Here is a 243,793-nt window from a genome sequence, read left to right as displayed (position 1 = left end):
ACTGTAAGGAAAGGAGATTGTGGGATGGAGTGAGGATGAGTCTCCCACTCCGTGTGAGAGATTTGCCTGGCTCACACTCACAGGGTGAGAAGAGAATCAGGCATAATGTTTCACAGGAAGAATATACGCCCAAAAAAAAAAAAAAAAAAAAAAAAAAAAAAAAAAAACCTGCAGAGGGTTAGAATGGGACTGGAAAACCAATCCAAAAAAGCATACATCCAAGAACGTGTCAGCCCTTATTCCCTGCGACAGCAGACCATCCATGGAGCTGAATAGTGCTGCTGAATCACAGTTTGGGTATGGCATGGGGACCAGTCCTGCTGCCTTTCCACTGTATTTGCTGTTGGCTGAGCATTGCCCAAGTACCCACAAGCTGCTGCAAGGACAGTATAAATAGAAGAACCTGGTATTTAATTTCTCTAGGAGGCCATCCCTCCTCAATCTTAATGGTTTAGGCTGGTTCTTGGTTTGCATGTATGAACTGAGCTTTGTGGAGAGCTGTGAGTATTTCCTCTTCTCTGTCCCTGTCAAGTTTTGAAGTGTCTAATGAGATTGCTGACGGCTATCAAGATTTGTGTTTTGTTTGAGGGATTAGCCTGAATCTCATCCACTCCTGCAAATACTCCTTGCCCCTGGAATGGCATTGCAGCCTGCCCCCTGAAGACACAGCTCCCAGAGCTGGTGCGTTGCCCATGTAAACCAACAGTGAGGTGGTACCTGGGAACAGCGTTTGGTTCCCACAAGCACAGCACTGCTCCGCGCTGTCTACAAGCCACAGCTTTTCCTTCCCTTCCCGATCCTGCTGCAGGCAAAGCATCCTTTGTGCTGAGCTGTTCTCTCCAAAATGCAGACGACAGCTAGAAAGAAACTCATAAACGCCTGGTGCTTTAGCTCAACAAACAACAGGGGAAACCTGTAGTTCATTATAATCCAGTTAATGGCTCACAACAGCAACTAGTGTCCTGAGAAACAGAGCAGCCTCCGACAATTCCTCCTGTCAGCAAAAAGATGCCTATTTTTCAGCTTATGACTTCTTTATGTTGCACCAGGCCCTTCTTGTAAATCACCAACGTATTTCCTAGCAATGGTGTATTACATACAAATTAGTTTCTCTCTCTGTACTTTCTAGATAGTTGAAAAGGGAAGCTTTTTTTTTTCTTTTTACCCTGGAGGCTCTGCATTTTCTGCAGATTTGTGGGCTGCTTATTTTCCCCAGCTTCCCCCCCGATCCAGCTGCCTGCTGTAAAACAGAGATTTGGCAGCAGCTGCTCTAGGTACTATCCACGTCGATGCAGGTAGCTGTAGTAGATGCAGATGTCACATCGGATGTTGATGTGAGAATGGCTTTGATCAGCCTGACCCATCCAGGGGCTGGGCTTACCGTGAGCATGGTGAGTATCACCAGAGACAGCAGGACCATCATGAAGGTTAAAAGGAGCTTCTTTTCCTAGCAAATAAGAGAGCAGAAATTCTCTTTCGTGGAATGTTATAATTAGCCTTTCTTATGTTATGGCTGTTTCCTTGCATAAGCTGGCTATGTTTTCTGTTCCTCGAATCAGCACAAGCGCATAGCTTGCTACTGCCAAACCAATCAAAACACGTTACAGTAGCAATGCAGACATTGAAAAAAAAGCTGTTTTAGATTCTACCCAAATGGCCAGAGAAATATGTCCATGAACAGAGCGGAGAACTTCTTTAGAATGCTGGCTTTATGCTTGTGTTTTTGCATTTAGGGAGGCTTCATCTGTGGTGTTCAAAGTCTGGATTTGGATCTTGCTTCAGTTTTGAAGGTGATTATTCGTAAGCCACATTCCTGGCTAGATAGCCAGGATGGCTGAGAGTTTTTCAAAGTTTAAAAGGCACCTTTGAAACTCTTGCATTTGTGAGCAGATTAATTATAACTTCACTGCTACTGGGAAATAAAAAGTAAATGCCTAATTGCTAATTATTGAACCCATAGAAGAAAGTAATAGCAGATGGGTAACCAGTGACAGTTGTACCTGCAGTCTGCTTTGTATCAAGTTAAAACACAAAGCACCACATTAAAGGGAATAAGCAATCCAGTAGGAAGAACAGGGAAGCAACTGCTGCCTCCACTGAAAGCACGGGTAAAAATCCTCCTGATCATAGGTTCAACTTGTTCAAATCCAAAAGCGCACCAGACTCCTCAGCTTGTTGGACGAGCCTAAGAATTCACAAGATGAGGAAACCCAGTATTTTGGGGATTCTTTTTCAGTTGCTTTCAGGGCTGCTGAGACCTATCTTACACTCTCAGGCATTTACTTGCAATGGTGACGGTTAAACACATGCTCCTTTTAAAAGAAGAGAGCAAGATGCCCATATAACCATGTGACCCCAGAAGATGGGGCTCTAGGAGATCACCTCCAGCCTGCGAGACTTGCAGGTTGGCAGAACTGTGAATTTGGTCCTAGCTGGGAGCTCAAGGAGACAACATGTACATGCAGAACAGGAGGTGAGGGAGGTAGATGAGAAAGGTTTCTCATGAATTGGAGACGGGGGAACAACAACCCAAATCTTCTGATCTTTTGATTTTGGAGAGTTTGGAAAATATTTCCTGGACTTCCTTCTCAGAAAAGAGAGCGCAGCTGCCACCAGTGTCTTGGCCAGTGATTGTAGGCTGACCCGTTGAGGGGCCTGATGGGGATGCCCCAAACCTGGTGTCTGGGTGTCCTTCACTGCTGGCTGGGGAGAATAGGCTTGAATCCCTTGAAGGCATATGGCAGGCCTCTCTAATGTCTTCAGCCAAATAGAGAGGTCACCTTTGATGCCTACTGCAGGAAAAGGCCTGCAAAAAGGACCTCAGAAGGGAACTCCCTGTCGTGTCTGTCCAGGAACACCAAGAGAGGACAGTGGATTTGGTGCCCTTATCCTGCCTCAACCACCTGTGGAAATGGGTCCAATTTAGGCAATGAGGATTTTGCATGAGGAATGGAGCCCCTGAGCAAGTAGCCTCTGAGTCCCCTGGGAAGGACAACAGGCTTCTAGAGTCTCCCCTTCTGCCGGACTGTGGCTGCTGGCGAAGGGATTGACAAAATACTTACAGCAAAATGCTATAGCTGACTTCCCCAAAGTGGGCATTTAGTCATGGCAGAAGACAGTGGAAGGAGGCAGGAAAGGTAGAGGGAGCTAAAAAGCCCCAGTCCTCTCAAATAGCTTCAGGAAACCCTGTCTCCCTTCCCCAGAGATGTAAACTAGGCTCTGCTTTCCTTCAGCAGCACTGAGCCAGAGCCCAATTTAAGCATGTATCCTTGTCTGCCTTCCGGAAACCTGAACCATTCCCCACCCCACTATGTCTCTTTAAAGGTGTTCCTTCTCCTCCTTTCTCTTTCTCTCTTTTCCTCTCTCTCTCTTTCTTCTTCTTCCTCTTCTTCTTCTCTCCCCCCCTTTCTTTGTCATTTTATTTTGAGATAATCTGCCCTGGGATAGCACACAGTGAACATAGGGCTGCCTTCCTACAGCAGAGCTTTAAGCCAGCTTACCTCTGACAGCAGCAACATCCAGTCCCCAAAGGTGAAAAGAGATGACAGGCTGGAGCTGTTCGGTTGATGGATGAGATTCTTCTTCTCTTCCTCCTTATTTTTTTTTTTGATTTACTAAACAAAATCTCATCTTCTCCTGTGCCTAAGGGAAAAATTCCTGCCTTTCCCCATCACCTTTTGTGGGAAAAGAGGAAATATTCATTTCATCAATTATTTTTTTCTTTATTTTTAACTGACTAGCCAGCTCTTTTCTTTACTTCAAAAGAGAGTATTTGGGGGATTTAATATATCCATCTTTATACTGGAAAGAAAATAACAAGCAGGTATGTGGATTTATGACACTTTTTTTGGTCAGTGTGGTAATTACAAATACATAATGAGCCAACGGGGTGATGGAGATTGAAAGATTTTAATTTCTAAGGAGGTTGAATCGTTGAAAAGCAGAAAGAAATCACAGCTAGAAAGCAGAAAGGATTGGTCCAGTTCTGGGAGTGTGAAACGCTGGCTCAGTTCTGGACCAAGTAGGTTTCATGTTCAGTCAGAAGGAAGGATTTTTCAATGAGTGAAAAGAGCTCTTTTGTCATAATTTGTTTGCTGTGATACAGACTATTTTGGGTAAAAACAGAGATAGGACTGTCGGTGCCCTTTTAGACCCATGTTCCTTTTGTGTATGTATTGCTTCAGATGCTTTGCTTAGTGCTTAGGAAATATTCGGGCTGTTCATGGTATATGTTACTTGTTATATAGGATGTGTGGCTGATTTTTTTCAAACATTCCAGATGCCTGGCAGTTTAAAAGACATTAACTTGAAGGCACTTTCAGAAGCCTTCTGCACTCAGAAATCTTTCAAAACTGATGCTGCAGTTTTTTTGTGCAGTGCCACAATGGCTCATAATGGCTTAAAGTCGGTTTTGAATATACATAAATTCTTAAATAGCCATGACCCCATTGGATTTAAGGAAGATCGGTTCAATCTGCAGTGTAACCCAAGGTGTAGGGAAACAGCTAGGGTGAAGATGGAGGCTGCAGGTGGAAAAATGTAGGAGTGCAGGGTGAGAAAGACAGCCGTGCTGTATCCGCAGGGTGACTCTCCTTGTGGTTGGCGTGTTAATGGTTAATGCTGGCTGCTGCCCCTGCCAGGGGCACAGGAACGTGCTCTGGCTCCTTCACAAAAGTTGCCTGTGATAATAACTCATGCCGGAAACAGGGAGGTGCGGGCAAGTTCCCACTGCCGGCCCCACGCCTCGGCCCAGCTGCACTCAAGGAGGGAGGGAAGGTCCTGGGGCTGGGGGGGAGAAGGCTGTGTGGGTTTGGTGGAAATGCGGCAGCGTGCCTCCCTTGGGGAGGCAGAGGTGCAAGCTGGCCCCTGACAGCCTTGTCTGCCATCAGCCACCCTCTGCGAGGGAGTGGGGAGGGCCTGGCGGGACAAAAGGCGATATTATTCAGAATGGAGCTTCGCTGCGTTATGGATGAATGGAGTATTGAAAAACACAACATTAGCAACTAGATTGATTTTCATCCCTCATAACTGAGCCATTTGTCTGCTGGCAGGTCTCCTCCGAGGGCTTGCTTAGCAGGATTTGCACAAGAGCGGGAAGAGAGAGGGAATGCTGAACAGGGTCATACCCCTCTGTGACAGCTCCTCCTGCACCAGTGTGCTGAGGGCTTGCCTAGCTATCTCTAGGGTTGTGTTATGGTGATCTTTAGCTGGTGCGGGCAAAAAAATCCAAGGTTTACTTTGGAAGTTTGGGTGCTCATTGGAAATTCCTTGGTACTGTCCCATGCCACCCAACCTGTGGGCTTGAAAGACCTTGGTAAATCTTTCTGACTTACCAAGAAGGTTCAGAAGCTGAATCTAAAATGCCTAGGGCCTGCTTCAGGGTCAACACTCTTACCTTAGCTCCAGGAACAGAGCCCACCTCCGCTGCATGCTTGTCCACTAGAGTCCTGAATTTGAACAACTGCATGGACATTCACAACGAGCAGCAGGAATCTGCTGGTGGGGGAGCTGGCCCCTAGGCCCTCGGCTTTCAGCGACATAGAGAGAGGCTCCGAAAACGAAGTGAATCAGGCAGGAAAGTGACTGTAACTCCTTCCATGGGCCAGCCAGGCCCTGAAAGAGATGGAACCAGCGGTCTGAAGGAAGCCTGGGCCTGCAGATGAGCCGTGGGGCAGCGACCAGTTGGAAAGGGAAGAGGTGCACAGCGTCTCCTGGTGCAGCCAACCTGGGGCCCAACTCTCTAAAGACAGACTTTGGTCCTCAGTGTCCAGACAGAGGGGAACATAGGCCTGATTTTTAAAGTTTCTGACCATCAGTAAATGCCTCAAGCAGTAAGTGCTCCTCACTTCAGGAAATCTTGTGCTTCACGTGGACTGAAGGGTCTAACATCAGACCTCCAATTATCTGAAGATTACAGCCTGACTTTACACCATGTGATAGCATCCATATGATATGACTTCTCTAGCAGATCATGATGCTTTCCGATGCTTTCCCGGTTACTCTGGTATTAGCTGGACTGCAGCGAAGTTACTCTGAGCTTACAAAGGTGTAACACAGAGCAGAATTTAGCCCCTAACCAGATCTCTCTCCAGGTTCCCTTGAGAGTGTAAATTAAACAGAGCTAGAAATTCACCACTTCGACAGTAATTTATGAAGAGAGCAGTAAATGAAGGGGAAATTGCATCTTATTATTTTTAATCTCTTCCTCATTTTCTCCCTGACATTCTCCTGTTTCCTTTTGAGCTTGTCCCAAGGGGGTTTGTATCTCATCCCTTCCCCGCACCAGATGAATGACATTGTCATATCTGATCTGTGTTCCCACAGCAATGCCTTTACCACCTTCTTCCCAAAGGGGAAAGAGGGGAAATAATGGGGTCTCATAGCTAAAGCAGCAAGGTTCCCATAAACTTGCTAGCCGAGGGAGGGAGGTATTGTGTCTTGTGGTTAGCACAGGAATGGACTGGGAGCCTGGACTCTTGCTTTTTACAAGGTCTCAGAGATCATCTGTGTCTAGTGACTGGAGCTGTGCAGGAGAGAGCACTTGAGTGTATTAATCCATCACAGGTGACTGTAAGATACTCAGTGATAAGAGCCTTGAAGAGAGATGGATGTATTCTTAGGATGCACTGGATGGGTAACTCAAGTGCAGTATATGAGCATGCACTAACTGGGCAGGTCTCACAGGGACTTGCATGCAGCTTGGAAAAGAGTGCTGAGAAGGTGTCTGAGAATTTGTGAGATGGGGAGGCAGTTTCTTAAAGGGAAGAGATCACCTCTTCACCAAAGCAAAACACAAGAGTGGAGAAGAGATAGGCATTGTCCCTAGAAATGTACTGGAAGGTGAACACCAGAGAGAGACGAGCTGCTTAAGGCAAAGCACAAGGTTGGCCACAGATCAGGTCAGGCTGGGAATTAGGTGAATGTCTCATCAACAGAGCAATGAAAGCTGGAGCAGCCTTGCAGGAGGGGCAACAGGGGCTGGAAGCCTAACTGGACATGAGGTGGAGCACCATCACTTTCCAAACAGAGTTTGCATGGTGTGACTTCCTGGGGCAGTAAGGCCATTCAGTGGCTTGGGAAATACCTTTCAGGGCAGTGTGGGGAGGAAGTCCTTTCCCAGTTCTTACAGGATATTGAATCATTTAATGTGTGTCTCAGTTTGTCCATGGTGGCCCTGTCTCACACGTATGTCATACATGGCACAGAGTGCAGGGGAGACACCTGCCTGCAAGACCTGCAAGTCCCTCAGCAGGGCAAAGCGCTTGTCCCCCACCTTGCTGCTGTGACTGCTAATGCTGGTGTCTGCCTATTTCAGGGGCAACTTCTTATCCGCTTCTCTGAGAGAGCTTGACGACCATCTGTGGGACGACTGAAGAGCAGAAATGAGAATTGGTCCCTGTCCAGTGGCCAGGCGCAGAGCGTGGCAGCCAGGCCTTTGGGTGCTGCGCATGCCCCTGATGCCAGCCGTGCTGTTCCTCCTCCTCGGCCCGGCTGGTGAGCTATCTCTTCGTCTAGCAGGAGGGGATGTGAATTTTAGGCGCGGGAGATCTTCCTTTTGGTCTTGTCATTGGTCTTCTGAATAACATTTTCTTGATGTAGAGGCATAGGCACGAATGCCATAATGTCCCCAGTGGGATCAAGTGTGGGCAAGAAGAGGGAGCAAGTTCAGCTCTTATCTTCTGCTGTGAATAATGCGTGATGGCAAGTACAGCATCCAGGCCTGGCTGGTAACTGGTGCAGGCAGCTACTGGTGATGGAAATGGTGTGGATGTGGGCCTCAGAGCAGGCAGTCCCGCTGGGCCACTTGCACTCCCAGTTCACAAGAAGGCACTGACAGCCAAGGGACAGGAGCTGCTGAAACCCATTTACGCAGAGGCAATGGGCATTATGAATACTTGTCTCCTGAGGGAATGGGCTAGGCTTGGTACCCTAAATTGCTCCTGGTGGGCACTCTCAGACGAGAGCATTGGTGATTTTCAATCTTGTTTATGCTGACTGCAAAGCATTTAAGTTAAACTGGGAAAAGCTATTCCTATTCTAGACTGAGAGGGTCCACATGAGAGCTGTGTTAGTGTAATTATGCTGGTTTGACTTTATCAGTATAATTATAGTGATGCAGTTGGTAAAACCTTTCTTCCTCAACAAAGCTAAGACAAGACGAAGCAAGCTCGGAGCTAGGCAATTAAGGTGTAGTCAGACACTGCAATTGGATTAAATGAGTTTTAAAAGTTCACATCCCCTCAGCTGGTGCTTCCCATCCCTGGAGCTCCTCTTCTGGTGGTAGTGCCTGCTCCCCGAGCCGAGATGCAGGGACTCCCTGCAGGAGCCTGTTCCCCTGCAGAATTAGAGCAGGTTCGTCTCAGCTTCCAAGGCTGCTCCTTGCAGACTGCTTAGGCTCAGCTGCCAGAGCGTCTGACTGCCCCCGCTCCGCGCAGTGAGGATAAGCCCGGTCACCTCCTCCCTATGGGAGCATTTGCTATAGGACTTTGTAACTCTAAACCTCTGGTAGGCAGGAACCAGGCACTCTTGGACTGTCATGTTTCTTTTTGTGAATGGGCTCAGCTAAGTCGATAATGAAGGACAATTTGTCCTCCGCTTTGGTGGGTTTATTTATAAATGTACCCTGAAAGGGACCTGTTTACTTTGAGCTAGTTGGTTTTTTTTCTTTTCTTTTTTCTTTTTTTTTTCCCTTTGTGAAGATGGATGATCAGAGAAACTTAGGAGGCTTCATCTATTCTGCAAAAATACCATTTTAATGTTTCCTCATTAATGTAGAAATACCCGGAATATTTCTTCTGGTCTCTCTTGACTTTGCTGGAGGATGCTCCTAAATGAGTATTTCAAAGCTTTGACTTTGACCAAAGGGGCATGAATATTGAATATTTAATAACGCCCTTTTCATCCACTGCTTTTTAGGGACTGGAGTGGAGTAGATCTTAAAAACCAAAGCAATCAGAGTCAGACACTCCTCCTAAAAACCCTTCCATTTCCACATTTTTGGTGCAGCTGTGGTTGCAGCTGAATTATGTCTCTCCGAGGTGGGAGCAGGTTCTCAGCATGGGAGCAGCTCACACTGCCACGTCCTTCCCTGTCCTCTCCCTCAGTGAGCTGGTCTCTCCGTGTGTTTTCTTGGTTTCACCTGTTCCCACCTCTGGCTCATGGGAGCAAAGGGCGGGGGGGGGGTCTCTCTCAGAGCTGCAGTGATTCGTGCTGGGACAGTTTAAGAGGACCCTTCCCCACTTAGATACGCTGCTTCCGAGTTGGGTATGGCCAAAGCAGATGTTTTGGCAGGTGTCGATCGCTGGTCACACAGCCCGGCGTGGAGCTCAGTTCTCGCTCGTGTAGCAGGTTGTACGCTGCAGCAGCTGGGCGATTCCCCACCCTGCTAGTGGCTGGAAAGGTCAGCAGCGCTTGACCATAGCGGGCGCTGCTCGGCTTCTGCGGTTGATCCATGCAGGATGGCAAGCTGTGGGAATGGATGGCATCTCAATCCTAGACCATGCTTCTTGTTGCTAAGTGATAATTACAGTGACACAGTTGTTTTACTGTCATTTCTCATGGGGCCTCTAGGTCTTCCTTGACAGCCCTTTTTTTGTAGCTGACTTAACGCTCTGCCAGGCCACATCCTAACAAGGCAAAAGGGACTGTGAGTTCATGGGTTCACCCTCCCCTTCAGGTTCATGTTATATTGCTTTTCATGGCTGTGATATCCGCCTCCTGAGTGACAGGACCTGACCTTTATGTTGTTGCTCCAGGGAAGAAAGACAGAACTGGAACAAGCAGGACAGGGCTGGTTCAAGCCAGGTGTGAGAAAAGAGGCCAGAGAGCCAAGCAAGGGTATATTGATTGGCCCCGGTTGCTATAATTAATGTGAGGGGATTTAATTTGTTTGGAACATGTATTGCAAAGGGAAGGGCTTTGGAGTCAAAAGTTTCTAGCCAGAGGCTTTCTGGATGTGAGGTTGGATTTGTGCTTTCGTTCCTGCAAGCCCAGTGCTTACTGAGAAGAGCCTGCCAGACGAATTACCAGTGCAGGGGATTAGGCCTGCTGGTTGCAAACTGGTGGGGCAGGTGAGCAAGTGGGAGCCTCAAAGCAAGGCTGTCGGCAAGGTGAGGAGGGGCCCGGGCTGAGGTGCTGACGCTCCATGTGCCAGGTCCCATTGCCCAGGACTGTAGAGAGGAGAGGCAGGGTTGTGACACCCGAGCCACACTCCTGGGCTAGTCAGAGACCAAAACTGGGGTCCCAGTTTGTGTCTAGCCATTAATTTGCTTATGGTGGGGGTGGAAAGGGAATCCACAGCTTGCTCATGCCAGGTTGAACTTAACATGTAGGGTCTGTGCAGCAGCAGGAGGGGGGTGATAGCTTCCCCCAAGACACCTTGATGAGGAGATCCTAGCATTGCCGCTGTCTTCCTGACCATGCCTTGAAACACCCGGAGAAGAGGCTCCTCCAGCCTCATCCCATCCTCTGCCCCTTGTGCTGGGAGCTCCCCAGTGAGGAGGGAGCAGAGGGGACCCCACTTCTTTCAGAACTGAGGCCAAGAGGGTTTTTATGTCCAAATAATCCTTTAGCTGCAGGAGAGGAGGGGGAGCTGGGAGCAGCAGGCCACTGGATGGAGCTGTTACTCTGCTTATTCCTGGCATCTCCGTTCCCTGCCAGAGGAAAGCTCCTTCCACACCCCTGGGGTGCATGGCTGCTGGGGAGGGTGCTTCCTGGAGTCCTTACTTAAAATCCTGCTGAACTGGGTGTTGATTATATTCTGCCAATGTTTGGCTGCTTCTAGTTGCTGCTTGTTCACTAACGGGAGAAGACTGAGAATTACACAGCCAAAATCCTACGGCAGCTCCATTCTTTTTGTTTCACCTGCCTGTAGAGATGCTTATGGTTGAGCACAAAGCAGAAATCACCAGGAAATCCATCTGTTTCCCCAAAGCCTTCCCTCCCATCACCCATCTTGGGGCTGGACACAGCCTGGCCCACATCAAGCACAAGAACCCTCCCAACATGCCAAGGTTGGCTGAAAAACAGGAGATTGAAAGAAATAGAATAAATGTTGGTGCATTTCATTTCCCCTCCTATCTGTGAGTAGAGAGCAATCATTTTTTTTTTCCGCCACGAGGGTTAGAAATTTTTGAATGAAAGTGAGACTTCCATTATATTCCAGGACTCCAGGAGAGAAGGACTTGAAGGAAAGCACTACATGTTGCATGATGGTGTGCTGCATGTTGCAAGTCTGGTGCTGTCCTTCCTGAGCCAGCTGGGAACAAGAAACTCTCATCCTGACTTTCCAGCACCCCCTGATTACATCAGCCCTGCCCTGGCTCTGCTAGAGTTGCAGAAGGAGGGACAAGCAGCAGTAGCCAATGGATGTTACAAATTACATGTGCCCTGGGGTGCTGCCTGCTCCACCAGTTACACGAAAGCAGTTTTGTTTAATTGGGAGAACAAATGAAGAGTCCCTGCTCTCTCCAGCACTTGCTCTTTCTGCTCCGCAGAGCTCGTTGCAGGCTGCGGCAGAATATTTCTGAGACAGCCTCTTGTTAAAACCTTGGCAGTGTATCCTGGGCTCCAGTTACCAGAAGGGATCAATTACCAGCAGATGATTCTTGGCTGAGTCTGCTCTGCTTGCTCCTCTTCACTCTCTCTCTGGTCAGGTCAAGTTTTTAATGTTGTTGTTCTCATTTCCCAGGAGACATCCAGGCCATCCCTGCTGTGGAGGAGGGAGAAGGGTCCCAAGGGTCTTCAGTCTTCTTTCCCTGATTCCTTGAGAAAACTGTAGCTAGTGGGTTCCTCAGGTATTCACACTGCTGTGACAAGGGTGTAAGACACTGCACAAGAAAAATGATGTTTTGAGAGCGTATGTGTAACCTGTAACTAGCACATTTCTTTATTTAAGAGACCAAAGTCCGCCTGCACTGTGTGAGAGGATCCTGGTTGCTGGGTACTAGTTCGGGGCTTGGTTCTCTGTTGCCTTCCCCCTCAAGCAGTTGACCACATTGATAGACACCAGGGACCAGCATATCCCAAAGCAGCACAGCAGGGATGATTGGGGAGAGGACATGGGCCCACACCTGTCTCACTCCACATCAGTCTAGTGCAGCCAGATCTGTTGGTGTTGGTAAGCTGCAGCTCTTCGTGTGAGCTGGAAACAGATCTCCCCGTGGTTTGCTTATCACACAGGATGACCCCAGGAGCAGAAGCGTTAACCTGCATGCTGTGGTGCAGCAGTGATTGCCTGCAATTCTCCTGTGTTTAAGGGCTGCCTTCTTCCATCCAAGAGGTGGCTCCATGGATATGTTGGCACATGCATATACATACACAGTTTGCAAATATTACTGACTGCATTGTGAAAAAGAAGTCATATAGAAATGCCCAGTGCAGCATTTTCCATCAGTAGATCACCCACAGGTTTCTCATGACAGGCAGAATCATTTCTCCTCATTCCCATCTCATCCCCCAATTTTTCAGATGGGGAAACTGAGAGCAGGGAAGGAGGACAAGGAAGTATGCTGTCCAACGCTTCATAACAAGTCTGCAACAAAGCCAGGAATAGAAATGAAGTCTCTGGAGACGCAGCCCCATGTGCAATCCACTTGGGCCTGCTGCTGTCAGTCACCATTTTCACAATACAAGCTGCTGGCAGTGAAACAATGGAAGGAGAAAAAAGAGAGAGAAAAGGCTCCTTCTGTCTGAAAGCTAGCAATAAGCTAGCAATTCTCCAGTGTGAGCCGGGAGAGCAGCTTGGTTTCATTAAGCTGTTAATAGCAACCCTTGGCACCTCTCTTTCACGTTTCATCTAAGGATTTCAGGGAGCTGCACAAGCACTGGTGAACTAAGATTTAGGATAGTCGTGGGGGGGACATGTAATCTAGTGGTTATAACACATGGGCAAGAACGAAGACGCCTGCATTCTTCTTTCCTATGGGAAGGTCCCACTGCAGACCAAAAATAATTCACACCATATGCTGTTGCCTCAGTTTCCTCATCTGCGAAGCAGATGAAATGATGTTCTGATGTAGTGTTTTTCTTTTTTTCCTTACAAAACTCAGATCTTTGTGGAAAAGGGAAGACACAAGAAAGCTGAAATTTCAAGTGCTCAGGGCTTCCAGAATCAGCTCCAATGAATTGTTTAAGACCGGAGAGCTCAAAGGCAGGATCTGAGCGGCCTCAGAAGCAAACTGAATGGAGATGTCCCCCTTCTAGCAGACATGCAACACAGCAGTGTGCAATACTTGCTTCTATGCTATATTTTGAGGAACTGAGTCGTGTGTTGGCTCTGCAACAGGGCTAATTTCATGAGTTAAGACAGATCTAGCAGCCATAGGGATGCACCTTGGTTTTACACCTGTAACTGCCCAGCAGTTCCCAGCAGTATCCTCCTTCCCTGGTCTTTACTGTTGGGATGCCCAGATACAAGGGATGTTCTGCTAGTGTAACACTGACCAATACAGAACAACATAATTTATCCCTGAAGCTTGGACAGTCACCTGGACTTCGGTGTGATTTGTAAAATGTAGCAGTGTGCTAAGAAGGGGCTCTTCATGAAAGGTCATCCCTTACTCAGCAACACCTGACCATTACCAAGAGCCTGCAAGACAAATCCTGCCCTTAGAGAGCCTTGTAGCTTGAATAGAAAGAAAGCAGGTTACTTAGGAGAGTGGAAATACTCCTAGGGTTAGAGCCGCTGATTTCTGGAGAGCACACACGGCTGGTCCGTAGGGGCGTGCTGGCTCTGCTGGCCTTCAGCAATGCCCTCCCGAATCACTGCTGCCGTCATTCTTGGAGTTACCTCCTTCCTCTGCCTGCTGCAAGGACACTGGAGAGATCTAATCCTTTTCTTCCTCTGTTTCAGGCAACATCTCTGAGCCTGCTCTGTTGCCATTCCCAGGTGAGAATCTCTTCTTAGAGCTGCTTTTCTCTGGCAAGTTTTGTAGTTGAAAAATATGCATTTTTGTTAAAAATGGGGGTTAGGGAATTTCAAAAAGAAAGCATATTGGTTTTGAACAAAAAACTGCAACAAAAAGCTGAACTTCTTCACAGAAAGGAAATAAAGATTCTTTAATATCCCTATTCTGCTTACTATCATGAGAGGAAGATTTTGCCACCTCCTGCTATCTGCCTGTCACGGTGTCATTCATCATACCCAAGTGAATAATTCCCTTGGCGCTGCAAGTCAGGGTCACTTACATGCATGTTCCCTCTTGCCAGCAGTCTGAGAAATCATTTCCATGCCACCAGTTCCCACTTGGGAACGACTCTGGATACGTTTATTGAGACTAATAACAATTTGCTAATTGCATCTTATCACTTGTCACTGAAGTCACGTGTCATCACATGATGTCACATGATAGCTTTCCTCTTCTCCTGTTGGGTAGTTTCCCAGGCCATTAGTAGTCAAGGTGGTGGGGTGATATTTTGTCTGGTGCAAATACTTAGGCAAAGATGTACCAAATACTCGCATCCGCTGTTTTCGACAGAAACCTGTACCTCACCAGCAAGTTAACAGCTGACTTGTGCTATAGCTAATGGAGTCAGTTGTTTAGTTTAATTAGCAGAAACCTATGACTTGATTCAGAAAAGCTTCAAGCCCTCTCTGTGACATCTGCTGAACGGTCTTCTGTGCTTGCCATCTCCTAGCCACAAGGCTACCGCATTGCTTGCTGAGCAATCTCTGTGTGACCATCCTTTCAGAAATACGACTTGCCAACGGGCCGAGCCGGTGCCAGGGGCGAGTGGAGATCTTCTACAATGGCTCCTGGGGGACGGTGTGTGATGATGACTGGGATATCGTGGATGCCAACGTGGTGTGTCGCCAGCTGAGCTGTGGCCATGCCATGGCCCTCCCAGCCACCATGACCTTTGGCCAAGGGAGTGGACCCATCTTCCTGGACAACGTGGATTGCAAGGGCCAGGAGGCAGCTCTGAGCGAGTGCTGGAGCCATGGCTGGGGCATCCACAACTGCTACCACTACGAAGATGTGGCTGTCATATGCAATGGTAACAAGGCTTGGTTCCACGGGGGCAAGGAGGGGATGGGGGTGCTAACAGTGTGACAAACCTGAGCGTTTATACACCCTCTGGGGGAGCCCAGCAGTCAAATCTCAGAGCTTTTTCCTCTGAAGCTGGGTCAGCCAAATGTCTTCTGACTCCTCCCTACCCCATTTTTAATCCAAGTCATCTCCCAGCTCATCACTTCGGTGCTCCCTAGGTGACTAGCCTGTTTTGTATTCCTCATCATGGCCAGGTCAGGGACTTCTCAACCTCTCCAGAGTGATCCATGGGGATAGAGCACGTACCCACCCACGCTGCTGGCTCTGAGTCAGCCACTGCCCAAGTGCTTTTTCACCTCCTGACTGCCCTTATTTGAATTGCTGAGCTTTTCAGTAGGAAATGTTCCTAAAGGTGAGAAAAGAAGTGGGAAGTGTTTGAACTTGACTTGTGAAAGTGGAACACCTCCATGTCAACCCCTATATACCATACACGTTTGCTCTTTACCACTGCGATATAGCTTGTGCATCATACAGCGCATAAAAAATTGTCTGCTGTGTTTTAGCATCAAACACTGGCAAATGTGAGGATGTGCAGACCCAGAGCTTGGCCACAGCTGCAGATGCTCAATTAATTTATATTTCCTGCAGAAGGGGGAGGGTTGGAAAGGGAGGCTGCTGGATTAACTGATGGATTGATTTAGCAGTGACTGGAGAAAGGAGGTTATGGATTGGGCTGGCGAGGGAGGAACCCTGACTGAAGATGCAGCTAGAGAGGAAACACGAAAGGACTGAAGAAGGGAGCAGGGGAAGGTGGGTCTGGGAGGAGAGGAGCGGCTTGAGCTTTTAGGCATTTTTTGGTAAAGGGAGACCCACGCTGTGAAGTATGCAGTCATTAAGAGGGTATGGTTTGAGGGGGCTCTCAGGGGAGACGCAGGACTTTCACCTAAGCGTTGGGCAAGGCTGATCTTCGAGGGGCGGCGCTGCCTCGCCCTGCGCAGCGTGGGCGCAGGGGCGCCCGCTGGACAGCGGTTCCCAGGAGGCGCAGGCCCGAACACGGCTGAGGTGGGGCAGTGCGTCCAGCTGACAGTGCCACCACCCCCCGGAGCCCAGCGCGCACCTCTCCGCCGCACCGCAGCCCTCCTGCAGCGTTCCCAAGCTGAGCCGACAGCCAGCACGGCACAGAGCGTCTCGGCATCAGCTACGGTCCTGCGGGAGAAGCGCGGCGGCTTCGGCCCTCACAGGGCGGCAAAATTCAGTTGGTGGAGAGGCCTTGAGCCATCCTGGGCTCCCAGGAAAGCTCCCCACGGGCAGGAAGGGGATTATCTTTGTTCCCAAATTACAGCAGGCCGAGCGAGGCGGAAAGGCTGTGTGATTTGTCCGAGGCAGGCCAAAGGCACGGCCGGCCAGCCATTGCTCGGCACTGCGAGTTCCCACCGCGCTCGCCTGAGGTCTGGGACGTTCTGTGGCGGTTTGTGATGTCCTGGCTCCTGGATCGCTGCCATTACGTCGGCTTTGCTTTCAAAGAGCGAGCTTGCTAGCTGTCGTGGTTACAGAGAAAAGCACGAAGTCAGGCGCGGCTCACGCGCTGTCAGCGTTTCTGCGAGCAGAGCGGTTCGCACAGCGTTCCCAGCGGTATTTCCCTCAGCCATTTTGTGTGCCTGTGGCCAGTTCTTGTATGCTTTGGCTCCATTCTCCTACCCAGTTTACCACCCCAGCCCGCAGAAAGTTTTACCAGCACAGGCAGTAAAACGGGCTGACATAGGATGGGAATTACAGTTGCTTAAAACAACATTGTTATCAAAAGAAATACACATGAAACCATCAGGAAAATTAAAAGATTACTGTTCTTTTCTGTCTTAATGCCGTGGCTTTGAATCCAGTGCCTTGACGGGGGAGAGCCTTGACTCCCCGCTGCCCTGGCGTTATCATTTGGCCCCAGTGGCTGTGCCAGGCCTCTGGGCACGTGGAGGTGCAGCTTCTCACCAGCCTGCAGTGGAGAGCCTGGCCCCAAGGGCCTTGCCTTTGCTATGCAACTGCAGGTCCCTCTTTCTTTACCCTTGGGGGTGGTTTCATTTGGTGCAAGCCCTTCTGCTTTCGTCAGGCTGGCGGGGTTCGTGCGCTGGGCAGCGCGCGTGCCGGTGCGTGCGCAGCGCTGCTTGCGCCGGTGCGGGAGGAGCAGCGGAGCAGAAGCGTGTGGCTGCCTGCGGTTACAGCAGGGGCACCGCTTCCAGCTCACCCCCGAAAGGATTTCTACAGGCAGAAACTGATGCCATCTCTTCGGTTCCCTTTTCAGAGCTCTCACCCACGCAAGCAAGCGAAGGACCAACCAGCAGGACCGTCACAGCCTCAGTGCAGCATGGGGAAAGTAAGCTGCTCTGCCATTGCTCCCCTTCGCACAGGGCTCTGCCTGCCTGAGGTCCTTCTGGGAGAGGCTGGTAGAACGTGTCTGTCACTCTCCCATCCACCAGCCCGATATCTGCTTCCCCTCCAAACCTCCATGAACCAGCCCAAGCCCTCTGGCTAAGAGGGGAGGACCTCTGGGGACTCCATTTTGTGCCTGCCATGGTCAAATCCTGTCACAGAGGGTTATCACGGTTCCCATCAATAATACTGCCTGAAAACCGTGCCTCTTCCAGCCAGCCTCCAAGCTCTAGGCCAGCTTCTTTGCCATCACAGGCACAGCCAGATCCAAACTCCCCTGGATCATTACGCCATGGAATCTGCCCTCAGGGTGAAAGCAAAACACTTCTCACTGCCTGCTGTTGTGCTCTAGGTGATGGCAGCATCCGCCTGGTGAGCGGGACTGACACCTGCCAGGGCCGGGTGGAGATCTTCTACCGTGGGAACTGGGGCACCGTATGTGATGACGACTGGGGCCTGAGTGACGCCAGCGTGGTGTGCAAGCAGGTGGGCTGTGGCCAAGCCCTGGATTACAAGAGCAATGCCTATTTTGGCTACGGCACGGGGCACATCCTCCTAGACAACGTCAACTGTGACGGCAGCGAGCCCTTCCTCTCTGCCTGCTACAGCCTTGGCTGGGGGATCCACAACTGCGGCCACCACGAGGATGCTGGAGTCATTTGTACAGGTAATGGAGCAGAGCATTGCCGTTAGGACTACCCTACTGCTGGGGTGGGAGGAAGTGGGGACCTCTCGGCCTCCAAGGAGAAATCAAGCCACAGACACTGATGTGCCCAAGGTTGTGCAGGGAACTGAACGTAGGTCCTTGACTACGCTCTTGGCTGCTGAAGCATCCTTTTTCCTTATCTGCTGTCAAGCTGGCATGCAGGAGAAGGATAAAACACAGCGCTGAGAGCAGGAGAGGCTGGGACGTGTCTGAGCAGCAATTTGCAAGGGAAATGACTCTGCCTGCCTGTGATTTCCCTGCTCTGTTTGGTGGAAAACAAGCTCCCTTGGTCCGGAAGTGAGTGATTGGCTGTCAGCAGATGGGCGCTCCGCCAGGCCCAGCCTGCCTTTCTCTTCCCCTCTCTAAATTATGTATTTCTGTCATTATCCACTGATTACCATTTATAATGTTAATAATCCCCTTGAATTCCCTCATTATCATGGCTAATGACTGGAGCACTAAGTGCCGTCACTTTCGCTTTCCCACTATTAGCTAACAAAGCGGCTGATGCGGGGAGAAATGGGCAATTTTCTCAGGCTGCTCCTTTCTTCCCCAAATATCCTTTGTGCTGTCTGCGGCGGGAGTGGGGAGCGCTGGCCTGGCAGCTCACCCAGGCAGAGAGCTCATGGGGCAGCTGCCCTCCAGCCCCTTGGCACTGCCCTTGCTCCATGTGACCCAGGAATAACCAGGTGTAGGTTTTTTGGAGAGCTTGCCATCTGCCTTGCTGTCTTCTGCTGCTCTGCCGTGCTGTTGTTGACCCTGTCTGGGTGGGGGTGATAAATCTTTTGCATATTAAGCTTTGAAAAAGCGAGGGTCTCCTTGGCCCTGGTGGGAACCCTGCTACGAGCGTGGTTTGAGCCTGAGAAATACCATCTCCAGCCCTTCTCTTACCAGCTCAGCACTAAGGCAAAACTGCACTGGTGGCACTGGAGATACCGGGATGAACGAGGTCTAACCTGCTGGCTCCTTACCCTGGATTACCTCAACCACCCTGATCTGCATCCTGGAGTCAGAGGTAGAGAGTTCACTGCTCTTCAGCTTCTCCCTGTACATGTAACCTCTGCCTCTCTGTGTCACTGCAGGGCTGGACATGTCCACCGTCACATCCTTCACCACCTCGGTGGCCCTGGAGTACGAAGAGATGCTCACTGCCACAGCCACAGGTAGGCTGGCACTGGCCCGGGCCGAGCAGTAGTTCTGCAGCCACCAGCCTTGTTCTAGGGTTGTAACCAGGAGAGCCAGCCTGGGGCATTTTGTTGTCCACACAGACGGGGCTTCCTGCCCAGGGGGCTCTGAGCCAAGTCCTGGACACCTCTAGTAACTGTGGCATGGCCACTCCTGGGGTCCAGATACAAGGCTTTGGGGTGCTCTTCACTGATATTTTCCCATGGCAAGGTCCCAGGGAAATGCCTGGCAAAAGATGGCCTCCTGCTCCCCATGGGAGTTTTCTCTGGAGCCACCACGGTGCCTAGATGCCCCCAGTGCTGTTGAGGGTGAGGCATCCCACATCGGGTGGGTGCAGGGCATGCGATAGCTGTGGGTGCTGCACCCCAATGCGTGCGTGTGTCCCTGTGCTTGGCTCAGCAGCCACGGACGGTGGAGACCAGCCCTCCCAGGCGACCGAGGTGACCACAACGGCTCTCCTTACCATAGAGCAGGACAGTAAGTGTGCAGCTGCTGCCAGTCTGCGTGGGGCCTGGCACGGACCCCCTCCCGGGCCATGCTGGCACGGCCCCTCTGCACTCGGCCCAGAACCTCAGCAGCTCTCTTTACTAGACCCCTTACAGCCCAGGGTGCAGACTCGGTGCTGCTCAGGATGCAACCTGCCCACCTTCCCCCACGCCGTGGCACCCTGCATCATTTAGGGGCTGGCACGGCAGCAGAGGCCACATGGTACTGTTCCCAAGGGGTGGGCGGGCGCCGGAGCACACTGTTTCCTCCGTCCTCAGTGTGTCCCAAAACGAGGGCAGCTGTAAGGGCTGCTGCTGAGCCCTAGGCTGCAGTGGGAGCATGCCCCACACCCCCAGAGCTCACCCCATGCCTCCAAGAGGTCATTCTCCAGCACCCAGAGGCTCTCCCATGCTCCCAGAGCACAGGGTTACCCCGTGCTCTTAGTGTTCACCTCATGTCCCCAGGGGATCTCCACACCCCCATGGCTCACCCCATACTCTCAGGGTCACCCTACTCCCCAGGAGGTTTACCCCACACTCCCAGGGGTCACCCCATGCCCCCAGGGAGTTACCTCGCATCCCCAGGGCTGACCCCATGCCTCCCCATCGGTTACCTTATGCTCCCAGGCACCACCACTCCTCCCCAGGGGATCTCCCAGAGTCACCCTGCACCCTCTGAGGGTTACTCCGCATCCTCAGGGGTCACTCCGTGCCTCCACGGGTTACCCCATGCTGCCAGGGCATCTCCCACATTCCCAGGGTATCACCCCCCACCAAGGGATCTCCCGGGGAGAGATGCCCCCATGCCCCCAGGGAGTTACCCCACATCCCCAGGGCTCGCTCCATGCCTGCTCCAGGGGTTACTCCAGAGGCTCCCCGGGAGTATCCATCCCCTGTACCCAAGAGATCTCCCAGGGGTCACCCCAAGCCCCTGGGTGACAGCAGGGTGGATGTCGGATGGCTTTGAGGCTGCGGTGCCTGGCGAGGCTCCGTGCCTGGTGCCCGTTGGTGCTCGGTGCCTGGTGCTCAGTGCCTGGCGGTGCTCGGTGCCCGGCGGTGCTTGGTGCCTGATGCCTGGTGCCCAGCAGTGCACGGCGGTGCCCGATGCCCGGTAGTGCCCGATGCCTGGTGTCCGGTGCCCAGTGGTGCCCGGTGCCCGGCGGTGCCCGGCGGTGCCCGGTGCCCGGCAGTGCCCAATGCCCGGCGATGCCCGGCCCCGGTGGTGCCCGGCAGTGCACGGCGCCCGGCAGTGCACGGCGGTGCCCAATGCCCGGTAGTGCCCGGCGGTGCCCGGCAGTGCCCAATGCCCGGCGATGCCCGGCCCCGGTGGTGCCTGGCAGTGCCCGGTGCACGGCGGTGCCCGGCAGAGCCCGATGCCCGGTAGTGCCCGGTGCCTGGTGCCCGGTGCCCAGCGGTGCCCGGCAGTGCCCGGCGGTGCGCGGCGGTGCCCGGTGCGCGGCGGTGCCCGGTGCCCGGCCGTGCCCGGCCCCGGCGGCGCGGCGTTGCTGTGCCGTGCCGGGACCCACCCGCAGGTGGCGGCGTGCGGCTGGCGAACGGGAACGGGAGCTGCCGCGGGCGGGTGGAGGTGCGGCACCGCGGCGCCTGGGGCACCGTCTGCGACGACGACTGGGACTTCCCCGACGCCCGGGTGGTGTGCAGGCAGCTGGGCTGCGGCGCGGCCCTCCACGCCACCGGCCTCGGCTACTTCGGCTACGGCAGCGGGCCCGTGCTGCTGGACAACGTGGGCTGCGCCGGCACCGAGGCCCGCCTGGCCGACTGCTTCCACCTCGGCTGGGGACAGCACAACTGCGGCCACCACGAGGACGCCGGCGTGATCTGCCGAGGTGAGGGGTGGGTGGGCACGAGCATCCCCCTCCCCCCGCCCCCCAGATCCGGAGCCAGCGCAGCTCTCCGGGGGCACCCGTGTTCCCTGAGGAGCCTGCTGTGACCAAGGTGGTTTGCTCTTGCTAACGTTGCCCTTGTGGAGCAGTACGGCCTGCAGCGAGGCCGGCTGGCCAAGCAGCTTCCTTGGGGAGGTGGTGGTGGATCACATTGCCTGGGGCCATGTCAGGGTCCTCCATGGGGAGCTCCATTAAAGTCCATCTCAGTAGCTTTGAGATCCCCCAAGATAACAGGTCTAGAATGGATTCCAGCCCCACAAAGGCTGACCATGGGAAACAGACGCCTGCTCACCGATTCCTCTAAAATAGCATGGTGGGATGTGAACCCCAAGGGGAGAGCCTCATTGACCCCAAAGGCTGGTCTAGGGTTCCTCCTTACGAGCAGAGCACAACACTGTTTAGATGTTTTGGAGGTGATGGCTGAAGCATGGGTGACACTTGTGCCAAAGCAGGGTGCTTCTCCCTGCTGAGGCTATAAACACACTGACTGTGACTTCCTGCCTCCAGCTGGCCTGTGCCTGTCCTCTGCTCGCCCCACATTGCTTGTGCTGGGGCTCTAACCTGATGCTGAAGATTGTAGATGTCTCCTTAGTTGTTTTTCTCACCCCTTCCCTACTGTGCCAGGTGCTGATGACTCAGGAGATGACTTCCAAGAAGCTACTTTTACAACCGCCACGTTAGTCCCAACTCATCCCAAGGACGGTAGGTATCTTGTGTGAACAGGAGTGCCAGACTGCCCCTGGGAGAGGTCTGGAGCTATGCATTGGCAGAGAGTGGAAATGGAAGTGGTTTGGGTGGAGGCCAGCGACTTTGATAGTGACTGAAACACTAATCTGAAGCAGCCCAGTTGTGTGAGGGAGAAAAACTGTGCTCATGGCTCTCCTAGCACTGTTAAGCTGTGGATCTCAAAGCACTGTCAACTACTTGCTGCTACAGTCTCCCAGTTGTCTCAGTGTCCCCAAGAGGCTGACCAGGCAGATAGCTCAGTGGTGGGGAGATGGCATGGTTTACCAGTGGGGCTGAGCCAGCAACAGAAGTTGTCTGGGCCTTGAATCTGAACATCCACTTCCCAGCTCCAACTGCTGTGCCATGTTTTTCACCACCATAATGCTTTTGAGGTCAGTCCTAGCTTTGGCATAATCTGTGGGCATCTCCTGTGCACTCTGCTTCCTTGTCTGTGAGGAGGTGGTGCCAGAGCTGTGAGGAGCAGCAGTCATCTGCCCTGCTTTGGAGGTGCTGCCTAGAAGAGGCAAGGGAGACCTGCTTTCCTTGTCCCTGCTGTGGCCTGCCTGGATGGAGCTCCTTTCTCCACCGGCAGCAGGAAATTAATCCAGCTGGCTGTTAGTATTAATGAAGGACTGAAGGAGCAGCAGCACTGCTCTTCCCTGTCCCAGGGCAGCAAGGCTGAGATCTTGTGGGTGCAAGCCATCCTGGAGAGCAGAGGTGGATCCAGCACTGGGGTCATGGAGGACCCTGGCCAAGGCTGCCCCAGTGCTGTCTCACTGCCCAGCACCGTTTCCCCTCTGCAGGGTTCTTGCGCCTGGTGAATGGCAGCCACCGGTGTGAGGGGCGCGTGGAGATGTTCTACCTGTCCCAGTGGGGGACGGTGTGCGATGACGCCTGGGACCTGAGGGATGCCAAGGTGGTGTGTCGGCAGCTGGGCTGTGGCCATGCCGTGGCGGCCTGGGGGGAGGCGCGCTATGGCCAGGGTGTTGGCTACATCTTCCTTGACAACCTCAAGTGCAAAGGCAACGAGGCCTCGCTGCTGCGCTGCTCCCACATCCGCTGGGACGTCCACAACTGTGACCACTCAGAAGATGCCGGCGCTCTCTGCAGCCTTCTATGACTGCCCCAGCCTGCCCACAGGGACCTCATGCAGGTACAGTGGGGCCCTGCCCAGCGCATGGGGGCACTGATCTGCAGCCGGGCTCCAGGATGAGCTGCATGTCCATGGGCAGGGCTCCTCTGGCTCCCAAAAGGGCAGCACCCATCTCAGAGGTCCTCCTATCCTCCCCTTTGGGAGCGCCCATGTACCTAGGTTTTCTCCCCCACTGCTCAAGTTGGGCACTGGCAAGCCTGGGAGACTGAGTCCTGGGACAGGCAAGGTAGGGGTCAGGCGGTGGAGGGTTGGAAAGTGTGGAAGGGCACCCAGAAGCAGAGTGGGGACTTGCCTTGAGAGCTGGTGGTAGGACCTAGCAGAGAGGAACTGAGCCCCAGGTGCTGCAGTGTCTCTGGAGGAAGATGGAGAGGTGACACAGAGTGCAGGAGCACCTGCTGGTGAGAAGTCAGTGGACTCAAAAGGGCTTTTTAATCTAGCTGGAGAAAAGTGAGAATATAAATCAAATGGGCGGGAGCGAATGCCAAGCACATTCAAACGAGACATTAGGTGTGTTTCCAGGCCGGTTTCCCAGGGAATGAGGCTTAGGCAAGCACGCTGTCTGCGCGTGTGAGCGTGTCTCTCTGTCTCATGAATCTGTCGGCTGACTTCACCCAAATCGGACAGAAGGGTAGAGGTCTCCAAGCTGATGCATTCCCATTAATGTCTTTAAAATAGGCAGCTGGGGGAGGGGGACGCCGCTACTGAGGGAAAACCCAGTGAGCTCAGTGCTGTATGAGACATCAGAGAATCTGCACTGGCAGGCACTGGTGGGAGCCAGGCTGCACTAGCTCCATTCGCACCCCAGTAGGAGCCACCCACGGCAGCAGGAACAGGCCCAGGCTCTTGGGCTGCCGATCAGCTGGGAGACCTGGGGCACCTCGCTCGCTGCCTCGGTTTCCCCACTGGTGACAGCGTGGCTGTTCGGAGCGTGGCAGATGGGAAGGGCTGGGCGAAGGCCTGGCTTTCCCCAGGACTGCTCATAAAATATTGGCTGAAACTTTACCACCAAGCTGGCTTTGGAAAAAAAAAAAACAGTTTTTGGTGTGAAATTTGGTCGCTTTCACCCATTTCATTTAAAATATGAGGAGCGAAAAATGGATTTTGTGCTGTGAAATTGCTTGGAGATTTTACTTGGAAAATGCAAAGCAGGGCTGAAATAAAACCCAGAATATTCCAGCGGCTCTGAAGTGAGTTGCTGGCATTTTTCAGTTTGCTTTGCAAACCCCCCAGTAATCAAAATAAGAGGTATTTTCTTCCCACTTTGGCTGAGGAATAATACAAAGTAGCCCCAAACTTCCACGTGGCAGAAGTGCAGGGTTTGGATGTTACAGCGCGCTGCCGTCCCGTTTCTCGCCTGCCCGGCGGTTGCTCCTCGTGCCCGTTTCGTTTCGTCTCCTGTCTCTTCTGCAAGCCCAGCTCAGCTTGCAGGGATCTCGCCTGCGATTTCTGTTCCCCAGCGCTTCTGCGTGAAGCCGTAGGGGCAGGTGGGGGCTTCGGGGTGTTCTCCCGGTTGCCGCAGGCTCCGGCGGACGTGGGATCAGGCCTCACGTTTCCAAAATACCGACGTGCCACGGGAGCCGAACTGCGTGAGCTGAGTGATGGGAGCAGAGGGAGAGGGACTGGGCAACCAAATCCAGTGGGCGCCTCCGCCGGGCCCTGCAGTGATCCCGGCTGAGGCCGGAGGAGCTGTGGCCCCCACGGTGGAGGATCTGGAGCTGTGGCAGGGCACGGAGCCCCGCAGTGTTCGCGCCGGGCTCTTCCCTTGCGCCCGGCACGGTGGCGCTGGCGCCCGGTTGCTCCTTGGCGTCTTTGTCAGTAAAGCCCCGTTTCCGTTCTCAGATCACGTGGAAGAACCTGGCCTGCCCCCGCTGCAGCACGATCCTCGACGTTTGCAGTGAAGCGTTTGTGCCTTCTGCAGGGAAACTGGTGAAACGATCTTTTCATTTTTGTTTAATGGGTGTGAGGGAGCGGAGGGAGTCGCTTAATGACACGGAGCGGGTCCCGGCTGCTCACTCATCCACGCTTGGTCCTGTATTTGTACAATTCTTTTGTTAATAATAGCTTGTGCATATTCCAATTTTTCCACTTTTCTTATACATTTGGGGGGTTGTTTTGTGAATAAATAAAAGCCCATTTAAAGTGGGCTGAGAACTGGCGCACTTGGCTCTCTATAAACGCCTCGAAGAGGCAGCAAAGGCAAATGGGTGAGGAACAGGTGGTGCCCGAAGCCAGGAGAAAAGGGCTCGGTTATGGCTGTGCGAAGTCGGTGCAAATCCCTCGCTGTCCGTGGAGCAGCCCTTGGTTTACACCCAGCTGGGAGCAGAGCTTGGACCTTCGCACACCCTATTTCCAGTGGTACTGACACGCTGGTGTCCACCGAGCCCGAGGCGGTGGGTTTGGGTCTGGCTCCTGCTTGGTTCCCGGCTCGGTCTGGCAGCCCTGGAGGCTGCAGGGGAGCTGCTGAAGCCGGTGTATTGCTGTGCTGCAGCTGTATTGGCTCTGCAGTGCTGACAGCAGTAAATTTGGTGCTGCTCGCTAATGACAGAGCAGCAGATGGGAAGAACAACCATCCCGGGAGCTTCCGGGGCTGCAGACCCTGCTGCCGCGTGCCGCGTGCCTGCAGCCTTCTGCAGGGAGCGGCCGTGACTGCAGGGCTGCTGCAAAGACCCGCCGTGAGCCCGCAGCCTGATTCGGGGAGGCTTTTCTGCAACCAGATCGCCGGTCTGCTCCGAAGGGCTCCGGCTGTGTCCCGTCGTGGTGGTTTGAGCAGCGATGTGCTGTGATATGACACGGACCTCTGCTAACATCAGGGAAATGTCCAAGTGGGGGGCTGTGTCGCTTCGAGGATGCTCCAGATCCCCCTGGGGGGCTCCTGACACCATGCAGCGGGAGCGAGCAGCAGGCTGACGTCCACCAGCTCCCTACCGCTTCCCACCGCAGGCAGCCAGGCACCTTGCTCTCAGTCCAGATTTCCTCCCATGGGGAAACTGAGGCACAGAAGCATCTTGCAGACAGTCCCTCACAACGCAATTAGACGTAGGCTCTGGAGGCCTTGCTCTAACCCTGCTTTCCTTGCTGTCACGCTCTGGGGGTTGCATGGGTGAATAACAGATCTGATTTTTACCCTTCTCCCAGGCTCTTGCATGCTTGGCTGATCGGCCTACTCCCTCCTCTCTCCTCCCATCTCTCTCCCCTCTGTCGCCTGCCATCTCGCCTCCCGCGTTCAGGACAGCTGGGTGACGCCTGGGTCTCGCTGAGAGCGGCAGGGAGACAGAGCGGAGGTCTCCAGAAGCACCTGGGGCCCTCGGCAGCCGGCGCCAGCTGGGGAGCGGTTCGGAGCCCCCCCAGCTCTGCGCCCCGCCGGCATGGCCAGGCCCTGCTCCGGAGGCTGCTGCCTCTGGGGGCAGCCGGGAGGGCAGGCAGGAGAAGGGCTGGCTGCCTTTGCTCCCCCTTCCTGGGGGAGCGGTGCCTTGACCTGGCAAAGCCCCGGCTGGTGTTTGGAGTCTTGGGGGCAGGCTGGCGGCGTCCTGCCCTTGCTGCGCTTCCACGGCTTCCCCGTCTGGTGGGCTGCGAGCCGGCAAGGAAAGGGTTCCCCGGCAGGAAAGCTGCTGTGGCCTCCTCCCATGTCTGCCAGGCTTTTCTTCTGCAGTCAGCGCGGGCTTTCTCGCACGGCGGCCGGCGGGGACGCTGGCCGCACCGGCGTTCCCCGAACACCCCTTGCCTCTGCGGAGCCGGGCGCTGGAGCCCCAGGAGCCGGGAATCGCCGCCCCGGGGGCTGATGGCGGGGTGGGAACCGGCGCTGGCTCTGCAGCGGGGCGCAGGCCGGGGGGACGTGGCGGCTGCGAGCGAGCGGCCCGCGGCAGGAGCTCGGCCGGGGCCAGGAGTGCCGCGGGGGGCCGCCGGGCGTCCGGAGCCGCGCGCGCCCGCAAGGCTCCTTTCTTCTTGCCGACATCAGCTGTTTCTCCTGCCTGGAGCAGCTGCGATGCTGCTCTGATCGATGCCATCGATTAGTTCCCTTCTCCATCGCTGGAGAGGAGCTGGTGCGGGGAGGGGGCTGGGGAGAGAGAATAAATATTTCACAAGGCCTGGGCAAAAGCCGGGGTTATTTTGGGGCTTGGATTTATGGCCTATTAGGAATAAGGAATGAGTCTGTACTGGGGAGAGGAGACCCATTAATCCCGGCTGAAGGAGCACAAACGAGCAAGGGGAAATGGAGGAGTTTTTAATTATTTCACCGCGTTCCAGGGCGACATCTCGGTCCTCGAGCCGGGCGTCAGCGAGCGGCTGGGGAGTCCTCCTCGCCGGGAAGGGGGGCGTGGGGAGGCGCGTCGGCAGGGCGCCCCGGAGCCGCCGGGCTCTCCCGCGGGGGCCGGCTCCCGCCCCACGGCACCGCCAGCCCCGGCGGGGCCGAGCTATAAGCTGTGCGGGGCGGCCGGGCAGGGCGCTCGAGCCGGGGCCGCGTTTGGGTCCCCGGGCAGGGGCTGGTGCCGCTGGCGCACCGGGAGTCGTTGCTGGTGGCTAAATGCGCCCAGGCGGAGAGCGGGGACGGGCGGCGCTGGGGCCCCGGGGGGGACAGCAGAGCCCGCTTTGGGCAGCAGCCTGACACGGGCGCGGGGCAGTTTTGCTGCCCGGTAGTGTGGAGCCGGCGCTGGCGGGAGCTTGTGGATCGTATCCGGGCGCCTGCTTTGGGCACGAGGCAGCTCCGGGGCCTCACCAGGCTCTGGGCACGGCCCGGGCAAGAGGCTCCAGGCTGCGGAGATGCTGCCGGGGGGAGGGCTTGCTCCGAGGTGCGGAGGGGGCTGCATGGGGAGCGGGGGTGGGTGCCCGCTCGCAGGGGTGCCGTGCCAGCCCCGCCGCCGCCGTGTCCCTGTAAGGCAATGCTGCATGCGCCTGTAACCGGAGGAGCCGGGCACCGGGACGGCGCGGGTGAGTCACCGCCGGAGGCGGCCCCGGCCTGCGGAGCATCCCTGCCCTCCCGACGCTGCCCGGCACCCAGCACCACCTGGGTGACCTTGGGCCGCTGCCCTGTGCCGCTCGTGGTGCCCCGAGCACACGCGTGGGTCTGCCGCTCCGTTCTGCCAGCACGCCGCTCCGCCGGGATGCTGCCCGCCTGCCTCCGTTTCCCCGGGACCCCTCGCGGGCCCTCCGCCGCACGGAGCTGGCATCCAAGTCCCAGCCGAGCGGTCCTAGGAGGGGGCGAGCGGAGCCTCCCCTCGGCAGCGCGGGGCTGCTTTGGGGCTCGCGGGGCTCTGGCTTTTGCAGAGAGGGGCACCGAGGGGCGGCCTCGTCCCCGGCACGGGCTGCGCCGCCGGGGCAGCCCGTGGTGCAGGGGCAGCCGCGCCGGGGGCTCGCAGCTCCGGCGGCAGCGGGTCCCCGCGCGCCCGGCCCAAGGTCGCCCGGCACAGGGCTGGCGGGGTGCAGGCGTCGCCCGCGCCGCTCCCCGGCCGGGCCCCCCGCCAGCGCCGCGTCCTCCTTCCCCGCTCCTGCCGGCCCGCTGCCGCGTCTCGCGGTGACGTCACCCCGCCGGAGCCGGCAGCTATTTTGGGAACTGCAAAGTCACTGGTGCAATTAGTCCGCTGGCAGAGGGAGAGCGGCACGGGGGGGGCCGCGGCGCTCAGGGGGCCCAGCCTGGCGGGGCTGCGTGGCCGTGGCCCGCGGGCGCGGGAGGCTTTGCGCCTCTCCTTGTGCCCAAGGACTCCCTCCGAGATGGTAAATAGCCACGTTTGCAAATCTGCCCATCTATCATCTCCTTCTCTCTCTTTTCTCTTTCCTTTTTTTTTTTTTCTTATTCCCTTGGCAGGAGCCTTCCCACGTGGGCTGCCGAGCACTGGCAAAATCCAGATCGCGGCCGCTTTGCAGCCTGCGCTGCAATCGCATTCGTTTCGAGATAGGCATGAAAGCGATGAGGGGGCAAGGACGCAGGCAGCGCGCTTGCCGCGGCGATGCCGCCGAGCGCCCGCGCGGCCCCCCGGGCCCCGGGCAGGCGGGGTGGGGGGATCCCGGGCACGCTGCGCTGCTCCGCATCGCCCCGTCCCTTTGCCTTAAACCTGGGCAGCATCTGCTCGCAGAGCAGCTGGGTCGGGCTCGCGCGCAGCAGCGTCTCCCGCCCTCCGGGGCCGCGGCTCCGTCCTTGCCTGCGCCGCCGGCTGCGGCAGCGGCTCGGGGCGGGGAGGTGCCGAACCGGGAGGCGCTGCAGCCCGCCCGCGCCGCCCTCGTCCCCCGGCGGCCCCTTTGCTAGGGCCGCCGGCGGTCCCGCATCCCCGCGGCCGCAGCGGGGGGGGGGGGGGACGACACACGCCAGCGCTCCCGCACTTGGCGGGCAGCCTGCAACCTCCCCGAAAGCGGGGCAGCAAAAATCGCCCGATTGCTTTAAAAATCCCCCGGACTTTCCCACGTGACCCTGGAGTCTCTTTGAAGCCCTATTCCCCATGAAAAAAAGACCAAAAGAAAATAATAATAATAACAACAACAATAAATCCTTTCTCCTCAAGCCCGAGAGAGGCTGGAAAGGGGCCGGGCGGCCGGGCCGCGCCGGGGGGCCGGCGGGGAGCGGGGCCGGCGCTGCTGACTCACGCTGCGGAGCCGCGCGGCCAGACTGCAGCACGCCGCCTCCGACGGGAGCCAGGGAGCGGGCGATGCCGGCGGGGGCGATGCCCGGGCGAAGGGAAACCGAGGCACGGTCCTGCCACCCCATGGCGGGGGTCCGGAAACGAGGGGCCCTTCCCCGGCGCGCCCGGCACCTGCTCCCTGCAGGGACGACGGAGGTGGCCGGGGCTTTTTTTAGGCTCTCCGTGAGCGCTGTCTGGGTGGTATTTATATCAGCTCCTTAAATAAGAGCTGCCACCCGAGCCCGACTTGCTGGCTTAATTATTAACGCCCCGTGGGGAGCGGCGTGCCCGGAGCGCAGCCGGGCCCGCGGGGCCCCGGGGCCGTGGCCCCGCAGAGCCCGGCGCCGCGTTCGGGCTCGGAGCCGGCAAGCCGCTCGCGAGGCTGAGGAGGCTCCCCTGGGTGGGCCCTGCTCTGGGCACACGCGCTGCGTCCCGCTGGCGTCCCCGTTGCTCCGATAAAAAGCCCTGGGGGGATTTTCCGATGCTTTTGGTGCTGGGGGCTCGTGCTGGCATCGGGGTGAGGAGGGGGTGAGGCAGCATGGGCTGCTGGCCCCAGCTCCCATGCCCTCATCCCCCGCCACGTGTCAGCCAGCAGGGCCCTGTTCCCATCCCCAACTCCATCTCCGTCCCTGTCCCCATCCCCATCCCCATCCCCATCCCTGTCCCCAACCCCAACTCCATCTCCGTCCCTGTCCCCATCCCCATCCCCATCCCCATCCCTGTCCCCAACCCCATCTCCATTCCCGTTCCCATCCCCATCTGCATCTGCATCTCCATCTCCACCCCCATCTCCAGCCCAGTCCCCATCTCCATCCCCATCCCCATCCTCATTCCCGTCCCCATCTCCAGCAGGGAGGAGGGAGCTGGACCCCAGGGTGGGAGGGAGCTTTGCACCCACACATGTGCTGGGGAGCCCTGCTTTGCAACCCCCTCCCCCCACCCCGGGGGAGATTTGCTTGGGAAATTCCCCCGGGACTCTTGCTCAGAGCCCCAGGGAAGCATTCGGGCGAGCAGGGCTAACGACAGCCCGCGCTGCAGCAGCGTTAATTTGAGCTCAGGAAGCGTTTTGAACCCCTCGGGTGAAAGGCCGGGGCCGTGCACAAAGTGCCGCAGCGCTGCGGGGCCCAAGCGGTGGCTGCCTGGGACGCTCACTCTCGGCCCCTGGCCGCTGCCTGGCCCTGGGGCAGTTCGGGGAGCACCGGCTCTGCTCCGAGCTCGCTCCGACGTCGGGCGCGGGGAACCCCCGGCCCCTTCCTCGGGGCTGCCAGGCCCCCAACCTCGGTGCACAACCGGGCCTTTGCATGCACCTGCTCCTGCCCGCAGTGGGGAGTGCGGCAGCACCCGGCACCCGCCGGTGTGCACGAGCCCACGGCGGAGACCACCCGGCCTTGCAAAGGCACTTACCCGTGTAGGTGTGAAACACCCTCCGGGCTGTGCTGGGCCGGGCCTGAAGGGACTGCGAGGTCGCAGCCGCGCTGCATCCCAAAAAGCTTTACACAAAAAGGGAGCGTTCCCCATGGAGGTGTTGCAGCACTGCGGCACGGAGGGTGCTGCACCGCGGGCGGGAGCATCTCCGAGCCCCCTCGTTCCTGCTCCCGGCTGCATCACCCACCCGCGGGAGCAGGGGCGAGGCGGCGGGAGAGTTGGAGAGGGGAAGCAGGGACAGGGAAAGGGGGCTTTGGTGGTGTCACTGGGTGGCTGGAGTTCACCGGTTGCCCTCTCCCTGTGGAGCCACCAGGACAGCACAGGCAGGGGAAGGCGATGAGCCCGTGCGCTTCAGCGTGGAGACCTGCCCCTCACAACGCGGAGAGCCGAGCGGCCAGGGCTTCCCTGCAGCAGGGACGAGCGGAGCCGGGAGCCACCTCCGGAGCGGCTCCACAAGGACGCTTTGCAAGCACTGCTAACTGCAGAGGATCCTGCTTTTGTTTCCGACCTTCCTTCCGCACCCGGCTACTCTTCCCATACTCAGGGGCTGCACTGCCAGTCAGTGGGTTCCCGTGCCAACCAGAGATGCCAGCCCTGGAGAGGATCCTACCGGCATCTGCTCCGCACACTGCCTGGACACTGGGGCAGTCCATCCCTGCCTGGGGCAGCTGGGCTTGCCGGAGCTCAGGAGAAGGTCCCTTTGGAAAGCACCGAGGCACCCCAAACCCCTCTCTCCATGTCTGAGAAGTGACTCCACCAAGAGACAACTGCTCATGCCGGGATGGGAATGGCCACAGCCTTAGCCAGGAGGAGGAGGCAGCTCTTCAGTCTGCTTCTTCGCGAAGCGAAGATGGCGATCTCTCGGCATCCCCAACGTGACGGCGCAGCGCAGCCCACCGCGCGGGAATGGGCGTGCGGCGGTGGTGATGTGCAGCTCCCCGGCTCACTCGCGGAGGAAAGGAGAACGAGAACGTCTGGCCCACCTCCCCGCAGCCAGCGGGGAGCGAGGATTTCTGAACAAATTTTCAGAGCAGTCAGCAGCCAAATGAAACGAGCCTCCAAGTCAAAGAGAATTTACCATCTTCCCTTGCACTGTCACAAGGCATTTACAACACCCAACAGGGAAGGCAAGAAAAGGCGAAGAGAAGGACTTGTCTTCCCGGCCACAGGAGTTAATGAAGTGGCACATTTGAGTGCTCCAGAGTTATTTTAATACAGTAGGTGGAATAAGCGTTATTAGGTTTTTCAGGGACACGTGCAGAACAGACCCACATTCTTCGGGTCTTTTTAACTTCCCAAACCAGCAACCTTCTGGGCTCTCGCCGAGGTGCAGATATGCAACAGGCAGAACTGAGAGAAAGACATTTATTAATGAACATCCAGATTACCCAGCAGCAAAAACCTGCACCCTGCAGCTGCGTGGCCTCCTCTCCAGAAGCCATCCACCATGCAGCCTCCATCAAACCACTTTCCCAGTCTGTCAAATAGAGTAATTAAGTGGTGTGATGAGAACTGATTTATGTATCAGAGCCCCCAAAGGTGCCTAGATCCATGGCAGATAAAAATTACAGCAAGATTTCTATTCTGAAGAATTTACAGCATTATGAATATTACATCCTGACCTGTGATGGAGAAGGAAATTGTCCGCATTGTGGTATTTATTTATTGCTATGGTGCTTTGACAGGTATAAATCAGTATTTATTCAGTCACCATAAATAGGCAGAGCTGCAACAATTTGGACTAGCTGAGAATCTGCCATATTTATGTAAATTACTAGATAAGTGTCGTAAGGTTGTATGGAGAGGCATTATTTTTTATTAGGTTGATATATTTGGAAAAAATAGACAAGCTTCAAGGCATACAAGCTCTTCTTCATGTCTAGACTTGTGTTAAATATTATCTGTGAGAATCCAGTAGTTGTACCCAAGTGTTATTTTTTGCAAGTAGGAGGAACAATGTATTCAACACAAAGATGGAAGCGTCATTCAAAATAGCCTTAAAACCTCGTTATCCAGGAACAGTACACAACTCCCGTCTGGTCCACACACACAGATCTACCTTTATTGTGGCAGATAGTCTTGTTTGGCTGGTAAGGTAGAGGACATGTGCCCTCATCAGTGGGTCTCTCGCTGCCAGCTTTCTCTTTTACCTGGAAATCCATCTTGTGGAGATGCATTTTTTTCTTAGGTTAGAGCATGGCTCTTTGGGCAAAGTTTTTCTGTTATAAGCTTTGTACAGCACCACATGCAAAGGGGGATCAGACACCTTACGAATTTCTAAATACCTCCAAACTTGATAAGAAAGAGTAGACATAGCTGAAACACTAGTGTTAATTCTGGGACCCACAAAGTATTTTAAAGTTCTCTTGCGTTCTGCACATCTTTGCTCAAATTTTATCCCCAAAGCTGGCATCATCAGGAACATACTGAAAACAACAAACTGTTACTGAGCTCTCCAGAGATGGCGAACCTCGTTAGAAGAATGAATGCACCATTATCATAAAAGAGGAATAAACTGCTGTTGTCTACAGGGCACTATCCTTAGGATAGCTGTCATGGTAAACAGAAGCGGGGGACAATGGGTGTTTTCAGTCCAAGAACCACGTGTGCAGCGGGGACTGAGGCCACATACCCAGGGCGGCCAGGAAGGAGCTGAGTCCGGGACACGGGAGCACTTCAGTGCTTTTAGAGGCATGTTTACAGCAATCGACTCAGGAGACCTGATCTGCGCTTGGGTTTTAGCAGGCTTGCACAACAGGAAAACTTCCACTTTCTCTTTAAAAGGGTCATGTCCGGTCCCCAACTGGCCAAGCTGAGACTGGGAAGAGCTGTGTGCCATCCACAGGGGAGGCCAGGTGTCAGACTACCCATATGGGCAAAAGGAACCAGCTTGCGAAAATACTGAGCTACGTGCTGAGAAGGTCAGCAAGAGGAAATACCTTTGGGAAGTTCAGTGAAAGGGGAAAAGGCATACCATGACATATCTCTGCAGCCCTGGCAAGATTCCTCTCCGCAGGTCTTGTTACAAATGTCTAGAACTGGATCTTTTAAATGTGCTCATGCCTTACACAGCTTATGGGGAAAAACCAATTTGAAGTTGAAGGTTTAATATTCGCTTTGTTAGAAATCCATGTGACCTTGCCTCAGTCTTACAACATCAATTGGTCAGTTGTTGAGCAAGAAGATGCACAAAGGAAGGAGGCTGGAAAAGAAGGAACGTGTTAGACAATGTTTCATTTTATACAGAGAATAGATATGATCTGGCCATATTTCTATTTTTGAGGAACTATTTATGAGAAGACCTGATATCTTCCAGTCTCAGAAACTATAAACACGTAAGTATGTTGTTTAAGTAACACAGGTCCATTCATTACCATTATTTGTTACCTGTAAAGCAATGTAAGAATGCTAAAACCACAACAAAGATGGAGATCTTATCCCCAAACTGTGTTGCCTGCTGTGATGAAGTACAATCATCACTTCCAAACTGAGTTTGTTTCCTGTGAAGTTTCAAAAGAAAACTGCAGAATAAGGGGATCAGCAAGATGGCCAAGGATGGCAAGAGTCAGCAGGCCCAACCACCATTGCTGCTTCAACCTAAATTGTAGTCACGTCTCCCAAACCACTCACGTGCCAACAGGAGTGGAGTGGCATCAGGAAGGCATCAGGAAGGCTGAGGGATGGGCAGAGCAGGCACTCGGGGCCCACTCACCATGTTTGAGGAAAGATGGGACTTATCATTGGGGGAAATGCACGTTACCACTGCCTGGCCTCTATCTGATCAGGGATAAAGCACTTCTATCTTGATCAGCACGTCACCTTTCATTAGGCCTGTTTCCTTTTCTATGATGATGGAAAGTCCTCTAAATACTGCTTTATCTATAGGCCTTTTAGGAAAAAAAAAAAGGATCTCTTATGGTTTCTAATGGAATTCATAACGTGCAGTAGAAGCTCTTCTAGGCAGTGAGTGAACATGCATTTTTATTTCATTCGTAATTGATGAGTTAGTTTAACATACTTGTGAGCTGGCCACTCATAAATTATACAGTGTCACTCCTAAGTAAGGCTGTGCTCCTCGGCAGTCTGTTCGGAAGGACCCCTGCCCTGTGGCCTGTTAAAGGAAAAGCAGTAAAAGCCAAGCGTTGGCTGTTTGTCCTGGACTATATCACAACAGTGTGACTCAGCACCCTCACGACAGCTAATACACACAGCAGCACCTCCTGGGGCTACCGACCCAGCCTCCAAACTGGAAGAATTCTTCACTGTTCGACAACGTGGTGCTCCTCCAAGCAGGAATTTTCAGAGGCTAATCTAGACTCCCAGCGCCTTTTTAAACATGGCACTGGACAGTACTGCACGCTCCCAGCCTCAGAAATCATGAGTCAGGCAGCAAAAATCCTGAGGCTGGCTTGAAAGGCGTGAGATTAAAACCCAAGCTTCTTTGGCTTGCTCTTAAGATTTTAGGCTTTTGAAAGCTCTGGTTTTATGTTTTAAAACTTGGCTCTACAGCTGAACAGGCTAGAAACAAATGATTTCTGAACTCAGGCTGACACTGTCAAAATCCCTCATGGAAATGAGAGGATAACCTGGCACCCCAAACACCATGTCTCTCGCGGAACATAACAGGACCAGGGAAGCCCCAAAGCTGTTAAGCGACGTCCTGCAGGTTAGGCTGGCAGCCAGCCCTGAACCTTGAGGATGGCCCACGCCCCTGGGGCTCCGTCGTTTTGGGGTGCCTGGTGCTCCCCAGAGCCGCTGCAGGCAGAGAGGCCGAGGCAAGGGGGATGCGTGATCTCAGCTCCCTGCAAGATGCTCCCCATCCCCTTGAGGCGGCCGCCAGCACGAGGGTGGCCCCGGCGTGCGGGGCCTGCACCACGGCGGCCACCCGCCCTGCGTGAGGGGAAGCTCGGGCTCTCTCCCGCCGCCGCCCCCAGCGGGGCGCACTGCCTGGTGAATCAGCACTGGGGAGCTGGTCGACGCCGTGCTTCCCCCACCGCAGGGGCGGGGAGCCCGCCGGCGGCCAGGGCGGCCACCCTGATGCCAGGGAAAGGGGGGGCCATCTTGTGGGGGGGAGCCATCTTGTGGGGGGCAGCCATCTTGTCGGGGGGGCCATCTTGAGGGGGGAGCCATCTTGTCGGGGGGGGCATCTTGTCGCGGGGGAACCATCTTGTTGGGGGGGGCGATCTTGTCGGGGAGGGTCGATGCGGGCGCGCGGCGCGCCGGGAAATGGAGTCTGGCGGCGGCGCGGGGAGGCGTTGAGGCGGCGGGGCGGCGGACTACAGCTCCCGGCGTGCCCCGGGCGCGCGCGCGGCCCGCGGTGGGGGCGCCGGGGCGGCGGTTGGCGGGCGGCGCGGGGCGGGCGCGGGGCGGCGCGCGGGTGACGCGCGCGCGGGGCGGGGCGGGGCCGCAGGGGGGTTGTGGTGGCCCGCGGCGCGCGCACAGCAGCCGGGTGCAGCCGCCGCCGCCGCAGCGCCAGGAGCCGCCGCCCGAACCGCCGCCCGCAGCCTCCGCGCCCTCCCCCGGCCCCGCGAAGATGGTGGACCGCGAGCAGCTGGTGCAGAAGGCCCGGCTGGCCGAGCAAGCCGAGCGATACGACGACATGGCGGCCGCCATGAAGAACGTGAGTCCCCCGCCGCCGCCGCCGGGCCTCGCCGCCCGGCCCGCGACCTGGGGGAGGGCGGGGGGTGCGCGGCGCCCGCCCGCCTCGCCCCCGGCCCTCCCCGCGCCCGCCGCGGGCACCCCGCCGTCTGAGGCCGCGCGGGGAGCCCCCTTCCCCCGGGGCTGGGCTGGGCTGGGCTGGGCGCGCCGTGCCGCAGGCAGCGCGGGTGCGGGGCGCCCCGCTGCGGGCCTCGCCGCGGCCCCGGCCCGGGGCCTCTCCTACGCCCACCCCCGCACCCTCTGCCTTGCCCCATCCCTGATCTTCTCCTTTGCCCCATGGCCCCCTGCACCCTCTGCTCTGCCCCATCGCTGATCCTCTGCACCATGCCCTCCCCCCTCCCCCCCGGCATCCTCTGCCCTGCCCCATCCCTGATGATCTCCTTTGCCCCCCAGCCCCCTGGCATCTTCTGCCCTGCCCTATCCCCGATCTTCTCCTTTGCCCCTTACCCCCCCCCCCCATCCTCTGCCCTGCTCCATCCCTGATCATCTCCTTTGCCCCATGGCCCCCTGGCATCCTCTGCCCTGCCCCATCCCTGATGCTCTCCTTTGCCTCATGGCCACCCCTCTTTACGTCCTCTGCCCCCCTGATGCTCATCTTTGCCCCACAGCCTGCCTGCATCCTCTGCCCTTCCTCATCCCTCATCTTTACCTTTGCCCCATGCCCCCCCTGCATCTTTTGCCCTGCCCTGTTCCTTGTCCTTTCCTCTGCACTAGGGCCCCTGATCCTGCCCATCTTTTGCTGTGCCTCATCCCTTTTCCTCTCTTTTGCCCTGCAGTCCCCCTGCATCCTTTGCGCTGCCCTATCTGTGATCTTCTCCCTCACCCCATAGCCCCCATGCACCTTTGTCATGTCCCATCCCTTTTCCTCTGCTGTGCCCTATGCTCTCATGTAGCCTTTGCCGTGCCCTATATACCTTGTTCTCTCATTCGCCCTATGGTCCTTCTGTATCCTTTGCTGCGTTCCTGTCTTTTGTCCACTCTTCCAATCTAGGGCCCCTCTGCCCTGCCACTGTCTTCTCCTTTGCTCTGAGGCCCCCCACACACTGCCCCATGCGTCTTCTGCCATGCCCCTGTCCCTTGCCCTCTCCCCTGCCATAAGTCCCCCTACACGCATCCTCTGCCATGCTTTGGTCCCTTGTCCTTGTCCCAGCTCAGAGGGCAGAGGAGCCGCCCTTGGGGTGTGGGGCTCTTTGCTGCTCTGCTGCGCTCTCTCAGGTCGCTCTCTCAGGTCGCATCAAACCTGCTTAGGGGCTTTCAGCCCCTTGGGGTGAGCCCACAGGAAACCCTGCAGAAGGATTTGCATGCCCACCACTCCCCACAGCCACTGCTGAAATGCCACACCGTTGCTCCCGGGCATCCCTTCCCTTGCGCTGTCTGCGGTGGGTCTGCAAGTCTTGTGTGCTTGTGACCCCAAAGATCGGAGCCTTTAGCTGCCAGAGCGCTTATTTTTACTGCACTTGTTCTGAGATTTATGAATTGAGTCATGTTGTATTCATTTCATGCTCTTAAAATAAAGACTCTGCATATAGCAGGCTGATCTGATTTGTGACACTGAACGCTCCTCTTCAATACTGACACTTTGACAATATAAGAAGTAAAAAAAAACGTATCTCTGATCTGATCTTGCAAACAAAGCAATCGTGGGAGGCAGGATCAAGTCATTCCAGAAGATTCTGCATTTGTCATATTGCAGAGAGGCTAGACTGGGTGGAGGGAGGGAGGGGGTGCTTTAAAGGGGAAAACTGTTCTTTATGTTTGTCGTCTTAGTCAGGTCTGAACCTTTAAGAGGAGCTGGGGTGTCCTCCCTTGCTGATGAAAAGTGAATGCTGATCTAGGAATGTCGCAGTCTGTCTTGGATGCAGCTCTGTTTGCCTATATTGCACCATTTTGTCAATAACCTTGCATTTATCAAGCAGACAAAACTATCACAGCCTGAGAATGGGGAGGGAGGAGATGTCTTATCAAGGAATGAAATATGGATAATCAGAACAAGATAATATCATATTAAAACAACAGGGCTATTCCTCTGCTGCGCTATGGATTTTCTACTATTTTCTGATAACAGAACAGCATCTATTCATTTTAAAGTAAAGCTTGCAATGTGTGCAGTTGCCACATCTTATTTCATATGGAGAATATAGCCATTATTACAAAGCCAACTGTGATTTGCCTGAGGACTTAACACATCATCTCGTTGCAATATTTTTGTTGTGTGAATTTCACTAGCCTGCTTATGGTGGATCTGCATTTAAAGCAAAGTAGTTAAGAGATTATTTTATTTTTAGATATCTATATATCTATCTGTCTATATATGTGTGTGTGTGTGTGTATATATATATATATTTTTTTTTCTTTTAGTCCTTACTGCTGCTGGTGAAACAGTAACCCGGGCTAATAATGCTGCTTATCAGTTTTCATGTAGTTTAGCCATAAGAAAATGATTCACAGCGGGAGTGCTAACGCCTCTCCCTACAGCAAACAAAAGGCAGAGCTTTGTTCTTAATTTCTGCAGAATGCTGCTTAAACTCCGGCTCAGTCGCACGGTACTGGGCATGTCACCCCCGGTTATTCCTGCTGCCGTGCTCGGTGGCGCCCAGCCCCCAGCGCCGGCGGTGCGGGAGGCTTGTGACCTCGCGCTCATTTCCGTAGCAACGCCGGTGATGTCATGGGCGCTGATGGAAGCTGCAATGCACCCGGGTGGTAGCAGAGAGCACGCAGACTGCATCTAACTAAGGTAATGCAGAAGTGTTGCTGTAGCTCCTTTGACCAGATAGCAGTTTGCAGGAAGCACAGACATCGTGGTTTCACCCTCCATCACCTGAGGTTAGCGATTTGCCTGCTCCATTCTCTTTTCTGGATGCAATGTTGAGAAACGCTGGATTCTTTCTCCCGCTTCCTCCCTTTCCCCCCAAAAAACCTCTAGACTAGTAGCAAATGCACAAAAGAGCCTAATTCTTCTGCAGTTTGGTCTTTTACGTTTTAATGGTAACCTAATGGGTTGTGACACAATGTTTAGTCACATCATTCAGCAAGCCTCACCTCTATGCACTTAGGAGCTTTTTACTAAATGTCTGCCTGTAATGGTTTAAAATGGGAACAGTGTGCTATGGGTTTTCTAATTTAACATCTACTGACTCACTGAATGCTTCTAATTACAGTGATGCATTCAAAGTAGTTTCTTTTAAGTGAAAATATATGTAAGTGATAGTTTGTTCCTTGCTGCATTAGCCACTAGTGTCCTTAATTGGTATATGCAGGCAGGGTAACTGCTGCCGCAGAAGTGGGCTTATTACTTCAGTCATTGAATTTGACAGTTACTGAAATGTCTCAGTAAAACACAGCATACAGTCCCCTGTGTTTGCTAGAGAGAGCAAAAGGTGAAACTGTGCCTGTGAAGGGCTGGTTTCTCTGCAGGTGGGCCTGGGCCTGTCCTTTTGGCCCCGCTAGCGTGCCTCTGCACGACCTTGCTCACGTCCGTTTGGTGTCTTGTCACCTTGGCCTTGTCCGCATGGGGATAAAACGAGCCATATAAGGTCTCGAGTCACTCGGAGAACAGGAGCTATGGTGTGGCCTGGAAACCCTCGCACTGGTCTCCCGAGTGGTCGCCGTGCCCACTAGCTGTTTGCTGCATGTGTAGGCAGGCACTGGGTTTGCCACTGCAGCCTGCCTGATGCCCAAGCAGTGCCAGGGCTTTTCTTGCTATCTCACCGCCCGCAGTGGTTCTGTGCTGCCCTTAATGTCTCTGGCTGAAGTGAGCTGCCTGTTTGGCTTCAGCTCCACTAAAAAGTTTTCTGTCTGACCCAGCTGCTCATGCCAGGACTCTAGATCAATATCCATTAGCTGTGGAGAAATGATGGAGGCCTTTTGGAGGTGGAATCATGCCAAACTCCTGCGCTGTGTGCTGCCTGGGGAGCTGTTTCCTCCCTTGAGCATAGTCTTATGCCTTGCAGCCCTGTCTCAGGGCTGCTCCGCCTTTTCTGCAGAAAGCAGGTGCTGCTTGCTCAGCTGGAGCTTGCTCCTGAAAGGCTCTGGTTTGGACCTGTTTGCACTCAGTAGCAATGACCTGCAAAAATCAGGATCTCTGAAGGTGCCTCTCGCAGTTGAAGCTCCGTTAAAGCATTTTTCTGGGTGCTGTCCAGCAGGCTTCCCTCAGGCTGTGAAGCAGGGAGCTGTCATCTTACTTGCTCTGTAACAGAACCTGTATCTCTTTAGCTTTTGGGGACTTCAGGGTAGGAGTGTGTGGATGAACAAGAAAGATATTGGAATGACATTTGCAGGGAATAAGTTGCCTAGCAAGGATTATTAAATTGCACCCACCTACTCTGTAGTAATGGGACCATATGGCAGATTCCTTGGGCCCACCTAAAGGCTCATTTTGTGAGGAACATCTGGCTACTTAACTATGGGAAGCCAATCTCAGAATACAAGGTGGTGCCAGTGCCGTGTGTGAGGATTAACAGCTACAGTGGTGGAAGTGGAGGGGCAAAGATTAGACAGATGCTAAAGATCAGACTGCTGGTGCCTGAGCTTTAGAAGCAACATATTTTTGATGCAGTGAATGACCATTTTGTGTGGAGGAGGAGACCACGTGTGAAGAACTGCAGGCTTTCCCTAACGTGGATTGTGCAGGCTTCTGCCAGATCTGCTCGCCAGCCTGTTCAGACTGGCAAGGTGTCATCCTTCAAATACTGTGTCCACTGTAATGCAGGTAGACTTGTCCCTGAAAAGGGTAGAAGCAATGCAAATACAAATTCCCCTGATATTTGAAGAGTAACGGGGAAGAGAGTAATCAGCTGCTTTCAGCTTCTCAGCGTAGAATAGAGACAAGAAAGTGAGAGGGAAAGGCTTCTCTTGGAAGAGTGCTGTGCTGGCCGTCAGTGATGGTAGAAAAGCTAAGGGTGTAAAGCAAGGATTATAAGTTGTTGTACTAGCACTTCCCAGCTAGGGAAGGCCTTAGAGAAATAATTTCTAGCACCAAGGTGGTGAAAATCTGTTGGCATCTAATGTTTGTGTTGCTGTTTTTGCTGTTACCCCTTGTACAAGTGCTTTGAATGCCCTTCAGCCTTATGGTGTCTCCTGGAGCATCGCAGCACGGCACTGTGCGACTAGCAGTTATGCCACCATACCCACACTTACATGCAGATAAGCAGTTGTCTCCAGCCCTTCTGTAGCAAAGGTGTATTCAGACCTGAGTGAGGGTGGTGTGTGCCGAGGCCTGTTTGGTGCTGGGCCCAAGGTGACCTCCTGGTAGGTGAAGGCTACTGCATGGCCCCCAGCAGCCTCATCAGATGGCAGCTAGGAAGCTTGCTTGGGGCTCTGGGCCCAGGAAAGCTTCCCAGGCAGGTGCTCATCTTCCCCACTATGCTTCACTACGTGTGTGATGGCCAAAGCTACAGTGGCTTTCTATGACTCGAGCCCTGAGCTTTGGGCACAGGCAGAGACCCCTTCACTGCAGGCAGAAAAATGGACCTAGAGAGTTCCAGGAGGGTCTTTCGGGCCTGCTTGAATGCTGTCAACAACCTGAGCCAAGACATAACTCTCCTTGAAACATCGAATATGCCTTTCTAGCTGTTTCTGGGGCATTACCAGGTTGTGCTGCAGAATTGAGGTCCAGTATATTTTGCTGAGAGAAAGGTGTGTCCTAGTTGTAACCTTGCTGTTCCTGACTTCAGATGCTTGCAGCACCAAGAGACAAGGGCGTTCAAAGCCTTGTGCATGTGGAAGGGTAGCTGAGGAAGGGGCAGGGCACCCCATTTTGGGCTCTGAGATGAACTCAGGATTATAGGGAAACAGCTTTACTCTATTATTGAAGGTGAAGAACTGATGTGTAGGCCTTGGCTTAAACTGCACAAATTATCTGAAGATCTGTGGATAGTGCCACTGCCCATCTGAGTTGCTTCTTGCACTGCTCAGTTGCTGATCTGTGTGTGTGTGTGGTGAGAACGTGGGTCTGTCTCAGCTGGGGGAGAGCATGATTCATGAGTAGTGAACAGGACTTCCTTTGCAGAGGTCCATGGGGTCAGGACAGGATGACTGTTGTCACAAACTGCTGCCCTTCTGACTCTGTAACGGTTCACAGCGTGGGCTGTCTTGCTGTTGCCTCTGTTAAAGTCAACTTCAGGACATTCTAGCTGTAGCCTGAGTTACTCAGCTGCCCTTAAGCTGTGGACAGGTAGGTACCAAGATGTCCTGCCCATAAATATAATGGGGCATTAAATGCATTTGCTGTATTAACTGGTTAGTCTTTAACAGCTCAAGCTTTTAGACTTCCCTTTATGCTCTTAAGTCTTTACGTACAGGCTTTAGAGAAGCAACTGACTTGTAAGACCATGATGGATTTCCCTCAGTTGGTCCGGTGTAGCACATAGGTATGGATTTAATTAGAAATAGCTCTTCTTAAACTAAATGAAAATGAGCTTGAGGTTGTAGTGGACAATACAGCTCTTGAATCCTCCTCTTAAGACTCCCGATGACTGTGGAAACAACAAAGCTCTTGCATATTGCTCTTCAAGAGCCCTTAGACATTTTACCCTTAGCCAATAGAAGTTTTAGGTGATGGCTGACCCTGAAAGTGAGGAAAAATGGTAGTGGTAGGATTTTTTGTTGTTGTTCTTTGCTTGTTTTTTCTAGTTTTTGGGTTGGAGCTTGGGTTTTTTTTTTGTGTGTCTTGCTTTGTTTGGTTTTGCTTTGCTTGGGGGAGTTGAATTTGCTTGAGCTGGTTTTGCTCATAGTTAAAGATGGCTGGCTCATGGGAGACTCATCTTGCTGTAACACCACACAGTAAATAATGTACATGGACAGCCCTGTCTCTCCAAGTCTTGTTCACCAGCTCATCTCAAAGTTACTGTCTGGAACAGATTCTTAAGGCACTCTGATGTGAACTCAGGCTTACTAAAAATTACAGGAACAGCAGTTTAAGGGCAACCACAGAAACAGGCTCCAAAAATATTTTCTGAATCAAAAACTCTTATTATGGACCACTGGAACATATACACTGCATTCTTGGCTTGTCTCCTCTGAACTGGACAGTGTTATTCGGCATTGTGTTGCCAGTTCTTATTAACCTACTGGATGATGTTTGCAAGAGAAATAAGGGCTGTAGAGATAATAGGGTATCCTAGCAGATAATAGTGTATCCTATTGCCTACTCTGCTTCCGATGATAAGGTGATATCTAGGACTACTCATAGATCTTCTTTGGGATTTGGATTGTGATCAGGAGAGCTGGGGAAATTGCTTCTTCCTTGCTCTCTATTGCTGGTAGCAGGAAACTTTCCCTTAATATGAGGATCCCACTTCTTTTTCTTTTTTTTTCTTTGTACCATCTCTCCATCTCTTCAGTACTGTCTGGTATTAACTTATCTCACTTTAAAGCTGTTTTCACAGCTGTGTCTAGGTTGGTCTAGCTGTCAGGCACCTTGTTCCCACTTCAGAAAGTTATGCTGGCCATGCTTCTGACCAGTTCTAACAAAGAGACTCAGCATCACAGAGCTTTGAACTGGGGAGATGGAGTAAGTGACCTGATGGTTTCCTGCAGCCTGCAGAGAATCTCTAACTTGACCAGTGTTCTGTTTCCAGGCTGTTGGGTGATACCCAGCCTCTTAAATACAGACACAAGGATTTTCACAGCTGATTATATTTCACTAGACCACTCCATACCAGGGCATCACATGCTTCAAAGAAGTACAGTTGGAGGCAAAGAAAGATGGCCGTGTTCACAGGCTGGCATCTAAGCAGAGGACTCTAGCTGTACTAGCAAGCTACTGTGCTCAAAGAGGCTGAAGATATCTCTGAAAAGCTGTGTTGGGGTGGTTCATGCCATTCAGGGTTTGGATTTAAGCAGTGCTGGTGAAAGGACTCTGTATGAAATGCACATGGTGGGAGCCTTGTCAGCATGTCTTCTTTTGATCAAAGAGCTTCTGGTATGTTTGTACCAGTTAGCAGTGACTTAGCCTTGGAAATAACCCCATGTACCAGTACAGGCTGACCTGCTAGAAGGCGGCTCTGCAGAGAAGGGCGTGGGAGTCCAGGTGGACAACAAGTTAACCATGAGCCAGCAATATGTCCTGGTGGCCAAGAAGGCTGTTGATACCTTGAGTTGCATTAGGAAGAGCATTGCTAGCAGGTCGAGGGAGGTAATCCTCCCTGTCTACTCAGCCTTGATGAGACCACATCTGGAATAGTGTCCAGTTATGGACTCCACAATATGAAAGAGACATGGAGATACTGGCGTGAGTGTAGTGGAGGGCTGCTGAGATGATTTGGGGACTGGGGCGTGTCTCATGAGGAAAGGCTGAGAGAGCTGGGGCTCCTCAGCCTGGAGAAGACTGAGGGGGGATCCTACCAATGTGTGCAAATATCTGAAGGGAGGGTGTCAAGAGGATGGGGCCAGACTCTTTTCAGTGGTGCCCAGCAAAAGGCAGTGGGCACAAACTGAAACACAGGAAGCTTCATCTGAACATAAGGAAAAACTTCTTTATTATCAGGGTGACTGAGCCCTGGAACAGGTTGTGGAGTCTCCATCCTTTGAGATATTCAAAAGCCATCTGAACACAGTCCTGGGCAAAGTGTTCAAGGTGACCTTCCTGGAGGAGGAGGGTTGGACTAGATGATCTTCAGAGATGTCTTCCAACCTCAGCCATTCTGTGATTCCATGAAATACGACCCTCTTAAATCTCTGAAGAATTGGTGCTCCCTCAGATCTGGTAAATGCTCTGAGAGAATGTGGGTGAGCACATGCCAGCTAGCCTGTCTGAGTTTGTAGAATTGCATGGATTTGGGTAGGATGAAGCAATAAGAATTCAGATCTTCACATCAAGAAACATCACAAAAGGTGAGTTGTGCCTGTCACGTTTACCTTTTTGATTAGGTGATACACACTTGAAGTTTCAGTTTAGGTTTAGGAATGGATCTCCTACTTGCTGTGACTCTTGAGGATAAAGGAAGAAAGATGTCTTGGGACTCAGTTTGTAGAGTAGGGGCTGTGCTGACTACTGTGGTTGAGAATCTGTGATAGCCTTGACTTCGTATCTGGAGAAACCTCCACGAACAGTGACATGTCTGGCTGTACCCCACATAGCAAGGTATAACACACACACACACACACACACACACACACACACTCTACAACTATACTCTTCAGCTTTCCATTTTAAGCAACCTCATCCAGAGTAAACCACGTGCAAATGAATGCATAGAAAGTTGATGGAAAGGGTACATATTTAGAGGAAAAAGAAGCTTTAATTTTTCCAGTTGCCAGTGCTTGCGTAACTAAATACTTTTGGGAAGGTGTCTTTGTCTGAGCTTCTCACATGTGTTCTTGGAAGTTGAGCACTGCTTGACTTACGGGTGCTGTCTCTTCCTTGGTGGAGATGTGTAGTATGGTGGGAACTCAGTACCAGTCTGATGAAGAAGAGCAGAAAAGTGCCAGACTAATTCAGACCAGAGCTAGCTACTCAGTGTTCATTAATCAGACACCAGATTTTTCAAGTGATAGGTGCAGAGGAAGAGTTCTTTGAAAAATGGCTCCAGTTGGGACTGGAGGGAGCCCTTCCATAATAAGGTCAGTATCTGGGACATACAGGACCCTGCAGATATGAAGGTAATTTCTACTTTTCTGACTGCTTCCACCCCTTGACCTGGGACTGATAGTGAAACATCATCACTTAGTGGAATAACTGCAGCACAAAGCATGGTAAAACAGAATTTGCTTGACTTCCCAAGCACTTCTCTGGTTCTTGATTGGATACAAACCTATTCCATTTTACTGTAGCAGAGCTGTGATTTAGGGCTCTGTTCATCTCCAGATAGCTAATGCACCCTTGATGCTTCTAGGCATTCTTCTATGCTTCAGTGCTCTCCAACTCAAAGATAAGCTTTCTTTTTTCTTTTTTTTTTCTTTTTTTGTGTGGTGGTGGGTTTTTTTTTTTTTGTTGTTTTACTGCTTCCCCTTCCCCCTTTCTTCTGAAGCTAGTGTTATTCTGAGTATTTTTGTGCTAACTGGTCTGGAGCCAGCTTAGACCCTCTTTGCTTTGCTATCTAGACCTTCTTTATTCCCTTCTAGAAGATTGCAACACTTAACCAACTTCTGTTGTTTATTGGAAAGATAAGTAATGTAACTTGTCCTTGGCTGAAGTCTCCCTCCCTCCTATTAGGTTCATGTGACTGTAGACAAATTAAAACCTTATGTCGGGAAAGCAAAAAATCCATTAAAACAGCAGCAGATATTTACTTGATCAGTTTCTGCAAGCACTAGTCATTTTGCTAGAAAGTGATAGCTTGGAAATCCATTTAGTACCTGCTAAAAGGAACTGGAAGTATCTTGAATTTGTTGCCATACTGGTGAAGATACAATGATGATGATGGGTGTTCTAGTCATCCAACCTTTGAAGCCTTCATCTTAGCTTCAAGATATTGTTCAGATAAATAGCCACAGGCCAATTTCATGCTGGCAGTAGTCAGATAAAATGTTCTGCCATTGTTGTTGCTTGCTAGACTTTGTTTGTCCTCCTGCCTCTGAAAAGCTTCGCATCTTTTTGAATGTGGGAACTCTCATTCCCTTGTAGAGACAAAATGACTTTCTTTATAATCCAAAAACCAGCTCACACTTCGTACTGCGCTGTTTGAAAACAGCATGCGTTTACAGATTGGTGGTGAAGGACCACTCAAGTTGTGTAAGTGAGATTGCAAGAATTCTCGGCTCTGGTCTGCTGTGTAGGCTTCTGGCTATGCACTGACATTACTGAAGTCCGGGACAGTTCCCTCCTGGTACCTGTTCTTGCCTCTTTCTCCTGCTACCTTTCCCTACCTCCTTCAAAATGGAGAGTTGAGCTCTTGAGTGGCATGTGGGTGACTTCATAAATCTGCGCTTGGCCTTGAGCAAGTAGGAGAAGGGGAAGATATATATATGTGTGTGTGTGTGTGTATATGTGTATATATACATATAAACACACACACATGTGTATGTATATATACACCTCAGCTGGCTGCTGAGGTTACATAAAACTCAATATGTAGTCTTGGACAGTTATAGCTGATGCAGTTACACTCAACTTGCTCTTGTTCTCCCTCTGGCTGCTTAATCTAATGAACAGAGTCCCTCCTTTCATCTTAAAACCAAGGAAAATGATGATGAAAGGACTTTCACTCTAGTCTCTGCATTGCTTTAAGTAAAAAGCCTGACTCCTGTCTCTTGAATCCAGATGTCAAGACTCTGGATTGCTCTACAGTGCTGTGCATTGCTACTATTCCAGCACGGAACCAGTGATGTCACAGCATTGCTGGATTGGGAAGCCTGCCTCGGGGAGGAGTTCAGGAGCAACTTGGCTTTGTCCAGCTTGTCTGAGTGTGCAGTGACAGCAAGGTTAAGCTGTTCCATCTCTCCATTCTTGTATAATACATGCTGCTGACTTTGGCAGGCTAGATCTTGGGAAGCTGTTGTTCTGTTACTGGTTGGGGTTGATGGAGTGCAGGACTTGATATATCCACAGGAATCTCACTGTGGTTGCAGTATCATTCAGTCACATTTTCTGCCGTATTGAGAATTGTTCGGTGGAGTCTGGAAACACTCACATGGTTTATTCTGGAAACAGAAGGGAAAAGAAATGTGAGGCAGCAACTCTAGGGATGCAGGGAATACTGACAAGACAGGCTCTTGGAAGTAACGCTTTCATATACTTGGTGAAACAAAAGCCTCTGTCAACCCATTTTAGTACAAACTTTCCCTGAATCTCAGGGTTTTTTTTTTTTTTTTTTTTGGTGTTTTATTAACCAGATAATGAAACACTTGTTCTGCACACCCATGCTACCTAGACGTGCAGTTAATGTATGCTGGCCTTGTCCTAAGTAAGCTGGAACCTGCTTTGCACGTAGGCACAGGAGTGCTCTGGGGCTGAAAACATGGTGAGATCACATAGCTGAAAATGTAGCAATGACAGTGTGGCTATAACAAAAAATCTATTGAGCAGGTGATATGAAGCAGCTGCAGAGTATAAAGGAAGATAAAAAGTCAGTAGGGAGAGGAGGTGGTAGTTTGTTCTGTGTTAAACAGGCTTAGTCACATCTTGGGAATGACCCAGCACATGCCCAGTTAGATATTGAAGAAACCTGATACTGGTCCAAAAGCTAATTTGGTGACCAAAGGCAGAGTATTAGTTAATAGCAGTAAGAGAGTAACCAGAGAACTTGTCACTGATGGCATGAGATTCCCTCAAGAGGATTCACAGATTAGGAATTAGAATACTTAATGTTTTGCTTGCATAAAGGAGATGTTGGTTAAAACTGAGTCAGTCTATGGGTGTTTGAGACTCTTGCACTTGAATGTGCAAAGTCTGCAAGAACTCAAAAGCACAAAACGCTCCTTTGTTGTTTCCAGCTTGCGTCTGATCTTAGTCAGCGGGTTAACTTGCTTGTTTGATGCATACCTTTGCGTATGTATCAGACAAAGCTAGTTGGTGTGTCACTATGCTTCTGATTTGGCTTTAAGGTGCCTTCAGGAAGGCTATAGAAAAATACCAGCAAGAAGTCTCAGCTTCAGAGTTAACTCAGTTGCTGATGGACATGTTGCTGTTTGGACAGTTGTGGTTCTCTGCAGCACAAAGTTTATTAATAGTAGTTGGAAAAGCAGTTGCTGTGCTCTATGCTAACAGATAGCCATGAAAACTCCTGAAGAGATCTGTGCTTGTGAAAGACTGTTGCTTAGTATTCAGCAGTGAATGAGAATTTGGGGAAGATGAGCAGCCTTTGATTTATACCAAGCTAAGGGAGTCTTTGGAGCTTTGCCTTTTCATACTGTTGGGCTTTGTTACATGTGATGAATTTTTCATTATGTCTAAGTTGGGAATTTGGCTGCTTGTATTTGGTGGTGTCAAGATGTCAGTGCCTGAAGGGGTCTGTTCCTAGGAATTAGCTGAGATCAAATCTGCAGTAGTAGTGTGGTTTCTTGGACCAAAACAAAATGAGGGCTGGGAAGAGATGACTGGAACCAGACAAGGCTAGTTAAACCTGTGCTCAGATCTAGAATGGTAAACTGACTCTTCTCATAGCCATAATAATGTAAAATTGGCTGCAGTGCTCTAGAATGTTGCTAGTGTAAAACGTACATTTCTGTTCTACAAGTTCACTTAAACTGAAGAAAACTGTCTATGCTAGAGGTGTGTAATGTCAGGCCTGAACTTCCTGAAGCAGTGGAAGGATAAAAAGTACATCTGGAGGGATAATCACCTTGGTCATTGATGTGGAAACTAAACCTATTGTGGAGCTGGCATACTGGAGTCCACCTGGCTGCTTGGACATTCTGGAAAGCCTTTTGATCTGCTGTAACACATCTCAAACTCCGAAAGGAACCGTCAGTTCTGCAGACCAGGAGACCTAGAGCAAAAAATCTTGTTTTTTACACTTCCAGAGCTTTTTCTTGATGTGCATTGAGCACACTTTCCCAAAGTGTTTGAGGTAATGGAGTGAAACAGTTAAAAGCTTAATCAGTAGCTGCAAGGAGTTGTTTGCATGGTGGCAACTTCTCCCATTTCATTCTGCTGTAGCAGTCACTTGCTGACTGCAGCAGCACGATGGCTTTTCCTAGGAGGAACAGGTGATGTGAGAAGACAAGACTTGCCTCTTTTGCACCATTCCAGCAGACCTGGGACCAGACTCAAGTGGAACATCTGGATGCACGCAGCCTGACAGTGCTGGGGCAGGCAGTGTCAGCCCAGGAGAGCAGGGCAAGAGGTGTAGAGACCATAATTTCCAGCAGCCAGAAGTTCCTCTCAACCTTACCTGGGGCATCCTGCTTGGGGCACATCTGCTATTTTCTCTCTACTTGGTACATGTGAATAATGCTCATGGGCACAACATCCCACTGTCCTCTTTTTCTGAAGCCCTGATTAAGGCTTAACTTCTCACATTGGCCTGGTTGCTTGAAGCTCCAGGAAGGATTTAATGACCTGGTAGCAGGGTACTTACTTGCTTAGCAGTGGGGTTGGAGATGAGTAGGGAAACACTAATATCTCTGCCAGATTAGTGCTCTTGGAAGCTGTGAGGTACATCTTTAAGCAGCTAATACTCCCAGTAGCACTAAATGAAACTTGGTTTCCCATGAAACTTTGTTCATTTACTTCTCTGGTCTTTGCTTACATGACTGGAGTAGCAGAAGTCTGTCTTACTTGGTTTTTATTGTTTTACCTCAAATTGGAGAAACAGTCTTTCCATGTGCAGATCAAATCTTAGGATTCTCTAAGTGGCCAGTGGTGGTTCTCTGTATGGATTCAGTTTAAAAGCCTGTAAGTGGATGACATTTCTGAAGAATAATGCTTGAATAGAAAATAAATGAAAACTCTAAACCTGTGTTGAAGTGCTGTGCATGAAAGAGCAACAGTCATTGTTGAAGAGCTTTTAAACTAACACCTTGAATTTTCTTCATGCAGCTCAGAAAAGCCTCTAGAAGCCACTTTAATTGGGATTTTCACTTGAAAAGGACCTATTCTGAGCTCTAAAAACTTCAGTTGTGCTCCAAGACCAATCTGAATGCTCATGGCAACAAAATGCTGTGATATATTCCACATGCTTTGCAGAAAGCTTGTAGCAAAGGCTTGTTAGCAGGGAACAGACTGAATAATCTTAAGGTGTAGGTGGTGATCTCGGTCTGCTGTGAAGGTACTTGCAGAAATGCAAAAGTGGGCAGATGTTCCTTGCCAGCCTACTGTATCTTGGGGAAAGATAACTTCACATCCCTTCTGTTCCTTTGTAGTTAGCAAGCAAAGGTGCTGGTATCCCATCTACTGGAGACAGTGTGATGAACCCTGAGTGACAGACCTTTTAAATGCTAGGACTGATGTAGCTTTATTTGCTGCTTTCTCCATCTGGTGGCACGAAGACACTAGACCAACAACGATTGCTTATTTTTCCCAAGAGTTTTTTTTTGTGTGCAAGGCAGCTAGTAGCAGCAAGACAGTGAAACAGTTTGTCCTACGAACCAGTTTTCGTCTTGTTTAATAGGCTGCCTTTTTGTTAAGGCTAACAAGAATCATTATGTTAATAAGGAATTCAGACCATGAGAAGAACTTAAGACTTAAATTTCTTAATGACTCAAACAGATACTAGCTATAGAAGCAACTCACTGCTACAGACTGCGGAATGCTAATTCAGAAATAGTTTACAGCTTTACACAGATATGCTTGAAATGTATGCATATGTCAATGCTAGGAAACTTTGGTTACTCCTTTCAGCTATTTGTGATATCTGGGTTGCCCTCTTTCAAGTCAGTAGCCATGTCAGATTGCAAGATCTAATAACATATCTTGAAACTACTTCTGAAAGGCAGATGGATGCTTCCTTATGCTTGCCTTATCTCAAAAGCTACAGAAGAAGCTGGTAGGCAGATCTGTGAGGTCCAGGTCTTCTGTTACTTGAACAGTTAGACCAAATGCTGAGACTGCAGCTCTGCAGATAAGGAATGGTACATGCAGAAAAGGAGCAGCTCAGGACTGTGCTTTTGTCACTAGGTTTCTCTCCTCAGGCCTCTTATGACCTTCCACATGCAGAATGTGTCAAGACACTTGAGGCAGGAATGACTCTCAAGTTAGAGAAGAGCAGTCTCAACTTCAATCCATCAGAGCAAGACTGAAACTGAAGTAAATCTCCAGGCTTCAAAAACTCATCAAACTTGTATGTAATATGATGAAGTTCACATTGGCTTAAGCAGTTAATAAGCTACCGAGGCCAATGAAATAAATGAGCTCTTGGTTTTAATGTCTTTTTGAATACTTCTCAGATGGTTCAAAGTTGCCTTAAATAATAAAGGCTGCAGGATCTGATGAAAGCTTGCTGTCAGGTGTAGGAGCACACACAAATCCTGATCAGTGTCTGGAGTGTCTAAATAGCCTCTAAGATGCAGTTTTGCTGCAAGTAATAGCCTTCCTTTCCAGACACTAGTCCTTGATTTGCTCTGAGCAATTTGGAACTTAATGGCAGAACCATCTATTACTACACGTGCCCTCAGCTTTTTCCAGCTACTGACTATTGTCTTGTGATGAAAGTAGGCTCTATGAACTTAAAAATAGGAACGAGAATAATATTATTCATACTGAAACAGACAAACGAGACAGTGGGGAACTAACTTCTGGCCACAGTCTTCCTGTGCTCTTCTGGCTGCATCTGAGATGAGAAAAGGGCCTGATCTGTAGCCTAAAATTCCCCTGGCCGTGCTTGGATAAAACATGAGCACGGGGAGCAGTGCAGGGGGAGGAGGTTGGTGAAGAGAGAAATAGTTACGGTACCGCTTTCGTTTTATAAATATAATACTAGGGAAAAGAGGAGAAAAAAGGTGAAAAAGACCGGAGCCAATGAAGTCTGAGAAGGTTTTTCTAATTTAGATCTAGTTTGATACACCTACTTTGTGTCAATGTAGGACAACCCTTTTGAAAAGCATCTTTCCTAATGCTGTGATAGTTTCATAAGACAGCTCGTTCTTGAGCGTAGAAGGAGAGGTTGTTCTTGACTGACTGACTGAAGTAGTGTGGCGTTTAGTCGTGACTATAATCAAGCCACCAGGTAATGGTGACAATTCAATAGACTTGAAGAAAGCCATTTCTTCAGAAACTACATGTAGAACAAGATGGGAATGGAAAAATAAGGGTGTAATGTGGAAACGTAGAATTGGCTTCTCTGACCTGTCACTTCCAAGTGATAGCATTCATATCTTGCCTTTCTGCATAGGCTGCTAGCTGCTGAATGTGATCTGATGCTTGCAAAGGGGTAAGAGATGGCTAGTGCTGAACCCTTATCAGCTGCTTGAACCTGGACTGGCTCCTTGTGTTTTGGCTGGTTGCCCACATTGCTGGTGGCTTCAGACTAAGGCAGACTTTCAGTAGCAGGACCTGTGCGTTGTTCTAAAAGCACATGTGCCTTTTAAAAAATGAAAAAGAAAAGGCCCGACCTCAGTGTGACTAGCAGATTGCATGTGAAGGAAAGCAAGGCAATTGCTAGGGTTTCTGTTGAAAGATGACACATGTAACTATGTGGAACAGAAAGCACAGATAGAACAGTGAAGACTCAAATGCTGAGGGAGAAATGATTTTTGCCTCTCCTGATAGATGACCTCTAGCTATGTTCAAAACTTGTCCTAGGAAAATGAGTGGCCTGTGAAGCAAATGAGTAGCTGATGGATGTATGCTGATCTCATTAATTATATGTAATATCAGATTGTAAATTAGCGTCATGCAGGATTACAGCATCGCAGTAATAGGTGACTGCTCTGTGAAAGCTATGGACATACGGACAGTTGAAAGTTCTCATAGTTGTATTTCTCTTCAGGAAAGTTTAGCTCTTTAGATATCTAAATAGCATCTTTAGGAATTCAAAATTTCTTCTCCTGGGTAATCAAAAAAGCAAAAATATTGAGGTTTATAAATTGGATTAAACTGTTAAACGTTGATGGCATTCCCAGGAGAAGAATCTCTGGGTGTGTTTAGCTGCTCTGCTGTATGCTTTCAGATAAGGCATCAAAGCCATAAATGGGTGGATGGTGCACTTTGTTACAAACAGGTAGAACTAAATCTTGTGATGGATCTCTGTTGCAGCTACTCTGTAGCTGAAGAGTCAGTGTTCACTTAAATGAAAATGTTCACTCCAGGCATGCACTGATGCAAGGTAAGTACTGGGTAAAGAGTCCTGGAATAAGCCTCATAAAGCAAACAAGCCTGTCAGTGGCTAAAGTGAGCTTTCCCATAGATCCCAAAGGATATTTCTGGAAAGAAGATGGAGGACCAATCCTTGGGCTTTTAGAGAGCATGGACCTTGACATCAAGTGCAGGCAGAAGTTTTGACTGCTCCCTGACTTTCCAGTGTGAGGCTGAACCTTCCCCTGGCTGTAGGGCGATATTTGAGCATGCTGGGAGCTTGCCAGCATGTGCTGAGTCATTGTAATATAGAAATTGGGAGAACTTTCTCCGTGGTTTTACTGTCTCTCAAATAAGTGTGTGTGGGGGGGAGTGTTGTTTTCTGTTGCCGTTTTTTGTTTACGAATCAGAGGGCTTTGAAGGTATACAAGTCTCTGCACTCTCAACTGAACCTCCAGGAGCTTTTATGTAATGGGAACTGTTGAACTACTTCTGTTGCTTTACAGCACTTGAGTCTTGGTGGTTCAGATGCTGCACCTTCAAAGACTGTGAGAACTGGTGAAACTGGAACTTGGCAGTGTCCTTGTACTTGCCAGTAGAGCCTGCCTCCAAGCACCAGCCCATCAGCATAAACTGAGCCACTCCAAGCCCTCTGTCTTCCCCCTCTGTACTTGCTCTTACTGAGCCCTCAAGCACAGGGCTGCCTTCAGTGTGCAAAGAGGGTGGCTCCTGACATGCATATTACATGTTGCAAGAGAGCATGAATGAAGCTCTTGCAAGTGAGACCTGTGTCTGCAGACTTACGTGGAAATTAGAGGCACCGCAGCAGGTATCTACTGCTGTTCCGCATAAATAAAGAGCTAGTCTTGTGGCTAGTCTTGCAGACTGGACTTGTTTTGTGGGAGTAAGTAGAAAGGAAGGTGAAAAAGGCCTTTTCTCCAGAATGACTAGAAGATTTGTGTTTATGAAGTTTCCAGCTGCAGGAGAGTGTGAACCAGCACTTTGCACTTACCTTTTAATGCTCCATACAAGGCTTGACTCCATTTTCACTGCACATATCTCCTGCCCCCTCTTCCCACCTCGGCGTACCTTCATGCACCTTGTTGATTTGCAGGGGGAAAAGGGTGAAATGAGACCTGAAGATTACTGAGATCTGTAGTGCAAGTTCTGCTTTTTAGAGTGAGGCCTGTCAACCAGGGAAGTAGAACTCTGAGATGACTGAGCTTCCCGTACAGTGGGTAGACCTCCAGTCAGAACCTAATGGCTTTGTGTTCCTGCCAAGCTCTTTGAACATCAGATTGTGATTTGTTTGATATTTCAAGTCTCTAACTGCATGTAATGGAGTTGTTGTCTGTTAGATTAACAGCAGTATCTCTATGGCACAAGAAGCTTGGCTAGGCAATGGTATTTACTCTTCTACCTTTCCTAAGCCCTTTCTGGATGAGAACCTACCTTTACTCAGTGAGACTTGGGTTTCCTTCAACTGTGTGAAGGCGTTTCAGCAAACGGGTTGATCTTATTGTGGAGCGCAAAAATGAAGAACAAAATGAACATGACAGTGCTGTGCTAAGATCCGGCTGTTAGTCTTAAATGGAAGGTTAATTCTGGTGGAGCAGCATATTGCTCTGGGCTGACTTGTGTCAATGGCTCTGACTCTGCACATTGCCGTTCTGTTACAGACCTGGAAGTTTGTCCGTCTGAAGTGATGCCTGCACCTTGGCCTTCCAGTGGGGCTTGTCACAACTGAGCACTGACGTTTTTCCTCTTGTCTTTTAAGTGGGCCACCCTGATTGATGACCATGTAGCAGGCTTTTATTTTAAGACTTGGTTTGGAAAAGGTATCAGGTGGCTTATTGCTTGTAGGATTGGTCTGTCCTGTGTGTGTGGGGGGGTGTTGTTATTAGGAAAGGTTAGACACCAGCTCCAGGATTTGTGTTGACGTGAGGATTCTGACAATATTAATGCTGATGCAGGAAACAATAGCAAAAATTCTCTGAAAGTGCTTGAAATGTGACCTCTGCAATCTGATCCAGGCTTGATGCAGGATATTGCCTTACTGATGTCGCATCAGAGGCATTCAGTTCATGCAGTGCTATAAATTAAGTATATTGGAGCCTGCTGTTTAGCCTCTGACATGACTGAAACTCTTTTTGTCGTGGTATCCTGCTGCTTGGGGGAAGAACAGCATTTGGCTGACCAGCAGGATTACAGTGAAGGAACAGGCCCTTATTTACCTGACAAATTGCTGCAGCACTCTCTGGGGTGGTCTTCAGCTGGAGATATTGACCCATACAGTGCTACTAGCAAAAGGAGCATGGCTGTGTCGTGAAACCCCACGTCAGAGCGCTAAGTGTTTTGGGGCAGCTCAGGCTAAGACATCAGACTTGCTTCCCCTGACTGCCACTAGCATGCCTGCCCTTCTGTAGGCTGTACGCAGTGAAGTGGGCAGATGAGCAGGTACTAACATCGTAGCTGTAGCATGGGGATGTGGCAGGCAAGCTCTGAGCAGACCAAGAGGCTGTGACAGTGGCATTCCTCAAAGGTAGATTAATCCTGGGATACTTTTTTTCCCTTATGGTGATCCTCTAATTAGGGCAGCTAAACATACTCTTACTATCTAGTTCCTGCTCATCTTATGTTTTCTTTTAGCTTCCTGCTGGGAAGGCTGGTGCTGGATGGCCTTTCTTTCTTTCTTGGTTTAATTGTAAACTGAAATAGTGTGGGGTTGTAGGCTCTTCCCTCCCTACTCCTAGTGTTGAGAGACACTGTCTCTGTCTCCAGCTGTAATACGTGGAAGAGAAATTCAAAGGTGTATCATTGCTGTGCTCTATTTTACTGAGAAACTGGGCACTGCTAGAAAGAAGTTCTGGGATTAACTAGCTCTCCTTTGTGCTTTGATAAGTTCCCAGTGAGCTCCCTGTAAGAAATTCTTGCTTCTCCACAGGTGTATGTTCCATCTGTCAGCAAGTTTGTTGAAAGAATTTTGACAGACAATTTTCTTCCATAAACTTTAATAAATTCCAATTTTAAATATTTATGGCAAGCTAATCCTACTGAACTCCCTATAGTTTTAATAAATTTATCCTCCTGCAAGACTCCTCTGATGAGAAGAAGTAATTCTACTTCTAAGGTAGGCTTTGTCTTGATAAATACCTGCAAACTTGGTTGTGGGATAGCTTTAAAGTGTACCTATCTGGTCTGTGATACTGAGGGAGCATCTTGCTAAAAGTAAGACCTCATTAGGTTATGAACCTTCATAATTAGTGTCAAGACAGAAAACTGTTGGAAGCAGTGACTCCCTTGCTGCTGTTGTAGCATAACTGTCCATGTGGATTCTGCCAGTAGGTAGGGAATACTTCAGGCTGGAAAGGACTTCTGGAGGTCTCTGAAGCTGAGCTACCTAGATCAGGTTAGTCAGGGTCTTGTGCAGCTAGGTTTTGAATATCTCCAAGGATGGACAAATAACCTCCAGGGCAGGGGGACACCTTACTGTGCTCCAGTATCTTTCAAAAGATGGCTTTAAGCCACAAGTATCTTTAATCTGGTTGTGCAGATGCCCTTCAACTGAAGGGAAGAATGAATGGAATAATATCAAAGTTAAGTCCTGTGAAAGTGGACAACTAGAGTCCTCCAAACTTACAGTATAAGACAGTCTGAAAGCAGAATATAAATGACTTGCTACAGTACTGTACTGAGAGCAATACATGATTTGCAGGTTGGATAGAAATTTCTGCCCAGTATTGAGGGGAGTGAAGGAGGTTTGCATCCCTGAAATTAAAGGCAAGGTGGCCTGTCCTAGGCATTTCTCTGATGCTCAGGGTGGCTGTGAACTACTGCAGAACCTTCAGCTCATGCCATCTATTATTTCAGGTTAAATTGGAGAGTAGCTTAGCATGTCACTGACTGTGCAAGGCTGAGCTGCTGCCACGTGCCCCTCTGTAAGAAGTAGCATATCACACGAAACCAAGGGCTGTGCGGCTAAACAGCCGCTGCTAGCCTGGGGAGGGTGGGACACGGATTAGTCTCTTGGCATCGAGAGCTGTCAGATGGCCTGGGTGTTGCATGCCCTACTTACCTTGGAGCATGAAAGTTGGAACTGTTTTGGCACCCTGTCCCCTGCACCTTGTCCTATATCGTTGGTGACTGCTGATAGTCCCAGAAGACTCTACCCTTTTTAATATAACACTTATTTCTCTGGTCCCTCAACTATCTTTTACCCTTGATACAGAAGACAACTGTGCCCAGCTTGTGTACCGAGATCATCTTCTGTATGGAAATAGTCTATTTTGCTGGTTACCCTGCCAGGGTTTAGACTTGTGCAGCTCTCACGGGGCACTCTGTCTCATGTGCTAAGGTAGGAGAGCACCTTGCAATCTGCTGCAAGAGTGCAAAAGGTCAGTGGAAGCTTTTTTTACTGCCTCTACCTTGAAGAGAAGTACAGGGGGTCCAGATCAGAGCACTAGGGTACTCTGCAAGCTTCTTGAAATTAATGCTTTGCTGAAGCTTGGTTTTTGGACAGCTCATTAGCCAGGCTGTAGTAATAGGTGCTGAGCAGCTGCAAGGGGGACGTGATGGCGTAAATAGATGTTACTGGAACAAACACTCCAATACGATACAAGCTAGTATGCATCATTCTATACCACCCAGATGAGATTCAGGGTTGAACCATCTTAAACCTTCCAGCATGAGCCCTTGGCTTCCTGGAAACCATTGTGAATGTGGTGTCAAGGCCCAAAGCAAACCTTGTCCTTGCAAATACTTGTGAAAATGACTCAGTATTTGCAGAAGCCTTTCTGGTCTGAACTGTTTCCGGATCCTCATGAAAGTGACTACATGTTGGAGAACTGTAGGATCCTGCCAAATCTACTCTGTTAGCCTGTCTCAGGTGTGGAGTACCCAGTGAAAGCACCAGCCTGGATGATGTGTGTGCCTGGGCAGTGGGGGTACACTCTTCAGGGAGGGGGAACACAGCTCCCCTGTGGGCTGTTAATGATACCCAGGCTCAAAGTAGCATTTGCTCAGGGATGGTTGAAGCCCTCTTTAGTCAGCTGGTGCAGATACAAGTAACAGAGCTGAGCAATTGTATGGAGCAAGCTGGCTGCTGCAGTGTCTTGTGCAGTTGTACTACACCAGGAGGCTGTGGAAAGAGCTGCTGCAAAGGTGTGGAGATGTGTGTGCAGTGCGCAGCGTGGAGTCAACAGGACGTGAGCCCTTTGCTGGGCTGTCTGCCGCCTGTAGGGCGGGGTGGCTGGTGTAGCGGTTGGCTGGCTGCCTCGCCAGTGTCGGAGATACTGGCCCGGATGGCTACAGCCAGCAATGGATTTGTGGGAACTGGAATGAAACCACAGTATCAAGCGTGATGCTTCCCAGTAATTGAGTCGGCCAAGAGAGCATTTGGCAGCCTGCTTGTGAAATGGCTCCGTGCTCTGTCGTCTCCTTAATCGTTCTGTTGCTGTGTGCTATAATAACTAAATTGCCATGTTGTGTGAGGCAGGTAGAAGTGATACTGTGCATTAACACTCATCTTCAATGAAGAAAATTCTGTGTGGGAAGAACGTACTCTTAACATGTGAGCTTTTAAATTCCTTATAAGCAGCTATAATTTTAACATCTAATGTATTATCTCAAAAGTATGTACTATGCTTATGGGAAAAGGTGAAGACTCTGTAGCTGAATTTTCCATGTTGTTAATCCATTCAGCTAGCGTGTAACTCTAGAACATCTACATCCTCTTGTTGTGACTGTCCCTCCTTTCTGCTTCTTGAAGTCTGACACTACTTCTGCAGGTGAAATGCATCTTGTTCCTAAAAGATTTTTCTGGTCTGGAAAATTCTCATCTTCTAAGAGTTGGAGAATACCTTGAATAAAACTGAGCTTACGCCCTTTTGCAAGGGGACTGGACCACAGCATGATTTCCCAGCCGGCTCCCTCTAGAATGAGATTGAGTGTCTGATGAGAAATTGGGATTTCATTAGCCGGCTGTGCTCTTCTGCAGCTCTCTAGAGACATGTGGCAGCACCTGAATACTAAGTAATGACGAGAATGGCAAGTGACTACAGCTTAACCCAAATCTTTCTCTTCTTTCTTCCTCTCTCAATACAGGTGACCGAATTGAATGAGCCTCTCTCCAATGAAGAGAGGAATCTTTTGTCTGTAGCCTATAAAAATGTAGTGGGGGCACGGCGCTCTTCTTGGCGAGTAATTAGCAGCATTGAGCAGAAGACATCTGCTGATGGTAACGAGAAGAAGATAGAAATGGTACGGGCCTACCGTGAGAAAATAGAGAAGGAGTTGGAAGCTGTGTGCCAGGATGTGCTGAGCCTGCTAGACAACTACCTGATCAAGAACTGCAGTGAGACGCAGTACGAGAGCAAAGTCTTTTACCTGAAGATGAAAGGGGACTATTACCGCTACCTGGCCGAAGTGGCCACTGGTGAGAAGAGGGCGACTGTGGTGGAGTCTTCTGAGAAAGCCTATAGCGAAGCTCATGAGATCAGCAAGGAGCACATGCAGCCGACCCATCCCATCAGGCTCGGCCTGGCACTTAACTACTCAGTTTTCTACTACGAGATCCAGAACGCTCCGGAGCAGGCCTGCCACCTGGCCAAGACGGCGTTCGACGATGCGATTGCTGAGCTGGACACCCTCAACGAGGACTCCTACAAGGACTCAACGCTGATCATGCAGCTCCTTCGCGACAACCTAACGCTCTGGACAAGCGATCAGCAAGACGACGACGGTGGAGAAGGCAACAATTAGACCCCCAGATGGACTGGCAGCCGCACGCTGATGCTAACTACTGCAGTCTTTATTTTTTTTCCCACGAGTGGGGGGGGTCAGGGGTGGGGGAGGGAAAGGAAGGGGACACCTTCCCAGGGAGGCCCCCCACAACCTGTCTTTGATTGCCTCTTTGACATTTTTGCCAAAACACCACTAGTGGAAGTCAGGCTGGCTGTGCTGGTATGGAATAGCAGCCTCACTGGCATATGGACTGTTCTGTAGATTATTAATACAAGTGGAGCTGTCTTTAATTTAACTTTATTGCTAGAAATAAAAGGGTTTTAAGATGAAATAACTTGAATGGAATGGCCCTCGTTTTTAAGAAAAGCAACACAAAAAGGAAGTTCTGTGGTTCCAGTAAGGCTTACGTGCGTTTGTTTCTTCAGTTCAAGTGCCGTGTGTTTGTTACCAGGTAGCAGGGTGTCTCTCTGGAGTGCTCTGCCTGTCAGGGCATGGCTTAAAATCCCCAAACTGAAAAGGAATATTAAAAAAAAAAAAAATAAAAGGATTTGGGACTTGTAAAGCCCCAGGATTTAGGCCACTTAACCTTTTTGTTAAGATATTTATTAGGGTAGCTTACAGTATTAACACTAAAATGCAGTTTACAGTATTTCTACATTACAGCCATATGACATCAAGCCTTTGACTGTCTGTTTTCTTTTGCTAGTTCTTTTGGCTTGCCTTCCTAATCAGTCCTCGCCTGTGGACTGGCTTAGCTATTCTGTGTCGCCCAAGGCAAGAAGACTGCCCACCCGAGGAACATCAAAGCTGCTCTAGTTTTTTGGTCAACAGCTTAACAGGTGCTTGGCTAGCGGCTGTTTAAACTATTTTAGTCCACAGCAAAAGGTTTAAGAACTTAATTAGAAAAGGGGGAAGTGTTTAAACTAAAATGCCACTAAATAAAAGAGAATTCAGGTCTGTATGTCATGTACTGTGTTTGGTATTTCAAAGACCATCCTGATTTAAGGTGCCACAGCTGCTTCCTCAGGGATTGCACTGCCATTTCACTCTGCCTGACTTTCTCCCACTGTACCATGAGGTTTGTCAGCAGATCTCTGGCACCTAAGCTCCCTTGTTTGTCACCAGGGAAGCTGGGTGTGTTCTCTTTCTCCTGAGGAAGCTTGTGGTGTAATGAGTGAACTTCAGGAGCTTAGAAACTAATTTGGTAGAGAAATCCACAAGGGAAGAGCTACAATCATAGACATTTCTATCAAACATCGGGAGCCCAGGAACTTAGTTCTCTTAACAAAATCTTTTCCAAGTCTGTGCTATTTGACTGGGGGTGGGAGATGGGGCACCTGAATTGCTTAGCAGGTAATATTTACCCCATTTTGAGTAAATTTTTTTACATGACTGTTGGAAGTTCACTGCTGTTCTCCTTGGCTTGCGGAGTGCTGTACCACGTAGCTTTTTAACTAAAGCTACGCGGTAGGGAAAACTGCACTCATGCATTTTTAAAACAGGCTTTCATCGTCCCTCTTGAGAGTCAGTCCGTAAGCAGAGCATCGTGGTGTTGCACACGCAGTACAGTCAGTTCTGTTGCTCGGTTGCCCGAGGAGTCTGGCACGACTGGACTTGGCTCCAGCTCTGGCCCCTCAGCAGCAGTCAAACGAAGCTTTTACCCCCCTCCCCTTTTAAGGGAGCGAGCAGCGATGAGCACGTAGCTGATGGTGGTAGTGAGGTTGCCCCGATGATGCTAGCAGAGGCGCGGGAGCCTCGCTCGCGGCAGCCGCGTGTACTGCGTGCAACACCCTGCCGCTTGCCGGGGTGACTCCAGCCGGCCGCCGCCTCCGCGGGCTCGCCGGCCCGGCGAGCCGCTCGCAGCTTAGGGAGCTGACAGAAACCTGCCGTAAACGCCATGGACTGGAAGATTTATTTAGGCTTCTTAACTTTATTTGATTTACCTTCATGTCCAGTGAGCAGTGTTGTCCCAGCTGTATAATTTGGAAGTGATTTACTGGAATTACAAAACCCATGTTTATTTTCAGCTTTTGCTCTGGCTGCTTTAGAGAAATTAAGCAGGAAAGATCGCACAAGAGGGCTAAAAATGGAGTGGGGTGGGGGACTTGATTTTTAAGCAGCTTGAATGGTTTCTTTCATTTTTTAAGAAATGCACTTGCCTATGATACTGTCTCTCCAGTGAAATGATTACTGCTCCATTACTCTATTGATACAATATTGTGCATGCTAGTGTCGTATTTCTATACAGTAGCTTGAAATTTATTAACTTATACTGTAGATGTTATGTATTCCTATGACAAAAATAGTCTTCAAAAATTTTTTAAAGTTTTTTAATTTATTTTTCTTTTGGGGGTAAAGTTTGCTCTACCAAATAGTGATCGTAACAAACTGATCTGTTATGGATGTTGCTATAGTGACATGCAATTATATATGATTTTGTTTTTAAAAAGGAAAAAAGCAAAAGAAAACACCAGTGTTAGCTTAATCTTAATGTCTGGTGTTCGTCATGGTGAAATTATAACTATTACAGTGTAGGAGAACAATGACTGTGTTCTTTGAATGAGCCTTTGTTTGTGCTTTTTGTCATGTTATGCAGTGAACTATTTTTAAGGTCTAATCAGTGATTATTTTTCCAACTCCGTGTTTCTGTAAGGAATTATTTCACACACGGACCATTCTTAGCGGTTTTCCTCAGTGATGGAATATCATGAATGTGAGTCATTATGTAGCCGTCGTACATTGAGCAAATAAACTTACAGATCTGATGTCAGTGCTGCTTAATTGTATTGCACGTGTCGAGTTTATCCGGGGCTCTGCTGGGAGGAGGGCAGAGGCCCGGTGGGCTCCCGGAGCCGCCGGGGCCGGCGAAGGGGCTGCCGCCGTCGCCGAAGCGCGGGCGCGCGCTCCGGGCAGCAGAGCCGCCTTTATCTTCGGCCGCGGCTCGCTTATCGCGGGCCGGGCGGCTGGCGCGGCCGCTAAGCCACAGCCTTGTTCTCGCGGCCGCGGCTCCTTCCAGCGAGAGCGGCGCGCGGCCGAGACCCGGCTGCTCCGCGCGCTGCCTCGACCGTTAAACCTGGCGCGTCCCTGTCGGCTCCGGTTTTGAGTGCGTGCTGGGGGTGGCCGCCGCGGCGGGTTAATGGTTGACTAGTCGTCCCTCGCCGCACTCCTGGCCCGCGTTTAACCTTCGGAGCCCGGGAAAGGGCAAAGGCAGAGCGCGGCGTGGGCCGCGCCGGAGCTCTCCCGGCTTGGGGAGCGATGGGGAGGGTTTCCCGTGCGAAGCGGGGAGCCCGCGGCCGTGGCCTCCCTCCCCGCGGGTTTTTCCACTCGCAGTTGTGCGCGGTGACTCACGCTGTAAAAATAATCCCCTCCCTTTGAAACTGTAAACCTGCAATGCGCCTTGACTCACGCGCCCGGGCGCATCCCAGCGCTGCCTCCCTGCCCTCCCCGGCACGGGGAAAGCAGGGCAGCGGGCCCCCATGGGGGGCTAACCCCCGGCGAGGGGGGGCCTGGGGCTCGCGGAGGGGTGAAGGCAGCCAAACTGGGGCTCCTCGGCTGCCGACCGGGGGTTTCACGGGGCGCGCCGAGGGCTGCAGCGGCGGGGGCGCGGGGGCGCCCGCGGGAGGATGCTCTGCAGTGGGCGCCGCGGGCGGGGGGCTCCCGCGTCGGCGCCCGCCCGCGCGGAGACCCCGGGGAGCCGGCGGCGGCACGCGCCAACGGCCTGCGTGTTGCTAAGGCCGCGAAGGCTTTTCGGGAAGCGAGAGCACGGGCAGCGCTTCCCGGCCTGCCTCCCGCGGCTTTGCGTGCCCGCAGCGGAGGCAGACGCTCCCGTGGGATGCTCGCTCCCGCGGGATGCTCCGGCCTGCCCACCGCAGCCCGAAGGAGCGGGCGAACCCCGAGAGCGCCTTTGCAGGGCGGCCGGGGCGCGAGGGAGCTGGCCGGGGGGCAGCGGCGGCGCCGCCGCGGGGGTCTCCTCCCTCCCCGAGGCGCTGCCGGGAGCCGCACGGCCCCGTCCCCGGCAGCCCGGGCAGGGCGCCTTCCCGCGCCCCGGCGCTCGCGGCACGCGTGTGTCTCCCATCCCTCCCGCATCCCTCTCCGGGGAGATTGGGGCCGGCGGGGGCCTTGCCAGCAAGTTAGCCCCCGACGCCCTGATCAGCCCTGCGCCGCCGGGGGAGGCCCCGGGTTCCCTACGCGGGTGTCCCCTGGGGCGGTTTTGCCTGCCCCGCTGTGCGCGTGCGTGGGCCGTGCCGCCCGGCAGAGCCCGTGCGTGCGTGTGCAAGCGCGAGCGTGCCCAGGCAGCCGCGCTTCTGTGTGCGTGCAATGCGGGGGGACGGTGCCACGGGGCGCGGGAAGCAGCGGGGTCCCCGAGGGGGTGCGGAGCCACGCGGAGGGGCGTGCAGGGCCGGGCAGGGCGGGGTGCCCCAATGAGCCCTCTCCCTGGAGCCGTGGGGCAAATTCCTGGGGCCCTGCTCCCCCCGACGCCTGGAAACCTTCCCGCTCCGGCGCTCCGCGGCCCCCGCCTGAGGCCTGCCAAGCTCATTGCACCTGCGGCAGGGCCCGCGGGCCTCAGCGGCGGTGACAAGGGGGGGCCAGGCCGGTGCCTCCACAGTGGGCAGGGTGCCAGAGGGCTGCTGCTCGCTATGGCAACCGTCTGCATCGCTCCGGTTGCCGTGGCCACCCATCCCCAAAATGACGGAGCCGCGGCGGGGGGGGGGGGCCCACGTGTCTCCCGCTCCGGGGTGCAGAGCGCAGGAGCTCGTCCGCGCGCCCGCCCGCTCCCGCAGCCGCCGCGCCGGCCCCGGCAGCCTGAGGCCTGCCGAACTCTCTGCGCCAAGCACGGGCGCGCCGGAGGAGAGGGGCTGCGCAGCCCGGGCGAAGGGGCTGCCAAGCGCTCGGGAAGGGGCCTGGCGGCCGCGGGATTCCTGACGGGTCAGCAGCGCCCGGAAAGGCTTCCTGCCTCCGGCATGACTCAGAGGGGAGCTTAGCAGGGATTTGTCGGAGCGGGAACACAGCGGCAGCGGCCCTCGTCCGCCCGGGAGGTGGCCCGGAGCCCTCTCGGCGGCAGAGCCCTGTCGGGGCCGCGCTCCGTCCTGCTGGCTCGGCTTTGCCCATCGGCTTCCCTGCGACTCCCTCCTGCAGGGAGCTTGCTTGGCTTTCGGTGCCTGGGGATGTTCGGTGCCCGCGGGGAATGGTGGAAGGAGGGGACGCAGCAGAGTGGGTGTTAGGGGCTGGGACCTCCCCAGATCTGGGATTCCCCCCACGGCCACTGGGATGTTGGGACCAGAGATGTTGAGACTTGGGATATTGGAGACCTGGGATGCTGAGACCAGGGATATTGAAGGCCTAGGATGATGAGACCTAGGATGTTGGAGATGTGGGATGTTAAGATCTGGGATATTGGAGACCCAGAATATTGGAGATCCGGGATGTTGGGACAAAGATCGTTGAGATTTGGGATATTGGAGACTTAGAATATTGGGGATCTAGGATGTTAGAGACTAGAGATACTGGAGATGTGGGATATTGAGGTCTGGGGTGTCAAGAGACCCAGAATATTGGAGACCTGGGATGTTAAGGCTTGGGATATTGGGGACCTGGGATATTGGAGACTTGAGTTATTGGAGACCAAGGATGTTGAGACTTGGGCTATTGGAGGCCTGGGATGTCAAAGACCCAGGATATTGGAGACCCAGGATATCAGAGACTTGGGAATATTGAGATCTGGGATGTTAGAGACCCAGAACATTGGAGACCAGGAATGTTGAGACCAGGGATCCTGGAGACCTGGTATATTGGAGACGAGGGATATCAGAGGATGGGGACGGTACAAGCGCAGGCAGTTCCGTGCCCCATCTGAAAGCGATGCGGGACCTGGGCAGCACCCACATGTGCCCTATCACAGCCAGCACCACTGGCTCAGCCAGCCCTGCCGGAGGGTGCCTGTGGGTGCCCACGGCCTGTGTCCCAGCCCAGTGCCACCGCAGCGCAGATCCCGGCCTGGCTCCAGGCGCCAGGCCTGCTGCCCAGGGAACGGGGTGGCTTTATTTCACAGCTACTTATTCCAGTTGATTCTACTTTTTTCTTCCCATTTATTTGAGACACTCAGTGACGGGGTGAGTACAAAATAAAGAATAAAAAGGAGGATCAAAGCGGGGGGCGGCGTGAGCAGCTACTGTGTGCAGGGCAGCGGCAGCAGGCAGCACTTTCTCTCCCTGCTCCTCGGGGCCAGCTACTTCTTGGCCGGTTCCTCTGCTTTCTTGCCTTGGCTCTCGATGGTGACGGGGATGGTGATTTCGGCGGACTGGATGGCCGGCTTGGGCAGGGGCGCTTCCACGGTGAGCATGCCGTCCGGCGAGAGCGAGGAGCGCACGGCCGTGGCTTCGACGCCGGGCGGGAGGCTGTGGGCGGGAGAGCAGGGTCAGCACCACGAGGTCTTGGCCCCAGCACCCCTCACAGCCCCAAATGTTTGGCTACCATCCTCCCTGTTTGGGCTAACGACACCCCCAGCTTGCCCAGGAAGAGGCTCTGGAGGGGATAGGGCAGGACTCGGTGGACAGGAGAGGTCCCCAAAGTGGCGGGTGGAGGCGGGGGGAGAGGGCACCAGGATCCCATCTCGCTCTGGCACTTACGTGTATTTTCGGGTGAAGCATCTGGAGATGAAGCCATGTTCATCCTGCTTCTCCTCGTGTTTCCCTGGAAGAAAAAGAAAAGCCAGAAAAGGTTGAAGCCTGATGGCTGGGCACCAGGGCTGGAAAGGCCTCCGAGCTCAGGGCCCACCTTCCCCATGCCAGCCCTCGGGAAGGCACCCGTGCCGTGGGGTGAGACCCCCAGCTGCAGCACAGCTCAAACGAGGTGGCATTTGGGGGGCTGGATGGCATGGGGTGGGGGGGTTCATCTCTGATCCCTACAGAGCCAGGCCGATGGCCCAGGACGGGGACAAGGGGACCGGCACAGGGTTTCCCTGCCTGGATATCAGGCTGGAGCAGCGCTGGGTGACGGGATTGCAGGATTTCCTCCCCTTCCTGCATCTCCAGCAGGAATCAGGGCACAGCACTGGGCCCCTCTGGAAGCATTCCCAAATTCAGGGCCAGCAAATTGCTCCAGACGACGCAAGGAGCTGCTGCCGGCAGCGGGGACCAAACGCAGCTGCGGGGTTTGCAGCCCAGCGCAGCATCGTAGCCAGCCCCAGGGCCTCCAGCGGGGCTCCCAGATCCCGATGGCTGGGAATTGCACCCAGCCCAGTTGCTGGAATTGGTGGGGAGGGAGGGGGGGAGATGCACGAGGCCGGCCGCGGCCGCCAGCCCCCCCGCCCCCCGGAGCGCCAGGCGCCGGCGGCACACGGCTGGCCCCGTGCCGCGGGCGCTGCGCTCCGTCCGGGCGGCCCCGGCCGAGCCTCACCGCCTGGGCGCGCGCCGGAGCCGGCCGGGGATTTGCCGGGAGCATCCCGCCGGGCAGGGGGAGCCGGCGGCGGTCCCCACCCCCCGCAAGCCCGTGCCGCCCGCCCGGGGCCGCGCCGCGCTCCCCGCTGCCCCTCGCGCGCTCACCGGTTATCTCCACGACGTTATCCTTGGTCTTGACCACCAGCTCTTCGGGCGCGAAGTGGTTGACGTCCAGGGTGACCTTCCAGCTGTCGGCGGTCTGGCGGATCTCGGAGACGCCGCTGCTGAGCTGGCGGGTGAGCGCCCGGCCGTAGGCCGAGCCCAGCGCCGGCACCAGCGGGCTCTCCCCGGGCAGCAGCCGGTAGTAGCCCGGCCAGGCGCTGCCGCTCGGCCACTTGTACCAGTCCTCGGGGATGTGGGGCATCCCGAAGGACTGGTCGAAGAGGCGGCTGCCGTGGTACCAGTCCCGGAAGGGGTCCCAGCTGGGGCTGCGCAGGAAGGTGAAGGGCACGCGGCGCTCGGCCATGTTGCGCGGCGCTGAGGGCTGCCGGGGCTGCGGCTGCTGCCGGGGCGGCGCCGGGGCCTTATGAAGAGGGCGGACGGTTATTTTTAGCCAGGCGTCTCAGCTGGCTATTAAAGGAAATTGCAGCAGGGGCCGGGAAGAGCCGAGGAGCGGCCGAGCCTGCCAACTCTCCCGGCCGGGGCGGCGGCGCGCGGCCGCGGGCGGCCCCAGCACCCGCCGGCCTCCCAGCGGCCACCGGGCCGCCCGCGGCGGCGCTCCGAGCCCTCCCGGCCTTCCCTCCATTCCCGCAAAACGCGCGGGGCCGCGGGAGGGGGGCGGCGTTGCCGGGCCGGCGGCGTGCCCGGGCGCCCGCGGCTGAGTCAGACGAGCGGCGGCGGCGGCGCTCGGCCCCGCGCTGCTGCGTCACCCGCCCGCCGCCCACAGAAGCTTCTGGAGCCGCCGCGGCCCTGCCGGCGCTTTCGCGGGAGAGCGCGACGGCCGGGGCGGCCAGGGGCTGCCCCACGGGCGCTTGATGGGGCTGGTGGGGGGAGATGGGGGGCTGACGGGAGGTGATGGGGGGTGAGGGGAGCCTATGGGGCCACTAGGGCTGATGGGGTGTGAGGGGGAGTAGTGGCAGCCTGTGGGGCCAGTAGGGCTGATGGGGGTGATGGCAGCCTATGGGGCCAGTAGGGCTGATGGGGGGGTGATGGCAGCCTATGGGGCCAGTAGGACTGATGGGGGGGTGATGGCAGCCTATGGGGCCAGTAGGGCTGATGAGGGGTGATGGCAGCCTATGGGGCCAGTAGGACTGATGGGGGGGTGATGGGGGGTGATGGCAGCCTATGGGGCCAGTAGGGCTGATGGGGGTGATGGCAGCCTATGGGGCCAGCAGGGGTGATGGGGGGTGATGGCAGCCTATGGGGCTGACAGTGTTTCCTAGCCCCCCTCCCCCCCCCGAAGGCTCACAGCTTTGCTTTTAAGGCCCAGTGCTGAAATTTGGCCCCTCTGTCCCGTATTTTGACCCACATTCTGCCAATGAGTCAGTTCGCGGCGGCCCCCCCACACCGGGAGCCGGCACAACCTGCCCAGGCAGGGCTGAGGCCAGGGCAGCGGGGAGGCGACTCCGCCGCAGCGCCCGGTCCTGGCTGTCACGGGGGGGGGGGGGGGGGGGCTGAGACCTGACGCACTCGGCACAGGGACACACAACCCCAGGGCTTCTCCCCCTTGCAGGATGCGGGAAAGGCAGGATGCCCTGGTCAGGGGCGCAGGGGTCTGGGGGGGGGGGGTCTCCCACCCACCACCACGGAGGGGTGCCGGCATGCAGTGGCAGCTGGCAAACCCTTTTGTTTGGGGCAGGGGAGCCGCTGGGAGAGCCGGAGCATTGCCATGGAAACCATGGGTTATGGGGGGGGGGGGAGGGATAAAACCAGCTGAATCGGGTAGGGCTGGATGCTGAGGGAGGGAGCCCTGCGGGGATGGGGGGAGGCGACGGGTGCTGGAGGGGCTGCGGGATGGGAGCAAGGTGAGGAGGGATGCGGGCAGGGAGCGCGGTGGGCGGCTGGCGGCAGAGGCCGAGGAGGAGGAGGAGAGCTGGCGGGGTCCGCAGGGAGGCGGACAGCCCCACGGAGCCTGGAAAGGGCTGGACGGAGAGAGCGGGGTTAACACCGTGCCAGCCCCGCGCCGCGGCCCCACCAAGAAGAACCTGCTCCGTGCCCGGCAGAGTCATTTACAATATATACTGTATATTTTATTATAATTGAACCAGCTCACTGAATCTACAGCTGTACTCACAATCCAGAAAAAAAGAGAGAGCGCGCACGCGAGGAAAATACTGAAGTATTCCTACAGAGTATTTGTTCCAGTTAGCTCCCTCCGCGGGCAGGAGACAGAGACTGTAAAAGAGGAAGACTGGAAATTTTCCCTGATGTGCTGTCTTTGTCGGCACCGGCGCTGCAGCCGAGTCGCTGTCACAGAGCAGGACTCGCGGTGGCCGCGGGGCTCGGGGACGGCCCGAGCGAAGGCGCTGGGCCGGGGGTGCGCAGGTGGCAGAACTCCCCGGGCAGCTGCCTCTGCTCAGGGGGATGCAGAGGGAGAAGAGGCCAAAACTGCAGCATTTTGGGGCGCCTGGCCCACCGGATGGCATGGTGTGGCCAATCCAGGCGCCTTGGTGGGGGCTAGCAACGGCCTCCCCAGGGTGGTGCAAAAATGCCACAAAATAAACTTGCCCTAGTGGTTCAAACTCAGATTTTGTCTAGATCAGGATTTTGAGGCTCCTCCAGCTGGTCTGAGGCCGGTGCAAGATGAGGGTGAGCAGGAGCCCATGGATGAGGCCACTCCTGCTCCAGCACAGCAGCCAAGTGGGTGCAAAGCAGGGCAAAACACCCTATGAGCCATCCAGGAGATGCTGGCCAGACTGGGGAGCTGCATGGGTGCAAGGAGGAGATGAGCCACAGTGCCAGCGGGACACTGTGTGGGAACCAAGGAAAGTCCTGACCGTGCTGTGCTAGCCCGGGGCTTTGGAGAGACTTCAGCCCTACAGTTCACCTTTGTCTCTGCATCGCCCAAACTTGCTGCAGCCCCCGTTCTGGTTTTCCAACAGGACATCTTGGGAAGGTGGGCAGGGCAGGCCCACGGAGAGCTGGAGCAATGTGGACCACAGAGAAGCGCAGCTGCCGCAGCCGCTGGCGCCCTGGGAACGCTCCGTCCCAGCCAGGGAGCCCTGCGCGGGGGGACTGTGGAGTTATGCCATAGTGCCCCTGCTGCCCGCGCCCAGCCAGTCCGTGTGTCCCAGCACGCTGCCGGGGCAACCGCCCTACCCGGGACTTTCAGTCTAATGCACTGGAGCAAGCCAAGCAATTGAGAAACACCATCATTTCTGCTCCTTACCTGTTAAATCCATCTCTAACTGCTTTTCTTTCCTGGGCAATTGGTTCAACTCCTTTCTAGATCAGGCACACCAGCCTGGAATGGCAATGAGGCCCCACCTCTTCCAGCCCCTGCCTGCTCTGCAGCACCTCCAGGATATCTCCTGGAGGCTTCTTCACATCCTTGTGCAAAGGAACATTTGCCAGGGAGCAAATTTTGCTGCAGACAGCAGCCATCTCTGTGGGGAAGGGGGATCTGCTCGCTGAGCAAGTGCAGCAGGACTGGCTGCACAGAGAGATGGGCTGGAATCAGCCCATCTGCTGGATCAGGAGATGACCCAAACCCTAGAGACACTTCTCCAAGGCCTGGTGAATCATCCTGGCCTCAGTGCAAACATCAATGACTCCCTGCCTAGAGGGAACAGATTTCTCAAAGCAGCCTGTGCTGGGCTTGGAAGATGACCTGAAGCTCTTATCTTGTCACAGAAGGAGCTGTGCCCAGACCCTCATCCTCTCATCCCACCTTACTCAGTCCCCAAGCCTCCCAGAATACGTTCACCGCCAACACAGGGCCCTCTCCATCCTCCCAGCCTGATTCCTTTCTCCGTTTCTCAGTTTGGCTCTGTTTCCTCAGTGGCAGGTTTGGAAAGGGGAGCATGAGGGGCTCTGCTGGCTGGACAAACCGTGACCACCGCAGCCCCGCGCAGCAAGGTCTGGCCCCAGATGCAATCCTGGCTTAACTCATATTTCTGCCCTCCTGAGACCTTCAATTCATTATGCAGTGGCCATGGACTAACGAGGCCTTTGCATTACCGGCTGAGCAGGATTCAAAAAGGATGACTCGGTCCTGCCAATCCCCCCGAGCCAGCCAGGCTGGCTGGAAACTAATGTCAAGAGGGGTTGACAAAGCCCAGCTTTCAATCTGGGGGCAACGGGTTAATCCAGGCAGCTGCTCTCTCCACCAAAGGGGGCTCATCTGTATCATCTTTCTCCAGTGAGGCGGAAAATGTGTGGCCCATGCAGATTAAATGCAAACAGCCCCAGGGTGCTGTCATGCAGGAGGGCTTAGGAGCTGTCCTCAGCTCCTGGGCAGCTGGGAAGAGCTTTTTGGAAAATCATCAGAAGGAAAGCTCCGAAAACCCAGGGCTACCCTGCTCTGCTTCTTCTCAGCAAAGTCCCATACTCACAGGACCTTCCTCCCTCTCTTCTCATACTTAAGCTGACAGCCAGGCTGTGCTCTGCTGCTGCTCAAGGAGCTTCAGCAACTGCATGGGCTAGTTGAAAGATGGGAGGTAACGGGACCAAGAGCCAAGCGTGGCTAGAGTGGCTGGGACATATCCTGCCTGCTCTGCACTCCTCTGCCTGGCTCATGTTTCACACTCCAAATCACAGCTACCCCACACACACCAGTGAAGGAGGACCAGTAGCAACATCTTCTAGAAAGGGAGTTAAAACCTTCAGCTGAGGCTGTGCTTCCTGGGGAGGGGGCTGGACTGTGAACATGGTAACATCACCAAGAAATGAACCATGCAGCTGAAAGGTGGATCGGAAGCCCTGGCTGTAAGACAGAAGTGGCATCAAGATCAGATCTGGGCCAGGCAGTCAGTCATAAACTTAGATAAAGAGATAGGAGAGGCTGTGAACCCAACATGGGGCAAGAAGTGGGCTTGTGCTGCTGAAGCTGGAGGCCTGCTGGACTAGATTTGTTCCTCTGCACCTGGACAGCATCTCAAACCCTCATCTTTCGGCACCACCTCGCACCGCTCCAGTGACCCTATGTGTGGCTGCAGCCCAGGGGCCTGCTGAGACAGTCCCCGAGCAGGGAAGAGGCCATGACACTAAACAGTCGCTTGGGAAAACAGGCCCCGGGGAGGTTACTCTGCTCCAGGGGATACTCTGAGAAGGTGTCTTCATGCAACAGTTCTCCCTAGGGTGGCTCCATGCATGAACCAGAGTGTTTTAAAGAAAGAAGTGTCTGAGAAAGGAAAGTGCATGAGGACAACCGCACAGTCCTCCAGGGCTTCCTAGTTTTGCAGGGAAGGGAGCGGGGCCCATTGCGAGACACACTGTAGGGGCAACTCGGCTCCAGGCTCACACACCATCTCACGTGGCTTCTTCCCTTGAACTGTCCATTTTCAAAGGGCTCCTGGCGCTACTATGTGCCCACATAAAAGCCAAGGAGAAGGGGCTGGAAACCAAGGGCCTAGGGATAAGAACAAAGTGCTGAGGCTTTGGGGACTGATTTTTTTCCAGCTATGCCCTGGTGCAGCCAGGGCAGCCAGGCAGCTGACAGACAGGCAGCCCAGGCACTGCCCCAGCATGGGGGCTTGCAGCTACTACTGCTGGAGGACTATCGGCAAAGCCGGGGGCATTTTTTCCTCCTTGTTTTCTTCCCCATCAGCAAATACTGAGATGTGGGGGCAGACATGGATATGTTGCCAAATCTTCTGCAAGAGAAGAGTTGTCAGGATGGTGAAAAGGGAAAAGCAGCCTGTCCCTTGACAGAGAGGTACCTACGCAAGGACATCCTGCTCTCCCGAGTCCTGTGGCCTGGGTCTTGCATCCACCTCCAGACTTGCACCTTCTCCCCTCCAGCCTCTCAACCTGGCTGCAGGCTTCTGTGTGGCTTTTCCCCTGGGGAAAGCCACCTGCTAACATTTCATGGCCCCAAACTCTTGCTTTCCAGCTGGTCTCTCTCCCAGCCTGGCCTCTGAGAGCTGGCATACAGCTCCCCTCTGCGCAGCATCTGCCAGCCTGAGAAAGGGGAGACCTCAGGGACCTGCAGCCACAGCAGGCTAGATGGTCCCAGGGATTTTGTTCTGTAAGGGGGTGCAGCACGAAATGAGATCTATGGGAAAGACAGCCCCCAAGATGGAAGATACTCTCCGCAGTCCTCTGCTCGAAGGCTCTGTCCTGCTGCAGACACACTGGATGGCACCAGCACAGTCCCCTCGCCATCCCCACCAACATGATGCCACAGACCACCGCCACACCAAGCCTCATCCACCCCAGCGGATGGGAAAGGCTGCTGAAAAGCTTTTGGTTGACATCCCAGGGCAAGATGGAGGGGCCCAAGAGCCCCGGGCCAGCACTTTGGCTGGCCATGCCTGACTGGCAGGGCCAGGTCCCGAGCTGAGAAGAGCAGCATGAATTGCCTGACAGACCTCCTCGCCTGGGAACCAACTGATGAGGCTGAAGGCAACGCCGGGCTCTTCCTCTCATCCAGCTTTGGAGACTGGCCGATGCCTTGGTGCTGGAGCAGGGTGTGCTGGCAGCAGCCACGATCTTTGTTCGTCGGTGGCTCTCACTGTGCTTGGGCTTGCCTGGGCCTTGCAAAGGCCCCCAAAATAGTTCACGTTGCCTCTGTCCTCAAGGATACAAGCATGGGAAGCCCCCAGGAGCCCAGGTAAGTCAGCAATGCCATGTGGAAGCAGTGATTCCTCTTCTTTGCCAATGCCAGTGGAAAGGCCAGATTCTCTTCTAGATTGCATCGCTCCCTTTGATTAAACATTGGCTCCAGAAACCCCTTCCTCGTCCTTTTCCCCTCCCCAACCCCTCCAAGGATACACTTGTGCTAAAAAAAGATTAAATAAATAAAAGAAAGCATGAGAGCCTCTCGCTGGCTGGAGCAAGCAAAATATGACAGGACCCAGGGCACACAGGGCCAGTGAGCAACTCACTCCAGCAGGCTCCCCAGCCGACCCACGTCAGCTTAGTCCAAGGTCTTTGCTAAGCAATTTGTTCCCACACTCTGTGCTTGCCCACCCTGTCGCTCCCCACCCCAGCATTTGCAGAAATCAAGAGATATTCCCCCTTCCCTTCCCCAACCCCAAAATAGCCTAGAGGTTTGGAGTCCACCCTGTCCCAGATGGAGGGGCTGGGCGATGTAGTCACCACAGGCCACACAGGGATGTGCATGGACCTAGTCAACTTTTCCATAAGACTCCTGCTTTCCTCAGCCATCAAGTCCACCTTGTAGCAGCTCCCAGGTTTTTTTTGGCCTTCCCAGTGGTCCTGGCTCAGGGACTCTCCTGGGACGGGCCAGAGGGGGACCCCTGGGGCAAGCCAGCTCTGTCCCTGCTTGGGGCGATGGGGAAGACGTGGCGCGCAGCAGCGGGGTGGGCACGATGAGGCTGGTGTTGGCTGCCCTGCAAGGGCTGGGGCTTGGGGGGCTTGCAAGGAGGGCTGGGGGCTGCGTCCACGAGGCCAAGCCCTGCGGCTCAGAAGCCTGCACTCTCGGAGCTGCTGCGGCTGTTGTAGCTGGGGCTGCGGCTGGGGCTCCGTGAGCGGCTCAAAGGGCTGCGAGTCCGGCTGCGGCTGCAGCTGGTGCTGTAGCTATCGTAGCTGCGGCTCCGGCTCCGGCTGTACGAGTAGCTGCTCAGGGAGCTGGAGGATGAGGGGCTGGGGCGGTAGTAGGGAATAGGCCGCTTCCGAGCGCTGCAAACAGAAAAGGGAAACTGAGTCAGGCCCTGGAAGCGGCATCGGGAACGGGGAGCGTGATCCCAGAGCAGCAGGGCTTGGACTGGCCGCAGGGTGACTGGCGGGTCTGCGGGCGAGCCGGCTGCAGCGTCACCCTCTGCCTGTGCCCACCCAGCCCCAGCGGCCTCCCCGAGCCCCGGCTGTCCCCGCCGCCACCCCGGGGTGTTAGTCCTGGATTAGGCAGCGACGAGGACAGAAAGTGAGCGGGTTAATGTGGCTTTTGTGTTTCCCAGACACCAAAGATCTAAAGCTGCTGAAAAAGAGAAGTTAGGGATTAGTGGTAGGCAGGATGCGGCGGCTGCCAGGAGAGCTGGGCTGCTGCGGGGAGCTGAGCCTGCTCTGGGGTCAGACCCTCCCCACCAGCTCCTGAGGAAGAGGAGGGACGTGGCAAGGCCAGTGAAAAGGGGCAAGGTGGGAGACTTAGAGGGCAGGAGCTCTGGTGACCCTCTCACAGCCCCCCTCAGCCTCTGCCCAGGGTCCCAGGAACTGCTGCACGGATGTAGGGGGCTCCTGGCAGCCCCACTACCCCGCTGCTGCATGTGGCATCCTTGCCATAGCCCCGTGGCCTCCGCCTGTTGCCCAAGGCCTCCATGCCTCTGCCTGGGATGTAGGTGCTGCCTCCGCATCTCCCTTCAGACTCCTGGGTCCCAGGGAACACCGCACCCTCTCCTTGGCCCTTTCGGCTCCAGGCACCTTATGGGGTGGTCTCTCTCTGCATTTCTCCCTTTCTCCTCAATTCCCTGGCAGCCCTGCTGAGCCCCTCTCCCCCATGACTCAGCAAGAGTGGCACCCACAGGAGTGCCCGCATCCCCCGGGATGCAGCAATGTCTTGAGGATGCCAGCTCCAGAAACCTGCCCTAGTCAGGATACCTCCCAGCCCCAGAGGTAGCAGCAGGGGGCAAAAGGTGGCAGCGGATTGCCAGCCAGGCGTGAAGCAGCCCCTCACCCCTTCTCCTGGCCCTGCTTGGCACAGGTTGTGCCAGGATGAGTGGTGTTAGTGGGACTGACAGACACACACATGGCACAGACACGGCTTAGCACCGAAGGCCGCGTATGGCAAATTCGAGGAGACACAGTGGGGTCCATGAGGAAGAGAAGGAGGAGTGGGGGGAGGTTACCCTGCTAACCAGGCCTGCGACGATGCTCTCCGAGAAGAACCTTGGGATGAAATGGAGAAGGAGATGTTGGCATCATTGACGGAGGAGGCAGGACCGCGCAGTGCTAGCCCACCCAGGGCCAGCAAGGAGGGCAGGTGGGCACTGAGGACAGGGTGGGAGGGAAAGGAAAGGTGTCCAGGGGCTCCTCATCAGGCTGCAGGGTTTGCCCAGCTGCAGACTAGAAGCACTGTGATTGTTTCCCCCTGCTGCCCTTTCTCTGGACCATCCTCTGCCTTTTCTGGGCCTGATACCCTAGGCTAGAAATGCTTTTTCCTTTCTGTGACTGAAAAAAAAGAAAATGATGATGCTTCTCCTTATAACTCTCAGGCTCGGGAGCCGAGGCTTTATGGAAACTACCAAGCCTTGGAGAACGGATGAAATGGCAGCAGTCCCAGATTGCTCCACCCTGAGCTTCCTTAGTAAAGGTGAGACCATCTGTCTCGGGAGCAGAGGATGATCCCCAAAAGGATGAGGGCTGTCCCCTCAAACAGGGCTGTGTGGCCCCTTCCTCTCACTTTCCTCAGGGTGGCTAGAGGCTGGGGCCAGGGCAAGCCCTGCCCTTCTTCCACTGAGGTCTGCAGAGCTATCACAGAGGAGGACGAGACAGACCACAGTGCAGCAGCCCTATCTCCAGCAGCCTGGCTGCATGGCGTGTCACCTCACTCCTTATCTCAAGCCTCCTGGACTAACCCACCAGACCTGCTGCTGTACACCTTGGCCAACCAGACCCAAAGACACAGCAACTGGTGACAGCTTCTAACACCCATGGAGAACCTAGACTCATTACTAGCACCACAGCTGGGACATGGGGTGTGTGTGTGTGTGTATGATGGGGGGTGGCAGGGTGGCCAAGACAGGCAGTGAGGATGTGGAGAGACCCCAACATGACCTTTCACGGCAGCCTGGGAAAAACTAGCTCAGGGCAGGAATAAGAGTGCTACACCATGGCCGAGCTGTGCAGGTGACAGCAGAGAGAGGGCCAGGAGAAGAGCAGGCTGCCCACCGCCACTGTGGCTTGGGGCGCCATGAGCACAGCCCTGGCAGCAGTGCCATGCTGCTTTGGTGTTGTGTGTCCAGCTGTGCGTAGCTCTTGCAGCATCCTGATCCTCACGTAGCTGTGTGTGCGGAGGGGATGTGCACAGCAAGGTGAGCACACATGCGCACGTATGGCTGTGGAGGTGCGTGTGTGCATAGATAGGTGCATGTGTGCACTTGCATGTGTGCATGGTTAGGGATGGGTATTATGGACCCATCGTTACATGTATGACTGAGACTGTGTGTGCTGCGTATCTACGTGGTTTGTGAATGAAAGCATACATGCATATTTTGACATACGCTTGCCCCACAGGGATTTTGGTCTGGGAGGGGAAGGGCTGCATCACTCTAAAGCAGCAAAATCACCGTGCAGTACAGGGGGCTGAGAAACCTTTGTGCTGTGAGGTACTTTCCTGGTCCAGATATTTTACAGGCAATCTATTAGTGGAAGCCTGCAGAGAGCTTTAAAACAATATACAAGCAGTTATTTCTCCTATCTTGTCTCCTTAAAACATCAGTCCAGTCAAGGCAAAAATAATACTTCCATACTGAGCTGATTTCTAAAAATCCAGTCACGTTCACATTACAGTTCTAGATCTCCCAGCCGATAAGAGCTCATGACAAATAGGTCAGAAAAGAGGTAGCCCTCAGCTCCACACCAGTAATCTCACCAGCACTGAATGCTAATGAGATGCTATATATGCATATAGTGTTTTGTCTGGCACTAAATATTGCCCATCTTAGAGACCAGGAACCTGAATCAATAATATCTCAAGGAGGAGAAAACTGCATTTGGAGGGCAGGAGAGAAACACACTTGTGATAGTACCTTTTGCTGGAATATACATACACAATTTCAAACAAATTCATATTTTCTATTTCTAAATGTGAAGACATCAGAAGTCTGTAATATTGAAGACAGTCTGTCTGGTTAGCCATCTGTCCACCTAGACTGACACACCTATCCATTCATGCTTTGGCTCTGTATGTCCTCAGAGATGCTCATCCATTCATCTACCCACCCATCCATCCACCCAGTGCAATGCCTTGGGCTCCCTGGCAGCAGAGCTCAGCTCTGAGGCCGTGCTAGCAGTAGGAGTGGGGAATTTGGCATGTGCTAAGATCTACCTTGTAATCCTCCTGGGCTCCATGAAACTGGGAGAGTCACGTCTCCTCTTCCTGATGGGAGAATAGCTTCTGGAGCGACGTCTGGCCCGGGCAGGATCAGGGTCACTGTGGCGTGTTCGGGGCTCGTTGTCCTTCTCTCTAAACCAAAAATTGTAATGCATATTAGCCATGTTTGGCTGGAGAGCTACACAGGGGTCAGGTGAGCAGACAGCAGGCTTGAAGCCTGGGGACATGAATGCTGGGTGGACACCATGCATGGTGACCATCCGCATGGAGTAAGACTGACACCCAAAATCAGCATTAGGAATGGTACTGGGTCTGCAACTATGGTACCAGGGTACCAGCCCCCTTGGGCCTTTCTTTTCCACAGCAGGGATGCTTCAAGGGAAAGACTACCACAGTCTAGAAAGAATTTTTGGCCCTCTCTTAATTCTGGACTCTCCTAGGGAAGGACTTGTATAGTGTGCTGGGACTTGTGTCCCAAGGACTCAGGCCACACAGCACAACCAGTGCTCTCCAGGGAGGCACCAGTATTGGATAACCCCACAGGATGTCTCCCATCACCCCTGGGGGCTGACCTGCTCGCGGTTTTTTTCTGCGATGGAGACCGGGTCCTGCTCCGTGCTGCTCGCTTCTCCCGGGAGCGGGACCGGGACTTGGACACGGAGCCGCTGGAGCTCCAGGAGCTGCTCCTGTGTCCCGTGCTGTGGGACAGGCTCTTCTTTCGCTCAGATGTGTGCCGGGAGTGCTTGGCCGATGACTCTGAGCTACTGTTTGGCCTGCCCCGGTGGTGTCTCTCCTTCACCCTGCAATGGGCAGAGCAAAGACATTCCCTGTGCTGTCCTGACAGCCATAGCCCCTTCCAAAGCTCCTTTCCCTCCAGGGCTTTTGCTGTGTTCCCAAAGGAGCCGAGAAACACAGCAAAGTCCCTGAGTACCCCAGAATAAGCATCAGAAGTGGTCCTATGGGGCTGTGATTTTCAGATGAGCTGAGCTTATCCCAAGTGTCTTTGTTCCTCAGCTTAGCCCCATCACCACCAAGGGCTGAATTGCACCCCCTTGCCTGCAAGCCCCCTCTTACTTCTTGGTGTGAGCGCCATGGTTCTTCTCAGCACCAGGTGGCGGGTGGTAGGGGTGTGAGCACGCTGAGCCCTCCGAGTCGCTGCTGTAGCCTGGGGGGCTGAGTGCTGGTGGTGATGTCTCCCGTGGGGCCGCGGCCCTGGCCTTGCTCTGGCCCCGGTGCCGGGGTGGCGAGGCGGTGCGGGAGCGGTGCCGGTGGCCATGCTTCTCGGCCCCACATCGGGCTGCCTTCTCTGGCGAGGGCGAGCGGGGGCTCCTCGCGCTGTGTCTGCCGCCCCGGGCGCGGGGCGACAGCGGGTCGCTCCTGCCATGGGCCCGGGGAGAAGGGGACGCTGAGGCTGGCCTCTGGCAGGGGGGAAAGACAGACAGAGAGAGGGGAAAAGGCAGAGGGGAGGAAAGAAGAGAAGAAAGAAGGAGAGAGTGTTCTTTAACGGGGTGCACCGGGCCAGGGGCCCAAGTCACAATGTCAACGCACATCGCATAAGGCAGGCTACACAGACGCTACTCTGCACCTTCCTCTCACCTCAGCCTCTCACCCTCAACAACGTGGGTCATGCAAATCTCCGCATGCAAAACGCAAAAAACAGAGAGAGGGGAGGGGAAAATAAAATAGCCAAGAAACCCAAAATCATCGGGGAGGGAAGGAAAGAAACAACCCCCCAAACATCTGGAACGGAGATAAAGCAAACCCCTGGCACCCTCCCAGCCCAAACAAGAAAGGTGAAAGGAAAAGGGATGTAAAACCCAAAAGAACTGAGGAAAACAAGAATAAAAGAAAAGATGAGAAGAGGGAAGGAGGTGGGGGAGAAGGGAGAGATGGGGGAGAGAGAAAATTAGACTGAACTGCAGGATCAAACCAAAAGGGACTGGAGGTAATGGGACCAGGTGGATGGGAAGGGGCTGGGAGCTCTGCCCACACAGATGCATGCACATATATATACATATATATATGTATATATATATGTATATATATACATGTTTAAATATGCATAGTTTTTACATATAGTACAGATTTTGGCTTAAAACAAATCCAGAAAATGAGGAAGACGGCACAGAGCAACGATGGAGGGCAAGGCAGGGAGCCACAGGGGATGGGGAGAAAAGGTTGAAAGAAACCAAAAGAAAGAAGAAAACATAAAAAAAACCACTCAAATAAAAACCAAACCAAAACTCCACGAATGTCATCGTTACTGAGATAAACAAATGTCTCTGAACTCGTCCTGGGATACTCATTGATTTTTTAGCTGTGACTCTGCAGGGAACTGCTAAGTTCTCATCAGCACTCAACACAGACTTTGCTTTCTGCTTCCTTTTTTCCGTTATATGCTTTTTTTTTTTTTTTTTTTTAAGTCCCTCTTGGTTAACATCCACTTACCAAAAAAGTGGCATTTCCTCCTTTAGTAGGTAAGGTATGAAGAGAAGGGAAAAGCGGGGCAATATAAGTGCATCATTAGATTCACAAAAATGCAAGAGAGAAAGAAAGAGAGCGAGAGAGAAAGCGAGAGACAGCGAGAGACGAGAGCGAGGAGGAGAAGAGAAATAAAACAAAACAGCTCGCCTCGCCTAGGCCCCGTCCGCGTGTTGCCCTCGGGGCCGCCCGGCGGCGCCCCGGGGCTCGGCCCTCGCTTTGGGGGTGGACGGACGGCCCGAGCGCCGGCGGCGCCAGCCACAGCCAACAGCAGCAACCTGCCTAAAAGCTTTTGCTCTGGGAGTGAAAAATCTCCCTTATCTTCCCAAATCTTCCTTATTTTATTTCCCCCCTTCCTATATCCTAGGAAATATCTCGTCGGTGAGAAACCCTGAGGGAAACCCGCCCCGGGCCCCACACTAAGGCCAGCTCGCCCCAGCACCGCCATTTTGTGAGGATCCAAGGCAAGATGGCGGCCGCGGCTGGTCGGCCTGGTGCTGGCGCCCGAGGGATAGACGCCACCGGCTCCAGGCCCACGCTGCGGGGCGGCTTCAGGGGGTTCTCTCCACCATCCTCGGCACCCTTGTGGACACGCGAGCACCCAGCGCCACAGAGAGGGCAGCCGCCGCGCCGAGGGGGATGGCGGCAGCGCCGGGGCTGAGCCTATGAGTCACTACAATGCTGATGAGCCCGTTTCCCTGCCACCCCCTCGCCTGGGACACGCGGAGGTAAGTGGATGGGAAGAGGCTCCCACTGCTCTCCCTCTGGCCTCCTCTCTGGCTCCTAAAGCCCAGTTTCTCCGCCCAAGAAGAGGGAGGAGGTCAGAGCACGGGGAGGGGTGATGGCAGCCACGGGGGGGGGGGAAGACGCTGCTGAGGGGGACCCGTCCCCATGCCACGAGTGGCCAGGCAGGGCCAGGGCCGTGGGACACCACAGAGAGGGACACGTCCCCACACCACGAGCACGAGCAGCCAGGCCGGACCAGGGCTGTGGCATGCCACCGCCGCAGGCAACACCTGCCATCGCTCCCAGCACCCTCCAGAGCTGACAGAGGGCACTGGGGTTTCCTTGTTTATTTTAAACAATTTCTTTAACAAGCTGTTGGTTTTCCAGTTGCTTGGGGGTGGGGGAAGCTGCCAGCTCGCTTAGCGATCGCTAACCCTACAGATGGCAAAACAACCCTGGAAATGCCTCGCTCTGGGGCGCAGCCGCCGGAGTGGCTGCAGCCACGAGGCGCGGCCAGGAGCGAGCCCCAAGGCGGCACCAGCTCTGGAAGGGAAAAATAAAAGCAACCAAAAAAAAAGAAAAAAACAAACGAGAGAGAGAGGTAGAGATAGAGAGAGATTTCCTCTAAAAAACGCAGCGTTTCCACATTCAGCGTTTTCTGCTCCTGCCCTTCCGCTACCCCAGCGCCACCCCCGCCGCCATCCCTGCTCACGCTGCCGCTCCTTTTCACACGCTGGGGTTTTGTCCCTGCCCTTTGTCTTTATTTGCTGTTAGCTTTGCTCACTTTGTTATCCAGCCCCTAAAAAGCCACAGAGGAAATCAAATCGACTAGACATAATTGTACCGCTTATGGAAACGAACACAAAAATCGGAGGGCTAAAACACACAGAAATGCATTCTACCAACAGAACAAGTAAACAAGGGAGAGAAAAGGGAGGAAAGAAAGAAAAAAATATTACATGGACAAAAAAAAAACATAAAAGAGCATGGCTTTGTAGCTAATTGAGGGAAAAAATACAAAATAAAAAATTATATAGAGCCACCAAAAAGAGACAAAATGAAAGAGAGACAGAGAAATAGAGAGACTGAGAGAAAGGAGAAAGTAAGAAAGAGAAAATAACATTAAATCAAGCTACGGTGCTTTTCAACAGGCTCATCTGCAGAAGTGAACGTGCAGAGGTGGACGAAATACCTACCTTCTGAATTGTCAGTGACAGGAATGCAATAATAAAAAAAGAAAACAATAATCTCCACATTTGGAGTGCAGAATGGGAAAAAGACAATGACTCTTTAGTAATGTGATTTAGACCCCTTTGCTAATAAAGCTTGCTTCACTTAGATTTTCAATGTTTTTCGTCTCTTTTCTCTTTTTTTTTTTTTCTTTAATCGAAAGTCTCTGGCAGGCAGCCAGACGTGGCGGGTTTGCTCGCTCTCACTTGCGTGCATCACCCGGCCTCTACATAGCAGCACCGCGTTTCTGTCTCAAAAAGGCGCTACGCAACATTACAAAGTCCCAAACCACATGCAAGTAAAGCAACAGATGGAGGCAGACCATGTCAAGGTTCATTGGGTCGTTTTGGCACTGGGATCGGCTCGGAGCGGCCCAAAGAAAAAATAACAGAGAGAAAGAAGTGCTGGAGAGAGTGCGTGTGGGAGAGAGAAAGCGCAAGAGAGAGGAGGAGGAGAGAGGAGGAAGAACGAGAGAGCGCGAGAATGGAGGGGAGCCAGCCGGCGGGGGGACGCATGGAGACGAGGACTGTGCATTTAAAAGGGAAGTTGAGTCTTCAAGGCAAAAGTGATTCTTTGAGGCATCTCCCCCCAGCATGGGGGGAAGGCAACGGGGCTCTGCCCCGCTTTCACCCATGTCTGCAAAGGGCACTTGGCACTGGCCATGAGCCCTGCCTGGAGAGAGTGGCAACTGGGGACTAAATGTAAGGAGGCAAATGGCAATTTGCTTCTCAGTTTTGTAGAGCCAGATGGCTTTTTGCTTTAGATCGGCATGGTTACCTTCCCTTTTAAATCCCTTGGTCAAAATATAGAAATGGAAATACAATGTTCAACGGTTGTAAATATTAAGAAAACACATCTGCTTTTTTTCTTTTTTTTTTTTCTTCTCCACATTAACACACACAAAAGCAAAAAATTCTAGAACAACACAACGACGACAGGAAAAAAAATGAAATATCGTTTGCATTTCTGTACATCACGAAGGAAAAAAAAAAGTCATAATAAAGGAAACTAAACAAGGAGGAAAAAAGAAAAAGCACGTTTCATTTCCCTTCCCTCCCCCTCTTCCCTGCTTCTGCTGAGCAAGAAATGGAATTGTATATTACCGTTTGGGGTTTTTTTCAAATGGGAGGCTAAAGAAAAACACAGATGGGATTAAAAAAAGAAAAAAACAAAAAGAGAGAGAGAGAAAGAGAGAGAGAAAGAAAGTTGTTGGAGAAAAGTACCACTAGTGCCCGGGAGCAGAAGGAGCTCGGGGGCCTGGGCGATGCTCTCTGGCACGGGCCGGTGCGGGGCTGGGGAGCACCAGGGGGTACTCGGCGCCCCGGGCGATGCTGAGACAGTGGGAGGGCCGACGGCAGCCCGCGGCGGGCTCCAGGGCAGGAGGTGTCCCAGGACAGCTCTGGGGCACCTGGGTGCCGCCGGGTGCCTTGGCTCGGCCCTGCCTCCATCACCCGTCGTGCCCTGGGAGCTGAACTGGGCTCGTCTCCACCCCGGCAGTAGCGAAGCTGGGGCCGGCTCCTTTGCCACACTGGCTATGCCTTAACATGAGCGCTTTCATTACGGGAATAAACCCCTGAAGCAGCAGGGGCTTCCGCGGGGAGCGAGGCACAGCCAAGGACAGGCAACCCAAGGACAAGCCTCCACGGAGACCTTGAATTCCTAAAAACTGAGCGCCCAGCACCAAACCAGCTCCAAAGCCTGTCCTGGCCTAGATGCTGTCCCCAGATTCAGGTGCAGACTGGGCTCCACAGTCGAGAGCCCTGTGTCAATACCTTTTCCTTGGCAGTGGCAGGGAAATAATTTTTCCAGCTTTACCCATTTCATGGCTGACTGAGCTCAAAGCAGAGGTGCTGAGCACAGAGGTGGCCCTGGTAGGCAATGCCGGCTTGTGAGCTACTGAGTGCCGCTTGCCAGCAGGGGACTGAGCACCCAGAGAAACTCTGGCAAGGGCCATGGCTGGCATCCCCCTGCCTGGGTGCCAGCTCACACCTACAAAGCCGGTGGGGACCAGGAAAGGGCAGCTGGATCGTGGTGGGGTGGGGCTTTGCCCGACAGGGCCAGCGCCAAGACCCCAGCGAGCCACCTGGCCCAGCCAGCTGGGCATCATGAGCTCAGAGCAAAGTGACCGGAGGAGGGAGAGGAGATGAGGTGGGAGAGGAGAGCTGGGGGGATCCTGGTGAGGCAGGAGGGGAGGGAAGCAGTCAGGGAAGTGAACCGTGATCCAAGAAAAGCGTACGTACATTCTGCGGCTTCTCGAGCGACGGGCTGCGGCTGCGGCGGCCGTTCTGGGCGCTGCCCTTGTGCCCGTTCTGGCGCGGCGTGGCAGAGCGGCGGGGCGAAGAGGACGGGCTGTGGCTGGAGCGGGCACTGCTGCCCTTGGGGCCGTCCTCACGGTGCTTGGGGCTCAGCCTGTGTGGACACCAAGGGGAGCGGGTGACCATGGGCCAGCCCAGTGGGGCACGAGAAGTGGTGCAAAGCCATGGCCTTGGAGACACGTGTGCCCATAGGCAGCCACCAGGGACCGGGTTGCCTCCCACCCCTGGCATGGCATCACCCTTCGCCTTGATCCCACAGGGCTGCCAGTCACTGGTTATGACTGGAACTGCAGGTCAGGCCTCCCCAAAGTGGGAAGTGGGTTGAAAAAAACACGTTTTGGGTTTCACCCTTTGAAACTTTGTTATACAGTTTGAAACCCTGACCAGGCACCACATTTCCAAACACAACTCTGCAACCAACAGGCCAAGTCATCTTTTTTTCTGATCTGCTTTAGAAATGCAAAAAAGGATTCCCATGTATTCATGGGACTCCAGGAGCTGATGATTTAAAGAGAGGCGGGAAAAGGCCCCAGCGCAGCAAGACCATGAGGTCCTGCTGTGGCTTATGTCCCAGCATGGGACAGACAGGTTTGTCATGCACCTCCCAGAGCCTCACCTGTACTGCTCTCCCCATTTCAGTCCCCAGATGTCTCAACACTGGCATCTGAATGCTCCCTGCCCTCCTTATCACCTCTCCATCACCCCAAAAGAGATTTAGAGCTGTTTCTGCTGGTGGAGGTCAAGGCAGGGGTCCTCCTACCTGCTGGGGGATTTGGAGTTGCTGTAATCGGAGGAGAGCGAAGCACTGTGAGAGCTGCAGCTACTGCGTCTATGCGACCGCCAAGCTGAGGACTCGCTGTGGGACCTGCAGAGAGGATGGGGACAAGGAAGAAGGGCTGGCTGAATCACTGGGTGGTGACCGGGAAATAAGGGCAGCATGGTGCTGCTGGCCGTGGGACACCCCTGGTGCCAGGACCCTCTGCACTGGTGCCTCCCCTTGCACTGTCCCCAGCAGCCACTCATTTCGGAGGCTCCAGCCACCCAGGTTAGCTCGGCTGGCCAGCATAGACCCCTCCTAGCCTGGTGATGGGCTGGACCCCACCCACTTCAACAGGGGTAGCCCCACACCTCCTTCTGGCACAGCATCCTGATGGGGCGTAGCCCCATCCCACCAGGACCTGCTGCCTCCACAGGGCCAGCTATAGCAGGTGCTGGCTGCTGGCAGCTCACCTCTTGCGATCTTTGTTTTTCTCTTTCCTTTTGTTCTTGGGGCTTCTGGACCTATGGAAACAGCAGAAAGCTGAAAATGCAGACACAGGAGCATGAGCAAGCCCCACATCCTCAGCAGGCATCTCTCCACTGCTGACACCTGTGCAGGGTGATGCTACTCCCTGCCCCTTGCCAGGCACCTAGAGCTCAACCTTGGGGCCAGCTCAGGGTTTAGCCTTCGGTGCCTAGCCTTCTCTGTCCTTGCTGACCATACCCTCACGTTGCAGCCTAACAGTGGGTGCTGGAGCCCAGCTGCAGGCTCAGCTCCGCTTGGAGATGGTGTGACCCAGAGCCGGGGGCCAACTGAGGAGCAAACCTTCATGGAGCTCCCAACAGGCCTGTCATGACTCCAAATATTGTAAATCCCAAGATTTGAGGGAGTGAGATTTGCTTGGGGCCATCCCTGTTGTGAGACCTTGCAGACAAGGATGACTCCGATCTCCACTGTGTGCAAGCCTCAACCAAGTCACCCAATGATGCCAGCCAGATGGGACAGGCTAGTGCTAAAGAGGAGGAGGAGGCCATTTCTGCTCTGGATCAGCCGGTTTTAGGGCAGTTGTCACCTCTCTGCTGACCTTCCCCCACCTCCTGAGCTGCTCTGCCCACGGATGGCCCCTTTGCCCATGTTTTCCTCCTGCCTCCCTAAATAGCAATGCCAGCAGAGGGCATCTGCAGAACAAGGCATGGCCAGGGTTTACCATGGCAAAGCCTTCTGAGATCCATCCTTTCCTCCCCAGGCAGATCAGGGGCTCATTGGTCCTAAAAGTGGGACTCCTCAAGGCCCTGCAAGCTGGGCTGGAGAAAGCTTGGAGGCCAGGCATGTCTCAGTGGAGTCCACACAGGGAATATGCTAGCCCTGCCTGCCTAGCAGCAGGCAGGCAGATACCTCCAGAGCTGTATGTTTGCCCCCAGCAGATGAGGACTTGCTTGCAGACTGGTGGCAGCAGAAGGTGGTCCTTTGGGCAGCCCTCAAGAGATAGATGGGTGCTAGCTAACTGGTCCATGGCTGTGTCTCATTGTTTGACAGAGAAAACAGTCCTTCACCAGCTCAGACCCGAGTGCTGCAGTCCTACAGCCCCCAAAATGTCCTGCAGCAGGGAGCACAATGGGCTGTGATGGGTGAGCTTGCAGACCCCAGGCATGATTGGACCCAGAATATGGCTGGCTACTCGAGAGGCTGGTGAGGCCTCAGTGTGGTAGGCCCTTGCTACCTCCAAGGTAGACAGACAACCAGTGGTGCCTAGTCTTAGAGTTGAGGGGGATGTCCTGACCTCAAGGCATATTCCTGTCCCACAGCCAGCCCCACAGTCCCAAGGTAGGCAACGTCTCTTGGGTGCTGGAAAACGTGTGTCAACCCCTGCTTGTATCACCAACAGGGCTGGTCATCACAAGGCTTGTGTCTCCCACTGCAGATAGAACGTGGCACCTGCCTAGAAATCATCATGCTCTCCTCCTCAGTCCCATGGCTTTGATGGGGCACTCACTTACAGGATCCATAACTCCTCAGGGTGCTGCTCCCCCTGCCCCAACCCTCAGTGGCAGGGAGGACCTGTCCCTGCAGGGTGGAAGTGGCAGGGACACCAGGAAGAATGATGGCTGGGGGCTCTCCCAACAAGGAGACCTAGAGCAGGTTCTGGCAGGATGGCTTCCTGCAGCCTTCGCTCTCACCTGTGTCTTCTCTTCTTCCGGGATCCAGACTCAGACCTGGAGGATGAAGAGGAGACAGAGATGAAGGAGTTGTACTGAGCTAGCTAATAAGCAGGAAAGGCTGGGCAGCCCCCGGAGGATGGAGGTGAACTGGGACAAGGGCAGGCAGGAGGGAGAGGAGGAGGCAATGAACGACCAGGATGGGCTGATGAATGGGCAAGCACACCAGCAAGGGAGCTGGGAGCAGGGCAGCTGCTGCTCGGACAGCCCCACTGCCCTGAGTAATGCCATCCCCACACCATGGGGACATGCCAGGTCTCTGGCACATCCTCGGCAGGCAGCTTTCTAGCACCCTCTTACCTCCTCCTGCCTGTCAAAGTGCCTCCCTCTAGATTTACGATAGCACACCCTGTTGTGGCTGCAGGAGCAGGTCCGCATCACCCAAGGTCCCTTCCCAAGGTGTCCTGCACTCAGGGCCACCCCAGGCTGGCCATGTGTAACAGCTCCACTGCTCTCAGGCCTGGACTTGGTGGAAACTGGGGACACTAGGCAGCTTGCACTGTTGAGGTGCAGGGGACACAGTAATAGGGGTTCATGGATGCCAGGGTGCTGCCACGCACCCACAGGGCCCCAGGCAGCCCCGCAGTTGGATTCTCACTGGGAGTGGGACAAAGCAGGAGGGCTTGATCCCAATCTCCATGCACTGGTCTTTGCCAAGCTCACCTCTAACCAGCCCTGCTCGATGCCCATCCCTCTCTGTCACCCAAAGAGGGAGGAGACGAAGGAGAGGAAATGCAGACTGACATGTTGCCCTTCTTACCTGTCGCGTCTGTGTTTCTTTCCAGCCTTCTTTTTCTTCTCCTTGCGGATTGGCGAAGAGCTGTCACAGCTGGAATTTTTTTTTAAAAAAAAACAAGAGCCCTTGAGCTGAGAGTGAGGGGCTCTTTGATCCTGGCTAGGGTGCAGCAGGGACCCTGAGGCCCATCCCCATGGCCCACAGGAGCCCATCCCTGCAATGCACCACCACCCTGCTTCCCTGGCACAGCTAATGGGACTTAGACACACGGACATTACACAGGAACTATTTCCTTAGGGGATCTGCAGTAGGGGTAGAAAGAAGCTTTCGGAGCATGGACTTTGATTAACTTTCATCTCAGATCACTTGCATCCTGCTGTGTCCCATTGCCACCTTGTGGGCTCTGCAGTCTCCAGCAGGAAATGCAGCTGGACAAGTCAATTCCTGATACCGTTTCCCAGATGGACAGCAAGTGGCAAACGCCAGCCTGCACAGGTTCCCCATGTGTACTAATGTGTCTCCAGTCCAGCACTCCCAAGCACTCCCACCACCACGCACGCCGTTCCACCACCCTCACCATACCAGGGCAGGGCTTGGGGTCACAAGCACCAGCATGGCTCAGCAGGGTGACAGGCTCAGCTCAGCCCTACAGCACGGCAGGAGGGGAGGCTGTGGACCGTAGTGTCATGCAAGGGTGATGGACACACTGCTGAGCCCCCCCCCCCGCTTCCCACCACAGCCAGGGCACTCACCTGCGCTCCGAGCCAGGTTTCCTCTTTTTGCTGCCACGGGGAAGGCAAAGAAAGGCACGTTAAGAAGAGCAGCTCTTAGCCCCACTGTGGGCTGCGCAGGGGAGGAGCAGGCCCCAGGCACCAGCTGGGGAGGGGACAGGCAGGAAGACAGAGCCAGACTTCTCCAAGGGGCCAGATCCTGCCCAGTGCTGTGCCCTACACCAGCCAGGTCTTTCCTCCCTAAGCCCCCTAGCAGCACTTCCAGCTGAGCAGGCTAAAGGGTGATGGTGCATCTCTTAATGCTGCAATTACCCACATCAGCTAGCCCCTATGCTAATTGCCTCATTAAGTCACATCTCCGCAAAGCAGCTGACAGCGGCTGCGTGCCTGGTTCCCCCAAGGCAAGCCAAACGGCAGTGCCGAAGCGGGGCTCAGCGGCCCGCGGGAGCTCCTTCCGGAGGGCTGGGCTGGGGGTGAGCGTTGCGGCTCCTGCCTGCATAGGTGTGTCGCGCTGGGGGGATGCGTTCGGCTGCCTTGCCTCCCCCGGGAGGGTGCACATACTGCGCTTGGGGCCGGTATACGGTGTATACGTGTACGTTGGCCGGGGCAATGCAGGTGCGCAGGGTGTGCTCGGGCTGGGTGAGCTTTGGGGCCCCGCAGCGCCGGGCAGAGGCAGCCAGGCAGGCTGAGGTGCAGCCAGCGGGCAGGCCTGCGCCTTGCCCCCGGCACCAGCCCCTGCAGCCCGTGGCCCCAACCGCAGAGCCGAGCACGGGCCGAGTTCGTGACCCGGAGTCACTAACTCTTTCCGTTTAGGGGGGAATTGAGCCTCAGCAGAGGCTAAGGAAGGAGCAGCGGGCAGAGCCAGCTGCTCCGTCCTGCCCTCCTGGGACAGCCGGCGACTCACCGGCTCCGGCGGTGACCCGATTTCTTTTTCTTTTTCTTCTTGGGCGGCGGAGAGGTGGAGCTGCTTGACCGTCTTTTCAGCCTGCGGGGGAAAAGCGGACACGGTGGGGATGGGGCCGGCCGCCCCGCTGCTCGGCGGGCTGGCCGGGGCGCAGGCAGCGGCGGCACTTCCGGGCAGTCCCGCCCGCGGGCGCACCTGTACTCTCGGTGGCTGCTGTCGTCGCGGTAGCACCCGGCCGAGCAGTCGCACTGCAGCAGGCAGCTGTCGTCGTACTCGGCGTACTCGGCGGCGTACTCCTCCCCGTCCACCGCGTGGTGGTTTTCTATCACTCTGGCAAAGGAGGAGAAGCAGGATTATTTCAGGGCTCTCTGTTTCCCGTCCCAGGGCTTAGTGGAGGGTGCTGGGGTCTCCCCGGTGGGGTCAGCCCAGGCAGGCAGCAGGGGCTGGATTAGAGGGAGAGAAGACGGCAGGAGGATCGGGGGATCCGGGGCGATTATCTGGCTGTCGGCCGGAGCCGCCCCAGATTATCCAGGCTTTGCGCCAGGCGCGGGAACGTGCCGCCGGCTCAGCCCGGGCCGCCCGAGGATGCACGGGGGGCAGTGGGCGTCCCGCCAGGCTCCGCTGCCCAGTCCAGCCGAGACAGCCAGGGGCTGGGCGTCAGGCCCGAAACCCCTGGGGTCTCCCCTGCCTCCCGTGTTCGTCAGCGTTAATTCTCCCGCTGCCGTGGAAACGGCGGGCAGGTTGCTATTGACGACAGCAGCCGCTGCGGGGTGGGATGCACCAACCTGCCTCTCGGCCTCTTGTTTGCTGAGCCTCTAGCAGCGCACGGTCGGCACAGGAGCAGCTGGAGGGACACCCGTGCCCGGGGACTCGGTGACCTCCCAGCCCTGCCACCAGGCTCAGCACACGGCAGTGGCACCCAGCACTCTCCTCACATCCTCTGGGCTCCTCCACCTTCCCCCACAGCCCCCAGCTCCCCTTTTTTCCAAAAACCCAGCCAGAGCCCCTCCATGCACAAGGCAAAGGCAAACGCATCCGTCTACAGATGGGTGGGGGTGCTTTGCTAGTGATTTGGGCCCTGAGCAGAAGAAGAGCTTCTAGGCCAAAAAGGTGGCTGAGGGTGTTGAGACTTGGTGATAACAGCTGAGAGGAAGGGGGTGGAGCAGACAGAAACACGTCAAAGAGCCCTGACGAAGCGTTTCCTAGCAATGGCCTGCTTGGAGATGACAACCAGAGGGCTGTCTCCAACACCAGCTCCGGGAGCTCAGGACAGAGCAAGCTTCCCCTGGCCTCCAGCTCAGCCCCTTGCACAGGTCCCTGGAGCTGAGCTGGAGCCGGACGCATTGGAGGATCCACAGGAGATGATACAGGCTGTTTATTTTCCATTTTTCCCATGCTCCCAGCATTCAGGCTGTGTTTGGCAGTGGAAGACATCTGGGTGGAATCTGCCCTTCTAGCATATACATCTGGCATACCCTGTGATCACACTAGTTGCACCCTCCATGTGGGATATCAGAAGTTAATTGCACAGAAGAGAAGCTGTCCAGGGCCTTGGAAGCTTCACGGTACCAGCAACGGGGACTCAAAGCCCCATTTTGGGCTGAAGTCCCTGGGTGACCAACCACAAGTCATTCAGCATCCAACTGCCTGGGCAGGGGTGCCAGGACAAGCCCCAGGCTACCCCTCAAAAAGAGTGGGAGATACTGAGGAATCTGAAAACCAAGCCTATAATCCCTGTGCCTCAGTATCCTCTCCCATCAGTGAGGACAGTTTTTCTTCTCCTCCTCCCTGCTCTGCCTGGTCCATGTTTAGGCACAGGTTGTCTTCTCCAGCATGGAGCAGCATCTCTCCTTGAAGGAGCAGCTTAGTGCTGTTCCCAGGTGACCACCCACTGTTGCCTGCAAGCTGAACCAAGCAAGCCCCTGGGAGCGCCAAGGGCACTGGGGTCACCATGGACGCTGCAGGGGAAGAAGCAAAGCCCAAAGTTCTTGATAATAATAGCACATAAGCCCAAAGGCTCAGAAATAACAGCTCAGTCAGAGCAGAGCTAACAGAAACGGTGGAGTGGTAGGCACATCCTAGTTCTCCATCACATCCATATTGGCAACCCCATCTCTGCTGGGGGAAAATTGCTCTGTTGTAGGACATCTTATCCAGGAAAGATGGGGGAGGACATGGCCTTCAAGAAGGAGACTCCAGGTGCCTCAGCTGAAACTGCAGCAGATGGTGTCATATCTGGGATGCCCTACATCAAACAAGCCCAAGGGTTTTCTTCTACCAAGGGCAGATCTAGCCTTGGAAGCTGGACTCTCTAGCTAACATCCCAATCATGGGTCCCTCCAGACTTTCCAATCTTAGAAGCCTTTGGCAGGCAAAGCTAATGGAGAAGTGCATCCCCTGCAGCCATCAGGGCCCCACAGTCCCTTGGCACCAAGCCGCTTGCCAGCCCTGCCAAGGCCTCCAGCTAAAGAAGAGGCACTTCTACCTAGACACGACAAATCTGAGAATGGCATGTGTTGGCTTCACTGGCCGCAGACAGGCCCTGGGGAGTTTAACCCAATTAAAAGTATTTTGGACTGAAAATATAAGCGAGACATCCTTCTCCTCGCTGCAAATGATTGCTCAACTGAGCAGGCCACGCTGGTTGGCAGAGGGGTGAGGCAGCGTGGGTCTCAGGTTGCCATTCCCCCAGCCTGCTTTGGAGAAACTACCTTTTGGGTCCTTTCCAAACGCCTTTTGGCTTGGCCATGTCCTGAGGGCAGCATACGCCTTTCAAATAATAATAAAAACATGGAAAGAAGGAAGAAAGGAGGAAGCAAGAGGAGCAAAGAGAAGTCATTATTTGCTGGATTTTTGCTCTGCTCCGTAAGTAGCTGATGAAATTCAGCACCACAAGTGGATCACCAACCACGTGCTTCGAGATGGAGCCTGCTGGCAGCTTTTCTTCCATTAGCTGTGCTCAGTGGTTCAAGACCAGGTTGTGCTGCTCCAGATATATCTCCCCTCTTGACACATGCTATCAGGTTTTTTTTCAGTCCCACCAGCCTGTGCATCAAGCAGTTACTCCTTCGGGAGCTGGGCTGTACCTCTAGGCTACATATGCATAGATGGAGATGAGAGCTGGAATTGTGCAGAGAGCCAGTGAGGGGCTCAGGTGGTCACGTCTCAGCTCTATGCCTCAGTTTTCCTTGGGGATTTTGTGGATGATGCTGATTTTTCATGTGAGCTTTGAAAGAAGAACAGTTGCCCAGGTTCAGAAAAATAGTCCATCCAGCCCAACACCTGATCTATAAAAGTAGACATCCAGAGAAGCATCATACCAGGATCAGCACACGCAATATTTCTGCTGAGTGGTCTCCCAGCCTCCACACCATTTCAAGGACAGGAGTGTGTGTTTATTCAATAACTCTAGTGCATCTCCTCAGTCCAGCCTCTTCTGGAACCACTGCAAAGTTTTTACACCCAGGACATCCTTTGGAAAGGCCTTTGCATGTTTGCATGTTGCAAGAAGAACCACTTCTTTGGACCGGGCTCCAACTAGCTCGGCCTGAGCACCTCGGCTTTGTGCTGGGAGGGACCCTCAGTGCTGAGCCACCCTCCGCAGGCCACTCGGGATATTGCACATCTCTCTTTCTGCCCTCTATCATCTTTTCCAGGCTGCAGGGTTGCCAACTACTCAGCTGTAGCTTGCACAGGGGCAGTGCCACTCCTGGGATCGGTCTTGGCACCCTCCTCTGAGCAATCCTGTGCTTTGGGAGTGGTCCTTCCAGATCAGCACTATTATTTATAGCCCATAGACTAATCTTCAACGATTATCCATCACAGTGCAAAAGCAAGCCTGCAAGTGGGGAAAGAACACAGCAGCGGCTGTTCAGGTAACCCTCTCCTCCCTCCTGTTTCCCTATCTGCTTATCACAGCGCCAGCTCCAACAGGAGAGCCAGCCCGGGTTCCTGCCGATGGCCACAGCACCACTCCAGCACAAATTGCTCCCCAGCCTACCTAGGAGGATGCTCTGGGGATGACTCACGTCCCAGCGGGCGACGGGTGCTGGTTAACCCACCAGCTTGGCTCTGGGACATCAGGGCGGCGCTGGGCAGGTTGGTATGGCCATGGGCAGCCAGCCAGGCTTTCTGCCTGCAAGCCCAGGGCTGCTCTCTTCCCTTTCACTGCCCCGAGGGAGGAACAGCCCTCGCTTCACTCTGTCATTCCAGGTCTCTCCTCACTCCCCGGTGCTGCCTCTCTCACCTGGGGTGTTAGGAGATGGTGATGCTGGAGGCTGGAAGGGTTTGGGAGCTGCTTTGCAAGGGACTGTGCTCTCCTTGTACAACCAGCTGGCCACGGAGGACCAGGAGCCCAGGCTCTCCCGGCTCCCTGGCAGCAGTGCTGGTGTGGTGGAGCTGCGGGAGAAAGGCTCTCCCCGCTGCCACGGGTTCCCTGCCTCCCCCCTTGCCCTGATTTCCTGACCCTAATGAAGCATTAATATTCAGTGAACCTGCAGGAGCTATTCCTGTCCCAAGTGACCTGGTTTCCAGGCTGATAGATGGAGCACGCCAGGCCAGCCACGCTCCTGGGCCATTAAGCTTTTCACAGATAAATCACGATCAATCCAGGGCGGACCCTCGTGAGGACGGGGATGCTCCTGCGCTGGGCGGGCAGGAGTGTAAGCCACTGCCCGGGAGCAGTGGGCGGCAGGTCTCCAGCGAGAGCTGTGCCATTTTGCACGACCAACCTGAGCTTCGAGACCCTGAGGCAGAAGCAGCCCCCGGGGAAGGGGCAGAGCGAGCAGCTCTTAGAAGACAGAGTCGCAGAGTAGAAACTACTTGGAGCAGCTTCCTCAGTGGAGCTATGCGGGATTTACACCAGCCTGATAACCAGGCACCAAGGGGATGGCTCCGGGTCTGCCCGGGGGAAAAACCGCAAAGGCTCTGGCCCTGCTGATCCTGCCTGCGCCCTTACGGCACAACTCGTCATTACGATCATACATGTCCCTTGCCTGGAGAGAGGCAGGAGCTACAATTGCAGCCCCAAGGAGGGCAGGAGAGGTGACCCAACCGGCAGGGAATGGGCAGAGGTGAGACAGCCCAAACCCCCTTGGATCCCCCAAAATAAAGCTGGTGTGCCCCTTTGCTCTTCTGCCCTTGGTGCAGTTTGTGTTTAAGGCAGTGGGAGACACGGGATCCAGGCCAGATTTGTGACAGCTGCCAAGTGACTGGACCAAGCCAAATCACACGGTGTGGGAGAAGACGGATCTGCCCACGGCGTCCCAATCCTGCCTTGGCCTGGTGTACCAAACCTGCATCTCAAAAGACCTGCAAGGTCTCTGCTAGTGTCCAGCAGGACGAGCCCGGCATCAAGACTGTCTGTGCTCCGCTGTCAACATCTGTGGCATGGGAGTTGCAACACTGGCCTTGCCCCGCAGCACCCTGAGGCTTCCGGAGGACCAGTGCTGGATAACCTCGCTAGAGACAGGATCCTGCCTTAGATCCCTCGACGTTAGAGGGAATCTGGAGGTGAGATTTCCTAGAGGAGCGGGGATCTCTCCAAGCCCTCAGCATCCAGGGCAAGTTTGGAGGCCAGGTTTGATGTATCCCTCCTCCACGCGGATCCCAGCGGAGGTCATCCCCGCAGCTGCAGGAGGCCAGCCCAGCTGCTGCCGGGGCCCACAAGCCGTACCCAGTCTCACTTACATTTGGCGCCCGTGCTGGTCCTCCCGGGTGAGCACGCCTTCCTTCTCCATCAGCATTTGCCGGAAGGTCCCCACTTTCTGCCGGATCTCCTCTTCGGAGTACCTGCGGGGCGAGGACACAGTCAGGGTTGCCATGGCTGGAGCGCAGGTGCCGTGGGGCAGGACGGCTGCCGGGGGGCTGCGGGGCTGCGATTTCCCCCAGAGTGCAGGGGGCTGGCACAGGTCCCCACGCTCCCGGCCCTTCCTGGGATCCTGCTGCCCTCCCGCCCGGAGCCAGGAGCCTCTTCCACGCTGTGGCCCTGCTTGCAGTGGGTTCGGGCCGAGAGCCCCTGCCGTCCCCCTCCCGACCAAAGCTGCTCTGTGATTTAATGCCACAGTTATCTTCTTTTCCTTCCCTTCCATATGTTTTCCTGCACAATAAAGTTCTGGAAACAAATGAGCTGGAAAGAAATTCTTGTCAGGCACCCAGGAATAATTCTTGTGGCTAGATGCAACCCCTGCTCTGATCACAGTGGTTCATTGGTTATTTAATCTATTTGTACAGGCGCTTTTTTTTCCCCCCGAGATTAGGAAAGCAAAGAGATTCACAACACACTTGCCCCATCCTTATACCCCATCCTGGGAATCCACTGTTGGCTACCAACAGAGACAGGACAGTGGCCAAGCGGGACGGTGTGTCTGAGCCGGTCCACGTGGTATGCTAACGGCAGAAAAACCAATCAAAATCAGAGCTCCTGAGCAGCAAATGCCCCAAGGGAATGCTGCTCTCCGGAGGAGCACTCTCGCTCCCTGGAGAATCTGGGAGAGATCCCTTTAGCATCCAAACGTCCTCCCCTCCGACCAGGTCCAGTGGGTGCTGTTCCCCTGGGAAACGGCACCGAGCTCGCAGCACGGTCCCTGGGGTCAGGGCAGGATGAGGAGCAGGAGGTGCATAACCCGCCTGGGGCCGCAGCACCTGCACGGGACCAGTCCGAGCACCCGCGGCGCTGCCAGAAATCAGGGAATAAATCATCCCTAGTAATCGCGCTTCAACAGCGGCACGGCGCTGGGCAGTCAGGGCGCGACGGCTGCCCGCCTCCGCGTTGCGGCGGGTACCGGCCCCAGGGAAAGGGCGATGCGGGGCCGGAGATGCCGCCGGGCGGGAGCTGACAGCGGAGGAGGCTGCCAGCGTCAGCGGGAGGAAAGCGCCCGCGTCCTTCGTCATGGCCGTTCCCAGCCGGCGCGCTGTCCTCGGATGCACCGCCTAGCCGGGGCCGCTCGAGCAGCTGCAGCCGGGGTCTCCAGTCAGATCCCATCAGCTTTCCCTCTAATGAACCCAGCGGGCTGCCGGGAGCCGCGGCAGGATGAAACCCCGCAATTCCCGCGGGCTGAGGAGCCCCACGTCACCGCCCGCACCGGCCCCGGGCGCAGAGAGGCACCCGCGGCACCACCGCCTCCTCCCATGCACAGCGCTTCTCAGCCGCCCCGGTGCCTTTTTTCTCTCCCCAATACGGGGAAAATCTGCAGCATTTCAGGCCCACGGAGGGGACCGGACGCAATCGTGTTTGCCGAGCCAGAACCAGCTGCAGACAGGCCTGCAGAGACCCGATACTATGAGTTCTGCCTCCCGCGTCCCCCCGCAGCTTTAATCTCCCCAAACTCTCTTTGAAGAGGTGCCGCTCGCTCGCAGCACGCGCCGCTGACGGTGACTGGGAGGGATTAATATTAATGAGGCGATTTGCACCAAAGCAGCCTCATTAATACTGCAGCCGGCGAGCAGGTGGAGGGCGGCTGAGCGGCGCCGGGGCCGCGGCCCATCCGCGCTCTCCCCCTCGGCTCAGCCCCAAACGGGGCCAGCAGCCCCGCGCCCTGCGCGGCGGCGTCCTAGCCGGGCGGCCGCGCTGGGAGGACGAGTCCCCGCAGCCGGGCACCCCGCAAGCCGACCGCCGCGCTCAGCGAGCAGGGAGTTGTCCGCCCGGGAAGACAAATATTTGCTGCAGTGGATTATTAACGCGGCCGGCGCTCTCGGCGCGGGGCCGCGGAGCCGAGCAGGAAGCAACAGATGGGGCGTCGCGGCCGCGGCTTGGCGAAGGGCGGCTGGGAAGGAGGGAGAAGGTGCCGGCGGGGACGCCAGCCTGCAGCCCGCTGCCCGGCCCAGCAAGGCGCTGCATTTCCCGGGCTTTTCTTCCTCCGACACGGCAAATAGATGTTGCTCTGCAGTGTATCGCCATCCTCCCCGCCGGCTCAGCCAGCTCCTTCGCCGCCGCTCCGCGGCTCCCCACCGGCTGGCCGGGGCACCCGGCACACGCAGCGGCGAGGGCTCGCAGCCAAACCTGGCCGTAACGCAGGAGGTTTTGTAGCTCTGCGCAGCCCCGCGGCAGCAACGCGGCGCTGGCAGCCGGCGGTGTGGAGGGATCCAGCGCTGGGAAGCGGAGGAGCTGCCCGGGACTCGGCGCCAACCGGGCCACCCCGGCTGCGTGGGCACCCGCTTGTTCCTGAGCTGGGGCCCCAAGCCGTGTCCTCTGGTGCTTTGGGAGTAATCCTAGATTAAGGGTTTTACTCCCAGGCGTGTCCTGCCATGGAGATATTCAGACCCTGTGGCCAAGGCGAGGGCCTTGCCGTTCTCCCTGGCTGGCTTCTCTTCCCAGCTGGGGCTGGGAAAACGCCTGCGGAATGGGTGACAAAACGGTCCCACAGGCCTGAAGCGGGCCACAGAGGGGACACTTAGCAGCTCTGCAGGGCAGCAAAGCCACCATGGGGAAAAATCTCTCCAGGCACCCTTGGGTCCCACTGGGATCCAGCAATCTGGTGACAGGAGGCTCACGGAGCTGGAAAACACCCCATCCTGCCCCGGCGCCCTCCAGTGCCTTCCCGCCTGCCCACCTCACCTCTGCTTTTAACATCGTTAGCGGGTTTTTTTGCATTTAACATATTTCGCAGGTTTGGGAAAGAAACAAGAAATGTTGACATCTCTTTTCCAGAAAAGAAATGCAACCATCAGCCACTAAAAAACCACGCAGGCAGCCTGGAAGCACAGCCGGACACAGAGTGTCAGCGTTCAAGGAGGCCACCGAGCGCTTAAATCCCCACACAACCTCCTCTGCTGCGAGGCCGTTTAATCCCAGGGGCCCTGGCCCTCGGAGATAAATCTCCATGGGGCGCAGGGGACACGGCTGGGACGTGGCCGCCAGGACAGGCTGAAACCTCTTGGGTGCAAAGCACTTTCCGTGCAAAGCCCCGGGAGAGCCCCCGTGCACCAGGGAAGAGCAGGCAGGGAGATTAAACAAGCTGACCAAGATTAATACTGTAATTATATTATCAGTTAGGTGTATCACCGTCATCATCATTATTAATAGTATTAATAATAGCAAAGACAATTATAGCAATACCAACAACACAGATTGCAATATCACTATTACCCACTGCAGTAATAATAATATTAATAGTAAGAATCCTAGTAGGGCACGGGAACCTGAAAGGAGGATCTGGGCTCCCCAAGGTGCCAGGTCAGCCTTATTTATTTCTATAACGATGAATTAGGCACAATCATTATTCTGGTCTGTGTGAGACAATTTAATTCTAGGTCACGCTCATGCTCTTAATGAAAGCCTTGGCGAAGTCGTCTCTCAATCCATTTTCCTTCTCCCCAGCTGATCTAAGTCCCTGTCTGCCCGCGTGCTGAAGAATTTGGTCTATCAATCAGGTTTTAGTGAGCTGTCAGGAGCATCGGGCTCTCCCATCAGCCGGGCAGACAGCGGCGCCCGGCCGGGCACACAGGAGGAGGTCTGGGGGCAGAGGGGATCTTTTCACCCCAGCCGGCTCCCAAAACCTCGGGGAGAGGAGCGAGGCAAGACCAGACTGACGCACTGAAACGGCCTCGCCTGGGGCTGGACGGCAGCTCTTCTATTTTTTTTTTTTTTAAGCATGGTGAAAACCCAAAGCGCAGCGAACTCCCAAATGAAACACAGAGAGCAGAAATCCTGACGGCTCATTTCTCAGATGTCACCGAAAAAAACCATTTTGATGCCTTTTCCCCCTGCTTGCCCCCGTCGCGGCCCCGCCGTGACACCTGCGGAGGGTCCCATGGTGGCCGGGGGCTCCCAGATCCCGCAGACGCGGGCGGCAGTGGCCAGGGATGGGGAAGAGCAGCCCCTGCGGACACCTGCCCAGGCTCCAGGATGAGGAGAGGGCTCAAGCCACAGTGCCGGGCAGGAACGCGGCCCCGGCTCCCCCGGCACGTCTCCTCCCGCTGCACGGGGCCCCCTTCACGGCACGGCACGCTCCACACCAGCACCCCCCCCCCATCAGCAGGGTTTAAAGCCCTGCAGCCTTCCCAGGGGACGTGCCGGCCGGATGCTACCCCTGGGCCGCAGACAGGTCCTCCAGTCCCACCCGAACCAGCCACGGCTTCAGTTCCCCAACACACGGGGTGAGCCCGACCACCTTCCTCCCTGCTCCTCTGCCAGCATCGCCGCCTCTGCCTCTGCCACCAGCGCCGCTGCCGGCGGTGTCTTGCTGCTCGGATAGACCCTGCAAAGGTGCTGCAGAGATGAGCAGGACACGAGTCAGGCAGCGCTGAGGGCTAACCCTTCCTCTGACACTGACTTCTTCCACCGCCCCGGGCGACTCGCTCGTCTCAACGCTCCCAGCTATCGATCGCCACGGAGAGCTGGGAGCTGCGATTTCCCAGCAGAGGTGCCTACAGGGAGTCTCCAAAACCCAGGCACTCCTGAGTTTGGATTTCCAGCAGTGATTTAGCATCACCGGTCTGACCCACCAACCCACCCCAACATTGTCGGAGACACTGGCCGAGCATATCCAAACACCGACAAAGCAGATTTAGCTCCAGGTGGGGATATTTCCCACTTCCATGTACTTCAGACAGGAAAGGAGCCACGGCTGCAGTCCGGCCCGAGGCCATCACTCACCCTTGCTCTTCCATCATCTCCTGCAGCTCCATGCACTTGAGCTCCACCCGCCTCTTGCGCTCGTGGTCCAGGATTTCCCGGTGAGCCTTCTTCACGAGGCTGGGCTCCGCCAGCCGCACCTCCTCCTCGCCCTTGTGCCACGTGCCCGAGGCGCCGGGCTGCGAGAAGCCGTTGGAGGCCTCCTGGGGCGAAGGCATGTTGGCCCCGTTGTTGTAGAGCGCCATGGCGGCGCGGGCGGCCTCGCGCCCAGCAGCGCCTGGGAGGAGAGAAACGGAGCCCAGCGTCAGGCCCTAGCCCGGCTGCCCGCTTCGCCCCGCGGCGACGAGGGGGCCGGCCCGGCCTGCCGCCACCCCGCTTAGCAGGCAGCGCACAGCGGCGGCTGAGCCGGCAGCGACGCCTCCCGTGCGTCCCTGTCCTCCTCCAGAGACCTTTATTCCGGAGGACGGCAGCCCCGAGCCACGTTCCCTGTCCCCACGTGCCCTCGGGGCTCCGCGTTCGGCCTCGGCCCGAGGCCGCGGCAGAGCCTCCGGCCCCGTTCGCAAGCAGCGAGGGGCTCGGGCTGCAGGAGACTCCCGCGCCCGGGGACGCCGAACGCCCGGCGGAGCGGGGCGCCTCTTCCTCCTTCGCCCCTGCTCCTTCACCTTCGCTTCTCCTTTCTTCACGTTCGATTCTTTCTCGCTTGGCTCCAAAAATAACCCCCCGGAAGAGGATAGCTGTTCCCGAGCGGTAATGAAACGCTGAGGCTTTGGCTAACGCCGCCCGAGCTCCGGGGAGGGCAGACGCGACTGCGTCCGGCTCCCGGGCGCCCCGACTCAGCGAGGACACGGCGCGCTCGCCCCGAGGCTCCCCGCAGGCTGTGGCGTCCCCGGCGCCCAGCGGCTCGAGGCTCCCGGCGGGTTTCCGAGCCCTCCGAGCCTGCTCAGGCGGAGACCGAGCGCGTCCGCGTGAGCTGCCGGCCGACGGCCTCGGCTGCACCCCGCCAGCCCCGCGGTGCCGCTGGGCGTGGGCGAGCGGAGATGCGGAGATCGGGCGCTTGGATCCAGGCTCGCCGGCCTCTTTAGAAAGCTGTGAGCTCCCCGCAGACACAAGCCGCCTCGGCGCCCGTGCCGGCTCCAGGCACGGATGCGAGCCCCGGGTTTGCCGGGCTCTGCCGGGGCCGCGGGGTCACCTTGGCCGAGGCATGCCTCTTCCTCAGTTTCCCCACCTAACCGTGCTCAAAGCAGCCTGCATAAAACATACGACCTTTCCCAGGCACATGATGCTGCCGCTGGAGAGCTGCTGCCTTAATTACCGGCAGCATCCAGCCTGCAGAGGGACCGGCTGCGCTTTTGCCTCGGATCCTCACGAGCGCTTCTTCTCCTGCAGAGCCCTGCACCAAGGAGAAGGATCAAAGGCAGCGCACCAGCCCCGCGCGCCCGCTCGCCGCGCCGGCTGCGGGCTCGCGGGTACGTTTTTAGCAGGCAGCTCATCGCCCGGGGCGGCCAGCCGAGGGCCCCTGCCGGCGAGGCTGGCAGGGGAACCGCTTTTCGGAGCCTGGGTGGTGCCTGCCGGCCAGGTCTGCGGGGCCACTCCAGCGAGGGCCCCACGAGAGGCCATGCCCAGAGCCACTGGTGCCCACCGCCTGCCCGGGGTAGGGGGGGACCCCGGGGCGGACGCGGGGCGGATGGGTCGCCCGGCTCCTCAGCAGCGTTCGGAGGCGAGTTCGGCGAGGCCCCTCCGGAGAGCCAGAGCCGCCCTCCGCGACGTCGCGGGGAGTTTGGCGGGGACGGGCCAGGCTGGGCCGGCTCTGCTGCCCGACGGTGGCCACGAGCTGGCAGCGGGCCGTTTCGGGGGGCTCACGGACGCGTCGTGCTGCGGGCTCTGGCCCCGACCGGCTCCGGTCTGCTCTCAGCTGGGCCTGGGACTCGGGGCAAAGCTCCCAGGCTGCCCGGGGTGGGAATCACCTCTACGCCCACGTGCTCCCCCCAGGGCTCGCGAGCAGGGCCGGACCCTGCCGGCACAAGAGCCGTTTCACTGCTGCCTCGGCTCCGGCAGCGGCTGGACGGTGCTCGGGGAAGAGCGAGGGCAAAGCGAGCCGAAACGCGCTCCCCAGAGGGGCGCCCTGATTTATCCGCCAGCCGCCGGCCAAGGACGAGCATCTCTCCGTCCCCCCTGCCGCTTTCCTTACCTAGCCGCTATCGCCTCCCGCGGACCGAATCCTCCTTCCCCTCCTCGCTCCAGCCCGGTGCGGAGGGGCCCTCAAGCACCCTGTTTCCGCCACTGCGGGAGGGAGACGCTGCCGACGGGCGCCGAGCCCCACGTCCCGGTGCCCCGCGCCCCGCTCGGGACAGCGCGGACCCCGGCAGCTGCCGCGGGAACCTCTCACACCGCGCTCCGGGCTGCAACAGCAGCTCGAGCCAGCCGGAGATCTTCCTGCATTATTAAAGCCAATCGATTCTCATGTCTGAAACACACGGAAATCAGCACAGTTACAGCAGGATTTCTATGGAAATGTCACCTCCTGGCTAATACGTATTTATACGGGCATGCACACGCACGGGCGTGCAGGGGTGGCTGCCCGCGGCGCAGCTCTGCGGCCAGGCCAGGGCTGCAGAGGGGACGGGGACCCGTCGGGCAGGATGCCGGGGTGGGAGCGCGGATCGCCCGCGAGAGGGTTAGAGGGCCCCGTGCCACTATTTCGGGAGAAAAAAAAGCCTCAGGGCAGCGGCAGAGAGAGACGGGGATCTAGAAGAGCACGGCGCGACGGAGGAGCCCGACGCGGGTGAGGAAGCATCTCCCACCCACGTGCACCCCAGCCCGTCCCGGCCGGGAGAGCTGCCGCGGCCCGCGGGCACACGGGGACATCCCCGGGTTTCCCGCTGCCACCGGCCGCCCCACGCGCTCATTCATCTCCCGACAGCTCTGCCTGCCGAGGACGGCGGCTGATTGCTTAATTACAAAGCTCGCCTGCCTTTTTTTTCTTTTCCTTTTTTTTTTTTTTATTTATCGTGCCGAGTGGAGCCGGCAGGCTGCATTTCCGCAGTGACACTGAGCAGCGGGTGGCCGTGGCTAAGGAGCGGGACCCTCTGCGCTGCCACGAGCCGTGTCCTGGGCGCTCGGAGGCAGCGGCAGGGCGAGTGACCGGTCCCCAGGGACCGGCTGGAGACACGCAGACCCCACCAGGACGCTGCCCCGGCTCGGCAGGAAGGACACGATGGGGCTGCCCCAAGGCAGGCGCCGGTAGGCACCGGGACGGGCAGGGAAAGGGTTTCCGTGCTCCAAAACGGACCGGGCCGCCGGAGCCCCTCGTCTCCGGGGACGTTTCAGCGGCCCCAGCCTGCTCTCACCGAGCTGCTGCCTCCCCCGAAGAGCGGCTGCGTTGAAGCCGTGCATCTCTCTGCCCAGGCCTCCACCCCAAAATGGGGTGAAGCACCCTCACTGGCGCGACGCGGAGCATCGTGGCCCCGACCTCCAATAGAACAACTGGAAAAACTTCTAATTTTTAGGGAATTTCAAACCATTTTGGTGTCCAAAACCCTGGGGACGCAAGTGCCTGGCCCTGCCACGGGGCCTCGTCCCTCCTGCCTGCTGCCACATGTTTGGAAACACCGGAGGGGTCAGAAAATGGCCCAACCTGCCCTTTTCAGCCCTGCTTTGAGCCCGGGGAGTTGCTCCAAGCAGTCTCCACTCTGCAGGCGCGTGGGCACGCGCACGAGCCAGAGGCGTCAGGCCACCGCCTGTGTATCCCTTGCTCCGTGCCCAACGCCGGGAGGTGAAGCCAGCCCTCGGAGACCCCGGAGGGCGGTTCGATCAGCGGCGGACGCGGCGCTCGGGCTCGCCGGGGCGACGCCGGCCCGCTCTCCCGCAGCGCTCCCAAACGGAGCCCCGGCGTTCACCTCCTGAGGGTCTCCAGCGCCTTCGTCAGCACCCGGCGGCACCAGGGGACCCTGGAGTCCCGGCGGGAGATGCTCCGGGGGAGAGGGCGGAAAGGCAAGAAGGACCAAGGGCTTCAGCTGGAGCCTCCGGTGGGGCCAGGGGGGCGGGAAGCACTCAGACGTGAGCAATATTCCCAGTAACAGCTGATAACTGCAACCCTGCTCCAGCGAGGGCACGAGCGCAGGCAGGGAAACGAAGGAAGAGGAAAACGACCCGCAAACACCCCCTTGGCTGCTGCAAACCCACAGAGCAGCACGGCAGCCGGAGCAGACGCCCCGGCCCGAGCGCGGAGCGAGCCCGGCCCCCGGCGGCAGCGGTGGCGAGGAGCTGGGCCAGGAGGAGCCGCGGCCCCAGCGACGGTTCGGGTCTGGAACCCGTCCCAAGGAAAGGAGACCCCCGGGGGCGCCCCGCAGCACGGGCCGGGTGCAAAAGGCCCGGCCAGCCCCAGGTGTTGGGCCCATCCTATCGGATGTGGGTGCCCCCAAAGGGGACAGCAAGAAAACGGGCGCTTTCAAGGGACCTCTACGAAAATAATTGCGCTTTCACCCAGGGCCTGAAACGCTTCTGCAGCGCGGGCCCCCTCCAAGCCCTCAGCTTTTGGGGTCGGGCAGGAAACGCCGGCGCGGATCGGTGCCGGCACTTTTTGCGGAGCCATTTGCCCACATGTTTCGGGATCCCGCTCTTCCCCCCAGCTGGGCTGGGGCAGCGGAAGATCGAAGCGGCTTTTCACCTCGCGGGCGCTTTCTGCGCTGGGCTCTCCGAGACGCCCGCGGCCCATCCCGCTCCCCGGGGCGCGGTGCCCGTGCCGCCCTCCGCAGCGGGGCCGCATCGCACCCTGCGCGGGGACGCCGGCCGGCCCGGCCCAAGGGAAACGGAGGAAACAGGGAAAAGGAGCAAAAAGTACAATTCCACGGAACTGCTTTTGCCTTTTTCTTGTTTTGCTATTTTCAGCCTGGGAGCAAAACAAACTTCCTCCGACCGACCCTGGCCAAATCCTTCCGGAGACGCGCTCAGCATCCTGGAAACCCCTGGGACTCTGAGCTCAAGGAAGCTGCGAAGGTATCAGCCCCCCGGAGAGGGGCACCCCACGGAGGGGGACACCCCACGGCCACTCGCTCCTGCGCACCGGGCACCACCTGCTGCCACCGACAGCCCTCGGCACCCTCCGGCGGCGCTGGGCCGGGCCGCGGAGCAGCCGGCTCGCGTCGCTGCCGCCCAGGGCCGTAATGCAGATGGAGCCGATTTCCGGGACCGCCGCGTCCCCGCGCACCCCTCCGCGGATGCGCCCTGCGGCCGGGGGACACCGACGCCGGGCGCCCGAAGGTGCAAGGCGCTGCCCAAAGCCCGCGCGCCCCTCTCTGCGGGGAAACACCGCAGCGCTGCCCGCCCGGCCGTGATCCGCACCCCTCCCCCCCCCGCTTCGCCTCTAATTAAAGCCACCTCCGGCCGGCGCTTAATTAATTCTCGCCGCATCCAGCTGCGCCAGGCACGGCGGTGCCCGGCTCCGGTGGGCACGGCACGGCCCTCGCCGGCGGACCCCTGCCCAAAGCGGCTGGGGACCATCGCCGAGAGCCGCTTCCCGGCGTTTTGGGGTGCAACACGTGGCCACGGCCGGGTCAGCGCTGGATGAGCGCTCCTACAAAACCTGCCGTGCCTCAGTTTCCCCGGCTCTGCAAGGACTTGCATCCACCGTTATGCTGGAGGAGTTCAGCGCTGAACCTTGCAGAGACTGACAGCCTTGCGCGCGCCGCTGCGAGCGCCTCCGGCTCCCCGGGGAGGGCGGCAAGCTGTGGCCACGGCCAGGAATTTTCTCATCTTCGTCTAAAGAGAACCATTTTTCCCACCTTGTTTACAGGAGAAAAGCAGCCCAGGAAGGGAGGGGAAGGGCGGGGGGGGGATGAAGCCTTCATCTGTTGTTGGCAACTTGTGCCAAACAAGCAGAAATTGCAAAAAAACCCACCCAAGCCCACCCGCATCCTGCTTTTCCAAAGAGCTCCGGGGCCAGCAGAAACCCCCCCGGTGCCCGCAGCTGCTCCCGGCACCTCTCCGACCGCTCACCAGCTCCGAGCCAGCCCACGGCTCGCGGAGCGAAGGTGACGTCCGGCCCCACTCGCGTCACGAGCGTGCCGGAGCTCTGCTTGCAGTCCCAGGAGCGGGCAGCGGCTCGGCCGGCTCGAGGGACGGACGCCGGCAGCTCTGGCCTGTCCCCTGCCCTTCAGGGACTTGCTGGCGCAGGCCAGCGCGAACCGAAGCATGATGGAAACGATAATCCTTCCCCAAAAGGGTTTGCAGCCTCGTAACGGGCTCCTAATTGCCGGCTATTTGCACATGGCTGGGAGAGGGCAACGGCGAGGCAACCCGGGAGCAGGATGCGGTGCACAAAAAGCCAGAAAAAAAAAGTAACATGGAATACCGAGCCAGAAGGATAAGGGCGAGAAGTCTCAGGTTGCCGTTTTTTAATTGGACCGACCTTCTCAGGAGTTGCGTTTCACCGGCCCCCGAGTGCCAAAAACCATGAGTCAGACCTTCAAGGAAAGAGGAGGGGGAAAAAAAAGACAAAACTGGCTTTAAAAGAATAGCCAGTTTGGGGCTCGTTAGAGCTGCCACGCGGGTTTGCGCCTGCAGGAAGCGGACGCGCCGCCTTTGCTCGGCCCTGCGAAAGGAGCAGCAGGGAGGTCTCGCGGCGCCGGCAGGGAGCCGCGCCGGCCGCCCGCAGCCTGGCCCCGGTGTGCCCACCGGGCCCCACTGCCCAGCCCCGGAGCGCCCACCGGGCCCCACTGCCCAGCCCCAGAGCGCCCACCGGGCCCTGCTCCCCGGCCCCGGAGCGCCCACCGGGCCCCACTGCCCGGCCCCAGAGCGCCCACCGGGCCCTGCTCCCCGGCCCCGGAGCGCCCACCGGGCCCCACTGCCCGGCCCCAGAGCGCCCACCGGGCCCCACTGCCCGGCCCCAGAGTGCCCACCGGGCCCTGCTCCCCGGCCCCGGAGCGCCCACCGGGCCCCACTGCCCGGCCCCAGAGCGCCCACCGGGCCCTGCTCCCCGGCCCCGGAGCACCCACCAGGCCCTGCTCCCCGGCTGCCCGCTGCCCGGCCCCGGAGCACCCACCGGGCCCTGCTCCCCGGCCCCGGAGCGCCCACCAGGCCCCACTGCCCGGCCCCAGAGCGCCCACCGGGCCCCACTGCCCGGCCCCGGAGCGCCCACCAGGCCCCGCTCCCCTGGCGCCCGCTAACCCTGCTGGCTGCCCCTCTGCTCCGGCCTGCCCCCAGCCCCCACGGCAAGGGCCTCGCGAGCACCCAGGGCCCTCGTCTGCCGCCCGCGCCCCGGGCAAAGCGTGGCCCGGGGGGCCCCGACGTGCCTCCCCCGGCGCTGCGGGTTTGCTCAGCCCCGGCTCCAACCGCTGCACCAACGTATCTGAAAGCGCTCAAATTTCAGGCAATTAAAGAATACATATTTAAGCAAACAGAGCCGGGCGAGCGCCAAGAGAGGAAATGGGGGTCAAGTAGGAGGGGGGAAAGCCCCACAGGCTTGCTCCAAATTATTTGGGTGCCTCTTGTTGCAGTGAAGGAGGCGGTGGGTGGCAAGGCTCCCCCCAGCCCAGGGCCGGCGCTTGCCATGAGGGACATGCTGCTGCTTGCTGCCTAGATGTATGCACTTTATATATATTTTATATATAAATATATATATATATATATATTTTAATAGATGAGGAGGCTGGTACAGAAGCTAAACAGTTGCTAAGCAACTGGGCTCCTTCCCAGCTCCATGATTTATGGATGGCTGAGCACAGGGTGGGGGTCCAAGAGGGACGAGGACGGTTTCCTCCGGCCGGGTGCTCCCCCATCCCGCTCTGGCATCCAGGAGGGGACCCCGGTGTCCGGGGCCGCCTCCGACCCGGCCCAGGGGTGAGGGGAGCCCACCGAGGCGCGCTGCGCGCGTGGCCCTCCCTGCAACACGTGCCGCAGGGCCTCGTCGCGTGGGTCCCTGGGACCCGGCCGCCCCGTGACAGCATCCCTTGCGGACCTGCAACCGGCCAGGCTGGTCTAGGGCTCCTCCAAGTCCTCCTGTCCCAGCTGCCTCGGAGCGAGCGGGGCAGGAGTCACTCCTCCGGGCCAGGCCTGGATTTTGGGACTTGGTGCCAGGGGGAAAACGGCAGAGACGCCATCCCAAACCCAGAGTGCCTAGAGCTCCCGGGAGAGCATCGCCTGCAGCCTCGAGGCCGCTCGAGGGCCCCGTCCCAGCTCTGGCTGGAAAGGGAGCCGGAGTGAGGGACCCCACGTCTGGGTAAGGACTGTAGCAGCAAAAGTCTCCAACGCGTCTTGCCTCAAGCCAAGAAACCAGCCCTGCCTGGAAAGGGGGAAATGCCAGGTGGGTTGTCTTCCCCTTCCGTTGACATTTTGCTGTTCCAGCCAGGAATATCGACTTCACAGGAGCAGGAGCAGCCCCATCATCCAAGAGCAAAAACCCCCCAGCAGTCGCGATCAGCACCGCCGCTTCTCCCCTTCCCCGCGCGCCGCCGGGCTCAGGCCGAGCCCCAGGGGCTCCCGCGGGTGAGGGTGCCCCTTCCCCACCGGAGCCGGGCAGCTGGCGCCAGAGGCTGCCAGCGGGGAGCCGGGCAAGGGCACGCGGCCCCCGGGGAGCGGCTGGCCCAGGCTGATCCCAGCCGAGCCGGGGGAAGGCGCTGCGGAGTCCGTACGGACTCAATTGCAGCAGGGTGCTGCCGGAGTGGGGAAGTTCCTCTAACAACCCCCAGCAGCATCGGGGTGGGAGGGAGATAATAAAAAATTCAGGAGCGCAGGAAGGAGCTGGGGATCCGTCACCGCGTCCCTGCTCGTGCAGGGTGACCTTCCGGGCTCTGCCGGTGGCGACATAATTCCCCGTAACAACCCGCACGGCTTAGCGCTCCCCTCTCCGGGGGCCACGTCCCGGCACGGGGAGCGAGGAGCCGGCCGCGGAGCCTCCCCCCGCGCCTCCCGGCGCCGGCGCTTGCGTAACGGGAGGAGCTATTCCTGGGCTGAGCGGATTATATAAGTTACGGCCACCTGTCGAGACGGGAGAGCAAGGGGGCGGCCGAAAACGCAAGCTCAGGGATGGGAAGGAAGCGGAAGGGCTTTGCGCGACGCCAGGTAGCTCACGCCGGCCCCTCCGGCTCAGCCGGTGTCGGCCACGCAGGAGCCCGCAGGGTGCTCCTTGGTTCGGGGTGCCCTGGCTGAGCTCATCTCTGGCTCCTCGGGCTGGTTGCACCAACGTGCGATGCCTCCAGCCAGGCCCATTTGCTGCTGAACAGGCCCATCTGCATCCTCACCCAGAGGGTCTCCACTGAGGCCCCCCAGCATCAGGCTTTCTGCACAGGGCAGAGCCCAGGGCTCCCTGTCCAGCCCCTTCCTACCAACGATGGCCAGAGCTTTGCCTGCTCAAGGCTTTCCAGGCCCGGAGATGCCCCAAGTCAGCCCCAGCTCCATCCCTCAGTTGCCCCACGGATCATCCGGACAGTCCCTGGCCCCGCCGTGTGCTGATGCACGGTGCCAAGGCTTGCGTTAAGGGCAGGGAGGGCAGCAGTGCCCTGCGCTGGGCTAACACCGCTGGGAAGGTTTCCATCCAGAAACGTTCTTCCCACCTGCTCTGAGGCCAAGCAGAGCCTTCCACCACCAAGCCCACTCCTATCCAGAGCCCAACAGCAGCTCCTGCCCAGAGAAATAGCGAGTGAAGACCGGGCTTCGCCCCTCTGGGTCAGCGCCTCCCAGGACCCACATGCCCTGCCGTGCACCCGCAGGCAGCGGAGCTGGCCCTTGCACACGGGAAGGCGATGGGGATGCACCGGCCAGCCAAGGATGTGCAGGGCTTGGTCAGAGCTAACATGGAAAGGGGCAGCTGGGGATCGATATTCCCTACAGGGAGGAGATCCAGGAATGGGAAAAACTCATATTATGCCTCAGTTCCTAGCAGGGAGTTACTGCATCCCTCCTCGCGCTGTCGCATGAACACAGGAGACAGTCGAAAGCAAGTTTAGAGGTGCCCAATGTCCCACCAAACATGTGGGACTCCCAGAAGGCAAAACAAATCATCCCAAAGCAGTCGTGCTGGGGTCAGGCAGCGCTTCGCTCAGAAGGGAAAGCACCATCCCCTCGGTGCCGGGGACAAAGCCAACCTCCCGCTCACGGTTCAGGGCAGGGATCCGGTGAGGAAGGGCAGGATGGGGCTGGGGGAGGCTGGCACTGAGCGACGTGGGAAGCACAGGCAGGCAGGGGGATGCCCACGGGACGCAAAGCCGAGCTGGGCACCCACTGCCCACGGCTGCCGGCAGCTCAGCGCCCTGGGGGAAAAGCAGCCTGTCCGTTGGCAAAAGCCCCTGCTCAGCACCTCCCAAACAGCCAGCGAGAGCTCAGTGCTCCCCTCCAAGCCAACAAAATTCTGCCTTCAAAAGCTCCCGCCTCTCCCTGCCATCTCCCTGCACTGTAGTAAATAAACGCTGCCTTGAGCCAACCCATTCTGCTCGCAGAGCTGCCACCGCCGAGGGAAACCGGGCCACCATGTGAAGGACCAGGTTCCCACGAGTGGGCGAGGCGCAGCCCTCCCAGGACGGCTTTCTGGAGCAGCAGGGCAGCCACCAAGGTCTGCCCTCGCCGGCAGGGGAGGCGAAGCTGCTCCCGGCCCTGGGGCAGAGATGGCATCCTGCCCGCCGGTGCCTGCAGCCCGCTCCGGAGCTCCCCCAGGAAGCATCGCGCGTGGCCGAGCTGCCATGAGGAGCAGGGAGGCACTTGGCACCGGTGCCGCCGCGAGGAGAGGAAAGACGGGGACACGGGGGGCTGGAAGTTCACACAGGGCTGCAGGTCTGGGCTTTTGAGGAGGACAGACAAACGCACGCGAGCCGCGTGAGAGCGGCAGCACACCAGCTTTGCTTTGAGCTAGGGATCCTCGGCGGAAAGGAAGGGCAGAGGCGAGCAGGAGCAAGGGGTGCTGCGGGTTCGTACAACGTACACGGTCTTACCAACACCCTCCGCTGTCTGCCGCTCGCTCCCCAGAGAGCGGCACACGCCGCTCTCCGGCTCCTCTCTTGTACCTCCTGCCCGCAAGGAGCCCGCAGCCCATGTGGGGCCAGGGACCGGCGCAAGGGGATTAGCCAGTGGGCGAGCAACTGAGACCCACTGCCAAAAGTCTTCTGCATTCACCACCATTAAATTCTAGGTCCGGAGAGCCTTAAACACTAGTCACCCCCTGCACAGCCCCAAAACAAATCCTCTGCATCAGCAAGAGCATAGACAAGCAAAGCAACCTGCAAGCCAGAGCCAGACCGAAATTCCCAAGGCAGATGCCTCTCTGCTCTGAGTGAGCAAAGACCCTGAGTGTCCAAAATCTGCCATCCCCCATCCCCATCCTTTGCCCGACCCCTCGCCACCGGCTCCCCAAGCCCGGCACGCTGCACGGAAGCACCCAGGGACCAATCTCCCGAACCTGAAAACAGCTGTGCAAGCTGCTCGGGAAGCGCCGAGGAAGGGCTGCGCGCCCCCTCCGGCCCCGCGGCCCCTCTCCGGCCCCGCGGCAGCGCTTCGGAGCCTCACCCGCCAGAGCCACGCGGTTTCCTTCCCGGGGGCGGTGGGGGGCTACAGCAGCGAGGGGCTCCCCGAGCAAGCTCTCCCCCGCAGAGGCGTCTCCCCGGCTCTCACCTGCACCCCACGCCGCTTCGGCGCGCGCAGCCTCCGGTTCGGCGTCTCGCTGCCGTTCAGCCCTTCCCATCCCAACCGCCTGCAGCGGGAGCCGGGCACCAGCCGGCGCTGGCAGGTCCCTCGCTGCCGCCTCGCAGCCCTCTTCTCCCAGCAGCGACGCCTCTGCCCGTCTCCGTCCCCCTCCGGTCGCCTCCCCCCGCCCTCCCCGGGCCTGGGGCACCCCTGGGCCTCGGGGCACCGCTCCCGGCGACGGGGACACCCCGGGGACGGGACACCCGGGGGCAAGGACACCCCGGGCCCGGGACACCCGCCGCGGCCCGACCGACCCCCCCGGGGCCCGGACACCCTCCGTGTCCCCCCCCACCCCCACCCCCGGCCCGGTGCGGCCCCTGAGCCAGGCCCGGGCCCGGCCGCGCCTCACCTGGCGCCGCAGCTCCTGCTGCCGCCTCGGCCTCGGCCTCGGCCCCGCCGCCGCGGCTCGGGGCGGCCCCGCTCCCGCCGCCGCCCGGCCCGGCTCGGCCCGGCTCGGCCCGGCGCGGCCCGGCCCCGGCTCGCGGCCCCTCCCGGCGCGGCCCCTGCTGAAGTGCTGGACAGCTCCGCGCCACCGAGCCGCCCCGGCCGCGCCAGCGCGCCGCCGCCGCGCCGCCAGCGCCGCCTGCCGGGCGGAGGGCGCCGCCGCCGCGCCCCTCCCGCGCCCCCACCCGCGCCCCGCGCCCCCCCCGCCCGCCAGCCCCCCCACTCCCCCTGCCCCTCATAGCAACCCCCAGCTATCCCACGTCCTCACCCCCCCAAAGAGACCCCCCAGACTCATCCTACACCCCTCTGCGCCCCATCCCGCATCAACACCCTACACCCCCCTAGAGCCCCCCCCCACATCCCTCTGCCCCCCATACGCCCCCCATTCCCAGCACTGCACATTGCCCCCCCACCCGGGCGCCCATCCTGCCGGACCCTCGGCCCCTCCTCTGCCGCCCCCCCAGCCCCTGGCACAGCTGGCCCCCCTCCTCGGCCGGGGCATCCCTGCTGGGACTCGGGGAAACTGAGGCACCACAGCACCAACACGCCCCCAGGGCAAAATTACGCATAAAAAAAAAAATGAAAGTACCAAAATAAGCCAATATATGCAAAGAGAAATCCCCAAGTGCCTGCAGAAATCAGGGAGGAAAGTGGATTTATGAGGCGGGGGCAGGTGAAGGCAGCCCCACTTTTTGCTGGGGCCCAGAGCTCCTCACCGAAGTGCCGGCGCCCGGCACGGCGGTGGGACCAATGCCAGCACGCTGAGACCCGGCAAACTCGTGCTGCTTGGGGCCGCCTGCTCCGGGGCCCTGCCTCGGCCGGCCGCATCCTACCGCGCACCCCCAGCCGTGGAGCCACCCCGCCTCGGGTCTGCTCACCTGCATCCCGCCTGGACCCTGCCCTCGGCCTCGCCGGGAGCGCATGCTAAAAACAAAATTAAAGAGGAGGAGGTTGGGGCTCCCGCCGGGGCTCAGCAGCCCCTCGAGGCGGCGGGGCTGGGGGGAGCCGAGCTGCCGGGGCTGCTCCCGGCGGGGCCGAGCGGCTCGGGGACGTGTCCCCGCCGGGCAGTTTCCGCCAGGGTGAAATGCCCGCTCGGGTTTGTTTTCTAAAGGCCGCTCTGCAAAACCAGCACCCCAGCGGCGGGTGTTTTATTATTCATTGGCCTCTTCTGGAGTTAAATTTGCTGGTGCTGCAAGGCCACGTTAAAATTTGCTGCCTGTCCCCACGGAGGGGCTGAAGGAGGATGCGAGTTGCACGGGGCAGGTGGCGGCTGCTGCAGATGTCCACGCACATGCACACGCATGCACACACATGTACATACATGCGTGCATGTGCACGCATGCGTGTGCAGCTCCCACGCTGCCTTCCAGCAGACTTTCCTTTGGGAGCTGAGGGGTGATTCGGGGCGTTTCAGCAAGTGCCTTGAGAAGAAGTCCGCTGAGTCCGCGGCCCCCTCCATGAGACACCTCACACGGGCCCTCGGGAGCATCCAAAATCCAGCGCGTGGAGAGTTGCCAGCGTCCCGTACGCAGGACCCCCGTGGGGGGCTCTAACACCGCAGCCGCCTGCACGAGCCTCCCCCTCGCCGAGGGAAACGGAAGGGGGGAAACTGGGTGGAAAGACAGATATCGGGGCAAAACGGCCCCGGTGAGCCCGCGGGGGGGCCGCGGCTGGGCAGTGCCGGGGCGGCTGCAACCAGTACCCGTAGCTGCTTGGTTATCCTCGGAGAGGGCGAGGGAGGCTGCGTCCCCGCGGCGGGCGCCCTGCGCGGGGCAGCCGCCCCCAACCCGATTCCCGCGGCGCCGGAGGGGGCAGCTCCGGGGGGACGAGCGGCCCCGGGGGCAGAAGCCCAAGGCGGCTCCTGGAGGCGGGAGCCGGGGAGCCGGCCGGAGTGTCGCTCCAGGCCACGTGGGGCTTCTCCACCAGCCGCAGCAGAACAATAGACTGGAACAATAGGCCGGAACAATAGGCTGCAACAATAGGCTCCCCCCCCGCCCCGGCTCCCGCAGCCCGGCCTGCGGCGGCCTCCCCCGCGGGACGGCGGCCCGCGCCGCCCGGCAGCCGAACCGGCTCGGTCCGCGCGGGCCGAACTCGCCTGCGAGAGGGGGTTGAAGCCGCCCGAAATCCGGGGCGCCGCCTCCGGCGCCGGCATCCCCCCGCCGGGCAGCCCGGCCCCGGACGCGGCCCCAGCCGGCGGCGCAGCCGGGGACGGACGCCGTCCCGGAAAGGATGCTGCCCGCGGCGTGCCCGGGGCCGCTGCCCCCCTCCCCGCGCCCGGCTGCAAAACGGGGGCGGCGGGAGCCAAATCCCGTCTCGGGGGCGGCCGCGGGGCCGGCGCAGCCGCCGGATGCCGGCAACAGCCCCGGGGGCGATGGGGAAAGGCGATGGCCAGCGAGTGAGGAAAAGGAGGAAAATAGCAAGAAAACGTGCCGGGCAGCGTGCGCGGGGGGGGGGGAGCCGGGCTGCGAGCGCGGCGGGAGGCGAAGGCGAAGGGGAAGGATCGCACCGAGAACAAAAGGTGGAGAGAGACAAAACAGCCGGGCAGAAGGAACATTAATTGCAACAAAACAGACAGAGCGAGAGAGCCGCAGCTGAGCGGGAGCGGAAGAAAATAATCACTTGAAAGACACAGAGGGCTCGGGAAGGAAAAATAATGCAATAAATAATTAAAGGAGATCAAACAAGGCAGGCGTCAGAACAGGCCTAATTGCAAAGATTCACACTGAGGTTCAAAATCTCCGCGAGCTTCCTCGTGACACGCAAGAAAGGGCGCTGGAAGCCGGCAGTGCCGCGGCACGCGCAGCGTGCGGTTAGCAAGGCAAAAGCAATATGCTGTTGATCAAAGCCCGGCTCTGACTTTGGTGGCACTCGGCAGCCTCGCGTTAGCCAGCGAGGGTCCTAACGAGACGGGAAAAGGCAGCGGAGGCGGCGGAGCGAAGGGAAGCGGCGCAGGGGCAGGGGCGCGGCAGGAGGGGGCTGCAGGAGCTGCAGCCCTCGGTGGATTTTCTTCCATGCTCATGTTTGGTCGCTCCTCGGAGCGGTGCAGAGCGGTCCGAGCGGGGACCTTTACTGGAGCCCTCGTACACGCTTTTTCCCGTGCTCGGCTCACACCGCCTTGCCCGCGGCTAAGGCTGACAGGTCCCAGGGCTGCCGAGGGCTCCCGTGTGCCCCGAGATCCTCAGCTGGCAGATGCCCGGGAAGGGCCAAGCCACAGCAAGGCTCGGCCCCCGTGCGCTAACCTCTCCTGGCAGGCAATAAAATCTCAGCCCCTGCAGGAGTCCCTGCATATTAATCACATTGCGTTATCCAGCCATCTGCTCCGGCAGCCAGGAAAAGAGCAGTCCCCTCGGTGTCCTTTATTAACAGGTTTCCCTGTAAATGCAAACAAACCCTCCCGCCTCGGCGCCGCGCTCCAAATCTGCTCCGAGGCACCCAGGAGGGAAGCGAGAGCTCCCAGGCATTTTAGTAAATCAAGATGAGCGAATGCAAAGGTGGTGATTTAACGGTGCCGGCGGCCAAGCAGGAGAGAGCGGGGAGGGAGGGAGGGAGGGGGAGCCAAGAGGCCTCTGCAAAGCAGAAACGGCAGCTGAGATGGTTCCCGGCCCTTTCCCCTTAGCGGGCTCCGTTTCCCGAGCAGCAGGAAGCCGACCCAGGGGCTGCACTGCCGCTGCCGCGCATCCCCCCGGCTGCGCCTGGCCCCCTCCGAGGGCCTGTGCCCCTTCCCTTCGGGGCTCCTTCCCCGCAGCCGCCACGGGCTGGAGATGCTCTGCCCAGAGCAGAGAGCTCAGCCCAAGCCCCGGGGCCACCGCGGGCCCACGAGAGGTGCTGCAACGGTGGACGGGCTTGGGCGCCAGGTCTGGCCGGGGGAAACCAAGAGGGAGCAGGTGCTGCGAGGCACCCGCCAGGCCCAGTGCATAAAGCACCAAGCACCCGAAAGGGGATCGGTGGCACAAAGCCGCTGGGGTTTGCGAGCAGCAGTAAATCGGGGGGAGCAGGGCTGAGCGCTGGCACTCCTGGCCACGGCGCCGCGCCGCCTCCGCGAGCTCCCTCCAGCCGCCGGAGAGGCCGGTCGCGTGCCGGCACGTGGGAAGGGAAGGGAAGCCAGCCAGCCATGGCGAGGCAGAGGCTGCACCCAAATGTCACCCCGTTATTGTTTCCCCTTCTCCTAAATATCACGGAAATGGCAGCGGTCGTCCCCGGCTGCCTGGGGACAGCCCTGCCCAAAGGCAAGCTGCTGCTGCCATCTCCCGGCTCCCGCAGCCCTGAGCCCGGCGGGAGGAAACGGGGCTCTGGCTCGATAGCAGCAGACCACAGACCTGCGCTGGGTTGTGCTGCAGGGTTAAGTCTCCTTGCAGACTGGGACACTGCACGAGCAGTTACTCCCAGAGAGCTGCCCCTCCCGCCGCACGTGCCCCCGCGGTCTAGGGCTCCGGCGGCGACCGCAGGCACAGGTCTGGCTGGCTCCACGTAGGGGCGGGCGCTGACAGCCCCCAAAGCACAGGGCGATTAGAGAGATGAACACAGTGCTCCAGGAAGGGAAGAGAGTTTTCCCAGAAGTAAGAACGGAGCAGGGACACCATGCTGCCAGGCTGCACTCAGCCCCTGCAGTCATTCAGTTCGAAGCCACCCTGGGACCACAGCTGATCACCGTGAAATAGCCTAGCCAGAAGGTTTGCCAGTTGCTTTTCTTCTCTTTTTATCTTCTCTCGTACTTCATCACATTGCCCCAGCTGCATGGAAGTGGCAGGTGGGATCAAGTGACCTGACATCTGGCCATCTGGAATATCTCTATTTATTACTCTTAATATGCATCTCCTCTGAATCTTAACATCTGCGCTGCAGAGCTGAGCCGAGCTGCCTGGAAAGGAGGAGGCATCTTCATTTACATAAAAGATGGTGCAGCGGAAAGCGTCAGATGGTTAAAGACCATCTAGACAAAAATCTGCTTAGTAAAAATGGGTACACGGCTCCCTAAATCTACATGGCTGGAGCGACTGAACCCCGCGACAAACTAGGGGTATGCTTCTCCTCCTGGCTCTGAGAAGCCCGGGAAGTTTCTCTCCTCCTTTCCCCCCCTCCCAAGGTGTGTGTGTGTGTGTGGGGGGGGCATAGTTTAAATGTTTTCCCTGAAAACAGCTCCCCCTTCCTCCGTTGTATACGTGGATAAAAGCTCCTTCTTCCTACAAAAAGCCTAAGTTCTTCCAGCAAAGCCAGGCGCACTGCACGTGGACGCTCCCGGTTTCCTCTGGGAGCCAGGCGCCGCGAGAGGCGGGAGAACAGGAGCCGACACGTGCCCTTCGGGAAGGGAGGCAGCGGGTAAGACGAACCCCATCTCCCCGGCCGTCGGCCTCCGCGCGGCAGCACGCCCTTTGCTGGGAGGATGCCTCGGCTCATGTCGGAGTCGGTCCGGTCTCCGGCAACGGGAGCGTTACACCAGATCCTGACATCCCGAAGATCGGGAGACGGAGCAGACCAGAGGGAAGCGGGGCGGAAGCAGGAGAGCGGAGCGGCTCGTGGCCTCCCCCCGGGCCCGGCCACGGCAGCCCCGTCACTCGCCTCCGCGGGCGGTGGGAAGCGGTGGCGGCCGGCGCCAGCGCCGTGGCTCAGCCAGGAGGCTACGCCGCAGTACGCAACGGGACGCAGGATGAAGGTCGTGTGTCTCGTTAGAGATGTAGCGCTAGGAAATGACTTCCAGGGCAAAGCGTCAGCTGATTAGGCACACTCGATTAATTCCCATTTCTGCTATCACTGAGGCGCGCTGCTGCCAGATTCCCTTCTTCCGCTAGGGAATCTCTCTCAAGGGAGCAACAGCTAAGTGCAAATTCCCCGTGCCAGACTCGCTTGCTCAGGGGCTGCTCGGGGACACGAACCTCATACTTCCCAGTGACGACGAGAGCAAGCGAGGGAAGAGACCGGAGTGCAGAGGGGAGAGAAGGGGTGGGATGATCCTGCACTTACCTAAAGCCTTCAGTCCTCATTGCGATCCTGGGCCAGCTGGACAGCGCGTCTGGCCAAGCAGAGGACATTCTACGTAAGTTAATTTCTCACCTTCAGCCACCATCCTCCTCCTGGCCTCTCTCTCTGCTGCAGAAAGCCTCAAGAAGAGTGTCTCATTTCAGCAAAAGGAGAGCTGACTTCCAGCCAGAGGGAACAGCTGCAACCCTGTTCCAAGCAAGAGGCATGGGATTTGGACACAAACAGAAAAAATTATCTTATCATAAAGGGGATTTGAAGGAGACCCTGAAGAATCTGCCAGTCAGCAGGTCCTGGGAAGTAATCTTCTTCCTTCCGCCTCAGCTCCACATACTCGTACTGTCCCCGAGTCCCTACTGTAATAAGCAAAGCAGCTTTCTGCTTGTTCCTGCAAATCCCCACATTCTGCTGGATTTGGACTGCTGACACAAGAAAAAGATGGAATGACCGAAGCTATGTTGTGAACCTCAAATACAAAAAACCCCCCCAAAACAACAAGAAAACCCATACAGAACAACCCCCCTCAGAAATCTGCTCTGTTTAAAATAGCAAGACTAGAACAAGTGGGTATTATTTCCCTCCTGGTTACAAGCTAAGGTTTTTCCAGTAGCCCAGGGTTTGTTTTAAGGCTGTGTCAGGAGCTCCCCTTACTTAGGCCAGCTGGGTACCGGGGGACACATGCTGAGGGAGCAGCCCTCACTGCAGACCACTGGCTCCAGCTGATGAACAATCATCCTGGTTTTAAATAACCCACGTTGCCTACTTCTGGATACAAAACTGTTGACAGGCCTGAAAGGATCTCTACACAATAAAGCAGGTTGCTGATAGGAGTCTGCCACATGCTTTCCACTTATCCTTGTTTTGAACACAGCTGTTCATACTGCATTTACTAGGTCTGGGTGGCCATTCCCTCTTCAGAAATCCTTCAGTTGCCATATACTCCTTCCCTCCCTCCCCCCCTCCAAACTGTGATCCATTTTCCCATGATTATTAATACCACCTAACAACTACTTTGGCCCAAGCCTACTGAGTAATGTGCTGACACTTCCATTTCATTACTATTTCTATAATGAAACAAAGCTTTGATGCATTGAACTGCTTGCTGGCTTCTCTTCCCTACACACTCTAGAGGGCAGAGAGCGCCAAGCATTTTATTCCGTGCCTATTAAACGGCATGACAATTGTGTTATCAGAAGAGTTCAGAACAATAAACTAGATCAACAAGCTGTATTTGAACTGTAAACACCTTCAAAAACTCATAAAAAGGATACTAATAAAAAAAGTAAGACACCACCAGTATCCATTACCTCTGGGTCTCTTCCTTAAGAGAAGCTTCTACACAAGGTGCTCTTGCTCAGACTAACGCTCCTCTTAATTCAACCAGAGATGCTGGGCTTTGGCACTTCCCTCATCTAATCAAAATACAGTCTGTATTGGAATTCAGCTTAGAATTCAACCTACGTGGATTAGAGCAATTCAAAGCAATAGGGTAAGCAGCCCACAGAGCATGGAAGAAGAGTGAATTAATAGCTTCCTTCATTAAAGCTTACCTTGAAAGAAGTCAGCAGCTGAGCTTGTCATCACCATTTTCTTGCAGACATTTATTTTTATATTCACAAGAGGATGATCGTAACCAAAGTCTATCTAGATGCTAAATCAAGGCTTTTGTTCATAGCTAGAAAGAAGTCACTCTTATCATTTTATTACTTCCTTACAGCAGGACTGACATTTCAACTGCTGTGCTCTTTTACTGATTCTTTCAAGTCAAATTACATAAGAGATTAAGGCAAAACAACCTAACAAACAGGGGCAATGCCACCCCCTGGAAAAAGAAAAAAAAAAAAAAAGAAAGAAAGAAAGAAAGAAAAAGAAACACACTTCTTGGATCATTTGACTGGAAGCTTTTCCTCTCACAAGGCTTTTCACCCTGCCTTGATCTTATTTGATTACATCTGGTTTCTTGGCTGCTGTGCTGAACAAGTAACTCAAGCAAACACAAAAAGCAGCACAGCTCCATGCTCAGAGGAACTGCAGAATAACTGAGCACCCAGGTCATGTGGATACTACCCATTTCAAAATTACAGGCTGGATGCACAACAGCAGTTACAATTGCAGTGCAGTTTTGGTGTTGCTTACTTTCACTCACGAGTTAAGTTTTTTGGATAGAAGTTGCTTAAAGAGGTAAGAAACGCTAACCTTTACTTAAAAGGTAGATTTTGCAACTTTCACAAACCAGTGAAAATAAGGAGGCCTGAAATCAGCACAAGGATTGACTTGACTGAATTTCTTACGCGAGAGAAGCCCCTCTTGCTCTATCATCTCTGTTCAGAGAGCAGGCATATATTTTAAGATCTCATGATTTGAGGAAAAAAAAGTTTTAAACACTAAACATAACTTCAGACTTTTAGTTCTGAAGTGTCCATTGCTTTCAGTCCATACTATTATATTCTCTTATGCAAAGGAATGCCCTAGGATAATTCTTATTTACAAGATCTAATAACCGGGTCACTCATTTCAAAAGCCTGGTATTTCATTACTATTGGAACCGATAACCTTTCAGACACCTGCAGCTTCCACCTCCAAAGACAAGCATATTAGGACAACTGTGGCTGATAACGCTGAAAAAATGAGGCTGTTTTATTGATGATTAGCATCTGCATTGGCGACAATCTTTTAACTAATACAGACAGACTTCAATCAAAGCATGAGCTTTGAATCAGAAGTCGTAAAGTGACATGATGCCTTAATAAATTAAGGAAGTTGCAATTCCTCTCTATCATCAGTTCTTCACTTGAAGTTCTTTGCAAATTCCTCTCCCTTCTTAATAGAAGCCTTCAGCTCAGACATGGCCTCAGCAATCATCTTCTCTTCAAAGGGGGAGATCTTGCCAATACCTAGGTTCTTCTCAATTCCATTTTTCTGAGGGAAAAAATGATTTAAGAATTAACCATTCACTTGATTACCTAGAGAACTTAACAGATCTGATCACTTATTATCCATCTAAAATGGAGACCCAGCCTAGGATCTCTACTGCCTGTACAGCATGCCCACTTTATGCTTCTCTGAAAGGCTCTGAAGCATCTTGCTACCTGTAGCAATTTTTACAGCCTTCGTAAGCTTCTCTTTCACTGTTCACTCTGGTATGAAACCTGCAACTAGCCACTTACTTTCAAGAGAAGACAGATACCATCCGCTCCCCTTTGTGCCTTATCCTGTCCTCAGTACCATAGTACTGCATGGGAATTCTCTCCTACTGCGTAAGCCTTTCATTTGACTGCTTCAGAGCTGCACTCCTAAGTTTTCCAGAACTCATGCCCACATCCAAAACCCTTCCCTCAACATCCCTCTGCTTCGTCAGTTAACACCTAAGACAACAAACGATACCATCCCAGCTGACTTGCCAGGGTTGCAGATTCTTTGGGTTTTGCCCCACCCACAGGGGAGGATGACAAAGGAACACTTCTTTCAGAGGCCAGTGGAGTTCCAGAAAGCAATCTATTAATCCATGCTATAATTTCCACACATCTCCATTTGTGAGGGATTTGCTTGTAGTAGGTCGAGTTGAGGTGACCACCTTGCTGTTTTTGATTATCTGAAAGCCCTTCATAAATAGGCACCAACTTGCTGTCAGTGTGACCTCTTAAGTTTGAAACTCTTGTTACTCAGTGAGCTGCAGTCTAAGAGTAGATAAAAGCAGCAGCATTCTAGTAAAACAGCAGGTTTGTGCCTATCTAAGCACAACACCAAAATATTCGAGAACTCTTCAATGTATGCCCAACTATCAATTTTAGTGAATCTTAGCAACTTCAACTTTGTCTAATGCTAAATAGAAGTGCAGAGTTAAAAAACACAAGACTAAATCAGTAACTGCTGTTTCTAAACCCCATCATTTAAAATACGTACTCCAAGTAGCAGAGGCGTAGAGAAGTAAGGGCTCTCTGTCTCTTCTGATCGAACAAAGGAACATTCAATAACCCCCTCCTTTCCATTCATTGCATCCACCAGAGAGAACACAAATCGAGCACCAGCATAGGCCATAGACAAGGTGGCAGATCCTGTAAAAGTTGAATCACTTTTAGAACAGATCATCTTTCAATCTATTTCTTTAGTATCAGAAGGCTTCTACACTGCTGTATTTACAGTGCTGCAGTGCCATTTACTTCAAACTCACAGCCACTTTGATAAATCACTGTGAAGCAATGTTTACTACCAGCAATTTTTCTTTTACCTCTTCAACCTTCCCCCACCTCAGGGGTATGCATACATACTGTATATAGAAGGACAAAGACAGCATTCGTCGTACCCGAAATCCTCCCCTTATCATTCCTCATGCCTGCCTCATGTTTGCAAAGACAATTAAAGCAGCTAGATTTGTAACCAGCAGTTCATAATTCTGCATCACAGCTGTACATGAGAATAAATTGAAGGGTAGTACCTCCATTTAGTTGGTCAACAAGAAATTATTTAAAAGCCATAGCCAAAAAACCAACCTGCTCCTGCTTTAGCTTTGACAACTTCAGTGCCAGCTTCCTGAATTCTTCCTGTAAGCTTTTCCAGCTGATCCTGAGGAAAGTCCACTTTTGGTGTGCACTAAAATGGAAGAAAATATTATTATCAGATACCAGGATCCTTCCAGATTCAGCATAACGCCACCCACATGGTGCTTTTTGTACAGCTACTGTTGTTACAAGCAGTTTTTTCCCAGAAAAACAGTTACCCCAGCTTACAGATTGTGTGACCAGCTATAGAAGTTCACCAAAGCTTCTGGTTACAGTATGAATTATAACAGTAACCTAATCATGCCTAGTATGCTCAAGAACAATCCACAGCTTGACAAAAAGCCGAGGCTTACCATGGTTACTTGCTACCTTGTACTTTGCACTAGACAGTTATCCTCCAAGCATGTAACAGGCCTTAGGAATTTCCAAAAGCCATCTACGAAATATTTGGGTCGCTGTGGCATTATGGAAGTCAAGAGCCTTATGAAGGATCCAGTCTGCAAGCAGTATTTAGAAAGTTACTGAACCTTCACATACAGCTATGCAAGTATGTTAAGAGCAGCTGTTGTTGTCCCCATTGGCTATGCTAATGCAAGCACCCTCTCAGGACTGAGCTGCACCAAAGCCCTTGCTCTTATTCCCTAAGAGCATGTCCTGGGAAGAATACTTTATTCCTGCCTAGAGCAAAGCTTTTCCCCTTTCTCAGGGGACTGCTCATTAGCATCCCTTTGTGTAGTACATGCTCTAGCCATCTCCTTACAAAGCTACAGCCTACTCTAGAACTTCCAAAGTCTTCTAGATTAGGCTGAAGGGAATGTATATCTGACTACCAGTCATTACTGAAGCAGGCCTCCCCATACAACCTGAGCTTTGCCTCTTCATTTCAATTCTGGGTGTGGAAGCAGTGTTTACAGTCCTCCAAGGCAAAGACAGTTGCACTTTCCCACTGAAGCAAGGCACTCATATCACTCAATCACCATCAAAAAAACCAAACACACCCCTACACACACATATGCAATGCCAGCATATTTTAGCACCCACACTACTCATCAATTCCCATCCCAGAACTCCTTAGGGGAGAAAAATGAGCTATTTAAACCACCCAGAAGAGTTCAGATTTAGCTCATAAGCATTCAAAAGCCTGCATCTCATCTCAGAGGAAAAACATACAAACAAAAGCAGGGATCGTCTCTGCTGTACCTTAGGAAGCTACCATGACCTTAGGAAGTGCCATGACCAAAGCACTTCACATCAACTGTTATGTATTGATGAGGAATACCATATAGTGTAATATCACACACTGTAGTTACTATGACCTACCTGAGAGATCAGAGGGATGATAGTCTTCCCCGCATGGCCACCAATAACTGGAACACTTACTCGAGCTGGATCTAAACCCTGGAGAAAACATGAAATTTCAGCTTCAGAAATATACAGATAAGAAAAAGCCACTATACTTCATTCTTTGCCCTAGGTATTTGGACACATCTATAATTCGATGCTACATAGGGCAAAAATTTCACAAGCAGTTACACTTCAGGGACAAAGCTAAATCTACAGTTTGACTCCATGTTACTCTGATGACTTTACACAATTATACTGCTATTAAGAGCAGTCAAGCTATTACACCTCCTAGTACTGCACAGAATATCTTAGAAGAGACAGCAAACACTTTGCTTGCAGTGACACACTACAGTTCAGCCTTCTCTGGTTGCACCAGCAGAGTTGAAAATGCCAACAGAATTAAGGCAAATATGTAGCTTGCTCACAGAGGACAGCTATGAAAAGGTCAAAATGTCTTGAACTTCATTTGCAAGATAGAAACCCTACCCCCAGGTTCATCTAAAGAAGGGAAAATGGGAAGTGTTGCCTTCACCTCTAGCTCTAAAGAAATTTGAGCTATTTCAGCTCTGTCTGGTGATTTAAAAAGGCATTTTGGATAGATCAAAAATAGACAGGCAGAAGAATAGATAGGCATCCCTCCTGCAGCATCCATTATTATGAACTACCTACCTTTAGCTCAGCCACAAAAGTGTTTGCTCTGACAATGTCCAGGGTTGTAACACCAAATATTCTGTTGGGATTATACACACTATGCTTTTTGAAGATTTCTGAAGTTATTGGGATGGTTGAATTTACCTATAAGCAAGAGTAAGTAAGCAATATATTAAAAAATGTGCAAAAATGCAGCCAATGCATTAACTGTACAAGCTAGTAAACAACCCAAAGCAAGCTTCGAGTCTAAAGTCTTCTGTAACCGGTTATTTCAATCTCTAAATTGAAGAACAATTTAGAGCCAGGTTGAAATAAGTCTTCCATTTTAAATAACCATCAAGACAGTAACTTGTTCCTTCACATTATAAAGACCCCCCCCATGAGCTAATGCTTCTATTCCAGCTAATAAACCAGTATGTATTATAAACAGTCACCTAGATGTTGATGATATTAAGCATTTTTGTACCCAGGTTTAATCTAACTTCAATACGGCCCAAGACAAACTGGTCATGAGAATCAGAGTTTTAGGGTTTTTTTCTGCAAATACTCTATAAATCTTGAAGATCATAATCAGTAAAATACTACTGAATGTCATGACAGGAACGCGCAGGTTACTCGAATACTGCCAGCCTGAGTTTTCTTCTCTATATATTCAAGGTCTCCAGAACATGCTTACCGGGTTAGAAATAATGCAGATCATGGCCTCTGGACAGTGCTTTGCACAGGCAGACGTCAAATTAGCAACAATGCTAGCATTGGTGTTGAACAGGTCATCACGAGTCATACCTAAAACATATTCAGTTCAATATTTTAGTAAGCTATCCATAGTCCATTCTCAAGCAACTCAACCAAAAAGCATACTCTACTATAGACAGGGATACAACAACTTTGCCTTCTGGTTTGCTATATCCAGAAAACTCTCCAGCTGCAGTAATGAGGTAGCTCTTCTAGCTAAGAAAAGATTTCTGCCCTTTCAGAAGCAACTACCTCAAATGTTAATCGTCAGAACCTATTTCATCTAGGCAAATTAAGTACAGCATCACCATACTGACACATATCAGTATCAGTGACATTCTCAGCAGCATAAATGCTCCTAGGTTGACTCCCCCACCTACTCTGAAGTCACCTCTACCACTACAGTCTGAACACTAATTGTCTTGTGCAAAGTATTATTAGCTATGTAAGTGCAATCTCTTATTTCCGTTGCAGCAACCACTTATCCATGAAAAACTGGGGATTAGGAACAGCTGGGAATGAAATCTAAGCCTTCTTTACGTTCCCAACGGACAATGAAAAACAGTAGAAATGGAACAGATCAGAGATGGTAGGAAGGCTTAAAAGCATTCAAAGATCCTCAGAATGGGTATCATACAACTAATGTGAAACAAATGGCTTATTTTTGTTCTGTTGAAAAATGAAACAAAAGATTAATTTTTGAACATAGTATTGTTTTATGCAAGAAATACCAGGGAAGTTCAAGATTACTCACAGCTTCTCTGAAATATCTTTGCATCTCGCTCTTACAGAGAAACTCCAGAAATCAAATTGATCTCCATTTTACAAGTGATCATTTAAGACAGAAGTTAACTGTGATCCCTGATACCACAGAAGGTCTAAGTCACTAGCAAACCACTCATATCCAAGTCAACATCAAGAACGTGTCTGTCCATAAAGCACCAGACAGAGCCCTATTTAAACAGTGCTGCTTCATTGAAGCCCTGGAGCTTTTAACGAGGAGAACATACCTGGTTTTCTAGGGACTCCTGCAGGAATCACTACAACATCACAACCCTTCAAACATTCTGGCAACTGCTCAGGTCCCAGGAAGCCTGGAATGGAAGACATTTAGGTATTATGATTTTACCAGTTATTAAATAAATCTAACAGCTGAAAATTAAAATTACACTTATGGCATCCAATTCCTTTTTTATTTTAGGCTTCAATTGAGACTTACACTCAAAAGCAAAGCAATAAGATCAGAAATGGACCCTAACTTATATTTTGTTGTTATTTGTTTCAAAATTTGCAGAATCCGAGTGTTGGAAACCTCACATTTATCTTTTTTGAAAATACTTGATATCTCCTGTCATATATACTTGCTTTCTTAGAGACCTTTGTTTGACACTATTTAACACTTATAAAATTTAAAATTATAAAATTATATATATTTACATATATATATATATATAAAAGACAGGCAGACACATTCAAATAAAATTTCTCCTTTAAGAAATCTTCAAATCAAATGAAGATCAGAGGATTAAGTTTTCTTCGATTTCATCAGAACTTGTTAACCAACCCAGAGAAGTGTGTACAATTCATGTTGGCAAGTTCTCCCCTCCCACGCACACACCTCCAAGAGTGCCAAGTCTATTTGTAGTCATAGTCAAAATTTTAAATTTAGGTTATGAATTTCTCTTCAATGGTGCAACTACATCTCCATACTTGTTGATCAAATCAACTAAGCCTTAGTTAGTCATGCACTGCTTAAGAAAAAGCTACTTAAATTGACACTATGTTTCAGGATCATGTAAGCATTCCCCTTCACAGGAAACACAGCAAGGGGCATCTAAGGGTCATATCTGAAAACAGAATCACTTCACTGAACACAAATCATGTACAGCAGCTTGCAATACCTTTAACATGTGCTCTTGTCTCAATATGGCTGAGGTCAGCTGCAACACCTGGAGTGTGAGCAATATCATAGAGGCTGAGCCTGCTCACCAGCGGGCTGTTCTTCAGGAGAAGAGAAAGAGGCTGGCCAATCCCTCCAGAGGCCCCAAGCACTGCTACCTTAGCATTGTTCTGAGGGAAAAATAAGACAAACATACTGAAGACATGTTTTCGTAGTTACTACTCAAGTGACCTTGGGGATTTCAACATGCTTTCTTTACTTTTAGTTCTATTACTCAATTTCTTTATCAAGCAGTACGCAAACTAGATTGCCACTTAAGTAGTATGAAACTATCCTCCCCATGACTGCATCCGAAAGATCTTTGGAATTTATTGGTAAGATATGTTAGAGAGAAATGGTGCAAGGGGGTTGTGTTTTGTTTTTTTTTTTTTTTTTTTTAATAAATCATCTGAGCCTCAAAAGGGAAGCAAAGCAAGACAAAGCACTCAAAAGGATCACCTTCCTTCAAGTAGGAATTGCTGCTTGAGGCTAATACCTGCCACCCTGTGGAACGAGGTCTGATTTAGGGCAACATGTATTTTGCACTTTTTCCAGTTTTAGTTGCAGTATCAAAAAGTATGCCTTCCCATTTGGACAACTGTCCCTTTTGGATAACTTATGGGCTAGAAAAAAATAAACATTGCGCACACATGAAGAAAATGTACGCACCTGAAAGATTCAAAATAGCACTCACAGCTACCTCAAGATTGAGGCCTTGAGAACATTAAGTGACTATAATTTCGAGCTTTGATCAAGTGTGGCTGAGAGGCACGTAAAAACTAACTCTGTAGTGTTCCACTGGTGAGACAATTTTACTCTAACGTACTCTCTAGAAGAAAGTTATATTTCTTGAAAACTTTTACACATGGAGAGAAAGCCTTGCCAGATGAAAGTTACAGTAAAAGACTAGAATAGCCTTAAAACGCAATGCTGTGCCAAAGCAATGAAGAATCAGAGGCTACTGGGATGTGGTAATACAATTACCACTGATAAGGACCTTTTTAATCACCTTGTCTTACTAGATAAAGTCATATTTGTTCCAAGTCCCTGCATGAACAGCTTAACTATCCTGCTATGAAAGGAAATAAAATAAATTACCCAGAGCTAGATCAGCTTAACCTTAGTTCAGCTCTTTTGCTGCTGCAATAAGTGTAATTTAGCAGAAATACTCTCCAAGGGAGAGTAAAGTCTACTGCTGGTCATTGCTGTGCCCCACCAGGAATAGCTAGTGGGTTTAATAACCAATCCACAGTATTTATGACTGAGCTGACGCTAGGAGCTCAAAATCTCATTACTAATAAATATAACCCCAATCAATGTAACTACCTGAACCTTCCTTGCAAAGCTTATCTTTACAGCTATGACAACTCTGTCAACTGCCATTGGCAAAGTATTTACTTTAGATGATAAAGAGGCCTAGAGTAGCATACTTTTTCCTGTATTATAAGTACTCACATACAACGGATTTCAGCACACTTAGGATTACCGTTAAACCCGAAACCCTCCAGCCCTAATTCTCAATGCCGTTTGAAAGCGCTGCCTCTTCTCAGGAGAGGCGTGAAGCGGGACATAACTCAGGTATCCCTCCCCGAGCAGCCACCCCTTCCCCGAGGGCTAACGCGTGGGGTTACGCCCGCCCTGGAGGAGGGCGCGGGCTCGGCAGCGCCGAGCCGCCGCTCGGAGGTGCCCGACGGCCCGGCTCGGCATGAGGCAGAGACGCGAGGTCACCCCGGCGCCCTCGGCCGGGGCGACCCAACAGCTCTGCCCCGCACCGCGCCACCCGGAGCGGCGGGGCCCAGCGGCCGCGGCGCCCACGGTCACGCCACGGCGAGGGCCTCCGGCCGCCGCCCCGACCCTGCACGGCGGGGAGCCAGCCCCGAGCGGAGGGGCGGCCGGGCCCGCCGCCTACCTGGGCGGTGGTGGCGAGGCCCCGGCCGAGGGCGGCGGCCGCGGCTGCAGCGGGACGAGAGAGGCGGGAGAACATGGCGCGGCGGCTCCGATGACTCCAACGACCTCGGCGGAACAGCGCCTGCGCGAGCCCTTCCTCCCACCTCTCGCGAGACCTGAGCGCGCGCTCCGCCCGCCCCCCCGCCCTATTCGCGCACGTGTTCTCGCGAGACGAGCGGCAACCTAGCAACCGGGCGGCGCGCCGGCGCCCCGCGTTGCCATGGCGACGGGCGGCGGGCGCAGGCCGCGGCCCCACGCAGCGCCCGCCCGAAGGGGAACCCGCGGCCGCGTGTTAGCGGCCCGGCGCCGGCGAGAGGCTCCAGGCCTTGCGGGGGGCGACTTGCCCCGGGGCCGCCGAGCCAAGGGCGCATGGCGGGGCTGGAGCTCTGCGAGCCCACCGAGCTCTACAACCTCCTCAACCAGTACGCCGTGCTCTCCCGGCTCGCCGAGCCCCACTACCTCTGCTTGCTGGGTGAGGCGGCGGGAACGGCAGGACTGGGGGCTGCGGGGCGCGTCCGACTGGGCCCGGGTGAGAGCCGGCCTGGGCTCTCCGGGCCCTTCTGCCGGCCCGTTCCGGTGCCGCAGGCCCGTTCCGGTGCCGCAGGCAGGCCCCGCTCACTCTCCAGTCCCCTCTGCGCAGCACAAAGCAATGGCGCTGCCTGTTTGCAGCCACCAGCCTCTCGTGGCGGTCATCCCAGCAGCGGGAGCGTTGACTACGCGCAAATGAGGAGCTTTACTGCCTGCTGAAATTCTAGCTGTCGTTCAAACGGAATTTGGCATTCCTTCTCTAAACTGCTGTAGGGATAACTGTTCTCCGTTGTCACTCCTAGGGGTGACTGTTTTAGAGAGGGACATGACTTCTCGCCCATTTTGTAATGACTAGTGATAAGCATTTGCATCTTTCATAATGCCTATATATATATATATATATATATATAAAAAAAAGAATGCCAGGCACTGTGATATTAAATGTTTTGATCAGGGAATCAGCTGGTTCTGGAGTCAAGGCCAAGGTCTCTCTAATGCATCTCTCCCCGGACAGTCTGATCTCTGGGGTAGTCACAGAGACGGGGATATGGGGAGGCAGAGCAGGGCACAGCAGAACGGAGCACAAAACTTGCACTGTGAACGCTGTAGTGCAGCTGTTGTGTTGTGGCCCTAAAATGGTGGTATCACTTGGTGTTAGACATATTTTGAATCACCTCAGAGTTGTGGTTCATTAGTTCCATTTCATAAAGTCCCGGTTTCTAAGAAATAGAATCTGTTCATCTCTCCTTGGCATTGGTGCCTGAATTCCCATTGACTGAACTAGGAACAGGACTTCATCTTAAACATCCCAAATAAGCCGGTTGTTCTCTCTTGGTTATTTTTTCAGATGCCCGTACTCAGCGTGAGTACGATGAGAGCCATATTATTACTGCACGCAAGATTGAACAGGTGAGGCAAGGTTACTGTTTGTTTAAGCCATCCCTGAACTTTAGCAGTAAACCAAAACTGGCTTAAAATGAAAGGGACTTATTCTAGTCTCTCCCCTGCCTGTGTCAAATGTTCCATTTCTACCACTGGGGGGGGTGTTTTAACACAAGGAAGAAAAGGTATCTTCAGCAATCGAAAGGATTGGGACATGTAAGCTGAATATCAGGAAAAATATTGCACAAGACCTAACATATTGTAGTGTTGTCTCACAATGAACAGTGCAACATCTTTACCACTGAAGCTGATGAAGCAATCCAGAGTGGTTTACATAACTAGGTCTTTCAGAATAAAGTACAAATGCAGGCCCAAACCCATTCCGTAGTCACAGAGTAGTAACTTGTGAGATGTTTGTAGGGTTGATGCCACAAGAAAAATGGGGACTTGTTCTCCTGATAGAATTCTTACATGATTTTGCTAGAGTCCTACAGGGGAATATCTTGTACCGGATTCAGAGGAGCTGGAGTGTGTTAGATACTGTGTTGTGTATGACTGCGAGACCAGCTCTTTGGATCTCTGTGATTATGAAAAAGAGGAGAGTGAAAAAGGTACGTCAGCTGGCTTGAAAGGCAGACTCTGCTGCTGCTTGTGAATCATGTCAGTCAAGACCTCATTGCAGGATAGATACTCTTCACATTCCTCATTTACTTTTATGAGGTTATTTGGAAGAGATCCTGATTATGCTTTGTTTTGTTTGGGAAAAAAGGAACACCTGTGATATACTTCTATTTTCTTACTGACTGTACTGCGTATGTTCTTAGGCTCCATAAATCCAGATTTTATTTCAAGGCTTCCTGGCAGGCCCAGTTTCCCATCTTTGGACTGATCCCTGCAAAGTTGTTCACTATATGTGAGAAGATTCTTTTTTCACATTTCATTGAAATTTGCCTTGTCTAACTATTGCTTTTTAGGGGTCAGTGCTTCTTTAGAGATCGAAAATGCCGAGTCAAGTTCCTTATGTTCATTGAGTGAGTACTTTCTTCTAAGGGTTATTAAAAACATGTCATTTTATCATATTTAAAAAGAAGACTTAGCTTTAACAGGAATGGAGATTTGATGGAGTTCACTGAGAAGTGTGAAGAGCTGGAAACTCTTATCCATGTATTTGTCCAGTCTTCCTTGAAATATGTAGATGTTTAGCTTTCAAATGTTCTTTGGCAAGGGATTCTGCCATATGAAGAACCACTTCTTTCTGTTTGTTTGTTTTGACCCTGGCTTATAAACCCTTACCTTTATAAAAACTACTATAGTTTTAGCAAAGATTTACATCTAGGCCACACCCTGATTTCTGAGGGAAAAATCTGAGAGTGTAAGGTGAACAAATAAAGTGTGTTCATAAATGCTCAACAATGAGACATTGTCAAGGCAAGGTATGAAGAATCAGAAGCAGGTTTCCATTGTGCTAATATGTTTCTAAAGTAGATATAGTTAGAGGCGCCCTGGATGGATCTCATGGGAAAAGGAGGGGGAGCAATCACCTCTCACATAATTTGCATCACTGACTGTAATGTTTAAAAAGTTGTGAAAATTTTGTCCAAGACACCTCCTTCTCTCCCTTTTGCTTAAAGCACACTAAAGTGGTAAAGAGCCTCCATAAAAATAAGATGATTAGTTTGAAACTAATAATACTGCCCTATTATTGGAACCTACTACAAGCATTTCCCAAAGAATAATGAGGAAGAAAAAAAAATATCTGGACCTATGAAAGAAACCAGGAGAGGAATAAAAGAGCTGAACAACAGCATGCCTTATTTTGCAGCAGTGATTAAAGAATAAGTCTAGCTTTTAATGAGGCTTTCTACAGACCATTAGATGAAATTCTAAGCCCAGTGAAATCAAAAGAAGTTTTCTGTCAGTGTCAGTGGCCCAGATTTAACCCCAGATGCTGATGGAGACACTCTAAAGATGTCGTGGCAAATAGCTTTTTGATCTCATTAGATGCTGAGGAAGGAACTGCTGTCCGATATGGCAGAGACTTAGAACAGTTCACCCGCCACCCTGTGCTCATCCTGAGGGGAGGATACAAGCGTTTTTCAGCTTGCTATCATTTTCTGAGGACTCAGAAGTTATTCTGGATGCCTCAGGTGAGATCAGACTTTAATTTCCAAGTAGAAAACATTAACATTTATATTCAACTGATGATGACTAATGAATTCAAGTTAAATGATGTTGTGAACCTGATACCAGAGTAATTTCAAACAAAGGAATTAAATGTAATTTGAGTTACTCTGCCTGCCCTAAGTCATACCACTAATGCTTTTACAGCTACATTTTTTGTTTTTTCCTCTTTTATTGCATGGAAAAAAAGCTCATGAAAACAAACTGGGAAGCTTTCTCCGATAACATCTAGACTGGCCTGTTGGAGAGTACTGATAACTAAACAAACAGTATGGAATGATAAAAAAGCAGGTTCCTCTTTAAACTCTTTTACATATAGTTATCTGAGATATTACAGAAGTAAATGTTTTCAGACAGAAGTACAATTTCTCTTAAACAATGCATCCCGTGTCTATAAAGCTTTTTATCTGGAAGGATCACAAAGCATACTTGTTGGTACATTGTTTCAACAGTCTCAGAAAGAAAACTGCCATCCACTGAAACTTTGGCATCCTAATAATTTGGTTTTGTCAACAAACATTGATGTATTGAGCTTATTAAAAGCAATTACCCTCATTTCACATCTAGGACAGTATACAAAAAGGAGCACATTTAAAGGGCACTATAAGGCAGAGGACATGTCATTGCAGCATGTCTTTCATATTCGTTAGTCATATTACTTCACATCTGGTTCAAATGAAAAAGCCCATGACGTGGTGCTGTCCTCTGGGATGTTCCAATGCAGAAGAAAATCAATTCACTTTGTGCTTCTTTGTGAGGGATAGCAAACTACTAAACTTCCCCACTAGATTCAGTTGGATACAGAATATTTCCTTGCCACTCAGTTTAGGCTGCTGTTCTTTGCCTTAACCTATTGAAATGCTATTTTGTTCTGCTGTAGCCTTAGCTCAGTTTCTGCTATGGCTATAGAGGCACAGTCAGCTACTGAGTGTTTTTTACTTCTCTTGGCACACTTATATACTTTTATTCTCAGCCCTCATGCTGCACAAATCAGAAGTAGCTGTGGATTTGTTATGTTGCACCATCTCACACCTGCAGCTCTGTCAGGCGGCAGATGATTTCACTGAGCCTTGCAGATAGTAACCAGAAAACGACGACTCCGTTACACCGCAGTCCTTCCATGCATTATAAAAAATATATTCTGCCTCCTGCTTAGCAGTTATTTTAAGTAATGCCACAATGGCAGCAATTCTGTTAATTGTTCTCTACAAATCTAGCAAAGACAACAGTATTTCAGAACGTTCAGATGATGAAATGAATCATTATACTACAATGTGTCATAGGCTGCTGACTAAGCTCGTGTTCGTTTCTTCACATGACTTCAGTTTAAGAACTTACGAAGCTAATAAGAACAAATAAGCTTTCTAAACCGAGCCTATGGCTTCTCTCCTACAGGAACTAGACAACTTGCAGCCATACCCTGTAGAGATACTGCCTGCAAAGTTATATATGGGCAATTTCAAGCAGGCCTGTGACCAACAAATTCTGAAGCATTTGAAGATAAAAGCGCAAGTCAACATCTCCGAGCAGCATGCAGCGTTGTAAGTTAAGCAGTCCAAGTGTATTCTCATCAATGTCTCTGCATGTGGAAAAAGTGAGGTGGCACAGCATCAGAGGCCATTCACAGAGGACTGTGTAAGCTTTCCAGGCATCCTCTGCATTTTCAGTCAATGAGATTCACATGCTATTTCATGCTCATTTTCCTGATCTCCAGAGTTTGCATAGCAGCAATGCATTTCTACAGCTGTCTACCATGACTGGGTGAGAGAAGGACTGGGAGGCCCTTGGCAGAGTGAGTCCATCACATAGTACCATCCTTCAGAAAGAAACTATGTCCTTGACTACGTTTTAGGACAAAATCTCACAAACCATGTAAAAGCTAAATCACTGATGTTTCACATTGTTCTTCCTTCCTTTCCTACATCTGTCCATTACCATACAGCTCAGTCAGCAGGCCACGGCATTTCTCAAAGTGGTGACCAAATCAGAAGAAGCAATAAATCCAGCTATCTACCTCAGGACATGTACTAGAAGACATTTCTCATGTCTTTGGCTCCAGAGGAAAGCATCAAAAGTCTCTTGACTTTTGGGTAATCTTCCCATACCCTTTACATGACATGCTTTCATGTCTCAGATTCCTCATCAATATTTTGCTCTCTTAGCTCTCTGCATTGAGTTCTCTTGAGTTTTTGGAAGGAGGATGATGCTGTCATGGAAAACTGTATGAAGTGAATCAGGAAACTGTTCACAGAACTGACAAAATGCATGTTTTGAAATGTTATCTTGCTTTCACTTCATCTGATTTCATTTAGCGCTCAGATAAAGCAAGCTCTAGGGTGAAGTTAAGACATCAGTGCTGATACCTTGTGGAATGGAAAATCAATAACCAAACTGTTTGATTCTATATTATCAGCACCTTGCTGTCTTACCACAACAAATACCTTATCATAGTGTTACTGATGATGATGAAAAACTGACACATATAACAGCAAAAACAAAATTTATCAAATATTTTTGCGAAGCTGCTTCACTGGTCCATGTAATGCTGTGTTCTCTTTCTTTAGGTTTGCAGAAGACAAGCTCCTCCATATATCTGTTCCAGACTCTCACAATGCAGATCTTTTCTCTTCCTTTTCCACCATTTGTCATTTCATAGGTGAGTTGTTCCTGATCTGAAATTCCTGAGATATTGTTTACTCTCAGATATTAAATGGGAGCGACCACAATTCGCTCAAACAGGAAGCTCAGACAGCAGGGTCACAATCTTTCAAGATCAGCATACTCCCAGGCAAGCCTACACCCTAATGGATACAAGAGCTGCTTTAATAACCATCCCGATGAAGGGAGGGGAGATTTTAAAAGCCATCTGATACTCATTTTAAGCAATACCTCACTCTGTGATAGTAGTGAGCTTTTCAATAGATATGTGAAGGCTTTGCTGTGGGATATCTACCAGGGCTTTATAGGATTCCCTCCTTTTCCTTTGTTTCTAAATATAACCCTTTGATTCTTACCAGCCCAAATCTCCAACCACCAGAGCTTCATTTGAATAGCAATGTGACACACATTGGAGAACTTACCACAAGAAGCTGCTAATCCTTGTGGTTTGCAGTGCAGACACAGTGTGGCGGCTAGGGAGACTTTCAGGTGGGACAGCATGCATATGCTGACAAACCTGCCTTCAGCTCATTACATCAGAGAGGGCAAGGAAAAACATATCTTCCAGCTGCATGCCTGCAGCAGCACATCAGACAGTTGCTGCAAGCCCATCCTGCGATTGTGTGCAACCATATCATTATTCACACTTAGGAAATAGCACCTGCCACAGACAAAGGCCCGACTGTGCTGAGTGTTGTATAGATCCAGAGCCAAAAAACCCACCCTATCCCCAAAGACATTATAATCCAAGTATAAAATAAGAAATGACAACTGGATACAAACAAGGAAATAATATTTGAGGATGTATTTTTCAGTCCTAAATCGAATTTTATGACTAGCATGCACTGAAACCCACATGTAGATGCCCACTTACTTGTCTTTCAATTTTCCCTGGTTCTATTCCCAGTAGTATTTCAGAAGAAAGTCTCTTTCTCACATCAGTATGTGGAGATTTCCAAAACAGACTGAGAGTTTATTAGCTGTAGTCCTTGTGAAAATGTATGCTGTTTTCTTGAGAGTCTATAGTAGATTATTTAAAGTGGAACAATTCTGGATGAACACTAGACTAAAGCTCCCCACATATCCTCAGAGGAGGGGAGGTGAGCTCATGTCAGGTATTTGTCAGAGTGAGGCAATTTCCACCCACAGAACTTAGAACAGAACTGGTATTTTGTCATAGAGAAATTCAGAAAATTCTAAGAAACTCAGAAAATTCTATTTTAGCATTTGAAAGAAAACCAACCTCTGGACAGCAGTAAAAGAAGAGGCTTTCCCCTACAAGTTCTAGAGTGCAATTGTTAGTATTCTATATCATGCTGTCTGCTCTGGAGAGGGAGGGGAAAAGTTCAAAAGATTATTAATAAAATACAGAACTTATCAGGCATAGGTGGCGGAGGTGATGTGGTCAGGAGTGAGTGACAACATTCTCTTAAAACCAAGTGGTGATCTGTAGAAAATTAGTTTGTTAATTTTAGTAATTTTCACTTGCAAATATCCACAACAATAAAAACACCCCCCAAGCCCGGCATGTGTATGTTTTCTGCTGGTGATCCCCACAGAGGGATAAGGTACATGGAGTCCTAAGTTTCTTCCAGCTTGAGAGCTGATTCTTTCAGCTTGAGCAGAGAATACTAATAAGACATTTCTGGTGCATTCATCAGAAATTTTGTTATCTTCAAACCTGTCTGGGAAGAGTGTGGGTAGCTGATTTGATGCTGACAACAGCTGATCCGTCATCATAGGCCACTTTCATCATAGTTACTTGACATAAAGGTGAAGCTGATCCATCTTGAAGCGTTGGCTGGTCATTAACATTTGATTCTGCTCTTCAAAGACAAATGCTTACAGAACCCTGAACTGGCAGTGCCTATCTGTTCCTGTCAGGGTTCATGAGGGCTCCCGTCTCTCAGGCTAGTAATCTGTCAGCTTTTGCTGAATTTACTTTACAATTGGAAGTTTGATTTCTTGTATCACTAATTTGGCATTTCTTTATTCAGATGCTCAGTTGAATTATGGAGCAGTGCTGGTGTTCTCTAGCCTGGGGATAAGCCGGAGCAGCACAGTAATCATGGCCTATCTTATGCATTCCTCACAATTTTCCCTGAAGGTACATCACTTTCATACTTCCCAAAGATGCCAGCTGGATCTGTAGTTTATTTCTGTTCCTGAAGTCTTCCTCATGAGGAATAAATTATCTCTGCTTTCATACGAACTGTCTACTTGATAATGTAATAGTTTCTATTAGATCAGACTGTGTCTTACTCATACCATTAAAAATAGGCTTGGGTATGATTTTTGGATTTGTGACTTCTTACTCTAGCGTCTATGATATTCTTGTATTTCCTTGCTTAGCAGGGCCACAAAAATAATACAGTGGTTACAGATTTTAGGGATTCTGCTCTCCTGGATCTGAGAAAGAGACTGTTTGGAAGCTACTTGAGTTGATCCCATCTCTTATTACCATGGGGTTACAGGGAGGTTCAGACTCCAGTGCTTACAGAGCTCTGACTTAACCACTGGGCTCATCAGCACTGACTTCTTCAGAAAACCTAGTTTATTTCCCCAGAAGCAATCCCCTCCCACTGATACTACTGTAGGGAAATCTGCAATGGGATAATACTAGACCAGGAGGGATCTACAGGTTAAAGGGCCAGTACCTTCCATCCTGTAGCTCTGAATTACGTAAGAAAAGTAATGAAGCTTGAGAATTACCCAGCTGTGTACTAGACTGGCTGCCTTTGCCGGATACAAGCCCTTTTTCACATTCAGGGCCTACATCATACAGGCACTGTGCTGTTAAAGGCAATGTCTTGTGGTGTTTGCTTAGCACAGACCAGGTTAGTATTGTCTGATCAACGGGAATTGAAAGAAGATTTCTTAAAAATCTTGTCCTTATTTGGAAAGTGTTTTCTTCTGCAGGAGCTTGAAAGCTTTCAATAAAGTTGGGCATGTACCTAATCATTTAATTGATTTTGTGCAAACATTTGCAACATAAGAGGAATTTTCTTACCATCAGTGTGTGCCAAAGGGTAATTTCAGATTGAGTGTGCCACCAGGGCACTAGATAGTATCTGGCCTCTGCTGCTAATGTTGGGTGTGAATGCACCTGCAGACTGATAGCCATTCCCTTGCTGTTTGCCCCTGCATGCTGAATTATTGGAGGTGCTTTCAGCTGCAGTGCAAAAGTCAAAAGCTGATCCTTGCAACTTCTCTCAGTTGAGAGCAACAGGTTGGTCCTGACATCTTGCCAAATCCAATTTAAAAAAAGAGAGAGAGAGAAAGAAGGGCGACAACACCATAGCAGCATCTTGTCGCTGGCCTGGGTATTGTTTACAGTGCTGAGTTGGCAAAGCTTTCCTGGGGGATTATCCTGGTAGACAAATTTGTTTGTTGCAGACTGAAGCAGTGCAACAGACGCCTGTGTGATCCTTCACCCATTCACCCAATGTAGGCAAAGATCTCTGAAAGTTTTTAGTATGGCTCCAGGACTCCCAAAGACATGGATATTGCAAAAGAAAGGCACATTTGGGGTGTACAGCCCCTTATTCAATTAATAATTGATGTGTGAGTACATCTATTGAGTTGAGAGGAACTACAGAAATCCATACCAGGGCTCAGAACAGTAAATACTGGATGATCAGCAGCAGAGCCTGTAGAATCACTGAGATTAGAAAAACAAACTAACGGAGCACAATCTTTTAACCTTTGGTCTCATTACACTTAAGCAATCCTCTGATTGCTGGGGGAACTTGGTTTTGTAAGTCAGGAGATGGGCGCTACTCGGAAACCCAAGGATATAGCTGGAGCAAAGTGGAGTGCTGCCAGTGGACATGCCATGTGTAGCAGAGTTCTAGCTGATTACATGAAGCTAATAAATAATGCAGATGGCTGTAGTTAACACAGTGGGATAACTGGACGGCTTCCCAGCTACTCTGCCACATCAGGTCACACCAATCCAGAAACACGATAACTTTTTTTGCTTAGCTGTAGACAGCTGATACTTCAATACTTCATTTATCATTCATGGAAGAAATAGCATTTTAATATAGCCTGTGAAGGAAATCCAGGACTGCATCACTCCTTCTCTGTAAAATAATGCAAGATATGTAGCAGGTAAAGAGAGAGCCCTGAGCTGTTCTCATATCCAGGAGAGCAGGTTATAAGGACGAAAGGCTCCTCTGAAGTTCTTATCTGGATCCAGGCTGTCCCTACTTTGGTAGCCCATGTCCTTATCTACAGATTCCTGCTATCCAACATGTAATACCAAGGAAATAAATACAAAGCTGTGTAACTCACAAGCATAGCTGCTTAGTATAAATACATGAGGTTTGTTTGCAGTTCAAATTCCTAACACTTCTTTTCTTCCTTTTTGTTTGCAGGAAGCTTGGAAATATGTTCAGAAATGCAAAACAAACATGAGACCAAACCGGGGCTTTGTGAAACAGCTTTCAGACTGGGAGACCCAAATCTTTGGGACAACAATCACAAATATCTCTGAACCAAATTATTGACAGGCTGCAAAGAGAACATCCAGCAGGGAAAGATGTTTTCCTGTTCATGCCAACATCTGATCTGTAGGTAGAAGATGACTTGAACTGTGTTTGAAAAACATCCTAACGTTATGGAATAGTTTTCATCTTTAGCATGTATCACTTGGGTCAAGTTGTGGAGACATTAGGGAAACTTACTTGTGCTGCTGAAGGTGGTAGTTTGGGGAAAGCACGGCCAGAAGGATGTGGCCCCTTAATGTACTACTTGTCTCTTTTATAAGCTAAGGTGGTTATTATAATCACATTATCAGCCATGCTCATTACCCCAGCTATGGAGAAATCGTTAGGACTATCTCTGAGAAAAAGTTTATTGATCCATCGTGAGCAATGTTATTTGAGAGTTGGACTACACTCACTTCCAGCCTGGAGAGATAAAGACAGAATTTCTTAATTTCAGAAGTTCCTCCATTCTGAACGTATCTTCTCAGGTACTAACAGACACCAGGACCCAGAAACAGCCTCTTGCAGACTTGTGGATTCGGTTGTGCTGGGCCAGCCCATCTATCGAGACCTCGTACATGCCTTCCATTTACCTCCTTCTAATACAGTAACCTAACTTTTTTGCACGGCAGAGAATTTGGAAGCATCTATTCTGCTACACACAATCTAAATTCAATACTGTCCTGCCTTTTAGCACTGTAAATTCTGTGTATTGACACCTCAAAATAAAACATTACAGCAAATTCTTAAGGGGTCTCATTGCACTCTGCTAAGAATTTAACTGTCCTTCATTTTAGATCTTCTCCTGAAATTTGAAAGTCAAATATGCCCAGTTGGGGACAGAATTAGTCAGTCCTTACCTTTTTGTTAATGAATTTTGAACATTAGCCATCCCAGACTGCTGAAAAGTGCAAGCTCTGGGAGAGGGAACCCATCCTGCAAACTTCAGCAGAGCCTTTATCTGCCGTGCACCTACTGCAGTGGGATCTGGGAAGACGTGTATTACTTCTGTCCTTCCCCGTTCCAGAGGTGCTATTCGGGATGCAAAACACCACCGCTGTCACCTAACACGACTCTCCACTCGTGCAGCTCCCGCACGGCCTGGATCGGGCCCCCAGCAGGGCCTCGGCGGCAGGGCGCCCCCGCACGCGCCGCGCGCCCAGCCCGGGGCTGGGATCCCGCTCCGCGCCGCGGGCTCTCGGGACACTGCGGTGCGCTCCCGGCGCACAGCCGCAAGGAGGGCGGGGGCGCTTCCGACGTGGCCGTGCAGCCCCACGAGCGGGGCGGGCGGGCGGGCGGCGTTCCCGCGGTGGCGCCTCCTACGTTGGGAATTCCAACCGGCGAATTCCCTGCGGGAGAGGCAGGAGGAGAGCGCCCCAAAGCGCCCCAAAGCGCCCCAAAGCGCCCCAAAGCAGGCGGGTTCCAGCGGGGCTCGCGGCCACGTGCGCGCGCGCCCGCCAGGAAGCGGGGCGCGAACCGCGGCGGCGGCGGCGAGGCGCGCGGGGGGGGGGGCGGGGCCAGGCGGAGCCCCGCCCCCGAGGCCGGCCCCGCCCCCCGCCCCGCCCCCCGCGTGACGCGGCGGTTGGCGGCGGGGCGTGCCCGGAAGCGGGGCGGGAGGCGGCGGCGGCGCCGCGCAGCGCAGCGCAGCGCCCTGCCGGGGCACGCGGCCGCTCGCCGCCCCCTTCCCCCCGCGCCCCGCCGCCGCCATGGCCTGCGGCGCCTCGGCCGCCGACTGCCTGCGCGAGTGGCAGGAGCTGCAGGACGGCTACCAGCGCATCCAGGTACCGCCGCGCCGCCGGCACCGGCTCCCGCCGGCAGAGCCCGGCCGCGGGCTGCGGGCTGCGCCCCGGCTCCGGCCCCGCCGGGGCTGCGCTGGGGCCGGGACGGGGCAGGCGGCTCCGAGCGGGCCCCGAGCGCCGTGCTGGGGGCAGAGCTCACCCTCTGTCGCGATCCGGCCCTCTGTCACGACAGCAGCCCGGCGCGGAGCCGCTGCCCTGCGCCGTCCCGCGGTCGCGACCCCCGAGCGCATCGCGGCGCTGCCCAGCGGCGCCTCCCGAGGGGGTTCCGGGCCGCCCGGCAGCCGCGCGGGGCCCGCGGAGCGCGGCAGGGACGGCGCTTCCCGGCGCGGCCGCAGCCGCCGCCTCGGCCCCCCGCGCCTCGGCGGGAGGCTGCGCCGCGGCGGGGACCGCACGCTCCCTGCCGCCTTGTCGCACCTCTGGACCCGGATCCAGCGGAGCGGAGCCGCCCGGGAATCGAGGTCGCAGCGCAGCAGCGTGGCCTGTCCGCAGCGGCAGCCTCCTGGCCGGCCCGCCCGGCTGGGCGCCCTCCTGCCGCCGCCTCCGGGCGGGAAACTGCCCGGTGCTGCCCTGCGCCGGGGGCGCCGGCTGCAGGGGACGGGTTCGGGCCGCTGCGGCTCTCGCGGCGTGCTGGAGGGTGAGCAGAGCCCGCCGCGTTATCGGGGACGTTGCCGCCTGCCTTGTGTAATCCCGGCGCGCTGGCTGCCTGGAGGACGAGTGGGCAGGGCTCAGCTCGGACGCGGGTCACCCGAGGGGAGAGGTTAGCGACGGTCCCCTCCCTCGGTACCTCGTTGCAGGTCGTCAGGGCAATCGGTTTCCCTGCAGCAGTTTCCGCTTCTCCCCCCTCCCTCCCTCCCTGGCAGGAGGGGGCGAAGCGGATGTTGTTGCCCACACGCGCTGCAGCTGTGCCCTGACTCGGGGCAAGGGAGGCTTTGAGAAACCTGCTGTTGCTCCATAGGGGTTGCGTGGATGTACCAGACTGCCCGCTCTGAGCCCTGCGTGCCTTCAGAAAGGGCAGCCTGGTCCCAGTTTGGCTCCCGGTGCGGACTGCACACTAGACCGGGTGCGGAGCCTCTAATGGAGCCGTGGAGAGAGCAACTGTACCAAACACTGCTTGCCCTTAGTTAGCTCCAGGGCCGAGAGCAAGAGAAGCAGGTGACTTCAGATGGGAGCAAGGAAGCTTGATTGTCAAGCAGGGGACAGCCTGCCATGAACAGGGGACATCAATCACTGCTGGGGAAGCTGGGCGTATGTGGGATCTATTCCCACTCTGTTGCTGCTGTGCTGCCTGCCATGGGAGGGAGAACAAGTTTTTTCTCTGCTCTGCACCTCGGTTTCACCTTTCTCCTTTAGGAATGGCTTTGAGATCTGCTGATAAAGTGCTTGATAAGAACTGGAGAGACGAAAACTGTGCAAACCTCAAGGTCTAGTCCAAGGGTGGTTGTGAGCAGCAGAATTTAATTCTCTAGAAGAGGTGATATTCAGGCCGCCTGTGGTTAAAGCGAGGTTGTTTTCAGCTGACTTTCACAAGAAGGAGTGTTGACACAGTGTGGTCTCCCCTTTCCTTTCTAAATATAGAGGAAGAATGGCATCTAGGGTTACACAGGTGCAGTTGGGTTACTGTGGCACATGGAGCTGGGCAGTTGACCTTAACCCTGCTGTAAGTTCCTTTAGTGTTTCCTATTGACTAGCTCCTTCCACCATCCCACCCAGCACCTAGCTGGGTGCTCCGGATGGATCCTCAGAGGCGCTGAGTCAATGAAGACAGCATAAGGCCTGGACAGCTATGCCCTCTGAGCAGAGAAAGGAAGAGACATTTCCTATATTGTGCCTGGCAGCAGCAGTTAAAGCCTCTTCTCTCCAGGTCAACTTCTCTTTGGTTATAACCTAAGCTCCAGCTCACCTCGTGGCTGCAGGAGCACTTCTGAATCTTTCACTTCCCTTTTGCTGCAGCTGGTGATTTCACAACTGTGGGAGCACCCTTCAGGGCAAGCCTGTGCTGTCAGCTGGGCTTTTGCAGCCTGGACCTTGAGGCTGGCTGAGTGCGCAGGCCTGCAGGCACATGGTGGTATGGTCAGACACAAGACTTGCTGCTCCTCAGCTGCATGTGAGCATGCCAGTGTGTCTGCACTGGTAGATAACTTGCTAGGAACTGGAGACGGGCTTCCTCAACTGCGGCTTCTGCCCTCACTGAGGCAAGGACAGTTCCAAGGTGCCCAAATGCATGCCCAGTTGAGCCTGGCCTTCTGACTACGGTTTCTAACCACCCTTTCTATTACCCAACCTCTTGTACAGTTGAATTACAGGAGATTTCTAAGAGATGCATCATTTTCCTATATCATATTCAGTTTTCTACCAAGGATGTTTCTGAGCAGCAACAGAGCACTCAGTGCTGATGTAGCACAAGCTGGTCTTAGCAGGCCTGTAACACTAAGGTGCCAAAGAGGACAAGGGCTGGAGTAGACGGACAAAACCTTGTGTCTCTCGGGCCTTCCAGGAGTGCTGGCTGTGTGAGATGGGAGGGTGCCAGGTGCCCTGCAGAAGACTCAAGGATGGCAACTGCTGGGCACCTAGCTCAGCCTCATGTGAAGCTGAAGACAGCAGTAACAGGTGCCGATTTCTCATTCCCAGGATAACCACAAGCTGTACAAGCAGAAACTTGAGGAGCTGACCAAGCTCCAGGATGGGATCTCCAGCGCCATTGCACGGCAGAAGAAGAGGCTGAAGGAGCTGTCTCTGTCCCTAAAAAAGTAAGCTGGTGCCCTGTGACAGCCCCTAAAGCCATGGCAGGGGTGAATCAGGAGAGGGGAGCAGCAAGGACAGAGCTCTTCTAACAGCACTTGCTCCACTATACATGTTACTGCAGCCTCACTGATAGCAGGTCTGGACTTGATGCAGGCAGATCTTCCTTGGGCTTTCCTTTCCTTTGCCCTGATTTGTGCCTTGCATCCTGGTCAAAGCTTGTAAGGCCTTTACAGAGTGCTTGAATCTAATCCCTTCCTACCCAAAGCGCTCTCCACTGCTGTTCAAGGGTTAGAAGATACGGCAGTTCCCTCTCACTTTCATTACTGTTTCCTCTCCTTGAAGCAACACCCCAGACTGACAAATAGGAGCTAGTTCTGGAGATGGAGTTGTAGACTTGTCCTCAGCTCATCTTTCCTCATCCTAGGGTGCCCTTGTCTGAGACATAGTCACATACCAAGTGTGAGCATGTGATGCTTTTGTCACAGCAGCTGTCCTGACACCAATGCCTATGATTCCTCCCTAGGTGCAAGGCCCATGTGAGTCCTGAAGAGGAGGAGTCCATCCAAGAGACTCAGAGCCTGATAAAAGAGAGGCAGAATGTCTTCTTTGAGATGGAGGCCTATCTACCAAAGAAGAATGGGTAAGAGGTTCCTCGTGTCTGGGTGGTGATGGTCCCTGCCAGAGGGAGTCAAGACTGCCAGGGCCTTGTGATGCCAAGGTGCTGCCATGGCCTCCCCCCTGTCAGAGTAGCTCCTGGGAAAATAAACAGCTGGAAGATAGCTGCAGGCCTCAGGAGTGTTCCACAGGGCCAGATCCTTCCCCTCACCATGGGAGAAAGCTTTAGTTTCACAAGGGTGAAAGCTTTGGTGAGGTGAAGGACAAAGTCCCTGAGAGAAGGTCGCTGCTGAAACACCACTTCCTTCCATCCATGTGCCTGTAGCTGTAATGCTGCAAGGCACAAACCTGCTTGTGCTCCTGCTCTCAGCTGGTGTCACCGCTCAGCACAGGCCCTCTGGGAGGGTGCCTGGGTAGGAGCCAGGCTGATGCTCTGCAGAGCTGCCCTTGTCCCCTGCCTTTGGTGCCTGCCTGCACTCATTCCTGGCGCTCACAGCCTTTACCCACCCTTGAACTGTGGCTGTGCTCTGAGGGAGCCCCGGTGAACACTCCCATGCCTGCCGGAGACGGGGACTGTGCCCTTCCTGCATGCCCTTGGGACGAAATGCCAGGGTGTTTGTGCCAGTCACGCTGCCTGGCAGCTCCAACTGGAAAACAGCTGGGTGCTCATTCCCCTGGTGTCACTGCAGAGCATCAAGAGTGCTGGGCTGGCCGTCACCAGCACACAAGCAGTGGGGAAATGTGTGACAGCTCTGTCATGCCTTCACAGCACGACTGCCAGGCACCCAGCCAGCTCTTGGGAGATGTCTGTCCTAATGCCTCTGCTCTCTCTCCAGGTTGTACTTGAGTCTGGTGCTTGGGAACGTGAACGTCACACTACTCAGCAAGCAGGCTAAGTATGGCCCTCTCGTCACTGCTGTCATGTGCTTTGAGGTGGTTTGGGATCTCCCTGTCACCAGGAAACAGTAACTCTTCCCAAGCTGAACTGCAGCTCGTGATTACAGCATGCACAGATGTGTGGCTGCTTGATGTACCTTGCGCAGATCCCTTTCCAGGGCTGTCTAGTTCTTTATTTCCCAGAATCAACCCAGTTTTCAATTCCCTCTTAGATTCCTGGAACCCAGCTGGGACCGTTAGCTCTAACAAGCTAAATAGGACCTTCCAACAAAGTCCTGGCCTCCCCATGAAGATGTCCTCTCTGTCCTTTTGGCCACCCACCAAGTTGGCATGACTGTAGGGTTACTTGAATGTGTCTCACCTGCATGAAAGCAGAGTAGTTTGCTCTCCTCTCAGAAGTGCCCAAGGGATGAGGGTTTTCCTGAACATGTCTTAGAGCCACTTTGCAGACCTTTGTCCAGCCTGTTGGGATGGAAGGATGCAGACCTCCAGCCTTGCTCCCAGCCTGTCCTTCTCCTTCCCTGCAGGTTTGCGTATAAAGACGAGTATGAGAAGTTCAAACTCTACCTCACCATTATCCTGCTCATCGTGTCCTCCTCCTGTCGGTTCCTCTTCAACTCCAGGTGAGTCTGGCTTGGATGCTCTCCCAAAGTGCCAGGCAGAGATCTCCTCCCAGGGCCTTCATGTTCTCATTTCTAGTTCTGAATGGCCCATAACAACACTACAGCTTTAAAAGCCATAGCTGAACTGGAAATCCTGACAAAGTAAATGGCTAATCGGGTCTCATCAGCTCAGCCACTGCTCCTGGAGATGCAGTAGCCTTTGTGGCTAGTGCGACCTAAATGATGGTGGTAGATGGTGTGAGAAGCACCCCTCTGTGCCCAAGTCTGTTCAGGGCACCCTACTGGGTGGTTAAGTGCCTCTAGCAATTGCTGACTTGGTGCCTGCACCCAGCAACCCTGTGGGCCATGGTGCTACTGCCTCCTTTTCACCCTCACTTTGCTCCGTGCCAGGGTGACAGACGCTGTGTTTAACTTCCTCCTGGTGTGGTACTACTGCACCCTCACCATCCGGGAGAGCATCTTGATCAACAATGGATCCAAGTGAGTCCTTCAGGTGCCCAGGGAGGGCGGCTGGGAGGGGTGCATGCAGTGAGTTAGTTCTTCTCTACAAGGCTGGGGGAGTACAAACCCATTGCATAGACCTATGCTTACCAAGGGAGTGGCTGCAAGAACCTCCTACTCAGGGTGTGTTGCAAACCCTGGTAATCAGCTATATGGTTTGCCCTGGCCCTTACAAGGTAGCTGCTGGGGTAGGAGGGCTGGATGAACCTGCAGGTGGCTAGGAGGTGAAGCAGCAGTCAAAACTGCCCCGGCCCCTGGGTACCACCTGGACTGGAGGCCTGCCCCATGCACAGCTACTTTGTAACCACCCCTGCTCCTTGCTCTGCCCTGGGAGTTGGAGAGCACTGACAGCTTGCCTAGCTCCGCTTGCTTGATGTGTGTTTGGACCTTGATTCATGACCTCCTTGCCTTTTGTCTGCCTTCTAGAATCAAAGGCTGGTGGGTTTTCCATCACTACGTCTCCACTTTCCTCTCAGGTGTCATGCTGACTTGGTAAGTCTGTGTGCCCTTATCTCCTGCCTAGATGTTCCCGGCAGGCCCTGCTTTTCTCACCTCCTTTGTGATATGGAGATAGCTCTTGGTTGTAGAGACCCCAGCCTGTACAGGCTGCAGCCAGCTCAGATGAAGAGGACTTGCTGTAGGTGCCATAATCCATAGCCATATTTGTGCTCGCTGGACCTTGTGGTGTAACAGTCTACTTCATGCATTCCAAGTACCCCAAACCAAAACAGCCATCAGCACCTTTTTAAGATAGGCAGCACCCAGCTGGTCAGGGAACACAGTCCCTTGTGTTGCAGTTCTTGTCCAAGGACTACTGCAATGTTTTCCTGACTGCTGTGCTCGCAGCCCCTCGTTTTTTGGCTTCCCAAACCATGCCTGAGACTGGACACCATCCCTCTGACTTGCTGCACATATCTTCCAATGAGGTGTTCCATAACCACAGTGAATCAGACAGGTTGCAGTGTGGGGCCTGGCTTCAGGGAGTCCCCCTGTTTTGGTGGGAGCTGGGGTGAGCCAGCAATGCTACTACCCCAGCTGTGGGGCAGGCAAGGCTGGCTGTACCTCTTGACTCAGCCTCACATTTCTCAACCATCATCATCTCTCCTCAGGCCAGATGGGCTCATGTACCAGATGTTTAGAAACCAGTTCCTCTCCTTCTCCATGTATCAGAGTAAGTGCTGGGACAGTGGGTTGGGACCTGTCCGCAGGCAGCCTCCAATGGCAAGCTTGCCTGGCTCTGGAGTCACGTGAAGAACTGGCTGTAATTGCTCACAGCTCTCTGCTTGTCTGGGTTTTCCCATGGCCTTTTTCCTGCCCTACACCTCCATGGGGCTAGGACCATCTTTGTGCACAGAGTGACCCCAGAGCTGGGCTGATGGTTGGGGCTGAGAGCTGTGGGCCTGCATTTTAGCACTTCCTGAGCTCAGCTGCTTTCTCCCTGCAGGTTTTGTGCAGTTCCTCCAGTACTACTATCAGAGCGGGTGCTTGTATCGGCTCCGAGCACTGGGCGAGAGGCACAACATGGATCTCACTGTGGGTAAGCTGGGATCTTCCCTTAATGGTTGTCCCAGTCCAACTGGACCTGCCTTGGCCTCTGCTCCTATGGCTGTTGAGAGCCTCCCTCCCAGCACCAGACATGGCGTTAAGTTAAACAGGAGCTGTGGCATCTGTTAAAGGCAAGGGTGGCTACCTCAGGACACAGAGTACCAGTGAGAGATGTGGCTCCTGGTATTTGAGCTTCCCCCAGGAAACTGCTTTACAGATGGGAAACCTCCCTCTGATGCCCCAGATGCTTTTTTGTGGGCTGTCACCCCTCCTGGCCCCAGCAACACAGTGCTGGGGCTGAGCCTGCAGAAGACACCAGCCTCTGCAGCCTGTCAGGCACATAGTGAGTCCAACTCCAGAGGAGGGTAGCTTCACTAGAGCATCTTTCTCTAGAGGGGCCTTTGCTAGACTACAGAGCTGGGAACATCAGCCGGAGTCTACCCCACACTCCCTGCAAGCACAAATGCCCACGGAGAGACTGCGTGAGCCTCAGCCAGGCATAGAGTGGCCACTAAACCTCCCAGCCTGTTACCTTAGGAGCTTGGCTCTGGCTCGTCCCTAGGCTATAGCATGGTTTCAGGTCTCCATTCAAACCTTCATCCTTTGCAGAGGGTTTCCAATCCTGGATGTGGAGAGGCCTCACGTTCCTGCTTCCCTTCCTCTTCTTTGGGCAGGTAAGTGTGTACTGATCCTTGCAGGTCCCTGTAAGGAACACCAGAGCTCTGGGTGGGGTCTGAGCTGCGCCTGGCTGCCTGGACGTCAAGCAGGTCTCTGCTGGCTGCTGCAGCCTTGTGATAGAGTTGCCGGAGGAAGGGAAAATGCTCTGAAAAGGACAATCTTTGAATGAGTCTTCTCCTCTAGAGCACCCCCTCCACAAAAATTGCTTAGGGAGATGGGGGAGGACCTGGGTGCCCCAGTAGGATAGCTCTGCTGCTGCTGCAGTAGCTGAAGTGATGTGTGAAACATAGCAAAGGGACTGACTGCAAGATCATTTCCAAAACCCCTCTGAGCTTTGGCTCTTGAGCTGCTGCTTAAGGTTTAACTCCTAATCAGATCATTTAGGCTAATGGACAAAAGCAGTAGGTGGGTCTGAGGCTTTCTGCAGGGTGTTAGGCTCCAGAAAGTAGCAAGAACTGGGGACATGTCCTCACCACGGTCCTTTGGGGTGAGTCCTCTGACCCCTGGATGGGGTTTCACTGTGTGCTGGGGCATGCTGGCCTCATGGGAGAGCTGTGTGGGGTTTGTACCTGGATAAAACAGCTGGATGAGCATTGGGTTAGCTGAGGCTCTGCAGCTCTTCTGTCTCCTGCAGTTTTGGCAGCTCTACAATGCCATCACCCTGTTCCATCTGATGCAGCACCCAGACTGCAAGGAGTGGCAGGTAAGGGAGGCTCAAATGTAGCTGCCCCATACCTTGCCAGCCTGGGGCCCCCCAGGGAGGGGAAGGTCTGTAGGTCCCTTCTGTTGACTTGCAGCAATGTGGCTCCTGCAGGTCCTCATGTGTGGCCTCCCGTTCTTCATGCTCTTCCTGGGAAACTTCTTCACCACCCTCCGCGTCGTCCACCAGAAGTTTCAGAACCAGAACAAAGACACGAAGCAGAAGTGAAGGGAGGCAGTGTGGGGACCAAGCTGGTTTCGCCCCACTATCTGCATCTCCCACTCCTCTTCTTGCCTTGATGCCGTCCAGACTGGTGTGTCTTGCCCCATTCCTTTGAAGCAGGCCTGCCTGGGCATGGGATGGAGCTCAGGGCCTGCTAGCGAACAGACACTGTGTTCACCATGGTGCTGGAGCTGTGTGCCTGAGCCACTAACCTGGAAGCAGGAACACCTGGCAGCTCCCGTCCTGTCTGCCTTCCTCCTCCAGGACAAACAGGGTGCCTGGGACGGCTGCTCCCCTTCTCTTTACCCTGAAGCCATTTCTGGGAATGGTTCCCTGAAGTCAAGCCCAGCTCTGCTAGCACTCTGCTGCAGGCAGGGTCCAAGGTGCTTGGCTTGCACTAATGCCCTTGGTGCAAGGCTGTATCCAGGGCTGTTAGTTACCTCCTTCACTCACCTCCCAGGGTAAATGCTGTCCCTCTTCTTTCCCCAGCCCTGCAGCCAGGGCAGCCCCTGGGTGATGGCAGAGGTAGACAAGGCCTGTGCTTGTCTCATCAGCTATGAGCAATTGCTTCCCTGGCTGCTCCAGCAAAACCACCCTTGCTTTCTAGGGCAGCTGGAGGCCATGCATGCAGGCTTCCAGGCTGAGACTAGGAGCCTTGTACTACAGTTCCTCCCCCTTCCACGTCACAGGGCAGAGGGGGCAGAGGTGGAGGAGCTTCTTGGCAAGTGCTTTGGCCACATGACTGTCCCAAGAGGTGTGCTGCTCCATCTGCACCTTTTGGCGGGTGGGTGGGAAGAGCATGAGTCCAAACCAGGCTTCACTCTGGAACTGTGCAAACAGCACCCTGGTGTTGCATCTCTGGAGGATGCACATGGAAAAATAAAGGGAAGGTGCTTCCTTGCTTTGCTGAGGTCTCACAACACGCTGCACAGCCCTGATCTGCAGTTATGGCCTGCCTGGCATCATGCCTATGTCCCTGGATCCAAAATAATGAGTGGAGAGAGTCAACCAATGCCAGAGGTGAAGTGCTCCTCAACCTGGGAGGGTTGAATGAAGCCATGCCAGGAGCTGCCAAGCTTCCTCCTGTGCTCCAGCCCCTGGCCTGCAAAGCCCAGGGGCGTTGGCTGTGGCCACAGCTTTACATGCAGAAGAAGCTGTGTAGGGGCAGAGCAGGACTTCAGTCCCTCCAGAAACAGAGGAAGAAGCCTTAGACTTCAGGGAAACTCCTGAGAAACTGGGAACAAAACAGCACTTCAGAGCTCTCTGATCTGCCACAAGCTTGTGCCTATACTGCCTACCTGTATGCCCAGTACAGGGCTGCTATCCTCACCTCCCTGGCAGGGCTCAGCATCCCAGGGTTGTTGGACACAACCAGCTCCAGGTCAGGCTAACTCCACACCTGCAGCCTGGTTCCTCCCCCCCCCCGGGCTAGGGCAGGTTGTGGAGGCTTCCCACGTGCAAGGAGGGCTGCTGGCAGAGACTGCTTTCCCCTTCCCCCCTCCAGCCAAGCAGCGGAAGGACAGGAAGCAAACTACAGAAACAGTGTTTTTATTCCAAGGGCAAAGTATATTTAAATAATTTACATCATTGGATAGCCTGAAAGTTTTTCCATGATTAAATCACAAAGGTGTTAAAATAAAAACAGTATTTAAAAAATGACCGTACACAGCATGATGGAGGGGCTGGGCACAGGGGAGCTGCCAGCTGCAGGACCTGCAGGGAACAAGCAAGGCTGCTGAAGCCTCTGAGCCCCCACACCAGCTCTCTTCTGGCAGGGACAGGAGCCATCTCCTCCCCTCTGCACACTAGAGCCATGGAGGGCCGCGGCAAGGGGGGAGGATGAAGGGGTGCCTGAAGGGTCCTGGCTGACCTTTGCTTAAGGCCAGACTGGGAACTCACTCTGCCTTTTCCTGGGAGCAGCAATTGCTGGGACCAGCATCTATTTAGCCATTGTATGGGGCAATTTTGTGCACAGTTAACATCCTTCCAGCATAGGATGGATCAGGACTCTCCTCGAGCAAGACCAGAGCAGGGGACACTGCTCCTCCCAGCAGGGAGAGCCAGGAGCAGAGAGCTGGAGGGAGCTGGCTGGCAGCCCTACCTCCCTTGCCCCAGAGACGGCTGGACGCTCAGACTGAGAGGAAGGTGAGGACGGCTCACTGCCCTGCACCATGCCCTTGCCACTAAGCTGGTGCGCAAAGGGCTGCTGGGCTCCTGCACCCCCTCTGCCGTATCCAGCCTGTACTGCACAGGGAGGCTTGTCTTGTCTCTGGCCCCAAAACCAGCCTCTCCTGTCCCCTCCCTGAGGTGCCAGGCGATGAAGCAAAGCCACATGTTCACAAAAGGAGTCCAGAGCTCCTCCAGTGCTGTCTGTTCCTCCTGCCCCCTTCTGTGCCCACCATCAGCTGTGCCACTGACCCCAAAGAAAAGGCAGGGGCCAAGAGATGCTCCCTTGGGTGCCAAGGGCTACCACAGCTCCCAGACAGTAGCCTTAGCCAGCTCATGTCCCTCTCAACCCCTTCTGCCTCCCAGGGATACACACACATGGGGGACAGATGCCAGATGCTCCATCCCCAGCATGCCCTGGGGGACTGCTATAGCTGTCAGCACCAGAGCAGAGGGGTTGAGGGTGACACTGGGGCAGCTGTGGGGTGGGGATGATGCAGTCACCCACAGGCAGGGTGGGCTGGCAGGCACCTTTCACTTCCTATGGACCCACACCCAAGGATCTGTTCTCTCCCTGGCCCTGCCAGCCCTGCTCTTAGCTCCAGACATCCAAAGAGTACCGGCCCTTGGTCATCAGTTTCTTTACATAGTCCACGGCCTGGGGCTGACTCATGTTTCCAAACTCAGCCACAATCTCGTAGAAGGTGTTCTGCACATCCCGGGCCATGTTGCGAGCATCACTAGAAACAGAGAGGACTGTGAGCAAAGACAGAGCAGTACCCAGCCTCTTGCCCCTGACCTGGCAAAGTCCTAACCCTGGCAGCAGCCCAAATCACTGCCCTGGGGCTACTGCTGGACAGAGCTGCCATCTCTCCCCTGAAGCTGCAAGTGGGCCCCAAAGGAAGCGAGGATCCAGCAAGGAGGCGGCCGTGGAGCTCACACCACACAGGGTGGCCCAAGCGGATCTCAGGGCTGAATGATCTGCCCTTATAAGTCCTGAGCTGGGCATGACAAGATCTGGGCTGATGGCACCAGAGGAGCCCATGGAGATCTGGGTGTCCAGGCCTATGTGCCAGGCCAGCCCATGCCTCTGCAGGTTCTGCTGCAGAGAAAGCGGCTTGGGATGCCTCGGGTGCTCCCATTCAAGCGGTCGCCTCCTCCTAGCTGTTTTCCACCCGCCTGAGTGTTTCTCAATCCACCCAAATTACTCAGAAGTGCTACTTTACATTGGAGTCTCTGCCCTCCCACTCCTGTCGTTCCACCATAGCACAGCTGGGCTGGGCTGGGCTGGGCTGGGCTCGTCTCTGCCAGGGCGCAGAGGTGGTATTGGATGCCAGGGGCTGTTCAAGAACAGCCTTAAGACAGCCAGCAGAGGCAGAGATGAGCAGGGGGCTGCTTCACCTCACTCAGCCAGGACATGCCTGGGGGTGTTTACCACAGAGCAGCCAAGCTGTGGCAAGGGAGTGACAAAACTCTAGTAGTCTCTGAACATCCACATACGGATGGTTCATTTGGCCCAGCCCCATCCACCTGGCTGCTCTCCACACCCTGGCCCACAAACAGCATAACGCTCTCTGGACTTGTAAAGCATAAGGTAAAGCAAGTGGGTAAACTGAGTCACACATTTTCTTTAGAGAACAGGAGTGATTTCCAAGTCCCTTCCCTGCTGCTGGACTTACCCACAGACATAGATATGAGCATTTGCCTCATTAACCAGCTTCCAGACGTTCTCCTTGTTCTTCCTCAGTAAGTGCTGAACATAAACCTGGCAGGAAACAAGGTGGGTGAGGTGAGAGGAGGCAGAGCTCTCAGCGTCATCGAGTACAGCACAGACTGGGGCAAGAGAGGGTAAGCCATACCACACTCACAGCTTGCCTTCCCCACATGGCCCCACAAGACAGAGGAGGAGCTGGGTGCTCCCAGGACTGCTGTAGGCCTTCCCTAACAGCGAGGCCCCAGGCTGGGAGTCTCCAGCTTTCCAGGCCTTTTATTCCTCCCTGCCACGACTGGGAGCGATGCTTAGCAGCATAAGGAACAGAATGGGGGACCTGAGCGATACCTTCTCAGCCTGGTCTCTGGAGAACGCAACATTGAGCTGGGTGAGGAATCCATCCTGATGGAAGCGAGCAAGCTCCTCGCGGTACAGGTAGTCTTCATGCTCATGGCGGCAGCCATAGTAAAGCACCGTCTCACCCACATCTTTGCCTGCAGTCACACAACACCTGTTAGCTGGCCTCCCACAGCTCCTGTCCTGCCCTCTCCACCTCCTCTTTTCCTGCTCAATCTGGGGAGGCAGAGCTAAGCCTCTGCTTGTGTTTACAAAGCGAAGTTTGGTGAGGTGACGACAGAGGTCAGAGAAAAGGTGTGTGCCTATCTGCCTACCCAAACAGGCCAGCGGGGGAAGACAAAGTACCCCCACACTGGGCAGAAGCATTCAACTGTTGCTCACCCAGCTCCATGCTGTCTGCTTCGCTAGACCTATTTCCCTTAACCCATTAGTGGTGTAACCAGCACAAACTGCACCTGCCCATGAACAGAGTCACCAACTAGCACGCAAGAACATCTGTCCTGCAGCAGCTCTGGTCCCCAGAGAAGTTTCCGGGCACTCACCTTGCTGCTTCAGCCAGGCCCGCTCCTGTATGAAGCCGATAAAGGGGGCTATGCCAGTCCCCGGCCCGATCATGATGACAGGCGTGCTGGGTTTGAAGGGCAGGCGAAACTGCGACTTCCTCACATACATGGGCACCAGGGACTTGCTCCTATTCTCGTCAGGCACCTTGCTCTTGAGCCAGTTGGTGGCCACCCCTTTGTTCAGGCGTCCTGTCTTGGTCTCATACTCCACCGTCACAGCACAGATGTGGATGGCATTGGGGTGAACCTACCAGGAGGTGGTATTAGCATGAGGGACAGAGCAAAACCCAGCTGAGGTACTTGGCAGCCCCCACAGCTCAGTCCCTTGTGTTCAGTGATGGGGAGAAGAAGTTTAACCTAATGTTAACACTAGCACAGCTAATCTTCCCCTGGCAGATCAAACCTCCAAGCATGTCCAACATAGGGCTCCTGTCTTATCCCTGACCTATCTCAGCACCACTTAGCTTCCCTAAGTATGACCAGAGTTTCAGGCCACAAAGTAACAGACAAATCCTGACCAACCAGTAAAACATCACCTTGCTTCCAAGTCCTGAAAGCAAAACATATGGCAGAGAAGAGCTGGGCTGCAGAGAGATTGATGGTATCGGGGCACAGCCAGCTGTGATGTGTGACGCACCATTTCCCTCTGCAGACTCTACAGAAGTTGGGATAGCCCCATCTTTATACATAGGAGTAAGCAGGACTGCCTCTCTCACAGAAAACGTTCCCAGGGGAAATTCCCCATGTCCTATCCTCAGCTGAGAGGGGACCCTGTGACACTGTGGAGCTGAAGACACAATGGTTTCTCATTAGCCCCAGTCTCCCCCTCAAGGCAGGGCCTTTCCATGGGCCTGGCAGAGGTGCTCCACTGGAGCCAGACCACAGTGCGCTCACCTTGGAGGAGGAGGCGATGGAGTAATAGCGTGCCTGCAGGCGAGGCAGAAGCTCACACAAGTGGTCGATGGGAGGCTGCAGTGAGGGCATGTCCTGCAGGATGGCCAGGATATTCCTCCGGGCCTCCACCACCCAGCTGAGGTAGAGGGCCTGCGGGCAAGGAGGTGCACATGTGATGACTTCCCTGCAAGGCTGGCAAACACTCTTTTCAGCTCTCTGAGCATGGAGCTTGACAATATTGGATTCCCTTTGGGAATCCCACAGCACCTGGACCCATCACCCAGTTCAACCCAGCAACTTTGCCAGGAAAACTGCAGCTCCCACCTTCCCCTCGGCAGCAGATGATGCCATTTTGCGGAGCTGCTCCTGCTCGCTGGTGTCCGTGGCATACTGGGCCAGCTCATACAAGACATTGGTGCGAGGTGGATTTGTGATGTCCAGGTAGTACGTAAGGGCTGTACGGTAGGACGTGGGACAAGGGAAGGGATGTTTCTTATTGGATTCCTCTGGAGACGAGGGGGGAAGAAAGAGAGAGAAAATCAGCAATTGCATACTGTTTTGTTAGAGATTTCATGCCAACAACGATATGCAGGAGAGTCTGTGAGAGAGAGCAGGAGAACAGGCTTCGGAGAGGACAGAGTAGCCCTAGAGATGAATCAGCCTGTTGGCCAGAGCCCTGAACACTCAGTAATCCTACATGGAAGGAGCATCAGCATAGGGCAGCTCCCTCTCCAGGAGGGTCTCCCAATAGCTCTTTCCTTTCTGTTTTACACGTGTTGCCTGATGTCCTTCTCCAAGGTTGTCACCTTGCTGCACTGCGGTATTTTTTTTGTCCCTGGCTTCCAGAGAAAGTCATGCTGCACAGAAATACTTTGGGAATATGATCTAGAAGGCAGGGAATCTCCCTTCTGCCAGAGGCCAGTTATACTGGGAATATCGGGTTGAACAAGCCAGTGCCTAGTCAACGCACTGAATAACAGGAAGGCCCCTACTGAGCTCGAGGTTGCTGTGGCAGAGGGGACTGCTTGTGGGCTGGTGCTCTGTAATTAGGAGTGTGTTGTTACATAATTTGTTGTTGAATACACACACCAAGCAAGTTTCACAACTGACCCATTTCAGCTGGCTCTCAGCAAGCAGGCTCTGTGCCAGTGCTGCTAAAGTGGTACTGAATTCAGAGTGGTGCTGGGAAGTCTTTGCCTGGAGACACCCTGTGGGACCTGAAGGTGACCTGGCTGCTTTCTCTGGTGAGAAGGACAGATGCCAGGGCTGAAGGAGAACTGCTGATGCTCACAGGTGATCCATCCTACTCACCATCCAAATTATTTAGGGACATGATTGTATCCAGATCTGCATGTAGGATCTCACCAATCTGATTCACCAGCGAGGAGTCATTGGCTGGGTACACAGCCACATGGTCCCCAGACTCATACCTGGCATAAGAACAGAGGAATGAAACACTAGCATCACTTCTCACCTACACCAAGCCCAAGCTGTTCAGCTAGAAGACAAGTGGGCTGCACAATGGACAGTAGGACAATGGTTGAGATCTGAGCCGCTACACAACACCTGCAAGACCAGGTACCCTAAAAAGCAGGCAGCCATAGTGGTAAAGGATTGCTGTAGAATAATGGTTTCAATAACCAGGTCATTTACAGGGGAGCTCAGAGGTAAAGTCAGTTTTGCCAGACACTTCAGTGAGGCCAGACATCCAGCATGAACAGGCCAGCTCCCCAGCTAACAAGGGGCAAAACTGCCCCAAATCTCTTCAGTAATTACCTGTATCAACCTACCTGGGCTTATGGCTTTCTCACAAGCACACAAAAGAATTTACACCAGCAAGAGGTTTTCTAACAACATCATTCTCTATTCCCCCACGCCTGTACAGCTAGGCCACGCAAATCCAAACACAAGTCATTACCAATTCTCCCCTCTCTCATAGTACATCTGCCCCCCTTGTTCTTCAGACAGCTCCTAGACGATTCCTGCTGTTGAGACTGCTCAGCTATGACAGATAGGCCCAGGGCAGCCAGCTGGCATTGCCATGAGCAGCCCAAGAACTGAGAGAAAGCCCTGATAAGCAGTACAGAAGCCTAGAGCTGCAGTGACAGGGAACTATGATAATTAGGTCCCCTTCAGTGAGGCCAGTGCCTCACTGCTCTTTTCTGGCACAGCCTGCTCCCATTGGAAAAAAGGGCCAGTCTTCTGTAGGAAACTACCTGATTTTGGAATCGGATATATCCAACTCAAGGTGCATGAGGTGTCGCTCTCCACCCTCGTTCAGCTTGCGGTTCACCGTAACTGGGGCCAGGAAAGGATTCTTGGCATCGAATGGCCTGGAAAGACAAGGACCCTCTGGGTTACTCTCTCGCAGGCTCATAGAGCACTGCTTTTATCCAGGCATATTCCCTTTGGCACCACACAATTTGGGCACAGTGTCTTCCCACTCATATTTCAAAGCCCACCAGAGCAGGATCTGAATCCTGAGCCTCCTGCAATCCACATTAGCAGAAAAACAGATCATTTTGCTTCTAAGCACAGTCCAGCATTCAACAGCTTCTGTCCCATTAAGAACAAGAGATGTAACAGTCAATTAGAGGGAGCATCACATCTCAGATAGGTATTTCAAGTTGCTGCTTATTTACATAATCAATATCCCCACTGCCATACTGCAAGCAATTATCACATTGGTCACCCCTGAGGGAGAAAGGCTATGATTGACCTTAAGACACAAACTCTGCAACCTAAAAACTTACCAGCCAAACAAGGAGACAGAATAAGGCCACTGAGGCACTGAAAGGGAGAAACAGTCATTCCCTCTCCCACCAGTATTGATGTGAAGGGATTAAAATAAGTCTGCAAGACACATCCCTGCAAAACTATACATGTGAGGACAGCTGCCTTCTCAACACTAATAATTCATTAACTAGGGAACCCCTAAGAGGCCTTGAGGGGATCTGAACCCCTTCTCTTGGGCAGACATCTGCCAGATGGCTGCTTTACACAAACAAAGCTGGCTGCACAATACATGTCATTAGAAGCACCAAGGACTCCATCAGCTAAGGCCTGGCTCATATACACTCTGCCCAGGATGGTTTGGTACTTACGGCTTCTGGTTCTCATAGCTCTTGAGACGGCCCATCTCACCAGTGTAGACTTTGTTCATGTTCACATCTGTGTGCACCACCAGCTCATACTGGCGGATGCTGGAGGAAGTAGGGGGAGAGAAGAAAGAAAAAAGTCAAAATGGATTTCACAAGTAGGGATCCCCAACAGGGATCATCACTTGCTTTGCTGGATTTGCTACAGTTCAAGCAAATGCCACTACCCTCAGCCAAAATACCCCTCATCCCCCTCAAAGTATTAGTGAACAAGCTAAATTAGAGAGCCCAGAGCTCTCACAAAATCCAAACTGTGAGGAACCATCAGCTTTGCTAGAAGCACTGTACCCAACAGAATCATCCACACAGAAACTAAACCTAACACATCACCCACTTGGAACATAAACCCAGAGCTAGATTCAAACTCATACTAGGACCGGCTCAGTCAAAACAGCCCAGCTCACTGATCTACTTCATGTGCTACCTCTCAAGTCTGGAAAGGGAAGCAGCACACAGGAAAGCGGACAGCAGTGAAGGGCTGATGGACAGCTGCTAGTCAAAGGTGGCTGATCTGATCTCTGGCCTCAGGAGAATCTGCTCTCATACCTACCTGGACTCTTCTCCTGTAGCCTCCACCCCAAAGTGCTCGCACACTGCTGGCCAGAACTGCTCTCGCCAGGTGATGAAGTCTTCTTCCAGGCTATTCAGGACAAAAAGAGAGATTCAATAACCCTACCCAACCCAAGAAGAAAAGGGGCATTCCCAGAAGAACAACATGAGATCCCTAGGGACTTCTTCCTTTACTGTGGTATTTGCCCTTGGACTCAGATAGTTTTGGTACTTCCATATGTTCATGGATCATCAAGAGAGCACCTTCAGAGCACTAAGTGGGCAGCAGGGAACTGCTGCCACAGCAGCCACCCCTCACTCCACCAGGTCTGCCAAGTAAGACTTTGTTATTAAGGCTTGGTCTTTACCCAGCTCAGCTCCCTCTTGTCCACTCCTGGCATTGTCTGCTACCACCTCTCTAAAAGGCAGGTTCAGCCTGGTAAAGCTTATTTTCTTGGGCTCCGAGCCTCCCATACAACCTCATCCCTCTAATCAGATCTTGCAGCCCTTAGAGGCAAAGCCACAGACTGATGTAATTTCCAAGGTTAAGCTGATGCCAATGGCATGTTCAAGGGGAACATAGAGATATCCAGAAAATTAGTGTCAGACTTGGAAAACTGCCACAAAACAAACCATTCATGAACAGATGGAATTTGTCTCCTCCACAGGGATAGTTAAGCTTACCCATGTGGAATGAGTTAGCAATGGAGCTACAGCAAGGCAAAGGCAGGCTGTGAAGCCTTGCTGAGCACACAACTACAGTTATTTAAAGCTAACTGGGATTTCACCAGATTCAGGATCCGCTATGATGCTCTAAATGCACAGGGATATGATTTGTCTCTGCAGGAGCAAGAGCAAGCAGACACATGCTCAGAGACATGTCAGCACCCTGGGGAGTTTAGATCTGCCTTAATTCAAGTAGCATAGCCAACTCCCCGCCAAGCTCAGACTACCCCTTCATGCTACTCACTTGCCATCATCATCTCCCAGCCCAAGTTCAAAGATGCGCTGGGCTCCTAGCTCCTCCAATCTCTTGTCCACATACTTCCCCATGGCATTGAAGTGCTCATAAGTCTTGTTCCCCAGCCCAAAGACCTGAAAAAGAATGTTGACCAGTGTTGACAAGCAAGGACTGGATTTTTCCCATCCAGCCATCACCCTCTAGCCAGTAGTATCCAGCAAAGGTGCTGAAGGAAGAGCATGCAAGAGATGGAATTTAAATTCCTCAGCTCTGCATCAGTGATTTGGGGAGTTTCTTGGCAAGTATTTACTACTGACCTTGTACAGGAGTCCCAAGACAGTGTCTAGTCAGTAGGCACTTCTATCTCCCACAAGGCAAGACTCAGGCATATCAACAAGATGCATATACAAGAACTGCCTGCACTCTCTCCCCTAGGGACCAATAAGCTCCAGGACTGCCTGGAGATCAGTTGTTGACCCTTCTCTCCCACAAACCACTCTACAGATGTTTGGTGACTGCATTATACAGAGCAACTTAGCATCTCTAGCAGCGCATTTTCTCCTCATTTGCAATTGTGATGCTGCCTAAGGAATTTGCCAGGATTTAGGTGAGGCAGTTGTATCTCAGCCAATTATTCAACTCCGCACAGGAAAAGAACTACACACTACAAGGGATTTAATTTATGGAAGATCTGTCTGAGGCCTGCTAAATTAGCTTGTGAACAGCAGCTGCCGCCCCTAACTCATTTACAGACCAATGCCTGCTCAGCTGTCTGTGACAAAACATCACCAGCAAATCTTTGTGACTTAGGGAGTGGAGAGAACACTCTAACAGCTGTATTTAAAGCCCCCAGATATATGCTTGCAAATGTCCATGCAGCTTGGACAGGATGACAATAGGGACTGCATCCAACACAGACATACAAAGCAGAAACACCATGTTGTGCCTCTACCCAACTTGCACTTAATCACAGCGGAAGACTTTGTCTTTCCTGCCCAAATGCAGCATAAACTGGAATCGAGCAACTTACTGAAAATCGGAGACCTGACAAGTCAGCATCAGTCTCCTGCAGCCAGTCGTAGAAGTCTTGGGCATTGTCTGTAGGATCACCCTCACCATAAGTGGCCATGCAGAACACTGCTAAGGACTTGTCAATCTCAGACAGGCGACTCAGGTCCGACTGGAATCAAAGCAAAAAATAAACCCTCAGGGATCCCAGAACATGGTTATTGAGTAAGTCTGTTCCTACAATGCAGCTACCACTGCTGTGTGGAACAGCACCACTTAACATCAAACAGCAGATTATAAAAGGCAGTGGGAAAGGCCAATTTCCCCTGCCATTTCAGGTGAGTCAAAGCTAACCACCCTCACCAGACTGCAAGTTAATACTTCTACCCTAAGAGAAAAGCGACAGGATTTTCCATACAGACCAGGATCAGTGTTCACTACAGAAAACAACATGACAGAGGTTGTCAGTGCCTTTATGTAAGGTGACTGCAGTAGTCTGGAACCAGTGCTAACTAGAGAAGGAATATGGAGCAAGCAGCATGCTGCCAATAGATGAGTTGTGATTCCTAAACACTCAAGACTACCTTCCTTCTTTCAGTTGTGTTACAAGGTTCACCCCAAATCCATAACCTGTCAAGGACCAAGCCCATCTCTGCAGGTCTCAGCCTGATCCAATTTCCTTTCCTCCAGAGTGCCACTACCAGAAGGGCAACTGTCTCTTGGCCAGACTCTCTCTTCTTCTTCTTCTTTTTATTAAAAAGGAACACTAAAAGGATATTACTTATCCCAAAACTGCATTCACAGTTGATTTACCAAGTCATACTCCTCTGGATCAGCTGCCATGCCCCGGAGGCCATAACGATGAGCATCTTTGGAGAGGCGATTGGCAAATTCCTCTGCTGTACCCGTCTGGGAACCATAGAAAACCACAATGTTTCGCCCCTGGAGTAAAGAAGAAATCCCTGTTAAATGGTGATCACTCATTTAGTAGAATACCTGGAAGCAGCACATCTTGTCAAAGATAAAGGAAATGCCTGTGATCAGGAGGCCTGGACTGCAACTTAAAAGGCAACTAGGAGCTTATATTTGTATGGAACTTCACACTGGGTTTGCAGCAGAAAACTCAAGGCTGAGCTGTTACCAAAAACACATTGCAGAGTGTCTCCTGGAAATAGCGAATTTTGTGGATGAGAAGACAGACTTGCCAAGGCTTTGGGAAGTTTCTAGCTCAGGAGCCTCCACTCTGCAGTAAGCCAGCTATTTCAAAGCAAAATGGAAAATATACCCAGCCCTTGCCTCTTCCTCTGCTTTCTCGTGTGTCCAGTTCAGCACAGAGTCAAAAGCTGCAAATTCTGTGTACAACACAATTCCCATTCCAAAGCATTTGGGAACCAAACACAGATAAGAGCTTTCAGCCAGTATCTTTAAAGTCTCTGCCATTTCGCTCCTGACTTTGACCTCATATTACACATATATTCATATTATTTTTTTCACCATTTCCCCTCTTCCCCCCCCACTGTCATTCACATTTTCGCTAAGAACAGCTCCCAGGCATAGACTGACGAGAGCCGCCCCTACGCTCCCCATGCAGCCTTCCTTCACATGCTCTTTGCAGCAGGCTAACCTCTATCTCCACGCAGTTTCCTCCTGCTGACAACTATACGGTCACCAGAGGAAACAAGGAAGGACAAGAGATCCATCACCTTCCCACTCACCCCACATATTCAGAGTGAGAAGCTTACCGTCTTCTTCATCTTCTCAATGAAGCTGCTGTCTCTCACTGAAGATGTTCTGAAAGACAGAAGGAATCTCCTTTTAGATGACTATGTTCATTCTTAGAGGTCAGGAATATGCAAGTGGGGATAAAAAGTGGCTCCCCAAAAACATATCGTATCTCAGGAAAGCTACCCAAAGTGGTGAGAAAACCCATCAAAGGCTCTTATTTACTCTGTTCTAACAGGCTCTCACAGGCCTAGAAAACAAAACCACCCTGCAATAGTAAACCTCTGCTCTTGACAAGGAAGAGTTTGAAGATATAGTCGTACCAACAGACCTCACCACCATTAGCCTCGCAGCAAGAGGTCGCAGTGCACCTTCCCACTGTAATTCTGAAATAACCAGCTTGCTGAGGGCTGCAGGGAGGAGCTGAGCCCCCAGGACAGGCATGTTGCCGCAACAGTACGCTCTTCAGTGGCACGGAAGACCCCAGGGGTGTCCACCACTCAGCTGCAGGGCTTCTTCTGAACACAGCTGTCATGTAGCAGGGCCTTTCGGAGTAGAAAGGAGAAAGGAGAAGCCTACTCCCAGTCTTACCTCCTTCAGTAAATCTTCCTGTAGGCAAAGCCCTGAAACTCAGCCCTAAACATCAGCTGCTCCAACAGATTACACAGTTGTGCAGGTTATGAGACTCTCAGAGCTACAACGCAAGACTTGATTTCCAGATAAACCTCAGTGGCCAAGGCATGGTGTGAGAGATGGAAACAGAGAACTCCCTGCTTTCCCTCCGCATGGTAACTTAAATCCTGCTGCAGGAGAAAGGCAGGACATCAGTCTTGAGCTCCTGAGACAAGCCATGCCTCCCTCGGGCTGCTCTTCCAAGCTTGAAGGCAGACAGGGCTTAATAAAAAAATAAAAATAATAATAATAATAAAAAAAATTCAGCTGCTCTGATCTCAAAACTGACCATCCCAGATTTTGCCAGACAAAAGTCCCAGACCAGAGCACACCACAGAACAAACACATGGAGACTCTGTGGTAGATCAGAGCCGCAGAGTCTCTGGCAGGAATACTGCTGCCCTCTGAGGTCTTGTAGGCCTTGTTCCCACACTGGGATTTCTGTCTCCAGTGTGCTTCTCTGGCACAAAGTGCATTTGCATTATGGTGTGGAGGTGGCTTTCTCTAGTTTAAAAGAGGGATAAACCACATCAGTGTAGAAACCATCCAGGCAGAGATTCACACTATTTCAGCTACTCCATTAGGTAGGAAGCCAATAGTATTAAGACATTAATTACCCTAACCACACTCATGGGTTTTTAGCATCATGCCACAAAAGTAATCTAGCCCTGGAAGTGACCAGGGACAGCACAGGACCCTCAGCAAGCCCCACAGGCAGAGATGGCTCTAGCTACAGCCAGATTAGATGCTGAGGTCTTTTCAAGGCAGGGGGACGAGTGCCAGGAGCTCACTTGCTCTCTTCCCCACTGGAGCTTCAGTAGCAGAGAGGAGAGGAACATGGGACCCGTTCCCATTTCTCTTTCACAGTGGAAGAATGCAAAGCTGGGTCTCCTGTGGGAAGAGAGAAGCCTCCAGGCAAAAAACAAATAGTTTTGGCTCTGGCCCATGCAAGAATGTGCAGAGATCGCTAACAGTTTCCTAAACCCTGCAGCCCGGAGGGAGGGATCTCTGAGGATGTGCTGAGATATTTGCAGAGCCCACAAACATAGAGTAGGAGGGCAAGAGGCATTCAATAAAGCATCCCTTCAAGCATCCCTTTCAACCCAGACATAACAAGGAGCTCCATAACGAGGCCCAACAGCTCTGAGCACACATCTAGGATCCTCAGAGCACACATGAAAGAGCTACCAAAAAAGGCTACCCAAGGAGGCTGTGCTCTCGGGAAAGAGCTACGTCGTGCCCCTCTTTGCCCTCATAAGCAGTTAGCAGCCTCCCTGTGTTGTGAACTACCCCGTATCAGGAACATCATGAGCAGCTTTTAGGGAACAGCCCTAAAATGGGCCCCTGCCCATTCTACCACCAGGACATGGGCCCTGGAGCACCAACCCCCAGTGTGCACCACAGCTGGCCCATAAGACCAAGCTCTCACTTTTGGCTCCCTGGTGAACCTGTTTGACTGCCCTCCACAAATTAAATCTAATTAAAATAGCTGTTGGGTCAATTGCTGAAAACAATTATTTAAACGGAGGGAAAAAAGATCAGTTTGTTGGATACTTTCAACAAGCTCATTTTAAAAAGGGAAATCATGTACATGGAGTTACTCTACATTTCCAAAGGAAGCAACTTAGCATTAAAATGTTGTGGTAAAGAACAGTCTACGGCTCACATAGAAAAAATAATGAGCATGACTTTTGGAAAAAAAAAAAAAAAAAAAAGACTACACAACTCCCTGAAACTACTTCATCAGGATGGCTTCTTGCAAGTTTAAGCTGTAAGCACAGAGATGCTGAAGACAGGAATGACACTTGGTTCACTGCTCAACTAGGAAAATTTGGAACAGTAAGCACGCTTTCAACAAAGACAGCTCTCACAGCTTAGGTAGCTCAGGGTAACATTTGTAATAGAGAACGCAATGACGGAGCGAAGGGGATTAATGCCACTGCTGGACTTAGCCTTTAGCTTGCACAGACTGCCCACCCTTGGTGACAGCCCACAGCGCAAAGGACTCCCAGGGCTCTCTTTTACTTTGATTTCAGGAGAGGGAATACTGGCAGCCCAGCAAAGGTATCAAAGTCTCCAGCTCAGTGAGCACCTTTCCTTCAGAAACGCTCCCCAGCCTACGGCTTTCCTCCCAAAAGCACATGTATATCCAGAAGAACGAACACAGTCTGGATGTTGCACAGAAGCTGCTCTGGCCCGAGCACCAGCACCAAGATCCCTTTCGGAGTGGCCTGCCTCAAGCAGAGCCTCTCCCCCTTCCTTCTGCTCCTGCCCCGCGGGGAGCCGCGCACCCCGCTCCGCAGAGCTCGGGCCGGTGGGAACAGCCCTCTGAGTGAGTGCGATACCGTTTGCCACTCAGGCAGATTAACTTACCTCGCCACGGCCGCCTCTTCTCGTGGCGCCGAGTACGCACACCCCATGGTCGAGGTAGGGAAGCACAAACAAAGAGTCCCGGGGCAGCCGTGCCTGTCTGCAAGGGGAGGTGTGCGCCGGGGGGAAGGATCTAACTTAGCTCTGGAGAAACACGCACATAGGCCTTTCCATTCGGCTCCTCTTGGGCATCAAAGCCAAACGTCAGCCCTTTGTTAAGGAGAAGGGAGCCTGCACAAAGGTCCTGGCACAGGTCATAGCAGGAGCGGTCCAGTCTGCTTGGATCCTCGTCGCAAGGCTTTGGAAGTTACTGAGCGGATCCGCGCAGTCCTGAGAAACTGCAACATCTGGCAGCAGTGGCAGAAAGGAACTGGGAGTCAAGAACGAAACCTCCCAGGATTCCCCGCAGCACGCTTCCCTCTCCCATCCGCGTGGAAAAGGGGAGACGGGACACAAAACCCTCCTCCAGCCTTGTTACCTTGGAAACTGTTTATATCACAGCTGCTTTTATATATATTCTTCTTTTTTTTTTTTCCTCTCTAATAAAGAAAGTCAATCCTGTAGCTGAATGAAATGATTCCAGACACTGCGTGAGCAACATTGTGGGTAACTATGGCAGTGCCATTACAGAGGCAGCTTAAAGGAGTTTGTTCTCTTCAGGATTCTATTAAATTAAATTAGAGATGGTCTCGCTCTCTCTAGCACACACGCAAGCAGCAAAGAGAGCTAATCAGGCTAAGAAGTTGGAGCGATTCCTGCGACAGGAAGCCCTATATGCACCAGGGAATGAATTTCTCTATAGCTGCAGAATAGAGATAAGCCAATTTCTGCCCCAAACAATGCTAAAAACAGAGGCAGGCTGGGGGGAGAAGGGAGGGGTTGACACCAAATGTACCAATCAGTGTCTCGCCCGGGTCTCCCGAGAGGAGCAGTCTGTGCAACTCCAGAGCGGGGGACACGAGAAGAGAAAGAAATCTGTGATTGAGAAACACACAGAGGAGGCACAGTTGAAGAATAAAAATAATTAGTGCATTCCCCAGTAATGTCACCAAGAAAAAAGCACAATCGTCCCAGCCACGGCTGCGTGGAGATCAAGAGCCATTCTCTCTAATGACATCTGCAGAGCAGGCCGCCGGAGAATGCTCTGGTGGTTTCAATTAAGTCTGAAAACGGTCAAAACGCAAGTGATCTTCAGAGAGCAGTATTCCGGCTGGTCCCACATATAGATATATTATGCTGACAAAGGTACACGACACCTGGAACGCATGAGGCCTTTATATATGCTGAATTCTGCTCCCACTCTCAAGGCTTCAGGCAGGAAAACAGCTCCATTTCACTGCAAGGACAAGTGATCACCAAGTGTCTGAGCTGTAGCTAAACCAACAAACACATCACTGGGGTAAAACATGACTGTTCCTATGGGAGCCATGCAGAATGAATCCAACCCAGATGCCATCCAGAATACGGTCTTCAACTGTGCATCATCATCTGTAATCAATAGCAGCTGCAGCAGCAGCATTTTCTTTGGAGACACTGCTGAGCTGACTTAGCTGACTTGGCTGCCTGGCTACTCGAGGTACTGCTCAGCAGCAGCTCCCAGTGACTCCCAGTGCAGCACGGAGGTACTGGTACTCGGTCTCGGTGTTCGGTTCAGAGACCTTGTTTGCATTCCTCCACTCGTAAGCAAACCCATTAAAGGAAGCAACCACCATAATGCATCCAAATTGTTTTTTCATAACTTTTATCCCCTGATCTTTCAAGGTTGAAGTTGAAATTCAGGGCTCAAGTGAAATAACAGAAGCCATCACCCAGAAGCCATCAAAGTAGTTCAGGACAGCTTGGTGAGTAAAGGCAGAGCTTCAGAGAAAAGTGACATCGCTTAAGATCAAGGCTCTCTACTTCAGCCAGAGACAATCCCTGCAGAAGGCTCTCTGCTTGCACAGGTCTGGAGTCCTACATTTTCTAAGCCAGCTTCCTTGCCCTGCAGACAGACCTACCCCCCGTCTCTCCAGGAAATGTCTGGCTCTCAAGCCATCCAAGGGCAGTTGCTGATAGTGCGATCCTGCATCTTGCTCATTCACAGCACCTTCTTGTTTACCAGCAAGGAAACTCCACCCTAGATTCAAAAAGGGAAGAAAATCCAGATGCTGAACCGCCTTATTTCCCCCCCCCCTTATTTCCCACCTAGTTCCAAGGTCTCAAAAAACAACACTGCAAAAGCAACAGGAGCTTGCTGTCTCCATCCTTGATGACAAATATGCTGTCAGCCACAGCCGTGGCTTACAGGTTCACGCTGCCCTCACACAAGCTTACTATGACGACCTCAGCAGTGCTGCAGCAGGCAATGGAAGGGTCGGGTTTACTGCATGGGAAAAACACCCATCAAGGCCTCTTTTCCCTCTTCACTTGTAGTGCACAAAGAACAGCTGTCATGTCTTCAAAACACGGTATGTCACACACAGAACCTGGAGCAACCTTGATTTTCCCACCCGGTTATCAGCGTCGCAAGGTGCTGTCCTTCCACAGCAGCTTGAAAGCAGCAGTTTGGCTGCAGTCAGCACTCCCTGACATCCATCTCCGATGTAGATGGAGGACGTGGACCCCACACGGGGCAACCAGGGCTCCCAAAGTCCACGAGATAACTCAAAATCAAAAGCACCAGCTGCATTCTTAGGTAGAAGCCCACATGCTGAGATCCTGCAGCAAGACAAGGCAGTAACGAGCACCTGGGATGGTTAGCAAAGCTCCTCTGCAGCATGACTTCGCTGTAAGGTCACAACAGTCTCCAGAAGAGCTGTATGTGATGGGTGAAGGCAGTCACAAGAACTGTGAGCATGGGAGCTCTCTGAGACGACCTGCTCCAGGTTGGCATCTATCTTAAGATTGACAGTCCTATTTTTCTAGCCAACTCCACCCCTCCTCACAGTACAGAATGAGAGGCAGGTATAAGATGGAGAGTATTTGATTGATTCAACAACTCAAATCCCCAAGATAAAGCAGAGAAGAATGGACAGACAGGCTACTCTCAGCTTCACACGAACCTGTCTGCAGAAAGGAATTCTGCCACAGGATACCACAGTCGGAGATGTTTCTTCCTTTTAAACAGCTCCCAGCCAGAAAATGTACTTTCTGTCCTCCTGTGATATCAGTGCACACAGCCTGCTTCATGACAGGCTGTTTGCACTGAGCTGTGTGCTACTCTTCCCTTTATCCAGGAATTTCACAACAGATCTGGAGTCTCAGTCTTGCCTTTGAGCAGAGGGCTCTGCCCAGTTGTCAGAGACACTTACGATCTGACCAACACGGAAAAGATGAGACCAAACCTGGTCCTTCTCAAATACGACCTAAACGACACAATACTAGAGGATGAGCCCTGATAATGGAAAGCAGTCTAACCCACTAAGGTAGATAAGGAAGTCTGAGAAGAGATAATAGACCCATAACCACTTGCTGTGTTTGATTTAATTTGCTTTTACACACAGGGTAACAGCAGCATTGATCCCATGCTGAAATTACCTGGCACGCGACCAGGTATCCTCATCTGACCGGTCTATGAACATTTCCTGCCACAGTTGCTTTCCACACCGGGCTGTAACCCTTGCACTCTTGAGTAAGCACTTTGAAGTGAAGGGCTGAGCAGAAGTACTTCTTGGCAGAGCAGTATCCACTAAGAAATGCCACCTGGAGAAAGCCACTTCATGCAGGATGCCTTGCAGGTGCAACAGTATGTAAAATCTTGAACACACTGTGAGGATCCAGCCATCATTTCTCCCATTTCACCTCTACATTGCAGAGCCAAATAACCAATCCCCTCAGGACAGCGGGGACCTCAAGTGAATTTGCACTTGTGTTACAAATATAAAATATTCACCTTAGATGCAGTTACCTACTGTAAAGGCCTAATACTGCAAGCACGAACAGCTGGGTTAATTCTGAAGTACTTGTAGGTCAGGCATCACGTTGGTCCTCTATCTGAGGGAAGTTTCATCTGCACAGAGAACAGATCCTAGCATAATGGCAGGAGAGACAGTGTGCAAAATCACCTCCTAAGGTCTCTGCTTAAAGGGGTTTCAAACCTTAGATTACTGCTCTTATCAATGCAAGGCATATTGCTACAGGAGGAAACACAAGGAATGCTCCTGAAAAGCACAGCAGAAAACTGATGTGAAATTTGGTACATGACTGAGATAAGGAACTGAGCATGCCTAAATCTCTGCCAGCACTGCTCATTCCTGGCCCTAATCACTTTGCAGAAGACAGTGGAAACAAGGACCTCTCCTATCACCAAATCCAACCTCCTGCTGCTACAGAGACTCAGCATTAAAGTCAAGCACATTTCACAGGAGTTGCTAAGCAGTCTATGCTGAGGAACTGCCTTTCAGCTCCTATTTCTCCTCTTATAGCTAAGTGTGGATAAGATTTCCTAGATGGGAAATCTGCCTAAGAGCAAATCTACCTTTCTCTAGGTTTATTAAATATGACTTTTATTAGCAAATGTAGACAAAGCCAAAGCTGTCCCTAAGCATTTTGAAGTACAGCTAGGGGCTTTTAGAGACTTTTCTTGCCTTGTTCGGAGAAGGTAAATTAATAATTTGGGCCAAGGTGTGGGGTAAGGTAGAACTGCAGCCCAGCTCTTCTGCAGGAATTTCTGCATTGCAAAGTAAAGAAGCAGTTCAAAAGAAATATGAAGGGAGAGAAGTGCACTTTGGGACCAATTCCCTTCACCCACTAAGCAAGCATAGCACTAGTACCACCAAACTCCGTGGTATCAAGGCTCGATGGCACTAGAAGAGTCACGTCACAGGATGCAGCCATCTAACTATAGCTGTTAATGATTACCCTCGATTATCCTGCCACAAGATCCCACACAGTGAACCTCCTTGACACAGTATCCAGCAAAGCCACATCCCAGGGCTTGCACAGTTCCTTCGTGCGTGCCTGAGTACCTTCCTGGAGCCTCCAAGGACCCACCAGCAGTGAAGAGTCCTCAGAAAGGAGGAGATCTTTAAATCCACAACAGTATCTGCAAAAGTCATCCATCTCTTGTGAGGGATAAAAGTAATTTCTTGGATGGTAAGGCAAGAGAACTAGTAACAAGAGGCAAGTGCACAGACCCAGAGTGAAAGGTCAGTGCTAGAAGTACCACCTAAATACTTAGACATGGAAACCACCTCTCCTCCCCCTAGAAGCCTGTTATTCCAGCCCCAGGGAGGACCAAGCTGGTAGAAGTGTTCTGGGAAGCCTGAATGGGACAGGGAGAGCAAGAGTAACTTTGTGCTCAGATAAGACTGAAAGTCACCCTTACTCTACGTTGCTTCAGAGCTGCTACTTACACTGGTTGGATTTTGGGGAGATCAGGGACTTCTTCCTTTTTCTTGCGGAAGAAGAACCAGTAAGTAAGAAGCCCAGTGATGAGTGAGATGAGAAACATGTCAGTCATGCTGAAGAAAGAGTCTTGCTGGGCAACGCTCTCTGGAGTAGAAACAGTTGACTGCATGTCAGCATCACCCATGACGATCAGAGAACCTGGAAAAAAAGAAAAGTAAGTGAACACCAGCTGTCATAAAAAGTCACAGAATGAGAAAAAAGCACTAAGAGCCCTTCAGATCATCCTTCTACACTCTAAGTTTAGTCCTAGGAACACAAGTGAGCCCAACAGCTCCGAGCATTTTCAAGGAGGACTTTCCAACACATACTGGGAAATCCTTCCATGCCCCTGTTGTCCCAAAACCATCGCTCCAACACCCTGAGGCATCGTGCTGTCCCACCAAGCTTCTTTCTTCCCACTGCATCCATGCCAATCCATCAGAAGTGATTTCTGCTCTGCCTAGCTCACGCCATCTGAACAGCCCCACCTTCCAACCATGGAGCTCAGTCTAGCTCCTACCCATGCCTCCAGCAAAACTCAGTTGGACCCACAGGGAGCCTTAGGTCTCAACACATCATGAAGCCCTCAGGGCACTGAAGAGGGAAGAGACCATTCTTCCAGTCACTCCTTCACACAGATCGGTGGCTTTCCTTCTCCTGTCTACGAGGTGATACCATGCCCCAGACTTACCGCTGTGGTCATAAGCTGCAGAGCAGGACTGTGCACCCCCCACACTGTGGCATGGTACCTCTGTGAATAGCCCCACATTAGGCTGTCACAACAACAAACTAAATATATCCAATTTACTATTGCCCTCTCCTGCCCCCTGCCCCACCCTTTCCTAGTTTAAGTTCCAAAACATTTAAGTTTCATCCATCCTGAATACCTCTTGCTGGCATATGCGCATCGTTAACTTTTATTAAAATTGGCCCACTATTGCCTCCCATTCTCCATTTCTTCCACATTGTAAAAGACATTAAGATAAACTCCTGAAAAACAGACTTCAAAATGGCAACCATCACTTGGAAAGCGCTTCCAGGTTTTTTCTCATTTTTATTCGAGCACTCCAGCCTGGAAGGACTAAGCAGTCTCACAGCCAAACAAGTTCCCTGCACAGACCCACCCAGTGATGCTATTTGTTGCAGACATACCTTCACAGCAGACCCACAAGGCAAGACAACATTCTAGCTGCAGTTCACCAGGGGGAAACCAAGGTGGAGTTTAAATGATTTGCCCATGGCCATACTCATACTCAGTCTGTGGTAAAGCAAAGACTCATACCCAGCCCTCTAAGTCGTAGGGTAGCCCCATGACCCCTGCCCTTCCCCTTGGGAGCCACCCATTGCTCCCTCCCTCTCCATTTGCCAAAGCTCTGAACTCTTCTGACCACAGCGCAGATTGGAAGATTATCTTTGCGATGTGCAAGGACATGCTCTGCCCAAGCAAACAGATAATTAACTCAAAACTTGATTCATAAGGGCAAAGTGACTCTTCCGTTGTACTCTGGCATCCTGCCAACGCAGGAGACCATGGACATTTGAACTCACACACAGAAAAGTGACTCAGAGCTGCAGAAGTGCTATTCTAGCGAAAGGACGCATCATGTGGCAGAGCAGCAAGAGGAGAGTTAACCTGTTCAGCACAATGGTGCCTGCAACTAAAAGGCTTCTGGACAGCTTTCCAACAGGGGGCTCAAAGAAAAGCAGCAAGCTTTACGGTATGCCTGCGGTGAGGAAAAACTGCCTGAAGTTTAAGGTTATGTTAATGCATTCAGGAATTTGGAAGAAAAGGGAAGGTGATGCTTACGAAGCAGATGGGAACGCTAATGAGGGAGACTTGAGTGATAATGAGGGAAACTCAAGTAAGGTCTTCAAGCCCACATGGGCTGGAGAGGAAGAGTCAGCTCTCCGAAGGAGAGGGCAAACAGAGAGGAAAAACATCAGTAAAGTCCCTGCCTTTGAGCCTGTGATTTTAAGTATCCAGACAAGGCAGGAATGTTAATTCCTGCGGCTGCCCTCCAGAAGCATCTCTCCAACCTCCTTCTGGCTCAGGGTTCAGAGAGAGCCAAAGAACAGACTCTTCTTTACCCGGCACTGCTTGCGAGAGCGGAGCTCCCCGCTGCCAGGCAAGCAGCCGAATACTGACAAGCCGATCCCAGGCGGCCTGAGATACCAGACATGCCAAAGGACTCCTACCTTGCAACATCACAACCCAGGGCAGCAGTTGCCATGGGGCATCTTGCCCAGGTGGCATCTAAGATCAGGTAATATTCAATAGTTCCCAGCTCATGGCTGTCTGTGCAGCTTAAGTCTAAGTCTTCACTACAGCTCATCATTTTCTCCCAAAAGAATTAATGCAGCAGCTATGGTTTTATTCCTCTCTCACCCAGAGAGGAGTATCTCTCCTTACCTTTCCACTGTAGCTCCTACCAAGGAAAAGACCTACTCCTGAAAACATTAAGTACTGTACCACTGGGCCACAAACATCAGGTATAAGGTAGCCTTTCTGTCGAACACAGGGAGAAATCCAGAGCCACCTGCAAATGACTGCAGGTGGGCTCTTGAGTATTTCTGCAGTCCAGACAGATCTCAGCCCCACATAAAGTTACATTCAGCACAGAAGTTGGCAAGCAACTGTGCTACTCAAGGCACGAAACCATCACCACAGAGCTCCTCGTTTGCCACTTCAGTTCCCAGAGATGATACTCAGCTGAGGTTCGGAATAACAGCATTACTGATGTGACTAAAGGCAAGGTGCCTTGCTTCTAGTGCCTTGCTGCTACCGAACAGCAAGATACCCATCTTCCCATACAACAGTCAGGTCACCCTGCTCTCCCTGGCAGACAGGCTTTCTGTTGTTGGATCTCAGAGCCAAGCAAGAGCTGGGTGTTACTGCAACACAACTGTAGACTAAACTTTTCGGTAAAGCCTCCACAATGCCAACAATGCACAGCCTGCAGCAGAGTCCTCCTCCTCCTCCACCTTCGGTTTCAGTAAATCACTGAGGAGTCGGTCAGCAACTAAATCAAGACGACACTCTTCTCCCTTCTTGATGCCACCTCATCTCATCTGTAGGCAGACCTCAGCCAGAGACTACCAGACACCCCATCTTCTCGCACACAGTTTTGGTTCTGGCAGTCTTGCTCATCATTTGAGCTACACTCATGGTAATGAACCCCGAGTGCTGCTGACCAAAGCTTCCCCTGGGGAACCTCAGGTACCGCATAATACACAGTATAGCCCTGATTTTTTCCTGCAAGAGGAGGTGGAGAAAGCAGGGCCCAAAGAGAGGCAGCAGGTTGTCTAGATAAACATCTCCAACACTGTAAGGGGCATTTCTTCAATTCCAGCCCAAGCCGCCTCCTTTGCCCGAAATACACTAGGACACCAGTTTCACTCAAACTGAGCAATGACAAACACACCAGTAAGCTTTTCCTCAAGGCTAGGTTCAAGTAATAGAACCAGTCTTTTTTTAAAAATCAGCTCTCCCTGATGGTATCTTTTCTGTGCTCAGAAGAAGCCCTGAATGAATAAGGCTGATGGTAACCAGCCTGAGCTAGTTTTGGACAGAAACTGCACCTAATTCAACCCCCTTCCCACCACCTCCTTCTTCTGAGCACCAAATTTGACACTTGCAGCAGCTGGAGCCTAGAAAAGCTTCCTTGCACAAAGCACAATAGCACTTCCTTGCAACAAGCCACACTTGAAGGAGAGTTTCAAGCTGGACATATCTCCACAAGCGGCCGCCAGCCGTGAGATGGAACATGCAGGCTGCTCACGCCTGGCCCCGCAGCAACTCACCTCCCAGCTCCAGATAGCTCAGATATGGATATTAGCCAACTTCCCTTGCACAGGGCAGGAGAACAAGTTCATGGGCTAATCACCAAGGCCAGGACAACATTTCCAGCAGCAATTCACTACCATGCCCAAAGCAGCAGAGCTTCTGGCCTCCCACAGCAGAGGAGACAGACAGCAAGTGTGAGGGGTTTTGCTTTTTCAGACCTCCCAGAGGTGGTTTGCTCTCTGAAGCAGTTGAGGAACAGAGCGGTACCTTGGCAGGCCGCATCCTCGGGAGGCTGAGTTTCAGGAATGCAGTGTGGACAGACACGGGGGAGGAAGCTGCTCTATCTCCTAGCCTTCACCGCACTGCAACCCTCCAGTGCTTCAAAGGAGAACTCCACAGCTGTAGCAACAGCTGGACCACCTGCCTGCACACCCAGCCCAGAGGGAAGAGCACCATTTCTAGAGGCTTATGCGTCCAGCACTCAGACCAAAGAGCACTGCTTTGGCAGGAGGGATAAAAGTCGCCACTCTTCATTCAAAAATCTACACAGCATAAAGGTCACACACCACCCTCTAACCCTGGAAGGAGACAGAGTCATCCTACAGTGATAGGACCAAAGTCACAAAACTGCTTCATTTCGGATTGCCACCATCTGGTCCTGGACATTACAATTCAGTTATCAGAGTCCTATAATCTAGTTACAGGATTTTGTTTTTTCTCTCCCTTCACCTTGTCCCCCCTCTTAGAAAGGATTTGCTTAGATGTAGCAAAAGAAATGCCAAGGATGTGGAATTAGGTTTCACAGTTCATTTTTAAAAGGTTGTTATAATTCTCTAACTCATTTCAGCTAGCATAAGTAAGATTATTCCTCAGTTTATCTCGGCCTTTCCTAGTTGGCTGTAACAATTACTTTCCAGACATCCACAGAAACTCATTTTCAATTGCATGCCTTTTTCCTACTGCCAGAGAAGGGTAACCTGATTCTTATTTAGAACTTATCTATGAAATCCTGCAGTCTCTGGAAAGACCCTTATAGCATCAGAATTTGTTTTTAAAAAAAAAAAGGAAAAATGAAAATTTATGAGGCAAAAGTGAAAAATCCCTAACACAAATAGTTACTTTATCCCCAGTGTTTGTTGTACTTTCAATCAAGACAAGATAAGCATTGCATTTTCCTTTTTTTTAAGCATGGTTCCAGTTCCCAATCCTTGTTTACACACACACACACACACACACAGTATCTTCTGAAAACGTAGGCGGCCGGTCTCAGGTCAGATGTGAGGCACCTATGTCGCACAGAAAAGTCACACCACTATGAAGATTGCAATCAGGCAATGCTGTATTTTAGCATCACCTCTGAGCCTTTAAATGCAGCTTCTGAGGCTGGGACTTTACTTGATATACAATAGCTCACAATTATTCTAATCATCAGGGAAGCTCTCTGCACATCTTTATGCTGCGAGACAAATGTATTTCTTTTTTATATTAAAAAAAAGTATTTTTAGCTCTAATGCACAGCTCTGAATCAAACAACTTCAATATTTGTCAGTGCCAGGCATCCTCAATCCCTCAAGATTTCCACATGGACTGAAGGCACTATCACATTATAGGGTTAATAAAGAATTAAAATATAAATAAAAATAATATTACAACAAAACAAGATTGAATGTGAGGTAGCCTGAAAACAAGCGGTCAGCAACCTAAAGAGGTCTGTTCCTCTCTCACACAGAGCTCACAGCGGCAATAGTAGATAATGCAGCAGAAGACCCAAAAAGCCCCTTCAGCTCCAACCAGCAGGCACAGCACCGAGTTCATAGCTTGTGGCCCAGAGGTCTCCCTTTCTGTCAGATTTAAGGATGTTTCTGTAAGTCACAGATGGTCTGCAGTATCCTCCAGTGGCCAAGAAAGCTCAGCTCTGAAGCTAGCTGTATGATTTGCGCAGAAATTTGGCTCTTCATGAACTTAAAGCAGCCTTTTATTTATATAGTGCTTGAGACTTATTCCAAGCATCTCCAGACAATTTGGCTTCCCCGATTACACACCAGGATTGGAGCCTGTGACTCTTGCTCCAGAAGACAGCAACCAAGCTCTGGCCTGACTCTCCCCTGACCCGTCCCGTTATAAACACGCCGCAGCCCGCTGATGCGAGCCCTGCTCACGTGAGAGAGGAGAGAGAAGGAAGACCGCTGACCAAGCACAGCCTCGTGCTGCCATCCCGCCCTGCTAACCGTCTCCACGTATTTCAGAGACGGCCTGGCTCTCGGTTCCTGCCCGGGCACAGGGATCGATCACACTGGCCAGCTGATCAGAGCACGTACTGCCACGGAGCCCACACATTCAGCTCAGCGAGGCAGAGACAGCTCCTCCGAACCCCCGCACACCCCGGCAGCGACACGCACGAGCCCTGCTGCGCCTCGGCCTTCCCTGCGCAGCCGAATCGCTGCACTCCCGATGTGCTGGCCTCTCAGCTTTGATTTATGCAATCACCTGAACTATTTAGAGTTTTCAGAACTGGAACTGAGTGGCAGCAGTGCCCTTAGGACACTCAGAGATTAAATAAACGCAGGAGCTGCAAGCAGAAGCTCTGTTTTGCAATACGTACACATTAAAATCTGTGACAACCTAGTCAAATGGGGAAGTGAGTTACACAAGCACACGCAACGACACTAGTCGCCATTCACCTAATGCTCACCGCAAGCACTCCCGGAGGCAAGTATCATTGAGACAGAGCGCAGCCCAGCCCAGCCAGCCAAGCCCTCCTTAGCCTGCAGCAAGGTCCAAACGGTCTCAGCTAATTGCCAGCGGGGACACCAGGTGGCTGGTTTAAAGCCAAACCATGCCTCCAGGAACGAGCTTGCTGCGCGCATCTCTCAGCGGCACGGTCACGCCGCCAGCACGAGTCCTGGAGCACCAGCGCCTTCCCTGCGAGTCAGCCCACTCGCGTCCAGCGAGGACACTTACCGAATGACTGCTTTCTGCTTTCTTGTAAATAGGAGCCCACGCAAGTCACCACAACATCTACAAGCAAAATACCCTCAGAAAGCTGCCAGCTCTTTCAGACTGGCTTTCTCCATGTCAGGCTTCCAGTAAAAGCCCTGTGCAGTCGTGCCAGAGAGGGGAGGGAAGGGAACAAACACTGCTGAGAGAGATGACTCGGCAGAACGCTGCTCTCATGCTCTCCGCGGCCACGTGACAGCCCTTGTGTCACTGACTCAGCACATATATCGCACCCCCAAAAAAAGCCAGAAACACAGCTGTCACGATTACCAGCCCTGGAAGCTCTGCAAGGGCCACTCTTCTGATTGAGAAGGACCAACACGAACTCCCTAGATGTATGTAGCCATGTATCACCAGATACTCCTTCCTCATCACACACGCCTGTCCTTCGCTGGGGAACACCTCCTCTCTCTTGTGCTGACCGAATGGTCTATGGGACCACAGCATGGCAGATCAAGCAAGCTTCTGAAGAAGCTTCCAGGGAAGGAAAAAAAAAAGTTTCAAATCAGAGATCCATTCCTTGCACTGGTATCATTGCACAGCCACAAAAGACAGCTTCAGGACAGAGAGGAAGACACTGCATGGAAAAAAGCAGCCAAAGCTAATGCAAATACAAGTTGAAACTCCTTCCATTTGTACCTTGCTGACCTTCACGCTGAGCTTGAGAAACAAGAGCAGAATGGTAAGGCTGTAAATAGAAGTCAACCTAAAAACAGTTAAAACTCTTTGGAGGAAGAAAAATAACAGCAAGCATCAGCCACCGTCTTGCAAGAGATCCATATTCCCACTATATCTGCAAATCTTTCATGGAAAAAGCTTTTCAAAAGCACATGGCAGCACTGAAAAGAAGTTGCAGAGGGTCCCTGCCACCCCGTATAGCAGCAAGAGCGGGAGAAACTTGCTTACAAACAGGAACACAATCTTGAGATACAGAAAGGGTTTCTTCTTTCGCCCACTGGAGTTATAAGATAGGGGAGTTTCTAAAGCACATCAGAAAGAGGAGCCCCCAGATATGAGCTAACCAAGAAGGAAAAGAGTCATCAGCAAAAGAAACAGAGCAGGCTTGTGATGGAGATGATATTTGTGTTCAGACTGCTGTATCTTCCCTCGTCTCTTCTGAGCCCCTTTTCTCAGAGACTGGAGTGAAGATTTTTCTTCCTGCCAGCATGCAGTATTAGGCCAAGAGACCTTTAGGGGTAAGCTTTATCTTCTACCATACCTGTTCTATGTGAATACAACCAATTAGAAAACAAAATTTCATTTACATCAGCCTGTACTAGTTACCGGCTCCAGTAAGTCTCAATGTGGTTCTTTTTTACCACTTTTTAATAAAAGGAGACCCAGCAAGAAAAGCGGTCCTCTCCAGAGCAAAAGCAGATCACTAACGCTGCAGTTCAGATCCAGGTGATTCAACATCGCCCTTTGACAACCTTTGGATTAGCTATTTCTGTGTACCTCTGGTGTCCTGAGATCACATTTCCCCTCTGGGGACTTTGGTCAAACAAGCCACTCTGCTTGGGTTGGTCTACACAGGCACTCTGTGGCATTGGCTGCCCTACACTGTTTCAAGTGGGCTTATCTGTGGGCAAATCTCTCACCTTCGCCAGCTCCTGCACAGTGGTACTGAGGAGCAAAGGCACGGCAGGGTATCTTCCTCACCCTGTCAGCCTCAGTTTGAATACTTTAGTTGGTACTCACTGTGAAATGAGACTGCCATTCTACACTGCAGCCAAATGTCTGTTTTCATCATTGCAATGATGTAATTGGTGGTCCAGGGCAACTTCCACCACTGCTTCAGACAACAGGGTTTGGTTTTCTCTATGCATGAAAGTTCACTGTTCCTAGCACTTCTGCACTGCTTTCTACTCAAGTATTTTAACAAGCCCAGCAAGTCTCACAATTTCCTATTAATCACTATCAGCCCAACAAAGAAGGGTGCCAAACAGCAAAGCCTCATTTTCTCACCCAACTGGGAAAGTGCTTCTCCTCCATGGGCCTCTTGGTATTTCCAGCAGCTCAGAAACCCTAATCTAAACACAGGACTTGGCTGCAAGAACATCTTGAAAAGGGTTAAGAAACAGCCACACAACTCAAAGCTGTTTCTTTGATGAAACACAACAAATTACTCTCTCCATACAAGGTCTCTTATGATCAGGCCTTGACAAAACAAGCTCAGGCATCAGCGAAATTTCTATTTTAGGCACAAGAAAGAAGTGGAACGTCCATCAGTCAGTCTAGCGCTAGGAACACTGCATATTTGAGCTTTCACTGTCACATCTGGATTTTTTTCTGGCCCACAGGCATCATTCAAGGACAGTAAAATGGTTATAAAAGCAAGGAAGGAACAAGAAGAATGGTTTTGTTGAGGCAGGAGGCAACTCTACTCTATGGTTGTGCCAAGGTAGGGCTATGCAGTGAGGTCATTACACCGAACAAAAGCATTTAAGACATTATCCAACACAAATTGATTCAAACTTGCCAAGCTGTCTTAAGAGAAAGCAAGCCAGAACTACTTAATTCCACAAGTGACCCTTCACCAGAAAAAAGGCCCTTCTCTCAACCTCTAAACAAGGATATGAGGCATCTCACCATCTTAAACACTTAAACACCTCTTCCGTGCAGATTAGTACGAGCTAGAACAGAAAAACAAGTGTTCAGGTTTACAGCATAAACAAACTCTGAAAACAGCAGGTAAATTGAACTCCTTTGCTAATTAATACTGTTCACCCACCTCCCTTCCCAGGAGGGACAAATTCAAAGCGTCACACTACAGGCACAGTTTGAAAGGGGAATGGGGACACAACACTGCTAACATTTTGAATTCCTGAAACCTTGACTTTGATTGCCCTTTTGCCAGCTACCACGGGCACTACTGAGTCGATCCAACTGCTTGGAGAGTTATGCCGCAAAATCTTTGCACCAGGCTACTCTATTAAAAGTATGCACAGTCACCCTATGAACACTCCCATCCGCAAAAAGCAAGGCAATCTGAACTTTATTTTACTTTTTCAAAAGCCTATGAAACAAGTCCAGCCCCCTCAATCACAAACAAAACTACGTACCAAGCAGGCAGTACAGACGGAGCCTACAACATCAACTCTGCACCTTGAAGCAGATGTCTCCATACTCGATGTAGGATACGATGCCCCCACGACAACACACACAAGTTAGGTGGAGAACGAGCAGAGTCAGAGGCAAGTTCAGTGCTGTGGCTCCTGCAGCAGTGGAAGAGTCACCAGACAATCCCATGAAGGAGACAAAGCCACAGGGCAAGCAAGGAGGCAGCCTCAAACCACCCCCAGGGAAATCTTCCCCAAATGGAAGGAATGATAACCCAAAGGGTGAAAGGGAAATCGTGAGGTGCAAAAACTGCAGTTCTCCAGCTCCACGTTCTCACTCTAATGTGGTCAACATAAGCAGAAGATACTTGACACCATTCTTCTTTCCCATTATAAGATTAAGTTGCTTCTCTTACCTCAAGTAGTCACACGTGTGCAGCTGTGTTGCACAACCAGGGCTTGCACAATCCTCACAGGCGTTTTATCAGCCGGCTGCTCGGAGCAGGCTTGGAGTTAGCAGAACCAAGAGATGCTAGTAACAACCCGTGAAAGCAAGTCAATAGATGCATTTCACAAGCAACCACACAGTAAGATCCAATGCGCTTGCCAATGCGGCAAAAACAGATCTACCAGTTCCCTAGGCTGGTTACTAAACCTTCACAGACGACTTGCACATGCACAGCCAGACCCAGATTCTCCAAGAAGAAAATTCACCCTACCTATAACTCCAAACCTCACAGTCTTCCAGACCACAGAGCGAGAATGAAAAGGACAATTAGTCAATGATTCTACTTGATTTCACTGCAAGGGGCCACAGTTTTGAAAGACCACTGGAGGCACAAAAGTGGTTGAAAACTAATCAAGAAAACTAATCAAGAACATTATAATAATCTGCTACTAGAGTTCAAGTTCAGCTACCTTTTGGACTTGCAACCTTAGAGAAGCCGCCTGCATTATAAGCGCTTTTCTTCTACTCATTGCAGATTCTGTGACTGATCAGCAGCACACGATTGACTGTAATGTTTACCTGGAGAGGAACAGCAGCAGATTATGAACAGCCTATAATTATTTTGCTCTGTTATATGAAATTTCAATCCCTATAACAACATTCTTCACAGAGGTGCACCTGTCATAGCAGGGCTCGTGACTCACTCTTCACAATAGCGTGTATAAAAGTAATCTTACTGCTCAGATCAAATGACCGCATTGTGAAAGCAACTTATGCAAGTTTTGTGAATTGTATTTTTAAATACAAGATACAAGAGAGCCTACACCAGGAAAGAGAACAAAGTTCAGCATCAGCAGAGGTAACTGTTGGATGGTTTTCTTTCATGAGAGAGGGGATGGAGAAAAAAATTGTAGGAGTGCAGACCTGAGCAGGGTGGCCTTTTGTCTAGCCCCTTCAAGACTGAGCAAACACATTATCTTTGCTGCCTCACAACAGCCAAAGGAGAGAGTAAGCATCAAATAGCTTTGAGTTGGGATGTGGTTCAACGTGCCGCTTTTGCTGCGGGGGGTCCCGAGTAAGGCAACTTGCACCACCAGGGCCCATCAGCTCTTCCTGCCAGACACCACCCGCCCTCCTCAAACCTCACTGTGTGTTTAGAGGCTCCAAGAAACAGGCTGCCACGCACCAGCAGCTCCCGAAGCAAGTGTAGAAGGGCCACCAAACTCGAGTTGAAGGGTGGCAGGGAAAACCTCCTCCTTACTGGCTCCGCCACCACCCAAAGGGCAGGTCAGGTTTTTGTCCTCACCCCTATCTGCACCTGAGGAAACGCACAACAGGAAGGGTCGCACAAGACCATAAACGGCATTTTGGTGTTACATCCCTGTGGAGTTCCTTGGTCTTTGAAGGGGAGGGGGGAAAATAGTTGCAGAAACCATGAAGTTGCTCAACCCTGTCTATCCAGAAGGCACCACCCCAGAGACTATTGATTGAATGGGAGGCACCTGAGAAGTGACAACAGAGCCATTTTGCTCTGTCACAAATAGAGCAGGACTAATTAACACAGGGTTAAGTCAGCAGTGTGACACTAGCTCCTCTTTCCCGCCCACTCTTCAGCTCCAAAGCTTTTACTGTGAAAGCTTAAAAGAAAGTGCTCAGCTGTTTTGGGCTTTTTGATGTAGTACTGGGTTTCCTCCCAGTCTTTCCCCCTCGTTATGGAAAAAGGGGGCTGCAAATACAATTCGCGTGTACCGTTCAGTTCACGTGCAACACACAAAGTTCTCCAAACAGCTTCAAATCTAGACGCTCTTTATGGGCTGCACTGTTCTGTGTTAAGAGCAATCAATCCAGCAAACAACGCACCTGAAGCAAAATCAAGAGGCCTGTTTGGACAACATTAGGTTCTTCAGAAGCCCAGTAAAACAGCATTTTCCTCATCCGCAGCATGTTTGCCCAAGAGCCTGCTTTGTCTGTGGCACAAGAGCTCATCAGAATTTGTCAAAGAACAGCAGAAATAGCACAACAAAACCCGTTCCCCCCGTTCTGGCAGGAGGGCCGCGTATGTTTGGGCCCATCACTGAACCCAGCTCTGCCGACTAACAAAAATCACGCTGCGCCAGGCAGTTCCGCACAAAGCCTAAAGCACTGCGGGAGGAGAGGGGCCTGGTCAGCACACGCCTTGTTTCGATCCCAGTTTAGAAACAGGATGTTTCTTTGAGCTTCTCAACCAGGTATGTGTTTGCGGCGTTTTGTTTTAAACCACAAATACAACCCAGGTCCAGTGCGTCTTATTCAGACTGGGCAGCAAAACCAAACGACCCCTGCTCCCCACACGCAGCCCACCAAGCGTTATTACTTCCTCTAACGCTCCAGCAGCTAATCCGCGGCAGGGCTGCGCCAGGTGCTGCCAGACCGCAGCGCGCCGCAGGCGGCACGGGCGGCCCTTACTCCCACAGGTTAAGATGAATTCCCAAGAATCAATTCCATTCCGATGACTAACTCCCAACGCTGTCCAGGCGTCTTCACTCCCTCCAGCTTTACGACTCCCAAACGTGGGATTTTCCCACCGTTTCCCGCTGACGGACGCAATCCCCCGAAGTACGGCTTTCCTCTCCAGAGCCGAGCCGGCGGCTCAGGCTCCCAGCGCTCGGGAGCTCCGGAAGAAGGGAAGCGACCGGCCGCCCGCCCTGCCTGCGGCGGGCCGGACCCCACACCCGCCCGGCTCGCCGCACCGACTTCAGCTTCGCACCGGCAACAACCGCCCGCAGCGAAGCGCCCTACGGGGAAGCTCCCTGGACGCGCGACAGCCCGGGGCGGGCGAGCTGCCTGCGAGGCCACGAGCCGGCCCGCGAGTCGCCGCGCTCGCCACCGCCGCAGCCCGGCGCCGAGGGGCCCGGGCGTCCGGGACCCCGCACCGCCCCCCCCCGGAACGAGGGGGCCCGGGCGCCCCGGGCCCGCGCTCTCCCCCCGCCTCGAAGCGCCGCCCGGCCCCGGCCCCGGCCCCGGCCCTCACCCCTCGGCGGCCCCAGGCGGCCCGGCCCGGCCCCTCCGCCACTTCCCGCGGCTCCCGGCGGCGCCCCGCAGCCCCGGCGCGGCCGGCACGTAGGGCGGCTCGCACCACGCGAGGATACGCGCCGGGGGGGAGGAGCCGCGCGCCGCCGCGCGTTCCTCCCCCCCTCTCGGCGCGGCGCCGTTGGTACGGCCCACGCCGCGCCCAGCCGGGGGAGGGGCTCTTAAAGGGACAGGAGCAGCGTGGAGGGGCCGCGGTTTGCGGGGGCCGTAGGGGTGCCGGGGGCCGTGCTGGCGGTCACGCGGTCCAGGCGTGGGGTGCTGGGGGTCAGCAGTTAGGGGCCAAAGTGGGGGGCTGGGGAGGTCAGGGCTGCTGGGGGTCAGAGGTCAACGTGGGGGTGCTGGGGGTCAGGCGTTGGGGGTCAGAAGTCAACGTGGGGGTGCTGGGGGGGTCAAGGGCTGGCAGAGTCAAGGATCGGGGTCACGAGAGGGTGCTAGGGGGTCAGGGGCTGGGGGTCAGAGGTCAAGGCGGTGCTGGGGGGTCGCCAGGCAGGACACAGGGAGCCCCCCGGGCCCTGCGTGCCGGGTCTCCCCCCTCGGGAGTCACCTGGGGAGCTCCCCGCGCCCACCTCCGCGGCGGTGCGCCCCTCGCCTCCACGGCCGCGGCGGTTTCACGGGGAGCGCGTGGAAGGACAAGCCTTTACGAGACAGCACGTTCCCGCGAGGGAATCCATCCCAGGCTGAACTGGCGTTTTACTGGTATTTTTTTTTCTTATTTAAAGAATAACTTTTAATTCTCCAGCTCCCCTCCAAGGAAGTGACCTGGTATTGCAACTTGCTATCACTAACACCTGCAACCTTGCTCAGTAGGCAAAGGCTGCTGATTATTTTTACCTCCCTCTTTATGTATTTCATTCCTCCCTTCAGTTCTCAGGCATATTTGCACCAGTCCTGTCCCAGCCCCTTCCCTCCTTTCCTACTCTCCGTGAGCAGGAGTTTTGGATTTACCCTCAGTCCCAGGGAAGTGAGATTTGGTAGGAATCCACTGCTGGAGGAGCTGAGGGTCCCCTGACTCATTTATATGACATTTTATATAGTGCTGGATTAAACAGCTGCCCTTGGGAAAGGCCGGGTATTAACTTTGCTAGATGCCATTTCTGTTGTTGTAATCGCCTGCCTGAAGGCCACCGAACACAGCAAAGATGCATTTCACGTGACTGCCCATGAATGACAGTGACTCTCACAAGCCAATCCACCACCACATTCCCCTTCAACCGCTCAACACCTCCCATAAAACAACTAAACGGAAAACGCGCCATTCCTGCATGGCTCTGCAAAGAGAGCAAATCTCTTAACACATCACCTGGTAAGAGCTGGAAAGGAAAAATAACCAGTTTCCAGCACACAAGTGTTTTTCAATACGCAGTACCGCTTTTCCCCAGTACGTGTCCTCCGCCGCCAGCCAGACACGCACAGCGAGCACTGAGCAGATGTGCGCAGCTGCCGCAGCCTGGAGCCCCGCTGGACCCGGCCCACACGTCCCAGTTCCCCACCCACAAGCAAACCAGGAGACTAAGTCGTTTGTCTTCCAGATTGTATTTCAAGCTTATGGTTTGAAGGTACACAACAGTTGCGACTGCTACTCATCCTCATCACCCTGCTATATTTTCCACACACCTCTGGAAACAGCAGTAGTAAAAATCATAGATTTACAGAAAAAAAATCTCACAAGGACGAAAATAAAGGCACTAATCAACATTTCAATGATTATCATTAGCATTTCCTTCCTCGTATTAAAAACATCCTTTAAAGTTCCAGGCAAGCCTCTCATCCTGTTCTTGCTCCGTACTAAACACACAACACGGCAATCGCTGTCAGCAGCTAATCAAAGTCAGAGCCATGGCGCCAAGTCCATCTGTGATCCCACACACACAGAGGTGAAGCAATCAGGGTGAGATAAAGCTGGCTACCGATTTTGGAAGTCCCACGAGCTGGTTTCCAGATTGCAGCATCTTCCTTCAGAAAGCCCCTGCCCAGCATCCTCTGTCTTTGCAAGCAGAGCTTCTTCCTAACACAAACCTGAGGTTCAAGTCCTCAGCCCTCACTTTGGGCTTCCCCCAAAGAAAGCCTCTGCAAAGCCATGTTACTGTAGCAGCCGTCCCAGAAGAGCTGCTGGAGAAGCAGCTGTACAGCTGGCTGTACACGTGGCTTCTTCAGGCACCAAAGAAGCACGTACATAATTTGGAGCATGCAACCACCAATGCTTACACTGTCTCCCAACCTTAACTCTTCCCCTAGCCCCAAAGAGAGCATGGAACAGTGCAAACGCTATTGCAGTCCTTGGGGGTAACAGGTTAGGCCCTGCAAGAACTCTTCCAAAACCACTAATGGCACTTTGTGGTTCACAAAGCATTTGGAGGGGGGCAAAACAAACATCTAAGCAGTAAAACAATGGCAATAGTTCAGATTCCACCTGCTTACAGAAAGAGAGATGGCAGATTCCTCCTGGGCATGGCACAGTGAGACAGCGACACAGCTGGAAGTAAAGCTCTCGCCCTGCAAGTCCCAGCAACTCAACCAAACTCTTCTATTACTACCACAGGCCCCACATGCTGCATGCTGTTCTCAGTCCCTCTCTGGAAACTCCCATCTCCCACTTGCTTTTGTTTTCACCAGCACTAAAGAAAACAGATGGAGATTGTCCTAAAGTTGGTGGGTGAGATACGCAAAGTGCAGTAGTGTTCACTGCACCACCCCTACTGGAATAGCTACATTCCAGTTAATTCTTCTAACCTGCACTTAAGGTCCCTTCTGTCTCCTTAGATTATCTGAAATATGCTCCCTGAATGCCCTAAATCCCTTATTAAAGGGTCTTCTGTTACTTTGCATGTATCTGAGGTTCCTTGTGCGCTATTAGAGATAACGAAGGCAACATCTCTGTGCATGCACAGACTGTAGCTAAGAACAAAACATAAGAACAGACTGTCAGCACTTAAAAATAGGTTTTGGGGAGCAGAAAATTGTGTTCTTTATCCCCCTCCCCCAGCCTTGGCTTCATAAGCTCCCTTCAAGGCATACTCTTAGTGGAAGAAGTCACTAGTAGGAGAGATGTCCCACTCCACATATTAAGTTATAATTCAAGGCTACCATGATTTTAGCCTCTCTTGGGTCCTAGTTAAATCACATCTGCCAGTGAGATAAAAGGCTAAGAGTGTAAGTGTAGATAGGACATGTCCTAATCCCTATGGCCTGGTTCAGCCCCAAATTAGTTCAGTGTTTTGACTATTAGCTTCCACCTGTACTTCAAGCCAGGGAACAGATACACTGTAGTGGGTGAATGGAAAAAGACAGTTACTAAAGGCAGGAATAAGAAGAGACTCCAAGACAGAGAGAAGTGCCAAGAGGTGATATAGTCCCCCAGCAATACTAAAAAGTATCAAAATTATAAAGGAACTATAAATAAAGTAGCCTGTGCTAGGGAGAGGGGTGAATGGCCTGCATCAGGCCTATCAGCCAATTTAGCCAGTCACCCCAGGCACAGCAAAGATGTCAGCAATGCGTTGATGCATAAGCATCACACACAATGGTCCCACCATGGTATGAGTCCTGCTGCTTTCTGGAGCATCAGTATACCTGGATTTTCAAGAGTTCAGCTGGCACTGGAGCTGCTGTGGCTGTTGGATACCCTGATGCCTGCTGAACCCCAGCCCGGTGCTCCATGCCCACAGGTATCTGTGAATCAGACACGCACAGATGCTGGTGGGAAGAGGACTCAGCTGGCTGGCAACACTGTCCAGGCGAGGCTCCAGCATGGGTTTGGATGCAGCAGTCTCCAAAGGCACCTCTGATTTGGTAGGGGGAAGAAGTGAGGCTGTATCCTGGAACACAGCTGTCCTGAGATCCCTCACGTGTCATAACATGGCCATATCCCAGAGCAGAACTCGGCTGAAATCCCTGGCTCTGCACACTGGGGTGCTGCATCTGGAAAGCAGGAAGAGCTGGAGGCGAAGAGCAGTAGTAGCTTTGTGTGGGGTAGGAGCCTGGCACAGGGTTAACCCTGGGCAAGAAGAAAACAAAAGGTTACATTGTGTTCAGAACTGACATTGCCTAATTAATGCTGGAAGTGTCCTGGGGATAGATCTCCTCCTGACTGTACTCAGAAAGGTCAAAGCAAACTATGAGACACAAGCAAAGCTCTTATTATGAACAACGCTGTGGTAAAAATAAGTTTACCAGTCTCCCAGGACAGATATTCCCACTCTCACTCCATACCAATTCCATGCTTACAGAATGGCTGCAGTTCCTGGCCCTACCTCTCTTCATGGAAGGAACATGCAAGCCAAACTGCAGTGTGCTTTAAGATTTCCATACCCATCCTTTCTGCCTTCCCCTGAACTACACATCCTTTAAGTCATTAACTGAGAAAAGCCACACCTACCAAGTGCTATTTATCAAGAATTCAAAGGTATTTGGTGCAAATAGAAGCCCAGAGTATGGAGCAAAAACGGAAAGAGAAGAGTGAGCCACAAATAAAATGAATCATTCAGAAGCAAGGCCTAGAAACAGCCTTTGCCAACAGAAGGAATGACTCACCCTGCTGAAATACATCAAGAGGCAATCTGCCTAAGAGCCAAAGCCTTTGGGACTTTAGGAGTACTGTTCCTCCCACGCACAACATCAAGATGAGTGCAGGAAGTCAAGACAATGATCATGAAGACCCCAACAGCCAAATTCCCAGCAAGAGTAAGGGACTGGCTTAGGCTGGAGTTCTGGGGATTTTTGTTTGTTTGTTTTAGCATTCATGGGCACAAAATATGATACAAAAGCCTTAATCTCCTAGAAATGCATCCTGTCTGGCAGCAACTTAGTGTCTGAAGATGTGTGAAATTTAAAATAACAAATGCATAAATAAAGAGCTCTTAGCTGGAAATAAACAAGAATCAAAATAATAAAATTAAGCCCCAGAAATAAGTGTAGGACTTAGGTCTAGAACACGGAGACATGTATATTCAGCCACTGAATTGGAAACATCCTAGAAACACCTTCCCACGCCCTGCTTGATAGTCAAATGTTTATGTAAATACATTCCAGCCAGAACAGTCTATTTATGTCCTCTCCCCTGAAGAAAGCAGGTTTAGACACACAGCTGAGACACTGTGAACAGAAGTTATTAGCAGCAGCATTACACTGATTAAAACACAGGCACAGCGTGTAGTAAGACAGTGTCGTCGTCCCCCGCCAAAGCAGTACTAGTACAGAAAGGAAGGAGTAAAAATGCTCCTGGACTTGCCTGGCCTCCTCTGCAAGCAGTTCCTACACAGGTTTGATCACCCTAATGGATCTATAAGGCTGCAGATAAGGCTACCAGTAAGGCTTTGCTGTTTAGGTTTTCCCCTCAGGTGAGGGCAGATGCAAATATTTGGGAATGCTCCCTCCTTGGCAGATACCTTACTGTGAGCTGACTGCTTAATCACCACAGAGAAATTAACACGTAACAAAAATCCATCCTTCCTCTGTGAAACTGAAATAGCATCTTAGAATAGCGGGGGGGGGGAGGGGGGAAACATGACCTATGTTTTAGAGCTTTTTAAAAGACAAGTGAATTCTCATGGCTTGTGGTATATTGAAACTTAAAGCCATTTCTGAATGCCAGCCACAGGCCCCAAGGTTTCCTCCCGCTAAAGCAATCTTGCCACATCACAAAAAACATGCATTGGAAGGTCTACAATAAATTTTGTAAGTGACATTTTTAATATGCTTTATTGCTTTGTTCCTGCACAGATTTGGATGTGAGTCACTTCACAGCATTCCTGGGAGGCAAGGTGGAGGAAAGAAAGATAAAGATCATACCCCATAGAGCAACACAACTAGGAACAAACCCCAGAAGCCCTAATGTCAAGGCAGAAATACGCAACTCAGCTATCGCATCAGCTGAGCTGCACATATACACATTGTCCCTGCAGCAAATGAGAGTCCTTCACCTCAGTTCAGCATTCAGCAAAAGAATTCACATTTAACTCAAATCAAGTTATCTTCCTTGCTCCATGAATTCAGCTTATGTGTGATACCTGTCAGGCCACTGTAATGTTGCTACTGCAATGCCACCAGGTGAGTATGTCCCATGCTTCCTGCCTCGTACTGCCCAGGATATGACTGTGACAATCAAAACAGAGCTTTTAAAGGCTTCTTAATGTCACTACTTATGTCACAAAATTTCCCTAGGTCATAAGAGTTTCTACTAGAACTCCTGTACTTACTTGCTGCTTTCAGAGGCTCTTCTCTCCGCTAAGGACCCTGGAATATATTTCAGCCCTGGTATTCTCCTTAGCAGACTGAAAGGGAACATCCGATCCAGTTTAGAGACCACTGATTCTGGAATATCCAAGCAGAAACAGTATCCAAGACCATCTGAAGCCAGCACTATGTTAAGGAGAGCTGCAGACAAAACGCACTCATTGCTAACAGAGTCAAACATGCAATTCCTTTGGGGCCACAAACCAGTTTCCTGAAGAATTCTTCCAGTACTGCCCAGTGCCATCTCACAGATCACAACCCTTCTCAGCTGCATTTTCGCTGCACATGCTAAAGCCACAATGACCATAGTGAAAGCGCAGTGTGAAAAAACAAAAGCAGAATTCAGTGTGGTGATAACCAGCAAAGCCAGGGAGAGTTTAGTGCAGGGTAAGAGCCATGAATTCACCTGGGGAACACCATGAAGCCAGTGCATCTTGTCAACAAGAAATGCACTATGTTCCCCCCTCCACACTCTTGTTCAGGTCTTCCCACTCAGAAAGGATACAGGCTTCCCCAGCCAACAGCCCACACAGGTTACTCAGGAAAGAAGAGTGAGGGATAAACCAGGCCATGCAGAGCATAAACCATGGCACCAGCACCACCGGGATCCTAACCCCCAAAATCAGGGCCCTCTTTATCCGTGAGCGGGTGGTGGACACGCCGAGTGTAGCAAAAGCGACTGGCATGAACCCTTTGGCATCTTCCACCTCTCCCATCCTCGAGACAACAGTCTCGAGTAAGAGGTATGAGAGAGCTGTCAGGACAGCGAATGCAATGGTGAAGAAGCAGTGCTTCACAGTGCCCATGTTCTTCTCAAAGCTGCCAGCAAAATACCAGATGATAATGGCACCGCAGGTCAAAGATATCAGGTCTTCATAGATAAAGATGTAGGTAACTAATCTGTGAACTGATTAGACCAGCATATTAGAAATGCAGAGAGAGCAATGAATGTTTTAACCCATTACAATTACAAGCTTGAGTGGAAGGAGGGTAAGCCTATGGAATAAATCCGGTTTTTTTTTTTTTTCAGTTTTATCCCAGCATAGAAAAGAGAGAACTTCAGGCCTTTAAAATCAGGTTTAAAGAACCAAATACAGTCAAAATAGGTGGTAACTTCAGTATTACAACATATGACTGACTCTTCTGCTTCCTGGGAATGTGCCTGGCAAAGGCCAAGAGTAACTATCGTAGATTTTAGTTTTATTACAAGACAAGGCAAGAGATGTCAAAAATGACAGTTACAGTAACTATGACCTTGCTCTCCTTGCAATAAGTACTGCAATCAAGAGATAACAGCTTCTTAATCTGCCATGAAAAACATGATGTTCCTCTCAGAAAACATCTGGAGGTTACCAGACCTCAGAAGAGCCCTCAAGTCAGTAGTTCTCCTGAGCACTCTGTGAGGACTGAACCCAGAAGTTCTCCATGTTCCTCCCCTCAACCTCAGTCCTACAGCAGAAAAAATACAGGACAGAGCATCACCCAATATAATCTAATGGGCTGCCCTGCAGACATGAGAGAAGGTGGCTAAATTCACCTATCAGTGCACAGTGCTAGGTTATTAAAAGAAATCACTGCATGATGGTGAACAAAAGACACGGCAATTAAGGATGAGATAAAACCACCATAAGAATATCATGGGGACTAAAAAAAAGCAAATGCTAGTATCATACCCCCACATTGCTTGGAGCCAAGGGCCAAAAATAGGGACAGAGGTGGGAGCAATAGGACTGGTGAAGGGCACAGGGCAGTGCTAGGAGGCAGGGATCAAGGTGGGAGCAAGGGGCTTGGTGTGCAGAGGAGGCCAAGGGGTGCAGGGGCCGGGCCGGGGTAGGCGGCTGATGGGGAGCAGCAGCCCAGCACAGGGAGGAAGACAAGGGGGAGCAGGGGCTCAGCACGGGCCAGGCCCGGGGAGCAGGAGGAAGACAAGGAGGAGCAGGGGCTCAGCACAAGCCAGGCCCGGGGAGCAGGAGGAAGAGGCCGGGACAGGCCCTCGGCAGCGGCAGCCCCGCAGGAAGGCGCAGGGCGGGGTAAGGCGGCAGCGGGGCGGCCGCCCGCTCACCTTCCCCCGCGCGCAGGGCGGCGGGGCGCAGCGAGGCGGCGGAGCGGGCGGCGGGCGGCCCCCACAGCAGCCCCGGTGCCGACGCAGCGAGCGAGAGCAGCAGCGTGAGGGCGGCGGCGGCCGGCGGGCGCACCCCCACCGCCGCCATGCTGCCGCCCGCCGCGCCGGAAGGCCGGGCCGCGTTGCCACGGCAACGGGAGGCGCGGCGCCGCCCCGTTTCCGGCGGGCACCGGAAGGCCTGGCCGCGTTGCCGCGGCAACGGGAAGCGCTGCGGCGCCCCCGGTTACCAAGGCGACGGGTGATGGCCCTATTCCCCCCTTAGCCGGTGTTAAACGGCCTCATGGGTCGCCCGGTAGCTCGGTCTGAAGACAGACCAGCGCGGCCACGCCACGAGCAGCAGCGCGGTTCCCAGGCTCGGCTCCATTAGGTTAGGCGGCGCTGAGGAAGGGTTCAAAGCGGGCGAGGCCTCTCTGGGCACAGGGCCCCAGCGTGGGAGGGTCCTAGAGCAGCTTTGCAGGGGGCGGCCTGGTAGCAAAGGGGTTGTGGAGCCCCTTTAGAGCACGCGTGTTCCCCTCCCTGAGCGTGTTCCCGGCAGCCAGGGGCACCGCAGAGCTACTAGTGCACAAACACACGTAAGCTTGTCTCTTTGTCTCAGCTAGGCAGGTTTCCATTTCTAAATAAGCCCTTCATCCTCTGAGGAGTCCAAAGGTACTGGGAGGTCCCGAGTCGAGTCAAAGATCTTCCCATCTCCTTTGTCCTGCTGCTGCCATTGTTTGAAATCTACCCTAATCCCCTAAACACATCCCACAGGGAGCAGCGGAGACCTTTGTGCAAAGCTCCCAGGTGGTCACAGACACACTAAGGCTAAGGACAACGCTGAAGATGACACTGTTTGGGTGAGATGAAGACAGGTAGAAAGCTCAACCCCTTTTTAATTAGTCATTCTAGTCACTGCTTGTTTTGCAGAAACTTATTTTAGTCTGTGGCAGTGAGATTTGCCTCCTGCTGTTGCACCCTGGGGGAAAGAAACAGCCCAACTTGTTTGCAGATCTGCTCAATCTGTACAGCTGAAATTGGAGAATGCTCTTCAATCACTGTAGAGAGGGAAGAAAAAAAAGAAAAGGGAAGAAAAGCAAAAATCACAAAATACTATTTCCTCTGCTCCTCTTTCAGTGCTGGTGAATGCATAGACTATCACTGAACAGAAACCCTGCAACTGTATTTTAGGGTAACTTTCTAAGCATCTTCTCCAACCTTTGCAAGAAGCCAGCAGATCTGAAACAACAAATGTGACTTACAAGACGCTCAAATTAAATAATCAAAGTTGCTTTGTTTTTCTGACTAAATTTCATTTTTGAAACAATTTCTCAATTTTAATGTGTTCTGTGTGGTTGCAAAGATCATCATCCCTTATCTCAGAAAGGGTTCTTCTCCAAGTCAATATTTGGCTTTTTGAAGTATCACTCTGGCAAAGATGGGTTTTCTTTAGCTTTTCTTTTTATCTTATAAAATCCTATTACCAGCCTTCAAATATACCAAAAGGTTGGTCTGAAGTCTCATTCCTGCTCCAAATCCATGGCTGAAAGTTAGATTGAATTGTCTGTGAGGAACGTGCATCAGCAAAGCGGCCCAGATACCCTTGTGCCCTTTGCTCCATCTGCAGAGGTCTAGAAGCCCTTTATCTGTTGCTGTTTCATCAGTGAGGAACATTACTATCCCAAAGCTAAATCAAATTATAGCCATGATCTTTTAAATGCTGACATACTCAGCCCTGGAAGAGCAGGTTGAGGGGGGCGAGGCGACAGCAATAGTGACATTACATTACATGCAGAATAACAGCTAATCTAGAACAGGAGATAAAGACATAGATTTGGGATGTTTTCTTTAATTCATTCTTAATCAACATCTCATCTCCTTTCTGGGCTGCATGTAATGTGAAGCACAGTGATGATTTTCCCAGGCACTGTGAAGTCTGACAGGCTGACAGATTGTCTTTGGAAATCCCATCAGCAATTCTGAAATGACTCAAGCCCAAATACTGCACATGGTGATGCAGCTGATAACTAAAAGATTTGAAAGACATTGACGGTAGCTATAAAATCAGAGCCTAATTTTGGTTTCCTCTGTCTCTTAGCATCAGAGAAGCCCCAGCATAAAACAGACACCCCGATTCAGCTCCCAGGATTTATGAGTGGAAGAGACCTGCTGCAGTTGTAATGGGTTTTGGACAGTCAGAAGAGTTGGAACAAGGCTGATACCACTTGCAGCAGAAGCCTCAGCAAAACTTTGTCTAAATAGGACAATTTTGCACAAGCAAACTGTGATTAGCAGCACACAGGATAGAGCAACAGAGAATCAGGTGCTGGGTTTATAAAGCAAAACATCTGTATTTTGGGGATTTCAGATCCAGTTCTGTCCCAAAGCACACATCATAGAAAAAAAAAAGGTGAAAAAACAGTCCTGCAGAACAGCTTGCCTCTGATATTTTCCCAGACAGAAGCTGTCTATAGCTGAGCTTCAGAGAAAGCACAGCAGCTTTCAGCTGCTAGTTGATGCAATTTCAAAACCCAGGCAATCTTCCCCACTGTTTTCATGTGTCAGCTACTCCAAAGCGAGTCTCATTTTATAAGAAAACAACAGCCAGTGTCCCAGCTGCAGCCCCTAAGCACATATCCCCTGATGCTCCAGACCCGTCGTTCTCGAACACTCAGCCCAGATGGGTATTTCCAGACTGGGCACCAAAGCACGGGCTGTGACCGTCCCTCCTTCCTCGAGGCGTGATGGCTAGCAGAGGCTCCATGTTTGCTCTGTATTTTAGCAGACCTCGTGTCACTTCAAGTCAATAAAGTCTGTTTTAATTTGATCCAGTTAACCAGCCTGTCCCTGTTCCCTTTCTGCACAGCAAAATGGTTTCCAAGTATGCTCTGTGTATTTATTCAGTTGAACTCACTTAGTCTTCTAATTTACACATAGTGATTCTCAGCCTCCCTTCAGGCCTGGAAAACGTATGTGCTAAGCCATGCGTCTCAGCGAGAGAGAGTGCTCTGTAAGCTGTTAAGGGACCCCGAAAGCAGAGTGCGAGCAAACACACGTACCCCACGACGTGCTCAGAAGACGAGAGGGCCGTGCGCAGGCGAGGGGAGGTGGCGAGCAACGGTAAAGTGTCCCCCTCACAGCGCACGGCCTCTCCCCCATCCCGAAATGCAGCACTGCTCTACTCTGGCAGCTGGGTGACCTCAGGCTCCTTGTGCTTCCCGCAGTGTTACAACGCACGACGGGACTAAGCCCCTGGCTCGAGGTGCTGCTGCTTGGGGGGCAGCTCGGTGCTTCACATCCCGGGGTGTCGAGCAGCCAGCCCTGCCTCCTGCTCCGTGGCCTGGCTCGGTGCGAGGCTCCTTCCGCCCGGAGCCGCGGCAGGGCCCGGAGGAGCCCGGCAGAGCCCGCACCCTTCACGTACAGCGCCGAGCACCCCGCCGCCGCCGCGCCCCCCCCCCCCCGCCACCCACCGCAGTGGCACAGCCCCATCCGCGCGGCGCCCCCTCCTGGCTGCGCGTCTTAGCACAGTCCCGCCGGCGCCGCCCCCCACCCCACCCCCCTCCGGCCGCGGCGAGTTGGTACGGTTCCTTAGCGGCTCCCCCCCGCCGCCGGCGGGCGAGTGGTAGGCGCCGCGCTCGCGGATTGGCTGCCCGGCCCCGCAGTCCGCGCGAGCTGCGGGTGCCTCAGTGTGCGCGCGGCCGGCGCGGCGCTAGGTCCTCCCCCTTCAGCCCGGTGCCCGGCAGCGGAGGCCGCCGCCATGGCTTCGGGTAGGTGCTCCCGGCCCCCGCGGCCTGAGGCGGCGGCGGCTCTGCCTCCCGCCGCCGCGGAGCGCGGGCGGGAGGCGGGTGCGCGCGCGCAGGCCGGCGCCGTGTGGCGCAGGTGGAAAAGGACCCGGCCGCGGCCATGTTAGGGGGACGGGGGGGGGGCGCGGCCCCCCCTTCCCCTCCCCCGCATCGCCGCCTGGTCTCGCGCTGCCCCGCCGGCGGGGAGGGGGGAGGGGAGCCACGCCCCCTCCGACGGCGCGCCGCGGCCACGCCCCCTCCTCGCGGGGCCACGCCCTTCTCCGCCGGGCAGCCGCGGCCACGCCCTTCTCGCCGGAAGGGGGCGGGGGCAGGCCGGCCACGCCCCCTGATGTCGTAAGAGGGCGGGGTCCTTCAGCCGCCTCCCCCACTCAGGTGCTGCGTGGGCCGCGCCCCCCCCCCCCGCCCCAGCGTGGGCCGCGCCCCCCCCCCCCCCAAGAAAAACCCGTGGTCTGAACCCCTCCCCTCCCACTGCGCCCCGAGCCTGGGCCGCGCCCCGGCTCCCCGCAGCGTGGGGACCTGCGCTGGCCTCCCCGCCCCTGATGCGGCAGCTACTTGGCCGTCTTTTGGCAGAGCAGCCCCCGGAGCCCGCCAGCGCAGCGAGGTGGGCGGCTTCGCCCCCTGCGCTGCAGTTAAAAACGCGCTGGCCAGGGTCCTTTCCTCAGCAGGGGCTTTTAGCTGAGTATGGAGGCAGCATGTTTGCTGGCTTTATGCAGCTCGGCCTTCCTTGGGGCTTCCACGAGCACGTCGTGACGCTTCTTATCACCTCTTCGAGGTGGGAGTGTTTCAGTCCCCGGAGCAGCGGTGCCCGTGCGAAGCCAGGGATAGACAGAGTGGCCCAAAATGGCAGCGGGCTGTAGGTGCTTTGTGAAGTGAGCCGTGGTTTGTTATGATTGAGCTATTCTAGTGTTCTCTCGGCTCATGGTATGTAAATGACGGAGAATATATAAATAATAAAAAAGGTATGTTAAAGGACTATTTTAAAGCAAGGAACAGTTCTTCACAGTGAAAAGAAAACATTTCGAAAAGGACTGTTAATAACTGGACCTCTCCTACCAAATGAGTAAATTTTGGCAGTAAACTAGAAACACTTTTTTTCCAGACCTCAAGTATTTGTCAGTCAAGCACCTGGGAATGTGTCCTCTTGTTTTTTCTGTATGATGATGCTCTACCATGAGATTCTTTTTTCTGTTAAGAATAACAGAAGAAATACTGCTGGCTTATATAAGAACTTCAGTTTTGAAGCATACATGACAGATTCTTCTGTCTTTAAGAAAACTTAGTTCCAGAGCTGTGCAAAATGACTAGTCTGCAATGCCCCATTTGCTTGCTTTTGCAGGAATTTTTTTCCAAGAGCTTTTTCAGGTTCAGGAAAAAAATGACTGCATATCCAGGAATTTCTGGAATAAGCTGTCAGTTATTCCAGAAGCACATGCAGACTCTTGTCCATTTTGAGCCCACCAAAATAAGTCCTGTCAGAAGTTGGTAGACTAGAGTAGTCCACAGAAGGATACTCAGCATGTAGAAAAACATATAAATAGAGGAAATAACTATGATTTATATTATACATGCTCCTTATCTGGTTGCCTTCAAACTTTTTCAAAAATGTTGTGGTTTGACAGTTCATAAATGGGAAGCTAAAGAATCAACTGTAGTGCTTTAAATTAAAGCTAATTACATCCTTATTCAAAAATTCTTTCTGAAATACTATTAGTATTCTTTAATTAACTACATTAATGGGATATAAATTTCAGAGTAAAACAATAATTTTTAAATGTTTGTTATTTAATAGTAATCTTTATAATCATTCAAATTGAAACAATGTTAAAAAGTTGACCTTTACCTTGCTAAAATCAATACACATTTGAGTTGCTCTTCTAAAGTGTTTCTTCTTCCCTTTTTTCATTATGTGTTGTAGTACTGCAATGATATATTTGTGTAGCAGTGCAAAAGGAGCGTTTCACATCTGAGGGAAACCTTTTTGTAGGACATGTGACTCTAATCAAACCTTTCATCTGACCTTAGGTTGTTTTGGTAAATGTTTGTCTTACGGAATGTGAAACTTGATGCTTTTAATTGCCTTGAAAAGATACTTCAGAAAAGTTAAAAACACTGCTTCATGTATGAATAGTGTAGGTGAGATCCTGATCTTGTCAGTACATACGCAAATGTTTAAATATGTGTGTAAGTACTAGGATTGGAGTTAAAAGCAGAATGAAGGCTGCATAATGAACAGGCTTTGAGAAATGTGATAACTGCTTTGATTGGAACTGTTGTATAGTCTTCACAGTTTATGACATTTGTCATGCACTATGAGTTTCAGCTTTTTAATCAGTTCTAGGAGTAGAGGTTAGATTTGTGCAGAGAGTGGGGAAAAGATTGCTAATAGGTAGGAAAACAAAGAGTTGTTCTTGGCAGGATTTTTAGGTCGTTATGCTACAATATCTGTACAAATGCTTGAAGGGGTTTGAAAAGAAGGGAAAAATTACAAGGTGGTTATCCTGAATGGCAGAACTAGTGAAGCTGGTAGAGAAAGAAGAGTATTTGATTTTTGACCAGGAGATGGGAATATCCAAAGGTACGTTTTTCCTAATGCCAGTACCTTTTACAAATTAGATGTGCCATGTTAAATACAAGTCAAACTTAATTTCAGTGTTTTCTTCTTTCCTTGAGTTGCTATTTTTTTTCCAATGTACTTTTCTTTCAAGAATCAACTTCTGTGATAAGTGATATCTACATTAATTGGGAATAACAGTCATAATATCAAATGACTTTTCAAAACATCACTGCATGATTTGAACTACTGGTAGTGTTTGTGGTTTTACAAGATGACAGAATGTGGGAAATGTCATCGTTCTTCCATCCTTAATTTTATATCACCAAATTCTATCTGTGTCTGTGCCCTTTTGCTAGGCAGAGCTCTCTTGTGGCATCCTGAAAAGGGGTTCAGTTAGTATTGACCTACTTAGCTTTGCTTGATTAATTAAGCTGCTGTGTTATGCTCATTGATGATGGTACTGTATTCAGTAGCTGTTAGAGGGGGATTGTGCAGGCCCTGATATTTGAAGAGACACCATGAAAGTTGAGTTCAGATACTATTAAAAAAAATAAAATAAAATTTGTCTCCTGACTTGTGCTTCTGAGCTCCTGTTTTTCTATTCTTAGTATTTTCTTGTCCGTTAACAAAGAGGAAGTTGGCTGGTTCTATAGGGAAAGTAAATCCATTATACAATGTATTCAACTCCCCCACCTCCAATTTTTTTCACTTACAGTAAACGAAGGAATAAAATTTTAATTGACTTGCTTCTTTTTCTAGATTCTGGAAGTTACAATCAGTCTGGAGGACAGCAGAGGTATGTGTGATATTTTTGTTGTCACTGGGAACTAAATGTACAAAGTAGAAGGCAATTTGGGATTCCTAGCATGATGTTTTTGGGCCTGAAATGGTGGTGATACATTTTTGGAGTTACTGTTGCAGAAAACTTGCTGTCCTGAGCCCTTAGTAAGTTTTATAAGAGAGAAAAGAATTAATATTTCTGAAGGCAAGCAAGCAAGCGAGCAGGTTGGAATCATAATGCCATTTTTTATAGTAAGAACTTTTGAAAAATTATTTGTGGAAAATGTTATGAATACAGAGACATATGTTCCATATGACTGTCTTAAGTTGTTGATTGAGTTTTTAGTCAGAGGTTAGACAACTGTCAAGTTGATGGTGAAATAGGTGTAAAATTTTCTTTTTTCCATAGATTAGAGGGATTTTTTTAAAAAAGAAAAAAACTGATAACCATTCATAATTCAGAAATTATAAATTATGAAATAGCTGCAAGTTTGGAGGACTTTTTGCTTTCAACAGAATAAAACTGTAGCTTTAACTAGATTGTTTCTGTGGAAGTCTGAAAATTATGGATAATAGCATGTTAATGAAAGTGGTAAGGCTATATGCATATAACAATTCAGTACATAGTTCTTCTGTAAGTTTATGAGCTACTAAAGTAGCGGAATAGCAAGTAAGTATAATCCAAAGCCGGTGCAGTTTTTGATGATGATATTACAGTTGAGTAGTCCAACAAGTACTGTTTTAACCGTAATTGATTAAAATAAAATGAACTTTCGTAAGAATGTACTGAAAAACTTAAAATGCCTTGGATTCAGATGGTAGGGTTTTCTTTGATGTTGATGAATTCTGGCAGCTTACAGTAAGCCCCAACTTTCATGCATTTTAAATATACACTTGAAACAGAGCTGAATTTAACCCTTTCTCTGATGCCTTTTGTCAGTCAACTACAGTAACCATTAATTTGCTGATGTATTTCTAATATGTCTACAAATGTCATACTCAGATTAAACAGCTATGTTGGAATGAAAAGAAACAAAATAACAGTAAAGTACCTTTTTTTTTCTAACTCACATGGAGTACACTGTAAAAGTTTACTAAGTGCATATTTCTCTTACAGCTATTCTTCATATGGCAGTCAGGGCAGTCAAAGTTATGGACAATCACAGGTAAGTTGAAAAAAACATTGTGTCTCTTGAAGCAGCTGCTCCTGAGTGAAAACTTGTTCCTGAGTGACTATGTCTGTGCTGGGAAGAAGTCCATTTTCAGCTGTGTTTAGAGTTTGCAGTGGTGTCATTCCAGGTCTAGAGAAGGAGAACTGTCATTATCTGCAGTGGAACTTATCCTTATTTTAATATATTCTTTAAATTACAGGGATATTCTGGTTATGGACAAAGTGGAGACAATTCCTCTTATGGACAGAATTATGGAAGCTATCATGGGAACTATGGACAAAATCAAACAGGTTTGGCTAGCTTGTTACATTTATTGGCAGTAGTTAAAAAGTGAATATTTACTAAAAATTTTTCTTGTTCACTTTCTAGGTTATGGCCAAGATTCTGAGGGATATGATGACGAATCCAATTATGAAAATCAAAATCAGAGTTCATACAACCAGCAGTCTTATGGCAGTCAGGGGCAACAGAAAGGATCATCTAGAGGGTAAGTAAGCTGAGTTAATGACAGCTATTTAAAATACTGTCTAGCAGTTGTATATTCTTAACTACAGCTGTAATAAGCTTCATGGTATATTTGCTTTTAAAAAAAAGTCCCCAACCACCCAGTGTTCCCATTCTGAGAACTCTTTAATGCCTGAAAGAACGGGGTGGGGAGAATATTTCTTTATGTGAGAAGGATGAGTACAGCTGTTTTGAACTCAAGACCGTGTTGGACAAGAACCTTTAGAAAGTCTTTGGATAATGACTACAATGAAGAAAGAACTTGCTCTGTAACATTTTGATTAAGAAAAAGACAGGTTAAGTAGATATCCGTTCTTTAATTAGATAATATTCTTTTAAGCAGTTGCCTGAAATTACAATAGGAAAGATTGTGATCTTTGACAATAAAAGTGATAAGGTATGTAAACTTGTAATATTGTTTATTAACTTCATTAAGGAGATTCTTAGCTGTTCGGATATTTACAGACTTTTTCTATGACTTACAATTCATTTTCTTGGTCGACAGAGAAAGAATTCAGAAATATCAGTCGAGGAAAATTACCTTTTTTTCCTCAACTAAATAGGATTCTTAAAACCCTATGCTTTTATCTCTGCATCAGTAACTTAAACGTACATAAATATACTACAGGCATTGGTTAGCTACTTTACACCATCTTAAATGTATCTTACTTCTGTTGTGTGATGTGGTACTTAAATCATTTTCAGGTAGATTCATGATACAGCTTTGAAAGTATCTTGGAAAATACAGCCAGACTTCTCTTAATGCCTTGTAAGGGTACTTGATGCTAGAATACATTTATTATCTTATTTATGAGCTTTTACATGTATGCCCTCCAAGGTTACTTCTTACATTACTTCCTTTATGAGGATCATGTGACCTGTTTAAAATAAACTGTCAGGTACTTACCTCATTCTTGCGTCCAAGGTCCAGATATTCTGCTAAAGTTTTCTCAGCTTTAAAACAGAGCAAGAACTTCAGCAAAATTTTCCTTGATTTCTGGCTGTACTGCTATTATTGCAAAACATATTAATATAAACAAGTAATATTCTAACCTGTCAACAGCAGGAACTAGCATTCTGACTGTCTATTTTGCATCCCTAAACAAGGCAGATTCATGGTTAAGCTTTGTTTTGTTTTACTTTGTTTTTTTTGATCATTTATTAGGATTGTACAAAGTACAAGACTGGGCAGTAATGTAGTATTTTAACTACCTAGACAGGCAGTGGAAAACAGTGCAGTAGGGCTAGATTTTCCAACAAGTTTTTTTTGAAGAAATTGTAGGGAAAGTGTCCTAAACATGGTTGTGACAAGTAAGTTGAAAATGGTAGCAACTTCGAGGGGGGTGGCAACAGAATAGTAAATTTCACATCCTGACACGAGGAAGAAAAAATAGCAAACAGTGGATGCTCTGAGTGATGGTTCCTGTCATCAGTGATTTTGAAAAGGCCATGTTGGAGCAGACTGTTTTGAAGGGAAGATGCAAACAAAAAAGCTTAGCAATCTGTTTGTCAGTAGGATTGGTTATGTTGAAGATAACATCTAAGTTAGAATTGGGAAGAGAGCAGGTTAGATGGTATTTAAATGACCAGGTTATTTTCGGATTAGTGGGACCGATGGACTTCATTCTAGAGTGCTTTGAAGAGCTGGCTAAAGCTTTCCTTAGAATTGTTTTTTTGAGACTTTTTGGGGAACAAGTAAGATAGCCAAAGGTTGGAGAATGGCAAATGGAGTGCCTGATCTTCTGAAAAGGGGATGAGGGAAGGGAGGACAAGGAGAAGAAAAGGTGTCAGAGGTCAATGATTAATTTCAATTCCTGAAAAAAATAATACAGCTAAACTGCAGCTGAGCACCTGTGCAGAAAATAAGGGGATGACTAACGGCCAGTGTTTCCTGGATGCAATTTGTTCCTCAAATCTATCTGATTTCCTTTTGTGACTGGGTAGGCCAACTGGAGCTTGGAGGAACAGCAGGTCTCATAGATTTTCAAAATAGTTTTGTTTCCACTTTGCATGCTGAATTAGTAAATAGCCGTGGGAAGTGTGGTCTAGATGAGATTTCTTCGTGACTGGCATAAAACTGATTGGGTAACTGTAGTCAGAGAAGAGTAACTGATGACTCCCTCTCAGAACATAGAGACGCATTGAGTTAGGGTATCCCTGATTTGGTATTTGTCAATGTTTTTGATGAAAGTTGGTAGGATAGTATATACAGATGGCACCAAAGTGGAAAGAACTGCAAGTATGTAGCAGATATCATTAGAGTTAAAAACAATCTTCGCAAATTGGTAAAATGTTTCAAAAAAATAGCTTGCAATTCAGTGAATGCAAAGGGTTTTTTTGGAGGTTGGAATGATCAACTGTACGATACCACATGAGCAGCAGATGTCTTCCTTTCAGTCCTGTAGAAAAGGATTTGGAGTTCAGCAGGCTACAGGCTAAGCAGCAGTCATTGTCACACTACTAGGGAGAGGGGAGAAAGCAATCATTGTACTGGGTTGTGCAAAGAGGAGTGCTACTGTTAAGTTACATGTGCAATTGAAATTCAAGATGTTTTGGAAGAGATGGTAACAAACAGTTTGCTGCCTTGCTTTTATCAGGAGCGGGATATATCCTAGCAGAAATAATATAGTATTTTCGTATAGATAGGCCAGGAAAGTTTAGGAGATAACTGTGACTAGGAAATTTTACAAATGTCGTATGTTTTCAACCATTACTTTGCTCTCTTTTCTGTGAACATTTAGCTATTAATACAAATTCTGTTTATTTTAAGTGGAAGAGGCTCCTCTTATGAACAAAAGTCAAACTATGGTCAGCACCAAAGCTCTTATGACCAGCAGTCAAGCTATGGACAAAACCAAGACTCTTACGACCAGCAGTCAAGCTCGTATGACCAGCAGTCAGGCTATGGCCACCAGGGCTCGTATGACCAGCAGTCAAGCTATGGCCACCAGAGCTCATATGACCAAAAGTCAGGCTATAACCAGCACCAAAGCTCATACGGCCATTCTCAGCAATCCTACCAGTCTCAGAAGGGAGGCTATAGCCACAACAGCCAAGGTAAAGCTCACAGGACGAATTCAGTATTGGCTAGTAAAATTGAGCATAAACAGATGATATTCTATACCACGAAAAAGTCATGTTTCCTCCTCTGGATAGACTATTTGATGAATAGATAAAGCTCTTTTTCCATGTTTATATTTTTGGGGAATGTTTTGTTTGTTGATATTTTCAAAACATTACACAGAATTGAAAAGCAGTCAGAGCTCCAGAACTGTTGTAGCTGCATTTGTGGGAGGCAGCTTTACAGAATCCATGTCGCTGGAGTTATGCAATTTCTGGATGGAGTTTTCTTCTAAGCTAATTTGGACTTTATTTCTGCATGAAGGTGACATGTCTTGCTCAACTGTGAAGAACTTTCACACTTCACATTCCAGCTTTATGATATAGGTGAATCCTCAGGTAGAAGGAGAAGGAAATGGGAAATTACTAAGATCTATCCCTTTTCTTCACTGACTTTATAGAAGTGTCAGAGTGCATGCTCTGTATCCTCCTATCTTCAGTGATCTCTTTTGTCAATACAAACTTAGAAGGCAGTATGGGAGTAGAACGAAAAGTGTATTTTGGACAATATGGATTTAATATTTGGAAAATGCAGTGTAATTAAACTGAAAATACTTGCATTCTGAGCTACATCGTGGTCGTGGAAACCAAGGGAGATAACTGGAGCAATGCCAAACATTTCCTCATTACGTTCTGGAATAGATAATGTAAGAGAGCTGCTTAGGAATTGATGGCTTCCAGATTTAAATGGCAAACTTAAGCAACATCAGATTTTATATCTTTCTTTTTTTTTTCCCCTCCAGATGATCGTCGTGAAAAGAGTAGGTATGGAGAAGATAATAGAGGATATGGCGGGTCACAGGGAGGAGGTAGAGGGGGATATGACATGGATGGAAGAGGTCATATGTCTGGATATAGGTAAGTGATCTCATTCTAGTGCCTGCAACTTTTTCCCTTGTATCATATTATTTAGCTATTTTTAATTTGTTTGTATTATATGCCTTTTCCTAATATGGTTTAGATTTAGAGTTCAGAAAATGAAAGGTAGTTGTTTTCTAAAATTAAACTTCTGCACAGCATAGAAATGGATTTTACCTAGGAAAAGCTTTTACATTCAGATAGATTGAGGCCAAAGCACTTAATTGTTATGACACATAGCTGCATTTTACTTACGTGAGTTGTAATACAAAAAATGTTAGAGAGTCCATCCCTTGAAATAAAATGCTGTAAAACCTGTAAAAAATTTGTTTCTAATGACAAAAAACCCCAACCAGGGGTTAAGAAAACTTAATAAAATGCATAGCTAAGGTAGCTAACCTTTTGGCAAGGAAGTATTTTGAGTTTGATGACAGTAATTATGCCAAGGTTGGCTAATTATCTTTCTGCTTCCTGAAGAATTCATTTTTTATCATAAAGTTAAACTTTTGATTTGTTGTATTAACATTACTTTACTGTTTTTCTGTAGTTCAAAATTCCTTTAAAATGCAGTTTTTATTATAGGTTTAGCTGTCAGTCTAAACCCCTTTGTTTTTTGTAGGTTTTACCATTCTACCGCTATGTTAGGTCCTGTTCTGTGGAGATTTATACACACGTTTAATTTTTTGCCTGCAGATGATTTTCTGCATATGTGTAGATTTGAGAGATTGGGACCTTTGCTTTAAATTCTGTTTAAATAGGCCAGATTACATTATTATTTCTTATAAAAATAAGCGATCACAATTGGCTATGTTTTATGTACCTCTGCGTAAAAATTAGGGGTATGTAGAGTGCTCGTTAATGCAAAGAAAGAACACTGAAGCTACCAGTGAGCGCTTCACCACTTCAAAAAGTGTCAGCATTACTCATCCTTTAATACACTGCAGTGTTGTAGGTTACTGCTAGAATTCCTGATGAAGAGCTGGAAGCACAAAATGCTGTTTGTTTCGGCTGATCAAGTTTAAATAAAATAAACCAATAGTATATTAAGACTTTGCTACTTTTGAAGTACAAATACTGTATTTCTATAAATAGATATTTTTAATGGAATATACTTTTCGTAGGCTCTTTTTAATATTACTTTGGCACAGTCTACAATTTGATCAGTATGTTTGAAATAATAAAGAAAATATTTCTGTTTTTAAACCATATTTAAAATTTGCCTGTTCCAAAGGTGGTTTCAAACTGTACTCATAGCTTGCTGTTTTGATGACATAGGTGGACCCTTTTTGTCCTAATTAGACATGATAGCACAATTACCAAAAGACTATTTATAGTGTTTTGCTGTGATCCTTTACAGTGAGTTGGATTTTATATAATATAAACTTAAGTAGCTAAGCAATTGCCAAATTCTTTTTCAGTTAAAACTGAACTTTTTAATTATATCTTTTCTGTGTCAGCAAGGGCTTTCCATATTGCTATGATGAAATCTGAATTAAAAAAAAAAGTTTATAGCTGAGCCATTTCTAGTAAGAGGAATGAATGTGAGCTTCAAAAAACATACTGCTGGTAGACTTTATCACTCTGAAACAGACTTCTGTCTTTGCAGAATAAAGTAAGATAAATGTCTGTGAAAATAAAGCCTCTTGCCCTGTCTTTCCAAGATGTAAGAAAAAAATTTTAGCACGTTCATCCAGATGATAGTACTTTGTGCCCCTGAAATCCAAAAGGAAAAGAGTGAAGGTGCATAGATAAATGGGAGTGAATACATCAAAGAGGGAAGGCGTTAGAGACATTTATTATGAAGTTTGCCTGCTTCTGTCAAGCGATAGTTTTTAGTGCTTTTTACAGTGAATTTTTTTCTGAAACTGCAATATCATAAATGTTTCTTCAGTCTTCCTGCATAATTATGATTGAGGATTCTGTTTCTGAATCGTGTATTTTCCCAAAGTCATATGCTTACTAGACAGGCATAGAAGGTTAAGTTAAATAACAAACTGTATGATCAAGGGAAAGTAACTTCAGTAAGGTAAGAAATCATGTTTAGTACTGTGAAAATGTGGGGTTTCAGGGGATGTTTTCTTTGGGTATCTTTTGTTTGTTTGTTTGTTTTCCTAAAAGCAGCTTGTTTGGAATGTCAGGTCTACTTCTAATAACTAGTTATCGTTTTCATTTTTTTTTTACTTCAATCACATTTTAATATTAACATTAAATTGTGAAACTTCCATTGCCATCAGAAAATATCACTCTAAAAAGCTTGTCTGGGCAGTTATTTGTACTACTGTAACAACGTCAGCTTCAGTTTTTATGGTGATTAGGAAGTAATCTGTAGGTGAGTTCTGACAACTCAAAAGCTCATCCCCTAAATCATGTAAGCACAGACTTCTCAAATATATAGTGCTTGTTCTTGGAGCGCTCCATTTCTTGTTCCTTAACATTACCAAAAAAATAGTTAATTTGAGATCGTAGTTCATGAATATCTTCTGTGTTAGCTTTTAACAAAAATATTTTGATTGACATTTAAAAGTAGGGAGAATTTGTTGTAGCTTGTTGTCCAGCAGTAAGAAAGTTACCCAGTCACTGATGTTCTTAGAGCTGAATCGCCTAATCTGTTCTGTAGCGCTGGGCAATGCATGCTTTCCAAGTGTCAGTGCTGGCTTGTTGCTGTCCTGTACTAGTGGTGCAGTGACTTGGGCTGCAGGCTCTGTTTTCTACCAAGATTGTTGCTAGTTGTGGTGGCCTATGTAAAAATCTGCATGCAAGTCGTCCAGTAGTGCTCTGGAGGTGCAGTAGACTATACTGGAATCTTTAGGGCAAAACCAAATTAGCATTTTAAAGTGTTGAGTTTTCATTTCTCTGACTATTTGTTAAAATATTTTAAAACATAGTTGGTAATGTTGAGGTGTGAATTATTATTTTGAAAACTAGAATGACTTGAATATGTACTGTAGTGAATGCACGCAACACTCATTTTTCTTCTGTGCATGTGCAAAGTCATGCAGCTCTGAGGGAGGAGAATATCTTTTGATAAACTACTGTTTAGATACTTTAGCTGATAAGATAGAAAATAATAATTTTCTTATGTGTCAAATGATCACTTTTCAGTCTTAATAACTTCAGGTTTCCAAAATTATTCTTCAGGTTTTTTTAAAGGTCTTGAACTATTATCTTTTGTGACTTTAAACAACAGTAGAATATTTTTTCACCATTTCCCTTTGAAACTTTAGTCTCACAAATCCAAATTTTGTCCAAGAACCAAAATCATTTTTTTGCTATAAACCCATAACAGAAAAGGCACACTTGGGTTTTGAGAGTTCAGAGTTTTAGTCTTGGTTCTTCTTGCAAGCTTCTGTGTAGAATAAATCACATTTTTGTTGGATTCCTTATTGATAAAAATAAGGAATTAACTACTCATTGTGGTGGTGGTACTAAATTTTTTTGGTTAATCATCTAAGTGAGAAGTGCAGTAGGAATACAAAGCAGGGTTGTTTTCTTTCATCTCAGGAAAGCCATTCACCAGTGGAGTAGTCATACCAATGCCATTGCCCTTCTATTAGAATGTGTGGACTAAATAGGAGAAGTTCTGCCATTGAATTGCTCATCCATTCTCTTTTGGTAGAACTATATAGATGCAGTTTAAAAAAGGATTTGCCATTGGGTTAGGATTTGTCATTGAAATCCTAACTTTACTCACTGTAAGTTATTCTTGTACAGACTTAAGCAGAAAAATCTTAATTACTACATTAGTTGTTCAAAGTAAGAATTAACCTATTGTGGTATCAAGAAACTATAGCGTAGTGAAAATGTTTTTTATAGCCATGTGATTAGTGTTCACAATTAATATTTAACTAGTAATGTATATGCTTGAGTTTAACCTTGTTTAGAACTTAAAAACATGAACAGAGGCAATAAAATTAATAGGCAGCAAAAAAAGCTATCTGGCAGTGATTTTAGTTGTGCACTAAACACTCCTGTCTTGTTCATAAAAATACATTCTTATATGTAACTCCTACCACTTGATGAGACGTAGATGCATGCTGGAGGCTAGAATTTGGTTCCTGCATTCTTAGTGTTATTCTGCTAGTATCTGCTTAAAAAAAGACACACACACACACACACATATATTTTTATATAAATAAGCATATAAAGCATATAAATATATGCTTCTTGTGTCTGTAGTATTGAGCTCTCGAAGTAACTGTGCCTTTATTTTAGAAAGTTATTCCAGCTGAAGTAACCAATGTTCAGATGAAGCATCACCTACTGGGGAGTAAATAGAGTTAAATATTTGACAAAGTACAGGAAAAAAAGAACATCTAATGAAATTTCTTTCGTGGCAGTTAGGTTTTATCACTAAGAATCCTGTCACATACACTTCTGTCTGCTTGCAGTTTAGTCACTTCTATTTTATTATCTTTGGTGGTAGCATTGCTGAATTTTAGCTATCTCTTCATGATTGTTCTGAAGGATGTTACAGCTCAGAACTCCATCTGGTCACCCTTCTATTTGGTCTGTGTGCAAGACTGAAAGAACAATAGCCTGTGAAACACTGCAATTCTGTATTTCGCATGCTTTGTCACAGTATTGTGGGAGGTAATTCAGTTGCTGTGATTGAGGCTTACATTTAGGGTCTTAGTGTGGGGTAAATCAGAGACTGTGGAAACAGCTGCTTGAAACCAGTTTCTGTCTTTTGATTTTGCTTCGTGCAACATAGCTACACATTTCTCTTGCTTTGTTAAAAGTCTAAAACTACACTTGTAGAAAAGTGCTAAGAGATAAAACTAATAAGCTCGATGAGGGTAAGTACAAATAACCACCGGCTTCTGCTTTGAGCGCTACAGTTTTTATAGACCTTCCATACACACCGAAGAGGTGAACTTACGCTCTTTTCTTATTTACTACTACCTCACTGTTTAAGCTTCTGGAGATCTTGGGTAGCTTTGCCCAACATTGTTAGGGGTATAACACTAACTTTATAAATTGCCTGTGAAAGGGGACCTAAAAATGGGGGAAGATGTTTGTCTATCATAGAATTGATGCAGGCTTTAATTAGGTTTGTATTGTGAGGCTAAGCAGAAGGTCACATCCTGAAAAATCTTTGGGCAAAAGCCAAATTAGAAAGTGTTGATTGCACTAGCACATGCCATCCAAAGCGCACAAATTGAGAAATCAGGCATTGGCCTATGACTTCGTGTAGATTATATATATATATACAACTCTATCAGTCTCAGAATCATTGTGTATACATTATACCCTACCATCATCCTATCAAAATTCACACTTCCTATACATTCTTCATCCTAGTTGTGTTGATCATAAACTATTTTCTGTATGTTTTAGGTTGTCATGGGTTTGGGGGGGAGGGGTTTATTTTATTTTATTTTATTTTAATGTAAGTCTCTGCTGCTGTATACTTTCAAATTAGAAAATGTACATGTGCTGGGCAATGCTGTCTTGATGAACTGAGACCGTAATCCAGGGTTTGAAAACTTGGATAATGTTTGCATGATTGATGTATTCACTGTTGTAGTATCTGTTATTTCTGAGTTAATATTCCAGAGAAGCAGGCTTTGTACTGGTAATCGTTGTGTTATAATGAAGTTTTCTTTAACTGAAGTGAATTGGAGGTGGCAGAAAGATACTTACAGTAAAATTTATTTTTTACGATCACTGTTGGGATTTTATCAACAGTCTTTGAAAACAACCAGCCTTGAATAAAGATCATCTCTAATGTAGCATGTAAAATTCATTAGTTTTACCCCTTTAATGAGCAGGAGGTAATTGCTTATGAGTAAACAACACAGTCATTTAATATTCAGATGTTTTCTATGGAATAGCAATTTTAAATCTACAGCAAAAAATACTTCAAGAGGAGGCCCAGTAAAGGTGGTGATCTGTGACAGTATATATAAGGAGTATTACATTTGTCATGAAAGACTATCAACGACCATGCAGGGATAATGACTCTCTAAAGCCAGTTTTGATAATATCTGTTGAAATCTTATTTCTCTTTTGTTCCTCATTTTGGATGTTTTTTTAATCTCACCAAAGTTGAATGAGTTGTACCTTCTGCTCATGACTGCATTTGCTGTAACAGGAAACAGATATACAGTGTTCTAAAGAAATTACTCCCTAATTTTTTTTTTATTGCCTTTTTGCTGGGGTGCATGTGTCCCATGTTTGAATTCTGATATGCTGGCAGATAGACTGGATTAAAACCTGCAGTGACTCCTAATTGTAAAGCACATTGCTGCAGTGGCTACTCATACTGTTGCATTAGTTCCAGTTCAGAGTTTCTGAAGTTTAGAGATAGCCTTCTAGTTGAGGATTTTAACCTACACTGGATTTTTCTGAGCCAGCTCAAGTGAAAGCTGTCATGATCTGGGAGGGGTGCACTTGCCTGATTTTCAGGTGGTGGTTGTATTCTCCGTGCGGGTAAGGGCAACAGGCAGTTATACAAGGCAGTACAAGACAGTCTAAGACATGAATATTGACTTTCTAAAAAATCCAGCAATTGTATTTTTCCTGAAAGCTTTGAATATTGATTATATTGTATTCATAACATGGATGCAATTGAAAACACTGTTGTGAAAAATCCTACTAGTACAAACATTTACATATAATAGAGTTTATTTTCATGCGCATAGGAATTGGAGGCAAAACATCCTGTTTAAGGTCACCTCCTAATCTTTGAAAATTGGTATGTGTAATCTCTTAACTTGGTCTACATTTTGTGCCACAGGTTTCAGAATGAATGAATTAAAACTTCACGGCCTCTGCTTTTGAAGCTCACATACACACACCTTCTCTGTAATATCAAGTGCTAATACAACAGTAGGTCCCCACAGACCCTTTGTCAGAGAATGGCTGATATTGCTAATTTGTCCCCGATATTTAAATGCATAACAACAGAGATTAATTAACTTTAGCTCTTTTTATTTCTAGGAAAGTACTATAGTAGTAATAACTCCAAAGTAGCAATTCGATCTACAATTAAAGCCTATTAACCTTCATGAAAATAATGTTTCTGTTTTAAGGCTTAATTCATAATAGCAGTCATTTTGGCTTATGGGATGGGAGGAAGTGTTGGAAAAAAAGACATGTATATATGTTAGCTTAAATGACTCTTTAGGACTCCCCTTCTCCAGTGCAGCACCCTGTGAGGTTACTCACTTTCTTGTAATTTAATCTTTGAACACGAATAATTAGTGAGGAGAACATAGAGGTGGTGCTTTAGCTGCTAGACAGTAACACTCAACTTGTGATCAGTTAACTGTAGATTGAGCCTTGGGCTCAGCACATAGAGACTTAAGGAAGAAATCATTTCTTCAATTTTTCCTCTGCAGTGGTGGTGACCGTGGTGGCTTCAAAAATTATGGTGGTAAGTGCCGAGTATCCAAAAATGTTTCAGTGGAAATTCTTTATAAATCTAAAAGCCACCAATATCTTGTTACTATCTAGTTAGAAGCATTATAACATTTTGGTGAGGCTGGTGTGTTCGTGAGTTTTAATAGCCAAACTTTTAACCATAAACTGGATTTCTACTTTGTCAAATTGCATGAAAGAATTTGTGGAGACAGTGGCATTCACCGGATTTTTTTGTTGTTGTTACAAATACTACTTAGAAAGGTACTAGAGAAAAAAAAATTCTGGTAAACTGCTTGGTGATCTGACAACCAGCATTTGCAAGATAACACCAGCATAACATCAGTGTGGCAACTGCCACATACTGCAAGTTTAAAGAACATAAGAACGCGTTAATGTCCTACAGACGTCTTCTATTGAACATTTTAATTTAAATATTCTCTAAATCTGTGGTTATTGTCTTAGATCTTAGATGCATTACATAGTTTAAATGCTTTCTTGTCTTAAAAATCACTTGAGAATATTTTTGCTAAAAATAGTCTTTTTTTTTTTTTTTTTTTTTTTAACCCATTTCATAGGCCAAAGGGATTATGGACCGAAATCAGATGCTGGTAAGAAAACAGGCAGTGGCTGTGGGGGGATCATAGCTTTTATCTCGTTGCTTTTAAAATGTAAGTCTAGAAATATGGATGTGGCTGCAATTTCCATGGCTCAAAAAAAAATCAGTTAAAACTCATCTTCCTTAAAAAGAAATTTTAAATTATTATTAAAGTGTATGTGAATTCTTGGACATTTTTTCATATAGCAGATAAGAATTTGTCTGGTGAACTTCAGCTCAACTCGAGCCAAGCAGCTGCTTTCACTTGCATCATATTTCTGCTAAACTTGCATTATTTAAAATGTATATTTCTTATGGGTTTAGGTATCCTATTTACAAGGGTAAATTGAATGTATAGCAGACTGCTGGTGAGCTGTTGAATGTGTTCCAGCTCTGATACACTGCAGCATCTGAAAGTGCTATGCATGCGTTGCTGAAGTTAATGATGTTAACTTCAGGATTATGCTCCCTGCTTGTCTTTCATTTCAAACAAGATTCCTTAGAGATTTAAGAGTCTGCTACTGGCCAGCAGCGACCTGAGCTTAAAGTACTGTTTTTGTTGTTACCACAAAGATGTGTGCTAAATGTAGTTTATTTTTTAATAGATACAGAGTCTGACAACTCTGATAACAACACCATCTTTGTGCAAGGACTTGGAGAGGATGTTTCAACAGATCAAGTGGCAGACTACTTCAAACAAATAGGTATTATAAAGGTATGCAAAATGCGAAATCATTGTTACGAAGGAAGAGAACTTATGGAGCTAGTATATTGGAAGTGTACTAGTATCATTCGAGGCAGATACTCACTGTGGCTCCCAGAAGTTGTAGAAAATATTTTTGTCTGGATTCCCAGATGACAGCTCATTTGAAAGAAGCTGCTGGCGGTGCCAACTTACTAGTGACATTTAGATTGCTTCATGTCTCTTCCAATTCTTTAGTCTTTATAACCCTTAACATTATCTTCCCACCTGTTTTACCATCTTGATACTTCAGTAAGTAAGCCTCTGTGTTCCTATGGCTGTTTATTCTGTTTCTGCAAATCTAAATTAGGACTTCCTGCACTTGACCTCAATTTTTGTGCAAAATGGGCCCACCGTTATTTCATGGAGGGCAGCCAGGCAGTATCCTTCAATTAAAAGCATCTATTTCTGCAGTCTAACTTAAAGAGGATCTTCTTTATAATGATACTTAAGTGTTACAATTTTGTGCCATGAATCGGCTTTCCTGATATTTGTCCTGTGCTGAGAATATTTATTGAGGAAATAACCTTTCTTTTCAGACCAACAAAAAGACTGGCAAACCTATGATAAATCTTTATACTGATAAGGATACTGGCAAACCAAAGGGAGAAGCAACAGTATCTTTTGATGATCCTCCTTCTGCTAAAGCAGCCATTGACTGGTTTGACGGTGAGGTTACCTGTTTTTTTTTTCCTCTATTCACGGATCTAACATGCGGTGGAGGAAGCAGCTCAGTAATCTTGTTGGTGCTGCATGCTCCTTTCTGCATTCCTTTTTTTTTTCTTTCCTTTTTTTTTTTTTTTCCTTAGGAAGACCTCTGTTTCGTGCTTATGTGCTCACTTTCTTTCATTTGGTGGGTCAGTCAGTCATTAAGAACACAAATGTATATATAATGAGACAGGATTTGCTACTGTGCCTCAGTTGTCTTGCATGACATGTGGGAGTTAGTGTTCATCTCATTCAAGATAGAGTAACTTCTTTTTCAGTCCAGTAAAACTATAGTCAGTGTTAGCAGCTGGAATGATTTCTTACAACATTAATGTTGGTATTATTAGTGTTGTGCTAGCATCTTTAGATTTCAGCAAGGGTTAAGGCCATCTTATGCCAAATGCTTTGTATATACCCAGTGAAGAACAATTTTTAATTATTTATTTATAGTTTAGTGGAGAAAGAGCGGATTCCAGAAATAAATCCTTCAGGATTGATGTAGAGGACACAGTGATACTCTATTGTAATAATAAACTTCAAAAAATAAGTGCCAACTCCAGTGATCTTGTGTGTCCAGAGAAATCTTGGGTAGCAACAAAAGTTCATACTCTACTTTTGAGGTGAAATAATAATGAACAAAAAAAAATTCACATTGCACACTATTTGATGGCTTATATTTTACAAATTGATTTTGATTTAAGAGAGTAAAGCAAATACGGCTGTATTAGATACCAATGCAGCCTGTTTGTGCTATGACAAATGTTGCATTGCTGAAGCATTGAGACTTTATATCTAAAAAGTTCATGTCTTTCCCTTATTTGGGAATATTTTGTTTTGTACTGACTGTTGACTTGAACAAAAGCCTTATTGCTTAACTTAGGGGAGGGAGAAGCAGAATTGGGACACATCCAAACTACCTGTTCATGAGCATGGCAAAAAAAAATTTTATTCATGTACTTTCTTACAGATTGTGTTTGAATTAAAAAAAAAAAAAAAAAAAGAAAGGCATGTTTTGATTTATGGAAAAGCTATTAAGTACCTTAGTGGTTGCTATCTCACTTTTGGGCCAGTGCTTTCAAAAATAAAGAGATTTACTCCAGAATTCTTGTTGAATTGGTGTGTGCAAGTCACTTGTTTTTTTGAACTTGCTGCTATGTTGTTGGGAATGATAGTCATCTCTCTCTCATTTTCTGTCTTTCCACAGGAAAGGAATTCAATGGCAATGTGATCAAAGTTTCTTTTGCAACTAGAAGGCCTGAATTCATGAGAGGAGGTGGAGGTGGTGGACGTCGAGGTGGGACTAAAATCTGTAGAATCCTCCTTTTTGCATAGTTAAATATTTATATTTTTTTCTATTACTGGTTTGTAAAAAAAGAAAAAAAGATCTTGTAGCAGTGATTTGTAAAATTGTGTGGACTTTTGGGATTCTGGCATGAAAGGGAATAATAATGTTAGAATCAACTTAAGTAAAACTGAAATCTGTAACCTCCTCTTTCACACAACATGGACTTTATGCTTTCCTTATGATCCAGACCTTCCAGTTTGAATGTCATCATTGCTTTTAAAGAGATAGTAAAACAGTAACTTTGAGGCCGTACAAATTTCCACAGATACAGATGTGAATTCCAGTGAATGTTTGCCTTTTACAGCAAAGTCTTGAGATACTCTGATGTTTCCAGATAGTATTAAGTCAGGTAAATTATGCAACTCCTGCTGACTTAGAGCAGCAGTTGGGTGTCTGGGTCCCTTAATTAAATAGAAATTAAACTCCTTGACTCTGCATGGTGGAGCTTTATCAGTAGTCCACTAGATTGAAATTACTGTTTTACAGGAATTTACAAGAAGCATGCTTTGTACAGTGACTGTCAACAAATTTTAGTTCTCAAATTAGGCAAGTTTGGTGGATGATTAAAAAGATTCTTCAAGAACTTTACTTGGTGTGAAAGTTCCTGATTTTTTTGATGCAGAATGCAGAAACCGTGTTGCCTCTGCATTTGTGTTGTGTCACATGTATCCTGGCATTAATCCAGACAGGGTGTTTTTAAAGTTTTTTTTGTTGTTGTTGTTTTGTTTTTTTTGTGTTTGGTGTGACTAGTTCAAGCCATATGTGATTGATATTATACATTATTAAACCTGTACAGAATTGTATTAATGTGCGTAGTGAATTTGTATTTGTCCATTGGCAATTCAAGCTGATCAAGTTCCCTTTTACTGCTGAAAAAATTTGTAGAAAATATTTGATGGTACAAACTTCTCTAGCCACCATGTGCTATTCTTGCTTCATATTTTTGCCATGTGCCTAAATTGTAAATCTGCTTTTATGCCCATGCACTTTTCAGCTGTCCGGATGCATTAACTTTGGGACACAGAATCCCGCTGGGATTTGGTGGTGGCTGAAACTTCTCTTGTTGTTTGTCCACGTCTTCCAGCTATCTTGTAGCTAACAGTGCATCCAGCATTTAAAAAGTAATTCTTGAATGATGAATTTTGCAGCAGTACAATTGTTTGTCCTTGTCACTAGAAGCTTTTTCCAGAGTCCCTGTGTTTCAAAGACTTTGCCTAGTAGGGATTTGATTACCTTAATTGCTTACTCTCTCTTCCACCTGGAAAGTCTCTCTGTCACATGGGTTTTGAAGCCAGTGACAATCCTTAATAAATGTTTCTCATGTATAGGTCATAGATACTTCCCCTCCTTTATTCTGATTATAATTCTGTCTACAGGTTCACGAGGTGGATATGGAAGAGGTGGGGGCTTCCAGGGTAGAAGTGGGGAACCCAAAAATGGTGATTGGGTTTGTCCTAACCCGTAAGTGTCATTTTAATTGGGCAGTGGTGTTTCAGGTATGCTCTTTGAGTTTCTTAGCAACTAAATCTGGTCAATCCTCTTGTCTTTTCTAGGTCCTGCGGTAATATGAACTTTGCCCGCAGAAATTCTTGCAACCAGTGTGGTGAGCCCAGACCAGAAGATTCACGTCCATCAGGAGGTACTTGTATTTAAAATAAATAAATTAAAAAAAAGTGTTAAAGACATCTGCAGCTTTTTGACAAGCCCAGATAACGCATTGATTTTATATTTTCCTCTCTAGATTTTCGTGGGAGAGGTGGCTATGGAGGAGAAAGAGGATATCGAGGGCGTGGTGGCAGAGGCGGTGATCGGGGAGGTGGCTATGGTGGTAAAATGGGAGGAAGGTAAGCAGTTTCTTTTCACTTGTGTGGTTGTGTAGAATAGATTGTGAGAGTGATGCAGACTGTGGGATAACAGTGTAGTTCATATGTGCAAACAACTGTGCTATGAAAGCATGAATTACAGATAGGAATTTCTGGAGAAGATGAATCATTTTGCCAGGTGAGTGTGTTTTGTGAGCGTTGTTGGATAAAGCTATTTAAGTAAGAGAAGAATACACATAAGTAGGGGTTGAGATGTTTGACTGAAAGGACTGTTACATAGTTTGCTTCAAGGATTCCTTACAACTCTTTCATTCCCTTTCAGAAATGATTTCAGAAATGATCAACGCAACAGACCATACTGAAGACCACTGTGAATGTTTTGTTTGTCTTCTTGATGCGTTCGATAGTGAAATTGCCAGAGTTTTGCCTGCCGCTTCACCCATGGCCTCTTTGGATAGTGGAATTGAGTGAAATTAGGTTTTTATTTTGGGGGGGAGGGACTGGGGCACTTTGGGAGGATTTTTTTTAAGAAAGACATTGAAAATTAATCTTTGATTTCAACATTATCTTCTCTTCTTTTTTCCCCACTACCTCTTCAACAGGCCCCAAGAAGGAAAAGGATAAACTGTAAAATATTGCCAAAATATGAAGTGTTTTGTAATACAACAATAAATGCTGATTGTTTTATTTGTGAAATCTACTGTTTCCCAGTTACTTCAGTCACACATACTTATTTCAGTATTCCTTGTCTTCCTGTAGTATGACTTAAGTAATAAATAGGGTCTTGCTTAAAAGTGCACCGCTGCTTTGTCCCCAGCTCTGTATGCTGTTTGGAAAAATCTGCAGTTAAGTTGTTGGAGAGCCTGCTAGCTATAAGACCTGCCAGGTTTGCAGTAGGTCTTATTCCCCTGCTAGTTTTTAATTTTCCTGTCAGATTGAAGTCCTGCATTGCTTGCATTTTTTGCCACATGTTTTTCGATGTGCACTGCAGCCTTCATAAGGAGCAGGGAGATGGCAGTGTGTTCCCATGCTGCTAAGGAGCTCGTGTTGTCCAGACAGTGATAAATTGGAAAACAAAGTGGAGTGGCTTCAAGAAGGACAACATATCACTGTACTTTTTAGTTACTGCTTTTGAAATGTGGGTGATAGCAAAAAGAAGTGGTAAGGGCAGCAGTTTTATCTTTGAGATAAGATGCAAGATCTAGGCAGACACACTGTGAGCATTTGGCATTCAACTCTGAAGCAAAGGCTTGAAGAAGCAAGGGAGGTTAATTATCATTCCTTTCCAGAGCAGGTCACGCCACGCATGGGAGAAGTGGGTTGGTGGGAGGCTGAGAGAGAGATGCACAGCCACAGTCAGCTTGTGTCCAGTGCTACGTTTCTATCGTAAGTGTTGTTTGTTTCGTCAGAGAGAGAACAGCTGGTGGTCCAGGACTACAGTGGGCAAAATAATAAAACTGCAAGCTTTCAGGGTCTGCAGTTGTAGTCTTGGTGACTGGGCAGACAACTACTCAATATCCATGGCCTCTCAGCCATGTTGTTCAAAGCCCACAATGAACAAAAATAGCTTTTGTTAATGATTGTAAGCCAGATCCCTAGCTTAGGGTCATGGTCATGTTAACAGTAAGTTCAAATCAGCCTGTATCTGACTGTAAATTTAACAATTATGCTCTGCCTTTTAAGGTTTCCGGAGAGCAGGAGTTCTGTCAGTTCTCTGCCAGAAAAGACATTTGTCACGAATTTGAACCGCTTGTTCCTCTCAACAATACAGTGGAGTGTGCCAGCTTGTTGCATCCAAAGGGTATACGCATGTTAGTGATGTTATAAAAAGTTAATGTGTGGGTGGGGCTGTAAAAAGGCAAATTGTAGACAAATAACAAATTCAGTATCTGTTTTTTGTAAGTTGGTACTGGTACTTGAACTTTCATTCTGTACTGGGAGCAACACTTCTGGCTCCTTTTAAGGCCTGTGCCGCTTCCAAGCCTGTTTGCTCCCCCTGGCTAAGAACACTTGAGCCCTTGAACATCCACCACCCTCACCAATTTACTAATTAGATCAGTATGCAAGTAAACCACAAAACTGCTGGACCTGTCACCAGCTTCACTGCTTTTCCAGCCCAGCAATGACATCAAATATTTGTTCTGTTTATGGTTGATTTTTGCACTGAGGACGAAACACAACTGGTCTTACATGCTTGTTTATTTTTTAAAGATAGTGAAGACTTATTTTTTTTCCCTCGCCAGCTGTTCTGTCTCATAGAAAACTTAGAAGTCATCCATGAAAAGGGTGATACTAACGTGATGGCACATCTGGCCTTTTTGGTTCCTTTCGGGTTAGAGAGTTAAATATGGTGGCTTGGGAAGATAGGTTTTGTAAAAGATGTAAACAGTAAGTGGTGGTTTAATTATGTCATGGCCATCTGCTGTTTCTGCTAGGTCCTTTAGCAAGGCAGGTTTTCCTCAGCAAACTGCCTGAAGTTCAGTAGAGTGAGGTTTAACAAAACTAAAAGAAAAGTTTAAAAAATTTAAAAGAAAAAAGATCAGTATCATATTTAAAGATTGAGTGAGTATTAGCTCTTCCTGCGATGGTAACACTTGCTGTTAACTTCTTGCCTTCCAGTTAAGCAGACTGCTCTTTTCAATTACAGGGTCTTAAAGTTATGCTAGAAATTCTGCTCCATTTACAGTCAGATGAATTGAGCAGGTTGTACAGCTACCACTGGGACTAGCTGATCATGTTTCTAGGGCCTTATTTGTAATTCCATGCAAATAAAATTCTTTACTACTGATTGGTGCTTCTCGTCAGAAGTCTTCAAACTGGTTTTACAGGTTGTTGCCTCTTTTTACCTGCAAGGAAACTGAGGCACAGATATCCATGGACAAGTAACTTTTTTCTTTTAGTAGGCCAACAGCTGAACTGAAAATACAAAGCTGAACTGAAGACCCAAGGCGTATCTTGTGAAGCCTATGTGAAATTTCTCTCCAGTGGGTGCTCTGCAAGAAATTGGTAGGACTCTACCCTAATGAAACGGCAGAAAAGGAGAGACAGAGCCACAGACCTGTCGGGAGCTGGGAAGCCAAGAGAGGCCGTCCCAGCAGAACAAATAGCTTTGGGCTCTCTGAGCTGGCAACGGCTGTTCTCTGCTTCCTTGATCTCTTTTCTTGAGCTATCCTCTAATACATTTTTTAAGCAGCAAGTTTCTAGTTTTGGAAATCAGTGCTGTATGGAATGCTGCTGGTTTATTTATAAAAATATATCTAGCACTTGCCAAGCCCAACAATGACTTTATAGAGAAAAGCGTAACGGATGCCAGTGTAGGAGAGGCGTCTGATCGTTACAGAGCTGAAATGCAACACAAACAGCTAAACAATTTAAGAGACAGCCAAACAATTTCAGTGCTGTTCCCGTTACAGCCAAACCCACCTCGCCCTAAGAAATAATGCAACTTAATAAGTTGCTCAAATGCCACAGGCCTGCGGCGAGCAGAGGTGACCGGGAGGAAGTTCTGACCGAAGCCAGCAGAGCCATCGGGCTTTCGGGGCCAGGAGTCAGCCAGTGCTGCTTTTGCCTAATCTAGAAATCGCAGTGCCACTTTCCAGGGTAGCAAAGAGCTTGTTGTGTTACCTCGTCCCCGGCAGATGGTGCCTGCGGATGCCGATGGAAAGGTTGCTCTGCGTTGCTGCAAAGCCTTCGGGGTGGCACAGCGCGGTCAAAATGCACCCGAAGCTGCGAAGGGGCTCGGAAGAGCCTATGTTCAAACTCCTTTTTTTTTTTTTTTTTTTTTTTTTTTTTTAATATGACGAAGTGAGTTGGTACTCAAGTGAACCCCTGATGCTCAGAGTAGCTATGTGTGGGTTAACAGTCCTCCGAGCAGATAATCAGTGGAATTGCTCTCAGCAAATGAAGCACAATTTGTGCTGCCGTATTTGTAGCACTGTTCTCCTGGTCTCAGAGGAACTCTGCACGCAAAAGGTAAAGCCAAGGAAGGTGTGCATGGCTTTGGGGGTCCTTCTTTTATTTAAAACCTCTGCAGAGTGTCTGTTTCTGGTGCTGTGGAAGACGGGATACTGGACTAGGCAGACTTTTAATCTAATTAAGGATACTGGAAGTCCTTTGACTTGTGAGAGCTTGTTGTGCACAGATGAAATACCCAAGAAAGCTGTGTCTAAACAGAGAAACTTCACCCTGGTGAGAGATACAACCAGGGGACACAATGTTCTTCTGGCTTTTGAAAGTGACTCTGGTAAGTCAAAGCTGAGATGCAGCACATCAAAGGGCAATAAGGAAAGCTGATTCTGGGACTGCCCGGGCCCGTCTATTCTAAACTGAAGTGATCCCCGATCCGACGACACACCACACCACCTTTCAACGGCAGAATTAGCATTTTCAGTGTTGCCTCACATTCGGTATCTAGTGACCCACCCTACTGCTCTCCAGCTGTTGCAACTGTTGAGCAGCAAACATTTCAAGAATGACTGTTCTCCAGAGGAGGCATCTTGAGTGGATGAAATGGAACAACTCAAACGTGTTCTTAGCGCAAAGCGGTGAAGGTTTCAGCTGGTGGTTCTTGTGCATCAAGTCCATCCAGGGTGGAAACTGCTGCAGAGCAGTAATGTTGTTGCTATTTGCTTATGGGTTGTGGTAAACACTAAAGCTGTTCGGAGAATTTTCACGTCAGTAAAGATGTGTTTCATAACGTTGGTTTATAAACTGTTGCGGAGCTCACCTCTGTCGGAAGCAGACAGTGATTCACTGGCAGTTCATGTGTCAGCTCGGCGAGGCCGAGCTGCTGTATAATCCTCCATATAGATGAACAAGCTTTAGTCATTCCAGACTGTCTGTGGCAACATCATTTAGTTCTCCGTGATGCTTTCAGGTTAATTATTAATAATTATTAAGTTATCCTTTACACAGTGTCTGGATCTCCAAGTTCAAGCTATGGTGGCCTCTCAGGAAAGGATTTTGAAGTCAATGTAGCTGATTCTATTGAGACATTTCGGATTATATTTTACGGAGATGGGATTTTGTCTAGACACTCAAGAATCCAGGAATACCTAAGCAAGTGGAGCTTGTATGAATCTACTTATCCTGCTCTTCCGAGACCTTTACTGGTGGAAACTCCTTGACAGGTGTTTGCACTGGTTTAAACTTCTAAAGTTTGGGGTTTAGGGTAGAGATCGTTAGGATTCAAGCTCCTTATATCCTACTTCTGAGATTTTGTCCAAAGCTGAGTTTGAAACCTCTTTACCTTTCGGCAGGACAGTCTTTCTGCTCCTGATAATATTCTGATTAAAGCAGCTGGATAAACACTTTCATACTCAGAGCCAAACGTCTTCTGAGAAGTGTGATTTGACATTGAGCTTGACTGAATTCTTCTCAGTCTGAACGCCAAAACCCCAATGACCACCCCAGCCGCAGCAGGAGAGGCCGGGGCGGAAAGCTGCCCGGGTCGGGGGGCGCAGGTGCCCTCCCGGACACGTCCCCACGTTACAATAAGCTGGGGATGGCGTTTCCTGCTGCTCTTGGGTCCGAGCCAGCCACTTTCTCATCATCTGTAGTCTTAAGTGGAACAGCAGATGGATCAGTTGCTTCCTAGATACGGACCAAACACGGATGCGTTTGCGGACAGAGCCGCTCTTGTTTTGAAAGGAAGCGATGCCCTGACCTGCGTCGAGGCTCGCCCGGCGCTTGGATCTCTGTAGCAGGGCCAAGCGTCCCCCCCGTGCCGTCCCCGCTCGGCGCCTCGCCGCGGGCCAGCTGGCCTTCCGGCCCTCCCGGCAGCCCGTCGGCCCGAACTTACGGGCCCAGCACCGACCTTCTTCGTTTGCAGCGTCTCTGTTTCACTGCAAGCCCCTCCGCGCGGCGAGCGGCGAGCCCGGTTCGCCGTGCTTCGCTCTCTCTCGTCCCTTGCCGTCCCGAAACGCGAACCGCCGTGCAGCGGGAAGGCAGGGCGGCGCGGGATCCCTGCGGAGCTCTCCGGGCTGCCCTGGGCAGAGGCTCCTGTTGCTTCAGATTTTGGCACCCTTAGAAAGAAGAAGAGGCCTGTGAGCTTTAAAATAGGAGTGTGGTTGAGGCTGGCGTAAAGAGAGACGCACATAAAAGTCACATCCTATTTTTTCTGAACTGAAGCAGAATCAAAACATCCTTTTGCTTCAATCAAATGAAAACAAAACAGTCAAAAAAAAAAAAAATCTGCAAAGAGTAAACAGAGCTGTTAACTTGTCACTGGAGAGTGCCAGGATCCAGCAGAGGATCCCGCAGGACGACCGGCTGCGTGCGGGTCGCAGGGGAGGCCGCGGGGCTGACACGGCCTGCGCGAGCAGCGGGCCAGCCTCGCCTCTGACTGCTCGCCGGTCCGCTGCCAGCGAGGCAAATTTAAGCAAAAGCAGCGCAAACAAAAACCCTGAGCAGGATGCTACTTCGCAAAGCTCGAGAGAGAGTCTGCTCCGACACGCGGGGCTGGTTTTGCCGGAGCCCTGCAGCGTGGCAACGTCGCTTCCTCGACCCCCCCGCGCTGCTGCAGGAGTGGCCAGCGCTGGCCGCGGCCGTGCGCGGGGCCGCGGGGACCCTCCGTGCCCGGCCCTTGTGGCTGCTCCCGCGTGTCGCCCGGCGCGCAGGTGAACACCGGATCACAGGGCAGGCCGGGCAGCGCCCAGCACCCCACCCCAGCGCCGCAGGGGACACGTGCCCCAGGGCTGCTGCCCGGGGCAAGCACGGCGCGAGCTGCCCGTGCCCTGGGCGCGAAGGAGGCGGATGCCGCGGAGCAGGATCCGTCCTCGGTGGTGGTGGGAGGGTGCGGGGGGAGCGGTGCTGGGGGTCACGGGGCAGCTCTCGGGGGCGGGAGGGGGGAGACAGGGCTGCTGTGGCCCCGAGAGCCCGTGGCAAAGTTGTCCCCAATGGGGCAGCTGCTGGACTGCCATGAGCTCCATGCGCCTTCCCCTAACATTCAAACTCTGTGTGTGTGCGCGTGTGTGCATGTGCACGAAGCAGAGAGCAAGCCAGGCCCGGGATGTGAAGGGAAGGGGCATCACCTTGCTGGGAAAGGGGGATGCAGAGTGCACACCTGGGGTGATCTCCCAGGACAGCGTGTACGTGTCGGGGCTGTGTGTGCAGCGTGTGCGAGCAGTGTGCGCAGCGTGCAAGTGCAGCGGGAGCAGCGTGTGTGTTGGGTGAGCAGTGGGAGGGCAAGTGCAGTGTGAGCGAGGTGCGTGTGTGTGTGTGCACGCGTGGGGGCGTGTGGGTATGTCCACGCGTGGGTGCGTGCGTGGGTGTGTGCACGCGTGGGTGCGTGCGTGAGCGCCTGCGAGAGCGGCGGGCGCCGCCGGGCGGAGCCCAGCGCGGGGCTGGCGCGGGCGGCCGGGGCGGGCCGGGGCCGCCCCCGGGCGGGGAGAGGCGGGCCGGGGCCGGGGCCGGGGCCGGGGCCGGGGCCCGGAGCAGGACCAGGGTCGGGGCTGGAGCGGCGCGGAGCCGGGAGCGAGCGGAGCCCGGCATGGGGGCGCGGGGGCGCGGGGCGCTGCGGGCCGCGCTGGCGCTGGCGCTGCTGGCGGCGGCGCAGCCCGGAGCGGCCGCCTGGCACCGGCGGGAGGCGGAGGTAGGGCCGGGCCGGGCCGGGCCGGGCCGGGCCCGGCGCGGGGGCCGCGGGGCCGGGCGCTGCGGGGCTGCGCGCGTGGGCATGCGTGTGCGCGCGTGTGCGCGCCGTCGGTGCGCCGCCGGTGCCTGGCATCTACAGACCCGTTTTGCTCTCGGGAGGCATCGACGACTCTCGGTATCGACAGGCATCGATGCCCATGGATTTCCGAGCCTCTCAACAGGGAGCGATATGCATGGGGCAGGGGGGTGCGTGTGCGTGTGCATGGCAGCAGCGTGCTCCGTCGTGCCGTCGGTGCATGTGCGTGCGTGCCGTCGGTGCAGCGCTGCAGGTGTGCGTGTGCCGTAGGCGTGCGCCCATGCACGCTCTAAGTGCGTGCACGCGTGCCGGAGGTGGGTGCACGCGTGCTGTGTGGGGGTAGGGGGGGGTGCGTGTGCCCACGGGCAACGTAATGGGTTCACAAACCCTTCTGTATCGCTGACGAAACGACAGAATTTGGGCATTAAGAGTCTTTCCGTCTGCTGGCGATTTGGATGGCACAAAACCCGGTCGTTCCCCCCCCGCCCTCCGCTGGGGCCGTGTCCGCGGTTTCCGTTTGTGTTTCTCCTCTTAGTCCGTATATTGTCTCTCCGTGCTGCCATCCGTTCCTGTTTGCTTGGGGAGAACGAGGTACGAGATTTGGCTGCTGAACAAAGGTTGTCACTAGGGATTTGAGCTTTTTCTTGTTTAGGCACTGATCCAGTATACATTTGCACAGATGCTTGATTTTAAAACCCTAGCAAGCTCTTGTGGATTAACTGGGATTTTTCGCATGCTTTAAGAGGAAAAGTGTACGTAAATGCTGGGAGGCTTGTTTTAACGTGTAAGCTGCTTATGCTGGGAGAGGCTGTTTCGCTCCTCGGAAGAGGTGGTTTATACATGCGCTTGTCCCAGTGTGCGTAGACCTCAGCCAGGCCTCTCACATCATCTGGAGAGAAATAAAAATGATCTGCAAAGTGCTTAATGCTCAGAAAATCAATAATTTAAAGTTAGCTTTAAAGAAAAGCCAGCTGATGAGGGGAGAGAGCTTTAAAAGGTGCTGGGTTTTGATTCCTCGCTTGCGACTTCTGAGGACTTTCCCCTCGAAGCAGGTCCTGGGATCTTGGCAGATCTTGGCCGACCCCAGGTGAGGGCACTGCACAAGCTCCTTTCGCCTCTCGCTGCCTCCGTTCCCCCAGTGCCAAGTGCTGCCCTTTCCAGGGACTTTAGGAAGATAAATACTCTGGAAGTGCTTAGAGACTGGGATGAGAAAGCTTATCTAAATAAACCGAACAGCTAGCTTTGCTTTAAAGTGGAAGCTGAAACTCTCGTATAACGTCAAATAGTTTTAGTTACTTGCGGCTTTGGGAAGACCGCTGCCAGTCTGCTTTTGAAGCTTTTCTTCTTTTACTGCTTTTAAAAGAACCAAACTTAGCAACAATGGGTTGTGTGAACTTAGATGTGAAAGTCTGAGAAAATGTCTAGCTGTGTTATTTTCCTGGCTTACGCCCTTGTTTTCACTGTGTTTGTAATGATCAAAGCTAAAAAAAAAAAAAAGGTAAGTAAGTAAAGTTTGGAACTCTAATTTAAAACATTTTTGTGTTAAATCAACCTATTATCTGCAGACTCCAGACAGGAGAAGGGCAGATGCTTGATAGCACGTAGCAGACTGGCTCCTGCTCTTACCTGGGGGTTGCCGGCCCGTGCCAGGGAAGCAGCGGGGTGTGCGGTGCTGCCTGCATCCCTCTGCTGCCGGGCGACTTGTTCCAGATTCATGGCGCAGGATGTTCCTAGGGAAGTGTGTGTCCACGTGCTTTCGGTGCCGAGGAGGAAGGACAAACTGAGTCCCTGTAGCGATCTGCATGAGAAGCTGCGGGTCGCTCGTGCCAAGGGGGAGAATTGGTGAGAAGTTTGAGAAAAGCAGGGTGTGAAGAGGGAGAGTGAGGATAAGTGACGGAGACCTCCTCATTCCTCTTTTTTTTTTTTTTTTTTTTTTTGTATCCTGCCATTCCTCCTTGCACCTCGCCATCACGGTGGCGTATGATCTCACACGTGCTCTTTCCACCCCGGGGAACCAAGGGCCCCATTTAATACCGACTCTGAGCTCTATTTCTGCCTTCTAAGAGATGCTCTGCTACCCGGATGAGCTATTTTACGGAGCGGGTAGTAGTTTGGGGTGCTGGGGGCCGCTGTGCCCGGTCGAGGCCGTGCGGCCGGCGTCGGAGCCCGTCAGCAGCGCTGCAGCAGCCCGCAGCTCTCGGGCGCGCGCGGTGTGCCGGTGCCCTCCGCCCAGGCGCCGTGCTCCCGCGGCCGGCTGTGCCTCGGGGGGCTCCAAACGAGACGCGGGCTTCGCCCTTCTCCACCGTTACCTCGCCGGAGGCGGGAGCCCGGGCAGCGCGCCTGCCCCGGCGCAAAGCCCTGCGCTTGGCCCAGGGCGTCGCTCGTGCCTGGGGCCGCTGCGATCGCCTCTGAGCCCCGCAGAGCGGCGGACGTGGGCGCCCGGGGGGAGAAGCAGCCGCCCGCGGCGCCGCCGGCCCCCGGGGGCTGCGCGGGGCAGGGCCCGGAGCGCGGCTGGTATTTACAGCTGCTCTTCTCCCGCCTCCGCACTGACCGGTGGGAGAGGTGCGCCCGGGGCGCGATGCAGCCAGGAAGAGGAGGAGGAGGAGGAGGGCGAGGAAGTCGGGGACGGAAGAGTGCCATGCAGGAGCGCGGTCGTTGCCTTTATTCAGTGCAAACGCAACCAAAGGATCTGATGGCCCCGGAGGCAGGCACTGCCCTGCTGGTGACGCCGAGCCAAGCCCCGTCCATCCGTGTGTCCGGGTGTCCGTCCAGTCTCCTTTGTCTAGGTGATGCAATGTTTATTGTCGCTGTCCTGCAGCGACCCTCCCTGCAGGATGGGCAGGCACTGAGCTAGCTAGCTAGCTCGAGGAAAGCAAGGAGCGCTCGTAGCTAGGCCTGCTGCGTGGCTGCCCCTGCCAGGCAGCTCGAGAAGATCAGGCCTGACGAACGAATCAAGGAGCCGAAAAGACGCCGGGCGCAGCCTCCCCCCGCTCCGGCGCGCGCGCGCGTGAGCCAGCGAGACGCAGCGATTCTGCCTGAGGGGCTGCAAGCGCGGGCAGGGCTGCGGCCAGGGGAGCGGGAAGAAATGAGCGTTTTTAAACGTCTGAGCGTCTTGCTAAGCCGGCGCGGTAGAAGGCAGCAACGCGGTGGGCAGGGTCCGGCGCGCCGTCGGCCGGCCCGCGCCCGGCCGCGGCGCAGCGCTCCTGTGCCGTCGTGCCAGCGCGCGCTCGCTCGCCGGAGCCTCTCCCTGCGGCTCGGCGAGAAGCCGGGGGCGGTTTGAAGAGCTGCTGGTAACAAGACGCTTCCGCAAAATGGCACGGCGAGGTGGGAACCCAGCGCCCTTCGCCCAGACGGGGCTGCTCTGGGGCCTCGGGTTTGCAGGATTTTGCAGGCCCGGGAGCTGCGGGGTAGCTGAGGAGCTTGCATTTAGGATGTGCAGTGAACTAGAGCAGGGCTCGGGCACGTCTGCACCCCTCGGTGCCGCCCCGCCGGTGCCCCCGGCCGCTGCCCTGCCGGCCGGCCCGCCGGTGCCTCCGGGACGGGAGCGCGCAGCCGGCGTCCGGCCTCAGAGCTCGGCCGCGGGGGCGACGGAGGGGCGCGGGGGGGGGGTCCCGCGGGCGGGCAGAGCTTCTCCGGGTGCTCCTGGGGCTGGGACGGTGGAAATCTGCCAGAAATCCGCGTGGCTGCAGGGGAGGGCAGGCAGGACGCGGCTCCCAGGGGGGAGGGAGGTCTCCATGCGTCTGCTCCTTGGCTGCCTTCCACCCGGGATGCCCCTGCTCGGGGCGCAAGGTGTTTCCTCGGCTTGAGCGCCCGGCTGCGCTGTTCCGCGGAGCTCCCCGCGAGAGCCGCGAGACGGGAGTGCTTCTCCGGCCCCGGCGGCTCTTCCCCGGGGAGCTGCTCGCCGGCAGCCGGAGCCGCTGGCTTCTGCTCTGCCCCCCCCCCGGTGCCGAGGGCGAGCCGGGCCCGTTTCCCGTCAGCGCTGCTCGGCTCTTTGTTTCCGGCTGTTCCTCCTTTCCCCGTGCATGGGAAGCAGCGTTTCCCCCGCTGCGGCAGGGGCAGTTTCCCCTCGCACTGCCAAGCCTTTAATTGCCGCCTCTGGCTCTGCGCAAGAGCTGGTGTTTCGGACAGGTTTGTGTGAGTTACAGCAGTTGCACCGTGGAAAATCGCTGCATCCCTTTCCCTGTCGCTCGGTTTCCAGCGCTAATATCAACCGGAGCGAGCAGTAGGGTGTCTCGAGCCTGCGCGCGGCCCGGGTCCCCGGAGCCGGACGCTAGACGCAGCAGTTCCCGGGAACGGCGTGAAAATTCTCCCGCTGCTTTTGCAGCCGGAGGCCGAGGCCGCGGCGTAACAGGCTGAACGTACTGCTTGGAAACCGCCAGCTTTGGCCTGACTTTCAAAGCTGAAGGAAATCTCGATCCTAGTGGCAATTCCAGTGCCCTGTGTACGCGCTGGTGCCAGTTAAGAGCAGCTGCTGGGACTGTGATTGCGTTTTTACTGTGCACCCTGTTTCATCCAGACGGATTTTCAAGCATTAGTGAGATCATTTGGGGGAAAACCACCTTCATTTGCTTGTTTTAAGAATGAGGTTGTGTTAGGTCGCAGATGAAGAGATCAACTGTTACGCTTTAGAGGCGGAGGGAGGAGGAAGGTTGTGGCCGAAAACGTTTGAACTGTGCTCTGCCCGTGAGCCGCAGGGCTCTCCGGCTGGGTGCTTTAGGGCTTGCATTTGTCTGCACTGATGTAATCGTTTGGGACTATCACTGCGTACCCATATATGTAGCTTGTGACTTTCCAGTTCTCGAGGGGAACGTTGTAAAAACACAGCGGCGGCGGCGGCGGCGGAGGAGGAGGAGGAGGAGGAGGAGGGCCGGCACCGTCGCCTCTCCCGAAGCGGCGGGGCTCGGGCCGAGCCCGGTACCGCCTGTCGCCGCGAGAGACGGCGATTTTGCTGATTAGAGGCCGTTCTTTGCAGCACTTCCTTACTGAGGTCGCTAATCTGTCTGTTTTTTCCTCATCTGGGCATATTTACTCGAGGAATCAAAGCCCGGAGTGCCGATACGGAAGAGGGAGCGTCCGGGGGAGCGGAGCTGCTTTGCTCGGCGCCGGCGCCTGTCCTCGAGCTCCGTCGGGGAGCGAGTCGTCGGCCGGAGCGCGGCAGAGCCCTGCCTCGCCTTCGCTGCGAGCCGGTGTTTGCGGGGAGCAGGCCGGGAAAGCAGAGCCAGCCGCAGGCCTGGCAGCGCGGGAAGGAGCGCGCCGCGGTCCGGGCGGCCGAGCCTGCGGCGGCCCCGCGCCTGGGGGCTCCCCGATTCGGACGGGGCGGGCGCCCGGCCCGACGCCGGCCCCGCGGCGCGGTGCCCGCCTTCGCTCGCGCGCCTGCAGCAGGGGCGACGGCTCGGGCGTTGGAGGGAGCCGGGGGGCTGCTGAGAGCACGCGGGGCGTTCGGGGGGGAGGCGGCTGCGGGGCATTCCCGGGAATGTCGCTGTTAAACGCCTCGGGAAGCCGGGGGCCCGCTGGGAAGGGGGAAGCGATTCGGGCGCTGCGGGAGCGGGTTCAGAGCAGCAACCCCGGTGCGTCTGGACGGGCGACGAGGGCGGACGGGTCTGGCAGCGCGGATCGGCTCGGGAGCGGAGCGCCTTTCCGAGGCAGTCCGACCTCCTGCAAGAGGAAAACCCCTGGCCCTCGAGCCGGGAATTTAATCCCTGCGCCGAGCCGCTGATCGGAGCCGCTTGCGTGGGTCTGGTAAGCTCTGGCTGCAGACGACGATGTAGCAGGTTCTTATCCGTCGATAGCAGCGTTACCTCCTATGTGGCCATCGTGTCGTCGCCGAAACCCCCCAAAGCCGTTAAAAGCGACTTTAAGGAATGGAGCAGACGGGCGGCTCTGAGCCGTGCCTCTCTCACTGCTCTTCCTGCAGCTGTTCCTGGAGAAGTACGGCTATTTCGGAGAGCCGGGTCCCGGCAGGCGCAGCCCCGCGGAGTTCAGAGCGGCGCTGAGGTACGAGCCGCTTGCCCCGAGCGGCGGCCGCGGCACAGCTAGCCCGGCCGCAGCGCAGCTAGCCCGGCCACAGTGCAGCTAGCCCGGCCACAGTGCAGCTAGCCCGGCCGCGGCGCAGCTAGCCCAGCCGCGGCGCAGCTAGCCCGGCCGCGGCGCAGCTAGCCCGGCCACGGCGCAGCTAGCCCGGCCGCGGCGCAGCTAGCCCGGCCGCAGCGCAGCTAGCCCAGCCGCGGCGCAGCTAGCCCGGCCGCGGCACAGCTAGCCCAGCCGCGGCGCAGCTAGCCCGGCCACAGTGCAGCTAGCCCGGCCACAGTGCAGCTAGCCCGGCCGTGGCGCAGCTAGCCCGGCCGCGGCGCAGCTAGCCCGGCCACAGTGCAGCTAGCCCGGCCACAGTGCAGCTAGCCCGGCCGCGGCGCAGCTAGCCCAGCCGCGGCGCAGCTAGCCCGGCCGCAGCGCAGCTAGCCCGGCCGCGGCACAGCTAGCCCGGCCGCGGCGCAGCTAGCCCGGCCGCAGCGCAGCTAGCCCAGCCGCGGCGCAGCTAGCCCGGCCGCGGCGCAGCTAGCCCGGCCGCGGCGCAGCTAGCCCGGCCACAGTGCAGCTAGCCCAGCCGCGGCGCAGCTAGCCCGGCCGCGCGCCCCAGCAGGAGCCCCTCGCTGCGGCGTGCTCCTGCCAGGGGGCAGCCGGGGGGCTTTGCCGAGGTCAGAGCATCCCGCGCCCCGTGCACGGGGCGGCGCGGGGCGGGGGGAGCTGACGCCTGCCTTTCCTCCGCAGGGATTTCCAGCGGGTGAGCCACCTGCCGCGCAGCGGCGTGCTGGACGCCGCCACGGTGCACCAGATGGGCCGGCCCCGGTGCGGCACGGAGGACGCGCGGAGCCGCGGGCGCCGGAAGCGTTACGCCCCGCACGGTGAGCGCTGCCGCCGGGGCCCTCCGCGGGCCTGGGCGCCGGGCGGCGGGCTCGGTTCCTGGGGATGCCGCCGTTCGGGAGGGCCTGGGGGGTTCCCGCCGCTGCCGGGGCAGGGCCGGTCCCAAACTTGCCTGGGCTCCGCAGCGATCGAAGGGGCATCATGTCCCGCTCCCTTTTAGGGAGCCTCTGGCTTTCTTCCCCCAAAGAGCTGACGTGGTGTCTTTCCTGCAGGCGGGGTCCCGGGCAGGGGGTCGTGGTCCCTGGGGCCAGGGGTGGCTGCAGGGGGTGAGCGACGACGGGAGCCAAGCGCCTCCCGGACCTGCAGGCCCTCGTCTCTCCCTCTTACGCCCATGGGGAAACTGAGGCAGGGAACGCCGTCTCGCTTCTGCAGGGCAGCGGGTCCCCCGGGGCCACCCCGTAGCCCCCTCGAGCCCGTGGGCACCGGGCGGAGGGCAGGGGAGGGCGGCGGACGGAGCGTCCCGCACGCCGGCGGCACCGGCCGGGAGCGCCGGGGGCTTCGTGCCGCGCATCCTGCTGCAAGCAGGCAGCAAAGCGCCCCATTACCCCCCACCCACCGCGGTGCCGGCAAGGCGCCCGGCCGGGCTCGGAGAGGCTCGCGCCCGGCAGCGCGAGCGGGCGCGCTTGGGGCACAGCGGGGCGGGAGCGGAGGCTGCGCGGCCGAGCCGGGGAGGGCATCGCTCTGCCCCTAGCCCGCCCCGCGGCTTGGGGCCGACCTTTGCTGCTGGGAGTGCTTTGGGGGGCACGAGGAATTTCTCACCGACCTGGATGTTTCCGTAGCTGCCGAATTCCTCGGTCGCCTGTGGGAGGCGGGGGGCACCATCGGCGTCTGCTTAAAGCGCTGTGAAACCCCATCTGGAGGGTTGCCGAGCTGCCCAACCTGCCCGCGGGCAGGAAGCGGAGCGGGTGGAAGCTGCCCGGCCCCGCGCGGACCGTGGCCAGGGCTCTGCCAAACCACCCGGCTCGGACACGCAGCGGCGGGCGGGAGCGTGCTGCCGGGCCGGTTCCCCTCGTTTCCCTGCAAATTTGGCGCAGGCGAAAGGCAGGTGCGGAGTCGCTGGAGGTCTACGGCCCCAGGCTCCCGCGCCTCGGCGCCGGCTCCGGCGCCCACGTATTCCCAGCGCGGCGCCCGTGGCTCCTCTCCCGGTCCTCGCCGCCCCCAGGCAGATGTAGCCCTGGGCCCCCGCAGCTGCCGAGGGGCTCGGGAGGGGGAGAGGGGCTGTGGCGGCCGCGGGGACCATCGCGTGCTCGTGGCGGGGGGCCGGCGGGTGATCTCGAGGCCTCGCTCGCTCCGGCGTTGCCGCCGTCTGCCCCCGTGGCATCGCGGCTGGGTCTCCCTCCGAAAGGAAGCCGCGGCCAGCAAGGTCCTCGGGGCGGGTGAGCTGCTGCTCTTCCAGTGGACGCTTTATCCCCGGTGGCTGGGCTTGCTGGCAGGAACATCTGCAGGCAGAAATTACCAAGGTGCCTTTAAAATGTGAGAAAATGCAGCTCCAGCTGCTGGAGAGCTGGCCTCGGCTTCCTTGCCTGAGCTCGGTATCTGCTCTGTTTCAATTGCACGTGCAGAAAAAAATAAAATAAAATAGGATCCCCTAGAAAAATCAAGGCTGGATTCAGGAGGGGTCTCAGCAGACGGAGGGGACCGTCGCCCTCCTGCCCGGGGAGTTTTGGGTGCTGCTGGAAGTCCAGCCCTGCACGCAGACCCCTGGCCTCTTGTGCCCCTCCGGATTTCGGGGTCCCCGCAGCAGCGGGTGTGCCGACACGGGGCCGGTTGCGGGTGGTGCGGAGGTACGAGAGTTGACCAAGGAGAGGCGCGTGCCGGGCGCGGCGCTGGTCGGCATCTTCACCTGGGGCTGCAGCTGGTTTCAGGCAGGAGCTCGGCAGGCCCGAGACCCCTGTTGAGTTTGGTCCCGGGCAGCACGACGAGGCAAGGGAAGTTCAAACGGCGTGTGGCAGCTTCTGCCCTGCCCCGAGAGCGTTTGACCCCTCTCGCAGGGAGGTTGCAGGTGCAGCTCAGCCGTCTCTGGGGCAGGATCTGATGGTGGCATCTTCAGAGATCGAACAGGTCCGAGCCTGCTGCCAGCGCGGGGGCTGAGGCTGCTGCCGCGGTGCCTGGGTTTCTCTCTCCGTTCTGGCTTGGAAAGTCGCTTTTCCCAGCACTTACACACCTGGAAGCAGAGGCTTGCGAGCACGCTTTCCTCCATCCAAGCGGTCTTGGGATGGAGGAGCAAAGCAGCGCCCTGCCTCGGACTGAGCTCTGCTCCCTCTCGCAGGCGGCAAGTGGCACAAGCGGCACCTAACCTATCGGGTGGTGAACTGGCCCTCGTACCTGCCGCAGCACGAGGTGCGCCTGGCCGTGAAAGCCGCCTTCGAGCTCTGGAGCAACGTGTCCTCGCTGGTGTTTTGGGAAGCGCGGGATGGCCCGGCCGACATCCGCCTGACCTTCTTCCACGGGGACCACAACGATGGACTCAGCAACGCCTTCGATGGACCAGGTGCTGGTCGCTCCCCCTCGTAAGCTTCTCTTTTACAACGTGGTCTCTTTGTAGGCAGGGAGGAGGGCTGGGGTGGTGCCGAGCTGGGGGCGGTGGAGGCACGGCTCTGCCCCGACAGACCCTCTTACTGAGGACGCCTCCCAGTTGGCAGCCAGCGTTAGCAGAGGCAGAGGTGGAGCTGATGTGGCATTGCAAAGAGAGCATCCTTCTCGCTAGGCAGCGGTTTGCCAGGTAATTGCTCGTACTGTGTCCCTCACTGAGAGACATTTGTCCTTTGAAAGCAAGGAGAGGACTTTGAGGGCTCTTGTGTCTGCTTAGCAGTGAGGATCTTTCCTTGCCTGGAGCAGACCGCCAGTGCCAGGTCGTGCAGAGCTCTGCAGCGCGTCTCGGTGCTGCCTCCAGAGCCAGTCTGCAGTAAGACGTTGGCTTATTCGTTTGGGGACACTGGCTCCTGGTTCAGCAGCCCCGAACGCAGGGGCTCCTGGTGAGGTGTTTGAGATGCTCATTTCTGGATTATGCTGGTGGCCTTCAAGGAGCCCTCCCCACCCTGGTCACGTCTTCAAAACCTGAGCCGATCCCTTCCAGACAAGCCTTTCTGCTCTGCCGTGGCAGGCACTTGCTGTCCTTCTCTGTTCTGGAGCCCTTGCCCTGGGGGAGCCATTGCGGTGGGCTAAACCACAAGCCCCCGTGGCGGCAGCAGGGAGGGAGCATCCACCCTTCGGGCACTGAGGCTCCCTCTCGGAGCGTATTCGAGCAAACCAGAGCTGCGCGGGCGCCCCCGTCCCCTTGGCTTGTGCCTTAGGTTCAGCCCTGCCCGCAGCCCCTGCGCAGTCCCTAACCGGCCCTCGCGTCCCCAGGAGGTGCCTTGGCCCATGCCTTCTTCCCCCGCCGCGGAGAGGCCCACTTTGATAACGATGAACGCTGGTCCCTGCACAGCGGCAAAGGGCGCAACCTCTTCGTCGTGGTCGCGCACGAGGTCGGCCACACGCTGGGGCTGGAGCATTCCCCCGTCAAGAGCGCCCTGATGTCTCCGTACTACAAGAAGCTCAGCAAGGATTTTGTCCTCAGCTGGGATGACATTTTGGCTGTCCAGAACTTATACGGTGAGCGTGGCTCCCCTGAGCCTCCCGCGGTGCCTCTCCCCAGGGCTCGTCCCTAGAAAGCAGAGCAGAGCGCCAAAGGCACGGATGGCAACAGGTCCATGCGAGGGGTGAAGGCTCTGTGCAAGCTGCGTGGGGGGGGATGACTCCAGCTGCAGGGACGGGGAGCATGCGAGCCGTGTCCCCTGTGGTTGGCAAGGGGGACGCAGTAGGGAGTGTGATGGGTCCCAGGTGCCAGGTCCCAGGGTGGAGAAAGCCTGTTCGCAAGCTGGAGAACGTCGGTGCCTGGGGTCTGCTGGCTATCAAGGGGTCTTTGCCCACTACCTTGAGGAAGGGGATAGAAACCAGACTGTGGGTCAGGAGGGTGTTTGGTGCCCTCTGACGAGTCGCCAGCCGTGTGTTCAACCAGTGCTTCGGGGAAAGCCCCACAGCCGCTGCTCTGTGACTCACTGCTCCTTGCTCTGTCCCAGGGAAACCTTCCAAGGGCTCAGCCGTCCAGCTCCCCGGAAAGGTGTTTGCTCACTTCCAGGACTGGAGCGCCGACCTTTTTGGTGAGGAATGGCGGCAGAGGAGCCTCAGTGCCTATTACTGCCACTCCTTCTTCGATGCCATAACCGCCGGTAGGTGCTTGCCAGCACAGCCCCCCCAAAAGGCACGCTGCTGCCCCCACCACTACAGCGGCCTCTTTCTGCTCTGTGTCTTGTCGCTGATAAGATCCAGAGGCGGAAAAGGCAGGTCTGGCTGGTCCGCAGCCCTGCTCGTGCTCCCAGGGCTGGTGGCATCGCCGGTGCTCGTTGCTGCTGACGAAGCTAAGTGCATCTTGAGGACACAGCAATAGCTTTGTGTCCCGGGAGCGCGGAAAACAGCCTGCAAATTGGACTGGGGCAAGGCTTAGTCAGCGCACAAGCTCCGACATGAAAGACAAGCTCTGAGAGGGGGCTGCGATCATCGTTCGTCCTCTCCAGGCCGGAGGGGAGGAAACGAATCAGGGCGACCTGGAGGGGGAGGCTGGGAAGGTAGAAGCAGCACTGTCACGTTGGTGGAAAAATGCCGAGCGTGCGAAACGCCGGCGGGGCGGGAGGATGGCGTTGAGGCAGGGGGAGGGAAGGGGCGGGTGGGTGGGCAGCCGCGGGGGGACCGGGCACCTCCAGCCGGTGCTGGGCACCGCCCGCTTGCGGGTGGCCGAGGAGGTGCCTCACGTCTCTTCCCCTGCTTCGCACAGATGTGGATCACAACCTGTACATCTTCAAGGGCAGCCACTACTGGCTGGTGTCGGTGAGCGGTAACGCCAGCGACCCGCGGCCCCTGCACGCCCGCTGGCCCGGCCTCCCCTCCGGCATCGACGCCGCTGCCTGCTCCGAGCTCACCGGCAAGTTTTACTTCTTCAAAGGTACTGAGATGCAGCGCTGCCCTCCGGGTGCACTTAGGCGAGCAGCGCTCACCTTTGCTCGAGCGTGATCCGAGATGCAGCAAACCCTTCGAGGTCCGTGGGGGAGTGGGGGGGGGGGGTTGTGGGTCCCACCGTGCTGCTGGCAGAGCAGGAGCAGGGGGAGGTTTGCAATGAAGCAGCCTGGGCTGGGGGGCAGCATGTCCCTTCCTGCGACTTGGAGCCCCTGGACGGCCGTGACTCAGTTTCCCCATTGCCTGCTGGCATGTGGCTGTGCCAAGGAGCTGGGAACATGGTCTGCCAGCTGCGGCGTGACCGTGAAAGCCCCACGGTGGTCCCTGCTGAGCGATGCTCTGGAGGCGTCACAGCAGAGACCAGCTCGAAGCGGGGGCGCAAGGTTGGTCGTGAGACAGCCAGAGCATCTCCCATGGACAAACCCCGTCCTCTCCATTGCTCCTGGCATGGTGGGAGCAGCAGCATGGCATGGCCAAGTTAAACCCTTGAGGGCTGCTGTCTTACACGGCCTGCAGACAACTACACAAGCAGCTTTTGGTCCACGGTGGTTTCCGTCCGGTCCGATGCTCTCCCCGGTGGTTACAGTTGGGTCACCAGAAGGATAGACCCTGTCGCCACCGTGCTAGATGGCCCAGACACATCTCTCAGGCAGTGAGGTTGGTCCTCATCCATTCATCCTGCAGATGAATGATGGGGTTGTGCGGGGCAGTGGAGGGACCTTATCTCCTGCCGGTGGTCCAGTGAGACCTCTTTGGGAGCGACCCTATCCCCTCTCTCTGTCTCTTCCGAGGTGGCCGATGTTGGCGCTACAAAGGCTCCACCTTGGAGCTGGGTTTCCCCCAGAAGTGCAGCGCCGGTGGCCTCCCGCGGCACCCCGACACGGCCCTCTACTTCCAGCAGCTCCGGCACCTGGTGCTCTTCAAAGGGCCCAAGTACTTCGTGGTGAGCGAGGAGACCCTGCGTGTGGAGCCCTACTACCCCCGGAGCCTGCGGGACTGGGACGGGCTGCCCCCCGGCACGACGGGCGCCCTCAGGCACCGCAACGGCTTCATCTACTTCTTCCGGGATGACCAGTACTGGCAGTTTGACCAGGCAAAGCTGCAGGTGGTGGCCACTGGCAAGTGGGCCGCAGAGCTGCCGTGGATGGGCTGCTGGGACGCCAATGGCGGGCAGGTCCTCTTCTGAGCTCCTCCGCGCCCACGTACCGCGTTCATAGACTCTACTTGAATTCCCGTTTCCAAGCGGCTCGGCAGGGACTGACGGTGTCCACCAGGTCCCCAGGCCACCCTGCCCTCGGGTGGACAGGTCGGGTCTCCCCACGGACCGCTGGGGCCCTGGGGGAGCTGCTTCCCTGGAGAGCCGCGGCCTGGTGGGTCACAGCCTGGAGGATGCATCCTTCAGCCCAGGCTGGTTGGACAGGGCCAAGCGGGCTCCGTGCCGAGCCGGGCAGCGCCGGGGGCGGGCGCGGGGTTTCGGCGGGGCGGCGAGCCGCGGCCGGGGCTCGAGGGCGCCGGAGCGCGGTGCTCCCGTGGGCGGGGGGCGGCTGGCGGGTTCTCCGCTGTCTCGTAGGGCTGCGAGAAGACGCCGGCTGGAGCCTCTCCCCGGGCAGCACGGGCAGCCGGCGCGTCTGCTCGGGGTTTTTTTATCCCGCGTTATCTGTGAGCGACCCCTCCCTGCGCGGGCATGGCGAGCGCGTCCGCTCCGGGCTTAAAATCTCAGGGGATTTTCAACGTTGCCAAAGAGACGGGGCCTCGTCCTGGTTTTATTTGGAAATGAGCAGTAATGATGCACCGTGGACTGCAGTGAATCCCAAAGGCTTGGAGCCCTGAACGTCAAAAAAAAAAGAAAAAAAAAAAAGAAAAAAAAAAAAGCCCTCTGGATATTCAGTGTCGGGATTTCTGTTTGTTTTTGTGGCTCTTTTTTTTTTTTTTTTTTTTTTTTTAAAAAAGATTTTTTTCAAAAAAAAGTCTCTTGGAGGGGGTGTATTTAAGATGCGCGCGTGCGCATCGGGGATGGGAACGGGTCTTGCTGTTTTATCTGAAGCTTCCATGGAGAAAAGGCTGTTTTCCGGCTCAAACGAAAGGGGTAAATCGTGCTGGAAAATAGCCGCGTGCTATATTGCTGTCTATAAAGCCCTTGGGGCAGGAAGGCTGACGCCTCGGTTCCCGCTCGTCCCCCACGAGCAGGGCTTTCTCCAGGCCCTGTGCTGAGCTGCCCCCCCCGCCAGCCCCCCCAGGCTGCTCTGCATTTGCTGCCCGGGGAGGTTCGTGCGCTGCCGAGTTTGCCCTCGCCGCGGCTCTGCGGGGGCCCCGCCGGCGGCCCGGCCCGGCAGCCCCTTTCCCGAGGGTCCTTCCCTCCTCCCGGGCGCGACGTTCGCCAGCCTGCGGGAATAGCCGGGATTCTTGTGTTTCCTCCCCCAGAAGGACACCGCGGCGGGCCCGCGCCCCCGCAGCCGGGCCGGCTCCGCGAGCGGGAGCGTCTCCTCCTGCGGTGTCCGGAGAGGGCGGAGGTGGAGCGGGGACGGCTCCCGGCACGACCCCGCCGTCGGCCCCGCTCGCCCTCGCCTCTTCGGGGC

At 52.3% G+C, this 243,793-nt stretch overlaps 11 protein-coding genes across 19 annotated transcripts; 6 read left to right on the top strand and 5 right to left on the bottom strand.

Annotated features, from left to right (window-relative positions):
* Positions 1–7,382: 7,382 nt before the first annotated feature.
* Positions 7,383–25,689, top strand: SSC4D (scavenger receptor cysteine rich family member with 4 domains). The gene is made up of 11 exons (XM_062592482.1): positions 7,383–7,494; positions 13,853–13,888; positions 14,692–14,997; positions 17,284–17,355; positions 17,764–18,078; positions 19,200–19,280; positions 19,702–19,779; positions 21,320–21,631; positions 22,313–22,390; positions 23,218–23,567; positions 25,407–25,689. The coding sequence occupies exons 1-10, from the start codon at positions 7,383–7,385 to the stop codon at positions 23,532–23,534; spliced, it is 1,707 nt and encodes a 568-aa protein (XP_062448466.1). The 3' UTR covers positions 23,535–23,567; positions 25,407–25,689.
* Positions 25,690–37,030: 11,341 nt separating this feature from the next.
* Positions 37,031–64,375, top strand: YWHAG (tyrosine 3-monooxygenase/tryptophan 5-monooxygenase activation protein gamma). The gene is made up of 2 exons (XM_062592148.1): positions 37,031–37,220; positions 60,972–64,375. Exons 1-2 carry the CDS (start codon positions 37,134–37,136, stop codon positions 61,626–61,628), a joined length of 744 nt encoding a protein of 247 aa, XP_062448132.1. The 5' UTR covers positions 37,031–37,133; the 3' UTR covers positions 61,629–64,375.
* Positions 64,376–67,676: 3,301 nt separating this feature from the next.
* On the bottom strand, positions 67,677–69,567 carry HSPB1 (heat shock protein family B (small) member 1). Its single transcript, XM_062592741.1, has 3 exons — positions 69,152–69,567; positions 68,237–68,300; positions 67,677–68,005 (listed from the first exon to the last, which is right to left on the bottom strand). The coding sequence occupies exons 1-3, from the start codon at positions 69,510–69,512 to the stop codon at positions 67,837–67,839; spliced, it is 594 nt and encodes a 197-aa protein (XP_062448725.1). The 5' UTR covers positions 69,513–69,567; the 3' UTR covers positions 67,677–67,836.
* Positions 69,568–76,572: 7,005 nt separating this feature from the next.
* SRRM3 (serine/arginine repetitive matrix 3) lies at positions 76,573–114,435 on the bottom strand. The gene is made up of 15 exons (XM_062592673.1): positions 114,424–114,435; positions 102,850–103,105; positions 97,944–98,045; positions 92,451–92,585; positions 92,256–92,336; positions 91,373–91,402; positions 90,645–90,713; positions 89,846–89,881; positions 88,139–88,189; positions 87,669–87,773; positions 86,834–87,002; positions 81,231–81,574; positions 80,729–80,956; positions 80,151–80,288; positions 76,573–76,789 (listed from the first exon to the last, which is right to left on the bottom strand). Exons 2-15 carry the CDS (start codon positions 103,071–103,073, stop codon positions 76,573–76,575), a joined length of 1,929 nt encoding a protein of 642 aa, XP_062448657.1. The 5' UTR covers positions 103,074–103,105; positions 114,424–114,435.
* A 9,085-nt stretch (positions 114,436–123,520) lies between these two features.
* On the bottom strand, positions 123,521–132,116 carry MDH2 (malate dehydrogenase 2). The gene is made up of 9 exons (XM_062592655.1): positions 131,990–132,116; positions 130,043–130,211; positions 129,152–129,235; positions 128,083–128,192; positions 127,425–127,550; positions 126,732–126,809; positions 125,403–125,502; positions 124,816–124,967; positions 123,521–123,831 (listed from the first exon to the last, which is right to left on the bottom strand). Exons 1-9 carry the CDS (start codon positions 132,062–132,064, stop codon positions 123,700–123,702), a joined length of 1,026 nt encoding a protein of 341 aa, XP_062448639.1. The 5' UTR covers positions 132,065–132,116; the 3' UTR covers positions 123,521–123,699.
* Positions 132,117–132,396: 280 nt separating this feature from the next.
* STYXL1 (serine/threonine/tyrosine interacting like 1) lies at positions 132,397–142,841 on the top strand. The gene is made up of 9 exons (XM_062592181.1): positions 132,397–132,499; positions 133,403–133,464; positions 133,922–134,048; positions 134,412–134,468; positions 135,439–135,584; positions 137,014–137,159; positions 138,183–138,274; positions 140,274–140,383; positions 142,656–142,841. Exons 1-9 carry the CDS (start codon positions 132,397–132,399, stop codon positions 142,785–142,787), a joined length of 975 nt encoding a protein of 324 aa, XP_062448165.1. The 3' UTR covers positions 142,788–142,841.
* Positions 142,842–144,416: 1,575 nt separating this feature from the next.
* TMEM120A (transmembrane protein 120A) lies at positions 144,417–153,990 on the top strand. Its single transcript, XM_062592878.1, has 12 exons — positions 144,417–144,547; positions 147,194–147,312; positions 147,831–147,947; positions 148,759–148,818; positions 149,347–149,442; positions 149,833–149,922; positions 150,370–150,435; positions 151,053–151,114; positions 151,388–151,480; positions 152,098–152,162; positions 152,801–152,869; positions 152,981–153,990. Exons 1-12 carry the CDS (start codon positions 144,473–144,475, stop codon positions 153,092–153,094), a joined length of 1,026 nt encoding a protein of 341 aa, XP_062448862.1. The 5' UTR covers positions 144,417–144,472; the 3' UTR covers positions 153,095–153,990.
* A 630-nt stretch (positions 153,991–154,620) lies between these two features.
* On the bottom strand, positions 154,621–187,961 carry LOC134149629 (NADPH--cytochrome P450 reductase). 8 transcript variants are annotated; one of them, XM_062592871.1, is made up of 17 exons: positions 187,885–187,956; positions 186,735–186,841; positions 174,553–174,745; positions 166,198–166,246; positions 165,269–165,397; positions 164,478–164,627; positions 163,457–163,581; positions 162,488–162,577; positions 161,884–161,982; positions 160,996–161,112; positions 160,091–160,209; positions 159,104–159,285; positions 158,780–158,929; positions 157,865–158,132; positions 157,314–157,459; positions 156,934–157,019; positions 154,621–155,994 (listed from the first exon to the last, which is right to left on the bottom strand). In XM_062592871.1, the coding sequence occupies exons 3-17, from the start codon at positions 174,729–174,731 to the stop codon at positions 155,850–155,852; spliced, it is 2,034 nt and encodes a 677-aa protein (XP_062448855.1). In that variant the 5' UTR covers positions 174,732–174,745; positions 186,735–186,841; positions 187,885–187,956; the 3' UTR covers positions 154,621–155,849. The 8 variants fall into 8 exon arrangements, with proteins under 8 accessions (XP_062448855.1, XP_062448854.1, XP_062448857.1 ...); XM_062592870.1 differs by lacking the exon at positions 186,735–186,841 and having other exon boundaries at positions 187,885–187,961; XM_062592873.1 differs by lacking the exons at positions 186,735–186,841; positions 187,885–187,956 and adding an exon at positions 184,843–184,897.
* A 1,496-nt stretch (positions 187,962–189,457) lies between these two features.
* On the bottom strand, positions 189,458–196,907 carry RHBDD2 (rhomboid domain containing 2). Its single transcript, XM_062592833.1, has 5 exons — positions 196,869–196,907; positions 196,237–196,504; positions 194,680–195,081; positions 194,138–194,288; positions 189,458–191,937 (listed from the first exon to the last, which is right to left on the bottom strand). The coding sequence occupies exons 1-5, from the start codon at positions 196,905–196,907 to the stop codon at positions 191,505–191,507; spliced, it is 1,293 nt and encodes a 430-aa protein (XP_062448817.1). The 3' UTR covers positions 189,458–191,504.
* Positions 196,908–199,930: 3,023 nt separating this feature from the next.
* TAF15 (TATA-box binding protein associated factor 15) lies at positions 199,931–222,337 on the top strand. Of its 2 annotated transcripts, XM_062592178.1 has the most exons (16): positions 199,931–200,039; positions 203,389–203,425; positions 204,527–204,575; positions 204,781–204,871; positions 204,951–205,068; positions 207,856–208,142; positions 208,949–209,063; positions 216,407–216,441; positions 217,004–217,036; positions 217,629–217,738; positions 218,305–218,434; positions 219,678–219,767; positions 221,195–221,279; positions 221,372–221,457; positions 221,560–221,662; positions 221,964–222,337. In XM_062592178.1, exons 1-16 carry the CDS (start codon positions 200,030–200,032, stop codon positions 222,001–222,003), a joined length of 1,419 nt encoding a protein of 472 aa, XP_062448162.1. In that variant the 5' UTR covers positions 199,931–200,029; the 3' UTR covers positions 222,004–222,337. The 2 variants fall into 2 exon arrangements, with proteins under 2 accessions (XP_062448162.1, XP_062448163.1); XM_062592179.1 differs by lacking the exon at positions 216,407–216,441 and having other exon boundaries at positions 199,938–200,039.
* Positions 222,338–229,160: 6,823 nt separating this feature from the next.
* On the top strand, positions 229,161–243,127 carry MMP28 (matrix metallopeptidase 28; the record flags this gene model as incomplete). The annotated part of the gene is made up of 8 exons (XM_062592268.1): positions 229,161–229,232; positions 235,222–235,301; positions 236,073–236,206; positions 238,495–238,716; positions 239,574–239,819; positions 240,287–240,436; positions 241,039–241,206; positions 242,009–243,127. Coding segments are annotated over 8 exons (1,467 nt in total), but the record flags the coding sequence as incomplete, so codon positions are not given.
* Positions 243,128–243,793: the final 666 nt, after the last annotated feature.

Source organism: Rhea pennata, chromosome 20, assembly GCF_028389875.1.
Source record: "Rhea pennata isolate bPtePen1 chromosome 20, bPtePen1.pri, whole genome shotgun sequence".
NCBI classification, from domain to species: domain Eukaryota; kingdom Metazoa; phylum Chordata; class Aves; order Rheiformes; family Rheidae; genus Rhea; species Rhea pennata.
The sequence above is the reverse complement of the archived record's forward strand: the minus strand, read 5'-3'. Positions and strand labels throughout refer to the sequence as shown.

Coding starts and splice junctions, on each gene's coding strand:
- SSC4D (XM_062592482.1), top strand. CDS start 7,383: ATGAGAATTGGTCCCTGTCCAGTGGCCAGGCGCAGAGCGTGGCAGCCA. Junction 7,495..13,852: donor CCTCCTCCTCGGCCCGGCTG/GTGAGCTATCTC, acceptor CCTCTGTTTCAG/GCAACATCTCTGAGCCTGCT. Junction 13,889..14,691: donor TGCTCTGTTGCCATTCCCAG/GTGAGAATCTCT, acceptor CCATCCTTTCAG/AAATACGACTTGCCAACGGG.
- YWHAG (XM_062592148.1), top strand. CDS start 37,134: ATGGTGGACCGCGAGCAGCTGGTGCAGAAGGCCCGGCTGGCCGAGCAA. Junction 37,221..60,971: donor TGGCGGCCGCCATGAAGAAC/GTGAGTCCCCCG, acceptor CTCTCAATACAG/GTGACCGAATTGAATGAGCC.
- HSPB1 (XM_062592741.1), bottom strand. CDS start 69,512: ATGGCCGAGCGCCGCGTGCCCTTCACCTTCCTGCGCAGCCCCAGCTGG. Junction 68,301..69,151: donor TAACGTCGTGGAGATAACCG/GTGAGCGCGCGA, acceptor TTTTTCTTCCAG/GGAAACACGAGGAGAAGCAG. Junction 68,006..68,236: donor TGCTTCACCCGAAAATACAC/GTAAGTGCCAGA, acceptor TCCCGCCCACAG/CCTCCCGCCCGGCGTCGAAG.
- SRRM3 (XM_062592673.1), bottom strand. CDS start 103,073: ATGGCGCTCTACAACAACGGGGCCAACATGCCTTCGCCCCAGGAGGCC. Junction 89,882..90,644: donor AAGAAACACAGACGCGACAG/GTAAGAAGGGCA, acceptor TTCATCCTCCAG/GTCTGAGTCTGGATCCCGGA. Junction 80,957..81,230: donor CATGGCGCTCACACCAAGAA/GTAAGAGGGGGC, acceptor TGCCCATTGCAG/GGTGAAGGAGAGACACCACC.
- MDH2 (XM_062592655.1), bottom strand. CDS start 132,064: ATGTTCTCCCGCCTCTCTCGTCCCGCTGCAGCCGCGGCCGCCGCCCTC. Junction 127,551..128,082: donor TCTGCATTATTTCTAACCCG/GTAAGCATGTTC, acceptor TCTTGCTTATAG/GTAAATTCAACCATCCCAAT. Junction 123,832..124,815: donor CTACGCCTCTGCTACTTGGA/GTACGTATTTTA, acceptor TTTTTCCCTCAG/AAAAATGGAATTGAGAAGAA.
- STYXL1 (XM_062592181.1), top strand. CDS start 132,397: ATGGCGGGGCTGGAGCTCTGCGAGCCCACCGAGCTCTACAACCTCCTC. Junction 138,275..140,273: donor CACCATTTGTCATTTCATAG/GTGAGTTGTTCC, acceptor TTCTTTATTCAG/ATGCTCAGTTGAATTATGGA. Junction 140,384..142,655: donor CCTCACAATTTTCCCTGAAG/GTACATCACTTT, acceptor TTTTGTTTGCAG/GAAGCTTGGAAATATGTTCA.
- TMEM120A (XM_062592878.1), top strand. CDS start 144,473: ATGGCCTGCGGCGCCTCGGCCGCCGACTGCCTGCGCGAGTGGCAGGAG. Junction 148,819..149,346: donor CTACTCAGCAAGCAGGCTAA/GTATGGCCCTCT, acceptor CCTTCCCTGCAG/GTTTGCGTATAAAGACGAGT. Junction 150,436..151,052: donor TCAGGTGTCATGCTGACTTG/GTAAGTCTGTGT, acceptor ATCTCTCCTCAG/GCCAGATGGGCTCATGTACC.
- LOC134149629 (XM_062592870.1), bottom strand. CDS start 174,731: ATGGGTGATGCTGACATGCAGTCAACTGTTTCTACTCCAGAGAGCGTT. Junction 161,113..161,883: donor AGCTATGAGAACCAGAAGCC/GTAAGTACCAAA, acceptor TTGTCTTTCCAG/GCCATTCGATGCCAAGAATC. Junction 158,930..159,103: donor CATCTGCTGCCGAGGGGAAG/GTGGGAGCTGCA, acceptor CCTTGCCCGCAG/GCCCTCTACCTCAGCTGGGT.
- RHBDD2 (XM_062592833.1), bottom strand. CDS start 196,907: ATGGAAACCTGCCTAGCTGAGACAAAGAGACAAGCTTAC. Junction 195,082..196,236: donor CGCCCTGCGCGCGGGGGAAG/GTGAGCGGGCGG, acceptor TGGTCTAATCAG/TTCACAGATTAGTTACCTAC. Junction 194,289..194,679: donor GCTGTTGGCTGGGGAAGCCT/GTATCCTTTCTG, acceptor TGCTGGCTTCAG/ATGGTCTTGGATACTGTTTC.
- TAF15 (XM_062592178.1), top strand. Junction 209,064..216,406: donor GGTCATATGTCTGGATATAG/GTAAGTGATCTC, acceptor TTTCCTCTGCAG/TGGTGGTGACCGTGGTGGCT. Junction 218,435..219,677: donor AGCCATTGACTGGTTTGACG/GTGAGGTTACCT, acceptor GTCTTTCCACAG/GAAAGGAATTCAATGGCAAT.